This window comes from Malaclemys terrapin, chromosome 1 (genome assembly GCF_027887155.1).
Source record: "Malaclemys terrapin pileata isolate rMalTer1 chromosome 1, rMalTer1.hap1, whole genome shotgun sequence".
NCBI classification, from domain to species: Eukaryota; Metazoa; Chordata; order Testudines; family Emydidae; genus Malaclemys; species Malaclemys terrapin.
The window spans coordinates 217,259,554-217,531,210 of record NC_071505.1 but is presented as its reverse complement, the minus strand read 5'-3'; the positions used below and the strand labels follow the sequence as shown (position 1 = coordinate 217,531,210).

General features: G+C 42.7%; 6 protein-coding genes across 16 annotated transcripts; 1 reads left to right on the top strand and 5 right to left on the bottom strand.

Moving 5' to 3' along the window:
- Nucleotides 1–14,187: 14,187 nt before the first annotated feature.
- ASB11 (ankyrin repeat and SOCS box containing 11) lies at nt 14,188–45,837 on the bottom strand. 4 transcript variants are annotated; one of them, XM_054007318.1, is made up of 8 exons: nt 45,660–45,837; nt 42,129–42,208; nt 35,788–35,895; nt 32,442–32,592; nt 32,060–32,194; nt 30,985–31,176; nt 20,668–20,742; nt 14,188–18,448 (listed from the first exon to the last, which is right to left on the bottom strand). In XM_054007318.1, the coding sequence occupies exons 1-8, from the start codon at nt 45,835–45,837 to the stop codon at nt 18,324–18,326; spliced, it is 1,044 nt and encodes a 347-aa protein (XP_053863293.1). In that variant the 3' UTR covers nt 14,188–18,323. The 4 variants fall into 4 exon arrangements, with proteins under 4 accessions (XP_053863293.1, XP_053863278.1, XP_053863268.1 ...); XM_054007303.1 differs by lacking the exon at nt 45,660–45,837 and adding an exon at nt 44,278–44,350; XM_054007293.1 differs by lacking the exon at nt 20,668–20,742.
- Nucleotides 45,838–53,972: 8,135 nt separating this feature from the next.
- On the bottom strand, nt 53,973–74,292 carry PIGA (phosphatidylinositol glycan anchor biosynthesis class A). Of its 3 annotated transcripts, none has more exons than XM_054007266.1 (6): nt 74,237–74,292; nt 69,913–70,697; nt 66,175–66,307; nt 62,161–62,293; nt 60,437–60,643; nt 53,973–57,888 (listed from the first exon to the last, which is right to left on the bottom strand). In XM_054007266.1, exons 2-6 carry the CDS (start codon nt 70,625–70,627, stop codon nt 57,625–57,627), a joined length of 1,452 nt encoding a protein of 483 aa, XP_053863241.1. In that variant the 5' UTR covers nt 70,628–70,697; nt 74,237–74,292; the 3' UTR covers nt 53,973–57,624. The 3 variants fall into 3 exon arrangements, with proteins under 3 accessions (XP_053863241.1, XP_053863246.1, XP_053863255.1); XM_054007271.1 differs by lacking the exon at nt 74,237–74,292 and adding an exon at nt 73,895–73,964; XM_054007280.1 differs by lacking the exon at nt 74,237–74,292 and adding an exon at nt 71,872–71,907.
- A 12,123-nt stretch (nt 74,293–86,415) lies between these two features.
- On the bottom strand, nt 86,416–120,831 carry VEGFD (vascular endothelial growth factor D). The gene is made up of 7 exons (XM_054007251.1): nt 120,226–120,831; nt 98,089–98,299; nt 94,247–94,437; nt 92,342–92,490; nt 91,582–91,679; nt 88,618–88,813; nt 86,416–87,082 (listed from the first exon to the last, which is right to left on the bottom strand). The coding sequence occupies exons 1-7, from the start codon at nt 120,313–120,315 to the stop codon at nt 86,956–86,958; spliced, it is 1,062 nt and encodes a 353-aa protein (XP_053863226.1). The 5' UTR covers nt 120,316–120,831; the 3' UTR covers nt 86,416–86,955.
- A 334-nt stretch (nt 120,832–121,165) lies between these two features.
- Nucleotides 121,166–213,729, bottom strand: PIR (pirin). Of its 5 annotated transcripts, none has more exons than XM_054007210.1 (10): nt 213,467–213,729; nt 204,592–204,733; nt 202,897–202,989; nt 181,347–181,430; nt 180,654–180,860; nt 148,304–148,388; nt 137,510–137,554; nt 132,398–132,480; nt 123,251–123,317; nt 121,166–121,618 (listed from the first exon to the last, which is right to left on the bottom strand). In XM_054007210.1, exons 2-10 carry the CDS (start codon nt 204,685–204,687, stop codon nt 121,503–121,505), a joined length of 876 nt encoding a protein of 291 aa, XP_053863185.1. In that variant the 5' UTR covers nt 204,688–204,733; nt 213,467–213,729; the 3' UTR covers nt 121,166–121,502. The 5 variants fall into 5 exon arrangements, with proteins under 5 accessions (XP_053863185.1, XP_053863194.1, XP_053863176.1 ...); XM_054007219.1 differs by lacking the exon at nt 213,467–213,729 and adding an exon at nt 205,610–205,630; XM_054007201.1 differs by lacking the exon at nt 213,467–213,729 and adding an exon at nt 205,044–205,131.
- LOC128825102 (myb/SANT-like DNA-binding domain-containing protein 2) lies at nt 169,563–175,812 on the bottom strand. Its single transcript, XM_054007189.1, has 2 exons — nt 171,193–175,812; nt 169,563–170,129 (listed from the first exon to the last, which is right to left on the bottom strand). Exons 1-2 carry the CDS (start codon nt 171,713–171,715, stop codon nt 169,579–169,581), a joined length of 1,074 nt encoding a protein of 357 aa, XP_053863164.1. The 5' UTR covers nt 171,716–175,812; the 3' UTR covers nt 169,563–169,578.
- A 3,182-nt stretch (nt 213,730–216,911) lies between the features above and the next one.
- BMX (BMX non-receptor tyrosine kinase) lies at nt 216,912–267,617 on the top strand. Of its 2 annotated transcripts, none has more exons than XM_054007174.1 (20): nt 216,912–216,969; nt 227,253–227,342; nt 228,015–228,161; nt 229,191–229,295; nt 230,811–230,892; nt 232,975–233,094; nt 235,234–235,301; nt 239,421–239,599; nt 247,631–247,693; nt 251,192–251,251; nt 252,667–252,721; nt 253,924–254,003; nt 255,180–255,307; nt 255,588–255,662; nt 257,627–257,798; nt 259,443–259,659; nt 261,501–261,565; nt 262,166–262,284; nt 264,085–264,242; nt 265,095–267,617. In XM_054007174.1, the coding sequence occupies exons 3-20, from the start codon at nt 228,024–228,026 to the stop codon at nt 265,167–265,169; spliced, it is 1,959 nt and encodes a 652-aa protein (XP_053863149.1). In that variant the 5' UTR covers nt 216,912–216,969; nt 227,253–227,342; nt 228,015–228,023; the 3' UTR covers nt 265,170–267,617. The 2 variants fall into 2 exon arrangements, with proteins under 2 accessions (XP_053863149.1, XP_053863139.1); XM_054007164.1 differs by having other exon boundaries at nt 227,253–227,359.
- Nucleotides 267,618–271,657: the final 4,040 nt, after the last annotated feature.

Here is a 271,657-nt window from a genome sequence, read left to right as displayed (position 1 = left end):
CCTGACAGTATTAAAGCAGTATTAAGGGACAGCAGACTTTGTACATGGGGGGCAAGATACTGTGTAATTGCCCACAGTAAATATATAACCCATGGGGGCAAGTCAGGGTGGTTGTATTTGATAAGTACAGACATAGCTGAGTCCAGCAGAAGGAAAAGAAACACAAGCTACAGAACTAAAGTTCTTTTTTCCCCAAGCAGTAGCATAAGACTAATACAAGCCAAAGTTTAGGCAATTGGGCAGAGTCCACCCCAAGGGTATGTCTACAATGCAATTGGTGGTTGCAGCTTGGGTAGACATACCCACGCTAGCTAGCTTTCATCCTGAAGGGTCCTAAAGTTTTATATCAATTTGGCTATATGCAGAAATCACCTCCACCACCACCCAACAACAGGCATCCCTATATAAACACAGCAGCTGCTCAACAGTGCACAATAAAGTTGGAACAAATAGGTAGCAAATAATAATTTATTCAATGAATTTTCCTTCTTTTTCTGTTCAGAGAATATCCACAAGCCAATCAAATTTTTTTCCAAATTTATTAATTATTCCAAACTAATCTATGATTTTTTTCACTAATTCCATTTACTGTCTCCCTGGCTATTCAGTAATTGAAATCTGAGCTCTGTGTGCTAGTTCCTATTGGTCAGAGAAGACACATAAAGTAGAATCTCCGAGTTACGAACACCTTGGGAATGGAGCTGAAATGATTGTAACTCTGAACAAAACGTTATGGTTGTTCTTGCAAAAGTTTACAACTGAACATTGACTTAATTGACTTTGAAACTTTACTATGCAGAAGAAAAATGCTGCTTTCCCTTTATTACTTTTAACACAGTTCTGGGCTTTTTTGTTTTTGTTTTTTTGTTTGGCTCTGCTGCTCCCTGATGGCATACTTCCAGTTCCAAAAGAGGTGTGTGGGGTTGACTGGTCAGCTCGTAACTCTGGTATTCGTAATTCTAAGGTTCTACTGTAGTTTTATTTCAGTTTCCTGATTGGATGTGCATAACACTGATTATCAGGTTTCTGGTACAAATGTTTGCAGCAAGGGAATTCAAAATTCACTTTTGATGAATATTTCAAGCATGCAAGACCAAAATTTGACATGTCCAAGTATATATATATGGTCACAAAGAGGGGTGTGAACATGGCTGAAATTCATAGTTCATGCTGAATGAATATTCATGACAATATTTTTGTATCATTCACCCATTCTGTGATATCTAATGCACAGCAATACTATGAAACAGTCTCCAACAGAAAGGGAGGAAGAACTTCATATGAAGGGATAATTTAAACAAGCAGAATGCAGTTGCCCAACTTAGAATTTGACCAGCACATAAGGGCCACCACTCCTGTAAAAACTGTCATGAAATCTTTAATAACTACATGTACTCAGCATGGTGGTTTTGAACCAATAGCACAGGCCCTCTAAATACTAGGCTGGGGCACTGGTCCAACACTGACTCAGAGGGGAAAAAAATGCCATGTACTGAAATCATCAATGCCACCTTCCTGCAGTACGTGTTTTCCTCTGCAGGCTCCCAACAAAACGCTGAGCAGGCTCTGCCCTTCTTAAGAGGTTCAGAATCTTGTCACATCTCATAGGGACAAAAAGGCCTTATCCCCTAGTTGTCCTTAGCCACCAATAAAATCTCTTTCTTGGTTGCTGTTGTTTTTAAATACCATCCTACGCTGTCTCTTCCTCTGAAGCACCAGCAGTAGCTCCCCCTCACTCTCATGCTCACAGAAACTTCCCTCTGTAAACATCCTCTCTTCCTATGAGAGCTTAGGTCCACTGTGCTCTAACTGGGGGAGCGAACAGAAGTCTGTAGCCAGTTACTGTTTGCCCTACACAGGTTTGTTGCTTTCAGGGAAGGAGAATCTCAGTTTAAACCAAAAAAGAGCTAACGTCACTTAATTAGAACCAAATCCTGACTCTAGGGAAGTCAATAGAAAACACCCTTTGAGTTCAAAGGGACCTAGATCTGTGCCTTAAAGTTCCTTGCATAGAAGCTACAGTTTCTCCAGTCAGCAAGATGCAGGTAGCATGAGATCTTCACACTAAACATTGCAACATTTTTTGTGGCAATTGTGCAATTATTGTGCATCCCCACTGCATAGAGGGGGTTCGCATTTCACCATTTGGTGCCAAATCCTTCTCAATTTATTAACCTGGCTGGCGTCACTGGAGTCCTTAATTTTCCATCTACACAGGATCCCTATCACTAAGATGTGGGGAAGAATTATTTTCCCTCTCAGGATCGGGAAGGCACACAATAAAAAAAAAATCACATAAAGAAACTGCCACACTAGAGCCTCTAACAGTGAGCAGTTCTGTAATTACTTTGATTAGTGTTCAGCTACAGGGAATACTCCCACATCACAGCCTCTCCTGAAACACACTCAGATCTGAACACTTATATTCATGAGCTGATAAAAGCCACAAAAATAAAATAAACCTTTTTTGTTTGGTTGATATGAAGAGTGTGTTTGCAATATGCTGATTTTTAGGCTTTGAAGCTTCTTCAGGTTCATGAACCAAACCTGACAGTCATCCCCCACCCAAAGTCCACTTTTTTCATCCTGTGAACTCAACTGGCTCTTAGGATATGTCTACACTGCAATGGACATCCTGGTTTAGTGGAACTCGAGGTAGCAGGCCCTGGATTTGTTAGGGCTTGAGTGTCTACTCTCATTTTGTAACCCGAGGTTAGAAATTGCTGAACCCTGGGGCCCAACCTGGAGCCCCAGTGTCTCCACTGCATGAGGCAGGCCCGAGTACAACCACCCATATCCCAGCCTTCCTAGCACCCTCCCAAAATGTGGCCACTCTAGTCCTTTGTGTGTGCTGCAGTGTGGGAAAACTTGACTGTCCACCAAACTGGACTGTCCAGGAGACCAAGAAAGTCGACCTGTGGAATACTTTTGGTAGACTCCTGTCCTGTAGAGCTGCATCTACATTGCAAAGCAATAGGGCTTGAACCCTGAGTCCTGGCTTGAATCAGGCTTGAGCTCCCTACCCCCACGGCTTCTTGGGACCTTGAGCCAAGCCTTGAGTTAGCACGATTTGTGTGTAGACAGAAGGGGGGTTAGGCTTGTGCCTGAGTTCAAATCCTGGGCTTACAGTTCAGTGTAGACATTCCCTTGGGGTCTTCTTCCATCATCATAAATCCTCCTGTAACCTTTATAAAATTTCAGACTGAAGCCCAACGGTCTACCTTCTCCTTACTAAGCTTGAACTGGGTCCCAGTAAGTCAGCAAAGGTGTTAGTATGTGGTCTCTGGGATCTGGTAAGAGTTTGTTTGTGCTGTCCACAAAATTTTTTATATAATTCCTAAAGTAGGGGTCTTTTCTTAAAGATGTTCTGTAGTAAAGAAGGATCCTTTCCAATATGTTGGTTGCATGAGCTGTCAGAATCATCAAGGAAATAAATATGGGTATCTCAGATTTCTGTTCTTTGTACTCTTGCAGGGTAAATGTATAGGAAAAGAAGCATCTTTGAATAAGAGTTGAAGTATATTTTAGTAGTGAAAGTACAAAATATATATAGCACAGCAGACAGCAGTCAAGAAAGCACATTATAGAATACTATTTTTCGTGGCTATGACATAGGTTATGAGATGCCATACTAAACTGGATAGTGTCACTTGACCAGCTATGCTGCTAGCATATGGCTGAAACTCTTAAGCCTATAGTTCTGTTATGAAAAATATGATATAATACAACTTAACATAGTCACTTCAAACTTGTCACTGCTACTCCACTCCAACAAAACAATGAGGTGGGAAGAATTGGCTCGCTGAGATATAATTCAAACTTCCTTCCTTCAACTGTACATTTCTGGATTCTATGCTCAGTACACATAAAAAACCTTCCCAAAAGAGCACTCAATAACTCCTGTTACATGTTGACCGGGCATTGCCAACTTTCACAATTCTGTTGTGAGTCCTGCAATATTTGGTGTTTTCCTATAAGGCCCAGCTCTTGGACGGATGTAATTAGGTGAGAATCTCAGATTTCATTTATTTTAAAGTAAGGTTCTAGCCCTTGTGTGTGGACAAAAAAACTCAAAAATGTGACTCGTGTAACCTAAAGACTCAGAAACCAGAATGCAAAATATAAAGAACCCCAAACATGTTGGTTTTATTATGATTTTCAAGCCTCATGATTTCTGAGGCCTGGGTCATGATTTTTAAAAGCTCAAGATTGGCAATATTACAAAATACATATAAATTACTGCCTTGATGAAAGAATCTATTTTGACAAGTACATAGCAGTGCCGAGAGGATACTAGCGGTTCTGCAGCCTCAATCTAACACTTGGGAGCCACAGTGATAGTCTATGCCTTGTGATGTAGGAGAGATGAAGCAGAATTGGTTGGATTCCATCCCCCTAGGAAAATTGTGACTTTTTGTCAAAAACATGGGGAAAAAAACAAATTATTTTCAGCCAAAACATTTTGTTAATTTATTCAGCTTTCCAACAAATAAAAATATAATGAGGAAAGCAGACACTTTCCACAACATTTTGTCAAAAAAAAAAAAAAGTGTTCCATCAAAATTAGGGCTGTCAAGAGATTAAAAAAATTAATCACAATTAATTGCACTGTTAAACAATAATAGAATACTATTTAAATATTTTTACATGTTGTCTACATTTTCAAGTATATTGATTTCAATTACAATACACCATACAACGTGTACAGTGCTCACTTTATATTTATTTTTATTACAAATATTTACACTAAAAAAACAATAGAAATTGTATTTTTCAATTCACCTAATACAAGTACTGTAGTGCAATCTCTTTATCATGAAAGTTGAACTTAAAAATGTAGAATTATGTACAAAAATCCTGCATTCAAAAATAAAAATGTAAAAACTTTAGAGCAGGGGTGGGCAAACTACAGCCCGCGGGCTGGATCCGGCCTGTCAGGGGTTTGGATCCTGCCCACAGAATTGCCAGCCCTGTGGCTCAGCGAGGCTAAGGCAGGCTCCCTGCCTGCCCTAGCCCCACACCGCTCCCGGAAGCCGCCGGCACCACGTCCCTGTGGCCCCTGGGGGAGGGAGGGCAGAGGGGTCTGTGCGCTGCCCTCGCCTGCAGGCACCACCCCCAGCAGCTCCCATTGGCCAGGAACGGGGAACAGCGGCAATTGGGAGCTTTGGGAGAGGTACCCGCAGACGAGGGCAGCGTGTGGAGCCCTCTGCCCCCGCCACCCCCCCCGGGGCTGCAGAGACATGGTGTCGGCGGCTTCCGGGAGCAGTGTGACGTGGGGCTAGGGCAGGCAGGCAGCCTGCTGCACCCAGCACCCTTTCTGCCCCCTAACCCACTGCCAAGCCCCCTCCCACACCCTGCACCCCTCTTGAACCCCAACCGCTTGCCCTGAGCCTCTTCCTGCATCCTGCATCCCTCCCTGCACCCCAACCCCTGCCCTGAGCCCCCTGCCACACCCCAACCCCTTGCCCTGAGCCCCTTCCTGCACACCACACCCCTCCCACACCCGCACTCCCTCCCGCACCCCAACCCCCTGCCTCAGCCCTACATTCATGGCCCTGCATGCAATTTCCCCACCCAGATGTGGCCCTCAGGCCAAAAAGTTTGCCCACCCCTGCTTTAGAGCTTACAGGTCCAATAAGTCCTGTTTCTTGTTCAGCCAATTGCTCAGACAAACAAGTTTGTTTACCTTTGCAGAAGATAATGCTGCCTGCTTCTTGTTTACAATGTCACCTGAAAGTGAGAACAGGTGTTTGCATGGCACTGTTGTAGCCGGCATCACAAGATATTTATATGCCAGATGCACTAAAGATTCATATGTCTCTTGATGCTTCAACCACCATTCCAGGGGACATGTGTCCATGCTGATGACGGGTTCTGCTCAATAACGATCCAAAGCAGTGCCGACTGACACATGTTCATTTTCATCGTCTGAGTCAGAGGCCACCAGCAGAAGGTTGATTTTCTTTTTTGGTGGTTTGGATTCTGTAATTTCCCCATCAGAGTGTTGTTCTTTTAAGACTTCCTAAAGCATGAGCCACACCTCGTCCTTTTCAGATTTTGGAAGGCACTTCAGATTCTTAAACCTTGGGTCAAGTGTTGTAGCTATATTTAGACATTTCACATTGGTATCTTCCGTGTGCTTTGTCAAAATTGCAGTCAAAGTGTTCTTAAAATGAACAACATGTGCTGAGTCATCATCCGAGACTGCTATAACTTGAAATATATGGCAGAATGTGGGTAAAACACAGAGCAGGAGACATACAATTTTCCCCCAAGGAGTTCAGTCACAAATTTAATTAACACATTATTTTTTTAATGAGCGTCATCAGAATGGAAGCATGTCCCCTGGAACGATGGCTGAAGCATGAAGAGGCATATGAATCTTTAGCACATCTGGCACATAAATATCTTGCGATGCCAGCTACAACAGTGCCATGCGAACACCTGTTCTCACTTTCAGATGACATTGTAAGTAAGAAGTGGGCAGCATTATCTTCCATAAATATAAACAAACTTGTTTCTCTTAGTGATTAGCTGAACAAGAAGTAGGACTGAGTCAACTTGTAGGCTCTAAAGTTTTACATTTTTGTTTTTTGTTTTTGAGTGCAGTTATGAACAAGAAGTAGGACTGAGTCAACTTGTAGGCTCTAAAGTTTTACATTTTTTTGTTTTGTTTTTGAGTGCAGTTATATAACAAAAAAACCTACATTTGTAAGTTGCACTTTCATTATAAAGAGATTGCACTACAGTACTTGTATGAGGTGAATTGAAAAATACTAATTCTTTTGTTTATAATTTTTACAGTGCAAATATTTGTAATAAAAAATAATATAAAGTGAGCAATGTACACTTTGTATTCTGTGTTGTAATTGAAATTGATATATTTGAAAATGTAGAAAAACACCCAAAAATATTTAATAAATTTCAATTGGTATTCTATTATTTAACAGTGCGATTAATCGCGATTAATTTTTTTGAGTTAATCGCATGAGTTAACTGTGATTAATCGACAGCCCTAATCAAAATATTTTGATGGAAAAATTTTGTCCAGACCATACTTATGAGACATGCACACAAACACAATGGAACAAACCTCAACATACTGCAAGCAAATACACATCCACTGAGGTCAATGGAGCCAGCTTTGCCAAGTGTCACTCACCTCCCTGAGTCTTGCCCCATGTGTATTCCCCCAGCCCAACCTGCGAGTCACACCGCTCAGCAGAGCTCCCCTTTGGGCTGTGGTGGATCCTCTACATCACCAGAGGCCGCTGTGGTACCTCCTGAGCCAGGCAGCCTCTCTGTCTCCCCTCTGGTTGCTGCTTTCTAGTCCTCCTGCCAGTTATCAGTCTGCCTGCCTGGAGCTCAGTGTGGAGGGAAGGAGGTGGTGGTGATGGTGGCAGCAGCTGTGGAGGGGCTGATGGGCAGAAGGGAGTCCACAGGAGCTAATGGGGTGACAGTGTCTAATAAAGGGGCAGGTGGGGGAAAAGGACCGAGTTTGACTGGCTGAATAGGGGAGACTAATGGGAAGCAAACTGGGGGAAGCTTCTACAACAGAGATAAGCAATTCAGGCCAGGAACCATCTACATTCTAGGTCAAGAAACAACAAAAGTACACTGTTGGAAATCAAATAATAATTAGGTATTTGTGGCCCCCGTGCTTGATGATAATTAGGTATTTGTGGCCCCCGTGCTCTTTACCAGTCTACAGTGCAGCCTGGGTTTCAACTTACATTAGACTCTAGAATCCATTCTGAAAACAGTTTGTGACTCCTGTCTCCACAACATCCATACTGCTGAAGCACATATCTTAGGGTATATTTAATAATAACAAAAATAATTCCCATAGCATCATACATTTACTTGGCATTTTACAGACAGCGAGAGACATTTCCTACCCCCAAAAGATTATACCCCGAGTGTAATGATGAGTATACAGGCCTTTAATGAGGGGAATCCTCCTGGGCAAGTACCACCCATTCCCAGGTTTGCCTATAAGAACATCTGTATGTCAAGGCAGGAAGGTGGTGTGACTGAGGGGAAGGAAGTGGTCTTGGGAAATTGACATAAGGTGATGCAAGACTGCCTGATCAGCTGACCTACAACTGAGGGCCCAAGGCCAGAGCTCCATGAACAGGGTCAGCTGGAACTAGGGTGACCAGATGTCCCAATTTTATAGGAACAGTCCCGATATTTGGGGCTTTTTTTAATACAGGCTCCTATTACCCCTCACCCCCTGTCCTGATTTTTCACACTTGCTGTCTGGTCACCCTAGCTGGAACTCACCTCTCACTCAGTGATGGGAGACAATACTGATTCTTGGTAGCCTTTGGGCTTTGCCTCACTGATACCCAGGAGAGCAGGGCAGAATGGGAACTGTAATCTATTGTGACACACAGTTGTAGTCCTAGCTTCTGGCAAGGCATGATGGGAAATAGAGGATATATTTTTACATGCACACACACTTCTTTCCTAAAAAAAATACCAGGAAAGACCTAGAGGAAGTTCGACTGACTGTAGTGTATTGTGGTACTCTCTCTTTAAAGTTAGTCGTGCAATCGCTACAGCACTCCCATTGTGAGGAGTCTCTGACACATGAGATAAACTGTAAAAGGTGCACCACCACTCACAGTGCTGCCTATTGGTCAGAAAGGGGGTGGCAAGTTGCCTTCCCATTTGAATTCAGTCCTGCCCTGCAGCGCCCCCACCCCAGGGGCTTCCAGTTCTCCACTCCTGCACAGGGATAGTAGGGACGGGACTTCAAATAATCAAGGCCTATTCCAGCAGGCCTCTCTCAAGGCCCCTGCTGTTGCGTTATCTTCTGGGAGAGGGTAGGAGAGCCTGGGTTCACCCTCTCCACTAAGCTCCAATCCAGAGCCCAGTGGGGAGCAGCTCACTCAGCCCCTTAGGGTGCTAAACCCACCGACCTCCCTGGACCACTTCCTACCCCTTCCCTGTTAGTTGCATCAGAGTAAGTCACTTCTCTCCAGGCTCTGACACGCAGGCTCAGTCACTCATCTCTCCTTCATAGGGTCTTCAATGGTTCATGAAGTGAGGCCTCAGGCAAGGCGTTCCTGGGCAGTACTTTTACCCTCAGAGTTCAGGGCAGCTGTCTGTTCCCTTTCGTTCCCTTCTGAGCTGCTCTGCTCCTCTTTTTAAAGCCCTGTTTAGGCTCTGCAGGTGTGGCTGGGTGGGGCTGGCTGGGCCCAGAGCTGTCCCTTACCCCCTTGCTTACCAGTGTGGGGTTTGTAAACCCCATCATACAGACACACACATACTGAGTCAGGTTCTGCATGCTCAGAGCCAGTAGGAGTCATCTTGGTATGTATCGAATACAGAGAGTTGTGCTTCAAACTGTACATCCCTGGTCTCATGCTCGGTTTCTGAAGTATTGAGGCTTCAGCCCACTAACAGGTAGAGTGACCAGATAGCAAGTGTGAAAAATTGGGACGGGGGTGTAGAGTAATAGGCACCTATATAAGAAAAGCCCTGAATTTTTTTGTCCCTATAAAATCAGGGCATCTGGTCACCCTACTCACAGGGAAGTCAGTCTTGGCTGTCTGACCATGCTAGAAAGCGTGACACTGTCAGAGAAGTTTCTGGAATAGGTACTGGAAGGAGTAGACAAGTAAACCCAGGAGCCTAAATGTTCAGTGTCCAATTACAGACTTCTTAAAGGGGTTTGTTCTTCCGAAGTGCTAAGCACGAACTCCCTGAAAAGCAGGTCCCTGTAAAGCCTCTCTAGCTAGGCACATAAAAACGGAGGCCCCAAAAATCATTACTTGCCTTTGAAAATGTAGACCTTTTTTATATTTTATTTTGTAATGATTTCTTTTTGGGCTGTGGGGAAGACACCTTTGACGTGTGTCTGGAACAACCCCTCAGGTTGTACATCTTTTTTGTCCTTTTTGGATAGGTTAAGATAAAGTTACCATAATAAAAGAATTTTCTGTTAAAATGTCCCAAGGATTTAGCCTTGTTTTACTCATTAGCCTATGACACTAAGTAGAACAAGAAAACCAGCAAGTGATCTGAGTCAGCAGCAAAAACTATTCCCCCCACAAACCAATAGCAAGAGGGCTAAGAGTAGATATTTTTCATTTACAAACAATATTCAAATACCAGACAAGTGAATTTTTTTGCATTGGATTTATGAGCTACTCTCTGCATTAAATTCTTCATTAATGTCAGCTGAGCAGCCAGTTCCTTAAACACCATGGAAGAAATAAGACATTCCTACCAATGTCTGTCAGCTCTGAGCAGATGGGAACAAAGTAGAATCCATTTATATGAAGCAAGAAAGAGAATCTGAATCAGTATCAGAGTGGAATTTCTTGCCTTGTCTAAATGGACTCCAGTTATTCGCCTGCTAGGTATTATTCCTTTGGAACAAACTGATATATTACTTACTGAGATTTTTTATAGAAAACTTTCCATTGAATGACTTGCCAAACCTTGACCCAAAAATATGATTGACAAATGTCAGGCATTAACTGGGTGCAGTTATTTGAGACCCCATGTTAAGTGTATTGTCAGCTCTGAATCTGTAGTGATGTTAAGAATGGCAGTAATAAATCAGAATGATCTCACTCACTAACTAGGAGCCCATCTGGGTATTTGGGGTTGATTATTCTGTGACAGGTATTCACTGATGAAAGGCACAAAGCTTCTGAGACAAACTTAAGACAACATATCTTTGTACACATCTCAGGCTGCAGACAGCAGGAAACTAACCTTTAGAAATTGCTAAAAACAGACATCTCTCTGCAGGATTATGAGATACAAATAGAAAGCAAAGAAATATGCCTGCTGGGCCAGTGACCTGAAAAATATTCCATCTTACATTGAGTAAGACTGAGAGATCATGAAAGTGTACAGTAGCTCCTCTGATTTTAGTGGTTTAGGGAGATCTTCATGCAGTAGCAACTAATTCATAAAGATCAGTCTGAATATTAGGTACATTCTATTACAACTAAATTGTAACACTTGTACCCCAAACATAGCACTTGATCATTCTTTTTTCATTAAAGTCTTGGATGTTTTCATCACTGTATCTTCGCTGTCTTCTGTTCCAAAGCCTGCTCTCAACCAATATTATAATATTAACAATAATTTATATAGTACTCCACTCCCAGTTGCTGTAACCTGATAGTACCTTCATATATTAATCCTTCGAACACGAGGGAAAATTAACTGCTATCATGAGGCTCTGGTGCTAATAACTGCTCTAACAGAAAGCTTCTGATTTACACTGAGAGGAGAACAAGGTGCAAGGTTACTGTTTGACTCAGCTTGCTTCACTGCTCAATCAGACTAAATTGAAATGAGCTTTTAGTGTATAATTAATACAGAAACTGTAACGAAGTGCAATTTTCAATACTCCAGCCCATTCATAAACTAATTTGTAGCAGGTTAAGTGACAGTTAATAAAGAGAGGCCCAGGGCTGACATAGCAGCAGCGTTGCAGGTCACAACTGAGTGATGTGACTTGGCAGAGCAGTGTACAGAAGCTTGGACACTGACAACCTATGTTATACTCAAGCCAGAATTATTAAGTCCTTTGAACATTGAATTCACTCAATTTTTTTTAAAATGGCCATCTTACAGATTTCCCTGGCCTCTGTTTTGTTCGTAAGAACACTTCTCTCAGGGGATTGCTTCTCTTTTACACCTTCTGGTGACCCAAACTTGTAGAATATAATTCCTCAGACTGGGGTGAGAGATGAAAGATCTACTTTTCTGAGCATCTTTGCATCGTGAACGGCACTCCCTCCAGCTGCAGTGAAGGAAGCATGCCGAGGCTGACTAAAAATGTGATTCTATAGCAGTGGTTCCCAAACTTTAACAACCTGTGAACCCCTTTCAATAAAATGTCAAGTCTCGCGAACCCTCTCCTAAAAATGAAATTTCCAGGAATTTTCTCCTTTACCCGAGTATAAATTATAAAAGCAGTGATCTTGGAAATATAAAATTTGTTTTTATGACATGCTTATTACACACTATTATTAATTATTATTTATCATTACAGTATTTTTATTACATTATGAAAATGGCAACATTCTTCCAAGATCTCACTTTCGTAGCTTGTATCACTTTGAATAAGCCTGTTATAAGACAAGGCTCCTATGTTTCATCAAGGAGTATCAGATGTGAAACAGCATGAAGATATTTAAGAAGCCAATTCAGAGAGTTCCTCCTACACAAGCATCCAGGTCTTGAGCAGTCCAGGCAACCAACACATGTTACAACAAAGCTTAAACTTGTTCTTCATAATAATTTTAAAAACAATACTAGCTGTCTATTTAATTTTAAAAACAGCAAAAAATGTCCACCTCCCTTTCCATTTCTTATAAGGAGTCTTGAAGCTTAAATCTCCTCAGTGTAATAGATGTGCTTGCTTTGATCTGCTTAGTTCTTGGAAGTCCAGGGGCTCCGGGCTGCTGGTCCCGTGCTGCCCGAGGTCCCTAGGGACAGCTCTGTCCACCATTAGGGAATTTTTCCCTGAGAACCCCCTGTAACATTTTACAAACCCCAGTTTGGGAACCACTGGTCTATAGGAATTTCACTGATAAATATTTCATCAGTGAAAATTTCCATGTACACCAAACCTTACCGAGTGTTAGCACACGGACATGTTATTCATACTGGTTTGCTGAATTGTATATTCAGTAGGTTCAACTCACTCATTAAACAAAATGGTAGCAAAAATTCTCTCTGCCTCCCTGAATTTTATTATAATTATTGAATCTCTAACTGACATTTCCTTCCCCTCCCCAAGTCATTCTGGATGTCATTCATTCAAGAAATTTTTCAATTGCTAAATTATAATGTTAATATAATTTCCTTCCCTCCCACCACCATGAGTTCCATGAGTTTCTACAAGGGTTGAGAAGCTTAAGGATAAAGGTATTTTCCAGAAATAAAAATAAAACCAGACAAACAGTTCTTTGCGGAATAAATTCTATTAGATATTACACATCTACTGCAGAACATTTAAAAAAGATCATGAGGAGCAACGGGTTTGTGCAAAGAAAAAAAACCCTATTTCCAGAAGAAAAAACCCCACAAAGACATCATAAACTGTTAGCCAGATAGATGGTTCAGTTGTCTTTTCAGACGGTCACCTAAAAGTTTGCTTATAAATTAATTTTATTATGAGGCTTTGCAATCTTGGCATCCTGCCACATTGTGAAGCAGCATCACACCATAGATATTGGGAGTCTTTCAACAGCCCTGTCAGATATAGGACTGCCCATTGAAAAATGGGATAACACAGCTTCTGTGGTGGATGGACCAGATTCATCCACTGTGGTGCACATAGGTGTAAATTATTCCTCCCTGTGCCAGCTGATCCCTCAGTGCCCCAACAAGATTTTCCCAATGGAGGCCCGAAGTGGCACTGCCACCTGCCCTCCCTTAGGATTTGTACTGGGGGGAGGGACAGCAATAATTGTGGCAGGGGCTCCATTTCCAGTGGCCACTCTGAAGATGATGCACTGAGTCAGCATATGCCCTAGATGTCTAGGCCATGCTTTCTTCTGGGTTATCACCATTCATTTTCTGGAGTATGCTAGCAATTTACACAGAGGAAGGATCTGGAGAAGGAGGAGCACCACCCCCTTCCACACCCTTCCACGGTAGACTTTTTTGCAGCCAGGCCCTGTACTTTGTTTTTTCACAGTGGAAGCCAGTATAAATCCCAGTTGAATCCAGTCCTATAAGAACATACAGAGAGAAAGAACCACATAATGGTGAACAGTTGAATAATAAACAGATATCAACTTAATTTTACATGAACAGGAAGACTAGTCAACCTGAGAAGGGAATGCTGATCACAGTGTATGAAGCCAATGTGCAATATATACTGCCATATTTACACGTGGAATGTCTTCCAAGGAAATACCTGACAGCCTCTCAGTTATACCCACACATTTTAGGAATATACCAGTTTTTCCCTTTTAAACAAAGATTCATACACGGGAGTTTTATTTCCTGATCCAGAAAAAGATCATGTTTGCCACTGACAAGCAGGGCCGCCCAGAGGATTCAGGGGCCTGGGGCAAAGCAATTTCGGGGGCCCCTTTCATAAAAAAAGTTGCAATACTATAGTAACATGTATTTGGAAATGTAAAAAATAACCAGTGAAATACATTCAAAAATTAATTTTTAATAATTTGAAAATACATGAAATACATTATTTAAAAACATTAAATGCTTAATGGTAGGTATACATTTGCAATTACATAATGGGCTCTCGCTGGGTGATGGTGATGGTTGGTGCCAATGGGCTGTCGCTGCCTGGGGGTGGTGCTGCTATTGCCCAAGGATGGGTGGGGAGCTGGGCTCTGGGTCGGGGGCTGCCCGGCTCAGAGGGGCTGGGCTCGGAGCTAGGGGTCAGGGCTGTGGGAGGATGGGGACGGGGGGTGCCCAGCTCAGAGGGGCTGGGCTCGGAACTAGGGCAGTGGGGGGGATGGGGTCGGGGGATGCCCAGCTCAGAGGGGCTGGGCTTGGAGCTGGGGGTCAGGGCTTTAGGGGGGATGGGGTCTGGGGGTGCCCAGCTCAGAGGGGCTGGGCTCAGAGCTAGGGGTCAGAGCTGTGGGCGGATGGGGTCGGGGGTGCTCGGCTCAGAGGGGCTGGGCTCGGAGCTAGGGGTCAGGGCTGTGGGGGGGATAGGGTCAGGGGGGTATCCAGCTCAGAGGGGCTTACCATGCTGTTTAGCCCCGCTTCCCCCCTCTCCAGGAGCCTCAGCACACCGCATCCAGGAGTGGCCCTGGACAGCGCTGCAGCGGCGTGGCTCCAGCGGGACCTGAGCTCCCACTGCTCAGCTGGAGGTCGCAGCCCCGCCCCCTTACCACGCTCTGAGTGGGAGGAGCTCAGGTCCCATCCGAGCCACACCGCTGCAGCGCTGTCCAGGGCCACTCCTGGACGCGGTGCGCTGAGGCGCCAGGGGATGGGGGGAGGCGGAGGTGGGGGTGAGCCTCTGACAGTGTCGTGGGGGCCCCTGTGGGGCCCCGAGCAAATTGCCCCACTTGCCCCCCCCCCCGGGCAGCCCGGCTGACAAGCCACTCAGAAAGCAGGAATTTGTATATGTGAATTTAGTAGCTCAGAGGTAAGCAAGTTTTCCCTGTACTCACTCCTAGACAACTGGGGCATGCTTATTCGCATAGGAGATCTGATTTGTTAACATAGTACCAGATGTCAATATTGTTCATCTCTGAGAAAACAAATAAACAATATAAACTGGCTAATTTACCACATAACTATTTTTAATAGGTGGGGACAAGATAGGGGAGATAATATCTTTTATTGGACCAACTTCAACTGAAGACAAGCTCAGTGTATAAACTCAACAGCTTGTCTCTCCCACCAACAGATGTTGGTCTAATAAGATATGACCTCACCCACTTTGTCCCCCCCAAAAAATTATCAGATCATTATAGGGAAAACGAAGAACTTCCACAATCCCACTTCACGCTACAAAGGATAAGGCAAATACTAACTGCCAGTGATTAGAAAGAAACTTTCAAGATTACATAATTGTCCATTGTAGGATTTGTTGCACCTTTCCCTGAAGCAGCCGGTACTGGCCGCTGTTGGAAAAAAGGATATCAGACCACTAGACGTTACAGCACAGATGTACATAGATGTTACATGTTCCCGTGAAAAAGACGGTTCATCCAAACAGCTGATTTGGGTAGATAATATAAGGGATATTGGAGAGTGAGAAAATGAAAGAGCACCTCCTGCCATGTCATAAGCAATACTTCTGTAAATTGTCACAAAGCAAAATACAGTCAACAACAAACACTTGTGGCATTTTTAGGCGAGGAAATGGGATTAGAGCAAAAAACTTTGGACAACATATCAAGTGAACTTCTAATACGATTTCAAGACACCATAACTTTAAATCTTGTTTTCTGATTTTTTTTAATCAAACTTCTAAAAAACCTCTACCCAGAAATAAAGATGCACCATGTGAAATTTCAGGAAGAATACTGTTTTGGAGGAAAGTTGAGATAAGGGTTGAAAACTGATCTGATGATGGGAAGCTAGGTTCAACTATAACTATGGAGCAGCTTCTGCCACTTCAGAATACATACCTTCCAGAGTTGCTTCATGGGGTTTCCATTCCTTTAAGGAATATAAATTCTTTTAAATTTAAAATCCCATGTAAATTACATATTATATTAATTGTTGCGTGTATAAGGAAAACAATTGTATATTATACACTCTGGAGCAGATCCTCCGCTCAGGTAGATTGTCTTAGCTCACCTGATTTCAATGGAGTTATGACAATTTATATCAGCTGAGTGTCTGCCTCTCTGTTTAGATCCCAGATGTCACCTAGAAACTATGGCTGATGCTCTAAAATATGGCAGATTAGATAAAGATAAGGATAATGACATTGAGTGACAGAAAATGAACACAATCTTTTCAGGTTTTGATAGGTTCCTGTGAGATTTTGAGGATACAAAGTTCCAAATGCTAATCCAACTCTGGCATATGTCCTGTACCATATGAGGAAATACTTATATTCAGTGAAAACTTCGCTGCCCCTTTAGAATGGTTCTTGCTGTTAATGGCAATGGAAAAAACATCCAACCTATGCAAACACAGGCTATTTTCAGAGGCAGGAAAATGCATTTAACTTCAGCTGTGACATCACAGGTCTGTTCTGCTTGATCTCGGGGGGAAATAGTGATACCTAGCACTTTTCATCTTCCATATGCTGAACTGTCATAACAATGTGAGGGAGAACAATGACTCCCATTTTACAGATAGCAAAACTGTAGCTGAGAGGTTAAGTGACTAGCCCAAAGCCACAGACGTTGTTGCTGTCAGAGCAAGGGTTAGAGCTCAGAAGTTCCTGGTTTTCGGTCCTACATTCACACTAGACCAGGTGTCAGCAACCTTTCAGAAGTGGTGTGCCGAGTCTTCATTTATTCACTCTAACTTAAGGTTTTGTGTGCCAGTAATACATTTTAACATTTTTAGAAGGTTTCTTTCAATAAGTCTATAATATATAACTAAACTATTGTTGTATGTAAAGTAAATAAGGTTTTTAAAATGTTTAAGAAGCTTTATTTAAAATTAAATTAAAATGCAGAGCCCCCCGGATTGGTGGCCAGGACCTGGGCAGTGTGAGTGCCACTGAAAATCAGCTCGCGTGCCGCCTTTGGCATGCGTGCCATAGGTTGCCTACCCCTGCACTAGACCATGCCTATTTCTCATGTTATTTCTTTTTATCTTCCTTTGTGGCTTATATTGAAAACTGTTCATTCACAGGTTGAAAATGTATTTGTTCCTCAAACCCTTAAGAGGTTGGGATAACAAAATGAAGCTGGAATCCCTTTTCAGCTTTGTTGAATCTAAATGAGCCATCACTACCCCCCTGCTTGTGGCAAAACTGTATCGAAAGTCTGGGATTGAAGAAACATTCCTTCTATTAACCAACCAACCTCAGGAAAAAACAAAACAAACCTTGAAGTGTACTATCATACTATTAATCTCAGGATCTCCACTTGCTATATTCTGATAGCTCTGGCTCTTTATGGCCTTCTGTTCACTCTATGAGAGTCCATAGGCTTTTCAACTAATAATGGGAAGGCTAAAGCCATAATAAAGTTCCAGTGTCCTTTCACAAAGCCAAATAAAGTGGGAATGAGAGAAGGTAGGAACCTACCACCCCCCAGATGTTTCCACACAGACTGTCAATGAGGGGCTCCATTCCCCTTTGATATTTTCATTTGAGGATTTATTTCATGAAATCTCAAAAGTTCAGGATTCATGCAGACTTTTTACTGCACTTGAAAGGAAAGAGAGGAGAAAATGAATTATTTCTTTTGGCTTAATTTAAACTTCTCTAGCATCAGACTTCTATGCAGTAGTTGACTTCATTAAATCATACTTAAGGTGGCTTGTATACCGCACATACATATACCTGCACAATCAGCTGTTTGTGCATACACCCCCCCCCACACACACACACACCTGTACAATCAGCTGTTTGGGTGTATACCTACACACAGCTGTACAATCTGCTGTTTGCATATTTCAGCCTCTTATCTAACATCAGTGGATTTAACGCTAAAGTGTGAGAATATCATTTCCTGGTAACATGCACTGTGCTACAAAGCAGTTTCCAGTGGTTACAACATATAGGAGTATTGTGTCAGGGAGTATTGTTATGTCAGCAGCTAAGTAGTTTGGTACCTATAGTAAGCAGTAAATGATGTCTTTGTTTTTCACTTTGGTTTAATATCTTTGTGGTAAACAGCCATTTTGTTCCTCTCTTGGCAATCATCTTATAGACAGTCATAGAGCTATCGATATAAGAGAAATTTCTCAAGTGGCTCAGGAAGATTCAGCTTGTGGACTACATAAAGACATGAGCGACCCAGACACTTCCTGATACACAGCCGACACAGCTGGGCAAGGCTGGCAGGACCTGGAAAAGAAGGAAAAACCCGTAAACCCCAAAGCCGTAAACATGAAGGCCAATGGGGGCTGCGGGAAGCGGCAACCAGCACATCCCTCGGCCTGTGCTGCTTCCCACAGCCCCCATTGACCTGGAACGGTGAACCATGGCCAGTGGGAGCTGTGATTGGCCAAACCTGCAGACGCTGCAGGTAAACAAACCGTCCCAGCCCACCAGCAGATTTCCCTGATGGGCCGCGTGCTAAAGGTTGCCAATCCCTGTGCTATGCCAATATATACCAGCTGAGGATCTGACCCAAGGCTGGAATGCAATGCTCCTTATAAACTCTTTTGAAGTTGCTCATAACTTTCTTAAACAAATTCCCCATGGGAGGAAGTTTTCTAAGCTGTGTGATCATCCGAGGACTTCAATTTGAGTGACATATGCTGAAGGTCTCATGCTGCCAGTACTAAAACATCCTTGGGATTTATAAATAGTATATATGACAATTTCCTAACTCAAAAAGTGTTGTATCCAACATAGGGAAATTCTATTTTAGACCTCATTTTGACAGATACAGAAGAACTGATCACAGAACTAAAAGTTACTGGTAACTTAGTTACAGGTGACCATGACTTGATCACATTTATAATTTGCAAACAATAAAGTCCACACCAGTGATATTTATAATTGGTGTTTTGAAAAGGCCAATTTCACAAAGCTGAAAACAATTAGAAGCCAAATCAACTGGGAGGAATAATTCAATCAAAAAAATGTGAATCATAATTGGGAATTGTTTAAGAATACTTTACTAGCTGCTCAAAAAGCCACAACTGAGGAAGAAGGCCATATCAGTTAAAAAACTGTCCTAGTTTAGTGGGGAAGAAAAGGCAGCTAAAAATAAAATAAATAATAATAATAATAATATATAACAAATGGAAGAAAAGGGAAGCTGATAGTAATTACTATAGATCAAAAGTTGGGAATTGTAGAAAATGCATAAGGGAAGCAAAGGGACACAAGGAGAAATCTATGACCACCAGAGTTAAGGACAATACGAAGGCATTTTTTAAGTACTGGTATATTAGAAACAAAAAGAATCCTAACAATGGTAATGGTCCATTACTAGATGGTAGAATTATCACAATAAGAATGCAGAAAAGGCATAAATGCTCGATAAATATCTGTTCTGTATTTGGGAAAACAACAGAAAATATAGCCATAGCATGTGATATCATTCTTTCCATTCCACTAGTATCTCAGGAGGATGTTAAACAGCAGCTAATAAACTTGGACATTTTTAAATCAAAAGGTCCAGATAACTTGCATCCAAGATTTTTTAAAAAGCTGGCTAAGGAGCTTGCTGTACAATTAATACTGATTTTCAGTAAATCTTGGAACACCATGGAGTTCCAGACGACTGGAAGAAAGCTAATGTTGTGCCAATATTTAAAAACAGTAAACTGGATGACCCAGGTAGTTATAGGCCTGTCAGTCTGACATTACTCTTGGGCAAGATAATAGAGCAGCTGATATGACACCTGATTAATAAAGAATTAAAGGAGGGTAATATAGTTAATGCCAATCAACATGGGATTATGGAAAATATATCCTGTCAACTAACTTGATATCTTTTTTATGAGATTACAAGTAATAGTGTTAATGTAATAGATTTCTGTAAGGCATTTGACTTAGTATCACATGGAATTTTGATTAAAAAACTAGAAAGATACAAAGTTAACATGGCACACGTTACATGGATTAAAAAGCTGGCTAATGGAGAGGACTCAAAATGTAATTGTAAAATGGAAAATCATCATTGAACGGGTGTATTTCTAGTGGAGTCCCATAGGGATCGGTTCTTGGCCATATGCAATTAACATTTTTATTCATGACTGGGAAAAAAACATAAAATCATCTCTGATAAAGTTTTCAGATGACACAAGAACTGGAGGAGTGGTTAATAATGAAGAGGATAAGTCACTGATACAGAGCAATCTGGATTTCTTGGTAGGCTGGGCACAAGCAACAATGTGTGTTTTAATAGATATACATCTATGAAGAAAGCATGTAGCCATACTTTACATGCTGGGAGACTCTATCCTGGGAAGCAGTGACTGAAAAAAATTTGAGAACTGTGGTGGATAATCAGCTGAACAAGAGTTCCCAATCAGACGCTGTGGCCAAAAGGGCTAATGTCATCTTTGGATGCAGAGGAATCTCACATAGGAGAAGAGAGGTTATTTTACCTCTGTATTTGGCACTGGTGTGACCGCTGCTGGAATCCTGTGTCCAGTTCTGGGGTCCACAATTCAAGAAAGATGCTGATAAATTGGAGAAGGTGAAGAGAAAAGCCACAAGAATGATTAAAGGATTAGAAAACATGCTTTATAGCAGGGGCGGGCAAACTTTTTGGCCTGAGGGCCGCATCGGGTTTCGTAAATTGTTTGGACGGCCGGTTAGGGGAGGGGGTCGTGGCCCAGCCCCCACCTCCTATCTGCCCCCCCCCCCCCCCCCGGACTCCTGCCCCATCCACACACTGCCGCTCCCTGTCCCCTGACTGCCCCCGGACCGCCCCTGGACCCCCGCCGCCCCATCCAACCCCCCCTCCTTCCTGACTGCCCCCCCCGGGACTCCTGCCCCCATTCAACCCCCTGTTCCTCCCCGACTGCCCCGACCCCTATCCACACCCCCGCCCCCTGACCACCACCCTGAACTCCCCTGCTCTCTATCCAACCCCCCTCCCCTGCTCCCTTACCATGCTGCCTGGAGCATCGGTAGCTGGCAGCGCTACAGCCGCCCCACCCAACTGGAGCCAGGCCACACCGCCACCGCCACCATGCAGCACAGAGCACCGGGTCAGGCTGGGCTCTGTAGCTGCGCTGCCCCAGGAGCTCACAGCCCCGCCGCCCAGATCATTGTGCTGGTGGCGGAGCGAGTGAGCTGAGGCTGCGGGGGAGGGGGGACAGCAAGGGAGGGGCCAGGGGCGAGCCTCCCGGGCCAGGAGCTCGGGGGCCAGGCAGGACGGTCCCACGGGCTGGATGTGGCCCACGGGCTGTAGTTTGTCCACCTCTGCTTTATAGTGATAGAGTCAAGGAGTTCAATCTAGTAAGCCTAATGAAGGGAAGGTTAAGGGGTGATTTCATCACAGTCTATAAGTACCTACATGGGGAACAAATATTTAATAACAGGTTCTTCAATTTAGCAGAGAAAGGTAAAACACAATTCAGTGGATGGAAGTTGAAGCTAAACAAATACAGACTGGAAATAAGGCATGCATTTTTAACCGTGAGAGTAATTAACCCTTGGAACAACGTACAAAGGGTCATGGTGGTTTCTCCATCAATGGCAATTTTAAAATCAAGATTAGATGTTTTTCTAAAAGATTTGCTCTAGGAATTATTTTGGGGAAGTTCTATGGCCCACAGGAGATCAGACTAAATGGTCACAATGGTCCCTGCTGGTCTAGGAATCTACTAAATGTTTGTGCAAACTCCCTTCAGATATTATTGAGCTATGGTCATAACAAAACAAACAACTTGCATTATCACATTAGAAATGTTGTCCCTGGGTAATTCAATAATGCTTGAATGGATTTTGTTCAAACTTGATTTGTTTTATGGAAACTGGTTTAGCAATTCTGAAGCTATGAGTGCTAAAAGCATTTTCAAGTGTGCACAATAAAGCTTTTTCTGATTTTTTGTTTGAGCTAAATCTTAGAACCATGAAGGTGTGCATGAGTATTAGATTTTTAGCTAATATGGTCATGTGCCTTGTTTAGCTAATAGCAGAATGCACAGCAGTCTGGTGAGAATAAATATATTAAGGAGTGCTTGGTGCTCAGATGCCATGGTAATGTGGGCTGTACTTAGTCAGGTGTTTGCATGTACAGCATATGTACACAATTGCATGTTCAAATATATATTTGTGTGCCCGAACACCCATATGCACACAATACCTGTTTTTGTGGGTATGCAAATGTAACCCTCTAATGAGTTTCAGAGTAGCAGCCGTGTTAGTCTGTATCCGCAAAAAGAACAGGAGTACTTGTGGCTCCTTTGAGACTAACAAATTTATTAGAGCATAAGCTTTCGTGGACTACAGCCCACTTCTTCGGATGCATATCTGAAGAAGTGGGCTGTAGTCCACGAAAGCTTATGCTCTAATAAATTTGTTAGTCTCGAAGGTGCCACAAGTACTCCTGTTCCTCTAATGAGTGTGTGTTACAGGTCCCGCTCTCTGCCTGATCCCAGAGTATCTGAGTGTTACAACCCCAGCTAGACAGTATTGGCTCTTTAGGTCAAAGTGTAGTAGCTTACGCTGTTAGCTCTGGAGATCACTGGAGTGTTAACCAAGATGGTGGCTATCACATAAATGTTTTGCAAGCACAACTTAGACACCTATGTTTAATAATATGGCTCCAAATCTTCCAAAGGTGCTTCATGGAATGAAACTATTACAAAGGAAAATTTGTGGTCCTAAACAAGCTGATAGTGTCCCATTAAAAAAATTAACAGCGAGAAAAGCAGGGAAGAAATATGTAGGAAAAAACAGCTCATATAAATGGCACTTGAGTTGAAGAGGGAAGCAGCTCTGTAGGCAAACAAAGCAAGAAAGAAAATCTCTCACATTAAAAATTGTTGTTACATAATGGCAAGAAAGGAAAATATCTAAATATATGCAGCAGAAAGCATAGGAAGAAGAAAGAAGATTGCTCAAAAGATGTTTTTGTGGTGCCTCCATTTGAAAAGAGGATTATAGGCAAAACGTTTGGGCGGAGAAGTAAAGATGCAATGAAGTGTTTGAAAGCAAAAGAGATAGAACGTTTGGATTATTTCCAGGTCTGAAATTTATTCATCTTTCAAAAGTGGAGAGCCAAGACTAGATTAATTAAAATGTTCTATGGACCACCCAATTGTAAGGAAGAACAGGATGAATAGCTGATAGTGGAAATAAAAAGGATTTGTGGGGAAATTAATAGCAATGAGAGACCTTTTTACCCAGACATAAACTGTGATAGATTTAATGGAAAAGACAAATTGAGCAGTAGATTTATGAACATTGTACTTGTTCGTGCAGCCTATAAATCAAGCCATAAAGATAACTCTTGATTTAGCTCAGAGAAGCCCAGATATTATGACAAAAGATATAAATGTTGCAAACCATATATGTAAAAGTGCTGTGACCAGATTTATAATCAGGTTTAAACTGTGATGGTTTTGGATGACTAATATAAACTCTGGGTGGAAATAATGGAATGGGAGGGAAGGATATTAAGAGGGAAATTACATTTCATGAGTAGGTTAAAGTCACTTCTGTGCAGAGCGCCAGCACAAAGCCCATGCACTTAAGTGGTCAAAATTGTACTTCAGTGGGACTTAAGCAATGGATAGGCCTTTTGCTGGCCCTCTGAGTACGGTGAACTTCATTCAATCTAAGTAAAGTGGGTGTATTTGTTTATTGATGATAAATGCATTAAGGGCCAGAATCACTTGTGGAGTTACACTGGCATGCGCCAGACTAGACTCTTACAGGGGTCCCATTGTTGGAAACTCTGCCAAGGAAGAGACCAGAGCAGTGCAAAAGAGCCACAGCCTGAGTTTCACTGTGTTGGAAGAGGTTGGAAGGGGCCAGCAGGGTCCCAAGAGTAGACAGTGCTAGCTAAGCAAAATGCATAAAAAGCTCTCGTAAACACCACTTCCATTCCCTTGAGGTGAATCTCCCACGTGATGCAGTGGGCTTAGCTAGTGAAGGGAAGTGTATTTTACACTTCCCTGCATGAGCACTAGTGAGAGGAGAGAGAGAAACCAATGTGGATACAGAGAGGAATGCAAACATCAATCTAAGAGAATAGAAAGGCCTTTGAGTGGCTTATTACATGAGCTACTAGGGACAATGGGAAAATGTGCTGGATGGACCTATAGAGGCGTAAAAAATAAACAGGAGAGGTGAGTGAGGTAAAGACATGGCTTACAACACTGCATACAAATGACAAGAAAGGCAGAGCAGAGCATGAAGAGTGCACAAGAATTAAAGAAAACTGCTTTTCAATTGTATAAGGAACCCAAGGTTGTTAAATCCTCTAAAATACTTAATATAGTATCAGGAGTGATACCTGTTGGGTTAAGCAGATCTCTGAATTTTCAGATTAGCTTCTAAATGATGTGATCTTTACCCATTGAAATCAATAGAAATTAGGTTCCTCATTCATAGAAAAGTCACCTTGTTACAGGATGAAATGCTGTAGAGATACAGAAGCATGACAGTGTTCTAATCTTATTGATTCTTAAAGGACCCAATTCTCATTGACACTAAGGCCTGGTCTACACTAGGGGAAGGTTGGGGGGAGGTGCGAGCTAAGTTGGTCTAAGTTACGCAACTTCAGTTACGAAAATAGTGTTGCTGAAGTCGACGTACTTAGAGCTACTTACCGCAGTGTCTTCACTGTGGTAGTTCGACTGCTGCCACTCCCCTGTCGACTCCACCTATGTTTCTCGCTCCGGTGGAGTACCAGAGTCGACAGGAGATCGCTCGGCAGTCGATTTATCGTGTCTTCACTAGAGGCGATAAATCAACCCCTGCTAGATTGATCGCTCCGGAGGTAAGTATAGACATGCCCTAAGCCTTTTATACCAGTGGTTCTCAACCAGGCATATGTGTACCCCTGAGAGTACGCAGAGGTCTTCCAGGGGGTACATCAACTTATCTAGATATTTGCCTAGTTTTACAACAGGTTACACAAAAAGCTCTAGAGAAGTCAGTACAAACTGAAATTACATACAGACATTGACTTGTTTATACTGCTCTATATACTATATAAATAGTAACGTAACTTGTGCATATGAACTGTATTAGACATTCATTTTATGTAATTTACTGATGTGTGCAAGCATGTTAATGAGGTTGAAGTTGTCATGGTGTGTATGTGGTTGCGTTGTAAAAATTGATAGATTTTTAAAATGAGGAGCTGGAAGTAGCAGTAGTGGCAAAATTGTAAGAAATTGAAAATAACTGGAAAAAAAACCATCAGTTCTGCAAGGAATATATTGCTTTTGGATTCACATCTTCAATAGCTTCATGTTTCCTTTGAGGAGAAACTCTATCAAATAACAGTATGAAGCCAGCACATTTGCAACAACATGTGAAGACAAAACACGCTGTGCATGCGGGTAAGCCAGTAGAATGTTTTCAAAGAAAGCTCTGAGTTCCAGACTTGCCAGCTTAAAAATGAAAAAAGCTTCAACTATTTCTACAAGAGCACTCAGAGCTTCATATGCTGTCTCCCTTCTTGCAGCAAAATCAAAGAAGGGTACACAATTGCAGGAGATCTGATTCCGCCTGCCACTGTGGCACTTGTAGAAAACATACTTCATAAAAAAAAGCAGCTCATACGCTCAAGAAAGTACCCTTATCAAATGACACCGTGTACTGCAGAATTGAAGAAATGGCTGAGGATATTGTCTCTCAACTTGTAGAGAAATTTAAAAGGGCAAAAACTTTCGCCTTTCAGCTTGATGAGTCCATGGATATTAGTGGAGAAGCTCAACTGATTGTGTATGTTTGATACCCTGAAACCACTGATATCAACGAGCACATGCCGTTTTGCAGAAGTATAAAGGCAAACTCAACTGCAGAGGACAGTTTTAAACAAATTGACTTTTTTTTTCTGAACACAATTTGAGTTGGAATTTATGCAAATTCGTCTCCACTGATGGGGCCAGTGCAATGACCGGGAGATGAACAGACCTGTAGTTAGGATCAGGAAAGACAGTCTTTCCTTGGGTGCACTGTATCATACACAGAGAGGCACTTGCTTCAAAAAAGATGAGTTCTGAACTTCAAGAAGTTTTAAATGAGTCTGGCAACTTAATCAAGTCCAGGCCACTCAATGCTCACCTGTTTTGCATTCTTTGTGAAGAGATGGGGTCAGAACATCAGCAACTGTTGCTTCACACAGGTTCACTGGCTTTCAAGAGGGAAGTACTTGACAGATTGTTTGAATTACACACAGAAGTTCACACATTTCTTTCTGATTATTCATCCCTTCTTATCCCTGTGTTTGACAATACTGTGTGGTTAGTTCAACTTGCCTACCTCACAGATATATTTAGCAAGCTGAAAGATCTAACTTTGTCCATGTAAGGCCATGACACTAATGTTCTGAATCTCTATGATAAAGTGAATGCTTTTATTAAGAAAATTGAATTTTGGAAGTCCAAATGCGGAGACAAAGACTTCCCCTGTTTTCCACTGCTTCACATATATGTCACTGATATCTGCACAGGGGAAATCGAGCAGAGCAAACTTAAAGAAATAATAGATCATTTATCCCATGTGATGGGGCGCCTGCCCAACACTGGGATCTAAGGAGTTAATAGAGCGCTAAGGAGGCTGCGCAGGAGGCAGCCAATCAGAAAAGGGCTGAAGGGAGCAGCCAATCAGGGCCAAGCTGGCCCATATAAAAAGGGAGCTGCAGGGCAGAGGAAGGAAGTTCTCTGCTGGGAGCCCAGGGAGGAAGGACTGTGTCTCTGGAGGGCTGAGAGAACTGCCAGCACACTGGACAGAACAGTGCTGCTAGCAGGGACCAGAGGAGCGAGCGACACATCCTGGCTGGCTGCTGGGGTTTGCAGGCAGAGGTCGTGAGGCAAGGACAAAGAGGATGCTGGGGCCATGAGGAATTGACCAGACAATTCGTTGCAGTAGTTACTAAGAGAAGTGGCTGAACAGTGGACCGCAGGTCCCCCTGAAGGGGGAGGAGCACAGTGTGTGGCACAGCCTGAGGGCTGTGTCACTGAAGAGGATGCTGCAGTCCTTGGAGAGACATGGGTCCTATAACAGGAGTGATAGTGGTGAGGCACCACTCAAAGAAGGCACATTACCATGCAGAGCTAATTCCCCAGACAACCAGCAGGAGGCACCACAGTGGTGAGTGAATCCCATTACAGCCCACTTGACATCTGAATTCAAGTCATATTTCCCCAACACTCAACACAACTCAGCTCAACTTGACTGGGTAAGAAACCCATTCATTTTGCCAGATGATAGCAGCAGTAAACTCTCTGCCGGTCAGCAAGAAAATCTTCTTGAGCTGTCATCAGAGCATGGCCTGCAAATGAAATGTAATGTCTCCGCACTAACTCACTTCTGGTGTTTAGTACAGAAATTACACTGACCTTGGGAACCAAGCTTTGGATGATCTGTGACCTTTTGGGTCAAAATATCTTTGAAGTCTCATTTTCTGCTATGATTGTGTAGTGGGGTGGGAGAGGGCTGCAGTGGGGGAAAAGCTAGGCTGATTGGGGGAAGCAGCCACAGGTGGGGCCACGCCCCAATCAGACCACAGTTGTGAAGAAAAACTTAATTGTTGTTGTCACTTCACTGCCTCCCAGAATGTCAAGGCTCACAAGTGAAAAACAGTCGTAAGTACAATATTTATATTCCAATCAATTTATTTGATGATATGGTAAAAATGAGAAACTAAGCAGTTTTTCAGTAATAGTGTGCTGTGACACTTGTATTTTTATGTCTGAGTTTATAAGCAAGTAGTTTTTAAGTGAGGTGAAACTTGGGAGTACTCAAGACAAATCAGACTCCTGAAAGGAATACAGTAGTCTGGAAAGGTGGAGAACCTTTATATGCTTCATGAATGGTGTGGAATGGAATGGAATGCTAACTGTATCATACTGTTCAGCCACTAGGTGGTGGAATACCCTTAGATATATCAAGAACTAAAGCAAAATCTTGCTTGACAAAATCCATGTGGGACAGAAATGTTGGGGGTTTGGCTGTATTTGTCCCAGTCAACAGTCTTAAGTAAGGGACTTGTTCCTTTAGCTATTGATATAGCTATTCATGAATGCTTCTGTCCTCCTGTAAGTTTCAGGCATTTTGTATTCCAGTTATACTGATTCCTGTACCTTTTTCATTTTTCCTTTTGTCAGGCTCCCAGCTAGTGCCTGAGCCGCCCCTGCTTTAGACAAAGGAATGTGTATTTGATTTGCTGACCTGCTGGATCTTCCCGCAAAGACAAAGAAGGTCCATTTTTACATATTAGGTAAGCACAGCTATTAAGCTAACAAGTGGAGGAAGAAAAAGCATAGAGCTTCCTTCACCACCAGACTCCAGGTTGCCTTCCTCACTGCTTGAATAAACTTTACTTTGAGAGGGAACCTTCAGAAGAATCAATTTCAAATGTTTACTGGTCTATAAAGGCAGGGGAGCTGAACCTCAAGTGATAACCAATTGAATCAACTGTATATGATTTTACTGTACTATGAGAGCGAGGTCTTTTCTGAAAGCTAATACACACTGATAATTAATATCACTGTGAAATGTATGTATTAATACTACATGAGGAAATATGGATACTTAATGATATTATCTTTTGAAGTCTCTGGCAAAACAGTTTCCACCCTGGACAGGAGAAAAGGCAGCTATTACCTGTCTGCTATGTAAATTAAGCATGGTGGAATCAAAACAATGGAAGCTTCCTTTACATACAGGGGGATAGCAGGACCACAGGAAGGGAAAAACAGCGTGAGATCATCTTGTCTCTTGAAACAAGTTCACTGAACTTTGGAAGCTATAAGCAAGGACAGAAGCCATCTTTGGCATCCATCACTAGGCAGACATAAGGGAATAGAGCTCTTCCAAGCTGAGAAAGATGAATCCTTCACCAAAGGAGGGGCTAAAGTCTCTGGAAACTAAATATAGGTGAGAAACCTGCTTAGGCAAAGATTGTACCTTGCTAGAGTTAGCTTTAGACTTTTAAATGGGTGTTCTCACTTTTATTTTACTTGTAACCGTTTCTAACTGTATTCCTTTTACCTGGCATCACTTAACCTATGTCCTATTGTTAATAAATTTGTTTTATGTTCTTAGTTGCCTTACAGTAAGTGCTGTGTTTAAATGGGAGGGGGTATTCACCCCAGTTAAGTTAATAAGTTGATATGCTTTTGTCTCTTTAGAGGAACAAACGACCCCTATTATTTCTCTGAACTGTCCAGGAGAGGGGTGGACATTGCAGATTACACAGTTTTGGAAAAATTCAGGACTGGGATTATGTTGGGGTTACATTGCTGATTGTAACCAAGGCTGGTGGAAGCCAGTATGGGTCTACGGGGCTATATACAGGCTGCTGAGGCCACAGCTGCTGAACCACAGATGTCTAGCACGCAGACACTCAGGATGTAACCTGCATGATTGTTGCCAACTGTTAGTATCCCAGGCAGGGAGTTACAGTTCAGAGTTACAGGGGAAGAGATCACACAACCCCTCAATGGTCTGGATTACCCCCTGAAGCCCTCTCACAACTTTATCTCATATTCACTAGGTAGACAATGCAAATGTGTATAGAGATCCTTTACCAGACTGTTCTACAAGGGAAGAATGGGACTGATGCCAGATACAGAAATAAATATACCTTGGAGAAAAAAAAAATTCTGAACTCAGAACATATAATAAAGAAATCAGAACAACTGAATTTTGGTAAAATAAGGAACTTCAAGACAGATATTTTATAATCTCACTGGAAGCAGTGAAAATACATGAGGATTAGTCAAAAGCTATTAGTGGACCAACATTTAGGAAGGGATCTAATAAAGATTTTGAATTATACAGGTTGCTAGGTCTATCCTATTAAATTGATAGTGTCCAAATAGCTTTCCTCAGATGAAAACGTGCTGTAAAATTGTAAGGCTAAAGGAAAGAATAATTCAGCTCAGCATGTATTTCAAAGCTATTCATTATACAGAGCCTTAGCTGTGCATTTCACTTTACAAAACAAGTAGAGATGCAGTTTCTACCCTCCAGAGTTAGATGTACATATAAAGGTAAAAAACTGCATGGCAAGAATTCTACATGAGAGGAAGGTGCAAGATGAGATGGCTAAAATGTTGGCACGTCTCTAGTACAAAGTTTCTTCCAAATAGATTTTTAAATGGTACTAGAAATACTCTCAGAGAGGCTAAGGGTCATTGATCTAACAGAATGCTTCCTGAAGCTTCATGAAACAGCAGTAATATGAGAAGCTGAATAACCAACTGGGCTTAAGTTCCACTTTCTCACAAGTTATACACATTCATGGCCCTGTTTATGCAGGGAGCTGCACAATGAGACTCAGTAACATCCAAGCTGATGTATACATTTCATTTGGGATTTCTGATTTGTATGCAAAATAGTTGTTAGCTTGCTCTCTCAAATATGGTTGATAATAATAGTAATAAATAAAAATACTTGGCACTTATATATATACGGCACTTCTTATTCATAGCTTTCCAAGCACTTTACAAAGGCAGATAAGGACTATCCTTATTCAATAGATGGGAAACAGAGGCACATAAAAACAGAGCGACTTGCCTGCCATTGCATAGGCAGTCAGTGGCAAAGCTAGGAACAGAACTGAGATCTCTTGGTTCTCATTCCTGTGCCCTGTCTTGAAACATCCTGGAGACTCTCAGAGAACTAACAGAGGGAGCAGCTGTATGTGGAAAAGGAAGATGAACATGAAAAAATACTTATGAAAAGGAAATAAAAATTGTCCCGTTAAAAAAAGAAAGAGCCATTACCTTCCCGAAGCAAGAGGGCCTGTTCCACTTTGCTGTTGGGGGCTGCCAGATCAAGGGCACATTTGAATTCAGCATTTCTGCGTGTCAAGCTAGCGCCATAGTCCATTAACAAGTTGACTGCTTCTGCGCTGGATTTCCTAACTGCAGCATGGAGTGGAGTGTCTAATCGTTTACCCAAGTCAACACTGGCTCCTTAAAAGAACACACACAGAGATAAGAATAGACCAGGGTTAGCATTAGGAGGAAGCAGGGAAACACATCACTGGCTGAGTCTAAGATTTCTATCACACACTTTGGCTTCCATCATTAGCATCAATAAATGAAGAGCACCTGATGGCACACAGGACTTATCTTCTCTTGATTATAGCAGTGCTCAATATCCAGAAGTCACATGGCTACTATATTAGCCTCAAGAGTCGCAGTAAGATGAGGATGGAGAATCAACAGAAGTTGAGCCAATGCTGAACTTTTTGACTATCAAATGAGTGGGTGTTTAAAATCTAAAGTTGCTTCCATCTGATTAATTCAAATGGCCAGAAAAGCATGTTTGTAACATTTAATTAAAATAACTTTGGGGTCCAGGAGTAAAATGCTTATCCTGGGCTGACAGTAGCACCCAAATTGGGCCAGAGCCTTAGCTGGTGTCAATCAGCATAGCTGCTTTGGCTAAAACAAGCCAGACCACCTGAGGTGCTGCCCTGCTGTATGTGGGATCTTCATGATCACTAAAGGGATTATTCTTTTGAGTGGTTGGTTAGCTGATCTGCTCCCTCTGCACGTGGTGAGCAGTGGATGAGTGAATGCTTAGCATGCTTGGCTATTTATTTTATAATAATCAAAAGGAGTTGATGCGGGTCACAGGGCAAACAATATACCAAGACAGTTCTTTGTAGCTCCTCTCATCATCATCTTCGAATGACAGAATCCCCTTTTTTATCCCAATCTCAAAATTCTTGGTCCTCCAAGGAGTCAGGAGGAATTAAATGCTAATATCAGGAGCGGGGAGGGATTAAGGAGAAACAATAGGTGGTGGCTTCAAATATGTTCAGCTTCCCCTCCTCTGCCCCCAGAGCACCTAGTTCGAGAAGCTTCTTGACACAGTCTGTCCTCTGATACATGCAGGCCACATAAAGGGGTGTTCCGTGCTGCGAATCTTCTTGGTCAATGTCAACGTCATTGGCCACAAGAATTTCCATACACTCCCTGTGACCTGGATAACACAGAAGAGAGGTCATCTCACCTCATTTCCTCTCTGCAGGATGCCCGACAAACACATACTATATACATAACATTAGAATAGAATACACAGAACTCTATATAGAATAGTATGGATTAAACCAAACACACATTTATCCCTATGGCCCAGATACTTCAGATGAATTTCCCACAATTATTTAGGGAGGAAAAACAAAGCCAGATCTATTTATAGTTAGCTGTACTCAAAGCCTTAAAATTACCTCTCTTTACTGCTTCATGAATAGGTGAAGCAAGGTGATTCTCTAGCTGTGGCGTGGCTCCAAATTCAAGCAGCATGTTCACACAAGCTGCACTGCCACTACAGCAGGCATTAAAGACAGGAGTGATCCCATCAACAGTGACTGCATTGACCTGAACAGCAAGACAGACAGACAATAATCTGTTTTAAAAGGGACGCACTTCCATTGGAAACCACCCACATCTCAACACTAAATACAGCATAAGAAGAAGACACTGATTTTATTTAATGTCAGAGCCCATATTAGTCACCAAATTCAGAGTGACACACTCTAGGAGAGACCATTACCATCAAGTGCCACCCTGCTTCTCAGGGCGGCGGCAGCAACAGAACTCTGACACTGAAAATTGTACAAGCTCCTACGTAGAGCTGGCTGGAAAATAGGGATTTTTCCTATGGAAAATTTAGACTTTTCATTTAATCCCCCAAAATCGTTTTCAGACACCCAACCCCAACACAGTTGCAGTTTTCTGACCAAATCCAAATCTTGGAAGGAAAGCAAATACTTTGTGAACATTTTCATTTAGTCAAACAGACCTTCTAGCCCCCTGTCTGTTTCCTGCTCTCTCCAGTTTAGAAGTCACACAGATTAGTAGATTTCACTATCAGCACTGTTGCATGATTCCCAGTTTGTCAGAGAGATAAGTGCAGCTCTGCTGAATAAACTGCCTGGGAGGGACTTGTTGCATAATGTGGATCTAGTCACTAGTGTGCTGTATGATAGTACATGGGGGTCTTCACTACAGTTTGCTACAGAATGGGAATTGGAGATCCCAGCTGTCCTTATGGAATATGATGAACAGTTTTATTGCCCTCCCCTTATAATAGAGCAGCCAGATTCACAATGACCCCTGTTTCCAACTCAGTCTCCTTTCAAGCTCTATTTCTACAGTGGAATTAGGGCTGCCTACAAATTTTCTGTGGAAGGTTTTTTTTTTTTTTTTTTAACTAATGGAAAATTGGGGGGTTTTTTATTAAAAAAAAAATAACTTAATAGTCAGGTATGCAGCCCTCTAGGAAAAGCTGTGTCACATTCTATTGCCTTTCTGCGGTGTTGTGATCTTTTTTATTTCCTTCCCTACTGAGACATTAACTCTGGAACAACCTTCCCAATATTGTAAAAAGCAACAGAGGGTCCTGTGGCACCTTTAAGACTAACAGAAGTATTGGGAGCATAAGCTTTCGTGGGTAAGAACCTCACTTCTTCAGATGCAAGACGTCTTGCATCTGAAGAAGTGAGGTTCTTACCCACGAAAGCTTATGCTCCCAATACTTCTGTTAGTCTTAAAGGTGCCACAGGACCCTCTGTTGCTTTTTACAGATTCAGACTAACACAGCTACCCCTCTGATACTTCCCAATATTCTTTCCTTTATTACCAGATAAGTGGGTACCCAATCGAGAGGAAAAGCAGAGGGGCTGCTTCTTTGCTAGTGTTTTTGCTGGCATTTCGATGCCTGATTGGCTGAGTTGGCAGTCCAGTATAAAATGCTACCAATCAATTCCCAGTTATTGGAGCAGCTTCAACAACGTCTACATGAGGAGATTATGCAGCTGCACGAATGGGTGCACAGTTTAGCTTTTTTCCAAGATGCTGAATATATCAGTTTGTACCGCATATATTTTAAAAAGAAAAAGGCCATTTTCCAGTTCTCTTCCAGACTGCCCACCTCCTATTTTGGAAACAGTACAGAATGGGGGTTTGTTTGGCTTCTGGGGAAAGGGAGGGCCTGACGAAAGATGAGGGCCAGAAGGAACACAAGCACAGTCTTGAAGGGAACAATATATCTGAAGGAAGAGATGTCCATCATCTTGAATTCCTAAGTCCTACCAGACTGGTTCCCCATATGTGGTGCAGGGGTATTTGCCCAACATGGTAAAATGAACTCTAATACGTTTTGAATGGCACCTCACCCAGCTGCAGAGCTCTACACCCAGGGAATGGGCTCAATGGCAGAGCCAGGTCTACAATGGGGAAAAATCATCATGCTAGAAAACTTGTTAACTACCATGATGTTAAACATGACTTAGCACTTAATGTAAATGAGGACAAGTCGTTTTTAAACACCTGTTAAAATCATAGACCAGCTAATATGTTTTCATCATGACTGTCCTTGTCCACATTAAGGGCAAAGTCATATTGCAAGTTAAAATGAGTTAGTGAATGCATATCTAACATGATGCTTTCCCCCAGCGCAGACAAAGCCTTGCTGTGCAGCTCCTACATTTTGATGGGTAGCCAATTCATCTTGCAAAAACACTAGCAAAGCCTCTCCTCTGGGTACTGACTTATCTGGTAATAGAGGAAGGAATTCTGGGAAGGTTGTTCCAGAGTAAATGGCTTTCTAGTGAAGGAAATGAAAAAGATCACAGTGCTGAAGAAAAGCAACAGAATGGGACACCGCTTCTTGTGTCCGTGACTATTAATTTATGTGAAGAAAAAGCCACTGACTAACTGAGACTGTATGTAGCAATGAAGAATGGGAAAAGTTGAACAATAAGGATGATTTACTGACAGTGACAATTGATAGTTCAGATTTATGACTTTCTAGGTGCTAAAAAGATATGTGATCAATACACTTCAATTTTTTTTAAACTGGGTAATTTCAAAAACAACCTGAAACTGAGTAATATGAAGAGCAAGGTTTGTTTTTCCTGTCTAGGGGCTTAAAAGTTAATGTACAGTATAGTTATTCTATAATCATATTCTTCTCTGCTAATGAATACATCAGTTGTTGGACTCCACTTTTTTGATTTCTTGCCACTCCACATGAAAATTGTTCAGCATAGTAATCAGGGGAACCTGTAAGCAGACTCAATATAATAAATCCCCATATATTTCTTTATATTCCCATATTTCATTTTTAAAGATATTTTTATATTAGGTCCAACGTGGAGAAAAGCTGCTCTTTTATTAGACAAAATGTTTCATTTCTTAAGCCCCTTTATGTATAAATCACAAACTATCTCAAAAAACTTGGAGCAATTCCAGTGACCATTCTGGAAAGCAAAGCACAACTCATCATCATAACAGTTAGTTTGGTCTAATTTTCCTAATTTTTTCCCACTGATCACAGTGAAGTTTCACAGAAGAAAAACAAAGAGGAATATGTCTGCGATCAAAACAGCCACCAAGCTGTAAAAAGGTGGGGTCCTTCAGGAAAAAAGCTATCACTACAGAAATGTAAGTAATTTACTATTAGTGAAAGCAAAATATTGTCCCCTTTTGTGGCCAGATGTTTTCTCTCTCTCTCTCTCTCACACACACACACACACACACACACGGCCTCGTTTATACGCTCGTACTCACTTGAGCGCCGTTCTCCAGTAAGACTTTCGCACAAGCGACATGGCCACCCAGGCAGGCCTCGTGGAGAGCAGAAACCCGATCTATGGTTACAATGTTCACATTGAATCCCTAGAAATCAGAGCAGAGATGTGAAAAACAAACAAACACCAAGCAATGCAAACATCATTCCTGGAGTTCATTCCAGGCGGGAGTTACATGGCGGTCAAATCTACAGTCCTTGCTCTGGCTAAATTCCTACCGAAGTCAATGAGAGTTGCCCTGGAATATGCATGGCTCAGACAATCACTCTGATACTGCAGCTCTTGCATCCATCGCCGCTGGAAGGGATTTAAAGCAAAAGGTAAAGAAACTGAGTGACGCTTATCTGTGTTGCTTCATAATTCATGGTAAATTGCAGGAGAGACACTGTACGTCTTTGGCCTCTAGTGACTGAGATTAATTTCCCTATTCCCAGATAAGAAAAGGTGCCTGTGATATGTCAAACTACACTTTTTATCCACAAAATGAGCACTCTGACCAGGAGTGTGATTTGTTTCCTGAGTCACATGGTACTGTTTCTTTTCCCTGGTTGTTTAAACAGGAGTAAAGAATACTGAATAGCAAATACACTTTATAAGTGTTCCATTAGCAGCTGTATGAACTGAACCAGCCATGCAAACATTCACAGGGGGAAAAGCAGCGCAAATATGGCTGGATCCAAACATGACTGGGACTTTGTTGAATGTTTTCCAGCCTATAGCTCCATCAAATGACAAGTAAGAATTCAAGCACATGTACGTTGGAAATCAGTTCTACTGGAAAATAATTCAAACTCTGACATTCCAAATGCAGCATCTGTAAGGTTCTAGATGCTTCCCGCCCCGCCACCCTCAAGCAGTTCACAAGATGGTGGTGGTGTTTTTTTCTTTGTAGCAGCAAATATTACCCATGGGAATAAATATTTCTGGGCAATTCAGTGCTGTGAAAGTAGCCAGCCACAACCAACTGACACGATGAGCATTAAAAACAGTTGCAATACCCTCTAACTCAACAATTTAAACTAGAAGAAGTGAATATTTTTAAATAAACAATTCTCTTAAAATTAAAAGCTTTGCTGGCTCATGTCCATATGAGGGAAACATGTAAGAGAATTAACATGAAGCCCAATATTCCTTTTGCACCTGACGTGACCTTCCTAAGATTACTCCATTTTATAGCTTTACAGTAGCAGTGCATTCACTGCACAATATATGCCCCCCCCCCCCATAGAAGGAAAGGTGCTGTACAAATCCTTTGTGTGAAGAAAAGAAATGGAGGCAGTGATACCGCAGTACAGCAATATACCGGAGTTAGATATATATGCCTAACACATGAAACGCAGTAATCCAGTGAAAGAAAGAAAAAATACCCCATCTATTGAAAACTGGAGTAATCCATTTCATCAGTAAAAAAATGCTTAAACTAAGAACTAGTAGCCCTGACTTTAGATAATGGTGTCCAGCACTTCCCATTAGAAGAACCAGTTGCTCATAACTTTGCCAAACTTCTTTGAAAATCCAGCCACTTATTTCAACATCTCAACAAGAACTGGGTGGGAGCTGAACTCTTGAAAATCTGCCCCTTAGTTTCCCAGCCTTGACAGGTAGGAGTTTTTAAAGCACCTAAGTGATTTAGTTGCACAAGTTCCATTGACTTTCCATGGCACTTGTGGTCCTAGGTCAGTAAGATCATCTTTGAAACCACATCTTAAAATAAAAAGTGTTTGGATTTCTTTTAAAGTAAAGATACCTGTTTAATTTGAGCATAAAGGCGAACAGTATAGACAGCTTGACAACAGTGAGCAATGCCTATGCTATAGCATGTGCAACTTTACCCCATAATTCATCTTGTTGCTGTGGATCAACTCCATCCTGCTCCCTTCAATGGTTACTCCCTTGACTTTGGCTTTACCAACTGGGAGTCCAGTCCTGCCATTGCTGAAATCAATGGCTTCAAAGCGTGCAGAATCAGACTGTAGATGCAACCATAGATTTAAAAAAAAAGGAATTCTGTGATTTTAGTTATAACTCTTGTTCTCCTTTCCTTCCATCATCCCTATTCTGTTATAACTTGCAATACCTTAGCTTAGGTTGTAAAGTTCTGCAAATCAGATACTGTGACTTTTCTATATTCTGCAAAGTACCTAGAGCACTTCAAGTACTACACCAGGGACTAGGCAATGCAGATCCTGTTCTATTCAGGTTCAGGCACTTCACCCATCTCTGCAGTATTTGAGTAGCTTCCAATGACGCATCAAGCCATGTGCTTCGCATCAGTCATGGGCTGTTCTTTCTCCATTCCTCCCCCCAGGAAGAAAATTGTGTTTGTTTTAAGCTAAGAGCTTTTGTTTGTGAAATTGCTGCTTGTTTTAAAGAAGTGCCATTAAGTAAATCCATATTTCGGCATTTCTAAGGGAACAAAAATCATGTTCACGGCTGCAATTCAATAGCACTTCTTCAATATAGTACCATATGATCATCATGACAACCTGAAAACGAGAGCCAGAAAGAGAGATCTGAACAAGTGAGCCATATTCCTTATCACTTGCACCCTTCATTTCCTCCTCCAAACCGTGCATTTCCCTCCTACCTTCAAAATTACTTGAAGTTGGAGGGTTGGTAAAGAATGATCAAGAACTAAGAGCAATGTAGAAGTTCCCATTTGGGCTGGAGTCTGGGCTCTGGGACCTTCTTCCCTTGCAGGCTTTCAGAGCATGAGCTCCTGCCTGAGCCCAGACATCCACACTATTTGTAGCCCTCCAGCCTGTGCCTCGCAGGTCTGAGTCCACTGACCCAATCTCGGAGACTTAGCACCACAGGTTTTTCTCTGCAGCGTAGACATACCCTTAAATCCCGGTTATAGCAAACACTGAGAGACACAAAAGAGGCTAATAGCAAGCAAAGGCCAGTTGATCAATCTCTGTTAACTGCCCAATTTGTCTCTTACAGGGTCTTATCTCAGTAGCATAGGACAGTGGCCCTAACCTGTGGCGCACGTTGACTGAGTTTATGTCCCATCTTTTTCTGGAATCACCAAGGCTTGTTAGCCTAAGTGACTTCAGCGAATGTTTACGACTGTTCTAGATTAACTCAGGATCTCATGGCCACCACAACAGCAAATAGCGATGGGACTATTAGTTTCAGGCTCAGTGTATGGATGGAAAAACTCTGGATTTCATTTTTGAGTCAGCATTAGTTACTGAGGGATGTGAGGATGACACATTTATTATGGCCAGACCATTTCCTCCTTCAGACTGATGATAGAGCTAACTTTTGATCCCACCTGAGAGAGTGGACCCATTTCTGCTTTTCAAGATTAATAGAACTTGGGTTTCAGAGTTCTCGCTCTCTCAAAAAAGAAAGAAAGAAAGATGATTGTAAAAATGGTGGTCTGATTGGGAAACAAAATGGCAGATGAAATTTGATATCGATAAATGCAAAGTATTTCACATTGGAAAACATAGTTCCAACTATACATATAAAATGATGAGGTCTAAATTAGCTGTTACCACTCAAGAAAGAGATCTTGGAGTCATTGTGGATAGTTCTCTGAAAACATCCACTCAATGTGCAGCGGCAGTCAAAAAAGCAAACAGAATGATGGGAATCATTAGGAAAGGGACAGATAATAAGACAGAAAATATCATACTGCCGCTATATAAATCCATGATATGCCCACATCTTGAATACTGCATGCAGATGTGGTCGCACCATCTCAAAAAAGATATATTGGAATTCGAAAAGATACAGAAAAGGGCAACAAAAATTATTAGGAATATGGAACGGCTTCCATCGGAGGAGAGATTAATAAGACTGGGACTTTTCGGCTTAGAAAAGAGACGACTAAGGGGGGATATGATAGATGTCTATGAAATCATGCCTGGTGTGGAGAAAGTAAATAAGAGTGTTATTTACTCCTCCTTATAACACAAGAACTAGGGGCCACCAAATGAAATTAATAGGCAGCAGGTTTAAAACAAACAAAAGGAAGTATTTCTTCACACAATGCACAGTCAATCTGTGGAACTCTTTGCCAGAGGATGTTGTGAAGGCCAAGACTATAACAGGGTTCAAAGAAGAACTCAATAAGTTCCTGGAGGATAGGTCCATCAGTGGCTATTAGCAAGGATAGGCAGGGATGGCATCCCTTGCCTCTGTTTGCCAAAAGCTGGGAATGGGCGACAGGGGATGGATCACTTGATGATTACCTGTTCTGTTCATTCCCTCTGGGGCACCTGGCATTGGCCACTGTCAGAAGACAGGATACTGGGCTAGATGGACCTTTGGTCTGACCCAGTATGGCTGCTCTTATGGGTTGTTCTATGGAGTAGTCTGTAGTAAATTAAGGCCATCTTTTGTCCTTGACAGTTGGTACAGTGGCCCCTCAGCATCCCCTATTTTCTACTTTCCATAGAAATCACAGAGAGATATCTTGTAACATATCAGAGGCCTGAAATACATTAGCTCACAGGCAGGATCTGGCTTCCTAAAAGTATTTATATGACTCATATGACAAATTCCAATTCCTCAGAATTCAACCGTTCATTGAAAGAAAAGTTTTGAGACTTTATGACAGTGAAAAAACCCTTCCAAATATGAATTGAGTGTAACTGATGCAGAGTTATCTTCCTAAATCTATAGACATCCTGAAAGAACAGCTCTAAGCAAGGGGAACTCCTTCAGCAAAACCGAGAGCTAACTCTAAGCCTTATGGTGAGAATTTACAAAATAGTTTTTCAAATAACTTAAGCTTGCAATTTGTACAGTCACCACAAGAGAGTGTCTGTGCATATATGCATACAAATTGAACAAATGCATGTAAATGACCAAACAAAAGACAGAAAAAGCAATGACCCTGAAGGCATCTTGCATCATTTTTCTCAGTGCGTGATGCTGAATGAAATTACTTTAGTTAAGGTATTAAGAGTTTAGTTACTGCATCATAGTCATGTTTTACCCTTCATCTTTGTAAATACCACTATTGTTTTGTTGTGGATCAATGGGGGGATATGGCCCTAACTTTGTTGCCCTGACCCATAAACCATAATTCAAAATGTCTTATGGCCCGTCTCACAGAAAGAGTTGGACAACCCTCTGATAAATAAAGACTGAAGAGAGGAATCTTGAGCAGCAGTGGCTGATGTCACACTTTGGCCATGTCTACACTTTGAGCAAGGGGTGATTCCCAGATTGTGTAGACATTCTCATGCTAGCTTGATGTGAGATAGTGCAAGTATAAACAGTATAGCCACAGTAGCACAGGCAGAGTACATATCCATGGGGTTAGAGCTGGTTTGTACTTGGCTCAGCTAAGCCAGGCCACCGCTACCACTTCCCATGCTACGCTGCTATTTATACAAAGACTAGTTTTTTTCAAACTACCATGAGTATGTGGTAGTGAGCAGGGAATCACAGCACCTGGAATGTAGACACAGCCTTTGACTCTGATAGATCATAGTACAAAGAATTTTTGAAACCTACTGCTATGCAGAAAAAGAAAAATTTCTTTTCTTCCACTACAACATCCACTAAGTCCCAAAGACCAGCACAATTAATCTAAGTCATGACCAAGACAGTGAACACTGGCTGCCTTTGCTAAAAGATTTTAAATGTTTCCCACTGCTTGGAATCCTACATCTGTGTTATGACAAAATAGACTGCGCTTGGACTCAATGGACCATCTCCTTGGTAGCAGATCATTTTCAGGAAGGAAGAATCAATGTGTTATCCTTCCAGGTTGCATTCTGGCTAATTGTTCTCCTAGAGTTTCTAACTATAATCTGCTCCTTTGACCTTACGCATTATCCCCTTCCTCCTCTTGTTCTCCTCGATCCTTCTTTCCTCCCCACTTTCACCCCTTTAGTTCTGTGGCTTCAGTGGGTGTGGAGGGCATACAGCACCTCACAGGACTGGGCCCCCACCTTGTAAGCTTCTCTGCGGCAGGGAATACATCTGGCTCTGTTTTATAAGGCAACGTGCACATTTGCAGCCTTACAGAAGTGTAATACCTGATCATTAATACCTGAGAAACAATATTGGTATCTTTATGTTCAAATCCTATGAAGCCCGTTTGTATTGTTTGCCTTTGAAAAGGAACCAAAAGATCATGTTTGCTTATTATAATTCAGTGTGATCTGTGGCCTTTGTTTTGAGTTTATCCCCAACATTTAATATGACAAAATGTGTCCAGTATATCTTTTCATTTAGAACCCTAACTCTATGTCTTTGAGCGCCCACTGTAATCTATGACATCATTTGTGGATAAGAGCTAACCAAAAAAATCCTGAGGCCTAACCTTTTATTTATTTATTTTTGGTTTCTTACCTGCGCAATCAATGTTTTCAAAGATAGCAGGCGCCCTTGGAATGCAGCTTCATGAAGAGGAGATCGATCTGCCCATGAACCTAAAACAGCCCAAGAGTTCATTCAAAGGCATTGCAAAGGCACAGAGACACCAAGATACAAACAGTTCAAAAAAAATTCACAAGAGAAATTATTACACACATCCCCCCTTGTCTGCTTGGGAGGACTGATCAAGCTGTGTCAGTGTGTAAAATGTACCCTTGGCCTGAAACCAACAAAGTGAGATTGCCTACGAAAATTCATTTCAGTGGGAACTGCTGCACACCCAGCTTTTCTGAAAATTAGGTCACTTATTTAGAACGTAAGTAAAGCCTTATCGGAGGGATCTTTAAAAACACCTAAGTGAGTTAGGAGTACAATGTCATTGAGACTCTCTGGGACAATTTTCAAAATCCCGCACCTTTTTGTTTGTTTGTTTGTTTGTTTTTAAGTTATCCTGGCCACAGGCTTTACGGGGTAATTTAAATTTTGTAACAAATTGCTCTGTGGGGTTTTTTTCCACTTAGTTATGAGATGTATTGCATGCAAACACTGGCTTAGCTTTGGACATGTCCATCAAGCCAATTCTAATATGTCCCCAGCAATTTTTTTCTCTTAAACTAATACATCTAATATGTACTATAAATGTGTCTACCTTTCCCTCTTATGCACATTAGCGGATAATAGTATTTTTTTTCTCTTCCTCACTTGATGATTTCAGAGGAACATGAAAAAATACAGTCTGCCAGGTGCTTGATTCCTGCTTTTCAGGAACAGTTTCACTCTAACAAACTCCACAATGCTGGCTAGTTTGTCTGTGTGTCTATTTTTGGTCCCACTACAATAGAGCTGCTACCAACAGATTTATACATATTCAGCCCAACAGATCATTAAGAAAGTTATTTAGCTAGAGTGATTCAGGCAGAGAGAATTTACTAGCCATAGTTTAGCATCTAAAACCAACCTGCCTCACAATTAGAGCTGGCAGAAATCTCAGATCTGTGGGAAATTTGGGCATTTTGAAATTTGGTTTCAGTCCAGTTCTCACCAAAAACAATTTTTTTTCCATATTTCCCAATCTAGTCCCTGCCTGCCCACCCAGAGCTGTCTCTCATCTCATCCGCTCTGCATTTCAATCAGGTAGCTTCCCCCTCCATGCTGCCTGAGCCCAGCAGAAGGCCCCTAAGGGTATGTCTACACTGCAATTAGATACCTGTGGCTGGCCTGTGCCAGCTGATTCAGGCTCGCAGGGCTCGAGCTAAGCAGCTATATTGCAGTGTAGACGTTGAGCTCGGGCTCCAACCTGAGCCCAAATGTCTACAGTGCAATTAAACAGCCCCTCAGCCTGAGCCCTGTGAGCCCAAGTCAGCTGGCACAAGCCAGCGATAGATTTTTCATTGCGAAGTAGACATACCCATTGAGCACAGAAGAGACAAGCTCCATACCAGTCCCAACCGAGTCTGCGGCAGCATCGGGCTATAATTGCAGGGAAAAAGTCCTGCTTAGCTCTGGCCTGGAGCATACCCAGGGCACGCAGAATCTTTGCCGTTTTTTAAACTACCGGTAATAAGCTCTAGCAAGTCTTCTGAGCATATAAGAACTGTGATTTTTCAAAGGCTACAACAGGCCAAATTTGGGCAGATATTCACAGGAATGGCAAAACGATACAAAGGACCATCCTGCCAGATTGCAAGTCCTTGCGCTAAAGCGTGGGAGCACTAGTTCTTCTCAAATAAAAGGCCACCCGAATTTCTGAACGCAGGCGGAACAATGGATTTTTCCCTAGCCTTGTTCTGAGAAAATGCTGAAACATTTTGGCTGAAAGTTATATATGTATATAGCCACATATTCTATTCAGTCTGAGGCAGACACCTGACATGGAAAATTTCAGTCTAAACAGTTAAAACTTTGGCAAAGTTATATAATGGGAAGCATCCAGCAACTTTAACAATAGACGGTGCTTCCACCCCTCTAATTAACCTCACACACACACACTGTGCCGCATATACAAACATTTCACACACATATATGCTGTATGTATATATTTACACACTTCATGTTGCATAAAGCAGGCACACTTCTCACCAGGAGAATCCACACACACATTTCCATGCCAACTACAGCAACATACCTCCCTGAAACATGTGGCAAATGTAGTTCCCATAAGGGGCATCTCTTAACTCCCCGGTTACCAAAGGCATGTCTGAAATTTCATGTCCTTTCTACGTTTCTACAGATAATTTAAGCCACTCCGCTACTGCTTCTCTCCACATTGCTTTACTTTAGGCTGTGACACTGCATCTGTAATCCAATCTAGTGTGCAGGCAACAACATCACATGACCTTGTGTTTTGAAAGATTATCCTTGATGGATAGTTGCAAATGGCAACTTGCAGATAAAAATATGTTGTAGTCCTGGTAACTTTGTATGCACTTAGATAAAGAATCTGTATATGGGGGGAGGGGGAGCCAATTATCAAATATTTCACTAAATTTAAATTAAGGCATATGTAATGAGTGCTTTGTCAATAAATTAACAGCACTCTTTTCTAATAAACTGTAAGATAATTCTAACACATTGCAGAGATGGGGATAAATAACTATTTATTCTACTTTATATGAGCTTGGTAAGAAGTTGCTGTACCTTCACTTTGGCCCAGATTCTGATACTCTTACAATGAGCTGTCGTCTTACACGGCAAATAGTTCCACTCGCTTCCGTAGGAGCACTCACAGAGTAGGACACTATACATCGTGAATCAGAGTCTAGCCCCTAATAAGAAGGATGTCACTAAACACTGTGTCTTTATGATTTAATTAGGAAATCAATTACTGGTTAGCAGTTCTTTTTAAAGCCCTTACACGCTCTAATTAGAAGTGCTACTTTTGTGTTAATTCCTATCAATGCACTGTTGTGGCAAATGTGTTTGAAGTCTGTCGAAAAACTACTTGAAAAGAAACAAATAGGAAAATGATTCTTTGGACGCCCATTACGTATAGTCATTTCCATACTTTTGGTTGCACAGGAATTTTAGCTATGCTTTTTTTTTTTATGGTCTGGTTCAAAAGAACAGAAATGCTAAACTTAGATCCAGTCAGGCATTAATTGCACCCTTCCTGGTATCTTCCTTCAGAAAACCCACAGACTAAACCTCTTCCTTAAATGCTCTCTGGTTGTAAACTAGGATACATAGTAAAACCTCTTGTCACTCACACAGTTGACTCTGACAAATACTTTGCTTTCCAAAGCAAATGTCTTTATTTACTTTATTATTATTCTGTACTTACTATACTTAAACAAGTGTTGTTCACAGTCAAGCTGTCTAACTGTTAGGGAGTCTCATATTTTGCACACCTAGAACATGCCAACCCACATTGCTTTTGCAAAGACTTCAGAAGTGGAATGCACTTGTGGCCAGAACAAAACATCCATTTTACACATTTATCAATCACCTCCTCATTCTACAGCAACACAATGATTAAAATCTAATTTCTCAAGGCATAAAACATTTTACCTGGTGCTATTCCATAGATCTCTTCTGCAATCCTGGCAGCCTCTTTTCTGTTGCCTTTAACAATATAGAAGTGGGTCAGTAGAGCCAAAGAAATCTTAATTAAAAGCTTGAAGCAAAATAAAGCAAAGATTGCAAAATAGATGTTGTTAAAAGCATGGAGTATAGAATTGCCCTCCATTTTGGCTTGCTCTTTGTAGTTTCCCAGGTCTGCTAAGTTTCACCAGCTATAATTGGTATCATATGACATCTATTTTCAACCCTCCAGCACTGCTGTTTCTCAGTTACCAAAAATACATTCCATTTTTATTCTGGGGCAGCCACTGATGTTGAATAATAATGCTGGGTATTAAATCATTTCATGGTTTATTGGGCTGTAATTATATGTCAACTACTGACATTTTTCCATTTCTGGGTGACAGAAAACACTATGTGAATATTCACTATAACTACCATAACACACACTGAAGAAACTGAAACAATGTTTTTCATAATGTATAGGTGTAATATTTGAAAATTAGAGATGTTATCTCTCTGCATTTGGGTTGACTTTTTTTTCCCTGAGAGGCTCCTATACAGGCCAAAGCACTTTGGCAGTATGTATTTAGTTGAACGCACAATCCTCCCGTTATTTAAGTTCCTCTTAAAAACCACATCTCCCACAAGTCCAAGAAATGAGTTTATGATGCAAAAACCCGAAGCCATTAAGCCAACCAACCCTCCCCTTCACAATGTCCCAGTGCTTCCCAATTTATGTGTCTGTGGTAGGGTCCAATCCTGCAAAGGGATCTGAATGAGCAGGCAGGACTTTATGCTGGCTCAAAGTTCCAATCAATCTCCTTGGGGGTAGAGGAATATGTGTGTGTGTACTCTACATCCCCACACACTTTGTCAGCACTAAACAAATAAATAACATCTGGGGGCAGGGAATAGTCTAGAAATGAGAAAGGAACCATCTCACTCCTTCCTGCAAGTTCATCTGCAGCCCAAATGCAGAGAAAGACTGTAGCCTTCAGTGAACTTTGACCTCAAGGGTCATACCAGCTGTGGAGAAAGACCTCTTCTTAAAGATACCTCATGGTTGGACATGTGGAACAAAATATTATAGTGAATTATTTCCTGAACAACTTCAAGTGCAGTTATTTGGTTCCCCCTTGTCCTCCCAACCCTCCAACATTCCAACTATCCCCATGTCACTCTTCAGCACCTCAGTCTCTCAGCTACGATTGAAATAAATACAGGTACTTGCCCGTTGGTGTTCAGATCCCAGTGACTAGCACCTCGTACAGTGACTGCTTAGACAGACTGATAAAAGGGGAGGAGAAAAGAAAAACTGTTTGGTGAAAGAAAAAGCACAATTCACATGAATTAGTCTGTCACCTTTCAAGCTAACTGTGATACTGTAAAGAAGTTTAATATGCACCACATTTTAATAAGAAAGGAAGTGTTTATGCACACCACTTGCTTTCCCACTCACCCAAGTGCATAACCATTGCAATTGTTCACCTGGATTAGTAAAATAATGGATGTTTAGCTGATTTAATGCAGTTTAGCAAATGAAAATAAGGGGAAGAGCCAGTATCATGTGACCAGCCAGCTCTCCACAGACCAGTGTCTGAGAACTGCTGCAACAGAGAAAAGAAACAATTACTTACTGTAACTGTGGTTCTTCGAGATGTGATGCAGATGTGTATTCCACTTAGGTAGGTGCACACCCAGCGCACCGGAGCCAGAGAATTTTCCTAGCAGTACCAGTAGAGGAGCGGCACCCACGCCTCCTGGACATAGCCCCTCCACAGGCTATATGAGATGGCATTGCCTCAACGGCCCTCAGTTCCTTCACATCAAACACCCAGTCAGAGACCGAATTCTGATGTAGAAAGGACATAAGGTGGGTCAGTGTGCCACTGCACCCCATATTCTTCATAACTGTATGATTGTGATATGATTATAACATAATTATGATGCATCTAGTATAAGATGTGTCATCTACGGTGTCATGGAAAAGTTATGATTTGCTGAATATGATTATCCTATTTGTATGCATGTATGATTTTTGTATCTGAAGTTATGAATATTAACTATGTATCTGTATTTCAAATGTGCTTACTCTGGGTGATACCAACAACTAGCCTTTCAGGTACAACAATGAAGAAGCCAGGCAGTGCTGATGGCCCATCAGCAAAGACAATGGACTATGGGAGAGCTTAGCCTTCTTGTGAACATTTCAGGCAGCTTGTAAGTTATGGCTGCTATGATTCTACAAGGGCATGTGACCAGACCACATGATCCTGAGCTCCATTTGGGTACCTGTATTTTTCCACAAGCTGGACTGAGAGCTGTGTTTTGAAACAAAGGGTTCTTGCCCTATGGTAAAACTATACAAGGTGGGGTGTGACATTACGTAGGGGCCTCATTCTCAACACAAGAGAATTCCTGAAAACACCTGAGGAACAAAGACTGAACTGGGGAAGTGCTGGTCCCAGGCTAAAAGGATTTCTAGCCTGTGTATGGAAAGCTGGTGCACTGCTTGTATCATGAACCAGGGTGAGAAATTGCTAGGTCATATCCAATCTATCTAGTACTTTAGGCTTAGTTTGTGTTTTGTTTGTTTTCCAGGTAATCTGCTTTGATCTGTTTGCTATCACTTATAATCAATTCAAATCTATCTTTTTTAGTTAATAAACTTGTTTTTTGCTTTATCTAAACCAGTATACCTTTGACTGAAGTATCTGGGGAAAATCTCAGCCTGGTTAACAAACGCTTGTTGCATATTCTTCTCCACATTAAAGGAGAGGCAAACGATTTATGAATTTACATTGTATAAATCCTTGTACAGTGCAAGATGGTATAATTTTGGGTTTATACTCCAGAGGGGGGTCCATGCCTGGGGAGCTGGGGGTTACCTTGGCTGTAGCCTCTCTATTGTTGCTTCATGCAGTGGCTGGCCACCACCTTCATGCAACGCAGCTGGGTGTGTCCCTGCCTGTGTGAATGCTAGGGGGAGTATAAGACCAGGAGTGGTCTACAGCTTATCACAGCAGCACAGTGTGAGAGGGAGCCCAGGCTGGTATGTCACAGGGCTCAGTAGTACCCCACTTCCAGATGGCCTTCCGGGGGAAACCCGTCACAGTCAGGAATATATGTCTGCATCATATCTCAAAACCAGTTATAGTAAGTAACCATTTCTTCTTTGAGTGGATGCAGCTGTGTATTCCACTGGGGTGACTCACAAGCAGTATCCACAGGGGGTGGGGCTCAGAGTCTATTTAAACAAGGACTGCAGGTCTGCCTTCCCAAAGTTTGTATCTGCTCTGGATGCTGCAGTAATGGCATAATGTTTCAGAAACAAATGTAATCGACAGCCACATTTAGCCCTGCAAATGTCCAAGACTGAGACATCACTTAAGAATGCCATTGACATAGCTTGTGCTCTCATAGAATGAACTTGCATCTGTTGAGGGGGCATAGTCAAAGCTATTTCGTATGCAGCCTTGATACAGGAAGTTATCCATTTAAAGACCCTTTGTGAAGGGATCACCTGTCCCTTCATACGATCTACATATGACACAAACAGAGGAGATGAAGCATGAAAGGGTTTAGTACTGTCCAGATAGAAGGCTAGCCATCAACTGACATCTAATGTGTGAAGGCGCTGCTCCTCCAGAAATGAATGTGGTTTAGGAAAGAACACAAGCAAATATACCACCTGGTTCAAATGAAACTGAGAAACCATTTTAGCCTCAAATTTTGGGTGCGGCTGCAACTTCACTATGTTTTTGGAGAGTTGTATGTAAGGAGGCTCCGCCATCAAAGCCTGCAACTCACAGACTCTCCTTGCTGATGTTATCACCACCAGGAATGCAGTTTTTTGACAGAATAGAGGAAAGAGACAAGATGCCAAAGGCTTGAACAGAAGTCCCATCAGAGCCACTAAGACTGTATTAAGCTCCTACAACAGCACAGGGTCCCGCACCAGTGGACAGAGACAAAGAAGCCCTTTTAAGAATCTTGCTACCATAGCATTGGAAAATACGGGTCTTCCATGAATGGGAGGATGAAACGCTGATATTGCTGCCAGATACACCTTCAATGAGCTAAGCTAAGGCCTCACAACTGAAGGTGCAGCAAATACTACAAAGTGGGCCAACAAGCACATTGAAAACCACTTCCATTTTGCCAAATAGGCCATTCTGGTTGAGGGCTTTTTGCTGTTGAGTAGAACTTGTCAAACAGCTGCCAAACACCACAAATCCTCCTCATTCAACCACAGAGCAGCCACACAGTGAAATGCAGGGAGCTGAGCACAGGATGCAAAATGTGATCATGATCCTGTGTCAGCAGGTCAGGCTGGAGAAAAAGAGGTATGGGAGGCTGAATTGGCAACATGAGAAGTCAGAAAACCTGCACTGCCTCAACCATGCCAGGGCAATGAGGATGAGCTTGGCCTGATTTGCTTTCATCTTGAAGATGACCTGTGGAATTGAAGTCTTTAAACCACAATTTGAGGACTTCAGTAGCTCAGACATAGGTTAGGGGTTTGATACAGGAGTGGGTGGGTGAGATTCTGTGGCCTGCGGTTGTGCAGGAGGTCAGACTAGACAGTCATAATGGTCCCTTCTGACCTTAAAGTCTATGAAATCTATGAATAATTAGGCTTGGAGGAAAAGCGTATAGGAGAGCCAATTGTCAGCTGAGGTGGAAGGCATTGGACAATGAGCCTGAACTGAGGCGCTCTCGATCACAGAACGGATGGCATTTCCTATTATATTTTGTAGCAAACAGGTGAATCATCAGGATGACCCAAGCTGCGAAGATAACTCACAAAACACTGGGCTTCAGAGACCACTCATGTCTCAGGGAAAAATTCCTACTGAGATGCTCTATGAGATTATTCTGGACCCCAGGCAAGTGATAGGCTATCGGAGTGATACTCTCATCGATGCAGAACTGCCACAGCTTGATTGCCTCTTGGAAGCGCATCCTGGAGTGGTCACATAATACATCACGGTGGTATTGTCAGTAAATATGTGAACCACTCAGCCCCTGATGCGGTCTCAAAAAGTGAAGTGAAGCTTCCTGCTCCAACCAAACTTTCAGCAACCCCAGGTGTGTTCCCCAACCCATTAGGGAGACATCTGTGACAATCATCCTGGTTGGTAAAGGCCAGATGAAGGGAACGCCCTGACATACCTTCCTCTGAACCATCCACCACTGCGAAGAGTCCAGGATCAATGCAGGGAGGCACAGCAAACTGTCCCAGGGGTGAAGAGTTGGAAGGTAAACTGTCCTGAGCCACATTTGTGTCTTTGCACTCTTCAACCTTGTGAACCAAACCACTTGCATGCACATGGACATGTGGCCCAAGAGCCTTAGGCACATTTGAACTGTCATGGAAGGTTAGACTACAGACCAAGACAAAGCCAGTGAATCATCTGAAAACAGTCAGTTGGTAAAAACACTCTCGAACTTCTAGAGTCTGTTAAGGCCCCAAAGAACTCAATTTTCTGAGCTGGGACAAGTGTTGATCTTCCAGTGTTTAGGATAAGTTACAGACGATCAAGCAAGTGCAGTGTTACATGTACTTGAAAGAGAATTTCTTTTCTGGACCTGTCCCTTAGTAACCAGTTGTCCAAATACAGGAAGTCGTGGATTCCCTTTTTCCTGAGGTACGCCATCACCAAAACCGTACATTTGGTAAAAACCCAGGGGACAGAAGAGAAACCAAAACAAAGGACACAATGTACTGCAAATGGTGATTCTGCACAATGAACCCTCAGTGCCAAAACAGGCCTCGTGGCCTGCTCGAGAAGGTGCTGCTTTAGGCGAAGCTCTATAACCACCTGTTTCATGAATATTTACAGATCGAATGCACTCTTTGACGTGAGCCTCACCTAAGCAGAGCAAGCAGCACCTTCTAAGAGGGTCATTGTTGGGGGTCACCCCCACACACACGACAGACAATGTTTTAACCCTGGTGAGGGCAACACCAGGGAAAACAATTAAACTAACTAGCTAATACTGTTACTAAGGGTACTAACTATATACAACTAAGTCAAAGGGGAATTGTGAGGTTAAGAACCACACAGAGTTCCGACTCCAGCCATGGGTAGTAAAAAGGAACTGAAGGAGGCTTGAGGCGGCGCTACCTCAAAGCCAGGGGAGGGGCTATGGGCCATGAGACATGAGTGTTGCCTCCTACGGTTATTGCTAGACAAAATTCTCCAGCTCCAGTGAGCTGGGCAGGCACACACCTAAGTGGACTACACAGCTGCATCTACTCAAAGAACAATTTGAGTGATTTCTTCTCCCCTCCTCTGTCTGGCCAAATAGGAAGTCCATTCCTGTGCAATGCTGGACAATGTGAACATAAGAGGATGCAAACACTGCTAACTTCCAACAAAGGAAGGTTATTAGTGAATAGCATTGCTCATTGGAGGAAAAAAAAAAAACAGCATTTACAGCTAAAAAATAAGTTTATTCTGTAAGGGGAAAAGGGGAAAGATTATCCCTATGCACAGAGTCTAGCCACCTGGCTTTAAGGATTTAACCCCAAACTGAACAAGAAATGTTCTTAAAACTTGGCAGAAAATTCACCTTGTCCAGGATTTCAGCTAGAGGACTCATCAACAACTGCCTACATAGTCACAGACAAGGCAGACAGCTAAATAGTTGTGTGTCATAAGCTACGATTGCACATGTTGAAAGGTGGTAAATGAAGAGCAGGATTTTTTTAAATCAAACCTCAAACACTAGTTTCTTAGCTTCTCAAAGATGTGGGGAGGAGAGGAAGGAGAGAATGGCTAAGCCTCATTCATTTTCAATAGCGCAGGGGTGGGCAAACTTTTTGCTTTGAGGGCCACATCGGGTTTCAGAAATTGTATGGAGGGACGGTTAGGGAAGGAGGTCGTGGCCCGGCTCCCAGCCCCATCTCCTCCCCACCCCGGGACCCTTGCCCCATCCACCCTAACCTCTCTCCCCCCGGGCCAGGAGCCGGGCAGGAGGGTCCCACAGGCCAGATGTGGCTTGTGGGCCATAATTTGCCCACCTCTGCAAGAGGGTCTTTTAACCTTAGCGGACACTGGGGAGTAATCTAGTTGAGCTCCTGTATAAACAAAAATTGGTCAGAAGATAGGAAAGAGCCCCTAGAAGATTAGGAATGAACTACTTTGCCTTATGTCTTGCCAACCCTCGAGCTGTAGATGTACATTTCTTACCAGCTGAATTTGTAGGTGCCTGAAGCTAAAATTACTTCAGATACATTTAAAAAGCTTAGCACACGACAGACACACCCAGAGAAGTGCTTATTCCATGCTGGTTCTCAGGCAAGAAGAAGACATACACAGCCAGTTCCCATTCCTGAACTGCAGATTTACACTGGGGTGAGAATAAAGTAGAAACCTGAAGGATCCAATATCCACATCTGTTAACTTACAAGCAAAATGTGTAACTTTAAGAATATTTTTGCATAATGCTAGTTTCAGCTGTATAACAAAACAACTTCAGCCTTTTTTTTTTTTTTAAAAACACACACCTGTGTTAACCATTATATTGATGATACACAGATTAGAAAATAGGAAAGCCATGCAAGTCAATTCACTACTGATTTGAATCCTGCAGGGAGTTGTAGTATGCAAGAAACAAATTCCCTGAGCAGCTCCAGTGTAAATAAAATGTATGCTAAAATAACATTTCTACTTAAAAATCCACTAAAACTCACTGGGCCGAGACAGAGTCTTGTTGTAGTGCTGTCCTCCTTTCCCCTTCCCCCTTCATTATTTTTCTGGCATAGATTTTCTATGTTATGAGCCTTAAGGGCCTGATTTAACACATGTATACATGCTTAAATTTATACACAAGCGTAGTCCCAAAGACTTGGACACAAATGTTTGCAAGGTCAGGGACTTAGCCTGTAATGTATTTGTGATAGGGCTCATGTCTTCTCTATGTTCTGGAAACGATCTAGAACAACTTAGGGGAACATGAAACCCATAAATAAGTTTCCAGCTGAAACATACTTACTTTCGTTACTAGAACACGAACACAGCATGCACACCTGGCATATCAAGTAGACAGCATATATTTGGGGCTGGACAGAGCCGTTGGCATTCTATGCTTAGTATATAGCATTTTTCCCCCTTTGAAATTCTGCTGTTTTATTTAGGGCGGGGGGGAGGGGGAGGGGGACATTTAGTAAAGCTGGTAAGTCAGTATTTTTTTTGGGACAAACTTAAATCCTTAGAAGTCCAGGCATGGATGAAAGGTGAAACAGTAACCAAACAGATCAATAAATACCAAAAGGAAAATAAATTTATATTAAAAATTATTTATACAGAAAGCCTTGACCACAAAAAATGATTAAACATTACAATTTGATATACCTTTATAGATCTATCCAGACCCTTAAAAAAGCATTTGAATATCATACAGTAAGGAGGCATTCATACTTCACTTGATACTTGTTCTGATTTTAATAGGTTATTTTACATTATCAACATGCTGTTATGTATGTTCACAGTGTCTGTACAGAGTGTCTAGGCACAAGAGGCAAGGTCTAACATGCTATGGAATGCAAATCAGTTTAAGATTTCCATCATCTTTGAAATACGGAAGTAGGTCAAATCACTCAAGTTTTCAAGATGACCCTCTCCATCAAGGAGAGGGAAATGTCTTCTGTAACCCTTTATTCAAAAGGTTTGTTTCAGACTTTGCTCCATTTAAGACACATTATTTCTTCAGTTGGTTTGATTCACTGTTTGGCAACACTTAATGGATATTATTTGTAAAAGTGGAAAATACATTTCACAATTGTATCTTCAGATTTTTTAAAAAGTATTATTTGTTTACTATTATACTAGCATTTGCCCATGAACTCTGCAGGGCTTCTGTACTTTGTTCCTCAAGTATTCCATGCCTCTGTCAGTCCCACAAATATTCTATTCTATAGCTCTCTTCCTCCTATCCTTTTCCCATTGTTGCCCACTGCTGTGTTCTGAATCACTCACTGACTGTGAAAGGAGTAAAAGTGGGCAGGGTGGGGGTCACTCATCTAACTTGCATACTTGCCCAGTGCAGGTACTCCATAGGGAAGGTACCGTGACCAGATAAATAGCTTGGTAAAGGACTTTAAAAGGAGGTGTTGGTTAAAGGAGTGGAACCGGGTTGTGTGTGTCTCTGAGGGGGGCTCCTATGACTGGTACAGCAGGGAGCCAACCCCTCTTTCTTATAGCTAACCTTAACCCTCATTCAAACAGGGGAGAGACGGTAAAGTCCCATCAATGGGTTGGCTGGGGGCCCTGGATGGGGAAAAAAAGAGTGGAGCTAGAGGAAGTCCCCAGGTAGATATTGATTGAATATGGGGTTATCTGCACTGTACACTTATCTGCTGGGTAGTCCTGAACATCTAATACTAAAGTTGCAGCCTGATTAAAACTATATCAAGTGTCTCTTGTCCTTCTTTCAGTATAGCCAGACAATGACTTCATCCTGCCCACTTTTACTCATCTAACTTGCACATTGCTATTTTAGGCCCCAGATCTGCAAATATTTACGTATATGAGTAACTTTATGTAGGAGAGTAATTCTACTGAATTCAGTGGAACTATTCATGGATACATTGACGGGGTCAAAGACCTGGTGTTTGAAAAGAGGAAATGGGGAGCGAACTACAGATATTATAAACTACACTGTTTGAGATACAGTACATTTGTAGTTAAGCCAGTCAGATTAAACTTCATTTGCAACAAGCCAAACCCCTTTTCTTTTATACGTCGTTTACCATAGAATGTTCTAGTTACAAGGCTAGAATAGTGAGCAGCAGCATCAGTGCAGTAAGTTTCCATATACATTGCTAGTGTCTGGGTATGCACGTTATAACTAAAAATATCAATGCTTTATTGCAAGGTACAGAAGACTTAGGTAACCCTGTAAATTATACAAGACTATAAGAAGGCCTTATTGTATTAGTCAGAAGCATGTAATATTCTGGCATAAGAAAGATTATTATATATAATCCTCCTTCTACTCTACATTTTAGTTTTGTATAATTTATGAGTTCTGTATGCTTTACATGAGTTCCTCTATGCTTTTGGCAATCAAAACAGAAAAGTTCCAAAAGAAAACTGAAATCAACATAACATTTCAAAAATACTTATTGCAAAACTAAGTTGAAATGGTATCAGTGATTTTTACAAAAAATAAATAGTGCACCAGATTTTAAAAATTACGAAATTCTCCTTAGTAAAGTGTTACCTACAACTGTACCCACTTTATCAATCTCTGTAGTACTACTATATTTAATCTCTACTTTTTTCTTAACATTTAAAAAATGTTCAAATGTATAATATGTTTACTGTATGTTAAATATCGAGAGCTGAGCATTTTTTCTAACAGAAGAAACTAAATCTTAGACTTTGTAAACAGTGTGCCTCTCATAATCCTATCAGTGCTTCATTAAAATACTGTTAAACAGATTTAGTTTAAAAAAGTTATCACCTTTGCACCCCAACACAGCAAAATAAACTTAAATTTTAGAAGATGTTTGTACAAAACATTGATTAGTTGCATGTTTTAAGTTATCCTGCAAAGGTCTGAAAACAACCTTGCATATTGCACATCCAGAATACAATTATATCATGGGGAGTTTCATTATGCACAGCTTCGTTAAACCCTTTAAGTTTAAAACAATGCTATAGTAAGAAATTAATCCAGTGCATACAACAGATAACATCCTGAGAGAGTTGCTTTACAGGAATGTGAAATATCATCTCTTCTCTTACTACTTATGTGTTCAAAGTTGTTTTCTGATTGATATAGGTGTAGACTACTTAGATTAGGGCTAGAGAACCAATGACTGCAAGGGACCACATTTCTCACCTCACAGGGAGTATGCAAATCTATTGGCCAGATCCACTAACTTTTTCCAGAAAGAGATTTAACTTACTGGATTCATTTAAGAACATCTTTGGTGCAGTCTAGGTGTCATGACATTTAACATTTTCTCTTCTGAAGATGAATTCAAATGCAACTGATGTCATAAATTAACAAAAATTAGTAGTTTTTGTCTAGCCCTTAGTGGATGTTTATCTACATCTCTCACACAAACAGAAGTTACCATGTTGGCAGGCCTGAGCTATTCTTGGAAGCTTGTGCCTTTGCATTATGCTGGTTTCTAAAAATAATATAATTCCCTCACTTTCATGAGTACTTTAAAACAAACACAATAAAATGTTACTTTTCCATGTAAGAGTGAAATAGGCAGTATTTAGCATTTTCTAAGATATCAAAAAAAATTCTATAATGGAGTTTTGATAGATCAGAGAGATACTGATCACATTTAGGCAGAACATTGAAGAACCCTTTCAAACCTAGTTTTGTGCAGCCAGAAGTGTCTGTCTAGGGGACACAGTTGGGTAGGGCAAGAGCTGGCTAGCAGTACATCAGGTGCTGAAAGTCTATATGGTAATGTGCTTGTTTTTATAGAAGTGATTTCACATATTTTTTGATTGATTTGGGTAGGTATTTTTATTTTGCCAAAAGGTCTCCAGTACATCAATACAAATATTAGGAGTTGGCAAAAACCATCTAAAGCTAGTTAATTTTATGTTTTGGCACCCTAGGTGCCATGAAAAATCCATGCTTATTCTCTGTATAATACACTAGTAGCAGATGAAATCTGGTATTCTGTCTCTCTGAAGGTAGTTTTACACCTGAGCTGTGCATATTACCATTTTCCTCGCTACTTTAAGCATAAGTGCAAAAGAATTGTGCCCATAAACTGCATATGTAAGTCTTTCCCCAAAACTAATTGGCACAATCCTAACTTGAGGTAGCACATTTTACCAAGTTTCTTTCCAACAATTTAGGAAAACTTTTAAGAGTTTAAATACAATGTCTCTTTGTGGAATTAATTCTATCAGCAAATACTAAAACCTTTTAGACAGCAAAGGTCTCCCCACTTAAAACATTTTTAACAGTTTAAAATCTCTTCTTTCTCACTTCCTTTTTTACTAGGAAAATACTGTTGAGTCCATGCTCCACTAGGACCCGTGGCATCTACTGCAACATCAATAATGGAATCTGGAGTCATCCATCTCAGAAATACCAGGAAAAGGAAGCTTAATACAGCAAAAAGAGCAAAAATACACCCAGTCACTGAGCCACAGTGAGATATTAGTCTGTCAAGCCGCTTGTCCATTGATAATACCACTTCATCTGCAACTCTGTCATACACCTGAAAGAGGGGAAATGAGAAAAGAGTTAAATTTTGCCGAGTAATCTTTATTATGTATAATCTCTGAAGATTAGGCAAAACTGTGTTTTACTATGTATTGCACATAATAATGATCCTGTTCCAAACTTAGATGGGAGTGTCCAACAAAAATAGTTTTACATATAAAAGACTGTCCTTTAAAAAAAAAAAATCAATGAGAATAACTAAAGAGGGGGGGAAACTTCCACAGGAAGACAGATTTAAAAGATTGGAACATTATTGTGTGTAACTTGATAATGAATGGCACAGAGGAGTGAAAGATCATTACTATTCAGCCTCTCATAATACAAGAACAAGGGGATAGTCAAACAGAAAGGCAGCAGATTTAAAACTGATGGAAAGGAAATACCTTTCCCAACTTAATTAAATTGCAGAACTCATCATCACAAGAGATCACTAAGGGCAAGGGCTTAGTGGGATTCAAAAAGGATCAGACACTCATGGAAAGTTAGTTTTTTTTCTAAAAGTCTACCAATCCAGACTCAAACTCTATTCACTCACACTTCAACATGATGATAAATTATGAAAAGATTATTACTTTCCCTGCCTACAAAAATATGTGGGAATCCCAGAATGCTGAACACTGAGAGTCCATTTTATCAGAAATTTTATTTTTCCTTTATGAAAGGAAGTCTGAAGCTCTTTTGCTATATTTACATTAAAGGTAAAGGGGGTGTGCGTAGATGTCTATACACACACACACACACACTCTCTCACCACAGGAACAAACCATACTGATTTAACTACTTGATTTGCAGCACAAAGATTCTTTGTTCATCCAAGCAAATCAGGGAGGGCTGTCTAAATTCTAATCTTTGTACCTGCAGCTAGGGAGTAAGTAGGAATGGGACACAATCTATAGCTTTCTTGATGAAAAATAACTTTGTAAGAAGAACAGGAGTACTTGTGGCACCTTAGAGACTAACTAATTTATTAGAGCATAAGCTTTCGTGGACTACAGCCCACTTCCTCGGATGCATCCACGGATGTAGTCCACGAAAGCTTATGCTCTAATAAATTAGTTAGTCTCTAAGGTGCCACAAGTACTCCTGTTCTTTTTGCGGATACAGACTAACACGGCTGCTACTCTGAAACTTTGTAAGAGTTACTAACACAATAATAGAATAGGCTTGACAATATATAAGGGACTTAACTTTCTTTTTAGTGAGTACTATTATTCAAAACTGCTATTTAAAGAATGGTGCTATACTAAAAGGGCAGCACTATAAATACCTACAACATATAGATAATGGAAGTTTTCAAATAGCCCAAAAGCCATGTCTTTGAAAACCTGATGCAACTATCATGCACCAGTTATTTCAGAGATAAAGTGAAGTTAATTCTGCAAATAACCAGTATTGTTTCATGGCTGAAAAATGTGACTTCTACTCATCCCAACATTTTCCTAGTTTGTTTAGAATCCAGTTTCTTTTAGCTCTTCCCTAAAAACTAAACCAAACTAACAGCTATAATCACACTTCAAATAGTTGGTTTTTTTTAAAGGTTACATACAACCTTTTTAATCTTCTATTCCACTATTGATTAAAAGACTATATATTCTTACAGGAGCTGCAACATTAGTATTCCTTATGCAGCAACGGTTAACCAACATAGCTGACATCAACAGCAATATTGGAGCAATGTGCAATAAGAATGTTTCAGCATGACAAGGTATTCTTAAAGTGCAAGTTAAAACATTCAAAACTGTAAAGTTTAAAAAGAAATTGATAGAGAAATACAATTCACAATCTTATGGTTGTGTTTTTTTTTTAAATATCATTATTCTATAGGACACTGATAAAACCAAGCTGACATTAAATTGCACATTATTTTATTTCTTTCCAACCCTTTTGAGGCCAAAATCAGTTTTTCTAGAAGTGTCAGCTGGAGGTGTTTGCCGCAACAAGTTATAACTGTGTTATCTATAACAGGTAAAGTTTGTCACTAATGTAAAAAAAAGTACTAACATGTAAAGTACAGTTCTACTCTGATAAGTGGCTGTGAAAACATGGCAACTTCTTACTCAACATATCCTTAACTTGGGTGTGTTCAATTGTATCTGAAGATGTTAAGATCTTATTTTAGTCACTAAGTTTTACTTCTGTTAATCTGGCAGAGCCAACAGAGACAGACAGATTCTGTTCCTTCTTGTGTATCAGACTTGTTCAGTACCTTTTCCAATTCCAAGGTCAAACAGTTATATGTGCACAAACCAACTGAAAACAATGGGGTTGCACAGACGTAATTGAGGGCATTATCTGCACTTCTGGAACTTTATTAATGGTAATGGTGCATAACAAGGAAAGAATCCAGTTTGATTTTCTAGTGGTAGTGTGAATTTACAGGGCTAGTAGTTGGCGGAGAAAACATTCACTTTTTATTTGTTAAACCATGCACATTTGTTTATTATTTCAGTGATTTCCATATCAATCTCACAATGCTACTTGTAGAGAGTCACTTTTTGAGTAAAATCACACTTTAAGACAGTCAGAAGTAGAGGTCTACGTACTTTTTCAGTTCTCTCTGCGACGTTCCTCCATGTATAGAATGTCTTTACTTTGTTATGGATAGCTTCTGGGGTTGGTAGTGTTCCTGACCTGATCTGGGCAACAGCTTTTTCCAGACCATCACACAAAGATTTCACTGAGGGCTCACATAAGATGATAAGATTTTCTGGTAGCACCTCAGGGATTCCACCAACTCTTGTACTCACAACCTTTGGAGGCAACGAAACAATTAAGTAGTATGCATGCTGCATAACATAACTCACTAAAATACAGCTATATTGGTAATAAGACAAAATTGCTCAACAGGAGTACTTTAGATCAAAACAAAAGGATCCAACCTTGCAGGTGCCTTCCAGGCACAACATCAAATGACTTCAAAAAGTTTAATCTGCATGACAACTATAGGTCTTGGCTCTAGAAGAGATGTTAGTACAGTAGCTTAGCGGTGGAATGTTCAGAATCAATATTTGGATATCAAAGGGACCTCACATACAGAAGCAGAAAGGACTATGTATAACAGAAATTTTCAAAGAAGGGAATTATCTTTCCCAAAGGTGCCTGTCACAATACACAAACGATTATGTATAATCAGGCTTGGATTCCCTCCCCACTGCCTCTTTTGTGCCCCTCTCACCTTCACCATCCCCAAGGGAAAAAGGCTAGTAGGCTAAAAAGGGGGGGGGTTGTTTTATCTCCCACACACACTTTTGAGCTTCTATGTCACTAACATTTACAAGAACATAACACATTTGAAAGTTTTGGAATACTAATTTTAATCTAAAAATATTTTTTAATAATAAAAAAAGGAAGGAAGTAGAACACAAACTCTTGTCAGGTCTATTATTATTAGGCAATAATAAAAAAGTTTAGAACTCATCCCAAGCAGCAAGTGGAAAGGGAATGGGTACTGGGACTTGGGAGAGGGGTGAGGCTAGCAGGCAGAATCTACTATCATGGTGTCTCTGGAGAGGGTTCCTGTCCCCATCATTTAAATTTCTCTATGCCCAAGACAGCCTCTATATTTAAAAAGTTACTTGGGAATGGAATCTCTGACAGTATGACTCTGCTCAGTTGCTATTTTAACCCTTACAACACTAACATGGATTCATAACACTCACAAAAGCATACAAGACAGCAAGGGATTCCACCAAGAATGTCCCAATCTTTGATCTCTTTTCCTCTTTCCTCCTTATGTGAAATCTCTATACAAAGTAAATACTTCCTCAGCTGACTTAAGAAATGGATATCAGTTCTTGAGTCGGCCAAAGAACAGTGATAAGAACAATGGTTCACTCAAGGCTACGTGAATTAACCAAAAGATTGGTCATATTCACCAAACATTTTTCTTCAAATACCTATTGCTGATGGAAGGTAGAGGCAAAAGTCTAACAGATATAGTTTTCCATGGACAGAGAGTTAACTGGCAAAAAAAAAATTCAAAAATACATACAGTACAGCATTTTGGTTAGTTCAGAGAACTGGGAGTTAGGAGACCTGTATGCTGTTCCCAACTCTACATGAACTTCCTCTGGGAGCTAAGCAAGTCAGTTAACCTCTCTCTTTGTCTCAGTTTCCAGAGGATGTGTAAATGTGGATTAATATTTGCCCACCTTGGTAGACTGCTTATAGAGCCTCAGAAGAAATGAACTGTTATAAGCATATATTATGAAAATAAGCATTGTAAAAATATGTATGCATGCATTCTATACAGCAAAGATTCTTTTACCTGTAAACCACAACTGGCTGCTTCCACAATTGCCATACAGAAGGCTTCAGTGAGAGAAGTATTGAGAAAAATGTGTCCCTGGACCAAGACGTTTCTAACATCCTGGTGTTCCAAAGCCCCTAAAAGACGCACTCTGCCCATAGTTAAAGAAAAAGATGAACACTGGTTTCACATACTGTAATAATGCTACAAAACATTACATAAATATTTTGGAACATACAGTTTACAGCGTATACATAGTACTATATTAAAGCAGTGTGGACACTATCTTATTCCAATTTCTTTAAACTTTGATTAAAAAATTAAGCCTCTGTATTTATTTAAGCCTCTTGAAAAGAAAAACCAAACTGTTTGAAAAACTGAGGTTTTATGGCAATTGCCTTTAAAATATTTCTACCATGTTTTCTAGGTTAAGAAGGGAAGATTGTGTTATTTGGTTAATATTCCAAATGTACCAGTCTCCCGTGTTCAAACAAGTGCAGCAAACAGGGAAGTTCTACAGGGAGAGTGAGAGGCTCTCTTTCTAGGTATGTTTCTACATTCAGTACCATGACCACCAGCAATGGAAAAGTGGCGGTGGCCTGCAACAGATGTGCCATGTTTTCTTTCCTGCCTGAAGCAAAAGAGATTTTTTTTGAGGTGGAAGTTAGTGGTTGTGCTGGAAGATAAGATCCATGGTTTGAAAGAATAGGTATTGACACTGCATATCTGAGAGACTGAGTACCTGGACAACCAGACTCTGAAAGTATCACCATCCCAGGTTCAAGAAGGATTTGATGACCAAGGAACCAAAAAGAGCGGAAACCAGACAGTATTGGCAGCTGGTAACCACCAGAGGGCAAGAGAACAAAGCAGCATTCTACACTGCTGGAGGAAAAAGAAGATGGACAGACTGTGACCAACTGAGCAAGGACCACAAAGAATTCCATACAACTAGAAATAGCCAATCATTACCAGATTCTTAGCATGGACACAGTACAAAGTGTGTCTGAAGATCCAGCAAGTCAAATGGAATAGAGACCATATAGGACATACCTGAGAATGGCTGCTCACCCCAACCCATAAGAAAATCCCCCATGCTCACAAAGATCTCCAAACATGCAAAGAAGACAGATGATCTTTGTTGGGGATTCTATGCTGCAGAATGGAAAGAACATTCCGCAAGGGACAGGCAGACAACAGGATGGCATGTGGTCTTCCCAGAGCCAAGACACAAGATGTGACTGCAAGATTAGATGTGCCTGTCAACTGCAGAAGCCTGACTCCACTAGCGATGGTGCATATCTACGCTACTGACACTGCTTCATGTGATAACTCAGATTATAAATGACTTTAGAGAACTTAGAAAGGTGCTGGAGGCGAGAAAGGAAGTCCTCTGAGTGAAGGAAGACAGCAAACAAAAGATTCTAGAAGCAAACCGCTGGCTAGGTAAGTGGCATAAAGTACAGGGTTTTGGTTTTGGGGAAAATTGGATCACCTTCTATGAGGAGAGGGGGCCATGCAATTTGGATGGCTTCCATCTTCTAGGGGATTGGCTGGCTAGACTAGTCAGAAAGGTGTTAAATTAATAACAAAAAGGTAGGGTGAAAAGGGAGAACAAATGAGAACTCATTTAGCACAAAATCAAAATATCAAGAATAAAATTAATCAAGGTAAATGCAGAGAAGAAATACTTTCATTACCTATACATGCTAGGAACTTAGGTAATAAGTAAGAGGAACTGGAGGTGATCATTTATGAGCATAAATTTGACCTAGTTGGTATTATTGAAACCTGGTGGAAAGATCTGCATGATTGAAATGTTCCAGTCCCCAGTTATAATGTATTCAGGATAGATCATGTGGGCAAGAGAGGAGGTAGGATTTTTCTTCCTAAAAGATATGCTCTAAATAGCTACTGGACCTGACATAGGAATTAATTCAGGGGAAGTTCAATGGCCTGTGTTACGCAGAAGGCCAGAATACATGACTCACGATAGACCTTTCTAACCATTTTTTTTTATATATATAATCTATGAGACTATAAAAATTGTGTCCCACATGAAATGCAAAACAGGAAATAGTCTGAAAATATTTTTCTGAGTTATAAAATCACACTAAAGAAATTAAAATGGCTTCTTCTGGGTAATTATCAGACAGCTATTTGAAGTCTGTAATGCATAACAGGGATATACACATCTCTAGTAAAAGTACACCTTTACTCCGATATAACGCTGTCCTTGTTATATCGAACTTGCATTGATCCGCCGGAGTGCGCAGCCCCGCCCCCCCCGGAGCACTGCTTTACCGCGTTATATCCGAATTCATGTTATATCAGGTCGCATTATATCAGGGTAGAGGTATATTTAGGAAAGCATCTCCTGCACATGTACAGTAGATTTAAAAAGAGAAACAAAATACTTATCGCTTTTTCATATCCACTGGCCAACCAGTAACTTTTCAACACAACATCTAATCAATTCCAAAATTTCAGGGAGTGTTCTAGGCATCAATGGGAGGAACCCTTTAGATTTGGGGGGAAATAGGAAAACCAGAAGAGACATGTTGACACCCTGAATTATTTCTCCCTCAGAGAGAAAAGAAATAATAAAGGGGGGAGGGAGGGCACACACAGAACCTCTGGCATGGGAATGCTAGACCCAGGTAGGAGGGCGCACAGAGCCCCAGCCATGAGGGAAGGTGTGCCAGGTTGTAGGGAGTTCCCTGCCTTGAGGGAGAACATGGGGGGGGGGGAAGAGGGAAAGACTTGAAGGGAGGCCCTGAAAGAGGGGGATGGAACGGTGGCACCTGGAGGGGGGGGGGAGAGGAAAGAGGGCTGGAGGAATGAAAGGAGCCTCTGGGTGTGCACTTAGCTGAACCCCCAGAAACAATGAACTGTGCAACCCTCTAGTACAGTTTTCATATATAGAGACAGGCTTTTTTTTAAAAACCCACTAAATTTTTGGCTTGAAAAGGAAAAGTTATTTTTAGTTTTTCAAGTGTGTAAATTTGAATATGCCAAAACATCAATAATAAGTGCAGTGTAAATAATTAAGTAGAACACTATCTTAATCCAGTGAGGATTTCATTTCTGTTTGTTTTATAAAAGGACAGAGATAGAAAAACAACTTCAGGGATTTTTTTTAATTAATTAATTAATTAATGGAGATATCCCATCTCCTAGAACTGGAAGGGACCTTGAAAGGTCATCGAGTCCAGCCCCCTGCCTTCACTAGCAGGACCAAGTACTGATTTTGCCCCAGATCCCTAAGTGGCCCCCTCAAGGATTGAACTCACAACCCTAGGTTTAGCAGGCCAATGTTCAAACCACTGAGCTATCCCTCCCCCAATTTTTGCACTATTGCTTGGTATTATATGCAGAAACAATGAACCAGCAACCCATATTGTTGTCTAATAGAAAAACAAGCTCTACTCACCCCCCCCCCCCACACACACACACACACACAAAAGAGGAGCCAACTCACAGCAATATTTGCTATGGAAACAGATCCTACCTCTATTAATTTATCATTTTATTACAATAGCGCCTAGGAGCGCTAATCAAGGACACTGTGTGTTTGTGTGTGTGTACAATGCCAAGCAGATAGTCGCTGCTTGGTAGAGCCTACAGTCAAAATATAAAATGAGACAACAGGTGGAGTACACAGATGGGGAAGCACAATAAAACAGTACTGGTCAGCTTGATAAGCAGCAGTCGCAGCAAACCAGCTACCTAACCACTGACACCTTTTTTCACTGTATGATACTGCTTGAGATGGCTAGGACTCTAACATGCTGATCCTGCAACTGGATTTGTGTGAACAGAACTTTATGCCTGTGCAGAGTCCCACTGAACTCACTGGGGCTTGGCACAGATCTGCCTGCACAAACCAACTTGCAGAATCAGGGTGTAAATTTGCAAGAGTCTGCTTATTCTCGTTCAATCTGTGTTCCTACCCGCTTCCCTCCACCCCTTCATTGTTTCAGCATATTCCTTTTTATATTTACATTGTAACCACAAACACACAGAACAAACCTGTCATGTAGTTGGTATCTTTCCCGTACCTCTTCCAAAACTATTCGCTTTGGTCCTTCTCCTCCAACTAAGAAATGTAAATCTGGATATTTCTGACAAAGTTCAGGAATTATACCACTAAGCAAATCTATACCTAAAAATACAAAATGTAGAGCAGTTATTATTGTATTTGACTGTTTAGAGCTTATCTTTCTGATGCCATCCATTCCTGTAACACTATTCACATGTGTCAAAATCAGAGGTCTCTGAAAAATGGTTGCATCACTGGCTATTAAAATATCAAAACTGATGAACTAGCAGAATGCAAGAGTGTAAGAAGTGTTTAAATTACATATCCTCTTTGCTTAGCAGTTTAAAAAAAGTCATTCCTTGTCAAAAGGAGATTTAAAAAAAAATCTAAAGCAAATTTAGGGTCTCAAACTAATTGACATTTTAAGCATATAACCATTTTCAACTTTACACAAAATTATTGCACGAGGGATCAAAATCCCAAGTGCCACAACTGAGATATGAACACAGTTTGCTAAAAAGCAGAAGACAAAGACTCAATCCTGCAACTCTAGGCACATCAGTAGACCCAATGAAGTCAATGGGTGAGATTCTCACCCCAGCTCCAACCTCTTTTACCAGTAAAAGGACCCTAAAAGGTCCAGTTCTGGTCAGATGAGAACTCCCTTGGTGCAGGAACTGAGGAGGACAGCTGCATGCTTTCCTCTGAGGACCCACTTGCAAGTCCTCATACAAGGTGGATGGCTGGGGACAGGAAGGGCATGTCAGGGGCAGGACCCAAGCATGCAATGTTGTGGAGATTCTGGGCAGCCCAGGATCTCTTTATAAAGTAAGTACTGGACCCCAAATCAACTAGCAAAAGGAATCTAAAAGCAGAAATAAAGAATGAAACTAAAACTACAGTTTTATTATTCTAATGTTTTAATTAGCATAGAGTTAAAACTGGTCATACGGATATGATATTTAAAAAAAGACTCTACTTAAATTTAGAGATAGGTGATTTACATTCAAACAGTATCTCAGTCCAAATTGTATGTCCTAAATCTGATCTGACTGAGCCACGCTTCTATGAAGCCATGGTGAGGGAGAGGCCAAACTATAGACTCATAGACTTTAAGGTCAGAAGGGGCCATTGTGATCATCTAGTCTGACCTCCTGCACAATGCAGGCCACAGAATCTCTCCCACCCACTCCTGTATCAAACCTGTGCTGAGCCACTGAAGTCCTCAAATCATGGTTTAAAGACTTCAAGGTGCAGAGAATCTTCCAGCAAGTGACCCGTGCCCCACGCTGCAGAGGAAGGCGAAAAAACCCCAGGGCTTCTGCCGAAATTCCTTCCCGACCCCAAATATGGTGATAAGCTAAATTCTGAGCATGTGGGCAAGACTCACCAGCCAGACACCCAGGAAAGAATTCTCTGTATTAACTCAGATGCCACCCCATTTAACATCCCATCCCATCACAAGATCATTGGGCATATTTACCTCTAGTAGTCAAAGACTAATTAATTGCCAAAATTAGGCTATCCCATTATACCATCCCCTCCATAAACTTATCAAGCTTAGTCTTGAAGCCAGATATGTCTTTTGCCCTAGTACAGAGGCACAGGAAAGCGACATGAATATCCCTGGCTTCCCAAGGATCCCCCAGGCTTAGCTAAAGGTCCTGTGCCATTTTCTGCAAAGGAGGGGAACAAATCCTGATAAGGTGACAATGGAGAAACTTCAGGAGGGAATCCTTATGGAGCAAATCTCCACAAGTCCCTCCCACCACAGGTTTGTTTTTGTTGTTGTTTTTTAAAAAGAAAGAAAGGAACTAGGCCACTAACATCACACTGAATGCTTGTGATGGCCATTGTTTTAATGGCTCAAATAGTTCCTTCCCCCACCTTCCAACAGAAAAAATTCATGGTAGCAGTAAAAATATCTATGAATTCAATTAAGACAATATTTTTCATTTATTGGTAGCTTAACTATTTTTAGTTATATGTATTTATATTAGCCTGAATTAGTGTGTTGTATACATATTAGTCTGAATGATAAAGAGTGAATGCTACGTTATTCCAATATGCTATATTTTACATAACATTTGTGAAACCTGAACTAAAAGTTTAGAACCTTTAGGTTTATTATAATATCAAGAAATGTCTTCCTTCTTTCTACAAGTATAATAAACAAAAGCAACTGAAAACAAAAACCTATGATAAACATTAAAATTCTGTTGAAGAAAAGAAATTAAGGGCATGCTGTCAATTAAAAATTATGTAGTAAACAGATTTCTTTACCTCTGTTACGAGCCCCACCTACGCTTACGGAAAGTGAAAAAAAATAAAATTTTCACAGTTTATGTCAGTGATGCTCAGACCTCAGTGGTTCAGGAACCAAATTAGCAATCAACGTTACTCAAAAGAGCTAATGTGAATTCATTGTTTCTTTTATTATAGCAATATATATTCATATTTAAATGGTATGACAGGCAAATTAGGTTTTTTTAATATATATTAAGTATTCTCACAGCAAAATGCCTGACCATTATTATTTTATCAACTACAATTGGTTAATAACATAGTAAAAGCATCCTGATTGGTTAATAATTAAGTCACACAGTGTTTTAATATCATGTGCTGCAAAGAACCACAAGAGGCACATTAAAGAGCCACTTACAGCTCGCGAGCCTCAGTCTGAGTATCACTGTTTATATTCTTTGTTTAATCCTTCCATTTCTTCTTACTGGGGCAATGAAAATCAAATGAGTCAATTTTCACTTATTAAACAGCTTCACTTTCAGGTTTTTAAGATTACAATGCTTATTTGCTTAAATATCAGCTCATTGCTACAATTAAAGAGGAAAAAGTGCAAACTTTTTTTTTTTTTTAAACCGGTCAGGATTTGTTATAGGAGTCAGACCTAAGTAGTTTCATACAGTTATTTATTTTCTATCTAAAAAGGGACATTGTCAGGATAAACACACATTTACTATGTGCAGGGACAGCACTGTGCCTGCCAGGAGCTCAACTGATTTCAATGGGGTTCTGTGTGACTGTAGAAATGGGACCTTACTGTAGAGTCTGTACAAGACCAAAATTTAAATCAATCTGACCGAAGTGTACATATATTCAAAATCTAAGAGCAAAGAATTTTAAAAAAAATATCAGTGGACGTAGGTTTAATTTTTCTTTCAACAAGAACATTCCCCTGTACCCCAGTACCAACCTCCCACAGAAGTCTGGCTTGGCTGGATTTGCTGCAGGGAGGCATAGAGACAGACAGTGAACACAGATGTTTAAGGCCCAGTCTTGGGTTCTTAAAAGCCATGGGCCTCCCCTGTGGAACTGTGTGGGTTTTGGGGGCACACTACATAGGTTACTTCCAGGGGACTGGAGACAGGCTGGGGGCATAGCACAGACCCTGTGACTCCATGACAGCTGCTGAGTACCCTCAGTCACTTGGTGACTCACATGGCTGGCTGTTCAGGGCCAGCTTCTGTTCCAATGAAGTCAATAGGAGTTAAGCCCCTTAGGATCAAGCCATTAGACTTAATACATGGAAGTGGAAAGAGGGAAATGAGTGAAACAACTGTTTCAGATTCAACACGTTTTCCTTCGGTCACAGATATGGCATCTGTATTCAGTTGCTTAAATACTGAATATTTCTTACCACCCATTTAAAAAAAAAAAAAAAGAGAGAAAAAAATTATTTGAAAAGCAACTTACAGTTTGGACCTCATTACCTTTTCTGTAAACAAGCCTGCTGACAACAACAACTGTTATTGTACTCTCATCCCTTCTACTTGAGTCTGGAGTGAAGTCGGTGGGATCAACAGCATTAGGGATGACAGATACGATCTCAGGATTCAGTGCTGCTCTTAGTACAGTGTTTTCCTTGCTAGTGTAAGAGACACAAATGATGTGGTTTGTGTCACACAGTGACACAGTAAGAAGTTTGTTTGTAAGCACCGAACTGACATCAGCAAATCCAAAGAGAGAATGGTCTGTAAAAACTGTCTGTAGTCCCATGGTCTTGGCATGGAAGAGTGCATCATGAGCCATGGAAGAAAAGGAACTATGGGAATGGACTATGGTGACTCTCTCCCTCACAAATATGTACCTGAGCAGAGGCAGACTGTGGAAGAGCGTTGTTGCTGTAGACTGATTGTACATGACCTTCAAAGGTAAATAATAAACTTTCAGACCATTGGTGAGGTAACGAATGCCTTTTCGGTTTCCATAAGCATGGGTGACAATTATAACTTTGTGCCCTCTTTCAATCAGGCACTGTGACAGCTGGTAGATGTGACTTTCCACTCCTCCCATATTTGGATAAAAAAAATCAGATACCATGCATATACTATGTGTTTGAATTCCAGTTGCTAGGGCTTTTACACAGTTAATGGAGGAAGCTGGAGAAAGAGTGTGTCCATGGCCTCCTATTCTTCTGCAAGCCATACTTAGAAAAAGTTCAGAAATCAGTCCTTCTGGTAGCCAGCCAGTTTGTAGATTTGGGTCTGCTCATTACCTAAGATGGTGGGGAAAAAAAAAAAAATTATTGCCAAATACGTAAAGAAGCAGGGCTTAAGACGGTCACTTCTACAAGGACCTTCATGCTACAGCAATATCAGCATTTTAGTTTCTGCAGGGCTGGCGCTAGCTTTTGGGAAGCTCTATGCCATCCACCTATAATAGAACCCACCCTCCTTCCCAGCCACATCCGACCTTTAGTAATTACCTCCCTCATCAATTTGTGAGGCTCCACGGCCTCTTGTGACTCTGTCTCCTCGTCCCATGGACCATAAAGCAAGGAGATACAGGTGTTCTTTGGCTCTGAGTGGCAGGAAGACAGAACCCCAGATCTCTTGTGCAGTTTTCTGTGACCAAACAGGACAGTGGATAGGAAGCGGGGATGATACCAGGCTGATGGGCCACTTATATAGTTGCCACAAAACTCTGCTTAGCAATAAAAAGCTGAAGAACTATATGCAATACTGTAGTACTGAATTAATCTCATACCAACAGAACACTTACCAATGTGCCTTAGACACTGTGTTAATAAACGACCAATAAAAGCGCTTAATTTTATAAAAGCCACTATTACAGCAGCAACATGTTCCACATTCTTTTAAGCAATTCCACATTTTATAAAATGTATATTGACCTTTCATTAACGTAATGCTATTGAGTACAGTATATATGTTACACACACACACAGAGTTACAGTCCTGTTAAGAGAAGAGGATCATTATCACACTATCTTAAAGTAAAAACTCAGACTTGTCCTTTCATCTCATGTCCTGGCATTCACTCTTTACACTTTGTATTAAGAAGAGTTCCTCCCGCTCTTTTTTTAAGCTCTTTAAACCAGGCCTTAATTACCGTAAAATACCACACACTTGTTTTCACAATGCAGGGATAATTACTATAACGACCATAAAAATTCTAGTCAGTTTTCTGAGTTTCTGACCCACATGTTCATATCATTGGCTCCTGTCATGTAAAGGAGTCCACGCACATGTTACTCATTAATTTCACAGGGACTCCATACGGATGTCCACACTGGCAGATTCCTTTGCAGGACTAGGACTATATTTTGTACAGCCATAGGTTCTGTGCTTGCCTAACAATTTTTAAAGAAATCTGACCAACATCATATGATTTTACTACATGCCCATAAAACGAAGTGAGGCAACTCCTACCTAAAATAGTTTTGAAGGCCACACGGGACCACTTGATCATCTAGTCCAGTGGTTCTCAACCTGTGGTCCACAGACTATGTCTAAGGTTTCCAAAGGGATCTGTACCTGCATTTAACATCTTTTAGGGGTCCACAAATGAAAAAAAGGTTGAAAACCACTTATCTCACAGACCACAAAACTTAACACAGCCATAGCTGCATCATGCCCAATACGTTTTTTTTTTTAATGAAAATACATCTTCCAGACACGGGGTCCAGGTTTTGGTTTACAAATTCTGCACTTTCAATACATGTATGCAGTGTTGTTGCAGCCATGTCAGTCCCAGGATATTAGAGGGACAAGGTAGATGAGATAATATATTTTATTGGACCAACTCCTGTTGGTGAGAGACACAAGCTTTTGAGCTATACCACAAAACCAATGATATACCTGAATACATGGATGATATTTTCATCCTCTGGATAGATGACAAACTCCCTCAGACTTCCACCACAGCTTCAACCACCACCACCCGTCCATTAAACTCTCTCTGGAACACTCCCACACAGCATCAACTTCTTGGACACCAAAATCAGCTTCAGTGGAACCCTACAGACAACTTTGTACAAGAAACCTACGGATCCCCACATCTACTTTCACAGATCCAGTAACCACCCCAAACACAGCAAGAAACTTATCTACAGCCAGGCACTCAGATACTGCAGAATAAGCTCTAAGAAGAAAGTCCGAGATACACACCTAACATACTCAAAAACACCTTCACCAAACACAGACATTCCTCTAGAGAAGTAGATCACAACATTAAATGGGCTACCCAAATACCCAGAAAGAACCTGCTTAAATACAAAAATAAATCCCTTTCCAACTGCACACCCCTAGTTGTTACCTACCACCGCACACTGGAACCCATATGGGGTATCAGCAAAATTATAACCCATACTCAATGGGCATCCCCCCCTGAAGGAAATATTTCCCAAACCCCCTCTTCTGGCCTTCAAACAATCCCCCAATCTCTCCAAGCTTATCATCAGAAGAAAGCTCCCTACAGACCAGATACACCAACTCGAAGTGGCACCAAACCCTGCTACTATAACAGATGCAAAAACTGCAGACTTATCTCCACTGCTACAATGATTAATACCCCCACACCTTTCAAATTCCATGGGTCCTACACATGCCTGTCACAACATGTGGTGTACCTCATCCAGTGCACTAAATGCCCCAATAGCAGCTATATAGGTGAAACCAATCACTATGCTCTCAATTGAACTCACAAAGGAAAATGATAAAAGACAAAAACACTGTATTACCCATGGGGGAACACTTTTCACAAAGTGCTCACTCTACATTTGACTCATCAGCCCTCATCCTCAAAGGAAGCCGACACAACACCTTCAAAAGATGAGCCTAGGAACTTAAATTCATAACTTTGCTAGACACTAAAAAACATGGACTGAACAGGGACACTGGATTTATGGCTTATTACAACAATCTGTAACCCATTAACCCCTCCTTTTTGCCCTATAGCTACAGGGGCGTTAACAGGCCACTTCATTGGAAATGGTCCCTTAAAATATGCGCTATCTATGCTATCTGTTCGGCCTTGTATTTAGCAGTAATACTCTGAGTGCCTTTCCCAGACCGAAGAAGAGCTTTGTGCAGCTGAAAAGCTTCTCTCTCTCTCTCTCCCCAATAGAAAATGGTCCAACAAAAGATATTGCCTCCTCAGCCTCCTTGTACTTTCATTACAACAAAACAGCACACGCGTGTGCCTTCCTGCACAGTGCTCACAAAAACATGCGACATCGAGTCCCCCCTTATTGGCAACTTTGGAGCCCATGAACCACTAACGTTAATGACCTTGAGCCTCTACCGCATTGTAAGACAATCATCACATTAAGAGGCGCTGCGGGACGGAAGCCTACCATAGTGTGGCAAACACCGTTGCACAAGCAGTAGCCCGCAGCTGCAATGTGTGTCTAGGGGGGGGCTGGAACCCAGCCGCGCCTGGCGCTGTACTTACACTACACCGGGGAGAGACGCGCCCTCCTGCAGAGCGCGGCCGGGGGCAGCAGGCGGGCAGGGGACGGGGCTGCCACACAAGGGCAGAGATCGTGGCCCAGGCTGCAGGGTTTGGTTGTCACCGGGGGGGGGGGGGGGGCAATGACAGCAGCTCCTCCCCCGCCCAGCCCGGCTCTGCAGCCAGCGGGGGCGGTTCTCAGCAGCGCCAGTGCAGCCGAGCAGGTCACAGGGGCCGGGGCCGCCTCACAGGCCGGGGGGGGGGGGGGCGCGGACAGACCAGGGGACTCGCTCTGCGGGGGGGAACCGGCCCAAAGGAGGGAGCGGGGCAGAGTCACTCACGTACCTGCCGCCGGCCGGGTCCACCCATTTCCGGGAAGGAGGGAGCGGCGGCTACTCACTGTCCCGCCCCCGTCGCCTAGACAACAGCCCCGCCCTGCCTCAGTGCCCGAGCAGCCCACCAATGGAGCGGGCAGCTTCAAGTCACGCGAGGCAGAGCAGCCAATCGGAAGCCTCAGTTCGGTTCAGGCCTGGAACGCGGAGAGGGGAAGGGGGCGGAGCGTGGCGTCCCTGACGTTCTGAGGCGCTCCGTGCCTGGACTTCCCTTTAACCCCTTCTTCGCACTAGCCTGGGAGTTCCTAATGCCCTCGTGCGAACGCGGGAGCACTCACCCCCCTGGCCTGCGCCGGGAGGGGGTTGCGTGCGTGTTAGTGGGGGGGATGTGATCCTGCCTGGGTTTCTGAGCCGGCAGCCGGGCGCCTCTTCGAGCTTTTCTCTGCAGCCGGGAGGGCCAGAAGCTTACTGAGCTGGGACTCTAACACACTCACCTGACTCCGGGAGCTGGGGCTCTAAGAAACGCACCATGAATCGCAAGACTCATAATAAAATCTCAAGGGATTGGAAAACTAATGTGTGTTTCTGATGTCCCACAGCACTTGCCCTGGAGTCAGCTGCTACCAACCAGGCCGCACCACCACCACCACCAAGAGTGCTGACTTGTGGAATCTCTCGGAGCTCAGTCCTGTTTTTATTCAAATATCTGTGTGCAAATCTTTGATAGAATAGCAAGATGACATAGGCTGCAATGCCAATATGCCTCTGACCTGCAGATATCTGTATCCTTCCAACAGAAGACACCATTGGGTCACAGATAGCATAGTGATTGGCTGAATGAAAACTAGCTGTCTTAAATTCAGGAAAGACCAAAGTAATGCTAGTAGAAGAGGTAATCATTTAAAGGTTCTATTCAACACCTACACCTCATCGTATCTCTGGCATTGTTGGTATGCAGCCGTGGAATCATGCTGATCCCGGAGAATCACCAGCTATCAAGAAAACTCCTAATCCTTTTAAGATGTTGATTGGTCACAGTAGTTTATATGTTTGTCATCTGTTGTCTGGAGTACTGCAGTTCTTTATATCTCAGCCTGAGAAAATTCACAGTGAAATGACATCTGGCATACAATGCAGCACCCTACGTGAAATGGGCTGAAGATTGTATATTATTGTGCTCTGCAAGTTGTAGCTGACTCCTGGGCAACACCAGATCCAAAAGATGCCACTCAGGGGTCTTACACTGAGTCTACAAAACCTTCAGTGGGATAGGCCCACGTTCTCAGAGACCTCTTTTTGTTCAGGAACCTGCCCTAGCAGCTATGATCTTTGGGCCCACTATATTTATCTGAACACTAGATAGGAGATAAGTATCAGGGGGTAGCCGTGTTAGTCTGTATCTACAAAAACAACAAGGAGTCTGGTGGCACCTTAAAGACTAACAGATTTATTTGGGCATAAGCTTTCGTGAGTAAAAACCTCACTTCTTCGGATGCATAGAGTGAAAGTTACAGATGCAGGCATTATATACAGACACATGGAGAGCAGGGAGTTACTCATTAACTCAGGGAGTTAATCATTTGCAAATTCAACACCATTAATCTGGGCTTGAATAGGGACTGGGAGTGGCTGGCTCACTATAGAAGCAGCTTTTCCTCTCCTGGAATTGACACCTCCTCATCTATTATTGGGAGTGGACTACATCCACCCTGATTGAATTGGCCCTGTCAACACTGGTTCTCCACTTGTGAAGTAACTCCCTGCTCTCCATGTGTCTGTATATAATGCCTGCATCTGTAACTTTCACTCTATGCATCCGAAGAAGTGAGGTTTTTACTCACGAAAGCTTATGCCCAAATAAATCTGTTAGTCTTTAAGGTGCCACCAGACTCCTTGTTGTTTTTGTAGATAGGAGATAGAGCCTTTGCCACAGCTGATCCAAAACACTGGACTGTCCTTTCAAAAGAAGTCAGGAAAATTATTCTGGCTAAGTTTTCCTGCCTGCATCCCTAAATGTTAACTACTGATAATTTGGCACCTAGATTGCACATTAGAAATGCTTAGATATAGAACCAGTCATTCCTTCAGCCTCCAGATAGCAGCAACCCCATTCCACTCCCAGCCACTACAAAATAGCCTGGAAATATGCACACATATTGAAGTTGGAGTCCCAAAAAGCCAATCATAAGGTCATAGGTCAAAACCCTAGAACAGTGCAACTCCATCATATATTTAAAATAATACAAGCAAGTCCTGAGGCTTATCCAAAAAATGCTTCTAACAAAAATTAAATCCCCTTGCCATACCTGCTTCCTCGTCCCCTATCCACTCCACAAGGATGGAGCACTTCCCACTTGTCCATAACCATAGTGTTGGATTGTTCACATTTAAACCTTTTTAACAATAGCTAGTGGAGAGATCCAGTTTCTAACCTGCCCTAACCTGAAGTGAAGCTGTTTCACGCCTGTTAATTGTGCCAATGAATAGGATGTATGCACAGGGCTGGGAAACATCGAGTTTAAAATAACAATAAAGGGATTATTCCTTCCTTGCCCTGGTTCTTGAAGGTAGCACGCTGAGTTTGTTGTTCTCTTTAGGAGTGCTCCCTAAGGCAGTCCAGAGGTCGTGTTAGGGAAGATGGAGAAGACTAAAGCAACTCATGTGATTCAGTTCTGGATGTCATGTTGCCCCAAGGGGGTCACTTCAGGGCTCTTGAAGTGAAGAATTACTAGTATTGGCTTATACCAAGTGTAGCTCGGGCTAGCCGTTTACCCCCTTCCTTTCTTCCCCACAGCTTTGCCACTGTTCCTCCATCCTGATGTGTAACATCACCACTAGTACATGCTTGTCTTGAGCAAAAACTGACAGTTTTCTGGTGGATTTTTTATATTTCTAAACTGGAGCACTACAGGCTTTGCATAGTTCTTTTAACGAACACAATACATTTTTAAAATTAAATGTATAAAATCTATATTCTAACACTTGGAAGGTGGTAAGGTGATAGGGAACAGCCAGCATGGATTTGTAAAGAACAAATCATGTCAAACCAATCTGATAGCTTTCTTTGATAGGATAACGGGTCTTGTGGATAAGGGAGAAGCTGTGGATGTGGTATACCTAGACTTTAGTAAGGTATTTGATACGGTCTCGCATGATATTCTTATCTATAAACTAGGCAAATACAATTTAGATGGGGCTACTATAAGGTGGGTGCATAACTGGCTGGATAACCGTACTCAGAGAGTTGTTATTAATGGTTCCCAATCCTGCTGGAAAGGCGTAACGAGTGGGGTTCCGCAGGGGTCTGTTTTGGGACCGGCTGTGTTCAATATCTTCATTAACGACTTAGATATTGGCATAGGAAGTACGCTAATTAAGTTTGCGGATGATACCAAACTGGGAGGGATTGCAACTGCTTTGGAGGACAGGGTCATAATTCAAAATGATCTGGACAAATTGGAGAAATGGTCTGAGTTAAACAGGATGAAGTTTAACAAAGACAAATGCAAAGTTCTCCACTTAGGAAGAAAAAATCAGTTTCACACATACAGAATGGGAAGAGACTGTCTAGGAAGGAGTACGGCAGAAAGGGATCTAGGGGTTATAGTGGACCACAAGCTAAATATGAGTCAATAGTGTGATGCTGTTGCAAAAAAAGCAAACTTGATTCTGGGATGTATTAACAGGTGTGTTGTGAGCAAGACATGAGAAGTCATTCTTCCACTCTACTCTGCTCTGGTTAGGCCTCAGCTGGAGTATTGTGTCCAGTTCTGGGCACCGCATTTCAAGAAAGATGTGGAGAAATTGGAAAGGGTCCAGAGAATGATTAAAGGTCTTGAGAACATGACCTGTGAAGGAAGGCTGAAAGAATTGGGTTTGTTTAGTTTGGAAAAGAGAAGACTGAAAGGGGACATGATAGCAGTTTTCAGGTATCTAAAAGGGTGTCATGAGGAGGGAGAAAACTTGTTCACCTTAGCCGCTAAGGATAGAACAAGAAGCAATGGGCTTAAACTGCAGCAAGGGAGGTCTAGGTTGGACATTAGGAAAAAGTTCCTAACTGTCAGGGTGGTTAAACCCTGGAATAAATTGCCTAGGGAGGTTGTGGAATCTCCATCTCTGGAGATATTTAAGAGTAGGTTAGATAAATGTCTATCAGGGATGGTCTAGACAGTATTTGGTCCTGCCATGTGGGCAGGGGACTGGACTCGATGACCTCTCGAGGTCCCTTCCAGTCCTAGAATCTATGAATCAATATATACTATTATATATAATTTGTTTAATTCTGTATGCACACACATATGTACAATTAACAAACAAAAGACAAATGTTTAAACCATACATATTATTTCATTTTAAAATAAGTGTAATTTACCAAATGATGATGTTCCTGACATTTATACTACAGCACTGTAGCAAACATGCACCAATAAAGAATCATATGAAACCAAATGGAGTTGTGATGGGCTGTACGTACTGTGCTCAGAGTTTGGCATCAAAGAAGTTAAATTTCTTCCTTGGACTGAAGAAAGCTGATGGGCTCTGCCCTATAGAGATTGGCTTAGGTCCCAATTCTGTAAACACTTAAATTCATATGTTCGACTTTACTACTGTGAATAGTCCCACAATGGAGCATCGGTAAGCACCCTGGCGGGCCGCGCCAGTTTGTTTACCTGCCGTGTCTGCAGGTTCGGCCGATCGCGGCTCCCACTGGCCATGGTTCGCCGCTCCAGGCCAATGGGGGCTGCGGGAAGCAGCAGCGAGCACATCCCTGGGCCTGCGCTATGTCCCGCAGCCCCCATCGGCCTGGAGCGGCGAACTGCGGCCAGCGGGAGCCGCGATCGGCCGAACCTGCAGACGCGGCAGGTAAACAAACTGGCCCAGCCCGCCAGGGTGCTTACCCTGGTGGGCCATGTGCCAAAGGTTGCCGATCCCTGCTCTAGACTGATTGGTGCTGCATTATTTCTGTAGATCAGTGATACTTGGACTAAGGCTCGCAAGCCACAAGTGGCTCTTTAATGTGTTTCCTGCGACTTTTTGCAACACATGATATTAATTGTGTGATTTAATTATTAAACGATCAAGATGCATTTACTATGTTATTAACCAATTGTAGTTCATAAGATAATAATACTTGGTCAGTCATTTTGCTGTGAGAATTTTAGAGAGAGACAGAGAGTAAAGGAAAGAATGAATTCACACTACTGTGGTTCTTTTGGGTAATGTTGCTCACTAATTTCTTTCCTGAACCATTGTGGTCTGAGTATCAGCACTGTAGATGGAGAGCCAGCCAAATACTTGACACAGCCCAACAATTGGTTAAGAAGGATAATGACATTATATCCAAACACTTGTTTTTCCTTAAAATCCCACTTGTAAATCTTCTGACTTGGTAGATAATAAAACCTCATGGACACTGGACAAGATTGTATGTTGGTATAAGATTTTAAATAAACAACCAAAGGGTTAAGCAGCACAGTCCATGTATAAAATGACACATATACCCAGTAAAAAAGTACTTATTTTCTCTTGTTTGAAATTCCCTCTCAGAGTCCTGAAAATAAGTTATCTTTCCATGTTGCAAACTCAGATCCCAGCGCAGCTCCTTGCCATCCAGTGTTTCTAATGCAGCTGAACTTACTATTTTTTTTTCATCCATGGAATTATAGATGGAAACTACCTATTGGGTCACCTTGTCTAGCTTCCAGCCAGTGCAGGATTGGTCACCCCCAGTGTGCTGTCAATTGTTTTGTGCAGTCCTGTTTTAAGTGACTCAAGATAGGAGTCTTTCATCATTTCCATTAAGAGACCATTCCAAAATCTAAAGGCTCAGTCCTACAGTCCTCCCACATGAAGACTTCATGATCAGATCCTGATAATTTGCCTTGTTATGTAATTTCGCCCAATATTCAGCCTACATTTTTCTTTGTTCAATTTTCTTCACTGGAGCTTTTAGAGCACCTAATAATGGCTTTGTGTGTGTTAACTTGCAGAGATGGTACAGATCTAAACCTCCACCTCCCTAGTCCTGGAGCTGGACCCAAACCGGACAGATGGGACGCGTGTTTTTCCCCATTTGTGCATCAACAATGTTAGCACAGATCCAGGAAGGCCAATCTTACAAAATAATTATTTTTATGATAAATCCGATTTTGAATTTAAATAACCAAGATTAGTCATCATCCCTTTAGAAAAATAATCTTTATAATTAATGCCATAAAATCAGTACAAAATAAATGGCAAAAACTCTAAGATGGTTCTCACATTAAAATGTTAACAAAAGTGGTTTGTTAGTAGAAATTAGGGAAAATGTTGTTAGAACAATAGATGGAGCTAGAGGAGCCTTAACATTTACTGATCCAAGTGTGTTGTGAACCAAGGCACTGCCTGCCTAGGTCTGAATGCAGTTGTGTAAACCCAGCAGCCGTGTGAAAGGACTCTGTGACAACGTGATATGTTATAGTTATTTCCTTCAACTATCTAACTGAAAGTGCAAAGATTATTAAATTAATTATTACTACTACTACATGCATTTGAGGTACCCCTTACTATAGCATCGTGGAGGCCTTCTACAGGGCTTGGATTAAGAGCAAACTGCATTTCCCATCTCAAAGGATGTATATATACTGTACTGTATCGTGAACTATGTAATCTTAAAGGGCAGAAGTGAAAAATGTAGCCAGTTGGTTAAAAGCTAACCTACTTTATAAAGAATAATAAGAATGAGTACTCAACTGTAACTTTCATTAAAAAATCAATATCAAGTGAAACAAGTATTTCTTTAAAAGGATACACAGGATAATCCCAGATTGGAGATTGACTATGTGGATTTAAAGATCTTTAGATAATAGCACATTTGTAATCTGATTAAAGAAAATGTTACAGTTCATTAAATGGGTAACATCTAGTACACAAATCTTTCATAGTTCTTATTAATTTGGTGAGCTCTGCTTTGTAATACAGTATTTATATAATTTCTTTTTTGCCTCAAGAATAGAGCTGGACAAATACTGCACAGTTATGTTTGAACATCCATTCCAATTCTGAGTAGCTGCTCGTGTCAACAGGGTCCATACCTCTTTTAATTAACTTCCTTGGGACTCTCAATAGTAATGCACTATGCTCGCCAGTAAGGTTCATTCATAACAAGCAAGTAATTCTTTATCGGGAAAGTAAGAAAAGTAAAGTCCTCCATGAAATCCACTAGGGATGTTGCCATGCAGATATATTTTTCCAGGGGAATAAATTAATTTAGGTACAAAAGTGATAGGCTCAATAGAAAACCCTAGATAGACACTTTACCCTGCAACAGTGTCCATGGATTCAGATAAATGGAATGTGATGGGTTAATCAGTTTAGTCTTCATCACATTCTCACCTGGGCTTGTGAAATAACTGCAAATAAACCAAACATTAGGATTAGTGTCTTCATAAAGAAAGAATCACCACTGTAATCAAACACTCTCCAGGTCAGGAAACTAAATGAAACACTTCCTGGTCTGTTGTTATCTTGTCACCCAACCTTAGATTATTTCTCAACAACCGAACATCACATTTAAAAAAAATCTAACAATGTAGAATCAGAGAGTCATTGCCTTATCCAATTATAAACATTTTAAAGTATGTTAGATTTTGCTCTTCAGAAACCTGGCAGCACTTGCTGTTCTGTAGACGCTCAATGCTCTCATCCCCCAAGGAGCAGGGGGCACCTTGCTTTCCAAGGAAAAATGCTGGCAGGGTCTGGAAGAAACAGATTCCAGGTTTCCTCTACTAGAGGGAGGGGTCATCCCAATGAAGGGCCTTTAAGAATGAGGGGCATTGTAAAATATGGTAAGAATAAAACAACAAAAAAAGGGTATTGTGAGATGGGGTGCCAAGCCCTGCCACCATCCATCATACTTCACTGACTGGGAACAGTTTCCTTTTAAACTTAATATAAACCAGATTTTTTCCCCCTGAGTTAAAACCTCTTGTTGATGTTTTCTGTAACTATTGATATGGGAGGCTGGCTGAGGAAAAAATGGATGACAGGACATCATTTGTACATTCTGGTTTGTTTATCATTCAGTGTAGAACAGATGATGTAAGTAGCTTAGATTCATTTGCCTTGTTACCCACTCGTAGTTACACATGTGGTAATTCACAGCTAGGATCCAAAATCTATATGGATTACCAGCTGATAGCGTCTATTATGTTTTGCAGTTGAAAGACGAGTCCCATTGCCTGGAGAAGATAAACCAAACCCGCTCCTGCAGGTTTAATTCTCCTTTTGTTTATACTAATGTAGCCACCTCAGTGTAATTATTGATTTAAATAACGTTCCTCTTGATTTACATGGAAGAAGGAAGAGAAGCAGATCTTCTGCACAGAAACACCATCATTTTAATTTTTTTGTTTGAAAAGAATGGACAAATAGGCTGCTAGTGTAATTCATGAGTCCTTACATTCAGATGATATTCAGCTTTGTGAATCAGACTAATATCCACATACAATAGTAGCCTAGAACCACCATCTCTGCTGCCACAGTATCTTCCTCCCCATTCCTCTCTCTAGCCTTCAAGGTATATTGTACTGGACACTGGCCCTGGACACCTCCTTCAGAGTGAGTAGGCCTGCGTTGATGGTGGTGGTCAGTATTAAGTTAGGTGAGGAATCCTCACAAGTCTGAGGTGGAGGAGATGATGTACAGACCGTGCCCATCCTGTGCCTCATGTTCTTCTACTTGAAAATCCCAAGCTCTACATGGTCTGCGGAATGGGCCAGGGAACAAATACTACAGAGCACAAGTGGAGAGGGCATGAGGGACAGGGATAGATACTGCAATATTGTTTAAAAAACAATACGCTTTTAATGATCTCTCAGCTTTCTATTGCATATTCCCTGTGCTGCAGGCCCTTCTACAAGTATACAAAATATGGATTGGTTTGAAATAAGTAGGTTATTTATCCTTACCAGATTTGTTTGGAGTTCTTCATTGTCACCTCCCCAGGTAGGCAGAACACATGCCTCTGTCCCTCCAGAATTTAAGTACATTTTTCATTAGTGGACAATACTTTTCTGACTGTTTCAAAGGTGGGGGCTGCATCAGTGTTGAAGCTTTATTATGTTTCTCATTCAGTCCAAGAAAAACACATGGAAGATGTGAAAGGGTTAGTCAGTAATAACTAGTGTTCTAATCAAACTTCATATTGGCTTTATGAGGAATTAGCCGTTATTATTTAAATGTATTGAATCTTAATGTGCATAGTAGTGTATAGAGGAGAACTCAAAAGGCCAGAATCCAGATGTAGACAGTTCTGATTATGTAAAAATTATGACATACTATAAAAAGAAAGTTTAGAATTCTTACTCTGGTAATGAGATCTGTAGATCAGGTCCATATGTTTGAAAAGCAATGCAGGCTGACACAGCAATAAAAGGCATGTCACATTTCAGACAGAAATGTTCCTCTGTTCAAGCAACCTTTTTTCAGTGGAGGTCTTTTAGTCATAGGTCAAGAGCTAATGACATCAATCAAAATACAGATCTGCCATCAGTTTTACATGCCTCACTTAAGTCTTCTGCATTGTTATATTAAATCTCTATTATGAAATCTGTGAAACATTTTATGATATATTGGTATGAAAGTTGATACATAAAAAGCATTTATTTTTTATGGTACATTAAAGATTTCAAAATGGATCATTTCCGGTATCTGTCAAATAAAATATCCTCAAAGGGTTTGTATAAATCCTCATCAAACTCTTGTCGTTACATATCTGCTTGTGTTTCCATCTGCAACAAAGGATCCTGTCAGTGTTTTCCTTTTAGTCCCTGTTTTCCACATGGAAGATTTATGGTCTTTTCCATGGTGTTTGCAACACCCGGATTGTCTTGTGGCTGTAATAATCAAGAACATCCCACAGAACTGGCATTTGGAGTGTTATGCTTAAACTCTTCAGCTTTTCCACATGCTGCTGTTATGTGGCATGTTCTGAATATCCGGTACATGCTCCAGTTTTGTTTTTTCAGTATTCGTATAGGATAGCATTATGGAAAAGGACAGCTTCCAGCAGCACAAACACTGACACAGGGCCTTGGTGACAGAAGATCTGCCAGGGCAGGAATTTATTGTAGAAGAAATAAGCTGCCATCTCCCTTGTGCTGGAAGGACAGGCGTGAGCCAGCACCACTCAAAAAGTAGGCTGTGGTAACAAGGGATGGAGGAGGATGGATGTACTGATTCGGTGCATCTTCCATCAGCAGGGTTCCCATTAAATCTACCCTTCTACACCATAGAAACCCAAGGGAGGGCAGTTCTGGCACATGGTGCCCTTTCAGGTGAATCTCCATCAAGCCATCAGGGGCCTACCAGATTCAGGGATTTTTTGCATTCCTGCACCAGCTGTAGGGAATCTGGCCAACGGTATACATGAGAGACAGGAAAGAAGCTTCGTTAACTTTGATACTATGTATTATGGAATGGGGAGGGGGGACAAGAAGGCAGCCCTGATCCTGCAAAGACTCATGCAAGTGCTTAACTTTGCACACTGGGAGTAGGCCCATGGAAGTCAATGGAATGACTCAGAATTGGTAAAATAAAGCACATGCATAAGTCTTTGCAGGATCATGGCCTTCATTTTTGTATTATTATTTTTTAAGAGTATCATTCCTTCCGATTACATAATAGCAAACCTAATGTTAACAAGGCCTCTTCCTTGTCAGTTGGGTATAGAATTGTATTGCCTGATTTTTTAAACAATCATTTAGCTGCGCAAACAATGCTATACTAACAAAGTTTTGTGCATTTAGGTCCTGGCCCAAATGGGAGGCAGCGTGGTGTGCAAGAAATGCAGTTTCTCTGACAGCTCCGTGACATATTGGGGAAATGTACAAGCTGCAATAACTATTGGACCAGTGCAGCATTCTCTGCCAGCAAGTCCAACCAAGGGGCTGGATTTTGAGCAAAGTGGAGGCGTTGCATTTTTCTATCGCCTTGAGAAACCTGCAGAAGGGGCCGGGACAACCTGTCTGATAACAAATATGTGTATGAAGTCTATCAAGGAGAAGAGAGTACGCCAGGAGAATCCACAAGTACACCAGCAATAGCCAGATGATAGAGAATCTGGGAGTAACTGTTCAGAACATTTGTCTAGGGCCAAATCCAATACCCCTTACTCAGATAAAAGTCCCACTAAAGCAGTGGCACTAGAACATTTTTAATAGTGGGGATGCTAAAAGCCAGCCCCCTACCACTATCCACTCCCATCCCCCCAGAGCTGAGGCCGGGACTCCAGGCACGCAGGGCCATCAGCCGGGACCCTGGGCACACAGGACCATCAGCCGGGATCCCTGGGGTGCTGCAGCATCCTCGCACCGCTACTTCCCGCACCTATGCACTAAAGTTAATGGGAAATTTGCCCAATTACTGAGTAAATACTGCAGGATTTGGCCCTTTTCTTTTTAAAAAAACCCACATGTTGATCCTGTATAAATCCAGAAAGTAATGCTCAGCCCACACATTACAAAGATTTGTTTCTGTTCCTTTTGTTATGTCCAGCAGTCCAGTTTTGTTTCCACTATTCCTCCTGAGCATCCAGCTTCTGAAAATAGCATATGGAAACATAGAGAATTTGGAACTGGAAAAGACCTGTTAGGTCATTTAATCCATCCCACTGCCAATGTAGGATTGTTCCTTACAGTATTTTCTCCAGACTTGTCCAGTCCAGGTTTAAATGACTCATATGATTGGGCTTCCCAGCCTTTTCCCACACTTGACCTGCATAATGCTCCATGGCTCAGGTCATATGTGGGTGAAATGAATTCCCTCCTAAAGAAGATACCCTCTATTTCCATAGCATCACAGCCTAAAAGTAAAACAAGCCCTCAACAGAATTTGACTTCCCAAAAATCTCTGGGGGTATTTTGGTAGCTGAGTGTCACCTCAGTACAGCACCAACACCCCACAGCAGGAGCCAAACCCCCCCCCCCCCCCCAAAACTGAAACCCATCACCTGTGTGGGAAATGAAATCCTTTATTCAAACTACTGTGACAACCAGATTTACCAAGTGTCCTTACTCCAAGCTAGGTGTGGACTGGGGTCAGTTCCAGTGGGGACAAACCCAATGAAGCCATAGCTTGACCCTTTTGTGGGGTGGGTTTGTTTGCTTTTGTTTTGTCTGCATTTGTTTGAGAGGACATAGAATAATAAACAGCTTGAATAACTGAAGTATTTATTTTCTTATATACATTTAAATATGGCACATCTGACAGTAGTTGTACGATAAACTCAAAATGATAATCAAAGCTGGACAGTAGATCAAATCATTCAGTGCTGAGCATATTAGAAGCCAAATCCTGTACACTGAAGCTTTGAAGAATGTTTCACCAAAGAGATGCACTAGCTAAGGATTCAGAGACTATTTAGTTCAAATTCCTGAACTGCTGGATGGTGACATTCACTCTACTACACATATACCAGTCTCATCCTCCATATAACAGTGTTGAGTTGACTCTTTCCACTCTTCCTTTCCTACAGCTGGTAATCTTTCTACTGTAGTTATCCATTAGAAGACAGCTATCAATGACCCAGAGGGCCCACTAATAGTTAGTGATTAATCTAATAAATAAATGCAGACTGGATTCATTCTTCTGCGATTAATGTGGAAGATGTCCCATGTTTACTAATGATTTAAAAGTCAGTGACAGCTACTTTGCAAAGCAGTGTGTTTTTGGGAGAGAGGGGGGAAAGCTAGATCAAGGATTTTCTTTGCTTTGTGACCCATGAGAGCTTCTCTTCTCCTTTGGACAACGGCAATGCTTTGTACACACTGGCTTTGCAGTTGAACATGTTCTGGGTTGGAATGGGCACTTGTCCTCACAGCTGTTTAATAGAGAGAGAGAGAGAGAAGCATGATAATGTGATAGCTCTCCACTTGTATATCCTTCAACATTTTCAGCATCTTACCACATTTACCCAAAATGTAATGCCCTTGCATGGGAGGAGATTGGGAAGGCATGGAATGGATAGGTCCAGTAGGTCCACATGAAAGGGGAAACCTAGATAAAGAGAGGCATCTGCATGGAGGATTTCCCCTTTCACACCATTCTGCTGACATCCCTTCTCTTTAACAACATGTCTTGCCATTGCCTGAATTTCCCAGCAGTTGCACAGTAGCAGCCCTAGAGTGCCCCCAAGTTAATGTTGCTTTAAAGAGTAAAGTAATTTCTAATCAGATTCCTAAGTGGAAACCCAAGGGCCCGCCAGATGGCAATGCTGAAGAGAGTAGCTGTTTCCTTGCTTCACACCCTCTTGACCTCCAAATCCTGCAGAGTCCTCCCGTCACAGAGCTTCAAAAGAGAATCCCAGGAGAGGGAGCAATACTGTGGAGCTAGCAGTCCCCCCGCCTCCTTCTGAGCCCCCTTCAGAACAGTGAAGGGGCCACTCAAGTTTAATGTCTTTTAAATTATGTGAATGCAGGGCTCCCGAATGGTGCTGAAGTGATATCTTTGCAGATGATGCACTCTACTTATCCACAGGTCAGGACAGATACAACGCAGACAATGCAGGCTTCCCCACACAGCCTCAAGGTACCTCAGCCCTGACCTAGAGGGTCTATCTCTATGCATGAAAGGATAGTTAATTTCCCATGCCCATTAAGTCCTTGAGTACTCTGCTGAGGTGGTGAGAAAATATGCTCATTTAATGGTAGGCATTATGTGATGATGTTTTTTATCACATGGACACCTCTTCACTATGAATTACACTGAGACAATTAACTTGTTTCCCAAAGGCCACTGCACAGCAGTCAGAAGGTAATGACTGTCAGTCACAAGGGACATGGACTAAATCTGAACCACCTAGAAATGAAAGGCTTCAAATACCACCACAAATCTTCTGGGACATACACTGTCTTCAGATACGATAGTTAAAGAAATTGTTCCCCAGATATTAGAAACAAATATGTCTCTGTGCATGAAGGGTGCTTAGAAACTACATAACAAATATTAGCAACTCCTCTTTTCACTTAAGTAGCACCTATTGTTCAAGGGTCTCAAAGTGCATTAGCTAAACAAACCTCACACCTTTTATGAGGTAAATATTGTAAGTATTATTTCCATTTTACTGATGGGTTAAGTGACTTGCCCTGGGTCACACAGTGAGTAACTGGGAGAGTCGAGAATACAACCCAGGGTCTTGACTCCCTGTCCTCGGGTTTCATCAATAAATGACATTATATCAATAGATTGGGACCGCAAAGAAAACTGGCAAACACATTAAAAAACAACTACCCCCAAAACTACAAAAGTGAATTATATTTTCCAAGTTGATATGTATTGCTTAATTGAAAAGAACATGGTTTTCATGTGGCTGAGCTATGTTAAGAGGTGTGAAATTGAAAGGAAAGAAACACTTACCTGCAGGTTTCTGCATGAAATATCTTGTGTTTCTGAGAGCAGCTCTCCTGGCTCTCCCTACACAAATAGCAGCTGCAGTTCACTTTATTTTGGAAAAAATCGGTGGGACATTTCCATCTACAGATACACTCACAATTATCTTCATCAAATTCCATATGTGGTCCACATTTAGCCAGCTCAGCAAGAGGAGGGAGTCCTGTAACAATAGACAAATCTTTTGGCAATAAGGTCTGTATGCCCAGATTCTGCTTTAGATTATATGATTGTATGTGTGGAACTTCCATTGAAATCGCCAGGATTTATGCATGTGTACATGAAAGAGGAATCTGGTCCTTAGAATTTCTATGCTGAGTTAATATGCTGGATGAGGCCTCCACCAAACTGAAGAGAAGATCGGGATGATTTCCCTGCTGCTGACGGAGCTATACTGCTAAATCACCCTTGTCAGAGACATCCTCCCCTGGGATGCCTACAAAAAATATTTGCGAGGAGCTTTTTGATTTTTGGAATGCACCAGATGACAAGTATTTAAAAAAGCCAAACACGTATCCCATACAAAGTACAAACAACATTGTGCTTCTCAATCAATGTGCTCAGTATATTTTTTCAGAAACAAAGTATAAACAATTCTAGCAAGATACAGCCTAGTCTAACTCTGATTGCTAAGCAGCACACAGTCCCTTCTTGGTTAACATGGTTAGGGCAGTGAGAAAACATTTTGTTTCAATGATAAAAGCAGAAAATAAATGACTGCGCTCCTCAACACCTCACCCCTTCTCTGCAAACATGCACACCCTGGCATACCATGAGATTTATCATGGCAAAAGGTGAACATTTTTATGAGAGTAAAGTGTTAGTAAAGTGTTGGCAGCACACCCTGGTTAAAGGTCATAGCATACAATGTGTCATTGGAATGGTAATTTCCTGTAATTTTATAAACAGGACTTGGATTTAACCTATGTAATGTGAAATTTAACCTATGACTATGACCTCTGGTCGGAGCTCTCACCTCAATGGCCAGAAAGGATATACCGTACTCACTATTTGAGGGAAGCCTCCATTGTTGTTAACTTAATACCAGAAATTAACAGCCAACCAACATAAAAAGCAAATATAATTTAAAGATACAAAAATCTGCATAGGTTCTGGTGAAATGTTTCCCACCCCCCTCCTTGGGTGATGAGCCTTGGCATATATTAATTGGTGTAGATTGTTCAATTCTCTCTTTGCTTTAGCCTCAAGATCTTATTTAAAATGAATTTGTCTAAGATACTGTCAAACTGCAGCAAATGATTGTTCATTATTGCAAAAGTTTGGCTTACATCAGTAAAAAGTATAATACAGTTGTTATTATAAGTCACTCGATGTATCTGGTTGTTAGCCCATAGCACAAATGGCTAGCTGTTAGGTGCAATATGAGTTTGCCTGGTGTCCCCCTAACCCCCACACTTTGGTCTTCCTATAAAGTATAAATTACTTAGCACTGATAAAGCCAGGATACCATAATTGATGGACTAATGATCTGATCCAGGATGACAAACCTGTCCCCCAATAAAATTGGTTTCTTGTCTATTAATGCTAAGAGAGCATACTAGACAGAAAGAGTTTATGGAGCTATACAGTTTTATTTTAGGTCACTAACCTAGGAATGCAAATGCTTGCCAAATTGCCTTTGCATTCCTATTACTGGTTTGTATTCTTTAATTTGTTGAATGTAAGATCATCTAGAAAGGCAAGATTTTCTTCTGTGTCCATGTAGTCCAGGTATATTAGATTCCCATTATTGCCCATCTGAATATAAATATTGTATGGTATTTAGGGAGATTTTAATACCACTCAATATGTTAAAGATTCTTTCGATTTATAGCAGTTTGTTTATTTCCCCTCAAGGAAAGTTTTCAGTTGATTTCTTTGATGGATTCAACTCTTCTCCACCAAGAAAAGAGGAAGGAGGCAACAACTGATAATGACCTTATGCTTTTATACCAAGCTGGATGCTTTCTTGGAAGTCACTTCTACATATCATTTCTACTAACGTTATTCTGTTCAGTTTGTATCCAGTAGCCTAACAGAGAGCCTTACTCTCACAAGTAGCTCCATTGGCATCATATAGAGTGTGCCCTAGTCTTGCCTGCATGCATAACTCTCTCCACGCAGTGGGTGAGGACTGAGGAGAGAGGGAGGGAGTCACAGCTCAACCCTGAGTGCCAACTTGCCAGCCAGGGAACTAGCTGGGCACAAGGGGAAAGAGAGCAAAGAGCCCTGTAAAAGGCTCAAGTGAAACATTCCCTCCTTCCCCCACACATGAGGGGAGCACAGGAAGCATTATGCCTCAGAGGGGTGTCTCTGAAGTACATTTCCTCTCAAGTACAATTTATGCCGAGTGTAGCCTATAAGAATCAATCATGTGAGGAATGGTTTGCAGGATCAAACTCTAGAATCACTGGGGGCAGAAGTCCACACTCGGCACATTTTTATTCATAAAACCCTACTGATTTCAGTAAGGTTTTCATGTGTGCACTATGTATGAGAGTAGAACGTAGCCCCGAATTTGAGTGGTAATATCTTTGCCAATTTATTTTAAACCAGAAAAACATGAACATTTCTTGAATACAGGTGAATAGATGTGGGATACTGAGTTGAAAGCCCCCTAAACAAATGACCAAGTTATCTGTGTACAATAAAAATGTAGAGTGACTGCCAGCTACATTAATTCCTTCTACTATATTGCTATTCCTTATTCCCATTGCTAATATGAAAAGGCAGAAATGCTCAGAAGAAAATGAGATGAGGTAACACCATTTGTGTGCGTGTTTACAACTAGAGTATTCTATAATAAGGCAATACAGTCTATTGAATTAGAATCAAAGAGAAAGCTCAGTGAGAAAAAGGAGAGAACCTTATCAACCCGCTTCTGATAGAGATGGTAGCTGCAGAAATGTCAGCCAATGATACTGCTTTTACCTTCCCTTCTGCCAGGATGTTCTTTATCTACCACACATTCACATTTGTTGCTGTCCCATATCAAGCCACTGTGACAAAGTTTGTTGGTAAAGGGGCAACTAGAAGGAAAAACAACATGGTCAGGTATTTTAAAAAACTTCACAAGAATTAATGTAGCTACGGAAAAAGACTAGTTAGCTAGTTTGCTGAAGACAATTATTTACTGCCAGACCTGTCAACTGGATTATGTGAATTAATGGCAACAGCAGTGTTTAATTTATGGCAGGGCTTGCTAGGGCTGAGCCTCGGCACCTCAGTTCATAGCCCAGGTGCCTCTGGACTTGCCATGTTATGAAAGTAAAAAAATTGCTTGAGCCCCGGCACCTCTTTCATTACAAATTAAGCACTGTGTCATATTACCCTAGATAGGAACACTGTGGCAGTCTGCACTGATGTCCCAATTCAATGATGCACAAGTTAGGAACGTGCCTAACTTTAAGAATACGAGTCGGTATATTAACTGCGATGGGATTACCCAAATGCTTCTAGTTAGGTACTTGCTGAATTGTGGCCTCAACCTGGCTGCCAAATATGTGCAGACTAAACCTGTTTACCGCAGGTTTGAGTTTGGCTCTATAAGTTTGAAGAATACCCAGGGTATTTGGAAACTAGTGGGAAAGCAAAAGATGGAAGAAAACCAGTAGTGAATGACTTAAAACAAAAGAGCTTCCTTGTTAATGCCATATACGCTGTAATATTTTGTAAAGACAGAGAGCCTTACCCATCCTCCTCTGGGTATTGGACAGATCTTCGTATGATGGCATATTGATGATGCTGAGCAGTTGATAAGCATCTACAACCTGTGTGGTTGGCAATTTTGACTGGCACTGGCTCTGGGACACTTGTCAAAGGAACTGAAATCTCAAAGAGCTAGAAGAATGAAATATGCTGTTCAGTTTCCATTATACAGCTATCATTATTTCTTAAAATCTTTTAAATGCCAGCTTCCTACCCACTGCCATTCCTCCCCCATCCCCTTTTCTGCTGGTAGCCACCACAGGTCTGGCCTACATTAACCAAAAGGAAAAATTAAGCAATGCCCACTGAGCTAGGAATTGGTCAGCATAGTCGACCCCGGGCTAAAAAAATAATATATTGTAAATATCTTTTACTGAGCAATCAACAGTATGTTTCATGAATGGAGCTGAAAAACATGTAGATGACTGGAACTTGTTTCACATACATTAGAAATGTAACCTCAAAAATTTATATAGAGACTCATTTATCTTCTCTGTCTCAACTTCCAGTGGATTTTTCACCATGAAGCCTACAATTTTTCAGTAAAGAAATAAAGCGCTCAGGGGAAAATTCTGTTCTCAGTAATACTGATGTAAGTCTGAGTAACTTCATTGACTTTAGTAGAATGATTCTGGATTTACATGGTTGTATCTGGGAACAGAATGTACCCAAAGGCTTTTGAAAATAACTATTTTGAAGGAAGTTAAAGGAATGTTACACTCTGCAGAATTGAATAAACTTTAGTTTTTTAACGAACTTATGAACTATTGCTCCAAGCATAACTACATGAATAAATAAATGGTTTCTAGCCTGACCCAGACCTCTGAGATGGTCAGACATCTGTGGTATACATACAACAGCTCATAAGAGCGCTCTCCTCCTGACAAATGGAACTGATTAACAAACATCTACATAGAAGGTATTGGGTCTGATTCACCATTGCATTACTCCAGTTTTATTTCAGCACAACTCCACTGAAATCAGTGGAATTACACGGATACACAAGTGGAATAACACAGAGGTGGGTCAAGACCACTGGTTTTAGAATGCTTGTTCCAAGAATATTTTAAATTTCTCTCTAAACAATTGTCCACGAATTTTGTACCAGTGGAAAAACTTTTCATAACTAGAATTTAATGTATTTCTTTAAAGACATAAAGTTTTAACAACTGTAAATTAATAGTGCTGCCTGCAAAATTCAGATTATTTGCTGCCTATTGCTACTTAGCAGTATCTGCCTATTGATTTAAGCCTACATTTTCAGAAGCAATTTGTGATTTTGGGCACTGAAAACCTAAGGCATTTGTATTGAGGGCACCTGATTTTCAAAGAGCAGCTGCACAGCACTTGGGAAAATCAAGCTCCTTTAAGACATGTGAAGCAGGACACCCAAATGATGAGACACCTAGAATCACTAGTCACTTTTCTTTTGTCACTGGTCACAATTTTCAAAATTTAGAACTTATCTCTGAGGCACTACACATCAGAATTCCCTACAGAATTCATTAGGTCAGTGGTGCTGGGAGTCTCCATGAACCACTAGCATCAGGAAATCCCAAGTCTCAATAACTATAGAAGAAAGAAGAATTAAACTTATTAACGCAACACGAAATCATAGTCCATTCACATGACCTCATTCTCCACAGCTGTGCACCGGGTTTTGTCATGTATACTTGTGTAAAGTGACTATAAAATGGCACTAAATCATCATTCGGAAGGCCTTATTCACTCTGTACCAATACAAATGTATGCTTATCATTATGACTGTAGAGAATAGCTGTATCCTCAGGTATCTCCATAACTGGCTTTCAGAGGCCCAGCATCCTCTTCCCTCACTTTGTTTCAGAGCCAGTGACAGGCAAGAAGGAAGACAAATTGTTCCAGTTACCGTTTTTGAAACATAAGTTGTGCTTGTGTTCATACAGCCCAGGCTCTCCTCATTGCAGCAACCTCCACAGCGGAACACATTCACACAGGGAGGCTTAAAGAACTTGTTGGTGGTTGTACCTAGCTCTTTGGCAACTTCCACGCAGGTCTCCCTTGGCACACACTGAGTTTTTTGCCATTCCTCATCTATGACTGTAGAAAGCACAATCATTATGAACAGTATTGAAAAAATAATAATTGCATTCAATGAAAAAGATACAAGAAGCAGGTCTGGGGTGGAATCCTGGCCCCACTGAAGTTAATGGCAAAACTCCCATTGACTTCAATAGGGACAGGATCTCACTGATAAGCAAAAACATTAAAAAATGACCAGTGAATTTGAGTGTCTCCATTTTTGGATACCCAGCATGAGTCACTTTAAAGGAACCTGATTTTCAGAGGGAGGTGCTCAGCGCTTTCTTAAAATCAGGCTCCATCAAGATCTCTCAAATCGGACACCCAAAATCACCAGTCACTTTTGAACATCTTGGCCCTAGGATCCATTTATTTGCCATTGTTCAATTAGGACTTTGGGGCATGGATTCTGATTTTCATTACAGCAGTGTAAACCTGGAGTAACTGCACTAGAGTCGATAGAGTTACTCCATTTGATACCAGTGTATCGAGATCAGAATCTGACTTTAAGCTTCCTGTTAAAGTAGAAAACAATGCGCTCTCCAAACTAATTTAATTATGTGCACATCATCATTCAAGATGTCACTTGCATAACAGAAATACTCTTCAAGCACACATATTCTCCCACTATTAATCACTTTGAAAAACTGAGGTGTTGTTGTAGGGAGAATAGGTCAGAGAAGTGGGTTTTACATTTTGTTCTGCATGCACTGAGGTTTGTGGTCATTCTGATCTCTTCCATGCATGAGTTACATATTCATGGAGCTCAGGGAAGATGAAGATGAAGACCAAAACCTGGAATTTGCCCTGGTAGTTCATGGGGAACGAGTAAAGAGAGACAAACAAAAGGGTGATGAGTATCTACGTCTTTGGCCTAGTCTTCACACAATACCACTACATTAAAACAAAACATACACCTTAGACAGAGATCAGTCCCTGAGATGACTGGGAGAGGGGAAGAGAAATATAAGTTTATATGTATGATTTTAATAGGTGCTCAGTCAGATTCTGTGGTGATTCAGGGCACATTAGAACATTAATAGAGTCGGCCTTGGAATAATTCTTTGCCTTAGAAGATGGGGAAGAAAACTTAACAGGATTTTTCTACCACAAATTTCAATTATTTGAATTTAAATGATTTTCTCACCTGGATCTGGTGAGGATATTTGGCAGCTCTGTATCTGGAGTTAGATGTTTAACGGGAAAGGGAAAAGGAAGCTAACAGCTCCTCCAGATGGCACAAGTAAAGGACATCTGTAGACTATTGATTCATCTGTTTAAACTTGCTACTCTTTTGAGAGGGTGACTGTTCTTCTAACCTTATTAGCTGAGCAGTTATATTACTTTTAGGTGTTGATAAAAGCCTATTGCCATACATTGCACCAGTGCCACTTGCTGGGCTCATCTGTTGTATCGTTGTGTGTTCAAATGGAGGATTACCAATTTTCTGCAATGATGCTCTTTCACTAAATGAGAAACCTAAAAGGTGGATTTCAAGTTTTCTATAGAAAAATCTAGCAACTGGCACTGGACATTAGTTCAGTACAATGACTGGATCATTACTGCTAGTGCTTCTGTGCATAATTCTTAAAGGTGCATAGATAAATTCCATGTCCTTTAACTATCCCCTCCAGGCGTTCTCAGATCACTAGGATTTTGTTGTCTTTAAAATAAATTCTGCAAGTGGTGGGAACATTTTTCTTAAGTACGTCAGGGTAGTAAACACCAAGAAGGGAGAAGAGCTATTTAAGTTAAAGAAAAATGTTGGCACAAGAACAAATGGGTATATACTGACCATGAATAAATTCAAGTTGGAAATTAGAAGGTATCTAACCATCAGAGGAGAGAGATTCTGGAATGGCTTTCCAATAGGAATTATGGGGGCAACAAACAACCTAGTTAGTTTTAAGACAGGGCTTGATAAATTTGAGTGGAATTGTATGACGGGATTGCCTTTGGTGGTGCACAACTGCTCTTGGTAGTCCTGGGGGTCTCTGGTTTATGTCTTATGTTCCTGAATGTCATGCTTCAGGACTTCAGCCAGTCACCTGCAGTGGTCAGGAAAAGATATTTTTTTGCTACTGTACTCTGCTTTTTTTGGTCTCCTTCCTCTGAAGCATCAGAGATTGCTACAGATGGAGATTGGACACAGGATGGGGTGGATTGGTGCTCAGAATTCTCTCTCTCTGGTGCTTGGCTGATGAGAGTTGCTCACATGCTCAGAGTTGGACTCACTGTCATACTCAGGGTCAGGAAGGAATTTTCCACCAGGTCGTATTGGCAGAGATCATGTGTGGGGGTGGGTGGGTTCACCACCTTCTGCGGCATACGGTGTTGGTTGCTTGCTTGGATCATGTAGGCGTATCTCACTAAATCAATTTCCTGCCATTGCAGAGGCCTCAGGTTTTGGTGCAATTTGGTCCCTCCTGTCCTCTGCCTGTGGCACACAATAGTTAAGTTGCTTGAGGATTGTAGTACTTCGGTCTAATTCTAGTTGTTGTGTTTAGTCTGTGAGTGCTGGGTGGCGGTTGGTGGCCTGCGATATACAGAAGGTCAGACTGTATGATCTGGTGGCCCCTTCTGGCCTTAAATTCTGACTCTGTGACTCTAAATCCCATTCAATCACTTGCAAGCTAATTTAGTGTGGGCATTTTTGTCTGTATCTTTGTGCTCCAGCTCAGAGATGCAAATTAAGGTCCAGCTAACACAGCCAAGTCTTAGTTTAGCTAAAATGAATAAACAAAAGATGTGGAAGTGTCAGCAAAGATGTGAAAGAGGGACTGCAAATATCCTAGAAGTCATATGGGAATAGGATCACTGTGTTCTGTCTTCCACACAGGAAAGTGAATATTCTGGCTGTAGTCACATCATATCAAGTTCAAGACTGTACAATAAAAGGAACAAATCTTTTACACCTTGTTATTTCACAGCTTGTATAATAAGGGTCTGTCATATAATATCTATTCACTTCATCAAGGAACAATCACTATCTCTTTGTTTTAGTTCAATGAACTTAGATTAGATCTTGATTATCTCATTTGAAGGGAGTCGTATTTTAATTCATTCTAAGTGGGGTTCTACATTATTTATGACTAACTTACAGCTCATTCAGGTTTTAAGTCTGTTGTTTCAGCACCTACTTCCTCTCTCCAGAGAGATTTTCTCAGACTCTTAAAGAAGATCAAGGCAGTACCTCCTTGCTAGGTAGCTCCCACCCATACATAGTGGTGGCAACCTCTCTGCTGATGAGGTGCCTTATATCAGAACACAGCTCATAAAAGTAGGAATTCCAGTGCTTTCTGTAAAGCTCATTTGTCTCGGCCTGCAGGCAAATTCCAGGACTTAGCATTTTGCTGTTGGCAGTCCCCTCAGCCAGCCTTTCCAAGCCATTCCTGCATGTTTACTTCTCTTGTTTTGTTGACTGGCAAATCCATATTTCATATATCTTTTCTTTGGCTTGTGTACAGAGAGCACTAAACCAGCTCTGACCATAAACCAGGGAGACTGTTGCCTAACACGTTCCTTCATATGATGTCTCTTTCCGCGTTCACCATTTCCCCTCTGAAGTTGGTCTATTCTAAGAATGTCTGTTTATTTAACTCCTAGTCACACATGCGCTCGGTGATCCTGAAGATGAAGTTGATGACTCATGCACAACCGCACACTTACCTCTCAGTGTCTCAATGTCATAGAAAGCAGCAGCAAATCTGGTGGAGCGATGGGATGCAGATCGGGAATCTAAATGGGAGAGGCTTTTGAGTTTTAGTCTGCATTTCCACAGCTTCCAGTCCTCGGCGTGAGTGATTCGAAGCAGCTCTTCCAGACTGGCTGCATTCCTTATCAGCTGTTCTGACCGTTCCAATGCTGACAGAGATGCCCTCTACAACGAAAGAGGAACATCAGAAGGGCAGTGCACTTGCAATGTGTACAGAATGCAGTATACAAGAACCACACTTTAAAAAAACAGCACTTTACTTACAGTGAGGCAGCTCCAGGCAACATTGTGCTTGCCTGAGTCACAAAGCCTGCTGGAGCTCCTGCTGGAATGCTATGACTCTCTTCCACCCCCAAGACAGACCTGTACCTATAAGGCCCAATCCACCTTGTTGCCTGACGTCAGTATTAATAAAATACACACATTTGTGAGAGGGTATCATGTTCCAGCACTCTACATAGAAATGCAGGGGTTTTCTGCTGACTCAGCCTGATGTAGAGATTAGTGCCCTGCCTACAGCATTATTTCTGCTGACTCAGCAGAACAGATGACTCCGAGTAGCTGTAACCAATGTGAAGATAAAGGGTTTGCATGTCTCTGAAGAACTGGGGAACCAGGGGTAAGGCCATAGACAGGGAGAAAGGGGAGGGAGAGTCTGCAGGAAGACATCCTAGGAACAAGCCAAACTCAGGAGAAAGCTTTGATTGAGGTTCATGGTTTGTTAAAGGCTAACCGCAGGAAGGGGGATGAGTTTTGGACATTAACCCAGGGTGTGCACAGAGCTGAGAGCCAGGTGGAGAGTCTGCCTGTTCACAAGAATCTTACCTGTTTTCCGGTATTAATTATTGGCCAAATCCTGCAGACCTTACTCAAGCAAAACTATTGTAGTCACTGAGAGTATTATTCACAAGTGAATTTACAGCTGTGGCTTTAGAATATTAATTGTTATTGGAAGCGTACCGTATTTCTCTGAGTGTGTGCGGACATGTGTATTGTGCTGTGATGGGGCTCGTGGTAATAATCTTTTGCCACATGATGAAGTGCTGCCCTCCCTGGGATCTTATCTCATCAATTCTCATAAGCAAAACTTCAGTTCTTATAAGTAAAAGAACATTAAGGAAACCCCAATATATGAAATTGGTGATTGAGCAGGTAATAGTCCAAGAGCTGTATCAGTACTAAGCCAGTGCTCCATATACAGTCAGGGAGCCACCTAGGGTGACCAGATGTCCCGATTTTATAGGGACAGTCCCGATATTTGGGGCTTTTTCTTACATAGACTCCTATTACCCCCCACCCCCGTCCCGATTTTTCACACTTGCTGTCTGGTCACCCTAGAGCCACCATGCTGCATGAGGAGCAGTCTTCTGGACAAGATGTAAAACCAACAGCCTGACTACTTATGTTGTTAATTATCAAAACATCCATGGCATTTTTATTTTTATTTATTTATTTTCAAGAATATAGATGTTAGCTCGGATGTTCTGGCCAACTTTGTTTTGGGGTAATTACTTTCCACCTACCTAAAATTCCCTGCTTAGGTCATTTGAAAAAAGTTATTCACTCCTTTCCTAAGCCTATATGTAGCGTTACTCTGTACTTTGGCCTGTGGTCATGTTTCATCTTACAGACTGCTGTGTTTCACTGGTGAGTAAAGTGATTTCTGCTGTAGTTTACATTTAGTGAAGCCTGAAAAGTGCTTTTTAACCCTTCTGGAAATCTAGCCCAAAAATGTAATATAAATGTGAATCATTAGCACAAATACTGAACTGCAATGCCATTCTAGTTCTGCTGATCTAGGAAAGCTGAAAGAAAAGCTGAGAAAATAATTTGTAATAAATAATTAATTGTAAGAATTTTGCCTATTTTTTTTCCATTTGCAAATTGTCTGCTTGATCCCACAGACGCTAAGAGTGTAGGACCAGTAATGAAGCAGTTAACGAATAAGTAGCTCAAGTGCAGTAGAACGGAATAGAATGGCAAACACCCTCAAACAGTACCATGATGTCCTTTATTATTGCAATAAGACATTCCGGCCCAATCAACAGTGTCTGAGACTTTTAAACCAGATTTAAATTAAAGGGAACTTGTAAAATGAGACTATGATATTATGCAAATTCAAAGAGATAGCTCTGTACTTTGCATGAAGGCCAGTGGTTTGAGGAGGAATTTTTTGTTTGTTCTTTGGGGCAGGGGCGGGTGTTAAAGAGTTGACTAAGGGATTACCTAAAAATTACTATTCAGGCAAAAAAGTCTGACAACACTAAGATCAAAGAACACAATAAAGAGAAAAGCATGAACACATCTGAATGATCACTGTGAATCTATGCCTCGTCTACGCTAAAAAGCCATACCACTTTGATTATAGCTGTATAACTCTCTTCACTGTGCCAAGCCCTTCAGTTTTATAGTGCACATGAGCCAGCTGTGTACCTGCACAAGGAATAGTTCCAGGTCTTTTCATATATTAGATTCTTTGGGGGGGGGGAGATTTTATAGTCATTTTCTTCTCCCCAGTAATCCCCATCCTAATCTAGGGCGCCCTGGAGTACTTTACTGCTAAGGCAACAGCTGCTGAGATAAACCATTGCTCCCTTAGGAGCACTGCTTAGCCTGCTCAAAGTTTGTACCTGTTCAATAGTATGGAGAGGGAATGATGCGGGGGGCGGGGCAGGGTGATGCGAAGCCTTTGCCCTCTAGCATCTTGTATTCCATAACCATTTCCACTTCACTTACTGACAGAGATCGCCCGTCATCCTCAAAGGCCCCACCTCAAGCACAACTGTCCTTCCAGTTGAAAAGACTCCCTCCAGACTAGGGCCCTGATTCCGCAAAGCACTTAATTATGTGCCTATCTTTCAGCACATGCTTAAGTCTATCCCTATTCAGAAAAGCACTTAGAATCATAGAATATCAGGGTTAGAAGGGACCTCAGGAGGTCATCTAGTCTAACCCCCTGCTCAAAGAGCATGTGTTTAGCTTTAAGGGAGCTAAGGACATGTTTTGACTTCACTGGGACTGCTCACACCTTAAGCTAGTGCTTAAGTACTTTGCCAGATCACTTTGCCGGATCACAGACAGAGTGTTCAGGACCTTGAAGGCCATCATCCCTCAAACCATAGGGTAGATTGAACTAGCCTTCTTAAGGCTGTCACAAGAAGGGATAAGGCTGTATAGCATTGAGAGGAAGACAGACTTCAGGTAATATTTAACTAGCCATTTCACAGTCCTACCAAAAATTCAGCAGCCTAGATTTTTTGGAGGTTGGGGAGGTTTTCTGAGTTGGGTCCCCCACTCTGAGTCAAGTGGAACAAGAGCCAGAAAAGTTTAGTTCAGAGAGTGTAATGTGGAAATTTTAGTTCTATTGGCAGGGATATTGTAATAGACTGTGTTTCTCCTATTTCCAGTCAGATCACATCGTGTATACATGATTTTTCATAATTTAAGAGAATTCAAAAATAAAAACTTTTTAAAAGAGTGTGAAAATGCAGCAAACCTGTTAATTATCCATAGCCTGTGAACTCTGAGACACAAAGGATTCTACAGTATTATGCACTGTTTCTTGTGACAGAGAGGCAATGGATATTGTTTGATACTGAAATCATCCAAGAACATACACGTCTCGTCAAAGAAATTGTTCTAAAAATGACCCCGTACAGTGAAAACATGAAAACTCTAATACTTTCAAATAATAATACACGTGAAGCACCATATGGTTGCCTGGTGCTGTAAAACATGTAGAAGAGGACATGATCATGCCTGCTTATTGCTACAAATCTACAGCAGACAACACATATTACACACAAACACACAGAGGCCGGAAAGCCTTATCTTAAAACAGTGCAGCTGTGCCAGTTTTAGACACGAAAAATCATGGAAAGGCTCCCCGGAAGATGGGTGCGTTAGCATTTCAAATGTTTTTTCCTCCCTCCACCACAGCCTCCCTTTGGGGACAAAGGTTTAAAGTTGATTGAAACACAAGGGCAGTGAGCATCGCACAGCCAAGGAAGAGGGGGAGCAGTTTGAGGAGTGCTGCTTATCAAGGGCCTGATCCTGCACCATTAAAGTCAATGGGAGCTTCGCGATTTACTTCGGTGAGTATAGGATCAAGTCCCAAAAGCATGGAAAAGGAGGGGAGCTCCCCTGTGCTTCAGCAGATGATGGGAGCTGCATTTTCTCGGCTATCTCTGACTTCAAGCAATGTGCAGAGCGCACCTCCCACTCACCTCTCACTGCCCTGATCCGATCCCTTCTGCATTCTTTCCACGTTCCAGACATGGCTTCTTCTGCTGGTCCATACCCTGGTCTGTGCCAGGCAGCCCATCTCTACCTTCTTTCACTTCAATTGGGTCTGCAACCACCTCCTGTCTGCCCACTCCATCTCACACTGCTCTGATCCTCACTGTGCTTTCTAGTTCGGTGTCAGACACTCCTTCTGCCAAGGCTCTACCTTTGGAAATAAGTCTGGTGGGGTCTGATCAGACTTACTTGTGGTCAGGTAGTTCAGTCTCAGGAGGGTTGGTCAGGCTGGAGGATTTTGGTGCTGAAGGATCTCTCACTCACTGTCTTCCCCTTTCCTTAAGCTCAGTCCAGGAGGATATGGAAATATCTGTCATGTCCACTGTTGTTATTATTTGTATTGTGACAGTACCTAGTCATGGACTGGGATCCCATTGTGCGAGGCACTGTACACACAGCTAATAAAACCACTACCCATGCCTCAAAAAGCTTACCATCTACAATGCTTTGGGAGAGTCATAGATTCATAGATTCATAGATTCTAGGACTGGAAGGGACCTCGAGAGGTCATCAAGTCCAGTCCCCAGTCCGCATGGCAGGACCAAATACTGTCTAGACCATCCCTGATAGACATTTATCTAGTCATAGATAGACTCATACACATGACCCTAAAGTGAACAAAATCACGTTTCACGCTATTTCATGGTGAATCTGACAAGTTTTACAATGTTCAAATACCGAAAAGCACACACTACAAATGACAAAACACAAAGCTATGGCCTGCAGTAAGAGGTTCTGCAGGAAGACACAAATAACAAATATCAAACAAAGTCTTATGTTTACATAACTGATCCCAGGCTCTTTGGTTTACAACTATTTGTAATATTATTTTTGAACTGTAAGAACGGCTTCCATACCAGAAGGTAATAATCATATTTGTACTAGTGTCAAGTTGTATGTTTTTCCATAACACTGAACTCTCAGATTTTCCAAAGCTATCCTTCAACAATAAGAGGAAAATCTGTTTTCCTGCACTGAGCTATGAACAATCTCACAGACATCAAGAAACAATTCCTCAGGTCAACTTTGGGATGTTTAGATACTTATAACTTTTGTATTTCCAGAAGAAGACATAAAGAGCTAACATCTATCTTCTCTCTAATAATTTGAGACATGTGCAGAACCTTAAAACTCCCTAAAATAGTTAACACTGGAATGGAAAAGAAGACGGTGCGAGCAAAGGCCTTTCCAACTTGATTTACAAAGACAAGGCCAGGTCCTCAGCGAGTATGAATTAGGCATAACTCCACTGAATTCAATAAAGTGCTGATATACATCAGATGAGGATCTGGCCCACAGACTATACTGTATACCTATAAAGTGCAAACTCAGCCCTATCCTGAGATTGGGCTTTACTGACAAAACAATCCACAATCAGATGACACAAATATCAGTAACACCTTCTCCCTAGCTCCTAGGTTTCCTTCCCAAGGATTGCTCAGCCCACACCCTACATCTTAACTCTCTGTAGAGCCATCTGCACCAGTAAGTCAGCAGAACCCACCTAACACTTTCCCAGCAGGATCAACATCTGCTAACAGGGTGGGGATGCTTAAGACTAATAAACTGCTGGCCTGTTACAGATGGGATTTTGCACTTTTGATTTGTTTGGACTTTGGACCATTCAGCATCTCATGCAGGAATTTTGCACAAATGGAAAAAGATGAGGGCAAAGTAATAAGAAAAGAAAGACATACTCAGGTCTTAAATTCATATGAGGAACTGTAAAAGAAACAAGCGTATCTGCAAATCAAAAGCCACTTTCTTCAAGGACTGCAACAGTCAGCTTCTTCACTTAGGGAAATGTATCCATCGTGAAGGCTATCCAGCGCAGAATGAGAGACAGAAAGCTTGACTAAAAACCAAAGTTGCATTTTCATTAATTTGACGATGGTCCCACTTGTACCTTTCACTCTATATTCAAACACATTACAACCCAAGAAAGGCCTCACGAATACCTTATTTAACCGATAAAATCATCTCCCCAAAGTCCTACCCACACCACCTTCACACCTAAGCAAACGTTCCAGTGCTTTCCAGACTCACAGACATGCATGCTGTTGTAATGAGCACTACATAAATAGCAATGGAAAGCTTAGCTATGACTCCTATGTCTCAGGCCAGGGAAAGGGAGACCTCAATAATATTGCCCTGTTTAATGGAGCACTGATACAGCTTCTCAGTGGCTAAGCTATAAAGAGAAGCCAACTGCTGTATCTCGACAAGGAGAGAGTCTGAATAACACAGTGTGGAGATCTTGTAAATACCATGTTACAAACATTTTAAAATAAGTTTGAAATAAATCTCTTTTTAACATTAATCCGTTTATCCTGGGAGAGCTCTACTCACAATGTAGCATGAGCGTCTGGACAATTTCAAACCTTACAGCTGACATCTGAAAATGTAAAAGGGACAAAAAATCTGGATGTGAATTTCTTCATCCTGGTAAGTAAGTAGGAGTACTGTTACATTCATGAGAAGTCATGTGGAAGGTGGTGAGATGAAATAATCACAATCTTTTTATCTAGTTATCTGTTGTATAACTTCCAGTGCTGCTTGGATGCTATCCTCAGAACTATGGCTGATCCAGCCTTTAAAATAATCTGTGTATTAATCACCACAGCACTGAAATGGCCAGTTACTTTGGTGTCGCATGTCTTTGTGTGGTGTATCTGAAAATAACCTAGTTTTTATTCATATTTATTCCCACATGTATATGTACAGAAAATGCATTAGTCAATAGCCAATATGGGACCAGTTTGCAGAGACATGGAACACCCATAGCTCCCATCAACCTCCACTGGAATTGTGGATACTTGGTACCCCTGGATACTAGAGCTTATGAGAGGATGTGGCCACAGACCTCCTGTGCTACTTGTGTGTAGAGCTGTGAAAAGAATCAATTTTTCAGTTCAGAGGCTAAACTGAAACATTTTTAAAAAATATGAATTTGTTTTGGGTTGAGCCAGAGTGAAATTTGTTTGGTGAAACAAAATGTCCCCAAAGTGTTTGTTTTCCATTAATTGAAAGGTTTTCTTTTGATTTTGAGGTTTTTAAAATGTTTTTACATTTAAAAAATTAAACTGTGGGAGATTCCAAAATGAAACATTTTTCTGGAATTAAAAGTCAAAATGTTTCCTTCCAGAATGAAACAAACCATTTCAACATTTCTGGGTTTTTTTTTTTTTATATCCAGCTAAAACAATTTGCCAAAATTGACCCAAATCTGCAAATTGTTTAGGATGACCCAATCTGAAAATTTTCAGCAAAAAAATATTTTGCACAAAAAGTTTTGCCCAGTTCCACTTGTAGAATTACTTGGGTATTACTTGGGTAATAGCAAATCTCCTTCCCTCCCAGCCTACCCCATCAGCAGCTTATGTCAAGCCACCACAAAGACCCATATATTATGTGGAGGCTCCTCTGTTTCGCCATCCACTCTTAGGTTTAAGCAGTGGTGGCAGGCTTGTGTGGGCTCTGCAGCGGCATGAACGCCACTTGAGGAATTCCAATATCATCATCATTACTATTATTATTACTGTACAGCCTAGGAGCCCTAGTCAGGGATCAGGACCCCATTGTGCTAGGTGCTGTACAAACACAGAACAAGACAGTCTCTATCCCAAAGAGCTTACAATCTAAATAAAAGACAAGAGACAATGGATAGATGCAGGCAGCTGGGGAAGTACAAGGAAGTGAGACAATATTGTTGAGAATGATAGGCAGTAGTCTGGGAAACCAGCAGCTGAATCGTCCTGTTTTTTGTAGACTTATAGTGCAACAGTGACTTTCACATTTGCAGTGCTCTATACTAAAATTATGAGAGAAAACCTTGAGCAGCTTGAAAACATCAGACTTGCAAGAGTAAATCAAAGCCTTATTAATAACCAACTGTAGTACCCTATAAAATCCTGTATCAAGAGTCCAGCTTTACCATATGTCTAACAAACTAGAATCTGGCTTACAGTAATTATGACATCACCAGCAATGGTATGTCATTTCTGAGTAGCATTATAGAAATTCTCTATTTCTCGACATTCCATCTGAACAATATTTCTGAATCTATATCAGCTATGAAATCATGACACATGAATTCCCATCTGTAACACTATCCACTGTGAAGTACTTGCCTATAAGTATTATTATAAATGTTATAAATTATAAATTAGCAAAGTATTTGATTTGCACATTGCACATGATAATCATTAGCTACAGTAATGTGCAAATCAAGCACTTTGCTAATTATCAACGTGATCCTAAACAAGTAATTACATGTTTTGGCTTCCTAGTAATAGAGTTCCAATTTTAACATTGCTGTCTTGTATGAAATGGGCTGATCCTGAACTTGATGGCCTCTTGCTTTGTTATAGGAAGCCGGCTTAATATTCATACAGTAAAGTTCCATGTCCTCATTCTAGCTTTAAGTGGTCATTATTTGGCTGTTGAATATTGCGCACCTGTCTGGCGGGACAGCTCACTTACCAAATCTCTGGACGTGCAACTTCATTCCATGATGGATTAAAATGAAAATTCGTTCAATAGTTTCCCACTGTGGCACATGTGCTCCTACCCAAAATCGGGAGAGACACACACACAGCTCATGAGTACAGGCGAACCACGGCCAAGTTGAATTTACCAATTCAGGACTACCTCCAGAACCTTCTAAAGACACATCTGAAATCTTGCAAGGTTTTTAGGGATTGGGCTAAAGTTCTTAAAGCATCCTCATTCCATCCTGAGGCACACTAGAAAGAGTTCTGGGATAATGCTAATGTCCCAAACAAACATCTGGTTGCCAACCCCACTAAAAAACTCCTAGGCTTCAACCTACCCTGGAAACAATGATCTGCATTGAACCATTTCAGAACTTTGCACAGCAGACGCTGTCATCTCTTACAGCTCTGCAAGATGAGAGACAATGCACAATGTGACAGTGCACGCCAGTTGCAAACTACAGATCACATTGTAAATCAGTGCCCGCTTTGATTGTTTGCCGGTGGCATGTCAGACGTATGCCAAACCACTTCTGAAGCTACTCACTGGTTCACTAATCTGGACTTAAGTTATTTGAACAGTGCTACTCACCTCTTTTGCTTTAGGATAGGAAATTTGCCTCTAACACTTTAGAAAAAAGTGTAAGCTATCCCATTGTATTGGGATTTCTGTATCATTCAGACCATATAGTTTGTTGTCATTGTTATAGCAGGGCCCATACAGTGATGAGCTGGAGGGGCTCACAAAAGCTGCTTGTTGACAGAGCCAGTTTGGGGGCCCTGTAAAGGAGAATTTTATCTTTACTTTTTTAAAAGGCAGTCTCTAGCTCTTTCCCTTGCAAAGATAACCTTGAAAATGTAAACGTGTTGTGCACAAATGGAGTGCTATTGACAAGACTATGCAGCTGGGCTCAATTTCTGCAGCAGGAAGTTGGAAAAGACTTAAAGATTCCCCCTCCGCCCCTCCGTACACATTGGTTATGTAAATTGTGTCAGTTATGTTTGGGGTATATTCCAAAATCTCCAGTGTGGCCCTCTGCATAGTGATGTGATAATCATGGACAGACAGCAGCAATTGTTTCACAACATGCTCCAAAATGCTAAGGCTGTTAAAGTATTCAGCCCTCTCTGAATACGCTCTTTACCGCCATGACCTCTTGCATCTTCCCCCTGTAGCTATAGGTCCACATAGGCAATGCACTGTTAGTCCCTGCAGCTCCAAGCCAGCTGCTCCAGCAATGCATGAGGAAGAGGAGAAGACATGGCCATGTTGCTGCTACACCAAGTGGGAGTCCTGCAGCCCAACTCTCTCCCTATTAGTGCCTGCCTGCTCAGCTGTCAACCAAAGTTTGAAGAGCTCATACTGGGAGGGAGCCTGGAGCTCTGTTCTCCCACCTGCTAGCCTAGGCGAGATCCATCGGCTACTCACAACAGCTAGGGGAGACCTCCCACATTCATTGGACACCTGCCTGCATCAAGAAGTAAAGAGGGTCCATTTCTCCAACTGACCACACCCTACCCACAGAAGGAACCTCCTCTCCACCCATCCAGCCCCTCTACAGTCAGAGAGCAGGACAACCTGCCTGCCACCACTGCTGTAAAAGAAGCTGCAGGATAACATGTCTGGCACCACCAGCCTGGTGTGAGGAAGAGCACAGGAGCATGGTGGGTTGTGAGGTACTGGGGCCCAGGGTAGGGATGGAAGGATGGAGGTGGGGGAGTCTGTAATGGGTGGATTTATGGGAGTAAAAAATATGTAAAATTAATCAGGTTTTGTCTGGAGTTTGTGTGAGGGAGGATGGGATTGATGGATTTGTGTTAGGGGGAGTATTCTACCCAGGGAATGTCACATGTATCACCGACAGAGGGGGAACATTTCAGGGAGCTCCTCATTAAAATCTTGGCAGCACATTCTTGGACCAATACCTAAAACTTCAGAGACAGGGAAACATGCTTACCATGCATGAGGAAAAGTTTCTTTCTATCTCCCATACAGGGCCGGATCCAGGCACCGGCCCACCAAGCATGTGCTTGGGGCGGCGCCTGGAGGGGGCGGCACAGTGGGGCGCTCCGGCCCGAGAGCGGGGCCGCGACTGGGCTCGCAGCCCTCCCCGCGGCGCTCCGGCTGCCGGGGAAAGCGGAGCCGCAGAGGGCTCGCCGCCCTCCACCTAGCCGGTCAGGGAGAGCGGGGCCCCAGCTGGGCTCACCGCCCTCCCCCCGGTGCTCTGGCCAGTCGGGGAGAGCGGAGAGCTGTGGCAGGCTCACCGCCCTCCACCCAGCGCTCTGGCCGCCAGGGGCTCTCCACCTTCCCCCCGGAACTCTGGCCGCCGGGGAGAGCGGAGAACCCCGGCCGGGCTCTCCGCCTTACCCGCGGCGCTCTGGCCGGTCGGGGATTGCGGGCCCGCGGCCGGGCTTGGCGCCCTCCCCTGCCACGCTGGGGGGTGGCGGGTGGCTTTTTTGCCTAGGGCGGCAAAAAAGCCAGAGCCGGCCCTGCTCCCATATCCTAGTAACTCACTCCGTGAAACAGGAGGTTTAATTAATCTTCTGCCTCTTAATCTTCACATTCATAGCTACAAAATGGTCATAAAATGGCTACTGGCTTAGCTGAATGTGATCTGTTTTCATAGCAAAACTGTATTAGTTACACTGTGATTTCAAGGAAGCAGCTGTTCTATATTTTGATTGATTTGGTCCACTGGAATTGCATCCTTTGTAAAGCTACAGCAAATGTAGATCGGACTTCTAGCACTTTAACAGCATGCTTATGCTATCAAAGCCCTCAGAGACATATACAAAGTAACGTGCTTTGGTTCCTACCTCTGGGTTTCACTCTGGGCCTTTGAATTGAGTGAACTCAAAAACTCAAAGGAAGCAACAACAACAAAAAAGACCCTGCAGATTTTCACCAGATTTTAAGGTAAAGCCATAAATAAACTCAGGTCAATTCAATTTTTTGTCACACTTGCTGCAGTTAAGTGCTGCAAATATTTTATCAAAAGGCGTCTCACAAATATATTCCCTCCCCCTCCCCCCGTTAGCCAGTAGTAGCTTTTGTAGTAAAAGGTGGGGAGGTGGGTGTATGCTTGCGGGAAGGAGTCGGGGAGGGTTTAGGGAGTCAGTTTGCTCTCCCATTTAAACAACACTACTTCTCAGAATCAGGTGGCAAGGTTTATGAATGATAGCAAGCTCTCAATGGGTTTGGAGTTTGTAACATAAACATTTCACACTGCTCTAATACAGATCTCTTGGTTTTCTTACTGAAGTGCAGAGTCGGCCAAGAGAACACAAACCGCACACCATTCTGGAGGCTAATCACAGAGACAGCAGACCCACAACTAAATAATGGGCCTGATGGAGCAGTGCAGCGCTGTCCCTATACTCTAGCTAGATTGGTGCAAAGGAGCCATAGGACAGCTTCAATCTCTCTCCTTGGAAGGTCCACTGCTATGGGGAGCTTCACTACCACCACAGGCCTGGGTGCAGGGCCCATTCCAAGGCAGAGGTAGCATGTGGCAGGCATAGATCTGTGCCCCAGCAATTCTTCGCCCTTTTAGTGGCCCTGAGGATGGCTCCAGGGTCTGTACCTGAAAAGGGAAGATGCCAACTGCATTCCATCCATCCTTGGCTGGTGGCTGATTGGGGCCCATGTTTTCATCTCAATTATTATTGTTTTTAACGTATCTGTGCTGCCCACGGCCCCCTCCTCTAAGTGTTCAGTCCAGATCCTTGTGGGGCTAAGGAGCTGCACAGGCAGGAGGAGAGCTGGGGAGGCTGCCGCTGCTGCTGCAGCCAGACCACCTCCTACTTATACTGGGGGAGCCAGTGGAAAAGACTGTAGGGAGACTCTTAAAGCTCCTGGATGGGAAACCACTGAGTGGGGAAGCAGCTGACAAGCTCAGTGAGAAGAAGACAGGGAGGAGAAGCAAGAAGGGCAGCTACGGGGAGGCAGGAAGAGGAAAGAAGCAGGGCTGGAGGTGGTGGGGACCTGCCCCGTCTCAGCCCACTTGCCCACAATAGTTGACGTAGTGAATTCCATACCCCTTTCTCACGCACACGCATGCTTCCCCATGCAAAATCCAATAGCTTGGGATGTGAAGGGGCATCAGTGAATTCCATCATAAATGCACTGGGATTGTCTAAGTCAGTCAGTACGAGTCAAATGGTACCATCTGCTTTGTCGCTCTTATTAAAACATTCTTTGGACCATTGTTTGTATAAATACCATATTCACCCATACTTTCCTGTGATGCTGTAATATTTTCTTTCCAAATTGACATTAGGCTTGGAACAGTACCGAATTCCACTCCAGACACTAATTAGTAATATTGATCACAGAGAATATTAGGAGCTAGTTTAATACTGTGACAGGACACACATGTCAAGAAACGTTCTATTACACGGGTATATGAATGTTTCCAGGGAGTTGCCATTTTAGTTTGGTAACTGTCCATTATTTGCAAGGTCCAGGGCTTTGGACAATGATTCTGGACTGTCCCAGACACGGAGAAGCAAGCTAGAGAATCTGAATATGCACTATTCATTGCAAATATTCTTTTAATGCCGTGGAGCTTTCTGTTGTTTTGCCCTTTTGTCAGTATCCGGTTCTGACCTGCGCTGTTTAATAAATGGCTTAGAACTTTGACTAGCCAACCAAAAAAGCAGAATTTCTAAATGTCTCTGTATAATGCAGAGCGACTGCCATTACTGACTGAACTTATGTTACCTTGCCCACATGAATACAATTTCCTGGAAGTGTAATTTTTCTTAAGTAATATTTCCCCAGCCGTTCAGTCAAGTATCCAAAGGAAAAAGCTTATGAATCATGTTCCTAATTCAACTTAAAGGGCTTGACCAATTGTGTGCATCACTCTCCACTGGCAGCACTACAAAGAGTACACCAGCAAGATGCAAACTTCTTGCGCTTGAACAGGAGCCAAACTTAATTCTTAAGTTCCATGCAAACAGCACTGTTGCAGTCGTGTTATCAGGCACAGCATGAAACCTGTTGTGTTTCAAACCCACAGCTAGAAAAGTGCCTACGGCTGAAATACAGCCACCCGCAAAATAAGCCCTGGAATCGTCCCTTTCCAAACCTCAGTGTGATGCCCATTCAGTCTTGCAAAATGTCATCCATTCCATAGCATGCCTCCAGCTGGCTACCTGATGCAGTTCTGTTTAGATCCCAAGGACCCTAGATGGCGCTGTATCACCAGCTAAGGAGACAGAAGTCATAGACTAGAAATTATATTTTGTGAGTGTGTGTGTGTGGGGGGGGGGGAGGAAGAGTAGGCACGTAGATGCAGCTCAACAAGCGGAATAATCTGAACATGAACAAACTAGTATGCTGTGTTTGTTCGCTCGGCCATCTATTTACACAGAAAACCGTGACTACTTTGTATAATCATCATGAAAGTCGAAATTCTGCCTGGCCCCTCACACGGGCACACAGTGTTGGGTGAGGGAAATGTTGCAAGGACCTTTCTCCTTCTGCCCTGCCCCTGCACAGTTTGTGCAAGAGCTAGGCACAGTACCCCTAAGGGGATGGGAAGGAGACAAGGCAGATCCATAGTAACCCCAAAGGGACGGGCACAGTGCAAGGGGAGTAAGGCTGTAGTACCACATGTGCAGGGCCATCCCTGGGGGGTGCGGGGCCCGGGACAAATCAGCTTTCCTGCTAGTCTCCTCGCCATCCACCCGGCGCACCTGGCCACTGCTCACCTCCTCACCCAACCCCACCGTCCGCCTGTCACTTACCTCCTCACCCTCCTGCCCGCCGCTCACCTCCCCGCTAGTCTCCTTGCCATCCATCCAGTGATCCCACCCCACCCCTCTGCCTGCTGCTCTCCTCCTTGCCGTCCGCCTGCCTGTTACCTCTTCATTCACCTCCTCATACTGCTTGCCCGCCTGCCTCCTCACCTGAATATCAGGACAAACGGCATCCCGACTGTACATCGGTCGGGATGCGGGTCAAAGGGCTAAATATCGGGACAGTCCCGATTTTATTGAAGCGTAGGGTCTCCCAAAGCGCCCCGATTCGTCCTACCCAAGGGACGGCTCTGCACGTGTGCTTTCATTGTGTGCCAGCGAGCTCTGAGAGGTATCCTGCCTCCTTGGAGCAGAACGCCTCCTACTGCTCACCTGGGGCAGTTGGGCACCCCTCCACTCCATACTATGGCTGTGCCTTCAGGGCAGGAGTTAGCCTAAGGGACTGAAAATGATGTTTATTTTAAATCTCCTTTTGATATAGCAGTGGTCGGCTTTTATAAGTGCACTCACTCACTTGCTATATCAAGAGATTTTAAAATAAACATAGTCCCCCGTCCCTTCACTATAACAACACAACTGCTATGTGAGGTTTTTATGATAATGATTTTTTAAAAGCCCTCAACAAAACCAAATCTAGATTTAAACCAGTGCATAAGAATACGCTGCTTCAAGTGGATGGTGAATGGTCAATACTGTGCGTGTGAGTAAACACTACTCAGGCCTCATCCACACTGGGGATTGCAGCAAGCCACTGGAGTACCTGCACCAGTACAAAACCACTACTGCAGACAGGCAAATCTGCTACAAGCCCCAATTTGCACCAGAGTAGCTTACCCCATTTTCAAGCAGGCTAGCCTTGTTTCTGCTTTGTTTGTCTATGCTAGGAGTTTGCACCAGTGCAACAACACTGATGACTGGTTGCTGGTGGTACAGCTGAAGCAAATCTCTCATGTAGACAAGGCATGAGTAAGGGATGCAGAGGAAGACCACCAATAAGCCAATGTTTGCTATATCCAAGTTTCTTGCTTATTTTTATCTCACTGTGATCACCAACCAGCAGAATGGTGACCCCCTCATGACTGTCTGAAAATGTCTTCCAATCCCCATCTACCATAGCTTCTCCCCACCAGTTTTATAGCCTTCCAGTTGTGGGCCAAGATTGATGTCCATGTTTAGTTAGCTGCTGTCTTTAGTTCAAACAGCTGATTGATTGAAAGCATCTGCCAGCCTGTGTTTGATTACCCTGAACAGCTCATCGTATTAAGAGAGGTCTGCTGAATCTCCAGACATTACATTTCCTACTGAGATTTCTCCTGCTGTTTCTCATGACCAAGAATTGTGCTAGCTAAGGTAACAGCATTATTAGTTTCCTTTCCAAATGGATAAGAAAAGAGTCAAGGACTGATGCAGTGTGGGATGGCAATAAAACAGAATTCTGCTTTAATCTTCCTGTGTTGCTTTGAAAGTTGATGAGCGATAGAAGCCAGGAACAAACCGGCTTTCTCCATGATTTACTGGAGGGAAATCGTACTCTCCAGGGGAAGCATAGGAACATTTTGCAGCTTTTGTAAGCTATTGCTCATAGTGACTATCAACTTCAGTCACAGTAAATCAACATCAGCAAAGGTACAGCAAAAGCAAGAACTATTGTTGAAAGCCACTGTTTCATGCTGGTAGTTTCAAGCAGTTTGCTAACTGCTATAGAAAGTGAGGTGTAAGGAACACTGAAGAGATGCCTAGTTAAAAGGGGGGAATGTTTTCCAGCAGCCTTGAAACTCCCTTTCAATTGGTCACTGTGTGCTAGGTTCTGCTTGTAGCCTGCACAAGGAAAGAGTCAGATGTGATAGGAAATTCACTGACTTGGCTTGTTACGAAAGGTGGGCAAAATCTTCTGCAGAACAGAGCCACTGATCACAGCTGGTACTCGAGAAGGAACTAGGATGCTGTGTTTTAGATTTGCAAAATCTCCTCTATTGGATTTTGGTTTTTCAGGGTGTTGCATCCTACAAGCTCATCTTTAAGCAGGTCAGCCTCAGAGTTTAATGTCACACACTTACCCCACAGCTTCCAATTTCCTGACCTCAACAGCAGGGTTATAGATGGCACTGCACTGATGCATAGTTTTGTCTGAAAGACAATGCCAGTATGGTCATTAAGGGACAGAGCGTGACTGGCTTTTGGAAAGGAAAAGTAGAACCTCCCTCCTCCTTGGGCACCCTGCATGAAGACCATTTACATTCACACTCCCTGTGATCGCAGAGGCGTAAGGCATGCTCTAGCTATGTGCCCCTGGGGATGAAGATCATATTGAAGGCAGACCCGTGGCCCCCTTTCTCCAAATTGTGCAGCAGAGCAAGCTGGGTGGACTGGTGAGGGTCATGCCACAGGAATGGATGTACCAGTTTTGCTCTGGAGGCAGTTTCTACCTCTGGCAAGCCTCCTGTGGGAATCCCAGTCTGATGGGCCTCCGGAAGACTGTTGGACTGCAAATGGCCTCTACAGGTTTAACTGTATGAGTGTGGGGTGCCTAGAAAAGGGGTGGTTTTAACTGTGTGTGGATGCATGAGTAATTAGAGAAGGTACAGTGGTTTTCACGGGGCTGGGGAATATCTAGAATCCCTTACCTTGCAGTTAAGCCTAGCAGAGGAGTTCCAGCCCAATGGTCTTCCTCAGGTCTGTAAGCCCAGGGCTCCTCTCTAATAACTACAGGAGGTCTGCCAGAGGGAGCAGACTTCAGCAGGAGAGGTGGGCTGTGAATCTGACAACTTAGGCTTCATCTCTCCCTTTCAAAGAGGGGTTAGCAGAGGGTGAAAAGGGACAGGGAAAGTTGAAGCCCAAGTTTCAGAGATGAGGAACTTGCAGCTCCATTACAGCTGTAGTGTTGGAGAACAGAAATAGCTGATAGATTGGAGCAGTTCCATTGGCTTTTCTTGGTGGAGATCAGTTGGGTTATGATGAATAAAAGGAATTGCTCTCTTAGTATTTAATTTTAAAGTTCTGGAAAAAGTGGTCTATAGATGGTTGGGGTTGTTTAGCCAGCAGATTCCTAAAAATAAGAGGCTGTCAGGATAAAATTTCAACAAGGGAACATTTCTTAATGTTTTCTCTGCAAAAATTAATAAATAGTCTTCAAAAAAGTGACATGGAAAATGCAATTGTTGTCTGAACAGCCAGTGTGCCAGATTTTGCAGCCTGAGTCCAATCATTAAAGTGTGAATTAGGCGGCTTTCCAATTTTGTGCCAATCGCAACACGACCTCCGCTGTAGAGTCACTACTGATGCCTGCCATTATTTTAGATGGGGCTGGCAGCATTACCTATTATGAAGGATGCCCCACACTTCCCATTAGAAGACCTTGTTTTCAGTTGCTCATAACTTTACCAAATTTTAACTGTTCAGGATGAACTTTTTCCTGGCAAATGTCTGCCTCTGGCTGAATTTTGTTTTTGGAAAGTTTCAGACAAAATGCTTCAGCCATTTCCGTGAATGAGTTTACAGAAAAATACACCGTTTAGCCCATGTTAAAAAACTGGTGACCTTTAATTTAGAAGCTCCCACTCCCCCCAGGCTGTGGAGCAGTTGCTTGAAGTTTGATAAGGTGGCCTTTGTGTCAGGAATGTGCCTTTTGCTTTTCCCATTAAAATCCACCCAAATTATCAGCCTTTGAAAAAGCACAGCTCTCACACGTTCTGTAGAGATGATTTATAGTATAACAGCTGAAATCTCTAACGGTTCCATCTGCACTGAGCATGTTCCTGCCCAGGGTGAGCAGGACTTTCCCTGTAATTGCAGCTAAGGATGGCTGGGCCAGGCACAGGCCCCAAAACTGAAAGCAGGGAGTCTGTCTCTTTGGTGCATGCAATGCCCAATCTTCTGGGCTCAGGCAGTGTGGAGAAGGACAGTGCCTAATTTGAATGCACAGGGATCAAGAGCCAGACCTGAGGGTGGGTGGGGAGTAGATTGGGATAAGGGGCCGGAGGTGGAGGGGGGAAGACTGGCACTGGAGGCTGGCAGGGAGGGAGATGGTGGCTGGGACTGGGACCCAGGGAGGGAAATGGGAGGGCGAGGGGAGACGTTGAAGCTGGGGCAGGGAACTGGGATCAGAGACAGAGCTGGGGAGTGAGGGGGGCTGGAACTGTCAAGACTGAGATTGGGAACTACTGGGCAGGGGAGACATATCTAGCAAGGAGCCAGGGTGTGAGGGGACAACTGGGACAGGCTGGGCAAAGAGCTGGACAAGGAGCCTGGTGAGGTGGGGACATTGAGACTGGAGGGGGAGACTGAGATTGGGAGCCAGTGGGAATTGGGAGGATGGGCAGGGGGATCAATGAGTAGATGATGGGGAGAGAAACAGCTTAGATGGAGATGCTGGGAGGGGAGGAACTGGGACTGGCGGGGCAAGGAGACTGGGACTGGGTGTGGGGAGGGGGCAGATGGTTTCTCAGAGGGGAAAACTGGGACTGGTTGGGCAAGGATACCTGGAGTGGGATGAGGAACTAGAGAACTGAATACCAGTTAGATGAGGAGAAGGGGTCTGGCATGAGGAGCTGGGAGTAGGGAAGAGACTGGGCAGGGCAGAAGGGCTCAAGCTTGGGGTGAGGCCTGTAGGATTCCCAATGCTGTATTTCAAAATAAGGGACTATTCTCTTAGCATCCCCGCCCCACCCCTCCTTCTGATATTATTAGCTTCATCAATAATAATTAATAAGCAGTACTCGTCTACATTCACCAGGCATATTTCTATTTGCTTTTTGCAGCACTCAGCAAGTCCTGGTCTTGTTGTACAGAGATGAAAAAATAAGGGATGTCCCTTGTAATAAGGGAATGTTGGCAATCCTAGGCAGGGAGAGGGGCGAATGGGCAGAAGAGTCTGTGCCCGTAGAGACACTACCCTACGGATCCTGGAATGCAACCCAAAATTCCTGGGGTTTTCAACATTCCTCTGCAGTCAGCAAATATCTGTGAAACCTACTGGCAAAGTGTGTATCTCATCCCCCCCCAGCGCTGGGCCACACAGAGGAGACACCTATCATTGCTATTAGTTACTCTCTTACCTCAAATGGCAGAGGTCAGTGGTGGATCTAAAGGTTCCAATCCTGCTGATGAACTATGTGGATGGCAATATGATGCCACATGATGGGTTTTTTTGTTTTTTTTTTATTTTTGGGGGGGGGGGGTTAATTTGGGAAATTCCACACATATTTTGTATGTAAAATATTATTTAGGGTTGCAGAGTAAAGCATGCAAAAGTCAATCTTAATTCTGGCATTTTCTGACTTTTGCATGCTTGACTTTGCAACCCAGCTAATGTTCTTTAACGGCATGTGAGTGAGTGTAATTTTTAATATACTACACACACCTCTACTCTGCAGTTGTTACTCAGGCACAACTCTCATTGACGTAAAAGAGCTTTAGAAGTTTATGGTATGAATTGCTATATATTTTCTGTGTTCTGCAACTAAAGTAATGTTTGTAGCATCCTTGGTTACATATGCAACCCTCTGGGTTGACAGAGCTGCTACTTGCATGCAGGAGAAATACTTAACAGCTAAATAGCACCAGATAAGTCACAATATGATCCCACATAGCTATATTTCCTAGCCACATGGCCTCTTAGGTCCATTTACTCCCTTCTGTATGGCATAGCAGAAGAGATGATCTTACCTAAGAGGAGCAACTGGGTAGTGGTTAAACTACCGGGGGAAGAGGCCAGACAATAGTAGAAGCGCTGTAGATCGGAATCTTGCAAAATTCAGGCAGTTAGTCTAGATTTATCAAATAGCATTTTGTCTCCCTAACAGCTAGGAATCTATGGATTATGTTAAACATCATTACATTAAAGAGTTGTATTTTTAGGAAATGTATCTGAAGTAAATGCCAAAATAATATCAAAATCTTTATATCAAGAAGTAAAATATCTAAAAACTTAAATGTGCTTAAAACTCAACCACTAATCTCTCCACAAAAAAGAGAAGAATATTTCAAGTATGAGAAAGCAGAGAAATTAACTTTGGTTTTATCATGTGGTGAAGTCTACTTGAAACACAGATCTTTTTTTAGAGTGACCTACACCACACCTTCATGTTAGTGCTGGAGTGTAACTGGTCTTATACTGCAGTAATACGTTATGGCCAAACTCTGACTAATTGACAGTGCAGCCAAATGTCAACCATTACAGCTGTACATATGTTGAAAAGACTGTATGACAGTGGCATCATAGTACATACAGTGTGCAGAAAAGCTATTAAAAATATCATAGCTAAATAAGCCATTGTATTTTTTCTTGGGAGAGCGTATACTGTTACAAAATTCAGTGAAAGACTTTTTACTCACATAACTATTGGACTACCAATATACTGAATTAGCACTCTGTGCTGTATCTGCAGACAGAGTTCTCATCGTATCTTTTACTTCTGTTGTGCACCCAGTCACATATAGGTTTAGTCATCTACATGGAAGAAAACAATGATTTGTCAATCAAGGTGCAAAGGAAATGAACAAACTGATTATACTAGTCTTCACTGTTTCAAATTACAGACTGTTCATGCTGTAAATTAAAACTTCATACCAGAAGGATGCAGAGGGACTAGTCATTTGTCATTCTCAAACACATATTATGCACTAATGCTAATGGTCATTCTTGTAGTGGATCTCTGTGTTTGTGAGTGCAACCCAGCCTCTTGAAACAGAGGTCAAAATTCAGTGTGTTTTATGGACTAGTATGTGGTCATTGCTTAGCAAAGGAAGACGTTCTCTGAAGTAAGAACAAGAGTGTTAACTGGTGTTGGGTTTTTTTCCTTAATGGCACAAGGACTTGCTAGTGTCTCAGGAGCACACACTGGATTAATTGTGACTTGGAAATCCTACAAACTAGGAATCTTATTTGACACTTGGTTTCCTTTAGAAATTACTGTCTGGGGGTATTTACATTTTCTCCAAAAGTCAGATCTGAAAAATCCCACATTCATGAGGATGCTTCGTCTTAATTTTCAATATACAAATCCCATTCAGAAGAAAACTGAATCCCTGGTCAATATGCTGTATTATTATCTGACATTGTACAGGTTAAAAAACTGGATAAAGTCTTTTAACAACAGTGAGAAGAGACATTAATTGGTGGCAAATTACTGAACAAGTGCTTCAGAGGAAATCTTTCTATACCTTGTAAGTAATTCCCTAGATAATATACTAATGCAAAATGATAGGGAGCATCTATTTTTTAAAAAATATCTAAATTTTCTGACTTTCAAATTATTTTAAAACCGATATTAAAGGATTTATTTAAGGCAGAAACTTTATAAGTGGCAAAAGGGCAAAATTATTAAACAATGATTATGGATTGAACTATTTAGTACAGAATACTGGTTCCTCTCTGCTTACTTGATATCGATGTAACTGAACAACAATAACTCACACCACCAAATAGGTAAACAAAAAAAATCATTTAGACACTACCGCCACTTCATGCAATGCAATTCATGTATTCTCAGACTAATTGAGATTTGCTGTATTAGTAAATTAAAGCCCACCTACCTTCACAGGTCCATAGTCATAATCAGATCCCTGCAGGAGATGCAGAAAAGACACCATGAAAATATTCAAGGTTGCCCACGGTTTGTACATTCTGATGTTTAAGATCCACAGATTACTACGCAGTTGATATCATACAGCTGGAAGGCTCTGTTTCGAAATGCATTTCTTGCAACAATTAAAAAAAAAAAAGCTTCCAAAATTTCAGTTGTAAATCCAAACAGAATATGCACGTGAGAAAGTAAATAAGTGTTGACTCATCCAACACAATTGTAATTCACCTAGACAATGTCATTTCGTAGACTGTTCTTTAGATACATTTGAAAAAAGTTTTTAAGGGTTTGCTTGGTTTTATCTGATACTCTCACAAGTAACCAGGTACAGATTCACATTAACGTTATTAACTGATCTCCCAGCTGGACTCACAAAGGGATTCAATTCATTTGTGGTCCAGAAAATTTAAAAATATGCTATACTCCGTGCTCTGTGTTACAGCTGCCTTTTAAGATGGTAGTATAACGGCCAATGTTTTGAGCTACAGAGAGCTGTAATCCAACTCTGTATTAAAACTTTTTTCACAACCCTCGTGGAAGCTTGCAGAAGCATGTGTCTTAAATCTGATACAGACTTTGGCAGAAACAGAGTCAAACTTTGGCTCTAATCCCATTCTGTCCCTACCAATAGCATAGCAGTTTTTAAACTAACTGATGCAATCTAGACTGCCATTATTTTAAAAAGATTACCTGAAACATGAAACTTCAGCACACGTTCTTCCACAGCACACGCACTACAATAGCTAGTTCCCTCTTTTTTTTTAAATAAGGGGAGACGACCACATGCTCTTTTATATCTTCTGAGCTGTAAGATTTGCTTAATGGAGTGTCACAAAGGAAAGTAAATAGTTTAAATAAATAATTTTCTTTAAAGAGACCTTATGAAGCAATAGATTTAAAATGAGAGTCTTTATTGCAGCAAAAGAGAAATATATTTTTGTACACCAAAACAAAATCACTTAATGCACTTTCCACACATATTTGCATATATATATATATATATATATGCAAAAAATGTAGCATTAACCCTTAAAAAACATTAATCACACATACACGCCTTGGTAATTAGATATATTAAGTATATGCTACTGGCCTGATCCAGTAATTTTTATTCATATGAGTAGTTCCACTGAAGGCAACAGGACTACTCACATGTGTAAGGGTTTGCAGGATCAGACCCTAATGATGCAAATATGAAACACCTAGCTACACTCTTAACATTGCAGATCATTGGTTTCCTATCTTTGACTTCCAGGTGGCAGCTCTCTCAAATCCATTTTTTGCATTTCTGTAATCATCAATTGCTTGTATAATTTCTTCCTGAGTATTCATCACAAACGGCCCTAGGATAGAAAATAATTTTAATCCAATATTTTCAGCTGTGATCTGTTACTTAATAGAGAAATTATTTTTGGAACACACACAGTTATATTATTTGTGGCTTTAGTCTTTTGCCACCTGTTTTCTGAAATGCAACATTCTACCCCTGCCAACCAGTTTGTCCCCAGTGATTGTGGCTTGACCTTGCTGAATTGGTTCATTCAGGGATGGCATGGAGTTCCCTTCCCCAGGCAGGATGTGCTGAGTCTTCTGCTCTCCACTGTTTCTCCCCCTTCTTCTCCCCTCTCCTCCCCTCCATTTGCAAGGGGAATCATAGGGTTTCAACAGGTCCTTTGCCAAAAGGGGAATTTCACCCTGTATGAGTAGTGCCTTTTCCCACTACATTATAATCAGTTAATTAACCAATCATTTTAATTCAAATACTATTTAATCTAAAAATATTTTAAACTGAAACGCCTCATTTAACATTTGGCTTCTCTGCTCTCCTTCCCACACTGCTATCCATCCCAAGTACAGCACATGACCCTGTTTGCTTTACTGTAAACTTCCCTTCGGAGGCACTACTTCAGTGTGCTCTAATGTGGGGAGGCAGTGTGTCCTAGTGGCTAGAGCACTGGACTGGGACTTGGAAAATATGGGATCTCTTCCCAGCTTGGCGACCTGGGGCAAGTCACTTCACCTCTCTGTGCTTCAGTTTCCCCATCTGTAAAATGGGGATAAAGATAGTGATGTCCTTAGTAAAGCGTTTTGAGATCTACTGATGAAAAGTGCCATATTAACAGCTAGGTATTAGTAGTAGTGCAGAAATTCTCAACAGTATTGTTACAGAGGAGGTCAGGTCAATGCTTCCTTCTGGCCACAGATTCCATCGTATTTACAAAATGAAGTCAAATGCTGCAGGTTCAGAAAGTTATATTTAGACTCCCCTTTAAGAACCTGACCCAAAGCCCATGTAAGTCAAGAGAAGATCTCCTGTTGACTTTAACAGGATTTGAATCAAATTTTAAAGTTTTTAATGAAGGCAGGGACAAAGCAAAGAGAGTCAACAGAAGTGTGAAAAAACTCAAACTTAACTGATTTTCTAGGAAACTATCTGCACCCATGGTTCCCAACTTTCCCCCTGCCCACCGCACCATGTCCTGACTCAGATGTCTTTCATTTTCCAGTACACAACTGTCACCCATTGCGCTAGTATCTGAGCACTTCCATCCCCTCCCCCACAAAAAAAATCAATAGCAATAGTGAAGACCCTAATGGATTTCATGAGATTTTTTTCAGGGTTCATGTTATTTTTAAAATGTTTCATAAAAAAAATAGATGGAAAACATGATAAAAGTGAAAAGTACGGTACTTTAAAAAATATAGTATATTATATTTTTAGAATATAGAAATACAAAGAACACACCTTGAGTCCAACAGCACTATCTCATATACAAACAAACTGGCTGGGGAACATGGGAGGCACTGACTTTCATTTTCAATCACTGTATTTGTGATGGAGAGGAACATACCAGGCTCCAAAAGCTGTCAGGTATGGGAGATGGCCCACATCCTTTGAATTCTTTCTGCTAGTTTACAAGACAAAACCATCAACCAACCAACCAACCAGTGGTTTGTTTACTAGAAATGCTTACCATGTTGTACCACAGATTCCTTAATCGGCTCACCAGCGACTAAGACAAAATGGCTTATTTCAGGACCCTAAATTGATAAATGGAATGCATTAAATAGCAACATCTATTTAGATTATGTTATTATAGATTATATTTAGACATTTTACAGATTGTCACAGGCTGGCTGGCCCTTTATGGGGAGATAGGCTCAGCCTCGCCTGTCACAGATTAGCCTCTGCAACTGATCCTGACTGGCTGGGGAGCAGGTGGCTCAATTCATATATCAGACCCAGCGGGGGAAGAGCTGGGTGATGGGGGAGCGGGGAGCCTCAGCTGGAAGAGAACTACAGGGAGAAGGGGTCTCCTGTGACTGGCCCTGGAAGGAGAGGGTGGCATGGCTGGAGGAGGCTGGGAAAGACCAACCTCCCCACAGATGGCCTGGGAATAAGTATCCAGTCCGGGGAGAACCAGACTAGGGAAAGGACTCCAGAGAAGAAATCCCGAGGCCAGTGGCTCAAGTCGGGGCTGGGCCTTCAGCATTGTACCTCAGCACTGTAGGAATGGACATGGTGAAAGGTAGCCCAGAAGCAACAGAAGACCCTTTGGTTTTATGCTCTTTGAACTGGAGACAGTTACTTGACAGGGCTTCCCTGAGCAGAGGTAGGTGTGCTGCAGGATGGTTCTTGGGACTAAGAGGGAAACAGTGGTAGAGTCAGTGCTGCACTGTGCCACAGCAGGCCTCATGGGAGCACAGGGGGGGAAGTGGTGCCACACAGACAAAACAAGGAACAGATAGTTTTCCTCTGGTATCAAATTATTTCTGTATAGTATCTCCCCATGTGTATACTTTAGTGTGAAAATTCAGGTGAGAAAATAAATTCCTTTCAGGTATTTAACAACAGATTATACCCAAGGACGGGTCCAGACCAACAGCTCCACATGCTAAACAAAACAAAAAGAGAAGCACTGGAAACAAAAATCATCTTAATCCAGAGACATGTAGCAAAACATTAGGGCATGATTCTATGAAGCCTGCTCACTGTAGTCCATCAAAACCAATGGGACTACTCACATGAAAAGGGATGTGTAGGATCAGGCCCTAGATTATCAACAATAAAATATGAGCTCAATAGAAGCAGTTAATTAATCCTGACCTCAAAATAACATATGCCTTCATCACATTTTTTGCATTTGAAACCATTAATTATAGGATTCTGCACCAATTCAAGTTTCTGTACTAAGCAAAGTTCAGGAAGCTAACATAATTCCCAGCTAAAATCATTAAGCAAGTATTTGTAAATTGATCCTATGAGGGGATCTACACAGTCCCTATAACTAATCCACACACAGAAGACCTTTTGTTCTCCTTACAATTACAAGGAAAAAGAAAAATTGGGTCATTATCTCAAGTGTCTCAAATAAGGATCTAATTTAGCTTTAATAAGATATTTATGACACAGCAATTAAATGCTGATTTTAGGTTTATCAATGAACAGACACACATTATTAAACTTCTAAAAGATGGTTTTAGTGAAAAACTGTTGTTAATATCATGACTGTTGCAACCAGAAACTTCACTCTAGACATACTAGAACAGTGTTTTGGAAATGTAAAGCTAAGTGCTGAGTTTGATCTGTATATATATATTTTTTTATTACTAATGGTCAAACAACCAATTTAGGCCCTGATCCTACAAATTACTCTATGCTGGTGGACCCCTGAATGCAGGCAGAGAAATGGGGCGCTGTGCCAGCACAGGATTCTATCTGTACCAAGCGCTTTTCAGGATCAGGGCCCTAGATATCTGCAGGATGATTGTTCAGCTTTAGCACATATGAATGACAATAACCTGAATTCACTGCTCAGTAGTATAGATAGGAGCATAATCTGGCCCTAAGGCCTAGCCCAGAACAGAGGGCAGTGCAAGGCCCATACAGCCCAACAGGAATATCCAGGAGGAGAGCTGGTTAAAAAAAAAAAGGCAGAAATAAATCATCAAAATGTAGAATACTTTGACATGTTTCAAACAGCTCTCTCTATGGGAGACACTATGCCCAAATCTCCTGGAGACAACAACTGCTGTGCCACCCCTTATTTCATATTTATTACAGTAGCACCCAGCGAGATTTTCCTGAGGATCAGGGCCCTATTGCGCTAGGCGCTGTACATACACATCCAAGGAGATGGTCCCTATGCTGAAGAGGGTGCAATATCCCATCTGTAGCAAGCCAGAGCTACTGGCTGCTGTGGAGGAGTGGTATTCCAAAACCCTGCCTCCTCTCTGCCCTTTTGATGCAACTCATACCCTTAAAGGCACTAGCCCACAGAGCCACTGATCAGGACACCAATGGCTATAATTAGGGCCCTACCAAATTCATAGTCCGTTTGGTCAATTTCATGGTCAGAGGATTTTAAATCATAAATTTCATGATTTCAGCTATTTAAATCTGAAATTTCACAGTGTTGCAACTGTAGGGTACTGACCCAAAAGGGTATAGAGGGGGGGCATCACAAGATTATTGTAGGGGGATTGTGATACTGCCACCCTTGCTTCCACGCTGCTGCTGGCTGTGGTGCTGCCTTCAGAGCTGGGCAGCTGGAGAGCGGCAGCTGCTGGCTGGGAGCCCAGCTCTGAAGGCAGCATCACCGCCAGCAGCAGCACAGAAGTAAGGATGGCATGGTATGCTATTGCCACCCTTATTTCTCTGCTGCTGCCTTCAGAGCTGGGCCCTCGGCCGGCAGCCGCCACTCTCCGGCCACCCATTGCCACCCTTACTTCTATGCTGCTGCTGGCAGTGCCACCTTCAGAGGTGGATGCCTGGCCAGTAGCCGCCACTTTCTGGCCAGCCAGCTCTGAAGGCAGTGCAGAAGTAAGTATGGCAATACCATGACCCCCCTACAATAACCTTGGAACCCTGCTGCTGCCCCCTTTTGGGTCGGGCCCCCAGTTTGAGAAACACTGGTCTCCCCTGTAAAATTTGTATATTATAGAGTAAAAGTACACAAAAGACCAGATTTCACGGTCCATGACACATTTTTCATGGCCGTGAATTTGGTAGGGCCCTAGCTATAATTGTGGCTTCCTGCAACCCAGGAGATAAAAGAGAATGGAAGCTCTTTGTATTCTCTCCCCTTTGCAGGTCTGTGCATGGGCTCACTACCATGTGGCCCTTAACATGTGTTTATATGACATGTAGTCATAACACAGCTGAAATAGTTACCAAACATTAACTACAAAGTGGTGAAATGAATTCACAATTATTTTGTTTTTCTTGTTATTTCAAAAATACCCTCAAATGTTATAAAATAGAATAAAACCCCCTCGCTTTTCACTGTAAAAAAATCTAAGAGGAAATTTAACATAAAAGAGAGGGGAAGAGAAAAATATGGGGATGAAAGAGTTAAGGTACTGGACAACAGGAAAAAGAGGAGGAGAGGCAGGTTTCTGGTGGAGTGAATTCCACATCCAATGCCCACTATAGCAAAGACCTGGTCACATGCTGGAATCTGATACTCTGCTGTGGTCCTTAGAGGGCAAGTGGTGTCAGAATGTAATTACCTGTCCAGATGAGGGTTATGGAGGAGGTAACAAATATAGCCACTAAAGGTGTAAAAACCAAGATGAACAATTCCAAGTCAACTTGATAAGCAGTCAATGTACAATAAGCAAGGAAAGTGTAATATGATCCCAGTGCCCTGGAGCAGTGAACAAATGTGTTGCTGCATACTGAAGAGACTGCAAGCTAAAGAGATGAACTGTTGGATGCTTTGCAAGGAGGAAATTACAATAATAGAACCTCATTGTCTTAAAGGCACGTATTGCTGTTGCAAAATTGTCACGGGACACAAGGGTGTAGACTGCACCAATTGCACAACTGAATAAACACTTTTGGACCATGCCAAACATATGATTTGTCAAGGAAAGACAAGACTGCAAGTCACATCAACATCCTTAACCTTGCTCACTATCTACAAGTGATTCCCCTTAATGAGCAAGCAAGAGAATCCACATGGCTACTCCTATCCATGACTTCTGCATTGCTAGTGCTGCAGACAGGGTAGATTTATTTGGCATTTAACTTACCCCTCAGTCAGAACAATGTTACATATTTCAGCAGGGAATAAGATCAACAAAGTTGATATACTATCTGCTGGGTTTTTACTGCAGTCATTTGCTTACTGATTACACTAAAATTCTACAGCGAGTAGGGTGACCAGATGTCCTGATTTTATAGGGACAGTCCCAATATTTGGGGCTTTGTCTTACATAGGCGCCTATTACCCCCCACCCCCATCCCCATTTTTCACACTTGCTGTCTGGTCACCCTAACAGTAACAGTAAGGTAATCAAAGTGGCTACTGATTGAGAGCTCACAGGCTAGCAAAGAAATCTGACTGAACATTCCTCACCTATAGTAGCCTCATGCAACTGAACAGCTTTGGTAACAGATTGTACCATGGCTGCACCTTGGGGTGGAGGTCAGATTATATCTAAGTGGCAATTACATTTCTTTGAAGATGATGTACTTTATAACAGAAACAGAAGATGTAAGATTGGTTTCCCCATGTGCATTTTAGATTCAGGCCAAACCCTAAGCAGTTAGTGGGACCACATGCATGAGTAACGTGAACAGAATTCAGCCCATCATGGTGGAATGCAGAAAAAACCCTGATATCTGTGAACTCATCATAGTTACATAAAAATGTAAATGAAATGTTGGCATTTTTGGAGCTTTAATCAGATCTCTTGTGCTATAAAATTTCTGGTGATAAGTGACACAAAATACCTTGTTTCCATTTTCCGGCAAATAGGATGGTCAGGTGTCTGGTTTTCAAGAGGAAAGGCTGGTTGTAAAGGGGACCTGACAGTGTCCGGTCAGATCTACTGACTGGACATCCAAAATCCAGTTACTGTGGGCCGGGGAGGTGGGGAGGCACCGAGTCATCACCTGCGCCAACCCCTACTCAGTCAGGGCCACCTCCTACCTGCATCAGGTGGCTGTAGCTCCCAACCCTGGTTCCACAGGCAAGTCCCTCCTGACCCACGCAGGGGGGGGAGAGACGCGGGGCAAGGGTGAGGCCGAGCGGGAAGGGGCGGGACAGGGATGGGGCCTCAGGGGAAAGGGGAGGTGAAGGGTGTCTGGTTTTTAAATATTACAAAGCTGGCAACCATACTGGCAAAGTCCTAGGGGCTGTCTCTCAGTTGTGCTAAAGGTTCTCTCACGTTGCTCTGTCAGAGAGTAAAGAGGCCTTAGAGTGAGCAGAAATGGCTCCCTGAGGCCCAGTTTCCAGTCTCTGATGGACATAGTGTGGCCTAGATGTACTATGACAATTTTCTACTTCCCAGCACCCAAAGGAGACCATGAGAAGTAGAGTGTAAACTGGAGCTGCCCTTAGCCTAACTTACAGCAGGGGCCAGACAAGATTCCGCCTGGCCCCAGCATATAAGGAGTGCAAGGCGACTTAAAGCCGCTTTTATTCTCCCTATATATCCCCCCTTCCATCCTTGCGCAAAATGCAGGAACTGAGTAACTGATGCCTGGATCCACCAAGGGACTTAGGCACTTAGAAAAATCACAGAGCAAACTGTGATCCACAAAGCTGAGTTAATTGTCTAGGTTTCCTACACAATGAATGGGGAGAGAGAGGTGCCTTAGAATGTGATCCACAAAGCCAGCACGCTAAGCAGAGAGCCGCTTAAGCTAGCCAGTGGGAGAGATGGATGAGAGGGGTGTGTGCTAAACTCTGTCCCTCTCACAGAGTTAGGTGCCTATGTCCTGGCTGCAGGGAGGCACTTATCTCTGCTTGTGAACCACGAGCCAAGGGAAGACAGGCACTCCTCCACTAACAAACATGCGGGGCCTATCCAGTAGGTGTGCTCAGAGGCTGCCTAACTCCACCCAAAACAGCCAGGGAGTGGGGAAGGAGGAGGTAGAGGAGCTGGTTCAAGTTCCCCTGTCCCTGCTTGATGAGGAGAACAGGAGACTGCCGCCTCTCAAGGGAGTGCCCTAACCACTAGGCTACAGGGTATTCTGATGTGGGTTTCCCTCAAGGCTGCTTCCCCACTCTGAATTTTAGGGTACAAATGTGGGGGCCTGCATGAAAACTTCTAAGCTTAACTACCAGCTTAGATCTGGTCTGCTGCCACCATCCCAAAGCTAATTCCCTTCCCTGGGTAGCCTTGAGAGACCTTCACCAATTCCCTGGTGAATACAGATCCAAACCCCTTGGATCTTAAAACAAGGAGAAATTAACCATCCCCCCTCCTTCCTATTGCAGTTATTCCACTCTAACTGAATAATTAAATATTAATGGAGCCAGAGAGTAAGAATGACTCTTTCGCCTAGTGGTTAGAGCACTCCCTTGAGAGGCAGCAGATCCCTGTACAAATCCTTTCTCTCTCTGAAGCAGAGGGGGAACCTGAACTTGTGGTCTCCCCCATCCCACATGAGTGCTCTCACCACGGGCTAAAGTTTATAAAGGAGCTCCCCCTCCACCCAGGCCATTTTGTGTGGAGTTAGTTGGCCTCTGAGCAGACCCAATAGATCTGGCCTCACAGGTTAGTTAGGCAAAGGCATGCCTATCTTCCTCCAGTTCATTGGAGGTGGCACAGGGAAGCTAGTGCTACTCATGCTGGATGTGTTTGGTGAATCTATCGAAAACCTCAGTCTCCAAGGCTGTGACTCTGCCCCTTTTCATGACCAATGCCATGTTGTTTTATTTACACCTTGCAATGCACTTAGGGCCTGGGACCGATGGAGTGAATACATGTGAATGCATAAATAAATCTCTCTATCTCCTTCAAAATTCCTGTCCTTGAGTTTTAGAAGAAGGTCCCCTCCAAGCAGAGAGAGAGCCTTCACTCACCCACCAGCCTGTGTCTGAGCACAAGCAACTCTGGATTCCGTGTGTATCACTTCCCATTCTCAGTCTCTGCCACACACACTGCCCACCCCATGATTGTTCTCAGTGTGAGCGAGGAGTGGGACTGAACCCAAGGTGGAGTCAGAACACAGCAAGAAGGCAGGATGATCTCAATAGGATATAGATGGGGTTGATTAAGATTCACATCAGGCCAGGTTCTCAACTGGGCCTACTTCCTAGCAGCCACACCTCATTTCATCATCACCCTCTGTTCACCAGAGGCTCTCCAACAGCCGAGAAATGCTCACTTGGGGATTATAACTTGCCGGCAGTATTCTTGCCAGCAAGTTAAAGAAGTATGGATTGGATGAATGGACTATACGGTGGATAGAAAACTGGCTAGATCATCGGGCTCAATGGGTAGTGATCAATGGCTTGATGTCTAGTTGGCAGCTGGTATCAAGCAGAGTTCCCCAGGGATCAGTCCTGGGAATGGTTTTGTTCAACATCTTCATTAATGATCTGGAGGATGGTGTGGATTGCACCCTCAGCAAGTTCGCAGATGACACTAAACTGGGAGGAGTGGTAGATATGCTGGAGGGTAGGGATAGGGTCCAGAGTGACACAGACAAATTGGAGGATTGAGCCAAAAGAAATCTGATGAGGTTCAGCAAGGACAAGTGCAGAGTCCTGCACATAGGATGGAAGAATCCCATGCACTGCTACAGGCTGGGGACCAACTGGCTAAGCAGCAGTTCTGCAGAAAAGGACCTGGGGACTACAGTGGACGAGAAGCTGGGTATGAGTCAACAGTGTGCCCTTGTTGCCAAGGAGGCTAATGGCATATTGGGCTGAATTAGTAGGAGCATTGCCAGCAGATCGAGGGAAGTGATTATTCCCCTCTATTCGGCACTGGTGAGGCTACATCTGGAGTACTGCGTCCAGTTTTCGGCCCCCCACTACAGAAAGGATGTGGACAAATTGGAGAGTCCAGGGGGGGCAACAAAAATGATAAGGGGGCTGGGGCACATGACTTACGAGGAGAGGCTGAGGGAACTGGGCTTACTAAGTCTGCAGAAGAGAAGAGTGTGGGGGATTTGATAGCATCCTTCAACTACCTGAAGGGGAGTTCCAAAGAAGATGGAGCTAGGCTGTTCTCAGTGGTGGCAGATGACAGAACAAGAAGCAATGGTCTCAAGTTGTAGTGGGGAAGGTCTAGGTTGGATATTAGGAAAAACGATTTCACTAGGAGGGTGGTGAAGCACTGGAATGAGTTACCTAGAGAGGTGGTGGACTCTCCATCCATAGAGGTTTTTAAGGCCCTGCTTGACAAAGCTTTGGTTGGGATGATTTAGTTGGGGTTGGTCCTGCTTTGAGAAGGGGGTTGGATTAGATTCATAGATTCTAGGACTGGAAGGGACCTTGAGAGGTCATTGAATCCAGTCCCCTGCCCGCATGGCAGGACCAAATACTGTCTAGACCATCCCTGATAGACATTTATCTAACCTACTCTTAAATATCTCCAGAGATGGAGATTCCACAACCTCCCTAGGCAATTTATTCCAGTGTTTAACCACCCTGACAGTTAGGAACTTTTTCCTAATGTCCAACCTAGACCTCCCTTGCTGCAGTTTAAACCCATTGCTTCTTGTTCTATCTTTAGAGGCTAAGGTGAACAAGTTTTCTCCCTCCTCCTTATGACACCCTTTTAAATACTTGAAAACTGCTATCTTGTCCCCTCTCAGTCTTCTCTTTTCCAAACTAAACAAACCCAATTCTTTCAGCCTTCCTTCATAGGTCATGTTCTCAAGACCTCCTGGGGTCTCTTTCTAATCTTCTATGATTCTATGATTAGCTGTTTTTTTAGGGTTAATGAAATTGAGCTTTGCCTTCTTTGGGAAAGGGGACACTTCACTTTGTCCCAGTTAGAATTTTCAGATTATAAAGGAGCTGAAACAAACTGGGGTGAAATCCTGGCCTCACTGAAGTCAATGGCAAAGCTCCCCAGTTAGGATTCCACCTCTAATCTAGATGTGTTTCCAGTGCAAGGGGGAAATTAATGTACAGTGAAAAAATAAGAAAACAGTTTTAAGACCAGTTATGAAGAGGACATGCATTCTCGGATGCCTGGCGTCTTCCTGGTCCTAACATTTCTTATGGTATGTTTGCACATTCTGTGCATTAAAAGACAGGGGGGAGGTGTGATGGAAATACCAATCAAAGAAATAAAGTTAATAATTCTCATCCAAAATCTTTTACAGAATTGAGTTATAAGCTCCAAGCATGAGGACAGGTAAGGATTACCTTGTTTTCTAACTGAACACAGTCACCATCGTCCAACACCGCTGTGTGATGGGGTTCGATTTTCCGTTGGGCATCATCAGATCCTTTGAACAGACCAGATATGTAAAAAGACAATGCATGACACAATCAAAGCTGCAAATTATGAAATGATTAGTCATCCTTTCTGCTGAGAGCTATTTTACTTAAGAATACGCATGCTTTTCTTTAATTCATCTTCCTCTAACACTCTCACTCTGCCTTTCACACATACCCTCTGTCCACCCCACTTGTCTTTTACCTTTAATTTCCTTTCTGCAGCAGATGAACAAAGGCCATTACTCCGCCTCTGTCAAGTTCACTATGTGCATCCTCTGATACACCATGGCCATAGGGATTAGAGTACTATCCAGTTGAGAGAAGAAGTGTGATGGAGGTAAATGCATCTGATACACTAATACGTGAGTTCTCAACCTAGGGATTGCAAACAGGCTTGGGAGGTGATGGCCGCCCTCCTTTTCTTTATGTCTACATGCGAGGGAAGAGAGAAGAGTCCCTAACCTTTTTTCTGTTGTAATATGGTGTTGTTGGACAGAAAATATTGAAAACTGCACCAGTGTTAACACACATGTTAATAAAAGGGATCAAAAAAGAGACATGGAGGAGGGGAGTGCCTGGAATTTTAAGTCATATTCCTATGAAAGCTTTTTGGTACATATTCAAATAGGATTTTTATTGAGTTTAAGAGTACATTTCACCCTCAGTGTAGCAGTCCCTCACAGGGCCCTACCTACCACTTAGGCAGGGATGAAAGTAAGCCTGTATGGGCCGGTACAGTGTACCGGTAAAAAGTGGCTGCCAGTACCGGCCCATACCCAGCTGACTTAGGACCCTGCTTAAAGCGCTGCCACAGTAGCACTTTAAAGTCGCTGCCCCTTTTGCGCCCCCCATCAGCGGCCCTGCCAGGACCCTACCGGCAGGGCCACCGACATGGGAGCGCAAAAGAAGCAGCTGCTCCAGGGCTGGCGATTTAAAAGGGCCCAGGGCTCTGGCCACCACTGCTTCTTCCACGGCAGTGGCCGGAGCCCCGGGCCCTTTGAATCGCCGCTGGAGCCCCAGGCAGCATGGGCCAGGCAGCGTGGAAGGGCTGGCAGAGGGACGCTGACCACCCCATCCCCGCCCCTTCCGCCCAAGGCCCTGCCCCTTCTGGGGGATGGAGCCGGTCCCCGTACTGGTTTGTCTTTGGCTTTACTTTCACCCCTGCACTTAGGCCTCAATTACACCTTTAATATTGGTCTTAAGAGGGATCTAAGTGGTGAATAGGACCTTATGTGGGGCCTCTTCACCTTGAAAGACTATTAGTCACAGATACACAGGATGTGATCTGGCTTTTCTGGTTGATTTGAAGACTTCCCCCACCCACACCCTTATCCCAAACTCTTGTCCCTACCTGATTTGTGGACTTTTTAGTTAGTTGTAAGCTGCAGGGTGAGAACAATTTACAAAACTAACACCTTGAATTATGGTAGGAGTAAAAAATGACCTTATTTTCTTGAACTGACATTTCTAAGCACTTCAACATGGGGAGGGCTTTAAAAATGGACAAAAGAAATTGTACTGAACCTTTTTCAGACAAACAACATTTGTATATTGGAATTAATGTAATTCTTGTAGGCTTGGTTAACTGGTACAAAATCATGAAGAAATTGGAAAAGGATGAGTCACCATGTGTCATATGGAAGGACAGAGCTGAAATTCCTTACAAGCTATCAAGCAACGCTGAGAGGGCAGCTGTACAAGGATAGTGAATATGCTCATCTGTGTTCCTTTCTGTGCACACTGTAGTCTGATATTCAATGAGTGCTAGACTGCTGGAACCAATTTGTTCCTTATACACAGAAAGAACACTGAAGCATTCATTTTGAAAACTGAATTGCACTTTGCAAAGCAATAAAATAAAGTTTAAAGTGGCCCATATTCTGAACATAGCATCAGCATCCTTTTAAGAATGACCTATTAGACTTCCTAGGTGATTTCTCTCCTACTGTTCTTCCAGGGAATCAGAATTTAGACCTGACTAGCACAAGTCTACCACTGCACGTCTGACTTTATATGGGATTATTGCTCCTTCCCACTCATTTTCATAGTGCACGGATGGGAGCCATAAAGTTGTGATTTGAAGGATCACTTAAAATGAAGTACAGACATAGATGTAATCCATATGTTTTGTTCCTGTTCTAGCAATTTCTGGCTTCATAGTTGAATGATAGGCCCTTGACTAAATTTTATAACATCTTACTTTTATTTTCCAATATTGCAAAAAAAGATTAGGTGTAAAATGTCTGCAAAAGGGCTGCCAAGTAGCAGGAAAGAGGATAGTGCCTAAGTTCACAGCTGATTTCTCTGGTATTTTATTAATATAATTATTTTTCTTTAATTAAACAAAGTAAGTTTTAAAAGAAAAAAATGCTTTTAAAATGGCTGTCAGTTATAAACACAGCCAAATCAGATAAATATTTTCCATCACTGACCTTGGCCAAGAATGCTAACTCTAACAGTGCTGTTCACAAAAGGCCCACTGAAAAACTGCTGCAAGTGTTGTTAGATTTGGCTGTCTAAACATTTGTAAAAGAAAAGGAAAAGCAACCCGAAAAACCAGGTTCTACATTTACATTATAGTATTTTCAGAGTGTGACTATCTCAGCTACTGTTTATGTATTCCCCAATGGGTTTATTTCTTTTTTTTCTGGAGCTAAGAATTAAAAGAGTCCGCAATTTCTAGTATTATAAGGTATATCACCCAAACCAACTGAATGAAAATATTCAGTTGGAATCACCACATGACCTGCAGTCAAACTTTATACTGCTTTATTCAAGTCTTATTCTTTTTCTGTTGGTTGCCAATATAGAGCAAGGTTGTGACTTGCCCTAAGCACACCTGCAAAAGGGAGTGGGGAGGTGATGTAAGACACTCCTGCACACCCCTGCATGAGCAACACATCTGGAAGGTTACAACACAGGGGATAGCTGTCTCCATGACGTTATTCCCCTTTTTGCACATATGGGCAAGAGCATGGAATGGGAGGGTCCTTGACTCCATACACACATTGCACCAGCCAACGTAGCTGAGCTGGCACACGGGGAAGTAATCTGTGCCTGAGGGCTGACATGGATACCTCCCCTTGTCCCCTGAGCAAGAGGGCCAGCCAGGAACCAGATTGGGACACTCATTCAATCTGGCTCCTGGTCTGCTCCTGGCGCAGTGTAACTATGTGCTGCCCCTTGCATAGGTCTGGGGAAAAGCCAAAAGTTAGCCTACTGTTAACAGTTACAGTCATCATAAGCACATCGCAAAACAGCATCAGAGGGCGTATTTAAGAGGTCAGTGTTGTATGAGAAGGGGACTGTCCACCACCACATGCCAGAAGACTGGTCTGGAGACAGAAAAGACAGGAGAGGGTGCCCAGCCTGAAATGCTGACCAGACCTCAGAAATGCTGAGAACAGACTGTGTCTCAGGACTGTTAGTTACATTGCAAAGATCTGTAACTCTACAGTGCTTACCTAAAAGTGATTGTGGTTAAGAAATTCCTTTGCTAAGCCTGTATCCCTTGCTTGCCTGCTATGTTGTCTCTGAAAGAAGGTCAGCGTGCCCACAGCAAGGTGGAACTCTGAGGCACTGTGAATAAGCAACTGGGGGCTTGGAAGGGTTGAGGCAGTGATTTGGTGGTTTATTGTGGCCGGGTTGTAGAGCCCCATGTCCCAGCGAAGGGTGTCAGGCAAAGGTTCTTCACCCAAGAATGTGCCTTAGAGATCCAGAGCTAGGAACAGTGACCTGCTCTTCCCAGACCAAGTTGGCCTAGAAGCATATGGGATCCAGCAGCTGGAACCACTCACAAAAGATTGAAGGAGAGAGGGGCCACTTATGGGAAGCAGCATGGCTCACTGGACAGACCAGTGGGCTAGGACTCAGGAAACCTGGGTTCTCTTCCTAGCTCTACCATTAGCTTGCAAAATGACCTTGGGCAAGTCACATCAGCTCTCTGTGCCTCAGTTTCCCCACTTGTAAAATGCTTCAAAAGCTACTAATGAAGCTACTATATAAGAGCTAGAGATTATTATCAACTGACTAGTCTTTGTTTTAAAAAAAAATTAAAGAGATGGAATGTTACATTAGTCATATTCCTTGATTTGCTCGAGACAATGTCTATGTCATTTTGCTATAAAGCCCATTTTAATGAGCACAGCATACAAGTTGCCTTATATGGGTGGATGCCTGCACCTGTGTGAAGCCCCAAGAGGACTCTGAGAAGGCATAGGAGTCGGCCTACATAGAACAGCTTGCCAGACAGGGGCCATAGTCAGTTTTATTATGTTGTCAAACAGATCTGAAAAAAATATATTGAACATTTATAATCTCTTAATGTAAATGTGTTCTTTGGGCTACTTTTTATTAAAACCTGATCATATAAATTGCACGTGTATTGATACCCAGTGGAAGTGCATAATATAAACGATTGCACTAACACAGGGGTGGCCAACCTGAGCCTGAGAAGGAGCCAGAATTTACCAATGTACATTGCCAAAGAGCCACCGTAATATGTCAGCAGTCCACCATCAGCTCCCCCACCCCGCTCCCAGCACCTCCCACCCACCAGCAGCCCCGCCAATCAGCGCCTCCCCCTCCCTCCCTGCACCTCCTGATCAGCTGTTTTGTGGCATGCAGGAGGCTCAGGGGAGGGAGGGAAGAGCAAGGTCACGGCAGGCTCAGGGGAGGGGGCAGGAAGGGGTGGAGAGGGCACAGGGCCTGTGGCAGAGCCAGGGGTTGAGCAGTAAGCACCCCCCAGCACATTGGAAAATTGGTGCCTGTAGCTCCAGCCCTGGAGTCGGTGCCTATAAAAGGAGCCGCATATTAACGTCTGAAAAGCCGCATGTGGCTCCGGAGCCAGAGGTTGGCCACCCTTGCACTAACAGATCACTGTGCTAAACCACATACCTTTGTTATTTTTGATTTTTTAAGTACGGGATCTAAATTATTTGTAGGTCTGATCTTCCTTTATTCCTGTAGAACAGTAATTTTTAATAAGTTAAATCCTCCCTATCAACAACTGAAATAAGAGTTTAGTGGGAAACTTACCAACATACAGATTGCCAGACAGCATGTAAATAAAAGATGTCCATCCTGAAACATAATCAAGCAATATTAAAGGTTAGCATACATAATGTTAATACACTCATATTTAACACTGCATGGAATTATACTGATACTGTATGCTCCGTTCTCCATGATACGCTCCACAGTGGCTCTCATAATTATATACCATAGATTTATTCCTGTTTAATGGGACACCAGCAATTTAAAAGCTCACATTTTCATCTGAAAATGTTGTATCTAATATCATTATAAGTAATACCTAAGATTACTATAAGTGGAAACAATTAGATATTTTTTCCTATTGTTTCATTTTGTGCGGTCACTTTTACTATTTCCCCTGTATATTTATGTAGTTTCTCTTGTTATTTATGTGGAACTTTAGCACAGAAAGAGTGCAGAAAGGTCACTGAAAATAACCAGGAAAACCTGTTCAAAAACAAAAAATAGGTGGAAGTTCTCCAACATGATTCATTTTGGAAAAATTTCCCATGTGTTCCTTACAGAGCACATTTTTATCCTCCATGTTGATTTAGGGGTCTGTAAATTGTTTCAGAGTGGTAGTCATGTTAGTTTGTATCAGCAGAAACAACGAGGAGTCCTTGTGGCACCTTAGATTTGTTAGTCTCTAAGGTGGCACAAGGACTCTCATTGTTTTTGTAAAATTGTTGTTTCCAGTGGTGTTGTAGTCATGTTGGTCCCAGGATATTAGAGAGATGAGGTGGGTGAGGGACAATATCTTTTACTGGATCAACTTCTGTTGGTGAGAGAGACAAGCTTTTGAGCCACACAGAACTCTTATTCAGGCAGAATAAAAGATGTTACCTCACCCCACCTTGTCTGTATAAAACTGAGCAGTTCTAAGATTTGTGGGTAGCACAAAGAATTTGGCACACCACAGTACTTTATATACACCCTGGATTTATTTTTCTCTTCCTCTTATATACAATCTGAGAGACTCCATCCTTGTAGAAACGTTTTAAATAGCTTTACTACATGACCAGACAGGCCACTGACTAACTACGGAATTCACAAAATAGCCCCTCCGGATCTTTTACTTCATCTGATTGTAAACATTTTAACTGCATGTCCCTTTTCCCCAAATTGAAATTAGGTCTTCTAAATTTTCCTGCCAGTGCCCTCAGATTTTTAGGCATTTTTGCCTGTCTTAAATCATTTTCAGTACGTCTGTTCTCCACCTTTTGTTTTGGCTGCATAAAGTCTCTGAGAAAATACCACAAATTCCATGCAAATCTCCTTGGAGGGAAAAGCACTTAAATCTGCCTTCTTTTTTCTTTCATAAGAGATATTTATTGATTTCCTTTCCTGGCTCTGAAATTTAAATTCCAGAATCGTATCCACTTTTATTACTTTCCTCACAGTAATTCTGTATTAGCCTCAGAGCTTTCTCAGTTTTCTCTATCCTTGTATTGGGAGAATCAGGCAATCTGTTAAGTTTTCCAAAAGAAAACGCCCCCCCTCCACCAATTTTTCCTTGTAAAAATCCCAATCAGGGCCGGCTCCAGGCACCAGCACAGGAAGCTGGTGCTTGGGGCAGTCAATGGAAAGGGGCGGCACGTCCGGGGTTCTCGGCGGCAATTTGGCAGCGGGTCCCTCCGTCCCTCTCGGAGGGAAGGACCGGCCGTCAAATTGCCACCGAAGAATGAAGCAGCGCAGTAGAGCTGCCGCTGAAGTGCTGCCGTTTGCGGCTTTTTTTTTCTTTTCCTTCGCTTGGGGCGGCAAAAAAGCTGGAGCCGCCTCTGATCCCAATGAATAAATACACTTACATCACCTCTCTCTCTCTCAAATGTGTACTGTGCAAAAAGCTGTTTGGTACAGTGGTTAAGGCAGGTCACAGAGTCAAAAGACCAAGGTTCTAGTCCTGGTTTTGCCACTAACTTGCTGTATAACCTTGGGTAAGTTACTTCACTGCTTTATGCCTCAGTTTCCCTATTTTGTAAAGTACTTGGAAATCCAAAAGCGGTATATACAAGCTATTATGATGTAGTTCTCATCTATGCTGAAGATTTGTGATAGCTGTAAGAAAGCATAGTCTAAGTACATGCCCCTCTGAAATACTTTCTGGATTTTCCTTCCAAATCTTTATTTTTTTTTTCTAAATTTAAAGAACAACATCTAATAGTACTTGCATGTCAACTACCACAGAGAATAACTGTAACAATCTACATCCTCCCAACTCTCTGGGCATGAGGCCCAGAACATGCAGATAGTTGGGCCCTATTTATCAGTCTGTCATTAGCCTGGAAAAACATGATATATAAACTTTTGTTGTAAGGTCACCAGCTTTCTCCATAAATAGAAACATATGGAAAGATGGGTTAAGCATAGAGTCTTGAGGCCCTTAGAGAACAGGTAGCTGCAACACAGCACTTAGGTAGCATTATTATAATCCTATTGTTTCAGAAAGATGTTTAATTTTGTTTCATTCTGCCAATATACTTTCTCCCTGCACTATGTTACCAGGCTTAAAAGTTCTGCTAAAACTTCTACTGCCCCAGTCCTTTTCCCAGTAAACTTAATATGAGTTTTACTATTGATTTCACTGGAAACATAGGCAGGCCAAAAGACTCACTTATTATTAGAATAAAAATGAGCAAGATGACATAAGACACCATAATGGAGTTTCTCTGATAGTGACCGTATTTATCTGGGAAACAGCAACATAGTGTATAACATTCTGGATATTTGGGGCTTTAAATTCTCCATTTCTACACTAAGCTTAGGGACACAGTGTACTTTTAGATTTGCAATATGCTGCTCTTGTAGCTCAAAATAATCCACTGGTGAATTTGTACGCGTACGTCCATCTTCACAGCTGAAGACAGCATTTGACCCTATGTTTAAGTTGCAAAACATCATCATGTCATTGTGCTGGTGGTCCACTCACACTGCCAGTTTAGATCAAGCTGTCCCCAGGCACAACCTCCACATCCTCTATTCAACTTTGCAATCTTTGTAGGGGAAGATGGCACCAGCTTGTCAAGTGAAGAGTCAGTCTGAGTTTGCAAGATCAGTTGTATCAATGGGAAGATCATTTCAAGACACTCCTCAGCAGTCCACCATCTACTGTGCATCTTCTGACTGAAATGGGCCAGGAAGTTCCGGTACAGCCACCTTTTTTCAACCAACAAGAGACCTGGATCACAGTCCATAAGTTGAAATGTGGGAAGCCACAAGGGGTTTGTAATGTCATCCCTGAATTGCTGAAGACAGGTGAGAGTATTGTTGTACTATGGCTGCACAGTCTCTTCCAGACCATCTGGTGCACTGATATCATCCACGATGACTGGAAGAACAGACTTATTCTGCCTCTTTTCAGAAAAGGACAATAAGGACGAATTTAGCAACCCTAGAGGTATTACGCTGTTCTTGTTATCATCCATGTTAATGTTTCAAATCAATGATACACTTCATGGCAGAGACTGGGATATTTAGGGTGGCTCTGGACCTGATCGTTCCACTGTCAACCAGATCGTTCCCTTGAGACAGCTTTTTAAGAAGCTGGCTGAATTTAATAAGCTGTGCACAGTACTGTTTATAGACTTCCATCAGGCCTTGGATTCAGTGCAATGAGCAAGCTTGTGAAAGCCATGAGGTGACTTGGCATCTCTGGGAAGATAGTTTCATTGATTGAAGAGCTCTACAATGGAACAGAAAGCTGCGTTCGAGTTTGGGAAGGCTGCATTGAGTCACCTTCATTGTTCAATATCAGCACTGACTGGCTGATGGATAAGCTCGAGGAGGCAGTAGGCATTGAGAAGAACACCATTTTCCTTTGAGACCTCAAATATACCGATGAAATTGTCTTGTTGGCTCAGTTTGGTGAATCACTACAGCTGATGGTTGATCTGCTTGGGCAAGAAGCAGAGTGCACTGGTCTGGTTATCAATCCAGACCAAATTAAGTCCCTGGCCATTACCATCAAGCAGCCTCCAGCTCCAGATTACAACCAGCCAAGTATTAACCTGTGTGTTTATGACACTGAGGAGGTGACAACTGCCACATACGTGGGAAGTATCATAGACAGTTCTGGAGGAGGCTCAAAAAATGTAGACACTTATATAGCAGCAGCCACCACCATGTTCCGGGCCCTTCAGCGGCCTCTGTTTGGGCTGTCATGACATTGAACTTGCTATGAGCTGCGGCTCTATAGGACTACAGTTACACCCGCTGTACTGGACAGCCACAAAACGTGGGTGCTGAGGAAGGATAAAGAGTGGCGGATTGGTGGGTTTGATTCTCGCTATCTTTGACAGTTACTCCATATTAAGTGGCAGGACAAGATCAGCAATGACGATATCCATAGCTAAATCCACCAGCCACCTCTGTCAGCAGCTTTCTTGGCACAGTCTTATATTAGGATAGAGGCCTCCTGAATTAGGAAGTGTGTTTACCAACGAATGCTGCTACATGTCTGGCGATCATGTGTTCGCCAGAAACTTCAGTGGCATGATAAGATTGCTCATGGCAGACATAGCTAGAGATCAATCTGGGTGGTGCTCGAACTGCAAGGAGGCTCTGTCCTGTTGGGATCTGCTATGAGATGATGATGATGATGATCACAGACTGCAAAAACAGTAGATTTAAAATTAAATAGTGAAATCACTGTATATAAAACGTGGTTTGTTTTCCAACCCTACACAAACCCTATCTCACAATTTCGCGATAGCCTTCTAAAATCCCTCTCACTCCATTCATTTCACTTCCCAACTGTGGCACCTTTTCAGCAGACTTGAAAAGACTCTGGATTTTCAAAAATTCTCTCAACTGTTATTCTAGCACTGGTGCAGCTTTACAGGTGCTGACAACAGTGAGAGCGCAAGGGTAGATTAGCCACTAGCTTTCCCACTGTTGCCGGCCCAGTGGGCCCGAGGGGGCAACAGCGTTCATTGCCTGGTGTGCATCGCACCAATAGACACACCAGGGTGGAGAAGCAAAACAAGTTTATTCGAGAGCTCGAAAAGGCACTCAGGAGACCAGCATGTCTCAAATCAGAAGCGCAACAAATACAAGCAAGTTTCCCATTTTATATTCCAAGCTGTTTGTGTAACCCTTTTGTTTTGTTTCCCCTCCACCCCTCCCTTCCCGACAGCAGTTACAGTAGGCACTACATTGTGGCGTGTTAGAAAAGTTCTCGTCCGCATGTTTATCTTTGGCCTCGCAAGCTCGGAGACATGGAGACTTCCCCCTCCCTCTTTCCCCTTTCCTTATCACTACTGCTTTTGCTAGTGTGAGCGAAACTGCAGCTGTCTGCTAAAAAAGCTGACTGTTACATATTCTGCTTTTAGGCTGTTAGCATTGAGGCTGGTTAAAGTTCACAAGATGGAGTTACTTTGGCTCACTTAGACCCAGAGCAGGGGGGTTTCATCGACACTTATGGCCTTCCACCCACCCCCAAGTTACCTGGTAGCTATGCCTAGTGACACCAACACCACCATTGGAAGACTGGCAGTGAATCTACACAAAGCAGCTTTTCTGAGCTGGAAAGCACTTCATGCTCATCCCAATCCTCTCAAAAAAGCCGCAAATGACCATACCCAGTGTTGTCACAGACATTTTTAACTAATTTCTTCCCCTCCACAATTTTTTGAAGAACAGACTGGACTAATATAGTTGAGACACTAATACAATTTACGTGACATCACAATCCACCTGTCAAAGACAGAGTGAATTCTGTGACATCGCTAGGGACTGGCACAGGAAAAAAAACAGTTATGAAGGAGAATATACATGTAAATCAGTATTCAGCAGTGTGAGAAAAGAAATGAAGATAAACAAAATCCTCTTGTATCGATGTTTGGGTATATAAGGGAAATGTGCTTCAGCTCTCCAGGGTGCAATTGTGCAACCCTTTATTACATTTTTTAACTGTATTGTCTGTGGTGTTAGAAGCACTTTAACTAACTTTCTAATATCATGCCAGAAGATTAAATATGTTATGACTGTAATGTCCATGAAACATCTGTAGTATAAACCAAAAGTCTATTTTTGATGCTCTGGGTCTTCTTAATTCTCAAGTATCTTTCATTTCTTTTCTCTGTGCATTCCAAATCCCTAATTCCTTCCTTTTATCCATCCCCTTCTGTTCTTTCTGTATCACTTTTTTTTTTAATAAAATACACTGCTGGGAAAAGGGAGGGTGTATTTCAATATCCTTCTGTCTCCTTCAAGTCTCACATTTTTAAATGACAGAAAATGCATATTTTGGGAAACACTAATGACCTTTCAGAGTAACACATCTCCAGCCCAAGTTAGCTCCCACACCAAGGTCTGACTCTTCACTAACATTGCCCAAGAATATGGCTTGCAACCACTAAATCCATCAATCTACGTTCTCCTCCATGATAATGTATTTGCCCCAAGTCTGTTCCACTTCTTCCATGCTTACCTTGCTAATCAATTTTGGCTCCTATACTATCTGTTCCCCTGTTGTTTTTGGCCTATCAGCAATTCCTATTGAAGAGGTTCCCCCGTCTGTATTAAGAGCTCTAGATCAGTTTAGTACTCTGTGTATGGTATTACACCACTAAATTGCACTGCTTCCTCTCAAAAGTTTTACTCTTAGAGAGGTACTGTCAAGTTAAAAAAATCATTTTCTAATTTTCCTACTTATGTGACAAACACTTTCGATTATGAAAAGTGGAAGAACTTGACGTAACTATTTTACCTGCTACTGCTTGGTAATTTTGAATTTTTCTCACACTGGACACTGAAAATAAACTAGTCACTTTCACTTGCATGCAATTTTTGTCATTTTCACTTTCAAGTTTTCATGACTTCATTTCATGTTGTTATGTCTGGGTTACAGACAGAAAAGAGGAATGTATGGTTCAGAAAACTCTTCTCACTGGAATTAAAAATAGCCATGATAACATTTCCATGGGGTTTAGATTTTGTAAATAATAGTTTTTACAAAACCTTAAATTCAGGATAAAAATTTGACTTGGCACTCTCCATTTAATAATACTTAGCACGTACATAGCCTGCCATATCTTCAAAGCACTGTGCAAACCCTGACAAGTGTTCACATCATCCTTGTGAGGTGAGTGAATAATACTGGCTCTGATCCAGCACTCCCTGAAGTCAATGGAATGGCTGGGTGGGAAATGGTTTCTTCATCTTGTAAAGTTTGAGATTTTGAAATTTCTTCCCATCCCAGACCAGGACGAGAAGTCGAAATCTCAAAAATGTTTGTGAACTGATAATATGAAAAAACTTTGATTGGGTCAATCGAAACACTGTGTTTCAATAATTTCAAAACATTTCTGATTTTACTCTTTACATTTTTAAACCTTTTTGAAATATAAATAAGTGAAAATTTCAAAATGAAAAGTTCCAAAATAGGAAAATATTTTTTTCCTTTTTTTTTCCACAGGGGGAGATTCATCAATGAACAGTTTCAGTTTTGATGAAGGAGCATTTTCCACCAAAAAAACATTTTGTCAGAATATACTCCATGAGCTCTGCTCAACAGGAGACAGATCAGGCCCATTCTCCCCAATGTGTGGGCTGCATCTGCCCCAGTGAAGTGGAAGAGCAAACCCTCCATAGGAAGACAGTCCCATGGATCCCCAGCAAGTGATGCCATGGGGCTCCTGCCCCCACCACAAGGACCCAGTGGGAGGGAAGGACCGTAATTTCCCAAAGAGAGGTAAGAATAAGCTGGGAGGCCTGGATCCCGCCTAAGCACCTTGCAGGAGAAAGAAGAACCTATCTCAACGGGGGACGGACTGGGAAGGAACCACAAGAGGACAGAGAGCAGGTGAGGTCATATTGGCTCCTGCCACCATCCTCAGCAAGATTTGTGGGATTTGTGGGATTTGTGCTGCCTTTCTGTGGCAAGAACTGGCCTCAGTATTTCATAAAATGCCAAGCTGCACCTGCTATGCCGTTCTCCCACACAACTGATGCACAGCTCTGCACACAAGGGAAACCATGCTCCTGCACAAGTGTATAGCAAAAACATTTACTGAAGTGCTTCTCTCTCTCTCAGTCCACACCACCTACAGAGGTACATCATCATCATAAAAGTGACACACATATGACAAGTGTTTCAACGGTTACAATGCAAGATGAGCAACCCTCAGACAGTAAGAAAAAAGGTACTGTGAAGTTGCAATATATAAAACAATTACAATGAAAATTCTTTTTGAAGAAATATCAAAGAAAAGAAATGAACCAGCCAAGATTATTGGTAGGTTGTCTTTTTTGGGGTGAGCCATGGTATGCTGCCATAAACTGATTTCCTCCCTGTCCAGTGCACAGTATTAGATTTGACATTTTATACTGGAAATTTGGTAACATACAAGAGAGAGTGAAAAGCTTGATGAGAAGCCAATGCTCAATTTGATTATGCTTATCTACAGACGTGCTCTGAAACATCCATGTTGTAGCAGGCATGTAACTCAGTTTATAAAGGTGTTGAAAATAACTGGTTTTATAGCAAACAGAATACTGCTTAATTATGCACCACACCTTCACGCACACAGAAGGCTGGGTTACAGGCTTCAGTTCAGCAGTGCACTTAAGCACGGGCTTAAGTCCCATTAAGTGAATGAGACATAAGCAGGTATTTAAATACGTTACTAAATTGGACCCAGAGTCTCCTAATTATAGGGGCCATTCCACAGCCAGGGACTGCCACGCCTCCTCCCACACCTAATATGCCTCCAAGAAGGGGAGGGGTATCAGCTTTATGCACCTAGGAATCCCTGACACTGAGAGAAGCCCCAGCTGTCCTCTTAGCAACACAAAGAAGCATTGGAGGTCAAGTTCTGGGCGATTATGTGCAATGGAGTGAATACTGCCCTTAATGATTGACACAGTTTGATATATACTCACACACAAACAGAATGACTGCATGCTATATATATATTTTGAAATAAGATGTCAGGCCAAACTTGTCACATTTACTATTTGTATGGTACATGAGTAATGTATCTGATGAAATCTGTGACAAATGCATATACAGGTAATTTGTTTTTCTGTATGGGTAGCATGTTCCGAAATCCTGAGATCATCTCCTCCCCCCCACTCCCGTAAATGTAAGCCAGCGAACAACTCTACATTGTTTTACTAAAAGTAAAATCAATTTGTTATGCAAATACTTTACAACTGTTACAGTGATGAACAACATTGAATTCTTTTTTCTTGAGCTAACAAGCAAAAATGTGTTGCAAATGTGAAGGAATTTGGTAATGATGGAGATTTTGCTAATTATGAGCCCAATCCTGCCAACCTTTACGCATATGCGTAGCCCTACTGAAGTCGCTGGGACTGTTCATGAGAGTAAGGGTTACCACATGAAGGAGGGTTGCAGGATTGGACCCTAGATTCTTTGCAAGTGACATAGAATGTAATGGTCAAATTTTTACTGACTTGATTCGGCTGCTATTGTAAAAATACTGTGCATAAACATCTGTTTTCTGAGAAAGCAAATTAACTGACCTGCTCCTTAACTCTTAGATGTGTCTAGTCTGAAGGGATTACTAAAATGACCAAAAATATATTGGAAATAGGGTGCATTAATAGCCACTATAGAATGAAGTAGATGTACATGAGAATCCCATATTGTTACACTGTTTCCATGTTCTTTACAGTAGATTTGGTGGGAAAGCCTCCAAATTGTATTGGTATCTGCTATACAACAGAGTGTAATATATTAATTAACAAATCTACAAAGGCTATATTAAAACTGGAAATAGTGAGAGAACAATGTTTGAAATACCACAGCTAAACTGTGGGGCTCAAGTTGTCTGTGCTTTAATAATATTCCACCATTTGTCAAACTGGTTCTTCGCTAGCAAATTAGTAAAATGGCTGATTCTTGAAGATATTTGAAGTGACTGCTCATGAGCCAATACAGAGAGTTAACAAATTAACTTTAGGTTGTTTATTAGTTTAGTTTGGTTTTAATCTTCTTAATGTTTCCCAATTGACGTGAATTTAGTGATGAGCCTATCCAATGACTGGGACTGGTGAGCACAGTCCACCAAAGTAATGGAAGGCCCACCCCCACAGTGAGGGAAGGGCCACTGAACCCAGCTATAAATTGGGATTTACAATCCCAGAGAGTGGAGGGCCTATTTATTCACAGACAAGGCATAGTACAGGCAACTGTGTGCAAATTCTCTCACCAATACCTTCAACCTTAATGCAGTGAAACCATTGTCAAGGGTAAGAGAGTAGTTCAGTCCTCTTGCTGCTGTACTTTGAAATCTCCCTATTGAGAACAGCAATAAAGATACTACAGTGCCACCTGTGATGTGAACCCCTTTCCCCAAATCTGAGAGCACCAATCCTTTTACTCAAACTCACTAAAGAGGTGAGGATGGTAATAATTTTTAGTCACTGCCAACTTGTGGATCCAAACCAGGTGCATCCCTTTCCCCAAACCAGTCTCCAAAATCACATTAATTGGACTAGTTTTACATCTCCCAATTATTAATGGTTTTCAGACACTAGAATTTGGCCTAATAACCTAGTATTATACTTCAGATACAGGGGAGGATCTTCAGCCCTTGGATACATGGACGATACTCACATCAATGAGAATTATGCCCCTGTATTCAAGGGCAGCATTTGGCCAAGGGTAACTAACTGCCATATTGAAACTTTTAAACTCTGAGGATACAGAACACTCCATAAGGAGAATATTTTACCCATAATAATTCAAAGATACAGAGATTCATACTCAACCCATTACAGGAGAAGTGGCTTCAATTTCTTTGTTAAACTGGTCAGTGAAATCTTTCCTACCTTTGGGAACTGGCTGAATGTGCTTGGCTCCTTTCTCCAGCTTGAAGTCCAGAAATAAGGTTGGTGTGCGAGTATATATCTTTGACTAGGGAAGAAGTAGGGAGAAAAAGGTCATTTCTGTAAATGGAATATACTTTTATATCATATAATGATTTTCACATAATAAATATCATGTAATCAAATGAATAACTGAGTTTGTTGTTATTTAACAAAACAAAAAATTGCATTACACATGCTATAAAGTATTTGAAGATTATTTCAGCACTACAATTATTTAACTGTATTTTGTAGCATCTTTCATATGAAGCATGTTCCAAAATACTTTTCACAGTTAAATAGTTCTATGACAAAGTTACAAAATAAATACATTACAGAAAAATGAGAGAGATCAAGAGGTACAGACAAAGGGGAAAAGCTGTATTTCCAGCTGAGATATGAAATGTTTGAATGTGTGAATGAGGTGGTGAGTTACAGATAGGCTCTTCCATATAGCAAGACCTGCAGAAAAGTGGCTCTTACGCCCAAAATCGGTGAGACTGCATGGAGGGAATGAGACTGGGTGCTAACAGAACTGGGGAGTGAGAAGTAGCATAAAGTCAAACTCTCATGGAAAGGCTTATATAGTTTTGAACTGGGTCCAGAGATGAATAGTGCTAAAGGCGTTTGAGGATAAGATATTCTTTGTACGTGCAAGAAGGCAAGCAACAGCACTGTATATATGAAGTCTGCTTCCCAAGTTCTAGTTATTCAATACTGAAGGTTTTTGCAACACTCAAGAGGAGATGAAGTGGTAGATGAAGATTTCTATAGCAATGGAGTCAAAGTAGGGGTTTCCACTGTCAGAGTGGCAGCTTCACAAAAATACAAGATCAAGGAGAAAAGTTCAGAGTAAACAATTATGCCAAGGTTACAAAGTTACCAACTGGGAGGTCAGAGTTGAGGAGGAGCAGTTTTTGATTAATATTTAAAATGTTCCCTACATCTGCTTGTTTCAAGGAACCCATTATTCCTTTGGGCATATACACTGTACACTCATGGGAAGTATCCAGCCCATCCAATAAAAGAAATTTTGTGAGGAGTAGAAACAATGAGGAGTCCTTGTGGAACCTTAGAGACTAACAAATTTATTTGGGCATAAGCTTTCATGGGCTAGAACCCACTTCATCAGATGCATGGAGTGGTAAATACAGGAGCAGGTATAAATACACAGCACATGAAAAGATAGGAGTTGCCTTACCAAGTATGAGGTCAGTCTAACAAGACAATTCAATTAACAGTAGGATACCAAGGGAGGAAAAATCACTTTTGTAGTTGTAATGAGAGTGGCCCATTTCAAACAGTTGACAAGAAGGTGTGAGTAAATACACTGGTTTCATCGCTTCAAAATTCAGAAGGATGCTCAGTGTCATTAGCCCTACATATGTTGATGGGCATTATAAAATTTTACCATGAAGTGTGAAGAGTTGAGTTTGCGGACACAATGCTGACCACATCTGACTGGGCAATATAAACTAGAGCAAATTGTGTTCAGCATCATGTCAGCTAACAGATTAACTACAAGTTGACACAAGTTTGAAAACAATTTTCCCTCATCTACACTGACAGACAGTATTGCAACAGCCAATTTAAGACTTAATATTTTGACCACAACATTTTTTGAAATGTAGACATATCATATGGAACTACTGTGGCAATGAGCACTACACTTGACAGTAAATGTTTGCAGGAGATTATCCCTGGAACAGGGACTATATCTTCTTCTATTTTCACAGGGCAGAGCACACTCTAAGGAATCTGTGAATGAACAATGATAGCGAAATCTGAAGACAGAGAGCAATAGACAGTTTTTACACAGCCCTGCCACAACCCATCTAGGTTGCTGAGTAACAACAATATAGCCATTTTCACAACATATTTTTTCAAGCTACAGCAGTGTTCATTTGACTCAGAATGCAGAATACTAAAAATTCTGCATTTTATGACGTGACTTTTTGTAGAGCTTGCCTTTTATGCACATTAACAAGGACTCAGATTAGAACAAAACAATTGGAGTTTGTAATGAACAACAATGGCCTCTAAAGTTATTGATACCAGATTTAGTACCATCAGCATGTCACAAACAGTTCCAAAGTAGTGGGTGAGTTTTGTCTCATTGTTTACACACACACAAAGTAACATTTTCAAGATGATTTCAGTGCCCTTTGAGCTCTAGTTTGAAAAGGGTAGTTTTATTGTTATGTTGGAACAGGGAGGATGTTGACATTAAGCATTCTCTCTTCCTTTAATCCATCCTAAGGGGAGAGGGGAGGATTTGTAAATAGGAGGCTTTTTCTTTTGTTTACCTAAAGCTATACCAAGCAGAGCCTGCCACTTTCACCTTCATTGTAATGAACAGAATGGGCCCAGTCTTTTGGCTTTGAAACTGCATCAGGAGATCTCAGTGCAGCCTCTTCCATCTTTTAATTTAAGCAGCTTCTGAGAACCCTTTAAAGAAATATTCCCATTTGTGCCGTTCCGTGAGCACCTTAGAGCAGTGATGATGTTCCTTGTATGGCGGAACACTGACCGGTTGTAAAGTACTGTGCACACTTTACAGTCCTAAATAAATGGATAATAAATAAGATGTTTCATTGCAGGTGTAAAGCACAGTGAAGGAGATCAAAGCTGTACATGAATACATACACTCAGTGCTTAACACTTAAATAAGTCAACAATAGAGAAAGGGGTTAGGAACTATTAGAAAAATCGGAGGTGGGGAAGAATTAAAAGAGGAAGTTGGAATTTTACAGAGATTTTATATTGTTCACGACAAAATCATTTACTGTTTTGTGGGGGAGATCGCTGACAACCGTTAAAGTAGTACAGCCTTATCCATCCTCTCCAAAATATAACAGACATGCTTGCGGATATTATTTCCTGCACATGTACACTAGACGGGTTTAAACTATGTGCATCTTCGTGGGTTAACTCATCTTAAGGGCTTTGTTTTAGGTATGGATTAGTGAACTGCAAAACCATCCTTTAAAAAATAAAATCTGCTTCTAAAGTTACAGCACAAAAAAGGCCACAGAATTAGTAAATTTGCCTCCTTTTGTTCTTCTGTAAAGGAAAAATATTATTGGCCATGTTACATTACTTATCTGTGTCTTCAAATTGCAGGTAGGCTTTAACCTTACAGGCCAACTTCGTACAAGAGCGAGTTTCCATAGACACGGGCCAGATCATTTCCCACTGTGGAAAAGCCCACTAACAGGTAGACTCCTGAAGATGCCTCTGGATCATTTCCTCAGGGATGGGGAAAAGATGTGGAGCTCTCACCCTTAAACAAAAGGCAGGAGGGTTGGCCTAGAGAGTGTCTGGATCTCAGGGGATCTGCCTATCCATGCAGGGACCTTGTGCTTCTGAAGTCAGTCACCATGGTGGAACTGTGCTGACAGGGCTTCCCCTGTTTGCAGCTGCCTTGGGAGCCCTCCCCTAAAGGAAGGTTCCACCGAGTGGAAGGGCTCCATACAAAAAGCTAATTCAGCCTCAGAATTCGTTTGACAGTGGATTTCCTAGTGGTTCCCATGGGAAATAGGGAGAGGTGATGCAAATAGTGAACCCATTTCCACCCTCCCCTTCCAGTCTCTCCCTGCTCACGAACGCTAACCCCATAGAGAACTCTTCGCAGAGCTTCGGGACAGAATATGTTGCCTTGGAGTTGACACTTCCCCCTTCCATATATCCAAGGGAACAGTCTAGCTGTAAGTTATGCACATCCTGAAGATGATTTATAAAGGACCCTTAACTATGCAGTGCTACCAGACATGTAAAAATATCTCCACCACTTCCTAAGTGCCTAAGATATATAATCATAAAGCCAAATCCTGAAGTCTTTGCTCATTTTCTTGTAATCCTTCTGGCTTTAATGGAAAATTCCCGGACCAAGCAGTGAGTAAGAGGTTCAGAATTTGGCCTTTAGTTAGCAGTGGTCCATTCTAATCATATGTAGATTCTCCATATTAAACCCAAAAAACAAAAAACACTATATAATTAATCGATACTTACAAATTTCCCTTTAAAACCAAGGATTACCCACACTGCATAGTCTTCAAAGACTTCCTAATCACAAGTCTGTAATTTTTATCACCCTGAACATTCTTTCCTTCCTTCCTCAGGTTGTATTTGTAAACGTTTTCTTAATTATGAGAAGAAATCATTGCCACATGTAAGCCGCGTAGCCTAATGAAATCATGGTTGCACCAATGAGGCGACACTGTATTTTCTAATACAAGTGTGACAGACAAAAGTACACTAAGTCCTCCATCAATTCACTTGCTACATATCAGAGCTGATTTACTGAACCTTTTTAATGCTGGCACTTTATTGCCATACTCAAACAAAACAAATAAAATACGAAGTGCAGTGGAGTTTGCATACCAACAAAGTTAAAAATTCTATCAACATGTCGCTTCAAATGCATCCATATGTATTTTATAGTATCATTTTAAAAGACATTTTTGATGTAATGTTTTTCAGGGGACACACTTTTTTAATTCACTAAGGCGCATTTCCAATTGTGATTCAATTCCTGATCAGATTACAATTTGTAACTGAGGTATGAAAATCCCAAATCTTCAGATCTCATAATTAGTGGTTGTATGTCCACTTTTCTCCTAGAATAGTGGTTTCCTGTCAGATGAATGGAGAAATCACACAGATTCTGTTCGCATTTGTGATTAGGTGCACACTGATGACGTGCCATCAGGATATTGTATTAGAATTGGAGCTACTCACAATTCATGGAACATTATGAATTGTATGAGCAAATAGTGACTTTTGGGGGGGCTCTGCCCAGATTCCCACAATTTTTCCTCCTTTTAAAGGCTCTGCATTGGATTGACGTGTCCTTCTGACCAGTGACAGATACACAGATCTCATCCAGAACCAGTCACTGCTGCTTCTAGGGGGGTTGCTGTTATATAACTAACCTACATGCTAACATTCATCTACATTTATCTTTTAGGGATACTGCACATTATTGTAACCATAATTTTCCATACCCATAACCCCCTGTTGTCTGTTGTCAATCCTTGTAACTTTATACATAAACGTAGGCCTTGATACAGCAACTGAATCTGAGTGGACAGACCTTTGCATCTGTTGTAGAGCCCCTTTTAATTCAATGAGAGTCCACTGAACAGATCCAAATGCAGGATTGAGGCCCCAGGCTGTAAACTCTTTTGGGTAGCAACCACATTTTTTATGTCTGTAAAGCTCCTACTGCATCTTGGACAACTATATATACACATAATAAATTATTCAGTAAAGAAAAAATATTCATCAGGGAGAGCACATTAGGTATGTAATGCAATAGACACGGTGAGGGAAGAAAAAAAATCTATTTGGTTTATAACAGCAATAACAACCTCAGAGTCAATCATTTCCTGGCAGTTAATTACCAGATGGGTTAAAGGCCTCCTCCAGATGGTCACTAGCTGACAGGAAATACCCCACCCATCAGTCATTATTGCTTAAAACAATTAGGATACTGATCTGCATTTCTCATATTCACATCATATTACTATGAACTAAGGGTACAAATGCAATGGAAAAGCTTTGTCTGAAAAGGGAATACAAAAAACAAATGTGAAAACATGAATGGTATGGAAATAGATCTGTGTTTCACTTGTTGCACAGAGCTGTACTACTGTCACAACCAGATGAATGTAATGCTCATGGAAAGTGTTGAACTGACAGCCAGCAACGTAAGGTTCCCCACACTAATCCACTTATGTGCCTCCACACTCTCCTGAGGGGATCATCTGAAGGGGTGAGAGGTTAGTCTCCATGCCAAATCAATTCCTGCCTTCCCTGCTGAGACTGCTAACAAAGAATGTGATTGTTGTGATTAGGTTACCTGACCGATATTAAAAGGACTAAGACTAAATTCCAAGACATCAAAGCACAACAGTTTAGTTTTCGTTCTCCGTGGCTTGTTAAAAAACTCATTTAGAGGCTATTTTTTTTTCATCTCCAAGCAATAATGAATGAATATATCTGAATACCTGAAGCACAGATTCAGGTTGAACACCTATGTAATATTTCTGTATGAAATGTTAATAGTACCAAGACAGAAATCAAAGACATAAACAAAAGCTTTTATTTCAACTGTTTGCTTTGTAATCAAATGTTGTTAATAAAGACTAAATAACTATTTCATGAATAATGAGAGTCCAAGTTATCAGAGAACCTCGGGAGTTGCAGGTTAGATCGTTCAAATCCATTATCATACTTATCCTTTATCGTTTCAAAGTATATGAACAAAGGGATATTCAATTAAAGTGAAAGGTGAAGGTTTAAAACTGATAAGAGAAAACAATTTAAGAAAATGACAATTAGCCTATTGAATCTACAGTTACAAGATATCACTGAGGCCAAAGGACAACCAATTAAAAAAAAGGGGAGGGAGAGACCTAGAAATTAATATGAATAGTGAGCACATCCAGAGTTTCTAGACTGAATTTTTAAAATAAGGGATATAACTCTCCTGATTCTGGGCATAAACCAACCCATCCACTGACAGGGCTAGGAAGGAACTTCTCAGCACCATAATCCCAAGCGTTGGTCACCATTAGATTGGGACTTCTGCAACATGTTCTGCAGGGGGAAAACCTTAAACCCAAGTTTCTGAAAGCTGAAGCTACTGCAGAATGCTACACTTTGCCTGCTGCTAAGTGGAGTATCTTGCTCTGTGCATAGGATACTGGTCTTTCATGACCTGCATTGGCTGTCTGTTGAAGTTTAAGGGGTTGACACTGACCTAGGACTTACCTACTTTGGAAATCACCTTTTTCCCCAGTCCCAGGCTGCACTCCGTCACAAATGATACCATTATTTACATATACAGGGCAACATATGCAACTTAAAAATATAATTAAAAATTGCAAAATTATAAAAATGGCAACAAATGACCTTGCATCAAGAATAAAGCTTAAAATGGTAACTGTTCAAATTTCTTCTTCATGTCACAGGAGAGCATTTGGAAGCCTCCAGCAAAACAGTGTTCTTACTGCTAGCCTCTATGGATATGTCTACACAGCAATTAAATACCCGCAGCTGGACCAGGTCAGCTGCTTAGGGCTTGCGGGGCTCGGGCTGCAGGGCCGTATCATTGCTGTGTAGATGTTCAGGCTTGTGCTGGAGCTCGAGCTCTGGGACCCTGCGAGGTGGGAGCAGAGCCGTCCCTAGGGTATGGCAAATCGGGGCGACCGCCCTGGGTCCCACACTTTGGGGAGGTGGGCAGGGAGGTGAGGCATGAGTGGGCAGGGCTGAGAACCCCCCCTACCAACCTCCCCCTGCCCTCCAGCTCCTCCTGACTGCCAGCAGGCCCACCAATCAGCGCCTCCTCCTCCCTCCCAGTGCCTACCACCGATCAGCTGTTTTGCTGTGTCTGGAGGTGCTGGGGGGGAGAGAGGAGCGAGGGCTCAGCGCACTCGCGGGAGGGGTGGAACTGGGTGGGGAAGAGGCGGGGGGGACCGGATGAGGTGGGCCTGGGAAAAGGCGGGGTGGGGTGGGGCCTTGGGAAAAGGGGTGGAGTGGGGCGTGATAGAAACTCAGTGCCTATGTCCCAGGCCCTGCACCCCCCGGGGATGGCGCTGGGTGGAAGGGTCCCAGAGCCCACGCTCCAGTCCAAGCCCAAACAGCTACACTGCAATTTTTAGCCCTCCAAACCTGAGTCAGCTGACCTGGGCCAGATGTGGCCATGCCATGGATCTTTTATTCCCTTGCCGACGTACCCTCTGACTCCCTCACACAAAGGACTTTAAGGACCTATTGGTCTCACATACTGTGGAAGTGACAGTTTCACTACAACCAGTGGGGCTAGGGGCAGTGAGACAGATGGGTTGCTGTACAGCCTTTGTGAGACTGATAAGGCTGTTGCATGCAGATGTGTAGATGCCTCCCTACCTATCCACAGACATGGCATGCTTTTAAGATGATTGTGGGGCCCAGACAGATGTGTGCCTTATGACACCCCCTTATTTGTGATGTCATTTAAACCTGTTGCACCACTGGCTCATCAAGAGCAGAGGTATGTAGAAAGAAAGAAAGAAAGAAAGAAAGAAAGAAAGACATTGACTGAGATGATCATTCTTTTTATAAGGGAGAAAAAAATAAACACCACCATGTGGACCTGCTGAATTCTTGCCAGAGGGCATTAAATGTCAACAAATCTAGTATATTTTCTAGTCAAAATAAACTTTAAATTCAAAATGATTAACCCTGATGACAGTGGCTACCCCTTTTCTGTATATTGTTGTGTTGGGCGCACCAGTCACTGAAATCAAATCATTCAACTCTGCTACATGCTAGAGAGTGTAAACTCAGAAACTGAAACTATGCCTGGCAGCCAGCCTTCTATATCAGAATCCAGTTTGGACAGATCTGCTCTTCTCTCTCCAAGGATGAGGTAATCTAATAAAAATGCACATCCTGCCCAGAAGAATTTCAAAAGCAGTATTTCCTATCATTTATTTCTGATTGTGCAAAATCCTTAATACTTATAATGAGAACATTGAACAAACAAGCTACCAGGAGTGAAATGTAAGTACCCACGTTACAATTACCGTTTGTTAAAGGGGTCCAAAGCCATACCAGATTTCACACTTTATTTGCAGGCTGGGCAACAGCTGTTTATCTTGTATTGGTTCAAAGACTTCTATTGAGCACAGACCTGAAAGGACTGAGTGGGTCTTTACCCTGTGTGCTTTTTTTTTTTTTTAAATGAAGTCTTTTGTCCATTTTCCCTATCTAGATAGAAAAAACCTCAGTGTGAATATGGTGGTTCAACTGCAGGCCACTAACTCCTGTATAGAGCAATGCCAGGCCCCAATCCTGCATTGGGATATACCTATCTCATAGAACTGGAAGGGACCCCAAAAGGTCATTGAGTCCAGCCCCCTGCCTTCACTAGCAGGACCAAGTACTGATTTTTGCCCCAGATCCCTAAGTGGCCCCCCTAAAGGACTAAACTCACAACCCTGGGTTTAGCAGGTCAATGCTCAAACCACTGAGCTATCCCTCCCCCCACAGGGAGCTGCTAGTGTGGACCCCTGCTTCCATGGGACATCATACTAGTGCAGGGGTCTGCTGTTGGAAATCCTGATGTGAGATTGAGGACCTTAATCTCTTACCCACCTTGAGTGATACTGGTCTGAGAGAATGGTAGCTTAAATGGGACTGAAATATTTATGTAAGAGGATGCAGTGTTCTGTTCTTCTCTCAAAAAAAAACCCCAACGCCTCCCCGCCCAGTCCCCCTTCCAAGACACAGAAGGGAAAGAGATTATCAGCTATTTAACTAATGCAGTCACATCCACACAGGTTGATCCTTGTGTCCATGCAGGGACCCAGGGCCACACACAAGCTCAAGAATACACTCACAAAGATCTGACTGCAGGGTCAGGGCCTAAATGTATCTTCCTGCTCTTGCTGTGAAACACAGATCATAAAAGTAAAGCTACACAGTGCTTGCAATGCACCAATTTCAAAGTTGTCATTGCAGCCTTACATTTTGAATTTCTTCATTTAGGATTATAGTGTCCATCCTAAAAGGGCCATTAACATAGGGCCCAATTATTCTCCCACACTAACTCCCTCAAACAGTACAATTAAATCAATTTTGTTTGCATTTAATAGCAATTAGATTTTTTAAAAATATACGAAAAACATAAAAGACAAAGATTGTAATTTCTTTGGGACAGGGACCATCTTTTCATTATATATGTGCACACAGTGATTAGCACAATGGGCTGTTGGGGCAGTGGTGGGCAACCTGCGGCCCATCAGGGTAATCCGCTGGCGGGCCGCAAGACAGTTTGTTTACATTTGCATGGCTGCTCGCAGCTCCCTTAGGCTGTGGTTCACCGTTCCCAGCCAATGGGAGCTGCGGGAAGCGGCACAGGCCGCAGGGATGTGCTGCCGCCACCTAAAATAGATCATTTTGGTAACTTCTGTTAAATGAATTTGGTGGTGTTAGTCTTGTTCTCAGTGGACAAAGTATCCACATCAAAAAATCCACAACCCCAGCTGGCATACACATTGGCCATCTCAATAAAGAGGTAAAAAAAACCTGAACTATTCTCTTACCCACACACTATGTTGTTTCTCCAGATAAGGGTTAAGTTACACTGGCAGGGCAGTATAGAGAGGATTATGTTCTATTTACTATATTTTTAAAGTCCGTAGAACTATGATACCTAAGATGTCTTTATATAGAACTAGAAATGGACTAATTATAACATTATTAACAAGTAACGTAACACAAAGTCTGTTGGGGTCCCCTGGCTCTTCCTAAAGTTTACTCTGGATACACACAGATAAAACAACACAGGTGCCTCGTACTCGACCTACAAAACAGGCAGAATGGGATAAACTATGGGAGCCACACATGATTGATTTCAGCAGTCTAACAAGTGTGCTTGGGGCAATGAGATTATGTATTGGCTATCAGAATCAGTGGAATGTGTCAGTGTCCGTGTTAGGGAGTTACTTGTCAGTTTGATGATCAATTAATAAATCTGAATTCAGAGCTTCCATTCAGTTCATACTCTCAAATATGGGGCATGTTTGCAATGATCTCACTGACCTTGAATTCAATGTGGACAACAGAGAGCGCCACATACAGCTTTATAAACCAAGTCAGAACAACAGCGACCCACAAACACTAACATTCTCCCACACTGAAAAATTACCTCAATTTTCTTGGAAACAAACAGTTCCAACATCACTGTCTGCATGTGCCAAGTTGTTACACACTCTAAGACACATTCTCCAGACCAGGAGAATCCAGCAATGCTGACACAGAGCAACAATGTCTAGCTTTGGTTGGAGATACCACAAAAAAATAGTGGCAAAACAAGAGGCATGCTACGTGGTAATGTACAGCTCTGGAGCATGCTTTGCTATTTCCTTTGTTGTCTCACTAATATGCATAACCCCCACTTATTTCATTTATTTCCTCCCTCCCGCCTCCCCGCCCCTGATCTCCAGCATAGCAGCTCCTGAGAGACAAACAGCCACAAGTATACCCCACAGTCAGTCCTCTGTGAGTGTGTGTGTGCATGGAGGAAGGTAAGAACTGGGTCAGGTGACAGGATGAATGCCATCCCAGGATATAGGAAATATGGTGGTGACCATGCTGAAGGGACGGTGTAAGCCCATATTAAGCTTGCAAGGATTAGATTTTTACCAGTAAATGTCAGTAAACGTTGATTTTGCTGTGCACACACACTGACAAAAAAAATATTTCCATTGATAAATAATCAAAGATTACAGATAAGCAAAGTAAGAAGAATGCTGCTTGAGGAGTTCTTAGACTCAAAATCCAATTATTTAGATTTTTGAATTCGGTTTGTTACCTGAACTACCAAATGAACAGTAAAAACAGCTATGAGCTGTTGATTTAAGGATATTTACTTTGTATCTTTTGACATGTGATGTTGACAATTTGTGTTTAAATGGTTCATAAAGCTTTAACCTTTTGAATCTCAACATCTACTGTCATTAAATAATTGTCTGATGCCCTCATAATTTCCTGCAACTGTGAAAATTTAAATTGATAAAAATAAAATAAAAATTCTTAAAATACATAATTTTGCACAACTGTGAACATTAAAATAGATAAAAATCTAAATAATGGTTAAAAATAAACATCAACATCTTCCATCAAAATTATAAAAGAATAAAAGTAGAATTCTGCCAAGCCTATCTATATTGCATGTTTGTAGCCCAAACTGAAAAAAGAACAACAGTTTAAGAACCCCCCACATGAATCTTAACAGGGATTCTGTATTTTAAAATATTGGGGAGCTTGTGTGGTCCAATCTATCTGTGGTATCCTGGGGCTGGTAGATCAAGCTAATGCCTTTTGCTAAACAGAAGGTGAGGATGAAAGTTTTTGTCTCTTTTTGGTGTTGCATGGATAGATTTTGTTTGACTACCTAGTACAGAACCCCAAGTATTAAAAAAAAAAAACAGTCAGACCCCCCAAAAATCATGAGACTGGCCTAAAAATCATGATCGTGACCTCCTCTATAACACAGGCCATGGAACGTCCCCAGAATAATTCCTAGAGCGTATCTTTTAGAAAACCATTCAATCTTGATTTTAAAATTCTCAGTGATGGAGAATCTACCACAACTCTTGGTAAATTGTTCCAATGGTTAATTACTCTCATCTTTAAAAATTCATGTCTTATTTCCAGACTGAATTTGTCTAGCTTCAGCTTCCAGCCATTGGATCGTGTTATACCTTTCTCTGCTAGACTGAAGAGCTCATTATTAAATCTTGACACCTTCTAGAAAATGACCTATGAAAGAAGAGGAGATCAGGACTATTAATTTGGAGCCTTCCTCTCTTGTCCAATTTACAGAGTTCTGGGATAGAAACAAGAGCAATGGGCAAAAGGTGGAACTAAAACGTGCCCTCTCATAATGTCATGTATGCTTCAAATTGTCATATTGGATCAGACCAGTGGTTCATCTAGTTTAGTATCCATCTCAGACTTTAGTGACTTAAGTTATACTACTTCCCCCCATTTTTGTAAACAGACAATTGCTTCATCTGGCAATGAAAACCATAAAACTCCAAGGGTATCTCATTATTTTGGCCATATTTGCAGTACTTCACACAGATTAAACTTATTTACACAAATGGCAGAAGGAAAATACTCACCTATGTGAAAAGTGGAGGCCTCAGCTGTGAATACTGTTTCTGTCATATTACTTAGAGTGAGGTCTTGATTATATATGCCATATGTACACCTACACCTTCCATCTTTATTTACTTATGCTCACTGTTTTTTCATGATTGCTTTTTGACAGAAATATACGACTAGTGGTTGAAGGAAATGCAATAAATATAATTCTTGGATTACAGCAAAGCATTTCATACTGTGGACTTGCCTACATGGAGAGGTAATGTGCTCTATGGAAGAGTGATTTCTAAAGCACACATGTTGCACATTAATTGGTCTGTGTAGACCTTGCCAGTGCGCACTAGTGATTTCTAGTGTGCCTTAATGTACCTTTAGTGCTCACCAGCAGGGTCTACATGTACCAATTAATGAACAACACATTAGTGCATTTTACAAATCACATCCCCATGGAGTGCATTACCTCACTCTGTAGACAAGCCCTGTGTCTTACAAAATCTTACTTACAAAATTAATGTGAATTGGCTAGGATAGGAACAGTCATGTGGCTTGAAAACCTGTCAACAGGAAAGAAAGGGTTATGATAAATGACAATGGTACAGAGTTATGGGGAGATAGCTAATAGGTGGTGCAGGGATCAGTGTTAAATCTGGTTTTATGTAATGTGTAAATTTATGATCTGGAAAAGTGAGGAAAGTGAGGGAATAGCATGTTTATGAAGTCTTCCGATGCTACTAACCTGTGAGGAGTTGCAAACAGCAGTCAGGACAGAAAAATCATACAAAGGGACTTAGATCAGAAGGATGGGAAGAATCCTTGGGAAAACAACATCTTGGAAAAATACAACCTAATATATATTGGGGAACCCTATATATAAATACAACCCTAATATATTGTGGGGAAAATAATCTGAAAAACTCACACACTATAAGAAGGAGAAATGTGGGACAAATGAGTACTAGTGAATGACAGATTAGACATTAGCAATGCAATATGGCATCAAAGGCAGCCAATGCAATTCTGGGTACAGAGATCACCTACTGAAGGTGATCGTCTTTCTCTGAACCCCTTATGCCACATTTACACCTGGAATACCATGCTCAGTTCTGGATCCCACATTATCATACAGATATTGGCAAATATAAAGGTGTTCAGAGAACAAAAAATATCAACAGGGGAGGAGGGACCGAGCTTGAAGGAAAGATTAAGAGACCTAAGTATGTATAGCTTAGCTAAGCAATTGCTAAGGGGAGGGCGGAAGATAATGATGATCTACAAAGATTTGATGGTGGGAGATTAATTATTTCATTGTTACCAACTTTTGTGATATTTGGTGTTTTCCTTAAAGCCCCAGCTCCTGGACTCATGTGATTATGAGAATCTCAGCATTCCTTATAAATCAATCAATCAACCAACCAAAGCATCTAGCTCCCATATGTGGAGACAAGCTTGAAAACGTAACCCAAGTACATTCTAAAGGCTCAGAAGCCAGAAGTCAAATAAAAAGAGCCCCAAATGTATTATTTAATTTAAATCTCATGATTTTTAAGTCCTACTCATGATTTCTGAATCTAAGGATTGGCAATATTTTTATTTAGTGTCTTAATGGGGTGCATGAACTAGGAGTAGTGGGATGATATTATAAATAGGAAAAGTTGGCAAAATAATGGGAAATACTTCCTAACAGTGAGGTGTACTGAATAATCTTTTAAGGAAAGTGTGATGGGGTGGCCTGCCCTTAAGGGCCATATTGCCTGGTGGTCTCCGCACTCCACCACCTGGCATGGCCCTTTAAGGGTTTGGAAGGATTCATTAGATATAGCGAGAGATCAGAGGGTATGTCTACACTGCAATTAAAAACCCACGGCTGACCCATGCCAGCTGACTTGGGCTCTAGGACCCTGCGAGGTGGGAGGGTCCCAGAGCTCAAGTTATGGCCCGAGCCCAGACATCTACACTGCCATTAAACAGCCTTGCAGCCTAAGCCCTGTGAGCCCAAGTCAGCTGGCACAGGCCAGCCACAAGTTTTTAATTGTAGCATAGACATACCCTAAGGGTCCTGGGAATGATGCTTGGGGAAGGGATCCTGGCACTGTCCCTTTAAGGGCCCGAAGCCTTGGAGACGGGCAGGGCAAGGCTCCCCTCTCACCCAATCAACTGGGAAGGAGTTGGGAGAAAGGGACCACCAACATAAAGACAGCCTCTTCCCTCCCAGCAGACCGACACTGACAGGAGCAGGCTGGCCCTGCTGAACCCTCCAGATTGGAAGGCTAATGGAGACAGGGCCAGCTCCAGGCACCAGCTTCTCAAGCAGGTGCTTGGGGCGGCCGCTTGGGAGAGGGGCGGCAGGTCCAGGTATTCGGCGACAATTCGGCGGACGGTCCCTCACTCCGGCTCGGAGTGAAGGACCTCCCGCCGAATTGCTGCCGCAGATCGTGATCGCAATTGCGATCGCGGCCGCGGCTTTTTTTTTTTTTTGGTTTTGGCTGCTTGGGGTGGCCAAAACCCTGGAGCCGGCCCTGAATGGAGAGGGTGTTCAGCTGGCAAAAGCCTTGCTGCTGTTTATTCCAAGGCAAGAGCCCTGAGAGACAAACCCCAGCCCAGAGAGAGAGCTGAGGGGGAATTCCTGTTTGGAAGAGGGAGATAGTGACAACTCTAAAGGCGAGAGACAGAGGGACTGCTCACAATACAGCCCAGCTGCTGCACAGAAGGGCTAGAAGCAGACTTTGAGAAAAGACCTTCATAACTGGCTGGGGAGAAGCTGTGAGGAACCATAGATCTAAGCTGGGATAATAGAGTCCAGAGACCCTGGTGAAGACGTCAGCAAGCAGGAGGAAGGTAGGAGCAGCTCCAAGAAGTGATGGAGGGATTGAAGAAACACTCCTTATCTGCTCAAAATAGAGTCCCTGGGCTGGAACCCAGAGGAGAAGGCAGGCCTGGGCTCCTCTGCTGTGCCCCTAGACCAAAAAGGGGGTACATAGGTGTGAGAGTAAGAGAGGCCAAGAATGACAAGTTCCAGATAGATGTCAGAAAATGGGCTTGAAGGACATCAGCTTTTGAGTTTCCTATTTTTGGACTTTTCTGTTTACCCCAGTAGGAGAATGGACTAAGTAGTGACCTGGCTGGAGGGCTAGGCCGTGGAAAATGACAGATCGCTGTGGAACAAGAATGGCTAATGGAGACACTAAGCCGATAAAACCTCTGCAATACTGTGCCTGAACACATGGAGGTGCTCTGGAGGTGAGAGGCTTGTCTACAGGAAGTAGTACGTAGCACTTTTTAAACTAGCCTGGTCAAGACATTAGAAAACAGAATATGGAGAACGATCCTTTACTGGCAAGGAGAACTTCTGGAGCACTTAATAGTTTTTTCCGTCTCTGACATTCTGCAACAGGATGCTGGCCATGTAAACACAGGCACAGCCAGTCTAGCCCTTTAAGGCAAGGAATTCTGAGGATTTAGTTCTGGGTCACAACTGTTCGTGAAAGCAAGGCAGGAAATAAAAGGCATGAATTGTTTTTTAGTCACAGAGAGATCAGGGATGAGGAAAGAGCTGGTGTGAGACTCTTCAAAATGTCTGGCAGAAGAGCAATAGCCAAGAGTCTAGAGAGGGACATTACTGCAAGCCCGGCAGCTCATGCTAGATGCCCAAATCCAAGCCTGCCTGACCCCCTGGGTCTGAGGTCAGCCAGCTAGCCCAAGCCATGCCCCTAGGCAGCAACATCCATACTGCTTTTTTTATGTGCTAGCTTGAGAAGAACTAGCAAGAGTCTATCAACCCACATTGGGAATCACACCTCCCAGGTGTAGTGTAGATATTCTCTGTTTGTACAGCACCTAGCACACCGGGGTCCTGGTCCATGACTAGGGCTCCTAGGTGTTATGGTAATACAAATAAATAATAATAAGTAACAAGTTTTAAACATACACAGATAAATAAAAGATTCTGCCTTGCACCCGAAGCTTCTGCCACGAGTATTTAATCTATCAGATCAGATACTGAATAACGCAAACCTCGCTATCACTTTGTGCAAAACACAGCATAGCAGAGGTTTTCAATATAATTGTTATGAGGTTGAAGTTTAGTTAAGAGTCCATTATCTTATGGGGCATAAACAATAAATGATTGTAGAATCATAGGACTGGAAGGGACCTCGACAGGTCATCTAGTCCAGTCCCCTGCACTCATGGCAGGACTAAGTATTATCTAGCTAATTCCTGACAGGTGTTTGTCTAACCTCCTCTTAAAAATTTCCAAAATGAAGATTCCACAACCTCACTAGGCAATTTATTCCAGTGTTTACCTACCCTGACAGGAAGTTTTTCCTAATGTCCAACCTAAATCACCCTTGCTGCAATTCAAGGCTGTTGCTTCTTGTCCTATCCTCAGAGGTTAAGAAGAACAATTCTTCCTCCTCCCTGTAACAGCCTTTTATGTACTTGAAAACTGTTATCATGTCTCCTCTCAGTCTTCTCCTTTCCAGACTAAACAAATCCAATTTTTTCAGTCTACCCTCATAGGTCATGTTTTCTAGACCTTTAATCATTTTTCTTGCTCTTCTCTGGACTTTCTCCAATTTGTCCACGTCTTTTCTGATATGTGATGCCCAGAACTGGACACAATACTCCAGCTGAGGCCTAATCAGCGTGGAGTAGAGTGCAAGAATTACTTCTCGTGTCTTGCTTACAATACTCCTGCTAATACATCCCAGAATGATGTTTGCTTTTTTTGCAACAGTTTTACATCGTTGACTCATATTTAGCTTGTGATCAACTATGACTCCCAGATCCCTTTCCACAGTACTCCTTCCTAGACAGTCATTTCCCATTTTGTATGTGTGCAACTGATTGTTCCTTCCTAAGTGGAGTACTTTGCATTTGTTCTTATTGAATTTCATCCTATTTACTTCAGACATTTCTCCAGTTTGTCCAGATCATTTTGAATTATAATCCTATCCTCCAAAGCACTTGCAACCCCTCCCAGTTTGGTATCATCTGCAAACTTTGTAAGTGCACTCTCTATGCCATTATCTAAATAATTAAGGAAGATATTGAACAGAACTGGACCCAGAACTGATCCCTGCGGGACCCCACTCGTTATGCCCTTCCAGCATGACTGTGAACCACTGATAACTACTCTCTGGGAATGGTTTTCCAACCAGTTTTGCACCCACCTTATAGTAGCTCCATCTAGGCTGCATTTCCCTAATTTGTTTATGAGAAGGTCATGCGAGACAGTATCAAAAGCTTTACTACCACTCTTCCCCCCTCCTCCCCCGCCATCCACAAGGCTTGTTACCTGTCAAAGAAAGCTATCAGGTTGGTTTGACACAGTTTGTTCTTGACAAATCCATGCTGACTGTTACTTATCACCTTATTATCTTCTAGATGTTTGCAGATTGATTGCTTAATTATTTGCTCCATAATCTTTCTGGGTACAGAAGTTAAGCTGACTGGCCTGTAATTCCCCAGGTTGTCCTTATTTCCTTTTTTATAGATTGGCACTAAATTTGCCCTTTTTGCAGTCTTCTGGAATCTCTCCCATCTTTCATGACTTTTCAAAGATAATCACTAATGACTCAGATATCTCCTCAGTCAGCTCTTTGAGTATTCTAGGATGCATTGTATCAGGCCCTGGTGATTTGAAGACATCTAATTTGTCTAAGTAATTTTTAACTTGTTCTTTTCCTATTTTAGCCTCTGATCCTACTTCATTTTCACTTATCAGAGGGGCAGCCGTGTTAGTCTGGATCTGTAAAAGCAGCAAAGAGTCCTGTGGCACCTTATAGACTAACAGACGTATTGGAGCACGAGCTTTCGTGGGTGAATGCATCCGAAGAAGTGGGTATTCACCCATGAAAGCTCATGCTCCAATACGTTTGTTATTCTATAAGGTGCCACAGGACTCTTTGCTGCTTTTACTCATTTTCACTGGCATTCACTATGTTAGACATCCAATCACCACCAACCTTCTTGGTGAAAACCAAAACAAAGAAGTTAATAAGCACCTCTGCCATTTCCACATTTTCTGTTATTATTCCTCCCCCCCCCCTCCGCCATTGAGTAACTGGCCTGCCCTATCCTTGGTCTTTCTCTTGCTTCTAATGTATTTGCAGAATGTTTTATTGTTACCCCTTATGTCTCTAGCTAGTGTGATCTCGTTTTGTGCCTTGGCCTTTCTAATTTTGTCCCTACATACTTGTGTTATTTGTGTATATTCATCCTTTGTAATCTGACCTAGTTTCCACTTTTTGTAGGACTCTTTTTGATTTTTAGATCATTGAAGATCACCTGGTTAAGACAGGGTGGTCTCTTGCCATACTTCCTATCTTTCCTATGCAGTAGGATAGTTTGGTCTTGTGCCCTTAATAATGTCTCTTTGAAAAACTCCCAACTGTCTTCAGTTGTTTTTCCCCTTAGACTTGCTTCCCATGGGATCTTACCTACCAACTCCCTGAGTTTGCTAAAGTCTGCCTTGAAATCCGTTGGCTGTTCTCCCTCCTACCATTCGTTAGAATCATGAACTCTACCATTTCATGATCACTTTCACCCAAGCTGCCTTCCACTTCCAAATTCTTAACCAGTTCCTCCCTATTGGTCAAAATCAAATCTAGAACAGCCTCTCCTCTAGTAGCTTCTCCACCTCCACCAAACACTAATTCTCAGTGCAGGTGACATGAACTCTATTTTTTGTTCTACAATTTTGCTCATTTGAACCTCTCCTTCAGAAAGAATGCCATATCCTAACATGAAGACATCATACAGTGTGCTATATGCATATGGTTATGGCTGTCCAACTTCCTGACAGATGAAAGGAGATGCGACTAAGGGTATGTCTACACTACGGGATTAATCCAAATTTATAAATTTGAGTTTTGGAAACAGATTGTATAAAGTCGAATGTATGCGGCCACACTAAGCACATTAATTCGGCAGTGTGCATCCATGTACCCGGGCTAGCATCGATTTCTGGAGCGTTGCACTGTGGGTAGCTATCCCATAGTTCCCGCAGTCTCCTCCGCCCATTGGAATTCTGGGTTGAGATCCCAATGCCTGATGGGGTCAAAAACACTGTCGCGGGTAGTTCTGAGTACATCCTCCCCACTCTCCAGGGAAGCAACGGCAATCGTTTCGCGCCTTTTTCCTGGGTGAACAGTGCAGACGCCATACCACGGCAAGCGTGGAGCTCACTCAGCTCAAGACAGCAGTCATGAACATTGTAAACATCTCATGTGTTATCGTGCAGTTTATGCTGAACCAGAACCTGCAAAACCAGGTGGCGAGGAGTAGGCTACGGCAGTGCGGCGGTGAGAGTGATGAGGACATGGACATGGAATTCTATCAAACCGCGGGCCCCGGTGCCTTGGAGATCATGCTGTTAATGGGGCAGGTTATAGCCGTGGAACACCGATTCTGGGCCCAGTAAACAAGCACATACTGGTGGGACCGCATAGTGTTGCAGGTGTGGGACGATTCCCAGTGGCTGCGAAACTTTCGCATGCGTAAGGGCACTTTCATGGAACTTTGTGATTTGCTTCCCCCTGCCCTGAAGCGCCAGAATACCAAGATGAGAGCAGCCCTCACAGTTGAGAAACGAGTGGCGATAGCCCTGTGGAAGTTTGCAACACCAGACACCTACCCGTCAGTCGGGAATCAATTTGAAGTAGGCAAATCTACTGTGGGGGCTGCTGTGATGCAAGTAGCCAAAGCAATCACTGAGCTGCTGCTACGAAAGGTAGTGACTCTGGGAAATGTGCAGGTCATAGTGGATGGCTTTGCTGCAATGGGATTCCTAACTGTGGTGGGGCGATAGATGGAACCCATATCCCTATCTTGGCACCGGAGCACCAGGGTACCCAGTACATAAACCGCAAGGGGTACTTTTGGATCACAAGCGACGTTTCACCAACATCAACATGGGCTGGCCGGGAAGGGTTCATGACGCTCGCGTCTTCAGGAACACTAATCTGTTTAAATGGCTGCAGCAAGGGACTTACTTCCCGGACCAGAAAATAACCGTTGGGGATGTTGAAATGCCTATAGTTATCCTTGGGGACCCAGCCTACCCTTTAATGCCATGGCTCATGAAGCCATACACAGGCAGTCTGGACAGGAGTCAGGAGCTGTTCAACTACAGGCTGAGCAAGTGCAGAATGGTGGTAAAATGTGCATTTGGCTGTTTAAAAGGTCGCTGGCACTCGTTACTGACTCGGTCGGACCTCAGCCAAACCAATATCCCCATTGTTATTGCTGCTTGCTGTGTGCTCCACAATCTCTGTGAGAGGAAGGGGGAGACCTTTATGGCAGGGTGGGAGGCTGAGGCAAATTGCCTGGCTGCTGATTATGCGCAGCCAGACACCAGGGCGATTAGAAGATCACACCAGGAAGCACTGCGCATCAGAGAAGCTTTGAAAACCAGTTTCATGACTGGCCAGGCTACGATGTGAAAGTTCTGTTTGTTGAAAACCCGCCCCCTTGATTGACTCATTCCCTGTAAGCAAACCACCCTCCCCCCTTAAATCACAGCTTGCTTTTAAACGAAATAAAGTCACTATCGTTTAAAAATCATGTATTCTTTATTAATTGATTATAAACATAGGGAGAGAACCGACAAGGTAACCCAGATGAGGTTTGGGAGGAGGATAGGAGGGAAGTAAAAGGCCATTGAAAAAATTCAATATAATGACAGCCTTTTGGTTGGGCTGTCCACTGGAGTGAAGTGGGAGGGTGCACGGAGCCTCCCCACCCCGCGTTCTTACACGTCTGGGTGAGGAGGCTATGGAACATGGTGAGGGGGGAAGGAGGTTATACAGCGGCTGCAGTGGCACTCTGTTATCCTGCTGCCATTCCTGAAGCTCCACCAGACGCCGGAGCATGTCCGTTTGATCACGCAGCAGCCCCAGCGTTGCAGCCTGCCACCTCTCATTTCGAGCGTCCCTCATGACCTCACGTTCACTGGCATTTTTCCTGTACTTAGATACCGTGTCCTTCCACTCATTCAAATGAGCTTTTTTATTGCGGGTGCATTCCATTATTTCTGAGAACATCTTGTTTCGCGTCCTCTTTCTCCGCTGCCTTATCTGAGATAGCTTTCGGGACGGAGGAGGGAGGCTTGAAAAATTTGCAGCTGCTGGAGGGATGGAAAAAGAGAGAGAAATTTTTAAAAAGATACATTTTACAGAACAATGCTTATACTCTTTCACGGTGAAAAACACTATTCACATTACATAGCACATGTGATTTCAGTACAAGGTGGCATTTTCCATCTTAATATTGAGTGCCTGTGGCTTTGGTGTTAGAGATCACAGACGCAGGTCCAGGCAACAGAATTCGGCTTGCATGCGGCCATGGTAAACCATTGTCTTTCGGCTTCTGCACCCTCCTTTCCCACATATCAAGCAAAGCCCATTGACTGCTGCGGTTTTCCTGTTAACCTTCAGCAGCAGAAAACAAACTAAACCCCCCGCATCCAATTCTCTGGGATGATCGCTTTATCCCTCCCCCCATCGCATGGCTGGTATCAGGGAAGATCCCTGCAGAAACCAAACTAACCCCCCGCCCCCTCCATCTGCCATGAATTATCTGGGATGATCGCTGTACCCCTCCGCCCCCCCCCCCCCCCCCGCATGGCTGGTATCAGGGAAGATCCCTGCTAGCCAAAGGCAAAAAGCTCAGTGCCAATTCCCTCCCCCCACCACGCTTGGCTAACTGCAGGGAAGGATTTCTTTTCAGCCACAGGCAAACAGCCCAGTAGGAACGGCCACCTCTGTCCCCTTAATTAAATTCCTGTATTTCAACCAGGTTACCATGAGCGATATCACTCTCCTGAGGATTACACAGAGAGATAAAGAACGGATGTTGCTTGAATGCCAGCAAACACCGGGACCATATGCTGCCAGGCTTTGTCATGCAATGATACCAGATTACTTGCTACTAGCATGGTCAAGTGTCCTTCCATGGAGGATGGAATAAGGCTGCACGGCCCAGAAACCTTCTGCAAAGGCTTTTGGAGTATCTCCAGGAGAGCTTCATGGAGATGTCCCTGGAGGATTTCCGCTCCATCCCCAGACACGTTAACAGACTTTTCCAGTAGCTGTACTGGCCGCGAATGCATCCCAAGTCCTCAGGGCAAATTAATAATTAAAAAACGCTTGCTTTTAAACCATGTTTTATATTTTAAAAGGTAAACTCACCTGAGGTCCCTTCCATGGGGTCATGGTCTTGGGTACTGGCTTGGGAGGGTACTTCAGTCAGGCTGAGAAAAAGATCCTGGCTGTTAGGGAGAACGGAGTGCTGTGTGCTCTCCGCAAGCTCCTCCTCCTCCTCCTCTTCCCCGTCCGCAGAATCCTCAGGTGTGGCTGATGAGATTACCCCTGCCTCGGAATCCACGGTCAGAGGTGGGGTAGTGGTGGCGGCCCCCCCTAGAATTGCATGCAGCTCAGCGTAGAAATGGCATGTCTGCGGCTCTGACCCGGAGCGACCGTTTGCCTCCTTTGTTTTCTGATAGGCTTGTCTGAGCTCCTTGACTTTCACGCGGCACTGCTCTGAGTCCCTATTGTGGCCTCTCTCCATCATGCCCTTGGAGATTTTTTCAAAAGTTTTGGCATTTCGTCTTTTCGAACGAAGTTCTGCTAGCACTGAATCCTCTCCCCATATAGCGATCAGTACCTCCCGTATGGTCCATGTTGGTGCTCTTTTTCGATTATCGGCCTGCATGGTTATCTGTGCTGATGAGCTCTCTGTGGTCACCTATGCTCTCCTGTGCTGGGTAAACAGGAAATGAAATTCAAATGTTCGTGGAGCTTTTCCTGTCTACCTGGCCAGTTCTGAGTTCAGATTGCTGTCCAGAGCAGTCACAATGGTGCACTGTGGGATAGCTCCCGGAGGCCAATACCATCGAATTGCGGCCACACTAACCCTAATTCGAAATGACAATATCGATTTTGGCGCTACTCCGCTCGTTGGGGAGGAGTACAGAAATCAATTTTAAGAGCCCTTTATTTCGAAATAAATTGCTTCGTTGTGTGGACGGGTGCAGGGCTAATTCGATTTAACGCTGCTAAATTCGAATTAAACTTATAGTGTAGACCAGGCCTAAGTCAGTCCATCAGGGTGCTTAGCAATGGTATGGGAAAAGAGCCTGCTGCGTGCACGACAAACCTTCGCACAGTGGCTACAGGTCCACTTGCTGGATGAAAGTTGAAGCATACTCTGCTTCCTGGCTCACCTGAGAGCCTCAGCCTGGTCTGTCTGATGGCTCTCTGCAGTGACTGCACCAGTCTTAGCCCAGCTTCTCCAAACTGAACAATTTTGGGAAGGATTTTCCCCCATTGTCAGTGGAAATGCTGAATTCCTTGAGGCCTTGCTTCACCTTGTTGATGTATTGGAGCTTTGGCCTTCCTCTGCGTTGTGGGCAGTTCTTAAGTTGACTGTACAGCACAGCCTTCAGCAGACAATCTTGAGGCCTGTGCTCCACATGCCCCAACCAGCGAAGCCTGCGAATGTCCAGAGTAGTTTGCATAGACTGTAGGCCGGCTGTCTCAAGGATCTTGTTATTGGTGATCTGTTTGTCCCAAATAACTCCAAGGATTTTTCTAAGACAGCGGAGGTGGAAACCATTGAATCTCCGCTCCTGCTTGGAGTACGTTACCCAGCTTTCACAAATGTAAAGGAGGGTACTCAGGACACAAGCCTAATAAACAGCCACCTCTGTGTTCAGGTTTAGCAATTTGTTGCTCCAAATACATGAGGTAAGTTTGCCAAAGGTAATAGAAGCTTTGCCGATTCTAGCATCAAGTTCCCTATCAAGGTTAAGTCAGCTGGTAAGAATTGAGCAGAGATAGCAGAAGTGATCCACGTTGTCCAGAGCTTCATTAGGTGACTGCCTACAACATGCATGTATTAATATATACATATGCTCAGAAGAAAACAACATACTGAGTTGTCTATGGGCATTTTAGCTCATTTCAAATAGGGTATAGTGGAGACTGTCCCTTTGTTTCTATTTGCTGTGTACAAAGGAATTGTCATACTGGATCAGACCCGAAATCTACCTAGTCCAGTACCCTGTCTCCAGCAATGGCCAGCACTAGGCACTTTATAGGATAGTGTAAGAACCCCACATCAGAAAGATGTTGGATAATTGGCCTCCCACATTAAGTTTTATCCTGATCTCTAATAGTTAGTGACTGGCTTCAGCCCCGTAGCATGAGCCCTGCAAGAAAAACAAAATATCCTTTCCAAAATTTTTGTTAGCAATAAACATAACTCTGGATATTCTTGTTATCGCTATACAATTTCCAGTCCCGCTTTGAATCTTGTTATTTCTTGGCATCAACAACTTCCTGTGGCAATGAGTTCCACAACCTAATTACACATTGCATAAAAAGTATTTCCTTTTGTCAGTTTGGAATTTACCACCTTCCAGTTTCATTGAATTTCCCCTTGTTCTTGTGTTCTGACAGGGAGAACAGAAGCATCTGATCTTCCTTTTCTACATCATTCTATTTTGAAAAAAAGGAATTTCCCCACTTTAACAGTTTCATATCTGCATAGCATGGAAGTCTTACAGAACAGATTTCATTCTTATGGTCTACATGTAAGAAGAGAGAGTTAGGCAGACACACAAAATGAGTTATGCATAGTTTCCATTAGATTGTGCCCCCTACACAACAGATAGGGAGGGATAGCTCAGTGGTTTGAGCATTGGCCTCCTAAACCCAGGGTTGTGAGTTCAATCCTTGAGGGGGCCACTTAGGGATCTGGGGCAAAATCAGTACTTGGTCCTGCTAGTGAAGGCAGGGGCTGGACTCAATGACCTTTCAAGGTCCCTTCCAGTTCTAGGAGATGGGATATCTCCATTAATAAAAATTAAATTAAAAAAGATGCTACCTCTCCAGAGTGAGAAGAGACTATCTGGAGCTATACCCGAACAGATACTGTTATTACAAGGTACACACCCTTGTAGCTGGGGGTTTTTGGTGGAATTTGCTTTTTAATGTGATAGATTTCAGGTTCTCAGACTGATTTCCTAAATGCAGATCATCCAGGGACACGTCCAGCTGCTGGACTTGCTCCTACATCAAAATACAGAGTTTTTGGCAGGCAAAAGTTGACACTCTGTCCAACATTCTGAGTGTAGCAATAGACCCAGTGCCTGCAATTTATTGTCTTAGTCACCATTCTTCTATTCCCATGACTATTTATGAGATGATTTTTAAGCATAGCACTGAACTTTGGCTAGAAGACAGTTGGCTATTTGGAAGTCTGAGACAGTCCAGTTGATTTTTCACTCTTAAGAGACTTGATGTTGTCGAAAGGTTTATTACTCCTTCAGATATTGTCAGTATAGATCCCTCACACTTAGGAGTACTAATGCGCTCAGCTCTGAAATTCAGAAACTTCTGCAAGACAGTGGCTGCACACATGCCCACATGCAGGACTCACTGTTTGGTGCAAGGTAAAGAGCAACAGCCCCAACCCCACCACAGTTTGTTTTGGCCATAGCAACTGAAGGAATCAAAATCGTCAGGGCTTCTCTTCCTTCTCCTTTGTAGCTGACTCTTCTCCCATCTTAACCATGAATTTAGACTGAGAACTTTTAATTGGTGTGTTTTGTTTAAAACTAAATAATATAGCAGTTTTCTGGTGTATTTGTTTAGAAACCATCCTATTGTGCAATCAGGTCAATCCAGTCCATTCTACACCCTTTGTTTTAGTTGACAGACTATTATTCCATGAGGGCAGACCTCAAGTATGTGGGTTCTAAACACTATGGCTGGAAACAGCAGAAGATGTTTTATAGAGGAGTATATGTGCATGGCCTGTATTGCCTGGGGGGATGACCATGCTCTGAAAGCCTGATCCATCTGAGCAGTGTAGTCCCTTTTAGCCTCTCTATAAATAAAAGAGGCTCCACCAACTACCTAGCAGTGGCAAAAGCACACCTCAGACATTCAAGTGTCTATGTGTCCTCCACCCAGCTGATCAGCTTCTAAAGGCACAATCTCCACAAGAAATCCAGTCAGAGCTCTTCATGTGCACTATGTCAAAGCGTGAGTAAGAGAATACGTGGTCTTTTTTTACAGCATAAGATAAATTCTTCCATTTGGAAGAAAACCAGCATCATTTCTGTACTGCATCTCTGACACAATATTATGCACAACGTTTGTAGACCAGTTCCATCTTCTGTTGCTCTGATGGTGAGGTCCTACTGTAAATTCATATTTCTGTAGCACCAGATACAAATGTGGAGCACCAGATGTGTGTTTATTCTCACTATTATCCATTATATTGATAATGATGCTGTAGTGAGTCAAATATTTTTATTTTGGTGTAAAGAAGTATATTTGATCCCATCCTAGTAGGTGGGAATGTAATTCTTGGGTAACTATGGGCTGGCCTTCACTATGGGGAGATTGACACTGCTGCAATCGATGCAGCAGAGATCAATATAGCGGGTCTAGTGAAGACCTGCTAAATCGATGGCACAGTGCTCTCCGTTGACCCCAGGACTCCTGCTCCCCAAGAAGACTAAGGGAAATCAACCAGAGAGTGTCTCCCATTGACGCAACACAGTGAAGACACCGGGGTAGGTCAACCTAAGTGACATGAACTGAATAACATAGCTGGAGTAGCGTAACTTAGGTCGACTTAGCCCCATAGTGAAGATAAGCCCTCTGTCAAGGAATTGCACCCTGAATAAGCAAGAGCACAGGCAAGATCAACATTACAAAGATTTTGGACAACTGAGCTGTGTGCATTCTGCAGCACTGTTTGTATTGCAATTTTGAGTTACAAATGAAGTTGCATCACTTCATGCTTGTAGTTGTGTGATCCAAGCTCCTAGAGAACAGTTTGACTTGGAAGTATGAATATTCTTTGGGAGAGTATCTACTTCTTGAAATAAAGGGACCTGTGAAATAAATAAAATACCAGTTTGTAGAAAATATAGTAGAAGACGTTCACAATGAATGCCTTTCGGGGACCCATAGTAGCAGGCTTGGTGCAGGTACTCCGTTTCTGTTAAAGCTGCTCTGCAAAGCCACTCCCCAAAAGCCGATTTCCTTGCTCATTGATGTCCACTGAGAGAAGGCAACAGAAATTCCATACTTTATGGTACCATGTACATTCTCTATGTCTCAAGAGCAGCCTTAACAGAAACGGAGTACCTGCACCAAATTATATTTGTGTAACAGAAAAGTTAACTCATTCCTGCTCAATGTTCCACATAGGCATTGTGCCTATCACGAAAACAAACAAAAATGATGACAAGAAAAAACGCAACAAGGTGATTATGCCTTGCTGAGTATTCCTGAAACTGTTTACTTTTTTCCCATTGTGACATTCTATACCTTGGGGGAGCGTCCCGTAACCCCTAAATTCCTCATTTTTATATAATCGTGATTTTACATATAAAACATGCCTTGTAAGATATCAGGGGAAAGGTTACGATCTGCTGAAAGTCATTTCTCTATCCATATATGTATATCATTAATGCATATGAAATCATGAGTATTGTGTTATATGGTTGTCTCTAAAACATGCTGTAAGTTGGGGAATCAGCCAGATATTAGCTCCCCAGAAGCAACAACAAAGAAAGTAACCAACACCAGGGCAGGGCATCAAACAAACCATCAACAACCATTGTGCAGCAAGGGAGTTACAATTCAATGACTCACCAGCATGAGGCCACACCAAGGGAATTGCTCAACCTTGCCTGGAGGCTCAGCAATACCCTCCAGACATGCCTGGATTTGTGCTCCCCAAGCACATGTGACTAAGACTAAAAAACAGAACACTGTGGCCACATGCTGGGCCTTTCTCCTTCCCCTACCTATGCTGCAAGCAACAAAGACGCTCAGAAGAAGACTGAAGACTACAACAGAGGAGACTGGCCCAGGTTTAAGGGACAAACCTATATATTAAGGACTGCAATATCCAGTGGGGTGAGAAAAACTGCTTAATCTAGATCAGGGTGGATAAACTATGGCCCAGGGGGTGCATCTGGCTCTCCAGACGTTTTAATCTGGCCCTCAAGATCCTGCTGGACAGCGGGGTCTGAGGCTTGCTCCGCTCCAGCCAGGGAGCGGGGTCGGGGGCTTGCCCAGTTCTACTCAGCTCCCAGAAGCAGTGGCATGTCCCCCCTCCGGCTCCTGTGCCTAGGGGCAGCCAAGGGGCTCTGCATACTGCCCCCATCCCCGCAGCTCCCATTGGCTGGGAACCACAGCCAATGGGAGCTGCAGGGGCAGTGCCTGCAGACAGGGCAGCACACAGAGCCGCCTGGCCGTGCCTCCACGTAGGAGGCGGAGCAGGGACATGTCACTGCTTCTGGGAGCTCCTTGAGATAAGCGCTGCCCAGAGCCTGCACCCCCAACCCCTTCCTGCACCCCAACCTCCTGCCCCAGCCCTGATCCCCCTCCCGCCCTCCGAACCCCTCGGTCCCATCCTGGAGCACCCTCCTGCACCCCCAACCCCTCATTCCCAGCCCCACCCCAGAGCCTGCACCCCCAGCCAGAGCCCTCACCCCAACTCCCTGCCCCAGCCAGGAAACCCCTCACGCATTCTGGTATAATGTATATTCCTGGAGTACAGTGCTGGGAGCTAGGGGGAGGATTGGGATGGTGCCTTTCTCTGGGTGATTCATGAGTGGCTCTGGGAGTATTTATGCAATCTACTAGATGTTGGGCTCCACATGCGATTGTGCTGAGTGATAACAGCACCTGGAGGTGTTTGCTGTTGTTCACTAGCAAGGCATTGTGAGAGATGGCCCAGGCTGGAGAGAGTTCAGGGGGCACATCGGTCCCATGCTGCACACCGGGGATCCCATCAGACCTATCCCTTCATTTAAATGTCTGCAGCTACAGATGGAACGAGTTACTTCATACTTCCTTAGTTATGACATGACCAGCCATACCCACTGCTAATAGGGGACTAGGAATCATTCTTTTAAGAGATGCAAGTATTGATTTCCTAGAAGAGTTGTCCAAGACAAACTATTCCTGTTGTGCGTGTGGACCGTTCTCCTCCAACCCACCTCCCAATATAAAATGATGTAATGCCAAAGCATACGAGGTGATTTACAGTCAAGTAGGGTAAGACAAGTTTTCTGGACCCAAAAGGTTTCAATCTAAGGGCCAAATTCCACCCTGCTTACACCACCCATGCAGCCTCATTGAATTAAGGGTTGGATAATTAGGCAGGGGCATTCCTGTAGGGCCCTGACAGCAAAGACAACAAGATCAAACTTGATGAAAGGAGGGAGGTGGTGCAAGGATTCAAACAGGACTGATGTGATCACTCCAGCTCGGGTGATCACTTGGCAGTCCTATCTGAGGCCCAGATTTCAATGGGCATCAAGCTTGAACTGCCCCTAATTGCAAATAGAAAATATACAAGCGCTTCTGAAAAAGACAACTGTCTGCTGCCCTGCTTCTACAAGGTAACGGTCAGTTTAATGAGAGCAGTGGAATGTAGAGGCAAAATGGAGTGGTCAGGTTTCACCTTGGAATGGGAGGGGATAGGCTCACAAGCGCTATGTGTGGGCACTTGGCCCCAGCCTAGCCAGCTGTGTAGTTTGTTTTTTCTTTGTAACCTTGTCTGATTAAAAGATCACGTTGATTCAGTGCAAAGACAAAAGCTCAGTCTTCCTTTACAAGGCACATTCCAGTAGATTACAAAGGCATGTCTCCTCTTAGTAACATTATATATGAGGACATTGGCTCAATTTTTTTTCATATGCTGCTAGATTTATGTGCAATTTAACTAGCTTATAAAATACCTAATAAAAAGACTGATTCAAATACCAAGATTATGAACCTTCATCGTTTGCCATGAAAATAACCAAGATTTAATTATATTTATTTTCCTGGTTTTAGTAAATATGAGTTGAAAGCAGAACTTGAAATGTGAAACAATAATATTTCATTGGTTACTTGAATTCCATTCCACAACAAGTCTACTTGCAGCTGAAAGAAAAGCAGAGGGAATAGACACTTCATAATCACATAGACTTAACAAATAAGTTGAGTTTGATATTTCAAATTGCCCTAATAATATCTAGAAATTGCTCTGGTACCAGTTCTTATCTGGTCACTGTTTGCAAAAACTTGCTTTTTCCAGTAGAAATCTAAGTGTTATATAGGTTTCCTTCTGCTGCATGTAATTTCCATTACTAGGAATTACAAATACACAATAAGATCTCTCAAAAGGAATGTACAGTTCTAAAGTCCCCAAATTCTACTTTAACTGAACATTAACATGAAGCTTTACTTCATGCACAATATCCATTGTTGTGAAGTGTCAGCAGGGAAAATGTTATGAATAGTTTTAGGTCTTGATTCTCCACTGCTTGCCCCTTGTGCAGAATGGCTGTAAAATGTTAGCATTTTGATTCAGAAATGTTACATGACTATACAAAGGGCAAGGCAGTGGGTAGTCAGGCCCTAGGCAATATATATTCAGCCAACAGTTAGTCAACCAAAATTATAAAAAGAAGGTTGAAATACAGCTGGACTCCAGTGAGTACAGAGACTATGGGAACTGGTTTTGCCTTTTGCAAAGGTGAGAGTAGAGACGGCTTGAAGCGTTACGATTTCCAAAGAGACAGTGTCTGTTTGGGTGCTGGAAATGTGGAGCAGTGTGCTCAAAAGAGCCATTTGCTACGAGCTCCTCACAGTGCAGCCACTCAGGCACTCTGGGTGGTTCGGGTCATGGCCCCAAGCAGACATGCTCATTCTGGGCCTGATTCCCCAATGCCTGGTGTAATCATTTGCATCTGTGCTAGTGGGTATGAAATGCTGCTATTCTGATCTGGTGCATTTCACACCCACTTTGCACAGATGTCAGTGAGTACACAAAGTGTAAGGCAGTATAGAACCAGGCCCTCAGGGTCCGCTACTATTGCCGGCACCACTAGCTAGCTTGCTCTCCACACCACACGTGCATTCCAACAGAAGGCGTTTGCCCTCAACATGGTTGAACACGGGATTAGAGAAGTGAGATCCCTGTGCCCTCCTCACACACTACTGCACCTGAACAGTTAAGCACCTGCCTTTCCCAACCTGCTTTGATTCCAACAAGAGCAAATCTTGCTCACAGGATAGGCTGCTTCAGGTGAACTGCCAACCTGTTGCAGAGACATTATTTAGATAGTCATATATTTTTAAGGGCCTGAAGTTGCAACCCTTATATTGAATAGCCCTACTCATGCAAGTGGTCCCACTGAATTAAAAGGGACTAAGTATGTGAGTAAGGGCTGCGACAACATTTCTTTTCTTAGGGCCTGCTGACAGTTAACTGTATCCCTCCAAAAGGCCAAGGAACATTATGTCTAGCACATGCACACAGACTTTGCTCTTTTTGAGTGGAGAATGGTGTCATATGCATGATTTACAGTACATTACATAAGGGAATAACTTGTAATGCAGCATTTTCTTACAAGAAACAAAAAAGACAAGATGGAACAATTACCATATAACTGCAACCTTCAAAGAATATTTATAAAACTCAGAGGATCTCTCCTTTCACAACAAAAGTGAGCTGACAAAACATTTGATGTTTAAACTTGTCAGCAAATATATGATAAATAGTTAAAGCTTCAAATGTACATATTACTTGTACATAGGCACCAGTTGTACCAATGATCACAGTTTACCTTTACACCCAGTGCCTCTCCGGAAATGACGGACACAGTCACACCATTCTTGGAGGGTTTGGGGACGTCTTTGTTTTTCAGTTCTTGGTATTGGGGTTCCACCATTTTCTCTGAACTTTTCAAATTGACCCAGAGTTGCAGAGCATGTGCTGGTTCCTCTGAGCAGAGCATCTCTGCATGAAGAATACCCCGCCCAGCTGTCATCCACTAGAAAGATGGTATAAAAGGAACAGAATACACAACATAGACATTAAATTTTAGAAAATGGAGAAAAGAAAACACATTTGAATTTCATTACATGGGACAAGTTAATATAACTAAAGTTTTTGTCTGGTTAGAAGACTGATTATTAAAAAATAACCTTTCCTAACATTTAGTTTATCTATTGATTTCAAATGTTAAAGTGCAGCATTGAAACAATATAATTTATTTGTTAATCTATTTTACCAGAGATTTTTAAAAGCTAAAATATGAAGTTTCCCACAGTAATATGGTGTGGTGGGAATTTATCTAAGCATATGACAACAGAGTGCAATATAATGGCTGAGATTAAAAGCATCCAGTTACAGCTTCTCTTATAACAGAAAGAGGGGTAGTGTTCCTCAACTGTAGGCTCTTCACAAATTCAAACGAAAAGGCAGAAGTATTTAGGATTAAGATATCAATGATTCCTTTCTGCCCACTTTCCCATACCTGTAAATCTCCTGGGTTCAATATACCAGTATGTCCACAAAAATCTTCATGGGCTATAGAGCCACCATCTAACAGGTAAGTTACCTTGGAAGAACGAGAGACAGATGAAATTGTTATGCAAAAACTCCCTTTTGTTTGTTTCGTTCTTAACAGATAGAGAGCACAACAGAATCAGTCTATTCCACTGTAGCAGAAACCAGAAAGTTCTAGTAGCCCAATATTGACTCACATGGCCACACAAACTTTGATGTCAAAATTACCCATGTTGAAAAGGATTACGGTTTTAGGATCAGCACTACACCTTTTTGTTCTCAGCCTCTCACTCATTCCTCTTCTTCTTCCATTTCTCTTTATGGACCTCTCCCACCATCATGCTTTCCTTTTCTCCCTTTCGTTTTTCTTTCAGCATTCCTCTTTTTGGTCTCAATTCCAACACAAAGGGAAACTGCAGAAGAAACTAATCAAGGCTCTATCTTCTGCACAGCAGTGTTTTTGCTGTGATGGCAATAAGGAAAAAGTAAAACCAACTAAGATTATCATCACTGCAGAAGGCACTAGGGACAGTGCCAAAGTGCAAGCCTTGGTCAGTTTCATCTGCAAAGACAGGCATATCAGGGTGTAAGCGGGGGAATGGTCCCGCTATTGTGAGGAACTTTTCTGGCTTATACACTACCCTGGTGAAATAGGCTAGCAAAAGAATCTGAGTCCTCACTCCCACTTCCTTTACCCAGAGGCCTGCCGGACCTTGAGGGCTCTCACTCCACTCTCCGGAGTGGCACAGTCGTCGTAACCCTGATAAGGTTGAGCCCAGAATTCCTAAAGGGCTCGACCCCCAACCTTGTCGTGGCCACTTAGGCCAGGGGCTAGGGCAGGGGTCAGCAACCTTTCAGAAGTGGTGTGCCGAGTCTTCATTTATTCACTCTAATTTAAGGTATTGCGTGCCGGTAAAATATTTTAATGTTTTTAGAAGGTCTCTTTCTCTAAGTCTATATTATATAACTAAACTATTGTTGTATGTAAAGTAAACAAGCTTTTAAAAATGTTTAAGAAGCTTCATTTAAAATTAAATTAAAATGCAGACCTTATCAGTTTAGTGCAGTGGTTCTTAACCTGGGGTGCATGCACCCCCTGGGGGTGCAAGATGCCCTTTCTGGGGGTGCGAGATATGTGAGATATTTTTGGAAGGTAAATCATCGAAAACACAAATTAAGCATAGGCACGTAAGTACAACTACTTTGTTTCATCAAACCTATGTATTTATTAACATTATACATATTTTAACGATTACTGTAATATACAAAGTTCTTAAGTCTTCAAGTTTAAGCTAATTGTAATGTAATTTTTTATAAGAACTCCAGAGTACTGGGACCAGGCCAGGAGCAGAGCCCTGGGCTGGCTGCTGGTACCCCAGGCTGGCAGGAGGCCCGATCAGGGCAGGAGGCCTGGACCCTGGCTGGCAAGGGGCCGGCGGCCGGAACTCCAGACCATCAGTGGGCTGAGCGGGACCGGCAGACAGAACCCCAGACTGGCAGTGGACTGAGCCGCTCAGCCCGCTGCTGGTCTGGGGTTCCGTCCACTGGCTCCTGCCAGCCAGGGTCCTGGCCGCCGGCCCCACTCAGCCTGCTGTCGGCCGGGGGTTACGTTCACCCAGGCCGGCAGCGGCTGAGCGGGCCTGGGGACCAGGATCTCGTCTGGCCAGGGGCCGGCAGATGGAACCCCAGACCAGCAGTGGGCTGAGCGGCTCAGCCCACTGCCGGTCTGGGGTTTCGTCTGCTGGCTCCTGCCAGCCAGGGTCCCAGCCGATGGCCCCACTCAGCCGCTGCCGGGGATTCTGTTCACCCAGGCCGGCAGCGGGCTGAGCGGGGCCAGAGGCCGGGACCCCGGCTGGCAGCAGTGTGCCAGTAAAAATCAGCTCGCGTGCCAACCACTGGGCTAGGGTGTCCCCACTCTGTGGTGCTCTCTGCACTGGATGCTTCCCTGACCCACTGATCATTACATACAGTTCAAAGCAAATACAATTTATTAAACAGCAATCAATTTTGAAAAAATGGGAAAGATTAAAGAAAACATTTCACCCCACTCTGTGGCACGGGGACATCACAACCAGCGTCTCTGGAATGTAAGGGAAGTTCACAGTCTGCTCCTCACACATCCCAGGGCTCCTTTCAGGCCCTGGCTGTGCTGCAGTGATGCTGCGAGTCAGACACTTGCTCTGGCTGTGGCCACACGCCTTCAGGCTCTACGTGGCAGGATCCTTCTTCCCAGTATCAGCTCCCCTGTCGGGGTTACGATCCCCCCGCCCCCAAGTCTGGCCTGAAAGGCATCTTGGCTGGGGGCATCTCCTGGTGCTGGGCCCACTGCCCGGAGTCCTCCCTCGCTCCCCCCAGCTGCTCATCACACCCAGCCCTGCATTGCTCCAGCTCCAGCTCCGCCTCAGCACTGCTGCTGCTCTGCCTCCAGCCCCCGGGCTGCTTTTTCTGGCCCCTCTGGCTCTGGATGCTGCAGCTCTCCTCCCCGCACAGGTCTGCTCTCTGGGCTGCTTCTGTGGCTCTGCTCCCAGCACCGACCTGCTTCCTGGGCTGCTTCTCTTGTTTTCTCTGGCTAGCACAGCTCTGCTCCCCAGCTCAGGTCCCTTCTCTCTCCTTAGCTCAGCCCCACTCTGTCTCTGGCAGCTCCAGCTCCCACAGAGGATGGGACACCCCTGGCCTCCTGACTCCCTGATTGGCCTGCCCGCCCTTTCAATCAGGCTGACCTGGAGCATTGGCCTCTCCCCATTCCCCCTGGGGACTGTCAGTCTCAGGGTCCTGATTTCCCATCAACCCTTCCCCTTTCTTTTGGTACTGGGAACTAGCCAACCACAAAAAAACCCATTGAGTGTTAGTAAGGGGCCAACAGTCCCCTTACAGGGGAAAGGAAGTCCATTTAATGACATTCTTGCAGACGACCCAATTCTGGCCTCTGATCTTTACATTGGCTCTGCAGCTATAAAAGGACTGTAAAATAAAGCCAGCTGAACCGGCCACTGGGAAATTCCCAGTCAGCCACATGACATGTAGGGGCTGGTCAGGGGCATGGCCAAGAAGAGGTTTCATGGTCTAAGCACCAACCTACTACAGCTCTTCTCAGCTGCAAGGACAACCACTTGGGGCCAAAGCAGCTGGGCATACGTTATAGCATATCACTTGTTCTTGCTCACCTCAGGAACCAGCCCAATGCCAGGCTGGCCCCAGAATCTGGGACCACAAATATACTGTGCATCTGTCTTTGTCTCACCTCCCACACAAGCTGCGCCATAGCTCAAGTGGAGCAAAACAAAGCCAAAACAAATTATGGATCATGGGCGATAGTGCCAAGAGTGGAGGAAGGCAAGGAGTACAATTACAAGTGTGTGTGTGGGGGGGGGAAATAAAAATAAGGCTAAATATAAAGCAAAGATATAAAATGTACCACATATTTAGACTTCCAGACTAAATAGCTTGTTAAACCAAATTTGATCCTCCACACTGAGGACAGACAGACATCAACAGACAGCTATTATCAAAGAGCTTCTGCCCCTTACTCCAAGCCAAATTCTGGTATTGCCAAAGTATTGTCAGACTCCAAAAATCATGAGATTTAAAAAATAATTTAAAACATATTTGTCATATGCTTCTGGATGTTTGCAATGTTGTGGTAGTCATGTTCGTCCCACGACATCAGAGAGGACAAGGCACATCTCTCTCGTCAACAGAAGCTGATCCAATAAAAGGTATTACCTCACTCACCTTGTCTCTCTGATATGCCTTTTGAGTCTCTCTAAAAAGCCCCCTTGTTCCCAGGGCATGTGTAATCATTTCAGGTTCACAATTCAATCTAAAATGCACATGGAAAATACACACCTCCCTGCTGACTGCTTGGAGGAGAACTCTGCTTACTCTTTCAAAATACCTGGGGTGGGGGAGTAGCTTTTCTATCCCTGTCCATCTCCTCCCCATGTAGTTATCCTCTGCACCCTCCTCAGCCTCTTTAGTCTCCCTCTCATCCCATACATTTTCATGAGCCCCCTCAGGCTTCCACCTCTCCATGGTCCCCTCCGTCTCTCCATTCACCTCTTCAGTCTCGTGCTCCACACAATCCCTTGTATCTGCACACTGGGTTCTGTCAAGCCACATCTTGGGGTATCATCTGTGATAGACCCAGACCAGTGGGGTACAGGAGTCTGGTAGAGGGCAAATATACTGGTCACTGGATGAGTAGCTTTCTGTTCCCTGAGTGACCAGAGCAGGGGCTGTACTAGAGTAACCAGGAACCTGCTAGAACCAGTTGAGGCAGGCAGGCTAATTAGGACACCTGGAGCCAATTAAGAATAAGCTGCTAGAATCAATTAAGGCAGGCTAATCAGGGTACCTGGGTTTTAAAAGGAGCTCACTTCAGTTTGTGGTGTGAGTAGGAGGAGCTGGGAACAAAAGTGAGCTGCTGGAGGACTGAGGAGCACATGTGTTATCAGACACTAGGAGGAAGGTCCTGTGGTGAGAATAAGGAAGGTGTTTGGAGGAGGCCCTGGGGAAGTAGCCCAGGGAGTTGTAGCTGTCATGCAGCTGTTACAGGAGGTACTATAGACAGCTGCAGTCCACAGGTCCTGGGCTGGAACCTGGAGTAGTGGGCAGGCCTGAGTTCCCTCCAAACCTCCCAATTGACCTGGACTGTGGGTTCTTCCAGAGGGGAAGGTCTCTGGGCTGTTCCCCCCAACCCACATGGTGAATCTCTGAGGCAAGAAAATCTGCCAAGAAGCGCAGGACCCACCAAGATAGAGGAACTTTGTCACACATTGTTTCAACCCCCTTTAAAAACAATGAGAATGGGGCCCATCTCTATTAGAGACAGCCTCGTGTCTACATGCCAGGACTGTATGAAAATGGCAGCCATCTTCCTTGGTTTCAGCCCCATTGGAAGAGATGAACATTTTGAATGAGGAAAAATTCATAAGCTGGAAGGCAGAAATACAGAAATCAAGTGACATTTAAAACCTCCAAATATCACAAGACTGTGGGCAACAGTAGATTCAGAGGTGGATTAAGCAGGGCAAGTCATTGGAGTCGATATAGATGTGCATCCTCATGTCAAGGCTGAACTTTGCTTGCAGAACATAACCAAAGAGCTGGGTTTTACTTATGCAGGGATCAGAGCATGGAGGAAAGGGGTAGAGACTTTTTCCATACGAAGGAGGCTGCAGGCACAAAGCAGGTATTACTGCCACCTGGTCAAAAAGCATCCTGAGCTGTGCAGCTATGAATCTGTTTATATTTTAGAGAACCACTTCTATACTATTTTTGTACAATGTAAGTTTGCTTCAAATTCCTGAAAAAATCTCATTTTTAAAGAGAACAAATTAATCGTTAGACATTGTATCCACACTAATCTTCCTCCTCATCTCATGTACCCTCTCCACCTTTCTTCAAACAACCTAAAGCCTAACAACTTCTGAAATTTATCTTGCATATATTACAAGTTTCTGAAGCGCCTATTTCAATTACAGAGACATTGCTAACATTTCTAAGTCTCTAGAGCTAAGTCCTTGTGGTTTATGATGTTTGTACTGTACTATGCATCCACTGAATTACAACCTTCTTGGGAGTCTTGTGCACTGCTTTATGTTCAGTATGAGTAGTGTTCATCTTGTACTCAAGAATTGCATAGTAAGAACCCAGGTTGTTGTTGTTGTTTTTTTTTCCCAATTGACAACTATTCTTCCAATTAAAAACTAGTAATAGTACATTTTTACTCTGGTTTAATGCCATACTAGAAGCTTTAGTTCAACAGTTCTCTGCTCGTTTTTGACCTTTTTATTTACTAAAGGTTGATGGCTGTCCTTCCACTCCACTTAAGGAGGATTATTTCCTCACTACTTTTTAGTTAATGTGAGCTCCCTCTAGTGCCTGGCTGGCTTACTCATAAACCAAAACCTGCATGGTCATGCATTAGCTATTTCTTTCAAGACATAAGGAAAGCTAATTTTTAAATCAAAGGGCCGTTACTCTAATTTGATGTTGACGTAAACTCCAGGGAAGTCAGTGCAGTTACAACAGCATGACACTGGTATTGAATCAGGCTATTTAGACTCTGATGGACAATATCAGATGCCATACGCCAAGGAGTGCAGCTACAAGGGATTGTATAGAGGCACAGAGGCTCTGTGCCTCCAGTTGATTCCTGGTGCAGGAGCTAAACAAGTAGCCTAAAAGAAAAAGGCTGCTTGTTTAGTACCTGCACAAAATATTGGCAGCTATATAGAGACCCCAGCACAAACTTTTGGACTCCATCTCTCTTTCAGCAGAAGGCTCAAAGTGACGGAGTTAAGAATCAATTCCTCTAAAGAGTTACCTCACCAATCCTCCCCAAAATCCTATTGTTGGCCTTATTCATAGTGGCATGGTGAGAGTGGACAAGAACTAGTTACATCTGAGAGGGTGGGCAGGGGAGCGTGAAACTGTTTTGCAGTCCCTCTCCCCCCCCCCGCCACTCCCCAAAGAGTGTTAATTAACCCTGATGGGTTTTAGGCAACACTGCCCATAAAATTTAAGATGCAGAGCCTAACTAGCAACAGAGGGTCCTGTGGCACCTTTGAGACTAACAGAAGTACTGGGAGCATAAGCTTTCGTGGGTCAGAACCTCACTTCTTCAGATGCCATCTGAAGAAGTGAGGTTCTGACCCACGAAAGCTTATGCTCCCAGTACTTCTGTTAGTCTCAAAGGTGCCACAGGACCCTCTGTTGCTTTTTACAGATTCAGACTAACACAGCTACCCCTCTGCCCTGGTTTATGGAGTTCATGGTCAATCCATGATTAAAAAACATCAGTCTAAACTGGATTGAAAGTAATTGCTTTAAACTGCATTTACTCTCTTCTTGAAAAGAGACTGGAAGCAGCACCAAGTCCTATCCTAAGGATTTTAAGTGTCAAATAAAATTGGCTGCAATATTTCTTCTTACAACAGTATTTATTTTTTAACAGTAGCATTACTGCAATGTATATAATCTCACAAGAGAGCTTATTAGCATAAAACAGTCAATTTTTACATGCAAATTCTATCTGACAATAGTCAAATTTAACACAAATGGGAAAAGAATGTCTGCAGTAACTCAAGTATCAGAGGGGTAGCCGTGTTAGTCTGAATCTGTAAAAAGCAACAGAGGGTCCTGTGGCACCTTTAAAACTAACAGAAGTATTGGGAGCATAAGCTTTCGTGGGTCAGAACCTCATTTCTTGCATCTGAAGAAGTGAGATTCTTACCCACGAAAGCTTATGCTCCCAATACTTCTGTTAGTTTTAAAGGAGCCACAGGACCCTCTGTTGCTGAATGTCTGAGTTACTGCAAAAAGCACTCTGCCCACAATAGCATTTGTAATCTTCATTTTCACTTTGAGACTCTGCCAGATGGAAGGAAAAAAAAACACTTAATAGTAAGTAACCAAAGAATGAAGAGCCCTTTTTGCCAACAGCACATAAGAGCATGCGCCCATGTCAACAGAAAAATATTGAGACTGTTAAGCCTGTTTGAAACAAAACACTTATCAGAGGAAGGGAGGGGAAGGAAAAAAAGTCACATTCTTGAAGTCCAACACACATGCACATTTCAACACTCATGGCAAAGAGTTCCCCCCTCTCCTTCTGAAAGGAGGGAGACATAATTGAGATGAGGTTACTTATTTGGTTTCTTTTTGATTTGTGAGACTCCAACAAAGTTGCATGGCACTAGTACCCCTCAGACATAATTACTGTCCTTCAAAACAGTTGTAGACTATCATGTGGTTAAAGGTTTGGCATGGCTATGTAAGCTTTTAACTATCGGAGAAACCTTTCCTGTAACAGATCATTGTGACAGTAAAATGAATACCCGTAAGTATTAATAATCATTAATACCACCCAAAGTCAACTCTTGTATATCACAACAATCAGAATGGTTTCAAAATATGACTAAAGTCAAGGCAGAAAAAAAACAGAATAAATTAGGAGCCATTTCCACATATCTCAATACCCAACTTTTAATTCCAAAAATTCTGCTGATGGAAATAAACAATATAAAGATGTACTAGGATTTTTTGGACCAAGTTCATCATTATTTCAATGTGCTTACACTTAGAAGGGCTGTGGTACAATCTCTTGTTACTATGTGTTATGAGAAATTAACTGTTATCACATTGAAAATTACTTAGTCACATCAGATAGTGATTCACCCCAACATCCTGCTGTGGACCACTTAGCAAAAGCCCCTTTCATGGAGCAATGTGCTTCTCAAATCCCTGCCCAATCTCCCACTATTTGGTTCACAAAACTTCTCCTTTTGCTGACTATCGAGAGTGACTTGGGTGATCCATAAATTAAGGTTTCAGAACCACTGATTAAATACATTAAGCGTGCTCAGAGACTGTGGAACAGTGCATACTGTCACCTGCCAATCCCTTTCCCTGTTCTGTCTGAATTGCGTGAGCAGAGCAGTGGACCACTAGGATGCAGGGAGCGAGTTTCTTCAGCTTGGATTGCACCACGCTGCTTCTTCTCTCTGCTCCAAGAAAGAGAATGGGTGAAGAGATTTCAGAGACCAGCCAGAATTGACCAGGCCATGTGCTCTGAGGGTCTGATCCCTGGAATTCAGGGGCCGTCAAAGCATAGGGCAGCTGAGCTGCTCACTGCATATTGACAACTCATGATTTTATTGCAAATTTCACAATATTTGCTGTTTTTCTTGTAGCCCCCAGCTCCTGAAGTCATGAGAATCATAGTTTTCATTTAAAATAAAGTACATTTTTAGCCCTTCTTGCAGAGAAAGCCTTGACAACATGAAGCCTCAATGAAAAAAATGTAAAGGCAAATACAGAGTCAAAAATACATTTTCTAAGATCTCATGAAGTTTAAGATAATCTCATGATTCTGGTGGGCTGACAAATGATTCCTGAATGTTTGAGGTTGACGAGACTGCACTCCGCATTTGACAAGGCCTGACCCTTCCCTCAGTTTATGCATGGCTTTTGTCTAATAGATGTATTTCTAAGTCTGTGTAAAGTGAGTGTAAATCCAAATGGTAGTGTTTTTACCCTGACACTGCACAGATAGAGGCTGTGCAAAGTAGCCCTTGTGATATGGCTGCAAGATAATGGAGAATCAAACCTAATGACTTTTTCCACTCTTGTATTGAGCAAAAATGATCAGACTGTAAAACTCTTCACTTAAAAATATAAAAGGGGAGAAACATCCAAATAATAATTTGAAGGTCAGCGTCTTGTTAGGTCTATAATTATCCTAAATTTGTTTGTTAAAATGATGATCTAACTAAGGGCTAATCTATACTGCCACACTACATCGGTGCAGATACACCACTGTAGCGCATCTGGTGAAGACGCGCTATGCCAACACATAATTACTCCCTCAATGAGAGGTGGAAGCTATGTCAGCAGGAGAGCGTCATAGTGAACTGTGGACACCGGTTTAAGTCGATGTAACTTCTGTCGCTCAGGGGAGTGACTTTTTTCACACCCCTGAGCGATGTAAGTTACATCAACTTAAGCAATAGTGTAGACAAGCCCTCAGTCTACTACAAACAGGATGTATATTTGGCTGATCTCCATTTAGTCTGTATTTAATTAGTTTAATTAAAGAGATAGAAAGTTTTTCTTAATATCTAACCCAAATCTCCCTTGCTGCAGATAAAGCCCATTACTTCCTGTCCCACCTTCAATGGACATGAAGAAAAATTGTTCCCCGTCCTCTTTTAAAGAGCCCGTAACACAGTGAAGACACCCTCAGTCTTCTTTTCTCAAGACTAAACATGCCCAGTTTTTTTAACCTTTCTTGATAGGTCAGGTTGTCTAACCCTTTTATCATTTTGTTGCCATGCTCTGAATTCTCGCTGTTTTGTCCAGTGTGATGCCCAAAAGTGGACAAAGTACTCCAGCTGAGGCCTTACATATGACACTCCTGTGAATACCCCACAATGTTATTAGGCTTTTTTCGCAACTGCATCACATTTTTGATTCATATTCAATCTCTGAACCACTATAATCCACAGACCCTTTCCAGCACTACTACCACCTAGCCCAGGGGTCGGCAACGTCTGGCACGCGGCTTGCCAGGGTAAGCACCCTGGAGGGCCGGGCCAGTTTGTTTACCTGCCGCGTTGGCAGATTCAGCTGATCGCAGCTCCCACTGGCTGCGGTTCGCCGTCCCAGGCCAATGGAGGCGGCGGGAAGCGTCGCGGGCTGAGGGATATGCTGGCCGCGGCTTCCCGCCGCCCCCATTGGCCTGGGGTGGCGAACCACGGCCAGTAGGAACCGTGATCGGCTGAACCTGCTGACGCGGCAGGTAAACAAACTGGCCCGGCCCATCAGGGTGCTTACCCTGGCGAGCCGCGTGCCAGAAGTTGCCGACCCCTGACCTAGCACAGTTATTTCCTATTTTGTAACTGTGCATTTGATTTTTCATTCCTAAAGTGCAGTACCTCGCACTTCTTTACTGAATTTCATCTTGTTGAGTTCAGACCAATTCTCCAATTTGGCAAGGTCATTCTCAATTCTAATCCTGCCCTCCAAAGTGCTTGCAACCCCTCCCAGCTTGGTGACATCCACAGATTTTTATAAGCATACTTTTCACTCCTTTATCCAAGTCATTAATGAACATATTGAATAGTACCAGATCCAGGACTGACCTCTTTGGTACCCCACTAGATACATCCTCCCTGTTTGACAGCAAACCATTGCTAAATACTCTTTGAGTAGAGTCTTTCAACTATCTGCACACCTACCTTATAGTAATTTCATCTCAATCACCATTCCCTAGTTTGCTTATGAGAATGTTATGTGTGACTGTGTCAAAAGCCTTACTAAAATCAAGATTTATCACATCTACTGCTTCTCCCCATCAACTAAGCCAGTAACTGTGTCATCTTCTAATGAAAACCAATATATAAGCCTAGTTATCATTGTGTGCAATAGAGAAAATACCTCAGGAAACCTCTTAAAAAGGCGAACACATACGTAACTGCTTCGCTGAACCAAACGTAATGTAACCTAGTCCCAATTCACAAACAAAATCAGAGTCCAAATAATCCAGCCAGTAAGATGTCAGGGTTTGAGGGTTTCAAAAAACCCTCAAACAGTGATGTGCAGAACTCAAAGGTTTCAGTTTGCAGAAGACTCAGCAAGCATTATTGTTTCTGTTTTGTATGTGTTTGCATCCAATGAGTCTCACTCTGAGTTTGAATCAAGTTGCAGAGTTGCATCCTAAACTGGCTGCACAGCCCATGGAAACTGAGGCCCATATATTACACAAACACATAGAGCGGATATGGGTGTGAGACAGAATCATGGAACCATCAACACCAACATATGGCTATAAATAAACAAAGAGGAATAAGTTAATCTACTTCTCTTAAGACATTTGCAATACTCCACTAAGTATCTAGCAGCTTTGTACAGAAAGGATATTGAGATGTTCCAGAGGCAGTCAACAAGAATGATAATAAGGCTAAATTATTAACTTGAGCAGAGAGGCTGCAAAAACTCAGATACTATATACTAAAAGTTAAGCTTTTCAAGTACTCAATGTGGAAGCTTCATAGACTAACACAGCAAAAGCTAAGCACTAAGCAAACAAAACATTAAGCGTGAGCTGGACAGTTACTGCACTTTGCAGGAGAATAATATGAGTTCCGTAAATGATACCTTATTGGCTGTGACTCGTTGGGGCATGAATTGTGCCTGCCTCTGTTTGCACAGCACTTCGCATAAAGGAGCCCATAATTCAGTGTTTCTCAAACTGGGGTCGCCGCTTGTGTAGGGCCCAGCATGACAGTACAGTAGTATGCATATCCCGAGGGAAAAAACTCTGGCCTTGGCATTTTTTAAACCAAAGGCCCTAGTCTTCCATCACAGGAGAAATTCATTCTTTCAGCGGAGAATCAAACACTTGGATATAGTTCTCACCTCACAATATCAAGCACCCTCAAGCTATTAAGTGGTTGTACTGCCTCTCCTTACTCCAACTGGAACAGGCAATTGTCTTTCAGCAACAGTGAGAATGTCTGGTAGTGAGGTAGCTAAGTAGAGCTGGATGATAAATGATTTTCCCATCCCATGACTATTTTTGAGAATTCAAAATTTTTTTCCATCCCAAATTGAGACAGAAGTCACAAAGTTTTCCAATTTGCATCAATCCAAATGTTCCACTGTGAGTCTGACTTTTTTTTTAACCTTTGTCAATCACAATTAGCTTAAATTTTAAAATAAAAAGCTATTTCAAAAGTGAAAACCAGAATTCTTCATTTCTAAAATATCAAAATTTTGAGAATTTTGAAAAAAATTTCCCCAGAAACTTTTCGAGTCAGGAGAATCATCGAAACTGACCCTGTTTTGTGAACAGTTTCCGTTTTAATCAATCAGCATTTTTTTTTTATGAAAAACATTTTATTGAAAAATTCCCAACCAGCTCTATAGCAGAGCTGAATGCAAGTGGCTTCCAAACCACACTTTTCTCTGTAATGATTCTAAGCTGACAGTAGTTATAAGTGAGACCACAATTTGAAACACTTTCAGTGACATTATTTCATCAGCCAAAGTCTGTATTAGTTTCCTTGAGTTTCTCTCTTCAATTTTAAATGAACTTATACTTTTGGGATCTATTTACAAGCACAGTCATTTGGAGTTGGGTGGGGAAGGGCGGGAATTACCAATTCTGACAATCATTTTTATTATATTGAACATTTTTATGTTATAAATACTATTTCTCCTATATATTTCAAGTTACAGATTCATACCTTGTTCTACTTGAATGAAATAGTAGTTTGCATAAAAAAAGAAAATATTTGTTTTATTGACCTTACAATGATATATTTATGTTCATAAAAGATATGATGGTGTGATATCAGCACTATACTATAATGTTTCCTTTTAAGTTTAACCCACTTTTTTATGTATTATTATAAAATGGGCAATGAAATAAGCAATACCTTACCATTATAATAAAAGCTTAGAAGAATAGCTGCTGCATTAAGCCAATGGAGTAAACAAATACTTTATCCCAAGTATGTCTCATACAAGGACACTGGAACTCAGATTTTTCTTGTTCTTTCATCTTTCTATTAGTGGAGTCAGAAGGCAGATACAGTACTTGTCTAACGGACACTGGCTCAGGTCCTTGGTGCTATAAAGTCAATGGAATGCCTCTTGGTTTCAATAGCCATTGGATCATACCGTTAAAGCATAAATTAAGACACTTTTCTTAAACGGGAATTTTTATGAGTACTTTCCACCCACCAGTAAATACTCATGAAATAAATTCTTACTTCATTCAGCATGCTGATTGTTAGTGCTGCCACACAATGCCATCTACCGGTTCTCATGAGAAATAAAGTTTGATGGACTCAGCCCACTGACACTATGTTAGCTATACATATTAAATCTTCCTGCTGTAAGTTCATGATTGTTATAAATAACCAGTCGCATGACAGTTGGAGTTCTGCTTGAAGACCCACCTCTTTAAGACAACTCCCAGTTTTCATTTTAAAAAATTCTAGCACTCAAGCTTAAGGAGAAAAGCTTGTAAGTGGGACCTGAGTACACCCGAAAGGTGAAAAACCAGAAGACAAAAAGAGACCACAAAAATGCCTCTTTAAAATATCATGATTCTTTCGGGCCTGACTCATGATTTTTGAATATTTGGGATTGGCCATACTCTTTACTGTTAGTTCCTATCCTGTGCATAAATTATCATTGTTTATGGAATAGTCACTTCTCTACATTGGGTTAAAGCCAATCTATTTTTATGTCTTCCTTTAAAAAAAAAAAGGCACCCCTGAATCTTATAGTGATCGAAAGCAAAGTGAAGATGGCCACTCTTCACCCTCCACTCTTGAACAGTAAAGGACAGTTTTACCCCAGTGGCTCAGGGCGTACCTTTAAATACAGTCCATTAAGGGTTCAATTCACCTATACGTGGAGGGCCTTCACCATCCTATGCACCATTTTAAAACCCATTTAAACCTTCTCGGGTGTCTGGTTGGTGGGTCTTGCCCACACGCTCAGGGTCAAACTGATCACTTTCAGGTTTAAACTAGTGTAAATGCTGAATTCTCCGTAACTTGAAATCTTTAAACCATGATTTGTGTACTTCAGTAATTCAGCCAGAGGTTAGAGGTCTATTACAGGAGTGGCTGGGTGAGGTTCTGTGGCCTGTTCAGATTCATGAGGTACAATTTTCCTTTTCAAAAGCTGTGTTGACTCTTCCCCAACATATCCTGTTTTCTATGTGTCTGATAATTCTGTTCTTCACTACAGTTTCAACCAGTTTGCCCGGTACTGAAGTCAAGCTTACCAGCCTGTAATTGCCAGAATCCCCTCTGGAGCCTTTTTTAAAAAATTGGCGTTACATTAGCAATCCACCAGTCATCTGGTACAGAGGCTGATTTAAGCAATAGGTTACATACCACAGCTCTGCAATTTCATATTTGAGTTCCTTCAGAACTCTTGGGTGAATACCACCTGGTCAATGACCAGTTCTAAATAAATTAAGTGTCATGCACACTTTAATATTGCATGCACTTTAATATTTGTATTTTATAATCTTGAAGCTTTGCCAAGAATCACTCTCTTTACTTGGTTCAGCAAGTTTATTATTGTGCAAAAAACACAAAAAACTTATTGTCTAGGTTTTTGTCCAACAAAAGAAAGTTTACTTGTTTTTATATGCTGTGTGCAAAACCTTCTGGCACTCAGTAGCCTGAATGTTAGTTAGCCTGAGGAGAGGAAAATAAGCACAGTTTTAAAAAAATGTACATTATGTAGTGAGCTTAAACTGCCACGTCTATTGTATGTTTTGTGCTTGCTCTTCTGTGTAATGTAAATATTTCTAACAGTCAGCAATATAGAAAGAATACATAGTGAGTCCAACTAGTTTCTTTTCACTGGAAATGTATGCCAATGAGCTTAAAAAAGTCAAGTTCTAAGTGGAATCCATGGATTTCTCAATCACTTTTGCACAAGTACGCCATACAATTAACCAGCTTATTAATCATTAGAGACGATACTGAATCTAGGATGAATTTTGGTATGGCAAATGGTGATATTCTTTAAATATTAACATTAATGTGAGCTGCATTGCTAACTCCCTGCATACCACAATGCAAAAATGTGCCACTCTGCATTTGATCCCATTTCCATGTTAATTGAGCTTGTATTCCTGAGATACTGAGGTCCTCCTTCACTGTGAGTAGTGTTTTATTCCAAAAGTAGGCTAATTGACGTCAGTGGGATTGCTCATGCTGTAAAACACTGTTCAATGCAACTAGGGTATTGCAAGCTGGCCCTGAGGTTTTCTGTAACCTCCATGGCTATTTTGTTTGATACGCTGCGCTAAATCTCTCCCCATAGACAATGGAGCCCCTTTTCTTTAAAATGAAGAAAAAATACTGCATCTGAAGAAGTGAGGTTCTTACCCACGAAAGCTTATGCTCCCAATACTTCTGTTAGTCTTAAAGGTGCCACAGGACCCTCTGTTGCTTTTTACAGATTCAGACTAACATGGCTACCCCTCTGATACTTGAAAAAATACTGTAACTCCAAAAACATTTTGCTAAAATGCTAGTATTTTGAGTCACCACAACCTTACTTCTCGAATGCAAATGTAATATTGTACATGCAGTTTAAACTAGGCCTAAGGCTTACTAGCAAACACTACAAGGGCTTTAATGAAATGAAGAAATCTGTCCAAGAGGGATTCCATATGCCGGACCTACCTAGCATGGAGAAATTTTCCCTTCAAAACTGAATTACCATTATCCACATCCATATATACAAACTCACTGCAGCTCAGAAGTGCAATTGGTACACGATAGCTCTCTGTTCTGGGAAGAGGACTCTGAAGTCCCAGTTTTAGGAGTCTCTCAGTAGAAGACCTTCAGCTATGGAACTCACTTCCTCTTACTGGGGAGTACAGCTTGCTGCCCTTCAAGGATGAGGGTAAGATACATCTGTTTAATTAGCGTTGGTTTTAGAGTGCTGTGATGAGATGTTTCAGAGTAGCAGCCATGTTAGTCTGTATCCGCAAAAAGAACAGGAGTACTTGTGGCACCTTAGAGACTAACAAATTTATTAGAGCATAAGCTTTCGTGGACTACAGCCCACTTCTTCGGATGCGTACAGAGTGGAATAAATATTGAGGAGATATATATACACACATACAGAGAGCATAAACAGGTGGGAGTTGTCTTACCAACTCTGAGAGGCCAATTAAGTAAGAGAAAAAAAACTTCTGAAGTGATAATCAAGATAGCCCAGTACAGACAGTTTGATAAGAAGTGTGAGAATACTTACAAGGGGAGATAGATTCAATGTTTGTAATGGCTCAGCCATTCCCAGTCCTTATTCAATCCTGAGTTGATTGTGTCTAGTTTGCATATCAATTCCAGCTCAGCAGTCTCTCCTTGGAGTCTGTTTTTGCAGTTTTTCTGTTGTAATATAGCCACCCGCAGGTCTGTCATAGAATGACCAGACAGGTTAAAGTGTTCTCCCACTGGTTTTTGAGTATTATGATTCCTGATGTCAGATTTGTGTCCATTAATTCTTTTGCGGAGAGACTGTCCGGTTTGGCCAATGTACATGGCAGGGGGCACTGCTGGCACATGATGGCATATATCACATTGGTAGATGTGCAGGTGAACGAGCCCCTGATGGTATGGCTGATGTGATTAGGCCCTATGATGATGTCACTTGAATAGGTATGTGGACAGAGTTGGCATCGGGCTTTGTTACAAGGATAGGTTCCTGGGTCAGTGGTTTTGTTCAGTGATGTGTGGTTGTTGGTGAGTATTTGCTTTAGGTTGGGGGGTTGTCTGTAAGCGAGGACAGGTCTGTCTCCCAAGATCTGTGAGAGTAAAGGATCATCTTTCAGGATAGGTTGTAGATCTCTGATGATGCGCTGGAGAGGTTTTAGTTGGGGGCTGAAGGTGACAGCTAGTGGTGTTCTGTTATTTTCTTTGTTGGGCCTGTCTTGTAGGAGGTGACTTCTGGGTACTCGTCTGTCAATCTGTTTTTTCACTTCAGCAGGTGGGTATTGTAGTTTTAGGAATGCTTGATAGAGATCTTGTAGGTGCTTGTCTCTATCTGAGGGATTGGAGCAAATGTGGTTATATCTTAGAGCTTGGCTGTAGACAATGGATCGTGTGGTGTGTCCTGGATGGAAGCTGGAGGCATGTAGGTAAGTGTAGCGGTCAGTAGGTTTCCGGTATAGGGTGGTATTTATGTGACCATCGCTTATTAGCACAGTAGTGTCCAGGAAATGGACCGCCTGTGTGGATTGATCTAGGCTGAGGTTGATGGTGGGATGGAAATTATTGAAATCATGGTGAAATTCCTCAAGGGCTTCTTTTCCATGGGTCCAGATGATGAAGATGTCATCAATGTAGCGCAAGTAGAGTACGGGCATTAGGGGACGAGAGCTAAGGAAGCGTTGTTCTAAGTCAGCCATAAAAATGTTGGCATATTGTGGGGCCATGCGGGTACCCATAGCAGTGCCGCTGACTTGAAGGTATATATTGTCCCCAAATATGAAATAGTTGTGGGTGAGGACAAAATCGCAAAGTTCAGCCACCAGGTTAGCTGTGACATTATCGGGGATACTGTGATGAGATGGGTGCTAGCCAATTAATTTTGTCATTACACCATCATAAGAAAGCATGTTTTGGCCACCCTGTAGGGATTGTAGTGTTCTTATCATGCTATTCAAGATGTTCAGCTCCTATGGTGACAGATGACATGTAAATAACTGCAAAATAATAGTTTGCAAAGGGGTAGCTATGGGTGGGCTGGGTATTGTTTCAAGTACAGCCAACATCTCCAAGCAAGACCAACTGTTACTGTCTGCCTACAAACTCCAAAGGAACAAACCAGAAGTCGCTTGAGGAAAGATGCATTCAGTTTCTGTGTGGTTTTAGTACAGCACAAAAATCTCCAGACTGATTCTTGACTGCATATTTATACCTGCCTCTGGAAATTTCCATTACATGCGTCTGACGAAGTGGTCATTCACTCACGAAAGCTTATGCTCCAATACATCTGTTAGTCTTTAAGGTACCACAGGACTCTTTGTTAGTATTTTATTGCAGCATCTAATTTTATCAAGAAGAAACCTGCATCATAAACCTGACCACCTTCCACTTTAAGTGCAAGGTGCCCTTCTTTGATTTGTCTTCTCTAACTTAAACACACAGCAGCATCCACATTTAAAAAACAAACACAAAAATAACCCTACCAAAACAAACAGGACATGTAATTCTCCTCCCGGGGAGAGGAGGAGAGAACAAATCACACGTAACAGATATTAGTCATGTCACTTCATGTACTACTAGAAGGTACCCAGATACTAAGATGATGAGGGCAGTATAAGAACCTATAATGAATAGAAAGTATGAATAGCTTACTTCTGGGGGCATTCTGCACACACACACAAAAATTCTGCACACAATATTTTAAAATTCTGCAACTTTTATTTGTCAATAAGTAAATGCAGAGCTCCAGCATGGCAGTGGGCAGCACAGGCCACTGGCTGCACGAAGGTGGGAGATCACCCTGCAGCTCCCCTCGCCCCCAGGACACAGACTCAGCAGTGAGGCTGCACCTGACCCTGATATAGCACATAGCCTGCCCCAGAAAGACCCTGGGACTCTGCCCCTCTGAGCCAGGTGCACCAGATGTGGGGCAGGCAGGCTCAACCAGGCAGGATCCAAGGGTGGAGGGGCTCAGTGTAGGCTCGTTGGGAGGGTTCCAGATGCAAGGGCAATGGGACTCTACAGGGGGTTCCAGAGAATGCCCGGCAGTGGACTGCAAGGCAAGGCTGCACCAGAGAGGCTCATGCTCGAAAACAGCCCTCTGGTAAACTGACGGTTCCCATGGAGATTAACAGGGTACAGGTCCCCACACTCATGGACTTGGGATGTAATCAAACTCATCTGGCAAGACCTCATCACCACCCCAAATCCACAGAGAGAAGTCATCCAATTACAGTTTATTGACAGGGACGTGAAGCCCTACCCCAGCACTCAGTTCATCACGACAGTGGACAGTGAGATCAGAATCACGATGGTAGGCCTAGCCTACCCAGTCATCCACAGCTGTGACTGGAAGGGATTCACAAGGGTTCTACACACTACAAACCCTGAGCCAGGCAAACCAGAGCCCATGTTTGAGGGGGGACCCGCTCGAGGAAATGGGGGAGACAGCTGGTAATCACGACACTGACTTTGAGGGACCCCAAGACACCGAGCTCGACAGCCCTGATGAGAAGGCAGACCCCGTTCATCAACATGGGGAGGATCCACCAAACTTGGGAGCCAACTTTGGCCAAAACCAGCGAGAAGACTCTACGCTCAGTCAAGCGTACAAGCAACTGGCCAGCATAAATGGAACGGTCACAGAGCCCCGATCAGCAACAGAGTATCCCCAGTTTGAGCTAAAAGAGGACTGTCTATACTAGGTTGACCCTGACCCGCAAAGTCAAGAAGCCCAGACCCTTGTGCCCTGGTGCCACAAGCAAGCTGTCATGAGGTTCAGTCATGATGTCCCTGCTGCTGGGCACTGGGCCATGAAAAGACGTTGGTCCAAATTTTGGCCCATTATTTTTGGCCAGGAATTCACCGGGAAGTCAAAGACTTTTGCAGCTCCTGTCCAGACTCCCAGCTTATCACTCCATAGTGAGCACCGAAAGCCACACTACTCCCACTACTCATGGTGGAGGTACTCTTTGAGAGGATCACCATGGAACTGGTGGGACCTCTCAAGAGAAGTTTCAGATACATTTTGGTGATCCTGGACTCTGCTACCCACTTCCCTGAAGCAATCCCCCTCCGTAACATCACAACCCAGACCATTGCTGTGGAGATATTCAAGGTCTTTGCTCAGATGGATCTCCCACAAGAAATCTGGACAGACCAGGGCACAAACATCACATCAAAGTTGCTTAAGCAAGTCTGCAACCTGTTGGGCATTGAGATGATTCAGACTTCCGTTTATCACCCTCAAATGGGTGGCTTAGTCGAACGTTTCAACAGAACCTTCAAGGGCATGCTTTGGAGATTTTCCCTGACAGAGCTTCTGCTACTCACAATCTGGGAAGTTCACCAATCATCAACCAAGTTTTCTCCATTTGAGCTGCTTTATGGGAGGCAGCCACGGGGAGTCCTGGACCTGGTGTGTGAGAGCTGGGACAGGCACCTTCCCCATTATAAAGTCTCCTGCAGTACATCCTCTGACTGCACCCAACTTGAGAAGGTGGGGGCCTTAGCACGCAAGAATCTTCACAACACACAGAAGTCACGGGAGCAGGCATACAACCAGGGAGCCAGGAAATAGCCTTTGAACCAGGGGACAAGGTTCTCCTGTTACTCTCCTCTGAGGAGTCAAAACTGCACGCCCAATAGCAGGGGCCTCATGAAGTGATCTGCCAAGTGGGGCCAAAAACTATGAAATCCAGCAGCTGGACAAGAGGAAGAAATGACAAATATACCACGTGAACATTTTGAAACCCTGGTGGGATCGGAAGGGGTTGCTGACTGCCCCTTATAGCCCTGAGGCAGAGTTGAGCTCAGCTAACCTTTTCCCTTGCAGGAAGTAAAAGAACAGGGCCCTGGAGCTCAGCTGGGGCCAGACCAGGGAAGGAGCCAGACGTCCTTCCCAGAGAGCCAAACTGTCCACGGAGCCCATGACCAGCTGTGGCGGGCGACAACTCTCCTGAGCTGGCCTGGAGTCAAGACTGACCCAGGAGACTCAGGAATCCAAAGAGGAAGCAGAGAGTGAGCCGTTCAAGGAGACTGGGAACCAGCGGCCACAGAGCAACCCAACCAGATGCCAGTAAGAAGCAGCCCAGGGAAACGAGACTTTAGTCCTGCTGAGTTGCCAAGAGGTGAGGCAGTAACCCCACATTCCCCTGCCAATGCAGCAACAGGATCACCCATTGCTTCAAGGATCCTAGGCTGGGACCCAGTGGTGCAGGGTGGGCCCAGGTCCCCTTGCGCACACTCATGGCTGGAGGCCAGAGCCAGTGACTGTTTGTTTGCTCAGCCCACACCCAGGAGGCCTGAGCTACTGACTGTTTGCTCAGCCCTCATCCAAGAGGTGTGAGCTACCAACTGTTTATTTACTCAGCCCACACCCATGAGGCCTGAATTATTCACTGGCAGTTCATTCAGCCCACACCCAGGAGACCTGAGCTGTTGCTCATTTAGTTGCCTCACTGCAAGCCAGAACTCTCAAGCAACAGATCTGGCGTAGGCGCTTAGTCTCCGACACTACCGGGGGAAGGAGGTGAGGCCCTGACCCTGAGAAGCAGGAACCTTACAACATTGCAGTGACCAGTGTGGACGCAACTTTCATTTCACTGCACCTTGTTGTTACACATGGAGTGCCTGTACGCTATACACCACCATCCATGTAGACACAGCCACAGATGCAATAACAGGTCCCTGAGTTATAGTGACACTAGCAGGTTCAAATTTAAAAACACATACATCAGAAGATCACCTAAAATTACTCACCGTCTCAAAACCCCGATGGGGGTGATCAGGAAAGCCAGCTGGTTTACCTCCTTTGAATTCATCAAGCAACAAAAAAGGATCCACATTTTTTAACTGAAATAAATCAAATTTAGGATGTTTAGACAAAGATTTTGCATCAATTTCTACTTTACCTGCTGCACACAAAACATAACATTGTCAGAAATACTGAACCTCAAAATATGCTTTGATTCTTAAACAGATTCCCTTACAGCCCAGCATTCAAAATTTAAGTTACACAAATATAGGTGCAAATGAAATTATAGAAACTATATCATTTTTCAGTGCTCATTATCTTTATTTCCTGTGTTTATTTTTGAAGTATACTAATCAAAAGAGTTTCATAGCATTTATACCCAGCAGTTTAAAAATAACTAAAGAACTATTTACATATTGGTTCCAGTCCAATGAGAGCTCCTCCCCCAGAGTAAAGATTCTCACTAATGATCCACTCCTGCAAAAGCTTGAGTGAATAAATAGACCTTGAAGCATGCCTGGAAGGTCAGCAGACAGATTCTGATGGATGGAGTGAATTCCAGAGCCCTGAACTCTGGGTAACACCATACCACAAGCCCCCTTGTTATCTGTCAACTTGAGTGCATCAATTGATCTCAACTGCTGTAGCACCACACAAGGATAAAGAGGCAGGATCTAAGGTAGTAAGCACTCAAACTACACAGAGCTTTATTGGGAACAACCAAAGCCAACACTATGAATTGTACCCAGAAGCAAACCTGAATCCAGTGCAAGCTATGGAGAGCACAAATATAATGTGCTCCCTACATGAAGTTTCAAGAAGCAAGCATTCTGCAACAGCAGTTTCCCCCATAGCTTTTAGGGGTAGCCTCATCTACTGTTCATTGTACTAATCCAGTCTCTGAGCCTAAGACATAGATAACTGGTAAGATCTATATGTGAAAGAGAAGGCCACAGTTTGCAAGACAATACAGTGGCACAACTGCCACTCTTACCTAATACCAACCATGGTCCCCGCAACAGGACCCCCAGTTCTCCTACTATATTGACAAAAGTTTGAAAATCTCCAGTTTAAAAAGTAAATGAGGCAGGTATCAACTCTCCTGTTTCCCCTAGAGCAGGGGTCGGCAACCTCGGTAAGCTGAAGTATGTGCTGGCCGTGGCTTCCCGCCGCCCCCAGCTTCCCTCCGCCCCATTGGCCTGGAGCGGCAAACCGCGCGGCCAGTGGGAGCCGTGATTGGCTGAACCTGCAAACGCGGCAGGTAAACAAACTGGCCCGGCCCGCCAGGATGCTTACCCTGTATGATGTTATTAACACACCTTCTAAACCCCATAGCTGGGACCCTACCAAATTCAGGGTGCTTACCCTGGCGAGCCGCGTGCCAGAGGTTGCCGACCCCTGCCCTAGAGGCTTTCACAGCATCACCTCCATCATCTCTGGTTGAGCATCACCAGCTGCCTCTTATCCAAGCCCCAAAAATCATATCACAATCAGAACATCAGGAAATCCCTGACACAGGACTGGGGAATTACTATTATATTAGTTGATGGTGCTATTTTTTCCTGCTGCTGTATGAAGCTAATGCAATATGGATGGGTTTTGCTTTTCATATATCTACCAACAAACATTCCAACCAGGAAATGATCATCATTCGGCACCACATCAAATCTCTTTGGGAGGAGAGGAAGTATAGAGCATACCTCAGGCCTGCCAATGCTTCTCCGAACACGCGCCCCAACCCCTTCCGCCTGCTCAATGCTGAGAACAGTTTTGATAACTTTCCTCAGAATTACCATCCTTCCTCCTTCTGAAAGAAGATGCAGTTTCCAAGACTTCAAAAATCTGCACAGGGAATAGATAAGATTTTTAAATGTTGTCAATATTAGCTCTTGGAAAGTAAAAAAATCAAAAGTGCCTTAACACACAAACAGAGCAGCTAACAGCTCAAAACATTAACTATAAATGACAGAAAATTGGCAAAAGACTATAAGATTTTGGTTTTACTTTAAATCTGCAAACAACCAACATGTCGCCTATAGCAAAAGCCAAAACAGCAGATGGAGTTTCCATTTACTTAAGCTAAATAATTCATTTTTCCACCAAAGGAAAGTTGCACCTCATGCCTCAGGTACCCCCACAGCAGGTACAGTACCTTACTGCTCCCTATCTGGTGCAGGACCGCAATGCCTGCAAACCACAGATTGCTTTTCATTTAACTCCCTCTGCGCTGCACTTCACAGTAACTAACTCAGCATGAGTCAGCACAATCATCCCATCGCCTAGCAAAGGAGACGGGTCAGTCACATGCGGGGGGGCAAGCCTGGGGCGGAGCAGAGCAGTGCAAGGGAGGTCCTTGCTATAGTCTGGCTGTGGGGCTTTTATGATGCTAATATTTCAGGAGTATTGATATCTCAGCCAGCATGCACACAGTCACACCAGCTCGTGGCGCTCAGTGAGAGTCACAGACACCCAAAAAGAACGAGGAGTCCTTGTGGCACCTTAGAGACTAACACATTTATTTCAGCATCAGCTTCCGAGGGTTAAAGCCCACTTCATCGGATCCCAGGAAGTGGGTCCTTGCCCACGAAAGCTTATGCTCAAATAAATTTTGTTAGTCTCTAAGGTACCACAAGGACTCCTCGTTGTTTTTGCTGATACAGACTAACATGGCTGTCACTCTGAACACAGACATCCAACTAGGCACAGGGATCAACGAACCCAGTGACAGGATCCCAGCCCCACACACTGAGATGATACAACAAGAGATCAGTGACAACCACACACAGGCAGCCATCCCAGATGACGCATGCGCCGTGCGCGCTATCGCGCTGCCCGCTGCGGAGAGGCTCCCCCGCCCACTCCCTGCAGTGACGGCTCCGCCCCCGGGGAGCGAACGGAGCGAGCGCTCCGCCTCCTCCCCCAATTCGAGAGCGGGGCGGGGGAGTGAACGCAGCTGCCTATTGGCTGCGGCGCAGGGGCTTCAGGCCGTTCCTTCGCCTAGGGGAGCCGGGCTGGAGCCCCGACCCGCTCCAGAGTGATAGAGAGTCGGGGAGCGCCCGGCGGGGCCCCTCGCCACCCAGGCGGCGTCACAGCCGGGTCCTAGACTCACCCATCTCCGGATCTGGGCCGGGGCTTCATTTATCCAGGCAGCCGCTCCGCCGGCGGCAGGGCAGAGGCTGGGTCTGCTCCCCACCCTGAGCTCCCTCTGCTTTTCCGAAAGAGCAGGGGGGAGAAAATTGCAAAACCAGCAATAAAGACCTGCACCAAAACAAACCACAGGGAAAAGAACCAGAACCTGGCAATCAAAGCCAACAAGCTGTGGCATCAGGCACCCCTGTGTGCAGGCCCCCTGCATGCTAGTGTAGTACATCTTCGTTCAAAGTGCAGCTCAAAGGTGCCAGTTGAAAACTCATAATTTGCTGGTCACTACTGTGCTGGTAAAATATGTGTGGCAACATTGCCTGTAAAGGTGCAAGGGTCCCCTGTATGATGTTATTAACACACTTTCTAAACCCCATAGCTGGGACCCTACCAAATTCAGGGTCCATTTTGGTCAATTTCATGGTCGTAGGATTTTTTTAAATTGTAAATTTCATGGTTTCTGATATTTAAATCTGAAATTTCATGCTGTTGTAACCCTGGGGTCCTGACCCAAAAAGGGTCATGGGAGGGGAGGGGGGTTGCAGGGCTGTTGCCACCCTTACTTCTGCGCTGCTGATGGCAGCAGCATTGCCTTCAAAGCTGGGTGGCCAGAGAGTGGGGCTGGTGGCCAGGCATCTAGCTCTAAAGGCAGCGCTGCCACTGGCAGCAGCACAGAAGTGAGGGTCACATGAGTGGGGGGAGCAGGGCCAGCCTTATGGGTGGGCAAGTGGGTGACTGCCCAGGGTCGGGGGTGCTGTGGTCCCCCGCATACACACATACCCAACCTAAGGCCCCTTTAATCCCTGAGTGCTAGGCCTGGAACTGGGGAGGGGCCAGGCTGAGGAGGAGTGAGATGTCCTCTTCCCTGCATTGGCTGCTCCCCGGGGGCTGGGCAAGACCTGCCTCTGGGAACCTCCCCTGGCTGCAGGAAGGTTCACACACACATGGCTTGGTGCACCTATCTCCCCCATGAAAGCTAGAGCTTGGCACATAGTAGGAGCCACTAGCTGTGGCGCCCCCAGCCTTGCTCCTCCTCTACAATAGCTAGATTTCACAGCGGAGACCAAATTTCATGGTCTGTGATGCATTTTTCATGGTCATGAATTTGTAAGGGCCCTTCCCAGAGCCCTGCCCAGGAAGACATTGGCAAACAGGTCTGTCCTAGACAAAGAAAGGTGTGTGTGCCTTAATTTGCATTTAAGCAGTTAACAGAGTCATCAAGCAGGAAAGGAAGACAAAGGAAATTCAAACAGGTAAAAAAAACCAGCAGAGACCATCCTTTCATGTAGACTCAGTGGAGGAGGGGTCCTGACCTGAGAATTTGGTCAGTAATCTGCTGGTATATGTGGTGGGAATTTTGTTTGAATCTAATATAGTTTGTTATATTAGGCATTAATAAACATCCTTATTCTTGTAACCATTTCTGATTTTTATGCATCACTACTTGTACTCACTTAAAATCTATTTCTTTGTAGTTAATAAACTTGTTTTACTGTTTTATCTAATCTAGAGTGTTTAAATTGAAGTGTCTGAATAATTGTTTGAAATAATGAATTGACATATTATTCCCTTAAAGAAATAATGTACTTAAAATATTTATACTGTCTAGGAGAGGGCTGGGCAGCTCAAGACATGCTGTTCTGGGGGGAAATCTGGGAGTGTGTTTGGGTCACCATGCAATATAACCAAGGCTGGTGAGAACCAGAGTGTAACTCAAGTGTGGCTGGTAGGCTGTAGTTACACACAGACTCTCAGGGTGTGGCTTGTATGCTGGAAGGCTGTTTGTGATTGGCACAGGTGGGAGCTAGTCCAGTAAGGTACCCAAGATTGCAGGGCAGGGGTCACACAGCCCCCCACTGGTCTGTACTGTACCCTGATATGTCACACAAGCTGAAATCAAAATTGGAAATATCAGCCTAATTGTGTATTTCTGTTCCCTGCCTAGGTGCTGTTACTCCTAGAGGCAACACAACCAATCCCAAATTCTAAAGTAGAAGCTACTTTGTGCTCTTAATCTACAAGGACAGTGTTTCATAACCAGTGGGTTACACAAAAGGTAGTCAGGGTATCTCAAGGCACTGGAAATTATATCACACTCTAAAGCAAAGAAAGTATTACTCCCTTCCCCCTGCACACCCTCCCCCTTCGAGATAAAGCAATCCCCTGCCATCTCTCCAACCATATACAGAGGCCTGATCTACACTAGAAAATTAGGTTGGCATAACTATGTAGCTCAGGGCTGTGAAAAATCCACACCCCTGAATGGGGTAGGTAAGCCAACCTAATTCCCCCTGTAGACAGCACTAGGTTGACAGAAGAATTCTGTAGCCTTTGAACTGTAGACCAGCCCACATAAATCAATTATATAGGCTTATCCTTGTTATCATTGATGCGTTTTTAACTCTTACTTTTACAGTAAATGTTATGGGAGTGGGAGGGTTGCAAAAGATCTGACTTAGCAAAAGGGGCCACCATCATGGAAAGGATAACAATTACTGCACCGAGATAATGTGGTCTAGTGAACAGAGGTTGGCACTCAGAAGATCTGCATGCTATTCCTGGCTCTTCCACTGGCCTGTCGGGTGACCTGTGGCACGTCACTTCACCTCTTTGCTTGGATAATGATACTTAAGGGAAGTGTTATGGAATAGCTAGAAATTACTAATTTCCATTCAGATCAAATGGAGTTACATCATTCAAATTGCAGGCAGCAAGGAGCTCATGGTATTTTCCATATCATTTATTTATTTTGTATAAGAGGAAAAAGAAGTAAAAGTAAATATAACATTCTATATAAAAAACATGTTTTAAGATGTTACGAACCAGTGATAATTAAAACAAGAAAATAACCATTTCAAATAAATACCACATTGTGTTTATGTTCAAACTTTCCTGTTTGTCTTCTTCCTTTTTTCCTATGTCTACTCCATAATTTTTCAAGTGAAAGGTTACAGCGTGACAAAAAAACAAAACAAGAACCCTGGTAAAACACCAAAAAAATCCTATCATTTCGCTCGTGGGCTAAAAAGAAATAAAGGGCAGGGAAGGGACAAATAAAATTTCAAAAACTGAATTTTTTAAAGGAATCTTTGTGGTATGGTGAGTGGTATCATTCTTTGTCTATATTTGCCACTGAGAATAAATCTCTGATGGAGTCGGCAATGTGTCAGGCAAGTACAATGGAGCACTACCTTTATTACCAGGAAGCAGCCCCTAGCATTATTTGGTAACTGTTTAATGATGAACTAGCCTGTAATATCTATTTACTAATTAGTAAATTAAAAAAAAAAAAATTTTGCTTCAGGGCATATGGCAACCCACTAACTGATAGGAATTGGATGGGCAAGTTATTCCATATTTGTCCACTAGAGAGTTTCTCACTCCTCTAACATGATACTGGTTTTCGACAGACAGGATACTGAACTGGATGAACCACTGGTCTGACCCAGTATGTCATTTCCTATGTAAAAATATACCCTACCTAGAGCCCATAACTTTATAAGTTTTACAATATGTTTATTTCCATATAATCACAGAAAAAAATGTTATAATTTGTATAAAGAAAATAGTTAAATTAAAGGTACTCTATTTACACAGAATTGTGCAAAAGTACATTTATGGAACATGAGAGTCTAATGCTTAAAGGAGACTTTATATTGAGACAAATCTGGCAGTGCTTACTCATTTCTTACTCAGGGCCCAGACGTGGCGTGTCCTATTAAATCAATGGTAGTTTTGGCAATTACTTCAATGAGAACAGAATCAGGCCGTGAATGAGCTCCTGGCCCTTCCTTTTTTGGATCAGATGTTATGTCCACAACCAATTTTATTATCAGTGGCTTCTGCTTACTGTTTCAGCTGATGCGGTTCTTAGTTATCATTAAGTCATGTCCTGTGTCAATTAGAATCCCAGTCTTACATAACTAATATGATCATTAAATTCTGGGAGTTGGGTGGTTATATTCAGCCCACAGATATTGAAAGAATTCTACACAGATCACCCTGGATAATTCCAAGACAAAGGGCCTATAAATAATGCAGGTATTTCAAAAACTATAACCTAACTCAGGACCCAGATGCCACATTTGAGATGGCAACCCTATTTGGGGGCTAATTTTCTATTTGCAGAAAACTGAACGCCCTTGCCCTGCGCCTGCCATGCTCCTTCTCCAAGGCCCCACTCCCACTCACTCCATCCCCCCTCCCTCCATTGCTCACTCTCCCCCACCCTCGCTCACTCACACATTTTCACCGGGCTGTGGCAGAGGGTTGGAGTGCGGAAGGGGGTTTAAGGTGCGGGCTCTGGGGGGCCGAGCTGGGGCTGGGGGTTGGAATATGGGGCAGGGCTCTGGGCTGGTGGTGTGGGCTCCAGAGTGGGGCCAGAAATGAGGGGTTCAGGATGCAGGAGGGGGCTGTTGGCTGGGGCAGGGGATTAGGATGCAGTGGGGGTGAGGACTCTGTCTGGGGGTGCAGGCTCTGGGATGGGGCTGGAGATGAGGGGTTTGGGGTGTAGGAGGGGTCTCAGGGCAGGGGCAAGGGGTTGGGGTACAGGCTCTGGGAGGGAGTTTGGGTGTGGGAGGGGGCTCAGGTGGTTGGGGTACGGTGTGGGGTGCGGGCTCCAGGTGACGCTCACCTCAGGCACCTCCCAGGAAGTGGTGACATGTCCCTGTGGCTCCTAGGCACAGGGGTGGTCAAGGAGGCTTGGTGCGCCATTCCCGAGTGCCGTCTCCACAGCTCCCATTGGACCAGAACCACAGCCAATGGGAGCTGTGGGGGTGGAGCCAGCGCTTGGGGATAGCGTGTGAAGCCTCCCTGGCCTAGAAGCCAGAGGGATATGTTGCCGCTTCCCGGGAGGCGCCTGAGGTGAGCGCCCCCCAGAGCCCACACCCCAAAGCCCCTCCTGCGCCCCAGTCTGCCTGGGGCCGGCCAGACTTTTAACGGCCCAGTCAGTGGTGCTGACTGGAGCCGCCAGGGTCCCTTTTCAACCGGGCATTCTGGTTAAAAACTGGATGCCTGGCAACTCTACCCCCAAACTGAGTGGCACTGTGACCTGGTACACAGGGTCACAGTACCACTCACGTTTGGCCTGGCCATCCCTCCATCATGACAGTGGGGCAACCGGGACAAATTTGTGGGAGTGGTGTTGCCACCTAGTGCATGGGGTCACAGTACCACCTAGGTTTGGTACTGTAACCCTGTGCGTCAGATCACAACACCCAGAATGGGGGAGTGGGGAGCCAGGCCCAGCACTGCAGGACAGGAGCTGCAGTTGCAGGTTGGGTGCATGGCAGGCTTTCTCTCCAGTCTCCTCCCTGCTCTTGCCCCAGGGTCTCCCTTCAGTGTTTTTGTAACCCTGGGAATTTGGAAGGGTGGGGGAGGGAGGACTCAGTTTCAGATTTTGCCCCAGGCCTCAAAAGAACTCTGTGCAGGCCACACCCAAATACTATATCAGGATCCCCTATTAGGGATCACAGTGCATGTGAGAATCCCATTAACTTTAATGGATCAGCTAAACATTTTAATTGTGCAAAATGTATGCTAATATATAGACAAATAAACATAGATGTGTTCTGCTGGAGTGAGTGGGATTTCGAAAATCTGCTAAGGAAATAGATAAGATTGTTAAATGTTGTCAGTACAATATTTTGGAAAGCAAAGAAACAAAACATACATAAGCACCTACACACACAAGCTCACAAACAGCAGTTAACAGCACAACTGCAAATGAAGACAGAAAATTGGCAAAAGACTACGAGGTTGTGGTTTGCCTTAAATCAGGAAACAACCAACATGTCCCCTGTAGCAAAAACCAAAATAGCAGTTGGGAGCCTCAATTTTTTGAAGCCAACAGGTTTCTCTTTTCCACCAAAGGAAAGTTGAACCACATGCCTAGGCTAACCTATCTCCCTGCTCCCACCTATAAAACACTCTATCTTGCAGTTCCCTATCTGTGCAAGCCTGTAAACTAAGATTGCTTCTCATTTAACCCCACTCTGCACTTCACAACTCACAACACAACACAACTCAATATGATTCAGCACAATCATCCCCAGCCTAGGTGGTGTGTGACTCTTGTGTTTGGAGAGGCTGGGCATTGGTACCAGAACCTCCCTAGAAGTGAGGGGGTTGCCCAGCCCCCTGCTCTGCCCCGAGGCCTCTGCCCCGAGGCCTCACCCCCGCTCGGCCTCCTCCCCTGAAGGCCTTTCCTGCATTCCACCCCTGCTCCATGAGCCCCCCACTTGCTGCTTGCTCCTCTCCGCCCCCTCCCCAGAGGCCTCCCTCCACTCACTCCTGTCCACCTCTGAGGCCGCCCCGCCCACCGCCCGCTCCGCTCTGGCTCCCTCCCCTCCCCCCCCAGGCGGGCAAGGAGGTCTCGGGGGAAGAGGTGGCGCGAGGGTGGGACCATGGTCCGGGCACCTGTGGCCCCCACTTCTCGGGAGCTTCCGGAGGCAGCACTCCAAAGGTGGAGGGTGGGCATACTTCCAAAGGGAGGTGTGCCGCATCCGCCATTTCTTGCCCCATTTAGCTTCTTATACCTGCTGCCCATGATCCCCAGTCTCCTAGCAAACAAGAGATGGGTGGGTCACATACACTAGGAGGGGAAGCTTCCAGGAGTGCAGGGCTGGGGAAATGCTATATACTACAGAGGTTTGGAGGTTTTTATCATACTAATAGTACTGGGTGTGTCTGTTGGCAGGCAGGATCAAACCAGGGATCTCTGAAGCTTAATGCATGAGCCTCTACTGCATGAGCTAAAAGCCACAGTGGTTCTTAGCTAAGGCTATAGCAGACTCAGTAATCTCTAGATGGTCTAGGTGACACTAGAGGGAGGAAGAGTGCCACATCAAGCAGGCATGGCACACACAATCACACAGGTTTTTCCACTCATAGATAACAACTATACACAGGGATCAATAAACTGACACAATCACAGTCAGACACGCACACAGACGATACAATCGCAGAGATCTCAGTCACACACAGAGATGTAAAATAACAAATCACAATCACACACACTCAGATGACACAATCACATAGACCACAATTGTGCACACACACAGACACAGAGATGTAATCCCAGATGACACGTGCACTGTGCACTTTCTCGCGCTACCTGCAGAGGGCAGAATCCCCGCACTGTAAACCCCACCCCTAACACTCCCCCTGCCCGCTATAAGGATGGATGGTCTCATCTCCCAGCTGAGGTGGGATCATACTCCACTTGAGTCATAGGGATGTAACACAGCCCCCGCAGCAGCACTCTTGGTGCCAGCCTGGTGCCCACTCCCCAAGCTGAGACACATTCAGCCAGGCCAGCTCCCAGCCATGTCAGGCAGCATCACAGCTAGATCCTGGGCAGCCCCCTGCCAAGTACACTCCTCTGCAGATTGGGCACAATGGCTGGGGCCTCATTTACCCAGGGAAACCACTCACCAAACACTGGGCTGCCTCCAGGTCCCACAGAGTCTCCTTTACAGTGCAGGTAGCCCGGCATAGAACATGCTGGCACATGCCTTCCTCTATCACCTCCAATACGACTGGCAGCTGAGCTCTCTGTTTGTTGCCCAGACCTCTTCAGGACCTGCAAGCTAGTTTCCACGACCAGGTCCATGGCGGCGAGGGTGACCAAAAAGCAAGTGTGAAAAATTGGGACAGAGGGTGGAGGGATAATAAGCACCTATACAGTAACTCCTCATGTAAAATCATCCTGGGTAACATTGTTTTGTTGTTACATTGCTGATCACTTAGAGAACATGCTTGTTTAATGTTGCGCAATGCTCCCTTATAAAGTTGTTTGGCAGCTGCCTGCTTTGTCCACTGCTTGCAGAAAGAGCAGCCCATTGGAGCTAGCTGGTGGGGGCGTGGAACCAGGGTGAACTGGCAGCCCACCTATCAGCTCCCCTAAGTTTGCTGTGCGACAGCAGCCCAGCAGGCTATCAATTGCCTGCCGGCAGTTCAGCTGCCCCTCCCACCACTGCCCTGTGCTGCTCCTGCCCTCTGCCTTGGAGCTGCTCCTGGGAGCCTCCTTTTTGTTGTGCAGGGGGGAGAGGGGAAAGAGGGGGGCTAATATCAGGGTGTCCCCCTCCCCCCTGCTCCTAACCCCTGCTTACCTCATTTCCGTAGAGCAGGGGGGGATGGGGGGGGACATGACAGGGCGGCTCAGGACGGAGGGAACGTGCTGGGCAGTAGCTGCTGTCTCAACTTCCTGGTCTACTTAAAAAGGCAATGTACTTAGAGTGGTTCAACATACTTAAAGGGGCAATGTGCGTCTCTCTCTCTCTCTCACACACACACACACACACACAGGGTATGTGTCTCTGTCTCTGTCTGCCATGCTGTCACCTCTCCCTCCATTCTTGCTGGCTTGTAGAGTATGAAGCTACATTAACAACAATGTGTTAACCCTTGAGGGCTCAGCTGAGTGCTAGTTCATCATTTAGCAGTAAGGCATTCCCTGGGAAATATCCCACCCTCTGACTCCACCACCTCAACCAAGATTCACAATCATCATTGCTGTGTACAGTATTAAATTGTTTGTTTAAAACTTATACTGTGTACACATATATATAATATAGTCTTTGGTGAAAAAAATTTCCCTGGAACCTAACCCCCCCCATTTACATTAATTCTTATGGGGAAATTGGATTTGCTTAACATCGTTTTGCTTAAAGTCACATTTTTCAGGAACATAACTATGTTAAGTGAGGAGTTACTGTATAAGAAAAAGACCTAAATATCGGGAATGTCCCTATAAAATCGGGACATCTGGTCACCTTAATGGTGGCCATTGAGTGGAAGGATCTCCTCACAGAACCCCTGCTACACAAACCTCATCTCCATGTGCAGGTGGCAGAGTGCCCCTTTATGTGAGACCTCCTGGATTACAATCAAAGGGACTGGCTGGACCCTGTGGCGCTCAGCTTGTGCATGGGGCAGCCCATCCAGTGTGCCCCCTGTCATGTGCTCCAAGAAATGAGTACAGCGTTGCCTCCTGTTTCTCTCATTTTCCTTGAGTGGGTCCTGTAGGAGGCTGCTCCCCACCCACTCCTCACCCCTGGCCCTCTTTAACTCATCATCAGGCCCTTGCACTGTGAGCCTCCTTTGCCACCCCTGACACGCCGCTTGAGCCAGCTGCATGACATCCAGCCTGTCCACCTCTGTACCCAGAGAACATCTGTATGCACTCATGCTTCTCTTCCATCCACTTCCTCACCCTCATGTCCCAGGTGGCAGGATCTGCTGCCACCTAAGCAGGGCGAGGCACTCCAGTGGGTCAGTCTGTACTGCACTCTGGTTCCATGGCTGGCTGGAGATATTAGCTGGTGGCTCATTCATTGAGCCGTAAGCATAGGTGTGTACCTGACGCAATTCACAAACTCCCTGACACCTGTCCTTCTGTGGAGAGAGGGACACCCTGGTGCATATCTATATAGGGTACATCAAGTTGCAGCCCCTTTTCTGGCTGCACTTTTCCTCCCTTCTCTTGATCAATGCACTCCCCATCCATGGCCGCACAAAGTGGAGGAACCTCCTCATCAACCTCTTCCTGGTGCCGGCCAACGTGGCCATCCATCATACCAGGAGGAGGAAGGTGGAGATGGAGGTGTTCCATGACTGTGGGGCCCTATCCAATCCCTTGTACGATCATGCCTCCGGCAGAGGTCCTCTGGGCAGCATCCACTGACTCCCTAGACACCTTTGAGTAGCAGTGGGTGCTATCGAGGGCTTCTGCTCGGTGTCCCCTGCCAGATCCCTAATTTTCAATCTTTGACCCCACTTCCACTCCTATTTTTTCATTCATTGTCCCCAGTAAATCAATTGTTGCTTGGGATCAATGTGTCCTCCCCCTTAATTGAGGGGAGTGTCTTTAGTTTTGGGCAGGCCTAGACCCACCTGTCCCCAATTCTTCAAATATTACCCAATACTGGGCAGGGCAAAGGCTATTTCTCATCTTCTAGACGGAGCCTCTCATTTTGTTTTTCAGAAAGAGCAGAGGGAAAAAATGGGAAACCAATGAAATGGCCCCCACCAAAACAAAACAAGGAGGAAGGAAAGAAAAACTGAAACTGGCAACAAAAGCCAAACAAGCCTAATCAAAAACAGAAATATCAGCCTCACATTGTCTGTTTCTGTTCCCTGCCCGGTGTTGCTACTCCTAGAGAGAACACAGTTGATCCCAAATTCTAAAGTAGAAGTATTTTGTGCTCTTGCTCTGCTAGGACAGTGTTTCACAACCAGAGGGTCACACAAAAGGTAGTCAGAGCAATGCAAGGCCTTGGAAGTTATACAGTTTGATGTTGCAAAACCTAAAGCAAAGAAAGTACAGTAACTCCTCGCTTAATGTTGTAGTTATGTTCCTGAAAAATGAAAAAAAAATTTAAGCGAAACTATGCTAAGCGAATCCAATTTCCCCATAAGAATTAATGTAAATGGGGGGGTTAGGTTCCAGAGAAATTTTTTTCACCAGACAAAAAACTGTATTATATATATATATATATATATATACACACACACACACACAGCGTACGTTTTAAACAAACAATTTAATACTGTACACAGCAATGATGATTGTGAAGCTTGGTTGAGGTGGTGAAGTTAGAGGGTGGAAGAGGGTGGGATATTTCCCAGGGAATACCTTCCTGCTAAATGATGAACTAGCATATGGCTGAGCCCTCAAGGGTTAACCCATTGTTGTTAATGTAGCCTCACACTCTACAAGTCAGCACGAATGGAGGGAGGAGAGACAGCATGGCAGACTGAGACACACAACCTGTGTATGAGAGAGAGACGCGTATTGCCCCTTTAAGTATGCTGACACCACTCTAAGTACATTACCTTTTTAAGTACATCAGGAAGTTGAGACAGCAGCTGCGGCCAGCAAGCTCTCTCCTTCCTGAGCCCTGTCGTGTCCCCACCCTGCTCTATATGGAGAAGTGGTAAGTGGAGGGCAGGATCAGGGGGGAGGGGGACACCCTGACATTAGCCTCCTTATTCCCCCCATCCCTGCACAGCAAACAGGAGGCTCCCGGGAGCAGCTCCAAGGCAGAGGACAGGAGCAGCACATAGCAGTGGGGGAAGGGACAGCTGAACTGCAGGCAATTGATAGCCTGCTGGGCAGCTGCCACACAGGGAACTTAGGGGAGTGGGGAGCTGATGGGGGGCTGCCGGTCCACCCTTGTTCCAATCCCCACCAGCTAGCTCCAATGGGCTGCTCTTTCTGCAAGCAGTGGATAAAGCAGGCGGCTGCCGAACAACGTTATAAGGGAGCATTGTGCAACTTTAAATGAGCATGTTCTCTAATTGATCAGCAACGTAACAACAAAACAACGTTAACCGGGACGACTTTAAGTGAGGAGTTACTGTATCACTCTCCTACCCCCTGCATACCCTTCCCCTTCAAGGTGAAGCAATCTGTAGCCCCTTCTCCAAATATACACACAAAATACATTATATAGGCCTACCCTTGTGATCACTAATATATTTTTTTATTCTTACTTCTATAGTAAATGTAACTGGGGGGAGGAAGATGTTTGCAAAATTTCTTACTTAGCAAAAGGGGCCACCATCATGGAAAGGTTAACAATTACTGCACTGAGACAATGTGGCCCAGTGAACAGAGCAGTGGTTGACACTCAGAAGATCTGCATGCTATTCCTGGCTCTTCAACTGGCCTGCCGGGTGACCTGGGCAAGTCACATCATCTTGGCTCTAATGGGAAGTACTATGGTATGGAACAACTAGGTATTACTAATGTCTATTGAGATCAGGTGGAGCTGGAGTTATAAGTGCAGACTGAAGGCAGTAAGTGGCCCACAGTATGTCATTTTCCATATCCTTATTTATTTATTTCACATTAGAAAAAAAGAGGTAAGAGTTAAAATAAAAATCTATATAAAAAGCATGCTCTTAGGATATTACCAACCGGTGAAAATTAAAGCAAGAAAATAACCGTTTCACATAAATACCACATTCTTCTCATGTTCAAACTTTCCTGTGTTTTGGCCTATAAGTAACTCAAACCATACACAGTAAATACAAACAATTATCTTCTCCACATCTGTTCATCAAACATTCCAAAACAACACAGGAATCCCACCATTAAGTATGGAAAGTGCTAGATCTATTGCAATACATTTAACTTTTCTTTTTTATCTTCAATCTTGTTTTAAAAAAAATCTTAAATGGCATTTTTGGCATAACTGTAACCATTGTAATTTCTTTCCCATGTGAAAAAAGTTAGCAGTATTCTATTTAATCTCACTGAAGTCATTACAAACTGATACTAATTATTAGCAATTTCTTCAAATACTAATCTTACTTTCCATTTATTCTTTTAATTTCAAAATTAGTATCAATATTGTCTTCCTTTATTTACAGATTTTATAAAAGGGCTTATTATTAAAGATGGTCTGAGGGCATTAAGGGCCTGATTTCAATTTTAACATTAAACTGAAGGTCCTATGCAGTAGTCTCATAACTTCAGGGCTTTTTTTTTCTTCTTCCCTTTTTTACGCTTTAATTTTTTTAAGTGAAAAGTTACAGAGTAGCAAAAAAAAGAAAAAAGCCCTAAACTGTGGACGTTATTCATTTCACTTCACTCGGGAATAGAAGGGGAGAGAAGGGAAAATTAAAATTTCCAAAACATTTTTTTAAAGCATATTTATGGAATGGTGTGTGGTTTACTTCTTTGCCTGAATTTCCATTGCAAAAGCTGAGAGGAAAAATCTCTGATGGAGCCAACAACATGTCAGGCAAGTACAGTTGAGCACAATCTGTTATTTCCAGGAAGCAGCCTCTTGCGCTACATGATTACTGACCAAAGAGAAGGCCTCAAATTCAATGGAAGCTGTGTTATGTTTTTTCCTGGATTCATGGGGGCCATTTAATTGCACCAGCCATCACACTGTTGGAGGCCAAAGTATGCGCTTAATTTTGTGTGGTTCTGAAATATGGGTATGGAATGATACCATGGGACTGGAAGTGATTCTAAACAAATTTCTTAGGAAGATCCAAATAATAGCCCTGCTGCTCTTCTGAGAGCCAAGACAGGTATGGACTCTATTCTGGCCAAATGGCAACATTAATTTTTGGCTTCATGGTCACAGTACACACTCACAGCGATTGCCAAGGCTATGCTTAGAGCACTGCTCTGTTGGACTTTTTCATGTAAATTTCCTTGATTAGAGTATATTCAAAAAAAAAAAAAAAAAAGTAGCATTTGCTAGGTTTCTCAAAATCAGAAATGATTAAAGTTTTAAAAAGGTGAAATCCATAATGAAGTCAAGAATAGAAGATATTAATAAGCACTTGTTTCTATTTAAAATGTCGCCTTGTTCAAAAGACTCATGGATATGCTAGTTATTTAGAGTTTGTGTAATAACATGCTAAGGAGGGCCCCTACAGCTCTTCCTTTTCAGTTCATGCAGACAGTTTACATAGAAGGCCAATACACTGGCACCAAGAAAAGTAACTGCCTCTATCCAGGAGGTATAGGGCAGGTGGAAGACCTACTCCATTATTTATTATATTGTAATTTGTATTGTCATTTGAAGTCAAAATGGCTTTTTTGTTTGTTTTTGTCCCAGTTGCCTTTTACTACGACATTTCAGAAAATAGAATATTGGTTAGGAACTGACAGCGTATCTCTGATCTGAGCAGTTGCTCTATTTGCATGGGCAGACACTAAAATAAGGAAAAGGCAAGCATCATGGTGGTCATACATGGTTTAATGGTGCATGTTCTTTTTAATCATAGAATCGTAGGCCTGGAAGAGACCACGAGAGATCATCTAGTCCAGTCCCCTTCCATTCATGGCAGGACTAAGTATTATCTAGACCAGGGGAGGACAAACTATGGTCCGTGAGCTGGATCCGGCCCGTCATGGCTTTCAATCCGGCTTGCAGGATTGCTAACCCTGTGGCGCAGTGGTGCTAAGGCAGGCTCCCTGCCTGCCTTGCCCCCACACCGCTCCCAGAAGTTGCCGGCATCGTGTCCCTGCGGCCCCTGGGGGAGGGTGCAGAGGGCTCTGTACGCTGCCCTCGGCTTTAGGCACCGCCCCCAGCAGCTCCCATTGGCCGGGAACAGGGAACTGCTGCCAATGGGAGATTTGGGGGTGGTACCCACAGGCGAGAGCAATGTGCAGTGGAGGCGCCTGTCCCACCCCACCCCCAGGAGCCACTGCCAGACATGCTCGCCACTTCCAGGGAGCCTGCCTTAGCCCCACTGTGCGCTGCTGCCACCCCGGAGCCACTCGAGGTAAGCGGCGCCGGGCCGGAGCCCACACCCCGAACCCCTACTGCACCCTGCACTCCACCCCCTTGCCCTGAGCCCCCTAACCCCCTGCCTTGAGCCCCCTCCTGCACCCCTCCTGCACCCCATCCCCCTGCCCTGAGCCCCCTCCTGCACCCCTCACCCCTCCTGCATCCCAACCCCCTGCCCCAGCCCTAGTCCTACATTCATAGCCCTGCATACAATTTCCCCACCCAGATGTGGCCCTCGGGCCAAAAAGTTTGCCCACCCCTGATCTATACCATTCCTGACAGGTGTTTGTCTAACCTGCTCTTAAAAATCTCCAATGATGGAGATTCCACAACCTCCCTGGGCAATTTATTCCACTGCTTAACCACCTTGACAGGAAGTTTTTCCTAAGGTCCAACCTAAACTGCCCTTGCTGCAATTTAAGCCCATTGCTTCTTGTCCTTTCCTCAGAGGTTAAGGAGAACAATTTTTCTCCCTCCTCCTTGTAACAACCTTTTATGTACTTGTAAACTATTATCATGTCCCCTCTCGGTCTTCTCTTCTCCAGACTAAAGAAATCCATTTTTTTCAATCTTCCCTCATAGGTCATGTTTTCTAGACCTTTAATCATTTTTCTTGCTCTTCTCTGGACTTTCTCCAATTTGTCCACATCTTTCCTGAAATGTGGTGCCCAAAGCTGGACACAATACTCCAGCTGAGGCCTAATCAGCGTGGAGTAGAGCGAAAGAATTACTCCTTGTGTCATGCTTACAACACTCCTGATAATCCATCCCAGAATGATGTCTGCTTTTTTTGCAACAGGGTTACTCTGTTCACTCATATTTAGCTTGTGATCCACTATAAACCCCAGATACTACTCTTCTCTAGACAGTCATTTCCCATTTTGTATGTGTGCAGCTGCTTGTTCTTTCCTAAGTGGAGTGCTTTGCATTTGTCCTTATTGAATTTCATCATATTTACTTCAGACCATTTATCCAGTTTGTCCAGATCATTTTGAATTTTAATCCTATCCTCCAAAGCACTTGCAACCCCTCCCAGCTTGGTATCATCCACAAACTTTATAAATATACTCTCTATGCCATTATCCAAATCATTGATGAAGATATTGAAAAGAACTGGACCCAGAACTGATCCCTGCGGGACCCCATTCATTATGCTCTTCCAGCATGACTATGAACCACTGATAACTACTATCTGGGAATGGTTTTTACAGCCAGTTATGTACTCATCTTATAGTAGTTCCAGCTAGGTTGTATTTCCCTAGTTTGTTTATTCTCATAGGTTCTAGGACTGGAAGGGACCTCGAGAGGTTGAGTCCAGTCCCCTGCCCACATGGCAGGACCAAATACTGTCTAGACCATCCCTGATAGACATTTATCTAACCTACTCTTAAATATCTCCAGAGATGGAGATTCCACAACCTCCCTAGGCAATTTATTCCAGTGTTTAACCACCCTGACAGTTAGGAACTTTTTCCTAATGTCCAACCTAAACCTCCCTTGCTGCAGTTTAAACCCATTGCTTCTTGTTCTATCCTTAGAGGCTAAGGTGAACAAGTTTTCTCCCTCCTCCTTATGACACCTTTTTAGATACCTGAAAACTGCTATCATGTCCCCTCTCAGTCTTCTCTTTTCCAAACTAAACAAACCCAGTTCTTTCAGCCTTCCTTCATAGGTCATGTTCTCAAGACCTTTACAAATCCATGCTGGCTATTCCCTATCACCTTACCACCTTCCAAGTGTTTGCAGATGATTTCCTTAATTACTTGCTCCATTATCTTCCCTGGCACAGAAGTTAAACTAACTGGTCTCTAGTTTCCTGGGTTGTTTTTATTTCCCTTTTTATAGATGGGCACTATATTTGCCCTTTTCCAGTCTTCTGGAATCTCTCCCGTCTCCCATGATTTTCCAAAGATAATAGCTAGAGGCTCAGATACCTCCTCTATTAGCTCCTTGAGTATTCTAGGATGCATTTCATCAGGCCCAGGTGACTTGCAGGCATCTAACTTTTCTAAGTGATTTTTAACTTGTTCTTTTTTTATTTGATCTTCTGAACCTACCCCCTTCCCATTAGCACTCACTATGTTAGGCATTCCTTCAGACTTCTCGGTGAAGACCGAAACAAAGAAGTCATTAAGCATCTCTGCCATTTCCAAGTTTCCTGTTACTGTTTCTCCCTCCTCACTGAGCAGTGGGCCTACCCTGTCCTTGGTCTTCCTCTTGCTTCTAATGTATTGATAAAAAGTCTTCTTGTTTCCCTTTATTCCTGTAGCTAGTTTGAGCTCATTTTGTGCCTTTGCCTTTCTAATCTTGCCCCTGCATTCCTGTGTTGTTTGCCTATATTCATCCTTTGTAATCTGTCCTAGTTTCCATTTTTTATATGATTCCTTTTTATTTTTTTGATCATGCAAGATCTTGTGGTTAAGCCAAGGTGGTCTTTTGCCATGTTTTCTATCTTTCCTACCCAGTGGAATAGCTTGCTTTTGGACCCTTAATAGTGTCCCTTTAAAAAACTGCCAACTCTCCTAAGTCGTTTTTCCCCTCAGTCTTGATTCCCATGGGACCTTACCTATCAGCTCTCTGAGCTTACCAAAATCCGCCTTCCTGAAATCCATTGTCTCTATTTTGCTGTACTCCCTTCTACCCTTCCTTAGAATTGTGAACTCTATGATTTCATGATCACTTTCACCCAAGCTGCCTTCTACTTTCAAATTCTCAACAAGTTTCTCCCTATTTGTTAAAATCAAGTCTAGAACAGCTTCCCTCCTAGTAGCTTTTTCAACCTTCTGAAATAAAAAGTTGTCTGCAATGCAGTCCAAGAACTTACTGGATAGTCTGTGCTTCACTGTGTTATTTTCCCAACATATATCTGGATAGTTGAAGTCCCCCATCACCACCAAATTTTGAGCTTTGGATGATTTTGTTAGTTGTTTAAAAAAAGCCTCATCCACCTCTTCCACCTGGTTAGGTGGCCTGTAGTAGACTCCTAGCGTGACATCACCCTTGTTTTTTACCCCTTTTAGTCTAACCCAGAGACTCTCAACACTTCCGTCTCCTATGTCCATCTCCACCTCAGTCCAAGTGTGTACATTTTTAATATATAAGGCAACACCTCCTCCCTTTTTCCCCTGTCTATCCTTCCTGAGCAAGCTGTACCCATCCACACCAACATTCCAATCATGTGTATTATCCCACCAAGTTTCAGTGATGCCAACAATGTCATTGTTGTATTTATTTATTAGCACTTCCAGTTCTTCCTGCTTATTACCCATACTTCTCGCATTTGTATATAGGCATCTAAGATACTGGTTTGATCTTCCCTCCCAGTTTTGCCCTGACCCTCTTTTCTCTCTGCCATTATAGCCCACGCTCCCTCTTGTTTCTGACCCATCTCCCAAGTCTCCATGTTCCCCACTTACCTGTGGGTTTTGCTCACCTGTCCCCGTTGAACCTAGTTTAAAGCCCTCTTCACTAGATTAGCCAGTCTGTTTCCAAATAGGGTCTTTCCCCTCCTCGAAAGGTGAACGCCATCTCTGCCTAGCAGTCCTTCCTCAAATAGCACTCCGTGGTCAAGAAAACCAAAGCCCTCCTGGTGACACCATCTTCACAGCCAGGCATTCACCTCCATGATGCATCTGTCTCTACCCGGGCCCCTACCTTTGACAGGAAGAATCGAAGAGAATACCACCTGCTCCCCAAACTCCTTCACCCGTACTCCCAGAGCCCTGTAGTCACTCTTGATCCGCTCAGTGTCACACCTCGCAGTATCATTTGTGCCCACATGGATGAGTAGCATGGGGTAGTAGTCAGAGGGCTGGATAATCCTCGACAATGCCTACGTAACATTTCGGATACGGGCCTCCGGCAGGCAACATACCTCTCGAGATGAAATGTCAGGGCGACAGATGGGCACCTCCGTCCCCCTCAGCAGAGAGTCTCTGACCACCACTACCCTACGTTTCCTATTCGCAGTAGTGGCAGCAGACCTCCCAGCCTTAGGGGTACGAGGCTTCTCCTCCTTTACTGTAGGGGGTGATTCCTTCTCTCCTGTATCGAGAAGAGCATAACGGTTACCTATTACCATGGCGGGAGGGTTCAGAGCAGGGGTGGAGCACTGCCTGCTGCCAGAAGTAACCAGCTAAGGTGTCCACCCTGAGCCATCTCCTCCTCCACCAGTGGTGTGTCAGCAGTCCTGTGTACTGGGACAGCTTCCTCAGCTGTCTCCACATGGACACTGTCCAGGAATTGCTTGTGGATTCGGATGCTCCTCAACCTAGCCACCTCCTCCTGTAGCTCTCCCACCACCTACCTGAGCGATTCCACCAGCAGGCACCTTTCCCATTGGATCCCCCCCCCCAGCCTGGATATCAGTAAGTGGAAACTGCAAGTTACAGTCCCTGCAAAACCTACCAGGATCTAGGTAGAAGCATCCAGGCACAGGCACTCTGTCTTGCTACAGGTGCAGGTGGAGGAGACAGAAGCAGTGCTGGCACAGATGTTGCGGGTCTTCCTAACCATCATAAGCCTCCCTCCATCAAACTCCCTCTCAAACTCCCCTGTCTGCAGCCCCCTGGTCTCTCTGCCTCTGGTTTTTAAAGCCTGCTTGCCTAGGTCAGTCCCACCCCCTCATGAGTCACTCTGGGGAAGGCCAATCAAAGGCAATCAAGGGAACAATCAAGGGAACAAAGTCAGGCACTCAGTCCCAACTGCCATAGCAACTGTAACTGAAACTGAAGTCACCTGAAATCAGAATCACAATTAAAATTCAAACAGTCGAGCAAACTCACTCACACCAACAGCTAGTACTCTTACCTCTCACCTGGTAGCCTGTTTGTCAGCGGGATCTCTTGCTCTCCCTCTCAAACGCCCCTATCTGCAGCCCCCTATGAGAAGGTCATGTGAAATAGTATCAAAAGCCTTACTAAAGTCAAGATATGCCACATCTACCACTTTCCCCCTATCCTCAAGACTTGTTACCCTGTCAAAGAAGCTATTAGGTAGGTTTGACACGATTTGTTCTTGACAAATCCATGCTGACTGTTACTTATCACCTTATTATCTTCTAGATGTTTGCAAATTGATTGCTTAATTATTTGCCCCATTATCTTTCCGGGTACTGAAGTTAAGCTGACTGGTCTGTAATTCCCTCGGTTATCCTTATTTTTATAGATTGACACTTTATTTGCCCTTTTCCAGTCCTCTGGAATTTCATCCGTCTTCCATGACTTTTCGAAGATAATCACTAATGGCTCAGATATCTCCTCAGTCAGCTCATTGAGTATTCTAAGATGTATTTCATAAAGCCCTGGTGACTTGAAGACATCTAATTTGTCTAAGTAATTTTTAACTTTTTCTTTCCCTATTGTAGCCTCTGAACCTACCTCATTTTCACTGGCATTCACTATGTTAGATGTCCAATCGCTACTAACCTTTTTCGTGAAAACCAAAACAAAAATATCATTTAACACTTTTTCCATTTCCACATTTTCTGTTATTGTTTTCCCCTCCTCATTTAGTAATAGGCCTACCCTGTCTTTGATCTTTCTCTTGCTTCTAATGTATTTGTAGAATGTTTTCTTGTTACTCTTTATGTCTCTAGCTAATTTAATCTCGTTTTGTGCTTTGGCCTTTCTAATTTTGTCCCTACATGCTTGTGTTATTTGTTTATGTTCATCACTTATAATTTGAACTAATTTCCACTTCTTGTAGGGCTGTTTTTTGATCATTGAAGAACTCCTTGTTAAGACAGGGTGGTCTCTTGCCATACTTCCTATCTTTCCTATGCAGTAGGATAGTTTGGTCTTGTGCCCTTAATAATGTCTCTTTGAAAAACTGCGAACTCTCTTGAACTGTTTTTTCCTTAGACTTGCTTCCCATGGGATCTTATATACCGATTCCCTGCATTTGCTAAAGTCTGCCTTCTTGAAATCCATTATCTTTATTGTGCTGTTTTCCCTCCTACCATTCCTTAGAATCATGAACTCTACCATCTCATGATCACTATCACCTAAGCTGCCTTCCACTTTCAAATTCTCAACCAGTTCCTCCCTATTTGTCAAAATCAAATCTAGAACAGCGTCTCCTCTAGTAGCTTTCTCCACTTTCTGAAATAAAAAGTTGTCTCCAATACATTCCAAGAACTTGATGGATAATCTGCACTCTGCTGTGTTATTGTCCCAACTGACGTCTGGGTAGTTGAAGTCCCCCATCACCACCAAGTCCTGTGCTTTGGATAATTTTGTTAGTTGTTTAAAAAAGCTTCATCCACCTCTTCTTCCTGGTTAGGTGGTCTGTAATAGACCCCCTACCATGACATCACCCTTGTTTTTTACTCTTTTATCCTACCCAGAGAGCCTTTAAACAAGTATGTCTCCTATTTCCATCTCAACCTCAGTCCAAGTGTATACATTTTTAACATATAAGGCAACACTTCCTCCTTTTTTTCCTTGCTTGTCCTTCCTGTACTAGCTGTACCCTTTTATACCAATATTCCAGTCATGTGTATTATTCCACCAAGTCTCTGTGCTGCCAGCTGTGTCATAGCTGTGTTTATTAACTAGCATTTCAAGTTCTTCCTGCTTATTCCCCATACTTCTCGCATTAGTATACAGACATAAAATATACTGATTTGATTTCCCCACTATGTTCTTTCTTGTCTCCCCTTATCCCTGCAATAACAGCCCATGCTTCCCCCAGCCCACAGTTTATGACCCTTTTCATGACAATAGACAGTGAAAACAGACTAGCTGCTCTTCCTTTTATAATGCACTATCATAACGTTGCAGTATCTCGTTTGCAGACACTACAAGGAATTGTTCTGAGGCCATAAACCCCCTTGACTTAAATGTATCAAGGCTAAAAATGGAATTGTGCAAAATATATGCTAACACAGAAAACACACCTCTGACAAAATGGGTGTGATGAGTGGCATGCAAATATCTTTTTTCTGATAAACACTCCAGGTTTGATAAGAACGTGATGGAGAGTAAGTCAGCAGGACACTTCCCTTTGGAGCGCCAAGCAGACAAAAGACAAAGGACATAATTCCTCTTGTAAGTGCAACACCCATGTAAGTAACTTTAGACACAAATAGTTTTAAAAAACAAAGGGTCTCGCTCCTCTTTTCACTTGCTATTGAATAATTAATAACAAGATTAATACATATTAATAATCATATAATAATATTTTCACTTTTTTACATTTCTTTACCTGAATGGTTCTGTTTCATATCCATATGTTTCTTTCAGTGCAAAGAAAGAAATTAGAAATTACTAGTCCAGGAAACACTGTGATCAATTATGCTTTTTCTCATCTGTGATATGAAGGATTGTGTTTTTGTTGCTATAATTACTTTCTTCCTGTGTCTCTGATATGATACATTTGTACTTAATATAGCTTCAATGCCTTGCCAGACAATGCAAGACTTTAAAGGGAGAAATTCTCAGGCAACAAAAGAACTGAAAATGTCTTAGTTGGAGCTACAGCTTTATCTTAAATTTTAATTTCCTATAACATGTTTATTTTTGTCTGAGCAGAAAAACTAACCGTTCATAGCTGTTTATAAAATATAAAATACACTCTTCATAACGCTTGTTAGAACATGCAATAAATATATCTTAAATTCATTTTATAACATGCTTTACAATCCATTAGTAAAGGACATAGCTGCCTTTGTTAATCTTTTAACAACTATTATTATTAAAATGACTATTTCCAATTTTTAGGGCAATAAAATGGAGCAGGAATCAATTCTAGAGGAGCTTCTTTTAAAGAAGTCGCAACAGAAGAAAAAAATTTCACCAATTAATTACAAAGAACGACTGTTTGTTCTCACAAAAACAAACCTCTCTTACTATGAATATGACAAAGAGGTGAGAAATCATTTTCTTAACTACAGAGGTACATATTTTTCTAAAGTAAGTTTATGCCTCTGGATTTTCTTCCTCAATGTGCTTTGATTAGATATCATATAGTAGGGGTAGTGATATCTTTTGTTCCAAGTGGGATTTAAAAATGGTATGGGACCAAAATCTGGCCTTGATTCAGGATAGCACTTAAGAATGTGTTTAAGTCCACCCCTATTCAGCACAGAACTTAATGATGCTTAATCTTAGGCATATGCTTAAATCTCATCAAAGTCAATGGGACTTAGGCACATGCCTAAAGTTAAGCACATGCCTTGAATAGGGATGTTTTCCTGAATCAGGGTCTCTGTGGTGAATTATATCTGGCATTGGTTTCAAGTCATTTGTACAGGAGATAGCTCAGTGCAGAATTTGGCCCATAACTGATATAAAGTAAAAGGCTAAAGCGTGTGATCGTATTTTAAAAAGTGATTATGTATCAAACAAATGGTTGGTACTTTCAGCAGAGTGGCCTCTTTTGTGCATTCAGAGACTAAAATACATTGTTACCATCTGCACTCCTGATAGCACATTTGGATTACTCCTGTTAGTTACAACTCATGGTCTGAATAAGGGTGGCAGGATCGATGCCAGTATCTTAACAAAATAATGTAATACAAAATCAGACTCTCATTTCCCATTAGAGACTTTTGCATTTTATATCCTCCATCTCTGCTTTTGCATTGTAATACCGAAGTTCATGTAGCAGATGTAGGGCCCATCCTGTTGTCTTTATACCTTGACTTCAAAGGGAGTTTTGTCAGTATATGGATTTCAGGATAAGATACAATGGAGGGTTTTCAATGTCTTTCCCAAACAGTTTAACAAAAGTGGAACTCTACTTTACCCAATCTGAAGTGTGCAATTACACATAGCTTAGATTAAGTGTGATTAAGTTTTTATAAAACTTGTCATGACCATAAAGTATTTTTGATTTGAGGACAATAGTCCTATATTTAGAATGATGAGTAGTCCTGCTTTGGCTTTTATTCTTAGAAAAAAGGAAGCAAAAAAGGATCAATTGACATTAAGAAAATTCGATGTGTTGAGGCAGTGAATCATGAGGAACAGGCACCTTTGGAGAGACAATATCCATTTCAGGTAAGATCACAAAATACAAAACTGATCTTTACTGTGGTGAACCATTATTTTTAGGACAAATAAGGGCTTGTGTCACTGCTGACTGTTACAAAAACTTACAGCAGGTTGGAAATGAATCCTTGTTACTATAAACCTGACCCAAAGACCATCAAAATCAACGGGAGTCTTTTCATTGACTTCAATGGAATTTGGATTAGGACCTGTCTGTTTGTGCATTCATGTGTGTATAATAGTTTACTTATTTTGGTATGATCCTATACACACACACACGAATGGTGCATGTATTTGAATATTGAATATGTTTATTTTGTTGTGCAATACTGATCACAATTCATTTTCTCTTTTTAACCTTCCCCACCTGACCTCCTTTCACTTTAGTGGCAAAAAGAAGTGCAGAACTTGGCCTTTTGATATTGAAACTATAGGTTGACCATTTAAATGCACAAGAGTCCAGAAATTCAAAGTTACGGTTCCCTCAGCAATTGAACCTCATCTAAATTGCACATCTCTATTAAACCTTATCTTTATCAACATATACAGTAATACCAATACTACATATGTGCATGGAAGCAAGGTCATATATGCTGCAAAAGCCATAACCTTGACTTTGCTGTCATTTGTACTGTATGTGTTAATTCTCAGAGATAGGTTCATTCCAAAGCCTATGCCAGAGCAGAGAGTCCTGGAGGCGGAGAGTCCATGAGGAGAAGAATATACAATAGTGCAAAGTAGCTGCAACTTCCCTTTGTGCCAAGGGTGGGGTGCTATAGTCTAAAATGGGCAACAGTGGCTTGGAAAGGGTGCATGACCTGGGCAGCAGAGGAGTTCATTAATTAATTGCCACCCAACAATTGCTACCCCGGGGGTAACCCCAAGAGAGGGCAGCAGTGTTATCACTGTCTGATTTATCTCAGATTGAATACTCCTAACCCTCATTAAATAGTATTTTTATATTAAATTAGTTTGTTACTCTCATGAGCTCCTAATACACTCAAATATGGGGGAGAGAGGATGGGGAAGGAATGAAAGGTACATAGTGTACTTCCCATTTCTGATGAGAATGTGCAAGTTACTGAATTTAGGGTCTTATTGTTCTCCTGCTAATGCCAAAGGGAGTTTTGCCACTGGGAGCAGGATTGGTTCAGGCCCATAATGCCAGCTCACTTTCATGTGAAATGGGAGTATAACTATTTAACTCTGTTCTGGCTCATCACTGTCCTGGGCTTAGGGTTGCCAACCCTCCAGGATTGGCCTGGAGTCTCCAGGAATTAAAGATTAATCTTTAATTAAAGATTATGTCATGTGATGAAATCTCCAGGAATACATCCAACTAACACTGGCAACCCTGCCTGGGCTGCATGCATTTTGGTGTGAACAGGCCTGCGGAGCTTGATCCTAGGGTTTCTAAGTCCTTTACTTCTTTGTTTCCGTTACTCTAGGTCTTTATTTAAAAAAAAAGCTAATGAACTTTGAGAATAGGATAACTAGAATGAATTGTTTTCCCACCTCTTTTAGATTGTATACAAGGATGGACTTCTCTATGTCTTTGCAGCAAATAAAGAGAGCCGAAATCAGTGGTTGAAAGCGTTACATAAAGGTAACATTTGTTTTTACTGTCTTGTGAAGCAACTTTTTTCTAACATGGGGGGGAAGATTGTGTGTTCAGAGAAATCATCTGAATAAGGGAGTAGATGAATCTAGTTTCTTATTTTAATGCAATGGTTTTGTCAGCCATTTTCAGCTGCAATCTCGCTCCTCCATGCAACGGGACTGGAGTGGATGAGAACATTCCAAAAATTTCAATGAAAAATGGTGGGAGGAAAAAATTCACAAAATTTCCCTGCTGGCATTTCCCCACCGGCATTTCCCCACCAACTCTAGTCTTTACTTAGTTTGTTCTGATTCTTTCCATGGTCTTTAACTGAGCAATGCTCCATCCATGCAATAAGTAGTGTGTAGGCAGAGTGCTGGGTCCCGTAAACCACAGTGAAGTCAGTAGGATCCTTAGGAGAGGAGGAGTCCATCCACATACTACACAGTGCAGTAGCACCCATTAAAGTCAATAGAGTCTTTCCACTTACTTTAATGGACTTTGGGTTAGGCCCTGTTTATCCCCCAGTTGTCTCTTGTGGGCCCATGGGTGGAGTTGACTTTGAATGTGTGGCTCTCTCCTTACCTACCACTGCAACGTTGTGCCTGGACGATCTGGGCAGAAGTGGGAGGCTCCAATAGGCTACGTGCAATGTTTCTTCTAGAAACCAGGGACAGATTCTTTTGAATAATTCTTCTGAAGAAAAAATTGGTTTTGAAAGCCAGCAGGGACCCAGACTGGCAAGGGAATAAGGAAGAACCACAGGAAACCAGTAGGCAGTTTGGAGGCATAAAGACTTCCCCACTCATGGCCCTGACCTCTGGCAGATTGAGTTTTTGGTAGCTGAATCCTCTGCTCATTCCATTCACCCAACAGAATTATGTGATGGAAACTCCAGGATTTGTCTCTTCATGGGGCTTATTGTCCCCTAAACAGGGCCGGCTCCAGGGTTTTGGCCACCCCAAGCAGCCAAACAAAAATAAATAAATAAAAAGCCGCAATCGCGATCTGTGGCGGCAATTCGGCGGGAGGTCCTTTGCTCCGAACAGGAGTGAGGGACCGTCTGCCGAATTGTCGCTGAATAGCTGGACGTGCCACCCCGCTCTGAAGTGGCCGCCCCAAGCACCTGCTTGGTAAGCTGGTGCCTGGAGCTGGTCCTGCCCCTAAATTGTCTTTTTCCTGATAGGAGAAAGATCTGACCTTGGTACCTCAGGATTTGGTCCAATATTTTCAGCTGAACATGTTAATAAGAGTGCTATTCAAACAAGATAGGTTTTTTAAAGAGAGTATGTGAGGAATACCACTTGTTCAGTATTGCATAAATCTTGTGACATGCATTATAGCAAAGTGATTACAATTTTCTAAGGAACTTTAAAAATAAAGTTCAGCTGTAAAAACAAGTAACAAAATTCTGTGGCCAAGATTTTGAACAATCATGCAGCAGCTCCCATGGATCTGGGTGCGCAGCATTTTTGAAAACCAGGCTGTAACTTCAGGTGTCTAACCAGGGATTTAGGAGCCTAACTTTAAGCAATCATTTATAAACTCTTGCTCTACACTTTTAAAATTATTTGTTTTATTATCTTTTAAAACAAATACTACAGCACTGATTCAAAAAACTACAGTGTCACTATTGCCAGTTATACTGTTTTGGGCCATTTCTATAGAATACTGGATTATTTTTTATATACAAGTAACAAATGTTTATTTAAGAGGTTTGATAAATAGAAAGTGTTACATTTTAACTGGACATTTCTTTAACAGGTCAGTTTTGTACTGAAATTTGCCATTTGGTTTATTGAACACCTATAGTTTGTCTAGTTTATTTCTATAATATGAATTAGAAATGAAATCACTCTTCATATTTTTGATACATAAAATGTTTTATTAGATTTTTCAACACAGTTAAATGGGCTTTAGGACAGTCTAGCAAAGTTTTTAAGTCTTTATAAAATGCACATCTCCTCCATGAGCTTGATTCACTGTTACTGAATTCTTTTATTGTATCAGTTTGTATTGCTTACTGAAAACATGCTACCAGCAAACCTTTTAAAGTTCTTTTTTTTTTTCCCCTCCTGTGCGCTCCAGAGATTAAAGACAATCCTGATTTACTAAACAAGTATCACAAAGAATTCTTTACCAATGGGAAGTTTCTCTGCTGCAACCAGACATGTAAAGCAGCCCCTGGATGTACCCTCTGGGAGAAATGTAATGAGCCATTTTGTTTGTATTTGCTTTTTGACATGTTAGTCTTAATGGTGCTTTGCATGATATTGGTAAATCTACAAGGATAATTGTAATCAATGGTGGTAAATATAAAAATCTGATCAATTATTCCTCTTGATATTTGTTCTTAACTTCTTTTAACAGCATTGCAATTGTACTATGTAGTTTGATAATGTGGCTAGGGGAAAAGAATATAGTACACCTCTATCTCGATATAACACTGTCCTTGGGAGCCAAAAAATCTTACCGTGTTATAGGTGAAACCGCGTTATATCGAACTTGCTTTGATCCACCGGAGTGCACAGCCCCACCCTCAGAGCACTGCTTTACCACGTTATATCTGAATTCGTGTTATATTGGGTCACGTTATATCGGGGTAGAGGTGTATGTGAAATACCCATGCTGAGATCATGACAATTTTTTACTGTACCTCCAAAATGCACCAAAAAGAAATCCTTTCTCTTTACTTCGACTTAGTATGCTGAGTTGTTGTTGCTGTTGTTATGGGAGTGGGAGAAAAAAATATCAGAACTTGTCTTTATGGCTGAGTCCAAACAGCCAAATAATCTACTAGCAACATTTGTGTGTCAGTTATAAAGAATTTAACTTCATAACAAATCCAAAATAAAACTGATTTTTTTCATTATATTCATATTTATGGTGGCTACTTTTCTAAACAATGCTATATTCTCCCCCACAAGTCTATTTTTGGTACTCTGTGGAATGTGCATTTATAAGAAATAGGATTACAATAAGAACAGGGGAATCAAAAGAATAGCTGAAAAATCATTTTAATTTTATAAAATGTACTGTGTTGAGGAGCAAGTTTAGTTAGGGAAACTTGCCAGTCAAATTACTCCACAAAATGGTTCTAGGGAGCAGTTGTTTCAAATAATGCACACTCCAGAATCTCATAGAGCATTTATGCATTTCTTTCCTGTGCACCATTTAAAAACAAACATGGTGTATCTGAGTTGCAGACTCCTGCAGTATGTTGGAACAATGTATTTATGGAATGAAGGAATATTTTATGTATTTTATTTTTTTGTTTAAATATACATTTTTAAAATACTGGACTGGAAATTAATCACAATTATTTAGCTCATTTATTAGTCACCATAAAGAACCAGAGGAGTAAATTTTCAAAATGGATGCATGCCACGATCTACATATTCGTAAGCACCCTCCCCCGCATCCCATACACACATTATTGCATGCACATTGGATAGCTGAGGCTTACATTTTTAGAAAGTGGACACTTGTTTTGAGTGCCTCTGGTTTGGGAGCGTAACTTGAGAGTTCGAAAGCCCGATTTTTCAGAGGTGCTGAACTCTTGCAGTTCCCATTGACATCGAGAGTGCTCAGCCCCTCTGATAATCAGGCCCCTGTTGTTTCAAGATGGGTCCTCAAAATGACAGGCAACTCTAAGAACCCAATTTGTATGTGTGAGATTGCAAGTGAAAATATAGAGGCCCCTTTTGAAAATTTAGCTCCACTATTTAGTAATAACATCAGTGTCCTGTGTATGGACCCAGTGGAGGAACACTAAACAATGCCCTACTATTTTAAAGATTTGCCAGTTGTTGGTTTTTTGTAATTTGAATGGCCGTATGTAACTTCCAAACCAAATATGATATATGCAAATAATGTTATAAAACCCACACACTGCCACAAATAACTGTTTGGTTGCCACTGGACTTCTGCACACAGTAGTAGGTAGAAAAAGAAAACTTTCCAAAAAGTAGGGTCACCATGTATCAAAATTTTTGTTTCTGTCTGAAATACTACAGAATGCAAGAGGGTGTTCTGTCTACTCTAACTTTGCTTCAGAAAAACATCTATTGATGATGATGATGCAGGTGCACTGGTGATAGCAACAGTGTGAGAGGGCTAGCGGAGGGAGAATCCCAGGCAGCCTCCAACATATTAACTATCACATTACCTAAAGCATGTTAACCCAACGTGGAGGTAAAATGTTGGTGATCACCAGGGCTGTGTGTCTACTCTAGTAGTCCCACCACTGCTGCCACTAGTGGAGCTACCTAAGTGGAAAAACCTATTGCATGCATGGCCTTGGAGTCATGCAGTAAATTGCTTGTGTTATTTTTTCTTTCCCCCCAGTTATAGATATGAGTCTACCTAGCACCACCAGCTCTCTGAAACCGCTGCCTCCTGTCCCTGGGAAACTGGTAGGTGACAAACTTTTAGTATCTGCCTACAATGAACTTTGCTTATGGGGGAAAATCCACTCCCTAGCATCCAGCCCAAATAAATGATGAAGAGATCCATTGGGGAAGGGTTGGGGAACCTTCTCCCCCAGACAGCTGTTCAACGGAAGCTACTCCAATCTAATCACTGAGTAGAATCAATGTCCTTAGTGGCCACCAGCACAATCTGGGGAAGGACAAGAGTTACACTTAGCAGTCCTCCAGTTCCACCCTTTCTCCACTCATTCCTCACCCTGCCCATGCTTCCCTCTGGGCTGTCGCACAGGAGTGCCTGCAAAGCTGGAAAAGTCTCAGATAGTTTCAATGCATTGCAGTGTGCAGATGTCAGTTTGGGCCATAGCAACCCGCTGCTTCTTGTGAAGTTGTTTGAACAGATTTGCTTTTATTTGCCTGTTTCCATTAAAGTCAATGGGAATTTTACCCCACAGGCTTCAGTGAGAGCAGGCCTGGGCCCAAAATTGTTTATCTAGAGCCCAAATCCTTCCCATTCCTAGCAGGTGCAGAGGGCCTCCTGCAGAGTGGAAATGCTGCAGTTCCCCTGTATGGGGAGAGGGCAAGATTACATGTGTCTGTACACAAAATGTGCAGCCTCTGCCACAGAGTGCAGCTCCATGGAGGCTCCTGTTATAGTCATGTACAGAGGCATGTTAGAGGGAACGGGGGTGGTTGTCAGAGACAAGAGTCACGATGGGGATGGAGGATCTGCTACTACACTGATTCTCTGGGTCCTTTCCTCCCTGTAGAGCACAAGATCCATGGAGGTCATTCTAGCACTTAGGCCCAGGTAGTGACTGCGGTGCCGCTTCACTGTTGTTCCACGGCCGGGGATTGGGGTTCTCTCCACCAAATGTTTCTGTGTCCAGACAAGTCACTCAGGCTTGGAACTAGGGAGAGGGCTTGGGACTAAGAGTTCAATTATATGTCAGGTTTCAGAGTAGCAGCCGTGTTAGTCTGTATCCACAAAAAGAACAGGAGTTAGTCTCTAAGGTGCCACAAGTACTCCTGTTCTTAACTATATGTCATACATCTAAGAGGTGGCTAACAGTACTGCCAATGTCAGGGATTCAAAATTCTTCATTCAGCCCCCCCTTCCCCCCCAGATCACAACATTGGCTTTAAAATAATGAGATTTTTCAAAAAATACATTTGGGGTTCCTTTTATTTACCTTCTGGTTTTTGAATCTCTAGGATACACTCAGGTCACAGTTTCCAGCTTTTCTCTGCAACCACAAGTGCTAGAAATTTTTTTAAAAATGAAAGCTGAGATTCTCACATAATAACTTGACTCCAGCAGCAGGGGATTTAATAAACATACCAAATATCACAAGACTCATGATAAAATCATAAGAACTGGCAATGCTGGGTTAAATATTTTTGTGGGAGTAGGGACTTGGAAAGCATTTATAACTGAGCAAATGGGCTTTTGACACTGGTTCTGATAATGAAGTTTGAGTGTAGTGAGATTGTGAATAAACAAGTTTCAAATGCCATGGGTCATCTTCCCTGACTCCTATCGAAGGATTTTGTTTATCTAAAGATATTATCAGTCATGCAAATCAGCCACTGAACAGGTTGACATGTATTAGGACTTCCCAGCTCATTATCAAGGAGATGTTTTGAAAGGGAAATTTAAAAAGCAGGGAGTGCTTGTCAGAGACAAAGCAACTTTGTTTCCTGGCCCCAGTCACAAGGCACAGGTCAGGACTACAAAAGTTGTCAAATGACAGGGAGCAGCATCTACTTAGTCCAGCAACTATTAGTGCAAGCCCCCAACACAACTTTGAATAACTTTCTCCTTTTTGCCTTTGCCCCTTTTACTACCCATTCAAATTGCTCAACATACCCAATATCATAATCGCCTAACCCTCCTTCCAAGTCTCTGTTGGATCATGCCCCTCATCCTCCCTCCAAATCTCTGGGGACTCTGTCCTCCTCTTCCCTGTCCAGGTTGTTCTTGGTGCTGTCCTTCTCCCTATGTCCCTGGGTCTCTGGAGTCCTTTTTCCTCAGACCAACATCATATCTCTGCCCTCTTATGCTGGGGCCTGACAGAAGAGGCTACTCCAGGAGCAATTATGGGAGTTGGGGACCATCAACCGGATTAATGGGCATGAATGTGCCTTCAGAGGAGCCACCAGACAGTTTCCTGACTCTTTGGGAACAGCAATGATTTCCTGACATGAGAGGCAGCTTTTCATGGCTTAGTCCTCTGCATCCCATTTGTAGCCCTTGCTGTTTCTCTCCTGCCACCTCACGCCTCCTAGCTGGTGGGCAGGGACAGATCCACTGGCCAGTCCTAGCCCTCACTCCAGTCATTCCCTTACCACATTCCTGCATCCCTGAGGTTGCAGCCATAGCCATTGAGGAGTTCCACTATTAATTACTCTGTGGCCTTAGTGTGAGGATTCTAGCCTGCTCTTCTCTCTCTCTCTCTTTCTCACACACACACCTCCAATCCCTCTGGGGAAAATTGAACTTATCCACAGTGCTGCTCTCCACATCAAATCCAAGCTGGTAACCAAAAGTGGCAGGCACATAGGCGCCTAAGTCTCATTGAAAGTCAATGGGACTTAGGCTCCTAAGTGACTTGGGCATTCTGAAAATGTTATCTTTAGGCCTCATTCCTACTGCTATTAAAGTCAACAGCAAAACTCCTGCTGACGTCACTGAAAGGCAACTAGGGCTCAGGGTGGTATATTACCTGCAAATCTATATGTTTGTGATGGCCATGCCTTCCAAGACTGGAACCGCGACTTACAGGATTTTTTTTAACAAAAATTCAGGGCTTTTATAATCCCAGCCAGCCCACCACTAAGCCAGGACTCCTCTGGAAATTTTTACAAGCTTAGATCTGTATATGCCCACTGGATTTGACTAAGAGTTTTAAATTATTTTAAGCTGCTTGTTATTGCCTAGTTTTAAACAATTATTTGACTTTCTCATAATGCCATATGACAGACAACTTAATATTCAGCAAAATAAGTGTGTGCCATGACTTTCCTCTTTTAAACTAACATGTGCATTTCCTGCTGTGGCAAAGCCCTGACTCTTCCCATTTTATTCCATGAAAAATAATCAGCCTTGATTATCTGAAATATCAGTTTCTTCTATACCATGTTTAGAAAAGGAAATAACAGACACTGCTATGCAGTAACAGTTGGCTAATACTGATTTCATTTTTAACAGTGACTATTGTACTTGTTATTGATCTAAGGCACATTTTTAAAAAATGCAACGTGCTATTGTATAATATTACAGCGGAGTCTTTTAGTACGGTCTGCTATCAGCACATTTACATATGGTGGAAGGTACTTGCGCTTCATGACTCACAATCACACTACAAGTACATCTACTTTGCAAAATAAGGTGTGTTTTTAACTTGGGTTAGTACCTTGAGTTCAACCCCAGGGTAACCTATAGGCTTGAACTTGAGCTGCTAACCCAAGTTATATGCCAAGTTGCCATGTCTTCACTGCTATTTTAACCCAAGTTAGCTAACCTGAGTTAGGAACACACCTATTTTTGCAGTGTAGATGTACCCCAGGTATAAGTATCAGTTAATCCTATTACCATTCCCTTTTATGTAAATTCATCTTCTGTGCTGAGCTACCTGCAATGTGTAACCTTTGCAGTTTGAGCTCATTGTGAGCTCACAAATTGTTAGCTTCAGTTGAGAATGCCCTTACCTCTTCTGGTGTAATTTTAACCCACTGGGCTGAATCCTGTTCTCGGCTATAGTACAAAACCATGCTCCTTGGGTCTTGTAACGTAAGGTCTGTGCTGTTGCTAATTTTACAAAATACACAACTCCACATATATTAGAGCAGGACCAAGCCTTGAATATTATTGTAACAGAGTTTGGTTTGTATTTCATTATTTATATTGGACTACAGCTGTTGGAATGTATTTCAAAACAAAGGAAGGAAAAAATTCTTCAGCACACCATGCATTTCTAGTTAACTTGCATTAATTTCTTTGCAGTCACAGAGCTCATTGAAGATGCAAACTGCAATATAAATGCTAAAAATGATTTTCTACTGTGATGCACTTCATTGTAATTTTATTTCCTCTGCCTTCAAAAGCTGAAGCATGACAGTCTACCTCCAGTTCCAGCACCAGGTAAATCCTCGCTGAAGATCACTGTGGCCGAGTATGACTATGAACCCAAAGGAAACACTGATATCCAGCTTGTCCGGAACAGCAAGTATTATGTTCTGAAAGACGAGGATCCTGACTGGTGGCAAATAAGGGACATGGAAGGGTAAGTTTACTTTGCACACTCAACAGAGAATATTTGTTCAGTAATGACCCTCATTCCACATCACACCCATCCTTAAACAACCCTGCTGGCACTGGTGCATTCCAGGATCCAATTAAGAACTACCGTGGTGGCTTTTTAAACTTGCTCCAGCTGATCTCATGAGCCTTAATTTTCTCTACACTCCTCCATACTTTTCTTCTCTTACCTTGCTCCTAGCTCCTCTCTGACTCTTGGCACAGTCTTATATAGTTGACACACAGAGCGTCTCTCTGATGCATGTGTATTTAACATGTTGGTATGGCATTTAGAGGAACGTAAAGCCACCTCAGGATTTATCGTTTTCATTCCAAAGACTCACAAAAAGTCCACTACTTGCAAACCATATAACAATATGTACGAAGAAGGGGGGTTGCTTTCCGTAAGGCTGTTCAAAAATCTGTCCTGCCCCATCTTTGCTTCCATCTCACCTACTTCCACTCCTCTCTGTGAAATAACTAGAATTTTAGCTACCAGATCAGGCAAGAGTGACAATAATCACTGAACAGTCTATTATCTGAACAGTCTCTAGTGGTTTTTATTTTGGTATGTACCTGCAGTAGCAGTGACAGCTTTAGAGTCAATGGAGACTATTAGGAAAGAAGCACTTTTTGCCTTTGGGGTATCCACATGGGGATAGGGGGGTTGGGAAGGGGTAACCCGAAGCTTTTTGTTGCACATCAGGTAACTTGCAGGATGTGAGTTGCACCAACAGTGTGCATATGGAACGACTGTTCCGTTTTCAGTTCACATCATGTGAACACGTGGCAGCAGTTTGCTGCGAACTGAGGGCATAGCGTTCTCCAGAGGTGTCCCATGGAATGTATTTCCAAGGGCTATGTCTGTGCTTCACTGCTGAGCAGCGTGAATCCTGGGATTGTTTTCACTGTGAATTGTGGAAAGTTCAATTTTATTTAAAAGAATCACGTTTTCACCATCTCCGCCCCACACTTCCTTTCTGGGTGGGCTCGCAACATTTCCCAAACACTGTTGTCCAGCCGGATCCCACAATGCTCCACACCACCATGGTGATAAGCATGAGTATGCACAGGCTGCTTGGGCTACATTACAGCACTCAGAGCTGGACGAACGCCCATTGCACCACCCAAGCGAATGACGTGTGAACCGGAGAATATCCTATGGCATCAGCAACAGCTCCTCCAGCAACAGGGGGATACTCTATAGTGGTGGCAGCAGAACAAGGTAGAAGAACAGGAGGATGTCATTGGAACAAGAGGATGAGTTCCTGGATCACCTACACAGCATTCAGTTCCACTTCTGTGCTCAGGAAACCAGTGTTGATTGGTGGGAGAGGATCGTTCTGCAGAGCCGGGGTGACCAGCAGTGGCCATAGAACTTCCGGATGGGGAACCTTTTTTGAGATCTGCATGGAACTGACCCTAGAGCTTCAGCAACAGCGGGCCAACATGCTGTGCCCCACACCGGTGGAGAAGCAGGTCATCGTTGCCATCTGGAAGTTGGCCATCCCATAATGTTACCAGTCTGTAGCCGACCAATTCAGTGCAGGGAGGTCAACCGTTGGGAACATTCTCTGCTAGGCCATTGATAAGGTGCTGTCTAACCAGGTCATGAAGCTGGTTAATGCTCAGGAGATTACTGATGGCTTTGCATGCATGGGGTTCCCAAACTGTATAGGGGCAAGTGATGGGACCCATGTGCCTATCTTTTGCCCCCCTCCCCTGCCAGGCTGCAGAATTTATAAACAGAAGAGGGTATTTCTCCATGCTGCACCAAGGACAAGTTGACTCCCATGGCAAGATGACAGAAATAAATGTGGGGTGCTCTGGAAGCATCCACAATGCTAGCATCTTTTGGAACTCAGTTCCATTTAGATTAATGGAGAAAAGCCTGTTCCCCCTCAGAAGCACTGTGGACATTAATAGCCTGGAGGTTGGGCTGGTTATTCTGCGAGCCCTGATGCCCTGGCTAATGAAGCCATACACTGGCTGCTGCGACAGAAGGAGGGAACATTTTAACTATTGCCTGAGTAATTGCAGAATGGGGGTCGAGTGTACATTCGGTCATTTCAAAGGCAGATGGTGCCATTTATGGAATAGGTTGGAAGCTGCAGAAATTTTTTCCCCAAGCATTCTAACTGCACATCATGCTTCTGCACAATATTTGTGAGAGCGGGGTGGGGGGGCAGGAACCAGGCTGATGGGTGGGAGGCTGATGTTAAGAGAGACTTGGTTGGAGGTTCGAGCAGCCAGCAGGGCATCCCCTAAAGAACACTAACAGCCGGGAGAATGCTGCCAGGGATGCCTGTTTTCATATTTTGAGTCTTGTGCCTGAACATGGCAGCCTGTGGGGGTTGTCCTGGGACACAGACATTACGAGCACTGGGGGTTTGTGTGTAGGTGGTTGAAGTGTAGCGTTCCCTGTGTACTTACGTAAAACCCTATGAGTTATTTCAGCTTTATTTAAAGGATTTTCTGTGTTAAATGCCATGATGACTCATAATGGATGCATTGTGAACTGTTTTTATTATGAAACAACAACAAAAACAAATAATAAGATTTTAATGAAGCCAATGGAAAAATAATGTATTTGTATTTAACTAACCAATCTACTAGCTAACCAACTGTACATGAACCTTTAATTAATGCAACAGTGCGAACATTTCAAATACAATACTGTATTTTTGCCTGTTGCATAAAGTCACAGGTGAGAATACACCTTGCCTCTGGATTCTGGGGTTGAGGGCCATGGCTCAAAGTTGTCAGAGGTGTTGCAGGGCTCCCAGGAGTCAGTGTCCTTGGTGCCCAGAGGTTGGATCGGAGAAGTGAATGGGAGCTGCCAGCAGCCCTGCTGTGGGGATGTGGAGGTTAGGCATTGCTGCTGGTCCCAGTATCCAGCCTTTTCCAGGGTCCCAAATTACACTGCTTTACAGCCAAAATGCTTCTGAAATAAATGTAGTCAAACTTTACTAATTCTGGGTCACTGAGAATGAAAATGATGCTTAAAATTGTTGATTGGCTCTAGTTTTCAAGATATGCTATTGGGTCAGTATATACGACCCTTGACTTGGGAATGGCGGAGGATAAGTGAGTTATAAAGGGAAGGGACCTCAATTTAAACCAGAAATGACTAAAATACATCTTTGACTGGATCTATGAATAAATCTATGACTGGGTTTGGACAGTACTTGCTTTTTAGGCAAAACAATGAATGATGCAATCTGAAGCTGGTATTGCATCATACATGATATGAATTGCATCATGTTATTCCTAGAAGTCATGGATGATGCAATCATAATGAAGCTTACATCACTCTGCTGAACAAATTGCCCTATATCAGCTCTAGAAATCATACAGTGTCGTGCTCTCTTATTTGTCAGTGTTTGATTTTGCAAAGGGACACATTTCTGTTTAGCCAAAGTGAGCAGAGATGCCTCGTACTTGTGTGAACAGTGCAGATAACTTCTGCTATGTTTGTGGTGAAGTGACTTTTGCATCACAAAAGCGCAGTATAACCACTATGGTTAAGAAAGCCTATCGCCTTTATTTTGGCTGCAAAATTGGAGATCAGGACAAGAGGTGGGCCCCACACATATGCTGCAACACTTGTGCAACAAATCTTCGCCAGTGGTTGAACAGGAAAAGGAAATCTATGCCTTTTGCCGTGCCAATGATTTGGAGAGAGCCAACAGATCATACCAGCAATTGTTACTTCTGCCTGGTGCCTCCAGTTGGGAAAGGTGTGTCAAAGAAGAAAAAGTGGACTGTGCATTATCCAAACATTCCATCAGCTATACGCCCAGTACCCCACGGAGAAGGACTGCCGGTTCCTGATGCACCAGAATCATTCTCACTTGAGTCAGACAAGGAAGAGGAAGAGGATGAAACTTCTGGTCCTGAACCATCAATGTCACAGGACCCACATTTTCTCCCATCCTCCTCCTCTGAACCACACCTCATAACACAAGGTGAACTGAATGACCTTGTCAGGGATTTGGAACTACCCAAAAGTAAGGCAGAGCTGTTGGGCTCCAGACTACAGCAGTGGAATCTCCTGGCAGGTGATGTTAGAGTTTCCATGTTCCATGACCGTCAAAAGAATCTTGTCCCATGCTTCTTCATGGAAGGTGATCTTGTAGCCTGCAACAACATCGATGGTGTGATGGCAGCCCTCAACATCGTTCACGATCCAGATGAGTGGAGACTGTTCATTGATGTTGTCAGAGGCTACCGGTGTGGTGCTTCTGCTTTCTCCTGTTGATATCACTCGGCTGCGTGCGTGTGTTCCCTCTGTGTGCTGCCCCAGCTCTGCGCAGATAGCTGAAACAGCAGACCCGATGAGAACCCTCAATGACCACAGAGTCTAGTAAGGTACAAAGGTACCTCGGCCAGGTTTATTGCAATTTCGGACACAATTGCAGTTCTTTGTAGATTACTTAGTCTACCGGGCATACTACTAATAGATGCTTCTTGGTAAGGACTTGGCTTAGTGGCGGGACTTTTCATTGCCCCCGTGGCCGGACAAAGACATTTACTCAGGGATGCATTCTTATACACAGATACAAACAAGTTACACATCACTCCTGACGTATTGAGGTTCAACCCCTCTACGTAGCAAGGTACAACCCCTCTACGTAGTAAGGTGCCGCTTCTCATTTTGTACATGTTGGTTCGATCAAAACAACTCTATTCATCATTTTACTTTTTTGCCCCTGTCATAGGGATGGGTCGGCCTGTTCCATGTTATTTGTGGAATGTTCCGGTATAGTGTATCTTGGTACCATGTTTATACTGTAACTATGCTAAATGAATATATATTTATGCAACATCAGCCTTTTCCTTGCCAGCTTCTGTGAGCAGGGCTTGCCTCTGGCTCACAGCTTAGCTTTGCTTTATGTTAGCAAAGTCTTGACTATTACTTTAGTTTAGGCCTTAGGCTTCATACTGGGCCTCTGATACTAAGGTTTATATTTTAGGGCCTCCTCTTACTACAATTGATTCATCGAAGACGAGTCTTAAAGCTGTTTTACTGCATAATGGCAATGTTTTGCCATCAATTCTAGTTGGTCATGCAGTCCATATGAAGGAAACCTATGACAACATGAAACAACTTTTGAGGTGCATAAACTATGACCAACATCAGTGGCAGCTTTGTGGCGATTTGAAGGTTGTTGCTGTCTTGGTTGGTCTGCAGACTGGATACACAAAGTACTGTTGTTTTCTCTGCGAATGGGATAGTCATGCAAGAGATTCCCACTACATCAAGAAAGATTGGCCACTCCGACAGTCATTGGAGCCTGGGAGGAAAAGTGTTCAGCATCCACCACTTGTTGAATCAATGAAGATTTGGTTACCACCCTTACACATCAAGCTGGGTCTGATGAAGAACTTTGTCAAGGCCATTGACAAAACACAAGCAGCTTTCAAGTACCTCCGTGGAAAATTTCCAAGGTTAAGTGAAGCTAAGATAAAGGAAGGTGTCTTTGTTGGTCCTCAGATTCGTGAACTTCTTCAAGATGATGCATTTGACCATGCACTGCGTGGCAAGGAAAAGACGGCATGGAAAGCCTTCCAGTTAGTGGCAATAAATTTTCTCGGAAACAACAAGGCAGACAACTACAGGTTGTTGGTGGAAAACCTCCTCAAGGCATACAAAAGCCTTGGTTGCAACATGTCACTAAAGATACATTTTTTGCACTCTCATCTAGATTTTTTTCCACTGAATGGCAGAGCAGTGAGCGACGAGCACAGCGACCAGGACATTGCAACAATGGAGAAACGCTATCAGGGCAAATGGAGCCCATCAATGCTTGCAGACTATTGCTGGACAGTGACAAAAGATGCTCCATTTAATGAATACAAGAGACAAGCCAAGAAGCGCCGAGTAGACACTGAATAGGACTAAACTATGTACATAATAGTTTTTTGCCTTTTGTTTCATAATAAATTTATATAACCGTTTTGCTGATTTTTAAAGTGTTACATAAACAGGACAGGTGAAATATTATCATGTAAAGCAACCATAAACACATGAAAAGACCTAGGACAGTGTCCACAAAAATCTCCTTATTCCTGTAGCTGTCTGCAAAGAGTTTTCTGAACCAACGCTTCTCCCCCAGATAGTGATGAAATCCAGGGTTCCAGCTGAGATCCAAGGGGCAGCACGAGGCATGGTGTGGGCTTGTGGAGCACTATCACAGTGGTATCACCAGAATAGTACACTGGGATCCAGGGGCAAACACCAAAATCTGGCTCTGCACCAGCTTTTAAAAGGGGGAAGGGGCACCCTGTAAACTTGCAGGCAGTGCACACAAGTAAACAGACAGGTCAATAATGGTCAACCTGCAAAGCACTATGGGATTGCCAATGGAAGGATGCAAAAAAAAGTGGTGCACAGCAATTGCATGCACACAAACAAAAGACCAACTAATATAATTTGAAGTGAACCTAGTCCACTGGGCAGGACAACTCCAGAACTCCTGATAGATGAGGATTTAATACACAGTGATTGGTTGCGTCATGCGTACACAAGTGTTTTCAAACCAGATTAACTTGATTTGATCTGGATTAAAACCCCCATGTAGACAAGCCCTTAGTGTTTTACCGCAATGACTGGGCACCCCTATCTATAGATTTTCCCAGTTATTTCCCTTGTGGTCCACAAAGGGAGGAATCTCCTTCAGCAAATTAAAGGAAGGTATTTTCTCATTAATCTCCAGCTCGGAGCAATACCTATGTTCATCTGAGAGAGGTCCCAGACTGACTGAAGAAAGTTTGGACTGAGTGGAGTTGGCTGGTCCAGTCATAACTCATTGATTCAAGTACAATTTGTAAATAAAGAAAGAAACAAATAAAGAAACATTAGCTTCTAACACACAGTACCCAGCTTGATATTCAGTCACACTGTACAACGTCCCATGGAATCAAAGAAAGTAGAAGGCCAGCAACAAATTAGTATGTGTGAGGGACTACTCAGTTTAATGCACAGAGTACAGAATGCATGACTGCTTGGTTAGTGACTAAGTGGTGTATGTATACATCTGATGCAATCAGCTCCAGGCTCTCAGAGCTCAAACACAGCATCCTGAGCTAAAGGGAAAGAGCAGAGAGAGAGAAAGAGAATTATTCATCGTGTTTCCCTTTGACCTGTGTGGCTAAATGGAGTCAGGGCCGTGGAGGGCCGTTGCTATTAGGATGAGAAATTGAAAGTATGAGTTAGGTATATTTTTGGTGTAATCTCTTTTATTTACAGAAACAAACAAATGACCCACATTGTCCTCTTTCTGTTAACACAGCAGAAACAAACAATAGGCAGTTCCCTTACTCAGCAATCTTCAAGTCTTCCACTCCATTGAGTTTTCTGCCCAAGAAGCCCAGTCTCTCTGCTTTAGTCACGGTCACATTCACTGCTACTGTCTGTCTTTCTGTCCCTCCAACAGACACAGCTTGCAACTGATATGGTTGCCTTGTGTTTCCAACCAGAAAAACCCCTCAGTCCCGACACAATTTAGCTCTGCCCTGCCATGCTGCCTAGTGCCTCAGGTGGCCTCCTCACAGCCCTAGCTGCTTTACTTCATAAAGATGCTTGACTGAGTTGACCCTGAAAGAGAGTGATTGGTACAGCCATTGACTTTTTGAGGTCTGGAATTGTTTTTGGATCAGAGAACCCTCTGCTGGCAGCCATTAGTCCATCAAGACATTATTGAGCTACTTACAAACTGCCTGCTCCACTCCTCCTGCTGAGAAAGCCGATCTCTAAGATGGAAGTTATTTCAGTGGCTGTTACAGGTTTTAATGTATTAAAAAGTAATTTCTTACAACAACAAAATTCCCCATGCATTCCTCTATGTGGCATATAAACACTAGGACTGTTTTAAAATATTTTAAACATGAAAATTTCTCTGACACTATAAAAAGTTAGTAAGTGAGTTTGTTTAATACCATTTCCTCTTTGAAAAGATCAAATTTAAAATGGAATTATACAAGATAACTGAATCGTGAAATGTTTAATTTGCAGGAATGAAGGCTTCGCACCAAGTTCCTATCTGAAGGAGATCTCCCTGGATGATGATGAACCTGGGTAAATCAACATCCGGCCACTCAGTGCTTAAATTTTCACCCCACCATTTTAGGAAAGACCAGGCCACATTTCAGAATGTTTCACTAGTCTATGATCTATTCTATGGCTTTCTGAATACCTTGCATAAAGTGTCGTGAAAGATATCAGATAGACTATATCTTCATCTCCTTGTTGTATATATATATTTAATGCAAAAAAATTATGGGTGAAATACCGGCCCCACTGACATCAATGGAAGTTTTGCCATTGACTTCAATAGGGCCAGGATTTCACCCTATGTATTCTTACTTCACTATTAAGGCCCCAACCATGCAAACATTTACATATGTAAGTAACATTGTGCATGTGAGTAGTCCCATAGAAAGTAATGACAAGTTTCAGAGTAACAGCCGTGTTAGTCTGTATCCGCAAAAAGAAGAACAGGAGTACTTGTGGCACCTTAGAGACTAACAAATTTATTAGAGCATAAGCTTTCGTGGACTACAGCCCACTTCTTCGGATGCATATAGAATGGAACATATATTGAGGAGATATATATACACACATACAGAGAGCATAAACAGGTGGGAGTTGTCTTACTAACTCTGAGAGGCCAATTAATTAAGAGAAAAAAAAAAAAAAAAACTTTTGAAGTGATAATCAAGCTAGCCGAGTACAGACAGTGTGATAAGAAGTGTGAGAATACTTACAAGGGGAGATAGTCAACGTTGGTAATGGCTCAGCCATTCCCAGTCCTTATTCAAACCGGAGTTAATTGTGTCTAGTTTGCATATCAATTCTAGCTCTGCAGTCTCTCTTTGGAGTCTGTTTTTGAAGTTTTTCTGTTGTAATATAGCCACCCGCAGGTCTGTCACTGAATGACCAGACAGGTTAAAGTGTTCTCCCACTGGTTTTTGAGTATTTTGATTCCTGATGTCAGATTTGTGTCCATTAATTCTTTTGCGTAGAGACTGTCCGGTTTGGCCAATGTACATGGCAGAGGGGCATTGCTGGCACATGATGGCATAGATCACATTGGTAGATGTGCAGGTGAACGAGCCCCTGATGGTATGGCTGATGTGATTAGGTCCTATGATGATGTCACTTGAATAGATATGTGGACAGAGTTGGCATCGGGGTTTGTTACAAGGATAGGTTCCTGGGTTAGTGGTTTTGTTCAGTGATGTGTGGTTGCTGGTGAGTATTTGCTTTAGGTTGGGGGGTTGTCTGTAAGCGAGGACAGGTCTGTCTCCCAAGATCTGTGAGAGTAAAGGATCATCTTTCAGGATAGGTTGTAGATCTCTGATGATGCGCTGGAGAGGTTTTAGTTGGGGGCTGAAGGTGACAGCTAGTGGTGTTCTGTTATTTTCTTTGTTGGGCCTGTCTTGTAGGAGGTGACTTCTGGGTACTCGTCTGGCTCTGTCAATCTGTTTTTTCACTTCAGCAGGTGGGTATTGCTCCAATCCCTCGGATAGAGACAAGCACCTACAAGATCTCTATCAAGCATTCTTAAAACTACAATACCCACCTGCTGAAGTGAAAAAACAGATTGACAGAGCCAGACGAGTACCCAGAAGTCACCTCCTACAAGACAGGCCCAACAAAGAAAATAACAGAACACCACTAGCTGTCACCTTCAGCCCCCAACTAAAACCTCTCCAGCGCATCATCAGAGATCTACAACCTATCCTGAAAGATGATCCTTTACTCTCACAGATCTTGGGAGACAGACCTGTCCTCGCTTACAGACAACCCCCCAACCTAAAGCAAATACTCACCAGCAACCACACATCACTGAACAAAACCACTAACCCAGGAACCTATCCTTGTAACAAACCCCGATGCCAACTCTGTCCACATATCTATTCAAGTGACATCATCATAGGACCTAATCACATCAGCCATACCATCAGGGGCTCGTTCACCTGCACATCTACCAATGTGATCTATGCCATCATGTGCCAGCAATGCCCCTCTGCCATGTACATTGGCCAAACCGGACAGTCTCTACGCAAAAGAATTAATGGACACAAATCTGACATCAGGAATCAAAATACTCAAAAACCAGTGGGAGAACACTTTAACCTGTCTGGTCATTCAGTGACAGACCTGCGGGTGGCTATATTACAACAGAAAAACTTCAAAAACAGACTCCAAAGAGAGACTGCAGAGCTAGAATTGATATGCAAACTAGACACAATTAACTCCGGTTTGAATAAGGACTGGGAATGGCTGAGCCATTACAAACGTTGACTATCTCCCCTTGTAAGTATTCTCACACTTCTTATCACACTGTCTGTACTCGGCTAGCTTGATTATCACTTCAAAAGTTTTTTTTTTTTTTTTTTTCTCTTAATTAATTGGCCTCTCAGAGTTAGTAAGACAACTCCCACCTGTTTATGCTCTCTGTATGTGTGTATATATATCTCCTCAATATATGTTCCATTCTATATGCATCCGAAGAAGTGGGCTGTAGTCCACGAAAGCTTATGCTCTAATAAATTTGTTAGTCTCTAAGGTGCCACAAGTACTCCTGTTCTTCTTTTTATAGAAAGTAATGTGATTTTGTTTAAGTGAAGCCTGCCAGATCAGACCAATTTTTTTTAAGTATCTTTGGCCCTGATCTTGCAAACACTTATGTTGTGCATAAAATTAAGCACTTGCCTGAGTATTTGCAGGGAGCATTTAAGTAATCCCATAGACTGTAAAGAGATTTGTCTTAGTAAATGGTGCTGGATCAGGCCTATAACTTTTTTTTTAAATGTAATCGTATAATTTCCTATAATTTCCTGAATGCAGTAAAAATCAGAATCCTAAATTGTTGGTTTGTTGTTGGGGTTAGGAAGTGGAGGGGGGCAGATATTTGTTTTGTTGTAACTTGTTTTGGCATGTGCTGTTTTAATTCTGTCCCTGATGTTAAGAACATTTATTGGAGGATTTTGAGCTTTTGTGGTTTTGGAGGATTTCTGTGTAAGCTTCAATGAGGCAATTACAATCTCCTCATAACAACTGCAGCAGAGAGGTTCAGCCCATCTGCCTAGCAGGACAGGCAGAGAGAGTGTTTAACTCTCCAAGCTCACTAGGTATTATCACAAAGGGGAGGAGCCACGTTAGGCTCGCCTCAGAAGTCTTAGTGAATGCCCTCTGAGCAGGCTCCTGATTTTTCAATTGATAATTTTTAAAACTCAAGTTAAAATTTCCTTGCACAGCTAGCCAAGGCATCACTACTTATAAAGGACTTTCTACCTGCAACATGTTCATTTGCAACATTCAGCTGCAGCTCTAAAACTGAGGTTAGAGTATTTTACCATGGGAAAGTGTGTATTTTTTTCACCCTCACCAAACCAAAAAAGAAATGGAAAGAAAATGAAATATATCCTCAAATTTGCCTAAAGGGGGGAAAAATCCACTTTGGGCTGAGCCTAGCATTAGTTCAGTGTGAATATATTTAATATGGGTTTTTACTTGAGGAAGGTCTGCATATTTACATGATTTCAATGGGGTGTTTTGACTTTGTAGGGGAAACTCCAGTGGAAGTGACCATTCATCAGAAGAAGAGGAGAGCATCACTAAGCATGAGTGAGTATGTGGAGTGTTTTCATGTGTAAACCTTAAGCTCTTTGGGACAGGGACCATCTTTCCATTAGCTGTCTGCACAGTGCCTAGCACAGTGGAGCCCTTATCCTCCTCTCAACCCTTCTGTGATACAAATCATCCTTATTATTAATAATCTTCCATAGGCTTCCAATGGAATGAGTCTGTTTTCACCCAACAAAGCAGCGGATGGGGAGGCTTTTAGAAAAGCCTGTCTGATACCCCGATAAAAGGGTGTGCTCACAAAACACTGACACCTGTGATGAGGCTGAGGGGAGTTTCTCTTGAAAACATGTATGAAGTAGCTGTCTCCTTCCTTTGGGAGCTTGCAACTCATTAGCATATTATGTAAGGTAAAGCCTGACCATCACAAAGAGGTTTGAATGTTGCAGGAGTTACACACAGTTGATGCTTTTCGATTGAAAGTCCTCCCAGGGTGGGGGTTCATGCAGGGCTCTCCATGGCAGAGTTGGCAAAAAAGAAAGTATCCTCACTCTCTGAAGGCCACAGAGCAGGGTGCCCTACTGGCCTCAAATAGGTCAGGGTGAAGAAGACCAGAGGAGTGAGGTATTTACATGGATTCAGTTACCCGAAGCCCCTGCACAGGGAACGTGGAGAGGCAGCGGCCACCCCAGATGCTTAATTTTAATGATCCAAGATTTCATTAAAAACGCTGGTAAGGAGCTTTGTGTTTGAAAATGGGCAATTCTTAACATGCTAGTGGCCCCTCAAGGGACAAATCTTCATGGATAGAGGGAGGCCCCCAGCAGGCACAGTTTGCTCACACTTTCCCCACAATAATGCATCTAAATGGGTATTTAGACATCTAAACACATAGGGGTGGACAGTTATTTCATTCTCTCAAAATGTGGCCCTCAGAGTCCTGTGATCTATTGTTAATAATGTAATTTTATAGGTATTGTCTATGGGGAATAAACATCTGGGAATCTCAGTGTCTAGGAAGCTAATTCAGAAGATATTTATTTATTTTTAGGTTATATTTGTCTGCTTCGCGCTATCTCAAGATCACACTTAACTATTACCTTAGATATCACATGTAACTTGCAAATGTATCTTGATCTATATCAGGGAGGAAGGATGGTCCAGTGGTTAGGGAACTAGCCTAGGACACTCATGTGTGACTTTGTGCAAGTCATTTAGTATCTCCGTGCCTCAGTTTCCCATCTGAGGCACTGCTCTGCCTCACAGGGGTGTTGCAAGGATAAATGCATTAAACACTGTGAGGCGCTCAGTTACTACTACTACTGGGGGCATGTAAGATAGATACTTTGGCTTAAAAGCAGATTTGAAAATGAGGCATCTTGTAAGGGTTTTTCATCAGTCTACTTTGCCAAACTGTTATTCGGAAATCATGCTGTAAACAATATTTCTTGCTGCAGTTGGTACGCTGGTGATCTCTCCAGGGCCCAGTCAGAGCAACTGCTGCGACAGAAGGTACTGGAAATATCTTTATTAACTACGTTTAAACCTCTCTCTAAATCTATTGTTATCGTTGCTGCACCTCACCTCTAGAGGGTGCTAATGCTCTTTAAATAACTTTAGTATTACAGTGAGAGTGGTAGACACTGAAATAGGTATTAATTTAGTATGAAGATATAGGAGTAATTTGGTTGTAGGTGAATGTAAGGGCCCTAGAGGTGACTAAGTAATGGCACTAATCTAAACTAGGCAAAGGGCAGGCAGAGCCCTCCCCCAAAGCTTTCACTTGTATGGCTTTCACTCCTGACATACAATACTCTACATTGCTATTTCAAATGTTGGTCTTTTTGGAGCACAGACCGCCAGTCAGAGAACACTGTGGGGGGATTCTATGACATGCACAAACGGAGACGACTGGACAATGGCATTGTCATATTCCTTTCCATCAGGCATTGTCATATTCCTTTCCATCAGAGACATGACATGTCAACGGCTAGTACACTTACCTATTACACCTCCTAGCTCCTGTGACACTCAGTCCTTGTGTACTGCCTGTCCCAGCGGTGCTTAGCCACTTGCAGCTCATACCATGCTCCACAGAGCCATGGCCCAATTTTCCTTCCCAGCTGCCTGCACTAGAGGTTCAGAAAGTAAGTATAATCCTGGCGAATCACTGTGTATTTCTGGGGGGCGGGGGGGCAGTAGAAGGATTAGTTACCTATGGCCCAATCAGGGGCTGAACAGTCGCAAATCCCATCGATCTGAATGGGACAGGAGGTTGCGCAGCATCTTGCAGCATTGAATCTTAGGCCACAGCTGGACTTGTAAGTGTCTTGTTCCAGCCACACAGCAACCAAATTCCAGCACAAGACTAATGTTGCTCCTACATGTACTGCAAGCAAAGTCCTAATGGAGAGCAGAATCTCAGCACCTACCTGGGAAACCACCCTCAAAAACAGAAACCTATAGTGCAAAGTTGGGGATGGGGAAGAGGGAAAAAGTAGGATTTAGCTGCTACTCACATTAAAAATAGCCTGAAATTGAATATGTACTGAAAATCTCTCTAGCTGTTTAGTCACCCAGATATACTGAGGCAGTGGAAAACTGATGTGAGTTTAAGGCATTCTGGAAATGCATCAAGGCAAAGTTACAAAATATTTCTCAAATAATGGGAGTTTCTTGTGATGTTTTCTTTCCTTTTTATTTATTATTATTAGGGGAAAGAAGGTGCTTTTATGGTTCGAAATTCAAGCCGAGTGGGCAAGTACACCGTGTCTGTATTCAGCAAGGCTCTTGAGTGAGTATTCAAAGGACTGCCTTCGTTTCCATTGTCAACTTCATGGGTTTGTTCCTGAGGGGAGTCATTCAATACCAAAGTTACTTCACCAGATCTGGACTGAACTTTGGGCAAGTTTGGAAACAGGCTTCTAAACAGTATTATCTCTCTAAATCCATCCATGCCTTAACCTTCCGGTCCCTTTTGCTGAGTCCAGTGCTATCGTGACAGAAGGCACCACAAAGAGGGGAGAGCTGGTAGATATATTATTGTTTCATTGCCAGCTGAACAGGGAGCATCTCCAAGGACAGGTTGTATGGGAGATTAATGTAATGGCTGGAAGGAGAGGGAAACTGAAGAGAGAGAGAAATGGGGAAGGGGAGAAGAGATCAAGCTTGGGAGAGGCAGGAAAAAGGAAGGAGTGGTTAGAAATGGCACTGTAAACATTCAGAAAAATTGCCTTAGTGGATCAAACCACTGGTCCTTCTAGTCAAATGTTCTCAGAGGTGTCCAGTACCAGATGCGTCAGACGAAGATATCATACCCTGATTCCCCACCACTGTTGTTTGATTAAATAACATTTAGACACAATATATCCTGCATCTTGGCAGGGGGTTAGACTAGATGACCCTAAGCCTATGGTTCTATGATTTTCATGGGGAAAGTTTTTTCCTATCCCCAGGCAGTTAGTGTCCTGCAGTGGGACAGCTGATATCCCTTATAAATATGACCAACATTTTGAATACTACATATTGGAAGCTATGGAAATATGGAAAATTTGTAACATGTAATTTTGAAAAGGGATTGCTCAGTGCAACAAAAATAATACTTCACTCACAGGACTGCAAGCTGGGGAAATTGCTGCTTTATTCAACTGCACCACAATAGAGTGAGAACACACAAAACAGAAAGTAAAGGAGGGCTGGAGCATCACTCAAGCCCATAATATTCTGGGTGGCCCAATTAACTTTATCATGACCACTTTACTACAGTAAGTATTTAGATACCACTTATTAAGCAAAGAGTCCCCTTAACTAAATGACAGCTGATAGCAGCAAAGAAAAAATATCATTAAAATTCTAACTGGTGCATCATGAGTCTGGTGACTACCTGTCTAATTAACTAAATAAGGCTTGGACTTTATTGAGTCCATTTAACAAGGCTCTTACATAAAGAATACTTTGTGCTATTTTTCAGAGATAAAAAAGGAACGGTCAAACATTACCACGTGCACACAAACTATGAAAACAAATATTATCTGGCTGAAAATTACTGTTTTGATTCAGTTCCCCAGCTTATTCACTATCATCAGCATAACTCAGCAGGTAAATCACTTCTGTCTCTCCTTGCCCCTTCTGCTGAACCTGAATGTGTTTTTCTCCTATCATAGATAGATTTAGAGAGACTCAGGTTGTTGGGTTTCTAGTATTTATGGTGAATCTCTTGCCATACTGAATGGTCTAAATAACTAAGAATAGATTTATCCCCCTTTTAGGTGTCGATCTTGAGAATTTGTTCATGGGGGTTGTTAGTTGCCTAGAATTTTTATTATTATTATTTAAGAGAGCTGCATGTACTGTGATCTTTAACTGGCTTTCTTTGTAGGTATGATTACAAGGCTTCGGCATGCTGTGACTACGAAAGCAAATAAGGTCCCATCAACAGCATCCTTAGGAAATGGTATGGAGATGATTTTCCCTTTTAAAACTAGTGTCACTGTTTGCCATCTGTCACAGCGCTGGTTGAGCTCCCCCTGCTGGACACTCACCAGACTGCTTTGAGGGGATCCAAATACTGAATCCTCAAATCCTCTAAGCCTCTAGACTAGTGGTACTCAACCTACGGCTACGGGCCACTTGCAGCCCAATCAGCACACAGCTGCGGCCCATGTGACATCCTCAGGGCCATACAGGTAGTATATATATTGTGTGAATGTGGCCCACATGACACAGAGAGAGCTGCATATGTGGCCCACAATGGTAAATAGGTTGAGAACCACTGCTCTAGAGTCTAAATAGAGTCCAGGGACTGCTCCTGGCTTGGGGGCTCTAGGAATACTCTTGGGATGAAGATCCTCTGTTTAGCACTCGCTTCTGAGAGCTGAGACCTTGTGGTCCAATTACCTAGCCTCTGCAACCAGGAGTGGCCCTCACAATTCCTCACCACAGCTTATGCACAGCGCTTCTCAGAACTCCAGTCTTGTGGGCACTGTGGGTAAACAGGTTAACCCCTCAGGGACATGTGGTAGGTGTCGTACATAACTCATACAGACAGATTTTGCACAAGATTCTAAACCACCACTGCTCTTTACTTCAGAGAGGAAGGACAAGAGGGAACAGATCATTTAGAAAGCACTGAACATCCTGAATGCAGTGCCCCATTAACTCACCTCTCCCTTGGGGTCCATCAGAATTTAGGTGGCCAGGGGTCCCCACTTCCCCATCAGGCTCCTGCAGCAGCGTCCCTCTGCGTGAGCTGGTGAAAATGGCCGAAGACCCCCAGGAGAACTGCTCCTGCCCTTTTATAAACTTCCATTCCTTCTGTCCTGTGACTCCTGGATCAGCCTTCACAGATGATCCCAGATCCATACCAGATAACTTTGTGGCCAGGTTATCTCTCCCCTGACAGACTAGATTTTCTGGGTGGGAACCTGCCTATTGCCTAGGGCACTTGTATTTGAATAGAGGAACACCTAGATTTCACAACCCTCTATTGCCAGTCCTGTGTCACCCCCCATGGAATTTCTGTCCAAGATGACGTAAAAGGACAACAGAGAAGACAAAAGGCTGCACATTCCAAATAGAGTTTGATAAAGACACACAGAGAGAGTTCATAAACTCACCCAGAATTCCTTAGGTTGTACAGATGGATCCCACACATCGTCACACCAACAAGGTATAATTTGTCAGTAAAAATAAACCATTAGGATTTTCCTTACTTCCAATCTTGACCATATAGAAGGCTGCAGAAGCTTTAAACTCTCTGGTTGGCAGCCACCTAGATTTATCTCTGTATCGGAGGTAATGCAGAACCACCCTGCCACACACAGAGTTTAGAGAGGGATTGTTCTTTGATGATCAGTCTCTCCCCTAGCTCCCTTGTATGGGGAGTGCACAGGTGCATTATTCTTAAAGCTAGTGCAGTCACCACCCACCAGCGCATGCAGCCTATTCCCAAGGCTGCTGTGTGTGTGGATGTTGGAAGGCTGTGGGAACACATTCCCCAACTCCCTCTGGGGTCAAGTGACTGGCTCTTTGTGCACTTCCTCCATCTGCATGCCCATGCCACGACCATCTCAGTCTGGCCCTTTCTTATTCTGTTCTAGCACATTATGTGGTGGGATTGCATTTGTTTGCAAAGCCAACTGAAAAACAGCCTGGCGATATTTCTATTGTTCGACCCAAAAGTCCTTCATAAGTCACACAAACTTTGTCTGGTTCTGTGAATGAGCATACCTCAGCTGTGGTATCGAATGGCACTCTGAGGTTGCATCCCACATTTCTGCTGCCACTCACATACGAAACTCATAGACTTCACATGGCACACTTTCATGCACTGCAAAAGAAAACAAATGGACACCTTTAGGACCCGGGGACTGCATATGTCAGGCTGGTAGCTAAAAGGGATTGCTTCTGTCTCTCTAGGGATTTGGGAACTGAAACGAGAGGAAATCGTCCTGCTCAAGGAATTAGGAAGTGGCCAGTTTGGAGTGGTACAGCTGGGAAAATGGAAGGGAAAGTATGATGTTGCCATTAAGATGATTAAAGAAGGATCAATGTCAGAAGATGAATTCATAGAGGAAGCTCACACCATGATGTAAGCTGCACTTTGCTTAATGAAATAACATTGCAAATAAGGCTGTTCCACAAGTCATCTCACTAATATAGAATAGTCACTGAAAAAGAAGTTCCTCTTCAGAATAAAACCGTGAGTACCACAGGCAGCTCTAGGCATAGGCTGAGTTTGTGGCCACCTAGGGCATCACATTTAAAGAAGCATCAACAGAATAGTAGAGAGATTGCTGGGGTTACCAGTAACCAGTATTATACTGCTCTTCAGCTTCACTGACTGCTGAGCTTCTGCACGTGTGATTTAAACATGTACTTTATTATTGAAACACCTCCTTCAACAGGCATGGATGGAATTATCTATTTCTGTCATCAGAAGCAGGTAGGAATGACATACGCATGAGTAGATGGGACGTATTAGACCGATGAATGCATCTGCAATATATTTCACCTTGGCAATGGTGAGGTAACCACCTCAATCTCCACAGTGAGATACCAATTTGCAAGTTGTTTTCTTCAGGGCCATTTTAGGTATGTCACAACATAAGGAAATTAGAAATTAATGGAGATATCCCATCTCCTAGAACTGGAAGGGACCTTGAAAGGTCATCAAGTCCAGCCCCCTGCCTTCACTAGCAGGACCAAGTACTGATTTTGCCCCAGAGCCCCAAGTTGCCCCCTCAAGGATTGAACTCACAACCCTGGGTTTAGCAGGCCAATGTTCAAACCACTGAGCTACCCCTCCCCCATGTGCTGTGCTCCTGTCAGTTGGCTACCTGAAATGGTTATAATAGCAGATTCTACTTTGCTACATTCTCTTAGTAGGAACATAGCCACCTCTTGAATGCCTTCTCGTGGCCTGGGGTGGCTCTGTCATGCCCTGCCTCAGTTTCCCCTCTTGGACTCCTCAAGAAATCAAAAAAGGCTTCTCTTTGTTCAATGGTACCCCTCCGTGGAGTCTGGTTTTACTAGCAAAAAGTTCAAAATGAGGCTTCCCCAGACTTAAGCTGGGGACAACCCATCCTCCCTGAGGTACTGTCTCAAAACTCCCCTAGTGACTCAGGATCTTCCCTGCTTCAGCAGGCCACTCCCAGCCCTTCCAAGCTGGAGCAACTCCCCTGATTGCATGATCTTCCCTGCAGGAACCTTTCTCACACTCTACTACGGGTTTCCTTCCTTCCTTCCTTCCTCCAGCTCTTTATAGAGATCAGCTGTCCTTTATCTGGCCCATTTTGAGAGGCTGTTAATAAGACACAGGTGGGTTGGACTAGTTCCCTCTTAAAGGGCCCAGTCCATTCTGTGACATGAAATCCTTAAATCTCAGGTGCCAATACACTAACTCAGCTTTCTTCACGTGTGCCAGCGGGTCTCAGAAGTCTGCACTACTGGTCCTAAAAAAGTCAGTTTCACCATTAGTGATTATTTGTGCAATTGTTTCATGCTAGCATGGAGAAAGAAATTAACCTCTGCTTGAAAGGGAAATTTTTAAGGCTGAGATTTCATTGATCAAACCCAAACTTGTGACAGGATTTACTAACTAGGCTAGAACTCTTATTAATTTATTATTTATTTGTATGGCTCCAAAAGTTCCTTTACAAATGTCAAGGTAACGATAAGGAATAAAAGCTCACAAAATAGAGTAACATATTTATGTCTTAATATTTTGTTTCAGGAAACTTACTCATCCCAAACTTGTTAAGCTCTATGGAGTTTGCACAAAGACATATCCCATCTATATAGTGGCAGAATATATGGCTAATGGCTGCTTGCTTAACTACTTGAGGAATCACGGGAAGGAACTGCAACCCTTTCAGCTGCTGGAAATATGTTATGACATTTGTGAAGCGATGACTTTCTTAGAGAGCCAGCAGTTCATTCATCGAGACTTGGTAAGCTCTAACCACGTAGGATATGAAGGAGGAGGAGAGTTAGGACCTGATCCTACGTTCTGTTACTCCTATTTTATACCAGTGTAACTCACACTGGCATAAAACAAGGGTAACAGTGTGGACATGTAGGCCACTGGAGTAGAAGGTTCAGTTTAGTGGTGTTTTGTTACTATTATAAGAAGAGCTGCCGTGTCAAGAACTTGAACCTTTCAGATTTTGTTGTAATCAGCCAGTATTTTACCTACTTGGGTCTTGTTCCTTCTATTACGCACCCTGGTTTTATAGTGATCTAGCTCTACTTTACACTAGTGAAACTGAGAGCAGAATCAGGACCTTAGTATCTAGGCCTACAGTTTGTGCAGGAGCATGTGTTCAAGAACACTGGCAGACAGGTTTGGGTTGGAGCAGTTTGGTTATTGTGTGAGATCACTGAAAGAGAACTATCCCTAGCTCCTGGAGACTCATGTTCCAGACTCAGTCTTGACATTCTGTGTTCTAACTGTAGCCATTGGAAAATGCATGAGACTACACTATGGAAAGAGCTACATTTTCAAAGAGGCCTCAGTGCAACATCTCCAGCTTCAACCAGCATTTTAAATATTCATTTTAGTGTTTGCAGTTATTTATTTGTGTACACAAATCGAGTAACTGGACATGTAACTAACCAATTTGCACATTCAAATCAGAAATCAGAAAACCAGGATGCCGAGCAGTTTATCTGTACAAAATTCAAGTTATAAATTTCTGAAAATTTGCTACTGACTGTTACAAACCATAGAGAGTCAAGAATAAAAACCGAACTTGGCTTTAGGAGGTGAACCATATCCCTGGGATTAACAACCCTCGGGGCAGAGATGATAGCCTTAGGTAAATGCTCACATAAATAAGTCTGTGCAGATCGGGGCTCTTACTGGCCTATTCATTGCCCATATTGCTTAAATTATCTCTCAATAATCCATTCTCCTTATAATGCATAGTAAATAACCAAGTCAGCATTCTCCTATCATACATATGTTGTTCCTTTTTTTGATGTACTAGCAACTTTTGATGTGGTGTTACCTAGTGGCTAGAACACTGGTCTGGGACCCAGGAGACTTGCGTTCAATTCTTGGCTCTGCCATTGGTTTGCTGGGTGACCGACCTGCCCTGTGCCTCAGTTTCCCCATCTGTAGAATGGGGATAATGATACTGATTTCCTTTGTAAAGCACTTTGAGACCTATGGATGACAAGTGCTATCAAAGAGCTAGGTATTATTATTGTTACAAACTAAAAATAGTGCATCATTTATTTAATCAAAGAACTTCATGAATATAAGTGATCAGGGCGTAGGCAGTGTGACCTAGTAGTCACATTTAGGCCGTGGTCTGCATGTGAGGCACAGTGGTCACTGAGCAGGAGTTGCATGAATCACAAGAGCCAGGTTCAGTAAGCAAGAGTTGGGGTCAGAGTCAGACCGGGGTCAGAGAGCGGAAGTCAGAGATAGCACCAGGCTGGAATTAGGAGGCAGGAATCAGGGTCAGAGTCAGGCTGGGCTAAGAGATCAGGAGACAAGGCAAAGGCTGTGTGGTTGTCCAGACAACTTCCTGGGGCAACCCCTGAGGCTAAGTAGGGGCACTTGGCAAATCAGAGGGCAGCAGGTACTTGGGTGGTACTTCCTGCAGCACCTACTCTCTACCGTTCCCCCTGACTGTAGCTGTCCCAGGCGCTACAGTCCCAGGTTTTAGTCCAAGGACCCTTACAAAGGAATTCTGAAGGACAGAAATACTATTTGAAAATAACCAAACTCTTATTTCACTTGGATTTTGGTCACTCAGTCTGTTTTCTTGTTTTCCCACTAAAGGCTGCTAGGAACTGCTTGGTTGATAGTGATCTTACTGTGAAGGTGTCTGACTTCGGGATGGCTAGGTAAGCTACAGACTGATTCTTCAACCACTGTAGTGCAATAATGTCAATCCTGAATGGGTTATTGGTGTTAGTCAGCCAGTGCTGCCATGAAACCAACAGTGAATGAACTGGTTATTAGTAAAGTTAAACCACAGGGACTATCTAGTTCTCTTTAGTCCAATTGAGTTAATGATTGTAACCCATTCTGGGGCTTTCAATGAGAAGAGAAATAGAAGGTGCAGACTCCTGGCATCTCTAAAGGTTAGAGAGCAAATGTATGCACATCACTGTTTCATGCTTGTCAAAGAAATCTCAACAATGTTCTCTGTGCGCAAGAGAGTTTTTATAATGCCCCCTGTGTGAGAGATTCACATGATTTTGGGTTTCTGCTCCCTCTAGCAATGACATGATAAGGAGTCCCTTGATAACTTGATTGCAGCAGCATACCTCAGTAGCTTGAGGTTAGAGTTTCTATCGGGTCACCTCTGGAGACCTGGGTTTCTGGCCAGGCTTTGTTCACAGGCTTGTTGGAGAGTTCTTGTGGGGCATTCCAGGCAGAAGCAGTAAGCAATGTTTCACTAGCTATTTGTCATAGCCTGAAGACTGGCTCTTCCCTTGCAGGTATGTTCTGGATGACCTGTATATAAGTTCATTAGGAACTAAGTTTCCAGTGAAGTGGTCGGCACCAGAAGTTTTTCATTATACCAAGTTTAGCAGCAAGTCGGATGTATGGGCCTTTGGTAAGTATGGGATTTGACCTTTCATATTGGAGATGCTTAATAAGCTCAAAATGCAAACTTGACTGCATATTTGAAAAGCCAAAAAAATGATAGACTTTAACAACTACTGTGCAAAAGTCTAAGATAGGTATTTACTACCTATAGCGTGTATATTCTGCTTAATAATGCCATGCAATAACAATAGACCAAACTGCTGTAATCTTAATGGCATCTTTGTGGGTGCACAGACTAGAATTTGGCCCACTACCCATATGTTGTGCAATATGTGTGTAGTGCAATGCCCGGGGTGGGTCACTGGAGCAGAGACCAAACTGGAGCCCTCTGGCTCTAAAAGCACCAGCATCTAGTGCCTGAGCTAAAAGACCTGTTCAGTTAGTTCAAAGGTTGTAGCAGATTCATAAATCTCAAGCCTAACCTCTAGCGTGGGAGAGCACTAGGTACTGTGTAATCATGGGATACATGTGCCATGCTAGCTTCTTGCCAGAACTTAGACCATGATGCAAACCTGTTTCCAGTCAGGAGAGCTCAAACAGCAGATCTTCTCATGGCAACCTGGCACTGAGCTGTGGTGAACAAGGTAGAAGAAAGGTTTTCCAAATTCTTCTTCCTCTCAGCTATGTCTCCAGCTAGTCACCCTATCCCATTAAAAGAAAGACTGTAATACTGAAAATGTTTTGCTTGAGCCCTACATTACTATGTTATCCAGTATACAGAGGGCATCGTAATTTCTTTTTATAAATTATAGTTTTTCCTGTTTGCTTTTACATTGTGGGCAAAATCCTGGCTCTATTGAAGTCTTGTAACAATTTTGATGTTGACTTTAGTGGGGACAGTATTTCACCCTAGAAATACAGGGCCTGATTCTCTTCTCTTTTATAGCAGTTTTACAGTGATCATTGCCCCATTGTAAGCAAGTGGAGAATTAGGCCCATCATTTCTTGATTGCACCACTGCCCTGGGGGCCTCCGGGACACTGATGCTCTGGGAGGGTGTGTGTGGGGGGCAATGGCTGGCCCCTGCTCTGGTGGCAGGGGCTGACTGCCCCCCGCTGCTCCAAGGCCTGGAACCACTGCTCCTCCATGACCACTGCTGCTCTGGCAGCCCCAGGGCCAGCTGCCTGGGCCTCCTCCAGCAGCAGCCGGTGTGGCTGGCCTCAGGGTCTGCTCCAGCAGCGGCTTGTGCGGCTGGCCCCGGGGCCACCCCAGCAGCTGGCTCCGGGGTCAGCTGCTCAGGCAGCCCTGGGGCCTGCCAGCCCGGCAGCTGCAGCTGCAGAAGTCACAGAAAGTCACGGAATCCATGACGTCCATGATCTCTGTGACAGACTCGCAGCCTTATATATAATCACTGTAAGTCCTTTGGGGATCTTATTTAAGTCTTCTAACACTAAAGGACTAAATGTCCCAGTCCCATAAAAACATCTGTAAAATCACATGAGAAAATCATCTACAAAATGCCCTTAATACTTATTCTATATTATTTTGTAAAGTTGACAAAGGACAATTCTTAAATTGCCATGTCTTGGGCATTATCACTGAACAACCCCATCAAACATTTGTATCATTCAACTTCACCTTCCACTGCAACAGTATGTTGTTTGCAATTGAGTACAGCATCACTAACACTAATACTGTTAATCATACCCTGGTTACAAATCAGCCCCATACATTTGCTAGAAAAATATTTTTTGCTAGAAGTCTCCTCTGTTATTACCATTTTGTTAGATGAGTATTGCTTAAGTGTCTTGATCTGGAATGGTTTTTCATTAAATTTCTTGTCTTTCAACCCTGGAAATTTCTGCAGGGATCTTAATGTGGGAGGTGTTCACTTTGGGAAAGCAACCCTATGAACTGTATGATAACGTACAAGTGATTGAGAAGGTTTCTGAGGGATATCGGCTTTACCGACCACAACTGGCCTCAGAGACCATCTACCAGTTAATGTACAGCTGCTGGCATGAGGTATGTACATTGGTCCATATGCATTGGAGATGTTATCTACAACAATTGATGGGCTTCATGATGGCCAGCTGAAAAAAAAGCAATACAGGAAACTATTTCTGTTAAAGAACATCAATTGTAGAGAAAAACTAGCTTCCATAAAGCCCTCTACTACAGTAATCCAGAGGAAGGGCCCATAATTAATAAGGGGACAAGTGTGGAAAATTAAGCATGAAGGAGAACTAGCTGATTTTTCTTTTGAGGAAGGTGTACCATTCATTTATGAAGATAACTTTAAAATATGCCTCAAAGTAGATGACAGATTTAGAGTTTGAGTGATTCATCATAATGTCTCTATCCCTGAAATTCTAAACGTAAGAGCACTGTCAAGGTTTGTAGGTCAAACATTGATCATTCTGTATCCATAATTAAGTTTCTCTTAAAGATCAATGCTGCCATGCTGCCTACTGTGACTCTAGTACAAAAAAATTCCAAATGTATTGTTCTTCTTCCCGCCTCTGTTTACCTGTCTTTAAACTGTGATATGTCCCTTCTTGAGTGTCTAGAAACTGCACATTATTGGTGCTACTATAAAATGGTGATTGTTAGTTTTTATATGACTCACACCAAACATGACAAAAATAAGTTCTACTTGAACAAAAATTTTAAAGAGCAAGAAAAAAGAAAGCAATAGCAATAGAAGAAAGATTTAAAGCATACAGTGCTTGGAATCATAAATTGCTTTGCCACATAAATGCCATTACCTCTCCATAATTCTGCATGTTTGAGCTAAGAAAAATGAATGTGTTACAATAACTATGTTATATTTTCAATGTTAAGTAACCACATAAGTTGTTTTTTGTTCTCATATAGCTGCCAGAAAAGCGCCCCACATTTCATCAACTCCTATCAAATATTGAGCCACTCAGAGAAGATGACAAGTCTTGAAGACAAGTCCTCATCATGTGGCTTTGACTATTGGTTGACAAATCACCAGTCTACTTTGTGGGAGCTAATACTCTTGTGTGAATTCTGAAATCTGGCTGACTCCAGATTTGGCTGACTCCAGCAGTATTACACTGGTTTTTCATAGTCTTTTAATGTGCAGTGCTTTGACAACACAGAGTAAAGAAGAAAACTCTTGTGATGTTGTGGTGACTTGGTATTGTCTGAAAGAAGAGTGTAGAAGTATATTACTGATGCTGTTAGTTTGACCCCCCCATAGTACTTCACAAGCAGAGAAATATCCAGTAATAATGTAAACTATTTCAAGGTTTGTTGTAGTGGGTTTTTTTTTTTTTCAGATCACAACAGGATTTTATTAATCTTTATTTGGAAAATGTAAACGGTAATATAAGCTTAATAGATTTTCTCATTATCATATCAGATCCCAGGGTATTTTCTGTTATATAAACCTGAGGTTGGTATTATGGGTCAAATTCATACCTGGTGCAAGTGGCTGCAACTCCAGTGGCATTAGTGTTAACTTCAGTGACGTGGATGCTATTGTCAGTAAACAGCATATCAGTTTGGTCACTAGGGCCTGATCCAGTTTCCTGAGGCCAATGGGAGTCTTAATGACATGGGTTTAATTTATTGTTCATTCTAAACTAGATCTCTGTGACATTTGAAATACAATTATGGGGCTACTGTTGGCAGCGATATGTTCTTATTCCCTATTTAATCCCTGATAATGCAAAACTATCCTTGTCTAGAATTCCATGAGCCTTAAACAGACTGGTCTATTGAAACATCAGTATGGGAGCTGCAAGACCAGATACCTGAAGAAGACATCACCATCTGAAATGTTATTAATATAATGGCATGACCAAAAATTTCACACTTGAGTGCTTGAAATTTGACTCCTAAATCCATATTTGGACACTTAACTAGAAGGGCCCTAATTTTCAAAGGTGCTCATCAAGTGTAGCTCCCACTGACTTCAATGGCAGCTGGTACTGCTTAGCACCTCTGAACGTTTAGCTACTTCTATGCAAGTGCTTAAATATAGATTTAGGAGCCTAACCTTAGGCACCCAGATTTGCAAATTTTGGCTTATTTTCTTCTAAGTACATGTTGAAAAATTGTGAATAGTGTTTGATTCATAGTAATGGTAACAGTAATTGTTTTGACTCTACAGGGGGAAGAGTACATTGAACTTTATGTATTCAACTGCTCCAGTGTTTGTCTTGCCAAGTTTCTGTTATTTTTAAAGGAGTAGAAAGAACATGCTTAGCAGAACTGTTTATTTTTAAAAATCAGGCTGAAATAGTAATGCAGAGGATGCTTTGGCACCTGGAGTACAGTGGTAAACAGGCACATTAGAGGAAATGATGTTCACTTACAAAAATTCCTGTCTGACGTATTAGGAACTGGCCAGTAATATCTGCATAGCATTTCTAACAGGTTTTTCCCCCTTTTCTCCATAATGTCCAATACAGAATGGGAAGTGTAAGGGAAATGTTGCTTAAGATGGATGAAAATAGTTGATTTTAACTGATCTTTCATTATAGGCCTTTCCCTTGTTTTCAGTTATATTTTAGATTGCTTTATAAAATTGCTTGATTAGTTTTGAAGCCTAGTACATCTAAGACACATTCGTGAACGTTTTCCATATGTCCTTGGCCTACGTTTGATGTTGGTCTTTCTCTCGTTAGCATCAAGTTTTATGGATATAAACATAGTAGCCGCTTCTCTCTGAACTTGATCATGTGTGAGGCAGCATTGTTTGTTTGAGTCTGACAAATCAAAGTGGAGCGTTGCAAAGTTGATTTGGCTAATGTCTGTATCAGAATCCTGTGACTTTCTATCATTATGTTGTAAATTCACAGCTAAATGCAAACATCACACATCTCAATGCACAAGGTTACCAGAATTTTGTGGTGAGCGACTGTTCCTTTGAACCCATATGTAATGAGACTTCCTACATCTAGATGAGACATTTGGGACTTTAAATCTAAAGTGAATACATTTGTCTTAACTGCAATTTATGAGCAGTGTTATTTTTAGCCCACATCTCTTATTTAGCATTGTCGATTGGATTATTACATGGCATTTTGTGACATTATAGCATGAAGGGAACACTGCAAGCTTAGTTGTTTTCCTGTTTACATAAAATGTGTTTGTTGGTCCAAGTGAAAAATAAAACAACTTACACAGGAGGTGGGAAGATGCAAAACACACACACACAGTTGTCAAAAGGAGAATTCAGACCCTAGCAAAAGTAGATGACAGAGTCCACTATTAAATATTGTGAAAGATGCACAAATTATATGAAATTAATGAGTAGTGTGTGTATGCGAGCGTCAGCTGCATTAATGACATCTAACTTGAGGCAGCGTTTTAACTGAGTCGTGTACGCTGTTTCACTGAAACATTAATAAAATAGAAAAAATACTCGCTGTTCTATGATTTCATTATTAGAACAAGTCAAAGTCTACTAGATCAGCAGTTCTCAACCAGGTGTCTGGGGGGCCACAAGCAGGTTTCAGGCGGGCCACCAAGTAGGACTGGTATTAGACTCACGTGGGCCTAGGGCAAAAAGCCGAAGCCCTGTCACGCAGGGCTGAAGCCCAGGGAACAGTGTTCCCTCTAATTTTTTACGTCCATGTGCGGAATGAATCACCTTCATATTGGTGCACATAACAAAATTCATGTGGTGGGGGTGGGGCCAAGGGGTTCGGAGTGAGGGGGCGCTCAAGGCTGGGGAAGAGGGTCTGGGGTGGGGGGGGTGAGGCTCTGGGGTGGGTCTGGGGATGAGGAGTTCAGGGTGCGGGAGGGGGCTCAGGGCTGGGCAGAGGGTTGGGTGCAGGGGGTGAGGGCTCTGGCTAGGGGTGAAGGTTCTGGGGTGGGGATGACGGGTTCAGAGTGCGGGAGGAAGCTCAGGGCTGGGGCAGAGGATTGGAGTGCATGGGGGTGCGGGCTTGGGATGAGGGGTTTGGGGTGCAGGAGGAGGCTCAGGGCTGGGGCAGAGTGTTGGGGTGTGGGCTCTGGGGTTGGGCCGGGGATGAGGGGTCTGGGGTGCAGTCTGCCCAGGGGCTACAGTGGGGAGAGAGGACTCCCCTCAGCCCTCTGTCACCTTAGCAGCTCGGGGCTGGAGGAGAGGCGCATCTCCCTGGCTGCGGCAGCTCCAGTGGGGCTGGGCCAAGGGAGGGGCTCCTCTTCCCCAGCTGCGGCAAGTCAGGGGCAGGCAACTCTGCACTGGGGCCAGCGGGGGGAGGGGGAACACCTCTCTCCCAGCCGTGGCAGCTCCACACTGGGGCCAGCGCCAGGGGAGGGCACAGGGCTTAATAGGCAGCTATGCGACCACGCAACTTAGAGGGAACTTAGCCAGGGACCTGCACCCTGCCACCCCAGAGTGAAGCTGAAGCCTGAGCAACTTAGCTTTACGGTGCCCCCTGTGGTATGGGGCCCCAGGCAATTACCGGGCTTGCTACCCCCTAATGCCAGCCCTGGCTTTCATATGCAGAAAACCAGTTTTGTGGCACAGGTGGGTCATGACATTTTTATAGCATGTTAGGGGGGAGGGTGCCCAGAAAGAAAAAGGTTGTGAACACCTGTACTAGATTACAGGCCAAATCCTGGTCCACATCAATGGAAAATTCCCATTAACTTTTATGGAACTGAGGCAGGAAACAGCCACTTTAAGCACATCTCTGCTCTCTCCTAAATTTGGCTTGATTTTCTTACAGAGCTGCAAAAAGATACATCACACCACCATCCATTTAATATCATCCTGGTAGGACATAGGGTTGCCAACTTTCTAATTGTACAAAACCGAACACTCTTGCCCTGCCCCTACCCCGCCCCTTCCCTGAGGCCCCACCCCCACTCACTCCAGCCCCCCTCCTTCCATTTCATGCCCTCCTCCACCCTCACTCACTTTCACTGGGCTCGGGGTTGGGGTGCAGGCTTACCTCGGGCGGCTCCCAATCAGCGTTGCAGTGGGGGCGCTAAGGAAGTCTGGTTAAGAAATATGGTTAAGTTGAAGTTTGTATCTAAACAGTAAGGTCTCAGTCCTGCAAATTTGAGCAAATCCTTAAATTTCAGGACATGAATAGTCTCATTGATAATCATCATAATAGAAAGAGTGTCTCATGAAACATCACTCCTCTCATTCATAGTCACATGGCCCAACTCCCGTCCTATTTATGGTCACGTCATCACTATGGAAATTACAGCCATTTCTTACATAGAAAAATAAGATTATTAGGAAATAAATTAATGTATTTGTATTAGGGCTGGCAATTAATTGCTGTTAACTCATGCAATTAACTCAAACAAATTAATCGTGATTAATCACAGTTTTAATTGCACTATTAAACAATAGAATAGCAATTTAAATTTATTAAATAGTTTTGGATGTTTTTCTACATTTTCAAATATATTGATTTCAGTTACACCACAGAATACTCACTTTATATTTATTTTTATTACAAATATTTGCACTGTAAAAATTATAAACAAAAGAAATAGTATTTTTCAATTCACATCATAGAAGTACTGAAGTGAAATCTCTTTACTGTGAAAGTGCAACTTACAAATGTAGATTTTTTTGTTACATAACTGCATTAAAAAACAAAACAATGTAAAAATTTAAAGCCTATAAGTCCACTCAGTTCTACTTCTTGTTCAGCCAATCGCTAAGAGAAATAAGTTTGTTTACATTTATGGGAGATAATGCTGCCCGCTTCTTATTTACAATGTCACCAGAAAGTGAGAACAGGCATTTGCATGGCACTTTTGTAGCTGACATTGCAAGGTATTTACATGCCAGATATGCTAAACATTCTTATTCCTCTTCATGTTTCAGCCACCGTTCCAGAGGACATGCTGATGACACTTGTTAAAAAAATAATGAATTAATTAAATTTATGACTGAACTCCTTGGGGGAGAATTGTATGTTTCCTGCTGTTTTACACGCATTCTGCCATATATTTCATGTTATAGCAGTCTCGGATGATGACCCAGCCCATGTTGTTTGTTTTAAGAACACTTTCATTGCATATTTGACAAAATGCAAAGAAGGTGCCAATGCGAGATTTGTAAAGATAGCTACAGCACTCGACCCAAGGTTTAAGAATCTGAAGCGCTTTCCAAAAATTGAGAGGGACAAAGTGTGGAGCATGCTTTCAGGAGTCTTAAAAGCACAACACTCTGATATGGAAACTACAGAACCCGAACCACCAAAAAGGAAAATCAACCTTCTGCTGGTGGCATCTGACTCAGATAATGAAAATGAATATGCGTCGGTCCGCACTGCTTTGGATCGTTATCTAGCAGAACCCATCATCAGCATGGATGCATGTCCTCTGGAATGGTGGTTGAAGCATGAAGGAACATATGAATTTTTAGCATATCTGGCACGTAAATATCTTGTGACGCCGGCTATAATAGTGCCATATGAACGTCTATTCTCATTTTCAGATGACAAGAAGCAGGTAGGATTATCTCCTGCAAATGTAAACAAACTTCTTTGTCTGAGCAATTGGCTGTACAAGAAGTAGGACTGAGTGGACTTTCTAGGCTCTAAAGTTTTACATTGTTTTATTTTTGAAATCAGTTATTTTTTTTGTACATAAATCTACATTTGTAAGTTCAACTTTCATGGCAAAGAGATTGCACTACAGTACTTGTATTAGATGAATTGAAAAATACTATTTGTTTTATTTTTTACAATGCAAATATTTATAATAAAAATAAATATAAAGTGAGCACTGTACACTTTCTATTCTGTGTTATAATTGAAATAAAAATATTTGAAAATGTAGAAAACATCCAAATGTATTTAAATAAATGGTTTTCTGTTATTGTTTAACAGCATGATTAATCATGTGATTAATCATGATTGATTTTTTTAATCCACACAATTGATGATTAATTTTTTTAATCGTTTGACAGCTCTAAGTTTTATATGGGTTTTTCAGTTAGTTAATGATTATTACAGATTTATTTGTATATGAAATAGGTCAGTGGTTTTCAACCTAAGATTTCCAAAGAGGTCTGCACCTCCATTCAAAACATTTTAGGGGTCCACAAATGAAAAAAGGTTGAAAACCACAGAAATAGATTAATAGCCCATTTTAGGTGGGAATTAAACCACTGGTGGCAGTGGAGAAAGCATGTTTTATTTTCTGTACAATCTGGAGATCTGGAATGGTTCAATGGGAAACATTAATAACCTGAAGAACAGTCTGCTTCCCTTGCCTCATACAAAAATTAAATCACCAGGATGTTCCCAGTTCACCTTCCTCACAACCATAAGTCAGAGAGCTCCTGGGATCTCAATTTTATCCTGTTCTATACTAAGATCAGAAATATTATTTGAAAAAATCCAACAACTAAGTCTTTAAACCATGATTTGAAGACTTCAGTAACTCAACCAGAGGCTAAGGGTCTATTACAGGAGTGGGTTGGTGAGGTTCTGTGCCATGCA

Excerpts from the sequence above, each read along its gene's own strand:
- PIGA (XM_054007266.1), bottom strand. The coding sequence starts at position 70,627 with ATGGCTTGCAGAAGAATAGGAGGCCATGGACACACTCTTTCTCCAGCT. Across the intron at positions 62,294-66,174 it reads AGATACCAACTACATGACAG|AGTGCGTCTTTTAGGGGCTT; the intron begins GTTTGTTCTGTG and ends AACTATGGGCAG. Across the intron at positions 57,889-60,436 it reads TCGCAGAGAGAACTGAAAAA|GTGTATGACAGAGTTGCAGA; the intron begins GTACGTAGACCT and ends CCCCTCTTTCAG.
- BMX (XM_054007174.1), top strand. The coding sequence starts at position 228,024 with ATGGAGCAGGAATCAATTCTAGAGGAGCTTCTTTTAAAGAAGTCGCAA. Across the intron at positions 229,296-230,810 it reads AGAGACAATATCCATTTCAG|ATTGTATACAAGGATGGACT; the intron begins GTAAGATCACAA and ends CACCTCTTTTAG. Across the intron at positions 264,243-265,094 it reads TGTACAGCTGCTGGCATGAG|CTGCCAGAAAAGCGCCCCAC; the intron begins GTATGTACATTG and ends GTTCTCATATAG.
- ASB11 (XM_054007318.1), bottom strand. The coding sequence starts at position 45,837 with ATGGAGGGCAATTCTATACTCCATGCTTTTAACAACATCTATTTTGCA. Across the intron at positions 20,743-30,984 it reads GGCCCTCTTGCTTCGGGAAG|CATCTTTCTTGAATTGTGGA; the intron begins GTAATGGCTCTT and ends CCAATTTATCAG. Across the intron at positions 18,449-20,667 it reads CACCAGTGCCAAATACAGAG|GTCCTGCCAGCCTTGCCCAG; the intron begins GTAAAATAACCT and ends CTTCTTTTCCAG.
- VEGFD (XM_054007251.1), bottom strand. The coding sequence starts at position 120,315 with ATGTACAAACCGTGGGCAACCTTGAATATTTTCATGGTGTCTTTTCTG. Across the intron at positions 98,300-120,225 it reads ATGACTATGGACCTGTGAAG|AGGGCATCTCTGTCAGCATT; the intron begins GTAGGTGGGCTT and ends CTTTCGTTGTAG. Across the intron at positions 91,680-92,341 it reads CAATACCCAGAGGAGGATGG|TTGCCCCTTTACCAACAAAC; the intron begins GTAAGGCTCTCT and ends TTTTCCTTCTAG.
- PIR (XM_054007210.1), bottom strand. The coding sequence starts at position 204,687 with ATGGTAATTCTGAGGAAAGTTATCAAAACTGTTCTCAGCATTGAGCAG. Across the intron at positions 180,861-181,346 it reads TGAACCCAGGAGATTTACAG|TGGATGACAGCTGGGCGGGG; the intron begins GTATGGGAAAGT and ends CCATCTTTCTAG. Across the intron at positions 132,481-137,509 it reads GTCTGGCAATCTGTATGTTG|GATCTGATGATGCCCAACGG; the intron begins GTAAGTTTCCCA and ends GTCTGTTCAAAG.
- LOC128825102 (XM_054007189.1), bottom strand. The coding sequence starts at position 171,715 with ATGCAGGCCGATAATCGAAAAAGAGCACCAACATGGACCATACGGGAG. Across the intron at positions 170,130-171,192 it reads CCCCATGGAAGGGACCTCAG|CAGCTGCAAATTTTTCAAGC; the intron begins GTGAGTTTACCT and ends CCATCCCTCCAG.